The sequence below is a fragment of the Oncorhynchus mykiss genome, chromosome 17, assembly GCF_057628025.1.
Source record: "Oncorhynchus mykiss isolate SJ-2025 chromosome 17, ASM5762802v1, whole genome shotgun sequence".
Classification (NCBI taxonomy): Eukaryota; Metazoa; Chordata; class Actinopteri; order Salmoniformes; family Salmonidae; genus Oncorhynchus; species Oncorhynchus mykiss.
The window spans coordinates 33,602,443-33,864,335 of NC_143038.1; the positions used below are offsets into that span (position 1 = coordinate 33,602,443).

General features: G+C 43.2%; 17 protein-coding genes and 1 pseudogene across 41 annotated transcripts; 10 read left to right on the plus strand and 8 right to left on the minus strand.

The window, feature by feature from the left end:
• Nucleotides 1–16,682: 16,682 nt before the first annotated feature.
• Nucleotides 16,683–25,920, minus strand: LOC118940040 (uncharacterized). Its single transcript, XM_036948183.2, has 4 exons — nt 22,451–25,920; nt 19,270–20,289; nt 19,049–19,150; nt 16,683–18,922 (listed from the first exon to the last, which is right to left on the minus strand). The coding sequence occupies exons 2-4, from the start codon at nt 20,243–20,245 to the stop codon at nt 17,022–17,024; spliced, it is 2,979 nt and encodes a 992-aa protein (XP_036804078.2). The 5' UTR covers nt 20,246–20,289; nt 22,451–25,920; the 3' UTR covers nt 16,683–17,021.
• A 4,795-nt stretch (nt 25,921–30,715) lies between these two features.
• On the plus strand, nt 30,716–40,422 carry LOC110494957 (transcriptional regulator QRICH1). 2 transcript variants are annotated; one of them, XM_021570299.3, is made up of 12 exons: nt 30,716–31,172; nt 32,270–32,545; nt 32,781–32,861; nt 33,069–33,173; nt 33,288–34,433; nt 34,975–35,134; nt 35,367–35,521; nt 37,651–37,765; nt 37,983–38,091; nt 39,078–39,238; nt 39,492–39,582; nt 39,753–40,422. In XM_021570299.3, the coding sequence occupies exons 2-12, from the start codon at nt 32,300–32,302 to the stop codon at nt 39,940–39,942; spliced, it is 2,559 nt and encodes an 852-aa protein (XP_021425974.3). In that variant the 5' UTR covers nt 30,716–31,172; nt 32,270–32,299; the 3' UTR covers nt 39,943–40,422. The 2 variants fall into 2 exon arrangements, with proteins under 2 accessions (XP_021425974.3, XP_036804081.2); XM_036948186.2 differs by having other exon boundaries at nt 30,881–31,172; nt 33,075–33,173.
• A 173-nt stretch (nt 40,423–40,595) lies between these two features.
• Nucleotides 40,596–45,149, minus strand: LOC110494990 (pseudouridylate synthase RPUSD4, mitochondrial-like; annotated as a pseudogene). The gene is made up of 5 exons (XR_016487617.1): nt 45,039–45,149; nt 44,541–44,725; nt 44,136–44,300; nt 43,090–43,162; nt 40,596–42,964 (listed from the first exon to the last, which is right to left on the minus strand). The product of XR_016487617.1 is annotated as a pseudouridylate synthase RPUSD4, mitochondrial-like (transcript).
• Nucleotides 44,225–59,850, plus strand: LOC110494976 (WD repeat-containing protein 82). 3 transcript variants are annotated; one of them, XM_090205296.1, is made up of 9 exons: nt 44,225–44,499; nt 47,801–47,901; nt 48,287–48,353; nt 48,440–48,539; nt 48,667–48,783; nt 58,277–58,432; nt 58,746–58,815; nt 58,990–59,132; nt 59,264–59,850. In XM_090205296.1, the coding sequence occupies exons 4-9, from the start codon at nt 48,456–48,458 to the stop codon at nt 59,291–59,293; spliced, it is 600 nt and encodes a 199-aa protein (XP_090061422.1). In that variant the 5' UTR covers nt 44,225–44,499; nt 47,801–47,901; nt 48,287–48,353; nt 48,440–48,455; the 3' UTR covers nt 59,294–59,850. The 3 variants fall into 3 exon arrangements, with proteins under 3 accessions (XP_090061422.1, XP_090061421.1, XP_021426002.1); XM_090205295.1 differs by lacking the exon at nt 44,225–44,499 and adding an exon at nt 46,957–47,501; XM_021570327.3 differs by lacking the exon at nt 44,225–44,499 and adding an exon at nt 46,985–47,333.
• A 15,367-nt stretch (nt 59,851–75,217) lies between these two features.
• cishb (cytokine inducible SH2 containing protein b) lies at nt 75,218–82,235 on the plus strand. The gene is made up of 3 exons (XM_021570338.3): nt 75,218–75,783; nt 77,639–77,808; nt 81,395–82,235. Exons 2-3 carry the CDS (start codon nt 77,667–77,669, stop codon nt 81,862–81,864), a joined length of 612 nt encoding a protein of 203 aa, XP_021426013.1. The 5' UTR covers nt 75,218–75,783; nt 77,639–77,666; the 3' UTR covers nt 81,865–82,235.
• Nucleotides 82,236–86,235: 4,000 nt separating this feature from the next.
• Nucleotides 86,236–92,165, plus strand: rhoa (Transforming protein RhoA). Its single transcript, NM_001165060.1, is given in 5 exon segments — nt 86,236–86,320; nt 87,555–87,712; nt 88,002–88,122; nt 89,891–90,021; nt 91,567–92,165. Coding segments are annotated over 4 exon segments (582 nt in total). The 5' UTR covers nt 86,236–86,320; nt 87,555–87,556; the 3' UTR covers nt 91,741–92,165.
• Nucleotides 92,166–92,541: 376 nt separating this feature from the next.
• On the minus strand, nt 92,542–99,785 carry tmem43 (transmembrane protein 43). Its single transcript, XM_021570321.3, has 12 exons — nt 99,397–99,785; nt 98,871–99,014; nt 98,510–98,644; nt 98,029–98,123; nt 95,207–95,256; nt 94,924–94,993; nt 94,679–94,749; nt 94,433–94,560; nt 93,919–93,993; nt 93,479–93,580; nt 93,205–93,322; nt 92,542–93,069 (listed from the first exon to the last, which is right to left on the minus strand). Exons 1-12 carry the CDS (start codon nt 99,409–99,411, stop codon nt 92,867–92,869), a joined length of 1,206 nt encoding a protein of 401 aa, XP_021425996.3. The 5' UTR covers nt 99,412–99,785; the 3' UTR covers nt 92,542–92,866.
• A 5,113-nt stretch (nt 99,786–104,898) lies between these two features.
• zgc:112334 (rab GDP dissociation inhibitor beta) lies at nt 104,899–111,434 on the plus strand. Its single transcript, XM_021570312.3, has 11 exons — nt 104,899–105,534; nt 108,439–108,546; nt 108,636–108,732; nt 108,865–108,999; nt 109,203–109,401; nt 109,482–109,613; nt 109,731–109,830; nt 110,001–110,172; nt 110,292–110,436; nt 110,561–110,615; nt 110,858–111,434. Exons 1-11 carry the CDS (start codon nt 105,493–105,495, stop codon nt 111,011–111,013), a joined length of 1,341 nt encoding a protein of 446 aa, XP_021425987.1. The 5' UTR covers nt 104,899–105,492; the 3' UTR covers nt 111,014–111,434.
• A 248-nt stretch (nt 111,435–111,682) lies between these two features.
• Nucleotides 111,683–115,969, minus strand: ndufaf3 (NADH:ubiquinone oxidoreductase complex assembly factor). The gene is made up of 5 exons (XM_021570340.3): nt 115,733–115,969; nt 115,092–115,287; nt 114,786–114,852; nt 114,149–114,249; nt 111,683–113,863 (listed from the first exon to the last, which is right to left on the minus strand). The coding sequence occupies exons 1-5, from the start codon at nt 115,864–115,866 to the stop codon at nt 113,768–113,770; spliced, it is 594 nt and encodes a 197-aa protein (XP_021426015.2). The 5' UTR covers nt 115,867–115,969; the 3' UTR covers nt 111,683–113,767.
• nckipsd (NCK interacting protein with SH3 domain) lies at nt 115,896–133,320 on the plus strand. 2 transcript variants are annotated; one of them, XM_036948193.2, is made up of 13 exons: nt 115,896–116,708; nt 123,013–123,125; nt 125,485–125,662; nt 125,792–125,867; nt 126,051–126,622; nt 128,000–128,170; nt 128,407–128,493; nt 128,671–128,809; nt 129,573–129,653; nt 129,832–129,960; nt 130,385–130,474; nt 130,648–130,820; nt 131,247–133,320. In XM_036948193.2, exons 1-13 carry the CDS (start codon nt 116,538–116,540, stop codon nt 131,460–131,462), a joined length of 2,196 nt encoding a protein of 731 aa, XP_036804088.1. In that variant the 5' UTR covers nt 115,896–116,537; the 3' UTR covers nt 131,463–133,320. The 2 variants fall into 2 exon arrangements, with proteins under 2 accessions (XP_036804088.1, XP_090061401.1); XM_090205275.1 differs by having other exon boundaries at nt 116,074–116,708; nt 126,054–126,622.
• Nucleotides 133,321–135,673: 2,353 nt separating this feature from the next.
• Nucleotides 135,674–142,160, plus strand: slc25a20 (solute carrier family 25 member 20). The gene is made up of 9 exons (XM_021570329.3): nt 135,674–136,044; nt 138,367–138,459; nt 138,575–138,702; nt 138,825–138,915; nt 139,148–139,265; nt 139,928–140,000; nt 140,179–140,288; nt 141,043–141,167; nt 141,453–142,160. Exons 1-9 carry the CDS (start codon nt 135,943–135,945, stop codon nt 141,513–141,515), a joined length of 903 nt encoding a protein of 300 aa, XP_021426004.1. The 5' UTR covers nt 135,674–135,942; the 3' UTR covers nt 141,516–142,160.
• Nucleotides 142,161–142,375: 215 nt separating this feature from the next.
• prkar2ab (protein kinase, cAMP-dependent, regulatory, type II, alpha, B) lies at nt 142,376–153,176 on the plus strand. The gene is made up of 11 exons (XM_021570324.3): nt 142,376–142,497; nt 142,889–143,153; nt 144,294–144,335; nt 144,484–144,623; nt 145,941–146,047; nt 147,533–147,686; nt 147,779–147,880; nt 148,084–148,158; nt 148,260–148,325; nt 148,598–148,736; nt 152,541–153,176. The coding sequence occupies exons 2-11, from the start codon at nt 142,913–142,915 to the stop codon at nt 152,663–152,665; spliced, it is 1,191 nt and encodes a 396-aa protein (XP_021425999.3). The 5' UTR covers nt 142,376–142,497; nt 142,889–142,912; the 3' UTR covers nt 152,666–153,176.
• Nucleotides 153,177–153,443: 267 nt separating this feature from the next.
• Nucleotides 153,444–185,007, minus strand: LOC110494951 (msx2-interacting protein). Of its 10 annotated transcripts, none has more exons than XM_036948169.2 (15): nt 184,638–185,007; nt 178,372–178,692; nt 175,152–175,637; nt 174,713–174,876; nt 174,278–174,478; nt 173,967–174,118; nt 173,732–173,857; nt 171,917–172,030; nt 171,678–171,791; nt 171,483–171,583; nt 163,359–171,345; nt 163,121–163,204; nt 162,735–162,929; nt 156,709–156,867; nt 153,444–154,738 (listed from the first exon to the last, which is right to left on the minus strand). In XM_036948169.2, the coding sequence occupies exons 1-15, from the start codon at nt 184,718–184,720 to the stop codon at nt 154,607–154,609; spliced, it is 10,419 nt and encodes a 3,472-aa protein (XP_036804064.2). In that variant the 5' UTR covers nt 184,721–185,007; the 3' UTR covers nt 153,444–154,606. The 10 variants fall into 10 exon arrangements, with proteins under 10 accessions (XP_036804064.2, XP_036804060.2, XP_090061384.1 ...); XM_036948165.2 differs by having other exon boundaries at nt 163,332–171,345; XM_090205258.1 differs by having other exon boundaries at nt 174,713–174,873; nt 184,638–184,940.
• Nucleotides 185,008–189,118: 4,111 nt separating this feature from the next.
• On the minus strand, nt 189,119–194,983 carry fblim1 (filamin binding LIM protein 1). Of its 4 annotated transcripts, none has more exons than XM_021570318.3 (8): nt 194,065–194,983; nt 192,947–193,341; nt 192,593–192,750; nt 191,593–191,692; nt 191,155–191,324; nt 190,879–191,057; nt 190,585–190,705; nt 189,119–190,347 (listed from the first exon to the last, which is right to left on the minus strand). In XM_021570318.3, the coding sequence occupies exons 2-8, from the start codon at nt 193,335–193,337 to the stop codon at nt 190,234–190,236; spliced, it is 1,233 nt and encodes a 410-aa protein (XP_021425993.3). In that variant the 5' UTR covers nt 193,338–193,341; nt 194,065–194,983; the 3' UTR covers nt 189,119–190,233. The 4 variants fall into 4 exon arrangements, with proteins under 4 accessions (XP_021425993.3, XP_021425994.3, XP_021425995.3 ...); XM_021570319.3 differs by having other exon boundaries at nt 194,495–194,679; XM_021570320.3 differs by having other exon boundaries at nt 194,491–194,679.
• Nucleotides 194,984–196,408: 1,425 nt separating this feature from the next.
• On the minus strand, nt 196,409–222,038 carry slc25a34 (solute carrier family 25 member 34). 8 transcript variants are annotated; one of them, XM_090205285.1, is made up of 9 exons: nt 221,815–222,037; nt 218,226–218,411; nt 216,403–217,546; nt 212,575–212,640; nt 208,144–208,296; nt 207,361–207,495; nt 207,055–207,130; nt 198,183–199,050; nt 196,409–196,874 (listed from the first exon to the last, which is right to left on the minus strand). In XM_090205285.1, the coding sequence occupies exons 3-8, from the start codon at nt 216,925–216,927 to the stop codon at nt 198,641–198,643; spliced, it is 1,365 nt and encodes a 454-aa protein (XP_090061411.1). In that variant the 5' UTR covers nt 216,928–217,546; nt 218,226–218,411; nt 221,815–222,037; the 3' UTR covers nt 196,409–196,874; nt 198,183–198,640. The 8 variants fall into 8 exon arrangements, with proteins under 8 accessions (XP_090061411.1, XP_090061412.1, XP_090061413.1 ...); XM_090205286.1 differs by having other exon boundaries at nt 218,275–218,411; nt 221,815–221,923; XM_090205287.1 differs by having other exon boundaries at nt 221,659–221,862.
• A 2,166-nt stretch (nt 222,039–224,204) lies between these two features.
• fbxo42 (F-box protein 42) lies at nt 224,205–234,377 on the minus strand. Its single transcript, XM_021570302.3, has 10 exons — nt 234,215–234,377; nt 233,210–233,489; nt 232,806–232,922; nt 232,503–232,637; nt 230,282–230,435; nt 229,903–230,013; nt 229,505–229,601; nt 229,267–229,323; nt 229,003–229,119; nt 224,205–225,972 (listed from the first exon to the last, which is right to left on the minus strand). The coding sequence occupies exons 2-10, from the start codon at nt 233,478–233,480 to the stop codon at nt 224,920–224,922; spliced, it is 2,112 nt and encodes a 703-aa protein (XP_021425977.2). The 5' UTR covers nt 233,481–233,489; nt 234,215–234,377; the 3' UTR covers nt 224,205–224,919.
• Nucleotides 234,378–235,960: 1,583 nt separating this feature from the next.
• On the plus strand, nt 235,961–240,966 carry LOC110494986 (SUZ RNA-binding domain-containing). The gene is made up of 4 exons (XM_021570341.3): nt 235,961–236,298; nt 237,053–237,102; nt 237,206–237,475; nt 237,568–240,966. Exons 1-4 carry the CDS (start codon nt 236,248–236,250, stop codon nt 237,677–237,679), a joined length of 483 nt encoding a protein of 160 aa, XP_021426016.1. The 5' UTR covers nt 235,961–236,247; the 3' UTR covers nt 237,680–240,966.
• Nucleotides 240,967–255,110: 14,144 nt separating this feature from the next.
• Nucleotides 255,111–256,876, plus strand: LOC110494971 (uncharacterized). Its single transcript, XM_090205302.1, has 3 exons — nt 255,111–255,554; nt 256,162–256,323; nt 256,556–256,876. Exons 1-3 carry the CDS (start codon nt 255,259–255,261, stop codon nt 256,767–256,769), a joined length of 672 nt encoding a protein of 223 aa, XP_090061428.1. The 5' UTR covers nt 255,111–255,258; the 3' UTR covers nt 256,770–256,876.
• Nucleotides 256,877–261,893: the final 5,017 nt, after the last annotated feature.

Genomic DNA, 261,893 nt, shown 5'->3' on the forward strand with positions numbered 1-261,893 from the left:
AAGATAAAGCATAGCAGTGTGAACAGACAACAACACAGAGTTACACATGGAGTAAAAAATAAACAATAAACAAGTCAATAACATAGTAGAAAGAAAATAATCTATATACACTGTGTGCAAAGGGCATGAGGAGGTAGGCAATAAATAGGCATGAGGAGTGAATAATTACAATTTAGCAGATTAACACTGGAGTGATAAATGATCAGATGAACATGTGCAGGTAGAGATACTGGTGTGCAAAAGAGCAGAAAGTAAATAAAATAAAAACAGTATGGGGATGAGGTAGGTAAATTGGGTGGGCTATATACCGATGGACTATGTACAACTGCAGCGATCGGTTAGCTGCTCAGATAGCAGATGTTTAAAGTTGGTGAGGGAGATAAAAGTCTCCAACTTCAGAGATTTTTGCAAATCGTTCCAGTCGCAGGCAGCAGAGAACTGGAAGGAAAGGCGGCCAAATGAGGTTTTGGCTTTAGGGATGATCAGTGAGATACACCTGCTGGAGCGCGTGCTATGGGTGGGTGTTGCCATCGTGACCAGTGAACTGAGATAAGGCGGTGCTTTACCTAGCATAGACTTGTAGATGACCTGGAGCCAGTGGGTCTGGCGACGAACATGTAATATATAATATATACAGTGCATTCAGAAAGCATTCAGACCCCTTGACTTTTTCCAAAAATGTTTATGTTACAGCCTTATTCTAAAATCGTCTTTTTCCCGTTGATCAATCTAAACACAATAACCCATAATGAAGAAGCAAGAACAGGTTTGTAGACATTTTTGCAAATTTATATGAAATATGACGTTTACATAAATATTCAGACCCTCAGTGCCTTATTGAAGCACCTTTGGCACCGATTATCACAGAGTCTTCTTGGGTATGATGCTACAAGCTTGGCAAACCTGTATTTAGGGAGATTCTCCCATTCTTCTCTGCAGATCCTCTCAAGCTCTGTCAGGTTGGATTGGGAGCACCGCTACACAGCTATTTTCAGGTAGATAGGGTTCAAGTCCAGGCTCTGGCTGGGCCACTCAAGGACATTCAGAGACTTGTCCCAAAACCACTCCTGCGTTGTTTTGACTGTGTGCTTAGGGTCATTGTCCTGTTGGAAGGTGAACCTTCGCCCCAGCCTGAGTGCTCCGGAGCAGGTTTTCATCAAGGATCACTCTGTACTTTGCTCCATTTATCTTTCCCTGCCGCTGAAAAACATCCCCACAGCATGATGCTGCCACCACCATGCTCCACTGTAGGGATGGTGCCAGGTTTCCTCCAGACGTGACGCTTGTCAGTCAGGCCAAAGAGTTCAATCTTGGAGAGATTCAATCATCAGACCAGAGAATCATGTTTCTCATTGTCTGGGAGTTCTTTAGGTGCCTTTTGGCAAACTCCAAGCGGGCTGTCATGTGCCTTTTACTGAGGAGTGACTTCCGTCTGTCCACTCTACTAGAAAGGCCTCAATGGTGGAGTGCTGCAGAGATGATTGTCCTTCTGGAAGGTTCTCCCATCTCCAGAGGAACTCTGGACCTCTGTCAGAGTGACCATCGGGTTCCTGGTCATCTCCCTGATCAAGGCCCTTCTCCCCCGAATGCTCAGTTTGGCCGGGAAGCCAGCACTAGGAATAATCTTGGTGGTTCCAAACTGCTTCCATTTAAGAATGATGGAGGTCACTAGGTTCTTGGGGTCCTTCAATGCTGCAGGAATTTTGTGGTACCTTTCCCCAGATCTGTGCCTTGACACAATCCTGTCTTGGAGCTCTACAAACAATTCCTTTGACCTCATGGCTTGGTTTTACGTCTGACATGCACTGTCAACTGTCGGAGCTTATATAGACAATTGTCGTTGAAATTACCACAAGGGACACCTGAAGTCAATCTTAAATGAATCATTCTTTATTATCAGCAAGCTGGAGAGGTTCCAACAAACTTAATGCACCAATTAGTACACATCTGTCAGGAGCTCCGCCGGGGCAGTCCCATTAGTTGTCTTATATACTGCTTCAACAGACAAGTTATATTTGCATGATTTAGCTTATTCATTATTCATAATTTGGTTTATTTATGTGACCGACCAATACCTCATGAGGCTTCTTCTCTCCAAGCTGAGACCTTTGAAACTGAGACACCCTTTTCAGTTCTCAAAACAATGTTCTGGGCGTACTCCCAAATTGCTTATACTGATAGTGAGGATTCCTCCCAGGCACGATCAACCAGTCACATGCATGAACTCAGTCTAATTGGTTATTAGAAAAGCACAAACATAAAATGTTCCTTCACACAGGTGTGTGCCTTTCCAAATCATGCCCAATCATTTCAATTTACCACAGGTGGACTCCAATCAAGTTGTAGAAACATCTCAAGGATGATAAATGGAAACAGGATGCACCTGAGCTCAATTTTGAGTCTCATAGCTAGGGGTCTGAAAACTTGTAAATAATGCATTTCTGTTTTTCATTTTTAATAAATGTGCAAACAATTCTACTAACCTGTTTTCACTTTGCCATTATGGGGTATTGTGTGTAGATTATTTAATAAATTTTAGAATACGGCTGCAATGTAACAAAATGTCGAAACAGTCAGGGGATCTGAGTACTTTCCGAATGCACTGCACATGTAAACATGAGTAATAGTGACGAGCAGCAGGATAAATCAATAGATACTAATTAGCAGAAGCATAGATATGTGCATGTGTGTGTGTGGTGTCAGTAATGAGTGTGTGAGTGAGGGTGTGTGTGTGTGTGTGTGTGTGTGTGTGTGTGTGTGTGTGTGTGTGTGTGTGTGTGTGTGTGTGTGTGTGTGTGTGTGTGTGTGTGTGTGTGTGTGTGTGTGTTTGTGTGTGTGTGTGTGTGAGAGAGTAAGAGTGACAATGAAAGTGTGTGTCTGAGTGGGTAGAGACTTGTGGTTCGGGATAGTCAGTGCGGATAGTCTGTGGGAGAGGGAGAGCAGTAGTTGTTAGCCATTTAACAGTCTTATGGCCAGGGGATAGAAGCTGCTTAGGAGTCTGTTGGTCTGAGCCTTGATGTACTGGTACTGCCTGCTGGATGGGAGCATGGAGAATAGTCAATTTCTTTGGTGGCTGGAGTCTTGGGCAATTTCTCAGGCCTTTCTCAGACACCGCCTGACGTGAATGAGTGTGTTTAAGAGTGGTACTTGTGGTTGGAACTGCAGTTGAAATAGTGGTTGGGGTTGTTGTTGGGACAGAGAGTTGTTGAAGGGGACACTGAGGGAAATGTACTGGGGAAATAGGCCATAATGGTATCCCTGGTAGCCGTTTGGGTATCCAGGTGTTAGTGGTCTTTAACAGGTGCAGGTGCCTGCCTGGGTCGAGGGTTCAGGGATTATGGGGTTTAGGGGTAGGAGGAGTAAGAGTGGGTTCAATAGGAGATGTTGACACAGGCACGGCTTTCTGGCCAGGGTGATGAGAATAGAAATGGTATTTGGGGTAACTGGGCTGCTGAGGGAGGAGCCTTGCTGTCAGCAAGAGATGATGGAGAGGGAGGGAGTGTAGTAGCTGCAGTGGTGGTTGGTGCAGCGGTGGTTTGAGGGTGGCCTGCAGGGCAGGAGACTGTGAGCTCCCCATCAACCGAAGGCATAGACCAGCAAACACTCATCATCCCGAGGGGGAAAAAACAGTGGTGTAAAGTAACAAAGTAAAAATACTTTGAAGTACTACTTAAAACCTCTTAGGAATAGGCGGGACGCAAATTTCTCAACTGGCCAATTACCAGGGAAAATGCAGATGGGGCAATCTGTATTCAATACAGGAAAGAAAACAAACCAGCGCTGCTTTTCATGTCTTGCGCAACTCACAAAAGTGTCCCCTGTTCCGAGTTGGCCTACTTCTTCATTGCACAAAGGAATAACCTCAACCAAAATCCAAAGACTGGTGACATCCAGTGGAAGCGGTAGGATCTGGAAACAGGTTCCTATGAAATATCCCTTGGCAAAGACAATTCAGGGAACAGAGAGGGGGGGCAAAAAATTCTGAACAGTTAGTCCTCGGGGTTTGCCTGCTACATATGTTCTATTATACTCACAGACATGATTCAAACAGTTTTAGAAACTTCAGAGTGTTTTCTATCCAAATCTATGAATAATATGCATATCTTATATTCTTGGCATGAGTAGCAGGAAGTTGAAATTGGGCACGCTATTTATCCAAAAGTGAAAATTCTGCCCCCTAGCCCCGTTTTTGGTGGGTATCTGTACTTTCCTTTACTATTTGTATTTATTTATTTAACTTTTATTTAGTCAGGGGAAACCCATTGAGACCAGGGTCTCATTTTCAAAGGTGCCCTGAGCACAGCAGTACAACAGTACAACAACTTTCAACATTACACCCACACCAATCTCTTCATCGCTGGCATACCGGACACCCCGACGAGCTCTGGGGGCCCATGCATCGGTCATTGCTTTTTTTGTTTATGTCATAAATAATTTTGACAGTAACGCTCAAAAGTAATTAATTCATAAACCTTTTTAATTTCCATATCTACTAGGAAGCTAAGTGTTTGTTTCTTCGGCTTCAGGAATGTGACTGACCCCAGGTCTTAAAAAAAGAAAGTTAACTCATTCAAATTATAAGGGGGATATCGGCTTACAAATACCGTGGTCAAGGCTGAAACGACTCCAATGCAATGAGTGGAGCTTACTTGGGTGTTCAAAAAGCTCTCATCAGACAGAGAGCCTTATGCTTCTTTTGGAGTTCTTTATGAGTTTTAGTTTAGAAAACGATCTCTTCGCAGAAACGAAAGGTACAGGGATGGTATAAACAGCTTGATTGTCGATGCAACATCAGGGAATCTGTGCAGAAGGGAGGAGTGCTTCAAATACAGCAGCTCTGCAACATCTTTAATTGAGCCTCTCGTTCTCCTTAATTGCCAGGCTCAACACGTTACAGAAATAGTTTAACTGTATAGGAAGCTCTGGGGACAGGTTGTCTAGATACTGGACAGCCAATAAATTAGCAGATGCAAAACAGATTATAATATTTAGTGGACAATCGTTATTGAGTGCTTGAACAAAAAAAGCGGTTTGCGATTTTCATTCATGCTGGTAAACCGGCGTTTGAGTTGTGTGGTTACAATATCAACAGTCCATTATCTCTGGTATATCTTGGCATGCATCATTCAAGCCTAAGTTTACAGACAACGTCTCAGGCAAGATTGTCTGGGTTGGCAATACTCAGTATAGAAAACAGTTGGGCATGCAACCTGGACCTACAGACCGCGGTGAAAACATTTGCACACAAAAAAAAAGAGGACTTCAGGAGACCAGGGGAGTCTCTCAAGTTGGATTTAATTTGATTCAGGCCTAATTTAATTTACCTTGAATATTGCAGCCCACTTGTGTAGGCTATTAGATAGACAAAACCAGCTGAGTTCAACAATAAATAGAGGTTGAATTTATCCTCAAGCCGACTAGGCTACTTGTTTCCTCATTGTTAGGCTATTTGATATGTACTTTTTATTTAATGTTTATAAATAGCACCTAAATCGCAGCTAAAGACGGTATTTAGCTACTAATCCCTAGTGAGCTTGTGTTTTGAGGGTGGGCGGACTGTATTATTTGGCATTAATAGACTGGTTTTAAGCACAATGACTTTCTATCCAAGCTGGGAGGGAGTGCGAGGACGACTCATGTCATGCAGGTTCAGGTAGCCTATACAGGACAGCTGTATATTGTAAAATATCAGTTGGTAGCTGGTTATTATTCTGGTTAATATTTGACAATGTGCAATGTTTGCATTTTCAACTTTAACTACTGAAAAAAAGTAATTGCGTTAATGCCACCAGTCAGCAGGCTAAAAGTGCAGCATTGCGACACCGTGTATAGCTTCGTAAAATGTTAGGCTTAACATGAGAAAATGACTACCAAATAGCCCTACCAATAAACATTTCTCCATTAGCTAAAGCAAATCTATGCCCCGGCACCATAAAAAGCCTATCATCGATTCGATAGGCAAACAGCCGCATTGACATTGAAAGTCAGCACCATGGACAGCGACCAGTAGTTTACTTTTTGAGTGGCTGTCTGGCTGACACATTCGACTATTATAATACCGTTTTTTCCAACTGCTTACACACCTTTTCAAAACTGTCTCCTTTTTTCAAAACTCTACACACAATTCCCAAAACTGCACACACAAAATGCCTCATATCTCCTTCAAAATGTAACACTGCATTCAAAAGGCCATAAACACATGTCAGAATTAAGCATTTGCATCAAATGGCAAACACTGCTTTCATAATAGTACATTTTTGGATATACCATGTAAACACTGTTGTTCTAAATCTAAAGCTCATTGGTCTTTCATGGGCTTATATCTACATTTCAATACAATGTTCTACAGTGAAAGTAATCTGCTGAGAGGGGTAACAAGTACACTGTAAACACCAATGCAATGTAGAAACAGAAAATATTTATTAGGCCAAACATTACTGTTGTATACAGTGGCATACAACAAAACCATAAACATATGTAAACCAAATGTTTATTCTTTAGAATACAGTAAAGAACACAATTGTGTGTGTGGGGTCCCGGGGGGGGCAGTCCAGGAATTGGTGGGGGGGTGGGGGGGACAGTCACCAGTGCTAAGCTACGCTTCATCTCTTCTCCGACCTGGGTCTGGCCACGATACTTCGTCCACATCATAAGATATGTTTTCTCTTGCAAAACAACCTTGGACAGAGGCAACCTCTATGTTCCCACATGCGTCCTCCATTGCCTGGAGAAGCGGCATGCGGGCATAGGGTTGGAGATCATACACTTTCCAGCGCCAGGCTGAGAAGAATTCCTCTATGGGATTTAGAAAAGGTGAATATGGGGGTATGTACAAAACTACAAATTGTGGATGGGTGGCAAACCAGTTTTGGACCAAAACAGCCCAGTGAAAACTAACATTGTCCCATAAAACCACAAATCTAGCAGGTTCCTGATCTGGATCAGGGACAAGCATTGTGTAAATTGCATCCAGAAAAGTGAGCATATGGCCGGTGTTGTACGGACCCAGTGTGGCATTGTGATGGAGGACCCCGTTTTGAGTGATGGCAGCACACATAGTTATAATACCCCCGTGCTCTCCAGGGACATTGGTAATTGCCCTCTGTCCTATTACATTTCTTCCGCGGTGCCTGGGTTTGGTGAGGTTGAAGCCAACCTCATCCACATAAGTAAATTCATGGCGAATTACATGGGCATCCAGCTCCAATACTTTCTGTAACAGACAAAATGATATACAGATGAGTAAATATGGTATGTCTGAAGTACTGGAAGTAGTGTTGCATACATACCTCTACAATGTCATGTTGCATATTCTTGACTCAGTCAGAGTTTCTCTCAAATGGCACCTTGTAAAGTTGTTTCTGTTACGGTGCGTGAATGAGGACCCAAAAGCGAATCAACTTAAACAGAGCTTCTTTAATTACCAAACATAGGTAGGCTCAGATGGACCGGCAGATTCCGACAGGACAGGACAAGGTTACAGCAAACATGACGACAGTCTGGTTCAGGCATGAATGACACAAACAAGAATCCGACAAGGACAGGAACAGAAACAGAGAGAGATATAGGGACCTAATCAGAGGGAAAAAGGGAACAGGTGGGGAACGGGGTGAATGGGTAGTTAGAGGAGACAAGGGACAGCTGGGGGAAAGCGGGGGAGAAAAGGTAACCTAACACGACCAGCAGAGGGAGACAGGGTGAAGGGAAAGGACAGAGACAAGACAACATGACAGTACATGACAGTACCCCCCCACTCACCGAGCGCCTCCTGGCGCACTCGAGGAGGAAACCTGGCGGCAACGGAGGAAATCATCAATCAGCGCACGGTCCAGCACGTCCCGAGAGGGAACCCAACTCCTCTCCTCAGGACCGTACCCCTCCCAGTCAACTAGGTACTGATGACCACGGCCCCGAGGACGCATGTCCAAGATTTTACGGACCCTGTAGATAGGTGCGCCCTCGACAAGGATGGGGGGGGGGGGGGGGGGAAGACGAGCGGGGGCGCGAAGAACGGGCTTAACACAGGAGACATGGAAGACCGGGTGGACGCGACGAAGATATCGCGGAAGAAGAAGTCGCACTGCGACAGGATTAATGACCTGAGAGATACGGAATGGACCAATGAACCGCGGGGTCAACTTGCGAGAAGCCGTCTTAAGGGGAAGGTTCTGAGTGGAGAGCCAAACTCTCTGACCGCGACAATATCTAGGGCTCTTAGTTCTACGCTTATTAGCAGCTCTCACAGTCTGCGCCCTATAACGGCAAAGTGCAGACCTGACCCTCTTCCAGGTGCGCTCGCAACGTTGGACAAAAGCCTGAGCGGAGGGGACGCTGGACTCGGCGAACTGAGATGAGAACAACGGAGGCTGGCACCCGAGGCTACTCTGAAAAGGAGATAGCCCGGTCGCAGACGAAGGAAGCGAGTTGTGGGCGTATTCTGCCCAGGGGAGCTGTTCTGACCAAGACGCAGGGTTGCGAAAAGAAAGACTGCGTAAGATGCGACCAATAGTCTGATTGGCCCGTTCTGCTTGACCGTTAGACTGGGGGTGAAAGCCGGAAGAGAGACTGACGGAAGCCCCAATCAAACGGCAAAACTCCCTCCAAAATTGAGACGTGAATTGCGGACCTCTGTCCGAAACGACGTCTGACGGAAGGCCATGAATTCTGAAAACATTCTCGATGATGATTTGTGCCGTCTCTTTAGCAGAAGGAAGCTTAGCAAGGGGAATGAAATGAGCCGCCTTAGAGAACCTATCGACAACCGTAAGAATAACAGTCTTCCCCGCTGACGAAGGCAGTCCGGTGACAAAATCTAAGGCGATGTGAGACCACGGTCGAGAGGGAATAGGAAGCGGCCTGAGACGGCCGGCAGGAGGAGAGTTACCGGACTTAGTCTGCGCACAGACCGAGCAAGCAGCCACGAAACGACGCGTGTCATGCTCCCGGGTGGGCCACCAGAAACGCTGGCGAATGGAAGCAAGCGTACCCCGAACGCCAGGGTGGCCGGCTAACTTGGCAGAGTGAGCCCACTGAAGAACGGCCAGACGAGTAGGAACGGGAACGAAAAGAAGGTTCCTAGGACAAGCGCGCGGCGACGGAGTTTGAGTGAGTGCTTGCTTTACCTGCCTCTCAATTCCCCAGACAGTCAACCCGACAACACGCCCCTCAGGGAGAATCCCCTCGGGGTCAGTGGAGGCTACTGAAGAACTGAAGAGACGAGACAAAGCATCAGGCTTGGTGTTCTTAGAGCCCGGACGATAAGAAATCACGAACTCGAAACGAGCGAAAAACAGCGCCCAACGTGCCTGACGCGCATTAAGTCGTTTGGCAGAACGGATGTACTCAAGGTTCCTATGGTCAGTCCAAACGACAAAAGGAACGGTCGCCCCCTCCAACCACTGTCGCCATTCGCCTAGGGCTAACCGGATGGCGAGCAGTTCGCGGTTACCCACATCATAGTTACGTTCCAACGGCGACAGGCGATGAGAAAAATACGCGCATGGGTGGACCTTGTCGTCAGAGAGGGAGCGCTGAGAAAGAATGGCTCCCACGCCCACCTCTGACGCGTCAACCTCGACAACGAACTGTCTAGAGACGTCAGGTGTAACAAGGATAGGAGCGGATGTAAAACGATTCTTGAGGAGATCAAAAGCTCCCTGGGCGGAAACGGACCACTTAAAGCACGTCTTGACAGAAGTAAGGGCTGTGAGAGGAGCTGCCACCTGACCGAAATTACGGATGAAACGACGATAGAAGTTCGCGAAGCCGAGAAAGCGCTGCAGCTCGACGCGTGACTTAGGGACGGGCCAATCAATGACAGCTTGGACCTTAGCGGGATCCATCTTAATGCCTTCAGCGGAAATAACAGAACCGAGAAATGTGACGGAGGAGGCATGAAAAGTGCACTTCTCAGCCTTCACAAAAAGACAATTCTCTAAAAGGCGCTGGAGGACACGTCGAACGTGCTGAACATGAATCTGGAGTGACGGTGAAAAAAATCAGGATATCGTCAAGGTAAACGAAAACAAAGATGTTCAGCATGTCTCTCAGGACATCATTGACTAATGCCTGAAAGACAGCTGGAGCGTTAGCGAGGCCGAAAGGAAGAACCCGGTATTCAAAGTGCCCTAACGGAGTGTTAAACGCCGTCTTCCACTCGTCCCCCTCCCTGATGCGCACGAGATGGTAAGCGTAACGAAGGTCCAACTTAGTGAAAAACCTGGCTCCCTGCAGGATCTCGAAGGCTGAAGACATAAGAGGAAGCGGATAACGATTCTTCACTGTTATGTCATTCAGCCCTCGATAATCTATGCAGGGGCGCAGAGACCCGTCCTTCTTCTTGACAAAAAAAAACCCCGCTCCGGCGGGAGAGGAGGAGGGGACTATGGTACCGGCGTCAAGAGCTACAGACAAATAATCCTCGAGAGCCTTACGTTCGGGAGCCGACAGAGAGTATAGTCTACCCCGGGGGGGGGTGGTTCCCGGAAGGAGATCAATACTACAATCATACGACCGGTGTGGAGGAAGAGAGGTGGCCCTGGACCGACTGAACACCGTGCGCAGATCGTGATATTCCTCCGGCACCCCTGTCAAATCACCAGGCTCCTCCTGTGAAGAAGAGACAGAGGAAACAGGAGGGATAGCAGACATTAAACATTTCACATGACAAGAGACGTTCCAGGAGAGGATAGAATTACTAGACCAATTAATGGAAGGATTATGACAAACTAGCCAGGGATGGCCCAAAACAACAGGTGTAAAAGGTGAACGAAAAATTAAAAAAGAAATGGTTTCACTATGATTACCAGAAACAGTGAGGGTTAAAGGTAGCGTCTCACGCTGAATCCTGGGGAGAGGACTACCATCCAGGGCGAACAAGGCCGTGGGCTCCTTTAACTGTCTGAGAGGAATGTCATGTTCCCGAGCCCAGGTCTCGTCCATAAAACAGCCCTCCGCCCCAGAGTCTATTAAGGCACTGCAGGAAGCTGACGAACCGGTCCAGCGTAGATGGACCGACAAGGTAGTGCAGGATCTTGAAGGAGAGACAGGAGTAGTAGCGCTCACCAGTAGCCCTCCGCTTACTGACGAGCTCTGGCCTTTTACTGGACATGAAGTGACAAAATGACCAGCGGAACCGCAATAGAGACAGAGGCGGTTGGTGATTCTCCGTTCCCTCTCCTCAGTCGAGACGCGGATACCTCCCAGCTGCATGGGCTCAGCACCCGAGCCGGCAGAGGAAGATGGTAGTGATGCGGAGAGGGAGGCGACGGAGAGCGCGAGCTCCTTTCCACGAGCTCGGTGACGAAGATCAACCCGTCGCTCAATGCGAATAGCGAGTTCAATCAAGGAATCCACGCTGGAAGGAACCTCCCGGGAGAGAATCTCATCCTTTACCTCTGCGCGGAAACCCTCCAGAAGACGAGCGAGCAAGGCCGGCTCGTTCCAGCCACTGGAGACAGCAAGAGTGCGAAACTCAATAGAGTAGTCTGTTATGGATCGATTGCCTTGACATAGGGAAGACAGGGCCCTGGAAGCCTCCTCCCCAAAAACAGATCGATCAAAAACCCGTATCATCTCCTCCTTAAAGTCTTGATACTGGTTAGTACACTCAGCCCTTGCCTCCCAGATTGCCGTGCCCCACTCACGAGCCCTTCCAATAAGGAGAGATATGACGTAGGCGACACGAGCAGTGCTCCTGGAGTAAGTGTTGGGCTGGAGAGAAAACACAATATCACACTGGGTGAGGAACGAGCGGCATTCAGTGGGCTCCCCAGAGTAACACGGCGGGTTATTGATTCTGGGCTCCGGAGATTCGAAAGCCCTGGAAGTGGCCGGTGGATCGAGGCGGAGATGGTGAACCTGTTCTGTGAGGTTGGAGACTTGGGTGGCCAGGGTCTCAACGGCATGTCGAGCAGCAGACAATTCCTGCTTGTGTCTGCCTAGCATCGCTCCCTGGATCTCGACGGCTGAGTGGAGAGGATCCGAAGTCGCTGGGTCCATTCTTGGTCGGATTCTTCTGTTACGGTGCGTGAATGAGGACCCAAAAGCGAATCAACTTAAACAGAGCTTCTTTAATTACCAAACATAGGTAGGCTCAGATGGACCGGCAGATTCCGACAGGACAGGACAAGGTTACAGCAAACATGACGACAGTCTGGTTCAGGCATGAATGACACAAACAAACAAGAATCCGACAAGGACAGGAACAGAAACAGAGAGAGATATAGGGACCTAATCAGAGGGAAAAAGGGAACAGGTGGGGAACGGGGTGAATGGGTAGTTAGAGGAGACAAGGGACAGCTGGGGGAAAGCGGGGGAGAAAAGGTAACCTAACACGACCAGCAGAGGGAGACAGGGTGAAGGGAAAGGACAGAGACAAGACAACATGACAGTACATGACAGTTTCATCATCACTCGGTGCCGTTGGAGGATGCGTTGTATGGTCGACAGGCTTACAGCATTGATGTTGTTAAATATGGTGTCATTATTCAAGATATGCTCTCTTATCTCTCGAATCCTAATTGCATTGTTGGCCAAAACCATATTTATAATTGCAGTCTCTTGTACATCTGTAAACAAGCGTCCTCGTCCTCCATGATGTCTTTGCCTTTCCACTCTGTACAGAATTCAAACACAGTATGTGTTCAGCATAGGAACTGTAAACAATGTACAAAAAAATGTAGTACAGCATGATAACCAACCTCGTTCATTCAATGCAATGCAGTAAATTGATGGCTTAGAGTTACAAATGTTTTTGCAATACTATGCAGTCATATGTATTTTACAGTACATTACTGTAATGCTAAAATAGTCATTAGATAGTTGCATACCTGTTCTCATTTCTGAAGGTTCGAATTATGGAAGCCACTGTAAATCGACTCAAGTTCGGCTGGACTCTCAGTCCAGCCTCTCTCATGGTCAAACCGTGGTTGATCACATGATCCACAAGTGTTGCCCTAATCTCATCAGAGATGGCTCTCCTTCCTTCTCTCCTTTGCCCTCGTCCTCTTCTTCCTCTCCCTCCTACTCCTCTTGCTCTCTGTCCATTGTTGGCATCCATTGTTCAAAACAGGTAATCTGACCTTTGACCTATGTGTAGGCCTATACTACAGTAAAGCAGTGATTGGTTAGTGATCAGTTAAGCTATTAGTGTTTGCACATGTGAGGAGTGTGTGTGTGACCTGGTGAATAAGTGTAGCATTTTGATTGGTTGTGTTTGGAAAAGTAACTTCCTGTTAGATTTTTGTGTTTTAGGTAGAGAATTGTGTGTAGTGTTTTGAAAAAAAGTGTTTTATGCAATTGACAACGGAGTCAAAGGCTGAGAAATAGCTTATGGTTTTGGATATTTGGTGTGTAGTTTTGCACTTTGAGTGAGAGGTCTCAAAAATCGTGTGACATGAAAAGATTTTGTGTGTAAGCAGTTGGAAAAAACGGTAATCACCGAGTTCTGCAGACAATTCCAAGAATGGCTTGCATCAACACTGAAAGCCGATCTACCTAGATCGGTAGGCTACGGACCAGTGGAACCTGGAGAGTTAACCATCCCTGTGAAAGGGTTTGGTGTCTCATATTTGTACATTTTAAAAGTGAAGTGAGGGAGCTTTGTTTGGAGCTTTGTAAACAAAAGGGGAATAAGGAAGTGATCTACGGTACTTTAGTAGCCGACATTCTGATACAGGATGCAGTGATGAGTATTAAACCTATTCATATTAATATTTTTACTCCACAACATTCCTAAAGAAAATGTGCACTCGTTACATTTCGAATGCTTAGGAAAAAATAGTCAAATTCACCAAGAGAAAGCGCTGTGGCGGGGCGCTTTATTTAACTAGGCAAGTCAGTTAAGAACAAATTCTTATTTACAATGACGGCCTTCCCTGGCCAAACCCGGACGACGCTGGGACAATTGCGCAGCCTGTATCACAACCGGCTATCCAGAAATAAAACAAATAAAATTAAAAAAGACAATAACGGCCAGTTGTGATACAGGCTGGAATTGAACCAAGGTCTGTAGTGACACGTCTAGCACTGAAATGCAGTACCTTAGACCACTGCGCCATTCGGGAGCCCCTAAAGACAAATGATTAATTTGTAAATTATGTCTGAGTGTTAGTGTCCCCAGCTATCCAGAAATAAAACAAATAAAATAAAAAAAGACAATCTCGCTGTCTGGCTTTCTTAATATAAGGAACTTTAAATTATATATAGCATTTACTTATGTATATTTTATCAAATACAATTACTTTTGATATGTTTACAACCAAATATGTTTAGATTTTTACTCAAGTAGTGTTTTACTGGGTGACTTAAATTTTTACTTGAGTCATTTTCTATTAAAGTATCTTTAATTTTACTCAAGTATGCCAATTGGGTACTTTTTCCACCACTGTAAACTGGTGATCATCACTTACTCTTACTCAGGAGAATGGGAGCGTTCAAGTGGATCCCTTTTGTCAAGTCGGTGACCAACATCTTTCGGAGTTTGTTGGACTATGGGGATGAAAATTGTCTGACTTGCGCCTAAGTGAACTTTACAACAATCATGGGATCAAAGGTCATGATGTTTTGACTGCAGTCGACTTGCTGCTCCTCACCAGCTGCAACAAGTGGCCATCGTCTGCATTGTGGGAGGCATTATTTGGCACAACTAATCATTCTAATGTTTTCGTTTGACCCAAGCGAACGGGACCAAAGACATGACTAATCAGGAAGCAACTTTGCCGCGAATAATATGTATATGGTGGCTACAGAAGCAGTGGCAGGACATAGAATAAAGCATTTGAGTGGCATTATGCCAGTCCTGTGAATGTGGTATAATGGCCAATGTGAATAGAGGCTCATTTTTTAAATAAGTAAAAGTTAGTGAGCTTCCATGGAGGAAACGTCACCTGTTGTGTGACATGGCAGTCTTGGTATGGTACAACAAACATCACATCTCTGCATGACCTATTCACAGAGAAGCCACAGTGAGTTGGCATCCGGAACAGGGGAAGAACAGGAGACCCATCACCTGCACAAGACAGAAATACCTCAGACTCACCCCCAACTCATTTGGGACTCATTTGGGACTCCCTGCATCAGCTAGATCAGTGTTTAATATATATATAATGTGGAGCTCTCCCCCTTTGACCTTAAAGATCATTGCTTCGCTGCTGTTACTGATGGCCCCATGCCCTGGAGTTTAGCATCCAACTGGTGCCATTCTGGGAAAGAAAACGAATAAACAGGATCTGTCAAGGCTCAAACATTTTCCTTCTTTAAAGGGGCAATCTGTGATTCAAACAACAAAGTGTGGCACCTTGCCACTTTCTTGGTAAACAGCTGAGGTATGGCTAGGGACCAGGGCTGGATTACCAAACAGGCACATAGGGCACGTGCCGTGGGGCCTCCTGTGCCTGGGTTCCCGACCTCTGAGAGATCCCCAGATAGCAGGGCCCCCCCCAGATAGCATATGAACACATCCGTTGAGGGCCCCCTGGATGTCAGGTCTTAAGCCCTGGCAAAATGTGTAGAATTGGAGGAAATTTGCTTTAAATTGCACAATTTTCTCTCTACCTCATAGCAAAATGTGTATAATACCATGAGATTAGCTATAAAACCGCCCATGGCAAAATACTGCATGTAGAATTGCAGGAAGTTAATTCCTACAAAGTAAAAAAAAAAATGTAACCAGTTGTGGGTGACACTTCGAAAATACATTTTTCTAACGTTATTTATTTGAAATTTAGCAGGAGAAACTCTTGAGATGCATCATCTCTTTTTCAAGTGTCCCACATTTAAAACATCTAAATAAAAAATACTTAGTGACAAGAATAATATGGCTGACCATCCATCTAATGACTGACCATCCATGAGATCAAAATGATAGTTCTAACCAGGTGTTGAAGCTTTACAGCATTTTAGTATTAGGCTACATGATTTACAAACAAATCGAGTAAACCAAGCATATATTTTTGGTTCTGATGGGGTCTAAGCTCATGTATCAATTCCAGATTGCCCCTTCATTTGGAACACAATTATTTTAGTGAAAAAACATGTGGCCTTGTGACTTACCTTGAGATGCAGGTTGGTCGGCCTGATAACCAGCCTCAAATGCAAATGTCAGCGATCCGTTTTGAGTCTTAATGCTGTTAGATTCGGCCGATTCATCGTTGGTGCTATCAAGGCCTACACTTCTCAGTTGGACTTTATTACCAATGTGCATTAAATTGACATTCAATTTTGGCATCTTTTGGCACGGGAATGCTTGAGTCTTGTGGGTCCGGCTTACAACAGAGCTCAGTGTCGCTGTCACCATAGAGTACAATAAAGGTCTCCACGACATCCCACTTGTCATCGTTTTTCACATGCTGGCGCACACAAAATTCGGTGTAATTAAGCTAGTTTGTATGAACAGACTGAGGGCTCTGCTAGAAGTTGCCCCACCTTTAAACCGCTTTCCTAATTGATGTTGGAGCCCAGTGTGGCAGACCCCGCACCTCTCCAAAACCTGTACAGTATGTGTTTCCTTCGTAGGGGTTGGGTTAAAAGCAGAAATCAAATTTTGGGTTGGCCTTTGTGTGCAATTGACCAATACAGTGATCTTAATCGTACTCTTTTACTGAAATTCATAATGAGATGGTAAAAATATCACAACTTCACAATAACTTTATAATACAAAAAAAGAGTAATAAGTAGACTTCTTTAACTGAAATATTTATTAAGAGAACATCGAGTTAAAGTACAGTAAGTGAATTTAACATAGAGAGCTGATAAACAACACTGAATATGTTTATATCTTATATATGACTTTATTAAACTTCTGATGAGTGGTGCTGTTCCCTGGCCAAGTGTTCACTGTGGAACCACTCAAGTCCTTTTGTACTGATATGAAGTGACATGGGCATTTGGATGAGGTGATGATGACGATGTTACAGATCTATGAGCTGACCGTGACATCACTGCAGCCCACACTGGATCAGTCATCCTCCTGAAGGAACCCTGGCTTCTTCACCTTGTTTGGAACAATATAAATGTATATATCATTGTCTGGAACATCCTCCTGGTGTTTCAGGGTTTGGAGATGGCTGAAGGATCTGGTTATCAGAAGCCTCCAGAGGCTGTGGCTGGGGGTCCGGCTGTAGCTGTGGCTGGGGGTCCGGCTGTAGCTGTGGCTGGGGGTCCGGCTGTAGCTGCGGCTGTGGGTCCGGCTGTAGCTGCGGCTGTGGGTCTGGCTGTAGCTGAGGCTGTGGGTCCGGCTGTAGCTGAGGCTGTGGGTCCGGCTGTAGCTGAGGCTGTGGGTCCGGCTGTAGCTGAGGCTGTGGGTCCGGCTGTACCTGCGGCTGTAGGTCCGGCTGTAGCTGCGGCTGTGGGTGTGGCTGTAGCTGTGGCTCTAACTTAGGCTCTGCCTCAGGCAGTGCCTGCCCGTTGGCTCTGAAATGATCAGAAGTTGCAGGCCTGGAGCCAGCCTCCACCTCCCACCTACAGCCAACATTAGAGGTGGGAGAGGTGGAAGAGGTGAGAGAGGGTGGCGTGATCTCACTGTCCGCCAGTGAGGTGACAGTGTCAGCACCAGCTTGGTGGGTCCAGGTGGAAGAAGGTGGGGCTGTGAAGAGGCTGCCTACCCCTAGCAGGTGTCCATTGTCATGGTGGAGCGCATTGTCAATGCTGCGGCTGAGGTTGATCGGCGACTGAGGGAGCATGTCAAACTCTATGAGGGAGAGGATGCACTCGCGCTCACCCACCCGCTGCCACAGTAGGTGGGTATCACTGCTGCTGCTGGTAGTGGGTTCTCCACCCTTGTGATGAGATGGTGACATGGTGTCCCTCAAGCTGTGTGTGGTGGGGGGATTGTCATAGACACGTATGGAGTCACTGTCTGCTCCCGAGTGATGCTGCCCCGCCCAGTTTTTCGGTATGAGCTCTGCCCAGTTTTTCTCAAAACTCCTGAAAGGCCCTATCCGCAGGATTTTCCAAAACGATGATCTCTCTGGCATCCCTTGGCCATGGTCGCTCCTGGCACGGCTCCTCCGAGGGGTCCAGAACACCCAGGAGCCCAGCACCAGCATAGAGAAGCCCCAGAACAGTTCCAGCACCCGTGCCCAGAACTGCCCCAGCCACCAGCCCCAGCCAAAGCGCCTCCAGTCCCCCAGCAGCCCATAGAGCCAAAGCAGGCTGTAGATCTGCAGGCCGGAGCACAGCACCCCCAGGAGGGCACACACTGCCGTCACGCGTCTTGCCCGCTCCTCAATCCTCTGAGGGGCCCCCCACTGGTGTATGGGAGTCTTGGAGAAGGGCTGCAGGTGGGAGAGTGACTGAGTGAGAATGCCCAGGCAGAGAGTCAGGCCCCAGCAGAGAGAGAGGCTCTGTAGAACCAAAGGAAAGGCATGGGACAGTGTTGGGGAGAGCAGGTCGGCTGCCAGCAGCAGGGTACAGTGTAAGACTGCCAGACTTCCCACTACACGAGGGCGCTGCATCGTTGGGGACAGCAGAATCATCGCCAGCGCAACCTGTGCCCACAGCAGCAGCAGCAGAGGCAGATTATAGAGGGCAGTGAGGACCGGCCGAGACAGGATCCGGCGTGTGCCATACGGGTCAGTGAGGAGGAGGACAGCACGCAGAGCCCCGGTCAGCAGCAACAGCCTATTGGCCAGGGTTAGTACATCACAGAGGGGGTGAAGCATATTAGACCGTCCAACCATTCCCAACACAGCCACACAGGACAGCAGCAGGAAGAGTCCAGCAGAGCCATAGACGTGGAGTTCCCAGGCGAAGGCCAGTGTGCGGCTCAGGTCCTCCCAAAGAAGGAGAGTGCCGTTGGTGCCAGTAGGGAACACGCAGCTGCCAAGACCCAGCACACAGGGGCCTCCATTCAGGTTCTGATGTGTTACGGGACCAAACACACCGTAGAGGACAGAGGGCGCAGGCCAGAGTTGACCCTTAGCTGAGAAAGTGAGGAAGGTGTGTGAGAAAAATAGAATAGTTTATAATCTCATCAAGTAATATAGAAAGCATATTAAGAGAAAGAGAAATTGCCCGACTTAGAACAACAAAAAAAAGGGCCATTTACTGTTTTCTTCATGTTGATGGATTATGTGTTTCACGTCAGGTGACGATTGTGCCGGCAACTCAGTTGATCGTATGTCAGGAAAGGATTGAGTTTGTTCCTTTTCTGAAAATAAAAATAATCATACACATAGAACTTATAGCAGAGGAAACACTTGGATATTTTGTGAGTAATTAGAAATATAAACAGAATTAGAAAATAGTCAACTCTTGTGCCACTCTTACCTTTTTGAAACTGTCCTGTCACAATGGGTGCTTGTTTGGGATTGGCTGATGACAGGGTGGAGGAGTGGGACAGTTTTCCCCGAGTGTCTCTGCTTATGGGAACCGCTGAGTCAATCACAAAAATGTATTTTAACACAACCACATCTTCTTCCTCATTCTCCTCCAGTGCTCCAAGCCCTTCTTCTTCTTCGAGAGTGGCCTCTGTAATTGTGTCTTTAGGGGATTGGTGGGAGCTGTGATGAGTTAATGGGTTTGGAGAATTGTTTATTTCTGATGTCGAGTTGACAGTTGGCTCCGATTGTTTTGAGATCTCTACAATAGAATACGCAGGTTCCAGATTGAGTCCACTGTCATCGTCCCCTATGGGTGGCAAAGATAATTTAGACGTAGCTCTAAGTGTAAGCTTGGTCAGTGGGCTTTTGGCCGGTGAACGCACATCCTCTGACGTTTGTAAGCCAGCTGGTCCTGCTGTGCTGACGCTGTCTTGGGTCTGTTTTTGGGGCGTGGGAGGGGGGTAGAGAGAAGTAGGGATGGAGGAATGCATTTCAAGTTCCTTCGCTTTCTTCTCCTCATTTCCAGGCGCAGAATTGATAACAAGTGTGCTGGCAGTTGTCTCTTGTTGACTTTCTATTATATCTGTGTCCCCAAGTCCACTATCATCCATAGACTCATCACTGCCATATGATGTGCCAACCAATGCCCCATCTAAGTCCTCCATACTTGTCATCCTGTTTTCTGGCACCTGCATACCGCTGGCGGGCAGAAGGATGTCTGTCCCTGTCTGTTGTGTTGTGGTAAGCTTGGGGGTTGTTGTACCCATGTTGGAGGTGGTGCTGAGGGAGTTAGAGAATAAAGGGAGTGGGACATGGTCAGAGTTGATGGATGAGGGTGAGGTGGAGGTGGCCCTGATAATGTTTCCAGGTGAACAGTGAAACAGTGTGGCCAGCACCAAGGAGAGAGATAAGAGCCACACCATTGCTCAATGTAACTTTGAAGCAGCAATCATACCTTATAGAAGACCTGCAGAACAACAGAAAGGAAAATGTAAGTGAGGTGGCTAGAAGCTATAGGACATAGCAGCAGGCAGACAGGCATAGCACTCCATTTGGACAAAGTAACTATAATGGATAACATTCACTATCTGTGACACACTGACTATGAGTCTGGGAGTTGTTGTTCATGCTTAGGTAATGCGGTTTTCCAGGGAAATTTGCAGGTAAAGGGGTTAGTAGCATGACGTTTGTCAGGGTGAGCAGCAGGGCTGTTAAGTAGCAGCTTGTAAAGGTAAGCTAAGGGTAAAGTGTAAAACAGCTTCCCTCCTGATTATTAATCTGCACTTCCAATCCATTAAGAACCAATAAATCCCCTCGGTAATCCTGTGTGTGTGTGTGTGTTGTGTGTGTGTGTAACCGATGTGAAATGGCTAGCTAGTTAGCGGTGGTGCGCGCTAATAGCGTGGCATCACTCGCTCTGAGACCTTGAAGTAGTTATTCCCCTTGCTCTACAAGGGCCACTGCTTTTGCGGCGCAATGAATAACGATGCTTCGTGGGACGCAGTTGTTGATGTGTGCAGATGGTCCCTGGTTCGAGCCCAGGTAGGGGTGAGGAGAGGGACGGAAGCTATACTGTTACATGTGCCTACAGCTGCAAGTAGTCTGATCTGCTGAAGGTTTGCAGGTGTGTCCTTTTTGTCACATCCTTATTTGTTTTTTGCTTAACCTTCTCCCCAAGTTATTGCACAGGGAGGAAGTGTTTGGTGCACAATATTAGTGTTTCCTTAGTGCAATCTGACACCATCATAAAAATATGATGCCTAATTTCACTGGGATTTATATGAGGCATATGCAGACTGTGCATCTCTCAACAGACACACACAATACTAATATCCTCCTGTCTTACATATCGTCACATAATTTACTATTAGTTCAGCGGTCATCAAATTAAAGTTGAAAAACGTGCCCTTTGAGTTGACAAAATTTAGCTAAACTTACACAGTTGGGTCATTTCACAAATGTTTTGAGAAGTGTAACTTGCTATAAAAAAAACACATCGATTTCACCTAATTCTAACGTTCTGTCATAAAGAGCGCATGTTCAACCTCATTAAAAAAAACGTTTTTCCCGTTTCAAAAGGTTAAATAAAATAAGTAAGTAGTAAGTAGTATAGTAAGTGCCTATTAAGTGCCAAATGAAGTAACAGGGTTGACCGTAACAGGGTAGACCATAATAGGGTGGACCGTAACAGGGTAGACCGTATTAGGGTTGACCGTAACAGGGTTGACAAATTCTTAAATAAGCCATAAATCCCCTCGTGACAAGGGGAATGGAAGCTTGTTGTGTGCAACAGGGAGGGGCAATTGAATGCAAGCTTACAAAAATACAAATAAAAGTTACAACATTTCTAGCCTATCTATGGGTAGCAGGGTTGATGTCTTATGCTGCTCCCACTCAGTGTTACAAAACACCAGAAAATGGCCAGAGAGACTAAAACCACCTGACCTGCTTTTACATTATGACTTGACTACTAGATGTTCAACGTTCATTTTGAAAAATAATAAAAAGGAATAGTTTCACCGTATTAAAATGAGAGGTCATGTCACGTAACAGGGTTGACCTTGAAATGAGGGACAGGCGTAAATGAATCACTAATCACATGAAATAAATCATTATCTTAAGAAAGAACTTTGTGAAAGTAACAAAATAACTAGGGCTTTACAATGATGGTGAAAACTTCGATACATTTTCAGGTTAAGTATGTTAAAATCTTCCTAGAAGTCAGAGAGGGTGCATGGAAGGCCATGACAAAATGCTGAATTTTGGCACTTTAGCAAGTCTTTAGTCATATTTAAGATGTATTGAATTGTCCATGTGGTCTATATTAAAGGGAAGTTAATTGAATTAAAATGCAATGGTGCACAATTTCTACTTAAAATATCAAAGGGACGCACAAATGGCGCACATTTCGTAGATCAACACAGTTGTAACGATTAATGGTACATCACACACTCTTTTCCTCTCTGCACTTGCAGCATCTCTACCTCAATGCATGGTATGCCTGTTCTGTTCTCTGAGAACATCTAGGCCTCTTTCACTAACTTTGAGGCACAGTAACAGATGCTTTAATGTACCAATTGAATTTCCCTCAAAAGCAATAAAAAAAAGACAATCCTTTTAAAGCCTACCTGTGATTCTTTAGACCTCTGCTTCACATTTGTTGTGTTGTTGGGTAGCATACTGGCTTTCCCTTTTCTCCTGTTGGTCTCATGGGTCAAGTGTAGCCATTTGTAGTTGTCCTGTTTGGATTTGTTAGAGTGATGCTCAGAGTCTCTTGCTCCTATACAATATCACAGCTGTGTTCTGTAATCTCATTAGTCAAGGATTACATTAAGATCATTAGATTGACACAAAGCTACCAGCAGTGCACGAGGACAGTAGAGAACAAAACACACACAGACACAGGTGCATAAATGTATAGAGAAATAAGGTTAGTTATATTTGTGTATTATTTACTGTATTTCAGTGTAGTGGGATGGTTTGGGATAATGTAAGCAGAAGACGGATGTATACAGAGTTTATTTCACAGTATATGTAAATATGAGAAAATACTCATAAGAGTGTAATACCGAGTTGGGGTGGTTATAAGAGTGTAGAGTTTTCCACTAATGTCTAGGTGTGTTTGAGAATGTTTGTATGTACAGTACCAGACAAAAGTTTGGACATGCCTACTCATTCCAGGGTTTTTCTTTATTTTTACTATTTTCGACATTGTAGAATAATAGTGAAGACATCAAAACTATGAAATAACACATATGGAATCATGTAGTAACTAAAAAAAGTGTTAAATCAAAATATATTTTATATTTGAGATTGTTTAAAGTAGCCATCCTTTGCTTTGATGACAGCTTTGCACACTCTTGGCATTCTCTCAACCAGCATTATGAGGTAGTCACCTGGAATGCATTTCAATTAACAGATGTGCCTTGTTGAAAGTTAAGTTGTGGAATTTATTTTCTTCTTAATGCTTTTGAGCCAATCAGTTGTGTTGTGACAAGGAATGGGTGGTATACAAAAGATAGCCCTATTTGGTAAAAGACCAAGTCCATAAATAAGTAAAGAAAAATGACAGTCCATCATTACTTTAAGACATGAAGGTCAGTCAATCTGGAAAATTTCAAGAACTTTTCAAGTTTCTTTAAGTGCAGTCACAAAAACTATCAAGCGCTATGATGAAACTGGCTCTCATGAGCACAGCCACAGGAAAGAAAGACTGAAGGTTATGTGAGCTATTTGGATCACTCCAATATATTGGTTTCACTAGGCGACGAACCCCCTTCATAAACCTGGAGACCAAGGGATGGCGCCCCACTGGCCTGTCCATCCACCCTACATGGCAGGCAGATATAGTGGCCAAATACTATCTCAGTGTAGAGGCTGTCAAGTCCTCTTCCAAGCGAGACTGCAGGTATTAGAGGACATATTACACCCCACATGACTGGGGCACAACCAAATACCAGTGCACCAAGAGCAGAACAACCGCCAGCGCAACTATACCACAGTTGTAGCCAGCGCCCTTGCGCTCTGCATGGTGTTCATTACACCCTCCTGTAGTCCTAACATGGACCATTGACTGAGGCGGTGCGGCCTCGGATGCCACAGAGTTCCCCCGGCCTGAGACAGCAGGTCCGGTCTCAGGGGAAGTTGCCAAGGTGTCCCAGACAACAGCGACAGGAGAAGGCTGAACCAGGGTTGTCTGGGCCAGTATGGGGCCACCAGAAGCAGACGATGCTCTGCCAACCTGGTCCTGTCCAGCATAGCCTGGATCAGGGGAAAAGGGGGGAATGCGTAAAGATCCAGCCCTGGCCAATCGTGAGCCAGAGCATCCAAGCCCAGAGGCCCTGGTGGCTCCGACATGGAGTACCACAGGGGGCAGTGCACATTGTCCAGGGAGGCAAACAGGTCCACCTGCGCCCTCCCAAACTTGTCCCACAGGTGCTGCACCACCTGGGGATGTAGGCTCCAGTCCGAAGGTGGCGGGCCCTCCTTTGAGAGCATATCCGCTGCCACATCCAGGATGCCAGGTATGTGTGCTACACGTAGAGACACTAGACATCCCTGAGCCCAGAGAAGGAGCTCCAATAACATAACATGGAGGTGGTGCGACCGCAGTCCACCCTGATGGTTGATGTAAGCCACCACTGTGGTGTTGTCCGTTCTCACCAGGACATGTCTTCCCTTCAGATGTGGAAGGAAAGACTGCAGGGCCAGTAGTATAGCTCAGAGCTCTAATGTATTGATGTGCCTTCCGCTCCAAGGGGGTAGCCAACAGCCGCTGGCCGACCTGCCCTTGGGAGGCGTCTGTGCTGACCAGCTCCCGGTGGCACATCCTCAGCATCTCCACCCCACCTGAGAGAAAGGAGTGACAGCGCCACCTCAACAATGCCAGGAGGCACTGTGCAGTCACCCGCAGCTGGCAGAGACGGTGGTGCTTCGGGTGCAGTGGGTGGAAGTTGAACCACCGTTGAAGAGGCCAGAGATGGAGCAGGCCCAGGGGAATCAACAGGTGTTGGCAGGTTGAGGCAAGATAAGATCGCCTGAACCCTTCTGGTGGGCAGTTGTGCTCTCATGAGAACTTAGTCCAGTTCCATGCCAATGAAGGCCACCCTCTGGGTTGGCGTCAGATGACTCTTCTTGTCGTTTACAGTAATGCCAGCCCACCGACGTGGGTCAGGAGCATGTCTCTGTCTGACAGGACCTGGGTCCTGGTTGGGGCACTAATCAGCCAATCGTCCAGGTAATTGAGGATCAACAACCCTCGGGACGTGAGAGGTGCCACTTTGTGAAAGTGCGGGATGCCAAGGAGAGGCCGAAGGAAAGAATCATGAATTCGTAAGCCCTCTCTTCGAAAGCGAATCGCAGGTACTGCCAATGAGCTGGGTGAACAGGAACATGGAAATACGCATCCCTCAGCATCACAAACCACTGGTCCCTGGACATGGCCTGCAACACGCGGGCTGGGGACAGCATGTGGAACCTCAGTACCTTTAAGTACATATTGAGGTTGCGGAGGTCCAGAATCGGTCAAAACCCTACATCTCTTTTTGGCACCACAAAATAAGTGGAGGAGAACTCACCTAGATGTTCTGAACTCTCGATCCTGTGGATGGTACCCTTGTCCATGAGTGAGGAGATCTCCAGCCGGAGGGCTTTCTTCAGGGGGTCGACCACCGTGGTGACACGAAGAACCCTGAAGGACCGGGTCCGGCACCGGAATTGGAGTTGGTACCCCTCAAGCATTGTGGACAACACCCATGGGGACTCTACACACTCCTCCCACTTTGCCCTTTGTGACCAGGAGAAGCGGCCGAGGCCGGGGAAGGGTATGTCAGGGGTCCTGCTGGGGCTCGCCTTTCCTCTGGCGCCCAGAGTCCCCCCTGGGTCCCCCAGGCACGTCCCTTTGGCAGTGATGGTTGACAGGTTGTTGTTCCACCGCACACTGTGCCACCGCTGTCGTTCCTCAGCATGAGGCATGCGGCAGGAGAGGGACCCCACCGTTGTTCGGGTGCTGGTGGGTGGACTGTCTCAGGGTCTCCCGGTCCCTGCGAACCTTATCGGTCTGCTCCAGAACCCCTATGCCAAAGGTCAGCCCTGGGGGGATGGCGAGAGTGGCAGACGGGAATGGGCCAGCCAGAGATGGCGTCGGGAGGTAACCACCTGCGCCATGGCCCGTCCTTTGGAGTGGGCCACATCCCTCTGGAGCAGGGAAAGCAGGCGAGACACCTCCATTGCTTCCTGGAGGAGCTCCTCTGTGCCCCCTGGATCTGGGGCAATAGAGTCTGCAGGTAGGTAAGGCGGCCAAGAGAGCAGAGGGACCCACATGTGGCTATCATGGTATCCACAGTCGGGTACTCCCGGAAGATGAGTGACTCTGCACCCGCCACAAAACTCCATGGTCCAGTCCCTGCTGTGAGTCAGAAGCGCCTCCTGGCAGAGGCCCAGCTCTCCTGTAAGGCCTCGCGGAACTCAGCAGAGATGGGGACAGATGGAGAGTCATCACTGTTCACCAGTTTGATGTCCAGTGCAGTGGCTACCCGAGTGAGTAGGCCCCTCATAGCCCCTCAAGCTGCTGGGGGCGATGAAGCCACACCGCCGGCTTCTGATGGCCTGTCAGCCTGGTAGCCCTGCTCACGGTGGTGAACAGTGCCAGTATCGTCCCCCAGAAACAGCCTATCACTGGCCAACAGGGAACAGCTGTCATTGCCATCGAAGCTATCAACCTCCTGACGCAGGGCATGCGCCCTCCGTTCAAGGTGGTCCCAGCGGTCCGACTTCTGCCCCCGTTCAGGACTGGCAGCAGATGGGCTCTGCTCCGGCACGCTTCCTGGGAGGGGTAGTGGGCCCAGTAGAGGGACTAACAGCTCGCAGGCACACCACTCCTGAGGGAGGGAGTTCGTCCCCAGCCTGAGCCCGAGCCTGGCCGACCCACTCGCGCATGGCCCCCAATCGCGCCAGGCGAAGGCTTTCTGAGAACACCACACAAAACAGGCATCCAGTAGGGCGCTCCACTGCCCTCACCGCATGGCTCAAACCCAGGCAGTGCATACACGAGGTATGCGGATCTCAAGGGGGGATGCCACCATCACACCTGTCACAAAGGGAAGCCATAAACTCAGCCAAGCCAGCAAGGCCACGGAGCAATGGTCCGACGCCCTGGGAGAGCTTGTCATGACCCGCTTGGAGGAATAGGAACCCGGTGAGGGATCAATTACCCAGTTCCTCTGCAAATACAGGGAAGGGGAAAACAGGCAGACAAACAGCAACCAGGTAATGGATTTGATTGTGTTTTTTTGTGTTGTTTTTTTACACCAACTGCAATATTACCTAGCTGGTTTAATATCCAAGCAGTAAATACCGCACCATATGATGGAGTAACTCCGTTAAGGAACTCCAAAGTTAATGTCTCAATGTAGTGGAGCCCACCACGATACTCTTACATTCTGCAGGGGAAAGAATAAGAAACAAAACTTGTAGGGTAATTAGCAGAGAACCCGCGCCACAGCATGTTAAGCAATTCACAACACACACAGAACAAGCCAGTCGGCAAGTTGTGTAAGGTAAAAACAGTTTGTGGCAGCAAGAGCCACCAATATATAAAGGATGCACACGGAGTCGTAGTGTACCGCTAACAAAACACAAGCACGACAAACCACGGGCGGAAGATACAGATCAACCGTGAGCAGCGAGTGGAGCACCCGGAGCTGCTCCACTGCAAACAGCCAGTGAGTATACTTCCATGCAAGATATTACACTTACCAGTGACTTACCAAGTGAACTTCAGAAAGTTTGTAACTCAAACCGTACGGACAGTCTATATATAGGGGCGGACCCCAGCCGTGACACAGGTGTACATGGGAGTAAATCTGTAAATCCTACCTCGGATGTATCCCTCCGCCGCGGAGTGATACCAATATATTGGAGTGATCCAAATAATATATTTTCTCTGCTGCAAAGGATAAGTTCATTAAAGTTAACTGCACTGCACCTCAGATTGCAGCCCAAATAAATGCTTCACAGAGTTTAAATAACAGACACATCTCAACATCAACTGTTCAGAGGAGACTGTGTGAATCAGGCCTTCATGGTCGAATTTCTAGAAGAAGAAAAAACAATACTAAAGGACACCACTAAGAAGAAGAGACTTGCTTGGACCAAAATATGTTGCAGTGACTTGCCCAGGTTGGAGTTTCAGCATTGTCAAAAAGAAGAGTTTGGCGTTCGACTAGCCACGAGCGACATGCACACGCAGTTACAAACCTGCCAGAGTTAGCGGGATGCTGAGAAGCAATATCCACCGTTGTAGTATGAATGAAGCCTGAGCTGGAATGGGAAGCTAACTATCTTTAGACACCCCTGTAGATCCAGCTTCACTCGAAGTATACCGCTCTGGTGACACTGTCAGCCAACAAACACAGACTAGCTTACAGAAAATAAGACACGCTCTTTTACACTCCCACGTGCAATAAACTGTACACACTAAAATTATTATATACTACAAATGTATACAAACTAAGCAGCAATATTCCATGAGAAGGCCTCTCATTCCACAATCGTAACATAGTGCCCTTTGTTCTGTATGCTGTGAACAGTTCAAAACAGGTTGACATCATGTAATTGTGTACAACTTGTGATAAAAGAAACATCCCACCTCTCATCATACACACCTCGTGAATTAACTTGAGTATGAGTGGTGCGATGTGTGTGTCACAGGAGGTTGGTGGCACCTTAATTGGGGAGGACACGTCGGCTTGTGGTAATAGCTGGAGCGGTATAGGTGGAATGGTATCAAATACATCAAACACATAGTTTCCATGTGTTTGATGCCATTCCATTCGCTCTGTTCTGGCCATTATTATGAGCCGCCCTCCCCTCAGCAGCCTCCTGTGGTATGTGTACCATATTATTAGGTGTGATGAGGTCTATTACAAGTATTCTGGGGAATGGAGCCATGAACATATCCACTTGACAACCCTCCATGGGATCATAGAGAGGCTAGAGGAGAGACCGTGGGAATTAACTCTTTCCTGTCCACTGTCCCAGCAAGGTACTATACACATGCAGCACATCTCTTCTGGTCCACCTTAAGAGAGCGGAGAGGCAGCCTGTTGTGGGTAGAGCAGGGGTAGGCCCTCACTGGCACATGCCTGGCTCTTTAAGGCAGACTGGGGCAGTTGTATTCCTGTTTAAAGGCACATACACACAAAAAGTTATACGTCCAAATGAACCTTGAATATGAACCTCTAATCTAAATGTACCTTTATGCAGAAAACAGTGTGTAAGCATCCAAATTAAGTTCTTTACCTTAACAGTAAGTTTAACACTCATTTCGACATTAAAACATAGGCTTTTTAAACATATGGATTTTTTCCCCTCCGCAATTGAGGAATTATTACAAAACAGCCTACGTATTTTCCTGAGGATTTTTTTCTGAATGACAAGCACGGTATTACATGTGCAACTAATTTAGCTATTGCAATGTACATTTGTTGTGCCACATTTTTTAAAATTAGTCCACTGTTCATACAGCACCAAAATATTTTGCATGTCAGCAGTAAAGTTTTCAAGATATTGCATTTTGCATCATCATGTGGCGAGTGACAATTTGCTTCTTGAAAGTCCAATATCTTGAAAATTTGACTGCTGACATGGAAAAGGTTTGGGGACTGTATCAACAGTGGACTGATTTAAAAAAAATACTCAAATATATTTTGGGGGAATGGATTTCTACTTTAAGAACCAGGGTTGTATGCAAACCTTCAGAGTTCATTATTCACTGAAAAAAATAAGGATGGAGGGGATTCAATATGAGGACAGCATATTGTGCCTCTATGTTTCTACTCATTGATCCTCTACAACTTCTTGATTCTTTGAATATAATAGGCCTTACATATCCTCATACTGAGCATCAAAACTGCAGCACATCTTATCTGCTTGCATCCATGCCCTACTCGGGACCCTTTCCTAGCGAGTAATCGTGAGAATATGTGCATACCCATTCAATCTGAATGTAAAATGGTGCCTACCTTCCAACAACTGTGTAGGAAATTGATAAATGAAATGTTAAAAGAAAAGTGCAAATTATTAGTCAAATAAAAAAAGGCTGGGCCTGGGAGGATTTACAAGTCACATCCTAATTTAAAGGAGATGTTCGGTTGGCCATTGTAACAGGTAAACCCACTACAATAAGGAGGATATTTGTTTGGGTTCTGTACTATAACATTGCGAGAGCTGTTCGCGTACATACGCGCGATCTATATGTCGCGGGGGCGAGCAGGACTCCAATACAGGTGCTGATGATGTGTTCAAACGTACAGAAGTGCAGATAAATAAATTCGCTTGAATAGTTACAAGTAATGTCAAACTTTATTTAAAGTGCATTGTCACAAGGTCTCAACACAACTCATTGACTGTACAGAGGGAATAAATAATAGAGATAAGAGACTTTAGAGCAGAATGATAGAAAGAACAGAAGGGAGAAGACAAGGACAATTAATGGGATGTATTCAATGTTGCCTAATAAATCAGACTGTGTTACCAATTATTGCTATACATTCTGAAGCAAATTACATTTGAACTTACTTTTCTGGTTGTCTTTGTGGTTGGTCCTTCAGTGGGCCGAAATGTTTTGTTTTATTTATCCTACTTTTCAGAGACCCGAGTTTTAAAGTGTGTTTAGTAATACTTGGCTGTGGATATTTTACCAACCCCACAAATAATCAGCGGAGTAGACCGAGTTCAAATATAATTGTATTTAATATTCGTGATAGACAAGGGACGTGTAGGTTTTTTTCCTATGTAATTGTACTTGGCTATTGCTTGGCTAACATTACACAGCATGGGTACAGCGGCACTACTACAGTCAATAATGTATCATTGGATGCATTACCACACACACACACACAGTTTCCTCTGTAAGTGTATGTTGACATGATCTTATTTATCTAATTTTACACCCTATTCATAATTACTATCAAATAATGTATGTCGTGCAATAAGAAAATAGTTGCCTGCTGTGTCACCAATGTACTGTCTCGGGGGCACGCGATGCTCGTTCCCGTAAATATGAAATGTGTCGTTACCTAGCCTTTGCAAGTGGAGAATTTGTGGTGTAGCCGAATGAGCGTCGCGACCTACTCGCTCTGTCTGATGCGGTGGTTGAGTGTCACAGAAGTCCGGGGATTCACGTTGTTCCATCGGGCCTACTTCCATAATTCTCTCTGTATTGATGAAATACTTCCCTCTGAATAGTTAGACAAATATTATCGCCAAACGCTCAGAATTCTGCTGGAGAAACTGTGAGCGAGACAAATTTGTGTGGATTACCCCCATATTGTTCTCATCGAAAGCAGGGTAAATATCGCTTAAATACTCACACGACGTAGCAAGCTAGCAAGCTAACGTTATGATATTGTTTAGTTGGCTAGCTAGCTGTTTAAATTCATAATTCTTTAAATGTATTCCATCGCTATAAAATTAAGACTTTACAAATGTCATTTGGAGCGCAATTTACTTGGAGTTTATCGCGTTTTATTTTTGAACGCCGTGTCTTGGCGGAACGGAGGGGTTTTGGTTTTATTTAAGGTAGCATGGGAAGATGCACTGGTAGCTAGTTAGCCAGCTAACGTTAGCAACTTGCTAGCTAGCTATTATAGAATACATAGCACAAGTTGCACGTATATATATCACTCAAAGACAATTTATTCGTTGTTGAAATGTTAACTTTATTCAGATTGTGGGATTATTGTAGCTAGCTGAACTTTGCAGCTAGAAATAGACAAAAAACATAAGCAAAAGTAATCATGTGATAAATGGCAAATGATAGAGGCTGATGGCTCTTTACACTGCCCCAGTAGTACATGTAACTAGCTAGCTAATCATTACATCATAGTAATAATAACGATCATATTTATTTCATAGACAGATACTGTATACCACAACCAATGACGTACACGTCATTGACCACAACAGCATATTGCTTTTTTGGGACAGTGTTCAGAACATAGTGCCAGGTGATCAGATGGCGTAATAATTGGTTCAAAGTTCGTCAAGGAAAGGGGTTTGCTTGTGCGCTTTGGCCCCATCTCGCTTCACCTTCCCCTCTAATGCAAACAGTTAGGTAGCTTGGCCATTAAATGTATACTAGACTTTGAGATGTTAGGCTGTACTGATGACAGGGGCTGTAGTCTTAATTGATACCAGAGTTAAATGACATGCAGTCCTGAGCTGTGATGCTGTATAGGTGTGTAAACAATTGCTGCATTCAAAACAACTGGGCACTCAGAGAAAAACAAGCTCCAACTGGGAAAATCTTTTGAAGGGTCATCCAACTTGGAATTCCAAGTCGGGAACTCTTTCCAACCTGAAGATCACAGACCTCATGATTTTACCTAGTTTTTTTCTTAGTTCCCAGTTGTCTTGAACGCAACTTATGTCCCCTCCTTCCTCAGAAGGTGCCGTGGAGGGCATAGTGACTTGTCATGAACGAGCCCGTAGAGAGCGGTGTAGTCTCGTTTGACGAGTACGTGCGTCAGAAGGCCCGCAGTGTGCCCCAGCACCGTATGAAGGAGTTCCTGGAGTCTCTGGCCAACAAGGGCCCCGAGGCACTGCAGGAGTTCAGCCAGCAGGACGGTGACACCACCACCATGGTGTACCAGCAGGGGGGCAACTGTGTCTACACAGACAGCACTGAGGTGGCTGGCTCGCTGCTGGAGCTGGCCTGTCCGGTAAGAGGAGAGACCTTATGTGGTTCCTCCAGTAGTTCAGTTCTTTTGAATACACCTCAGGCTGCGTTTGTGCCCATTACCCTCATCTAGTCTATATACTTTGAAGAACAGATCACTTTACTAAATTGAGAGTAAAGCCCAACTCATACTTCAACATTGGTACTACCTATCTTATTGCTGCTATCATTGTCACTTTTGCTCTGTGATTGATTGATTTTCTCCTGTGGATGAACAGGTGCAGGTGAACTCTGCACAGATCTCACCCCAGATGGCTGCTGGTGTGCACCAGGGGTCTGAGCAGCAGATACAAGTACAGGTGAGGCCTGTACTTGTATTCCCACTCAATTATTTACCAGACTGGACTGAATGGCCTTCTTATCGACATCCAGGGCCTATAACCAAAAGGATCAGTTGAAAATGCAGTAGTCGGAAACACACCCTCAGCCATGTGGCATGTAACGCATGGTGGATGTGACAGAAGTGTATGATGCACTGTGTTTATTCTCCTCACATCTGTGGTCAGGTGCAGATCCAGGGACAGCAGGGCCAGACGGTGGACCTCCAGGGCATCCCCACAGCAGCACAGCTGGTCCAGCAAGGAGAGCTCACAGAGGAGCAGCACCAGCAGGTACACACGTAGCACTCTGCATTATTGAGTACACACACTCACCCCATGTCCTTTACTAACCAGGCAATTGGTTTTGTATACACCAGGCTCAGGTATTTGTTCTGTGGCTTTCAGATCCAGGCCCAGTTGGTGGCAGCAGTGTCAGGAGGTCAACAGATTAGACTACAAAGCGGTCAACAAATCCAGCATATTCAACTACAAGGGGGTCAGCAAATTCAGCTCCAAGGAGGCCAACACATCCAGCTTCAAGGGGACTTACAGGGTGGCCAACAGATCCAACTTCAAGGGGGTCAGCAGATCCAACTTCAAGGGGGTCAGCAGATCCAACTTCAAGGGGGTCAGCAGATCCAACTTCAAGGGGGTCAGCAGATCCAACTTCAAGGGGGTCAGCAGATCCAACTTCAAGGGGGTCAGCAGATCCAACTTCAAGGGGGTCAGCAGATCCAACTTCAAGGGGGTCAGCACATCCAACTTCAAGGGGGTCAACACATCCAACTTCAAGGGGGGCAACAAATCCAGCTACAAGGCGGGCAACAAATCCAGCACATTCAGCTACCAGGTGGTCAACATATTCAACTACAGGGTGGGCAGCAGATCCAGTTCCAGACAGTGGAGGCCATGTCTCCTCAGCAACAGCAGGGCTCTCCCCGGGAGGCAGAGAGGAGGGCGGGTACCAGCGTCCTCCAACCTGCCAAGAAGCGCAAGGTGGACGTCCCCATCCAGGTGTCGTACTCCCTCCCTCAGGGCCAACAGGGCCAGCAGGTGGTCCTGGCCCTCCCCCAGGGGCAGGGGCAGCAACAGCAGTTCCTGTCCCTCCGGCCCGACCTGCTTACTGTGGACAGCACCCACCTGTACAGCACCACAGGTACCATCACAGGCCCTGCCGGGGAGACCTGGACCATCCCTGTGTACTCCGGGGGGCAGCAGGGGGGCGTGCATCACATCGCCATCCCCCAGGAGGCTTACAACACAATGCAGGTGTCCTCCTCTGGTCACCACGACAACAAGGACAATAGGGTGGCCCACTCCTCGTCGTCGGGGACTGGGTCCGTCCAGTCGGGCACCACGGTGTCAGTCTCCGAGACGACGACAAACGACGAAGTGGTGCAGACGCTTTTCCCGGCGCAGTTCATGAACGGGAACATCCACGGCCCTGTGGTGGTGCAGACGGTGGGAGGGGCTTACAACGCCACGCAGCAGCTCCACATCTGGGACCCCCAGCAGCAGCAGGAACACCAAGAGCAACAGCTCCACCTACAGGTCAGAACAGGACTTACATTACCTGGGTTAGACCTTGACTTTGTCTTTGACTCCGATTCCAAGGTTTTCCACAACAATTACATAAATTTAGGCTGTAGTCTCACCCAGTTAAGAAGGGGATGATTGGCTTGACTAGTGTAACACTATTGTGTAAGCCTATTGTGGTGTTTTGGAAGCAAATTTCCATGTCACTAGTTTAATGTCCCGAGTGGCGCAGCGGTCTAAGGCACTGCATCTCAGTGCAAGTCACTGGTTCAAAACCAGTCTGCGTCACATCCAGCCGTGATTGGGAGTCCCATAGTGCGGCGTACAATTGGCCCGGGTTTGGCCGGGTTAGGCCGTCATTGTAAATAATAATTTGTTCTTAACTGACTTGCTTAGTTTTTACATTTTTTTTAAAGTGTTTGTGTAGAAATATCCAGTAATTTTGTTTGTGGAATTTCTTTTCTACAATGAAGTCAACTCACAGGGTAAACCACAAATCGAAGACGCATGGTGGTGTGCGTGTTAACATTTTAACTTCCTGTGTGTCCCCCTGCAGGGTCATGTGGAGTCAGAGTCACAGGTGGAGGCCCCCCAGGAGCTGCTGCTGCCTGTCTCCCTGAAGCCTGAGGAGGGCATGGACGTGTGGCGCCTCTGGGTCCAGCGCAAGAACACAGAGCTGGACAAGGAAGAGCAGAACAAGCTGGCGCCCATCGGACGTGAGTCAACACAACACAGACTCCCACTCACTCATTAAACCGCTCTCTCCAAGTATGTTTACTTATCTCTTTTATCCTCTCCTTCCTGTCTGTCTTGTTGGTTTGATTCCCGAATACTGAATAAATTCCACTCTGAATATTGGCAGTTCTCTTAGTTGGAGTTTGGATAAAAAAGTCATCTAAATGACCATATTCATCTGACCTTTTTCTCTCCCTGTGTCTCTCTGTGCAGGTCGTCAGGCACTGCGCTTCCAGGAGGACCTGGTGTCGAGTGCGGTGGCTGAGCTCAACGTGGCTCTGGCCCTTATGACCCAAGAGGCCCGGGGGTTGGAAGGAGAACAGTTTGAGCCTGATGCCCTCTACTACATCTTCCTGTGTATACAGAAGGTACACATACCACTACTACACACACCCTCTCAATGGAATTCACATATCCGTACAGAAAGGATGCATTTTCACTGACATCCTCAATACACACACACACACAGACAGTTGTGGGCAAAAGTACCCAATTGTCATATTTGAGTAAAGTAAATATACCTTAATGGAAAATTAGTATTTGGTTTTAAATGTACTTAAGTATCAAAAGTACGTATAATCCTCTTATGGCTTAGATCCCGCTAACGGGATCGATATGACAACAGCCAGTGAAAGTGCAGGGCGCCAAATTCAAAACAACAGAAATCTCATAATTAAAATTCCTCAAACATACAAGTATTTTACACCATTTTAAAGATAAACTTGTTGTTAATCCCACCACCGTGTCCGATTTCAAAAAGGCTTTACAAGGAAAGTACACCATACGATTATGTTAGGTCAGTACCTAGTCACAGAAAAACACAGCCATTTTTCCAGCCAAAGAGAGGAGTCCCAAAAAGCAGAAATAGAGAAAATTAATCACTAACCTTTGATGATCTTCATCAGATGACACTCATGGGACTTTATGTTACACAATACATGTATGTTTTGTTCGATAAAGTTCATATTTATATCCTAAAATCTCAGTTTAAATTGGCGCGTTACGTACAGTAATGTTTTGCTTCCAAAACATCCAGTGATTTTGCAGAGAGCCACATCAATTTACAGAAATACTCATAAAAAATGTTGAAAATACAAGTGTTATGCATGGAACTTTAGATAAACTTCTCCTTAATACAACCACTGTCAGATTTCAAAAAAACTTTAAAGAAAAAGCACACCATGCAATAATCTAAGTACGGCGCTCAGACACAAAAACAAGCCATACAGATATCCGCCATGTTGTGGAGTCAACAGAAGTCAGAAATAGCATTATAAATATTCACCTACCTTTGATGATCTTCATCAGAATGCACTCCCAGGAATCCCAGTTCCACAATAAATGTTTGATAAAGTCCATAATTTATGTCCAAATACCTCCTTTTTGTTCGCGCCTTGAGTTTACAAATCCAGGCCAGACGAAAAGTAAAAAAATTCCATTACAGTTTGTAGAAACATGTCAAATGATGTATAGAATCAATCTAGGATGTTTTTAACGTAAATCTTCAATCATGTTTCAACCAGAGAATTCCTTTGTCTTTAGAATTGCAATGGAACGCAGGTCGCTCTCACGGGAGCGCGCCTGAATGAGCTCATGGCACTCTGCCAGACCCCTGACTCAATCAGCTCTCATTCCCCCCTCCTTCACAGTAGAAGCCTCAAACAAGGTTCTAAAGACTGTTGACATCTAGTTGAAGTATTAGGAAGTGCAATATGACCCCATAGACACTGTATATTCGATAGGCAATGACTTGAAAAACTACAAACCTCAGATTTCCCACTTCCTGGTTGGATTTTTTTCTCAGGTTATTGCCTGCCACATGAGTTCTGTTATACTCGCAGACATCATTCAAACCATTTTAGAAACTTCAGAGTGTTTTCTATCCAAATATACTAATAATATGCACATATTAGCAACTGGGCCTGAGTAGCAGGCAGTTTACTCTGGGCACCGTATTCATCCAAGCTACTCAATACTGCCCCCAGCCATAAGAAGATAAATCATTTCACATTCCTTATATTAAGCAAACCAGATGGCCCCTTTAAAAAATATATATATTTTTATTTTTTAATAAATATTTACCGATAGCCAGGGGCACACTCCAACGCTCAGACATCATTCACAAGCAAAGCATTTGTGTTGAGTGAATCCACATGATCAGAGGCAGTAGGGATGACCAGGGTTGTTCTCTTGAAGTGAGTGAATTGGACCATTTTCCTGTCCTGCTTAGCATTCAAAATGTAACGAGTACTTTTGGGTGTCGGGAGAATGTATGGAGTAAAAAGTATCATTATTTTCTTCAGTAATGTAGTAAAGTAAAAGTTGTCAAATCTAAATAGTAAAGTACAGATACACCAAAAAACAACTTATGTAGACCTTAAGGTAGTTTTACTCAAGTACTTTACACCACTGCGCGCACACACAATACAAGATACTGACTGAAGTGTATTACAGTTGACTGAGGTTGTTAATGCCGTTCTCTATTTTCTGCTGGCAGTACCTCTTTGAAAACGGACGGGTGGATGATATCTTCTCTGACCAGTACTACACACGCTTCTCCCAGTGGTTACACAAAGCCCTGGACGAGTGGAGGCCTGTCATCCATCCACTAGGTAAGATACAATCAGTTTCTGTTTCCGGGTGTAAATTCAAGAGAGAGTATGGGGAAGAAACCGCTAAAGACCTAAGGGTCAAAACGGTGTAAAAAAAAATAAAAGCAAGTCTGTTTTTGTGACTTCCATACCTGAGTACATTTCTGTGTTTTGGGCTGCTTGCTGTCTCTTGAGAGGATAATGTATGGTGATTGGCCACTCTGCTCTCTCCTCCCAGGGTACATCATTCCCAGTCACGTGACAGAGGAGATGCTGTGGGAGTGTAAACAGCTGGGTGCCCACTCACCAGCCACGCTGCTCACAACACTCATGTTCTTCAACACTAAGTGAGTCATACTGGACACATGATTCTTATTTCATACTCATTGTACGAATGTCTCCTGTTCACCCAATAGACTTGTGGGGTATTCCATTGGATTTCAATCGCTTTTTGACCGCACCCCTTTTGATTTGAACGAAACCTTCCATGCATATTTGTCCCAAGTGCTCAAAGTAACTTTTTGGACCTGAATGCCAAATCATTAATGCTCGACGTTGACCCATTTTGCATACCCCACCTTGCTACGAGACATGTCTTCATCACTGGAAAAGATAAACGGTTAACTTTGATATAATTTAAAAGCTTACAGACACACGGTTGTCAAAATATTTTCTTGTTTCTGAAATTTAAATAAAATGTATATGCATATGTTGTAATTTTAGATTCTGTTTTACATCATCTGAAGTGTTTGTTGTGCCCGCCTACTGTTGAAACACGGCATGCTCTTGAATACAGGGTGGCTGTCATGTTTTGTGTATGTCTGTTAATTGGAGATGCATTGTTTTTTTAAAATAATATTTTTTTTTTAATTTTAATGTTAATTTTAAAAATATTTATCCAACATTTTATGCAAGAAATTATAAAATAGTAAGTTGTTTGTAAACTTTAAAATTATATTCAACTCAACCGTTTATCTTTTCCAGTGATGAAGACATGGATGTGTCATGGTGTGGTATGCAAAATGGCTCGACTTTGAGTTCCTCCATCTCCGAAATGTTTTGGCATTCGTCCAAAAAGTTACTTTCTGACCACTTCTGCCATGGGCAAATACACATAGAACGTTTAGTTCAAATCCAAGGTGGTGCGATTGAAATGAAATGGAACGACCCTTGTACTTGCTAAGTCACAATATAATTGTAATCCTTTGTAGCATTCATGTGATCAGGCCTATTTGCTGTTGTTTTAAAGGATGCAGGGTAGCTGATGTGTGTGAATGCCGGGTTTTGTCTGTTGCGTGTGTGTGTTTTTGTGTTAAACGTTTCTCTCCTGTAGGTATTTCCGTCTAACAACGGTAGAGCAGCACATGAAGGTGGCCTTCTCCAAAGTGCTGAGGCACACGAAGAAGAACCCGTCCAACCCAAAGGATAAGAGCACCAGTATCCGCTATCTGAAGGGCCATGGGCCCTTAGGAACACACCATGCAGGGCAGAAAGGTGAAGTCATCTTTAGAGTTCATAATAAATACAAATTAAGCTTTATATATTTTAGACTGGATCTCCATTTTCCCAGTCACCGACTAACTGGTATTGGTCAGCTATGTGTTCCATACATTCAAAACTTTCCCTTTGGGGCAAATTCTTTGCGCCTCTCTGACTGATCTAAGTTTGTCAACATTATGAGGTCCATAATCCCCATCACTACTTGCTGATGATCACCTCTGACCTCTGTGATGTTTGAACTTTGCAGTGACCGATGACATGTATGAGGAGCAGGCTGAGGATCCTGAGAACCCTCTGCGATGCCCAATTAAGCTGTATGATTTTTACCTCTTCAAATGGTGAGTAATGACCCCCCCCCCCCCGACATATCTAGTCGCTAAGAGGATGCCCTTGCACAGGGTGACGTTTTCCATGGTGTTAAATACACACCAGAACATCAACTTTAACAGGAGCTCTTTGATGCATTTCTAATGACCCAATCAACGTCTAACCCTCCCGTCTCGCTCAGTCCCCAGAGTGCTAAGGGGCGTAACGACGCGTACTACCTGACGCCAGAGCCCGTCGTGGCGCCCAACAGTCCCATATGGTACTCCACTCAGCCAATCACGAGTGAGCAGGTGGAGCACATGCTCACGCGCATCATCATGGTGCGGGAGATCCAGGAGGCCATCGCCATGTCGTCGGCCAGCATGCACTGAGCAGGGGAGGGGAGGAGGAACTGAAATGAACACACTAACCCCCGAAATCAGCCTTCCTCTCTCTCAAGCGTTCCTCTTTGTGGTACCTCCTTCACTCAGTAACTAACTCTAAGGACCTCCAGTGGCCTCAGTCTCAACCCATCACACCTGCCAACCATAGGAGTGGGGGAGCGATCGATAGTGTTTACAGAGTGGACTTATGGGCCTTTTTTTAAGGAATAGACTCCTGCGTTTATTCATCTAATGGCAGTTCAATGGCAGTTATGTCACCCTCAATGCTGTTATCTTTTTGGGGATGGTCACACGTGTACGTAAGCCACCACTTCACTTAACCCCCCACCTCACTTCACCATAGAATTGTTTCCTGGACTGACGAGACGAGTGAGATGGATTTTGACAAAGTCACTAAATCAGAGCTCATCATGTACTCCTGTAGGCTGTTGCAGCCCCCAATAAAGATGAAATGGTCAGAAATGGATGGTGAAATATCGGATATATATTCAGTCATATAAATATATTATACACATAGTGACTTCAGAAAGTATTCGTACCCCTTGACTTAGTCCACATTTTGTTACAGCCTGAATTAAAACGTTTATTTTTAATCTCACCCTTCTACACACAATACCCCATAATGACAAAGTGGAAACATGTTTTTAGAAATGTTTGCACATTTATTGAAAATTAAATACAGAAATATCTCATTTACATAAGTATTCACACCCGAGTCAATACTTTTTCTAGGCACCTTTGGCAGTGATTACAGCTGAGGGTCTTTCTGGGTAAAAGGCGCTGCGTGGTCAAGCCATACAGCATTTACTGCGATGCGGCCTCCGCAGAAGTCAGAACAAACATACTTTTTGCGCTTCGCTGAGCTGTTGTCAAGGAAGTGAGTTTGTGTTTATACAGGACCTCTCGCCCCCACCTACCGTCAAATCAGTCATGTCAATGCGGAGCCCTCCGCATTGTTAAAACATTTTGAGAGGCGCGTAGCGATGCGGTACGGAGCTTGATTTGGCCTCTGCACGCTTCAGGAGACTCCGCCTTAGCATCACACCCTCCATACAAACCCTGACCACATTTTTGGATCAAGTGTAATTTGGCTTTAAGTCTTTAAGAGCTTTCCACACCTGGATTGTGCAACATTCGCCCATTGTACTTTTCAAAATCATTCCAGCTCTGTCAAATTGCTGGACAGCCATTTTCAGGTCTTGCCGTAGATTTAAGTCCAAACTGTAACTCGGACATTCGGGAACATTCACTGTCTTCTTGGTAAGCCATAACAAATGGGTTGAATACTTATTGACTCATGATATTTCTGCTTTTTAAATTTGTAAAAGTTTATAAAAACATAATTACACTTTGACATTTTGTGTGTGTGTGTGTGTGTAGGCCAGTGACAAATCTCAATGTAATAATTTTTAATTCAGATTGTTACCATGTGGAAGAAGTCAAGGGGTGTGAATACTTTCTGAAGGCACTGTACACTCCCCTAAGTATTTAGTTGGATAATGATGCTAAAAACCAAAAATGATTCATTTGGCTCTGTATTCCAGCATTTTGGATTTGAGATGAAATGTTTAATTTGAGTGTATTTTCATACATAGTGCTTTAATTTCTAAACAGTGAAACATGTATCTAGTCCCCCCATTTTTGAAGGTGTCATAAGTATTTTGACAAATTCACTTGTAGTATTAAAGTAATCAAAATTGTAGTATTTGGTCGCATTCCTAGCATGCAATGACTACAAGTGACGACAAACTTCTTGGATGCTTTTGCGGTTTGTTTTGGTTGTGTTTTCAGATTGTTGTGCCCAATAGAAATGAATGGTAAATGTATTGTGATATTTTGGAGTCACTTTTATTGTAAATAAGATAAAGTTTCCAAACACTTCTACATGAATGTGGCTGCTACCATAATTCTGGATAATCATGAATGAATTGTGGATAATGAGTGAGAAGGTTTAGGCACAAAGATCATACCCCCAAGACATTTGAACCTCTCAACATGACCAATAAGAGGTTAGCATTTTTGTTGTTGTTGAGGAGCATCGTTCACTCATTATTCAGGATTAATTCATGATTGTCCATAATCATGGTAGCATCCACAATAATGTAGTGTTAACAAACATATTTTATTCTTACTTACAATAAAAGGTGACTCCAAAATGACACAATACATTATTCACCATTCATATTGGGCAAAATATAATCCGAAACACAACCAAACTGCAAATGCATCCACAAGTTTGTAATCACGTATGAAAATACCTTCAAATAAAAGGTGGCATTCTGTACTGTCGCCTCATAACATTTGATGTCATCCAAGATGCTAGAGTATAGGGCCAAATGTACATATTTTAGCTTCACTGTCCAAATAAATACGTAGGGGAGTGTATATGGAAATGTACCACGTTTAACATGTTAGCCCTCACAGGGACCCTCCTGTGCCTCTTGTCCTCTAAGCTCTCAGGTTCCAGACAGGACAGGAGCCAAGAGCAGAGTGGATTACACACCAACAGACATTTAATGGGAACTCTGCTCTGCTTTTCTTTTTTTTTACATGTATTTTTATTGGCATTTATGATCTCCTGTATGTATTGATATTCTAGTGGTGTTGGAGGCTAAATAAGAAAGTATGTTTTTTTTCCCCCCAAACGTGCCTTTGTACTGTGAATGAGTGTGTGTGTGGCTTTTTAAGAATTTCAGTCAGGCCTTAGCTCTTGGAACTTGGGACAACCATTAGGTCAAAGGTCACTTGAAGTGATGCCGCTCCGTATTTCTGATTTTAAGAGAATCTTCTGTATCCTGTCTGCTCTGCAGAGGAGCCGCTGATGCACCATTCATCCTCTTATCTGGAATGCAGTCGTCGCAGGGTGCTGGTGGTGAAGTACTTCAGCAGGGGGCAGGACACAGTGATATCACTGGCAGTGTCAGCGGACGTGCGTGCAGGGTTAGGGAAGAAGGCGACGTGCCTTGCTTTGTTTCAATCCCAGGCTCGGTAACAAACCATCCAGCAATTTCTGAAGTAAAAAGAAACAAAGTCCATCATTGCATGCCAGTACAGTTAACTTGACTGGTACCAAAGAGGTCTAAAGCTTAGGCAACACTTTGTTGTAATGCATCTATATTGTGAAGTGGTGTTTACCTAAGGTGGAAGTTTTTGTGGTCCCCAAGGATATGACACCCCAGAGCGTATGCTGGGGTGTGGATCCTCACCCCTATGAGCAGGAGATGGATGGATGAGGCAAGAGACACAGTGAACAGGTTGCTACGCTGGTTCACAAGGTTGCTCAAAAATGGTGCTACTGTTAAAAGGAGCATCGTGTCTTCTATGACCTAGGTTAATGTGAGCTATTAGTGTGTAGCAGACCCCTCAACAACACGAAGACTAAAGAACGATCTGTTCTTTTTGAAGGACTTTTTACTGGCTCGAGAGTTATGACACAATTCTTCTGATTTGACTCGTTCGTTTTAAGTCGTTTGAACTGCTGGCCGCAATTAATTCTACAGCAGGATTAATACGCACTCCTCCGTTAACGTGCTCCGGACAGCATATATCATATATTCTCGCAAGTTCTACACAGCTTTGTAGAACCAAAACATACACAGCCTCTGCTCAACAAACTCGAACTTGAGAATGAATCATTTGGGATGCTGCAGTTCGCAAATAATATTATGCTTATTACCCTCAAGGCAGTCGAGAAATGCGTTCCCCCAAGACACGCTCGCAATCTAGTCGAGTTGCGGCCACGACTCGTTTCAAATGTACAGAGACATAATCGCATTTGCATGTCTAGCAATCAACAAATGTACATTGTTTAAAGCACCCTTTTACAAGTCTCAATCACAAATGACAGCTCCAATAAGCCCAATTATGGGGAACGAGAGGGCTTGTAGAATCATTACTATTTTGAATTTTCAGTTCATCATTCGCCGGTAAGCGTCCTGTGTTCTCTGAGCATTACTGACTCAAATGAACAAAATGAGTCGAAAGATTTGTTCTTTTGACTGAATGAGTCGAAAATATTAGTCTGTAAAAACACCCGAATTTCCCCCCACTAAATGAAGACAGGTTCCGTGTCATCTTTTTTGCAATCATGTTATATAGCAATCAGTTAGGATGTGCAGGGTGACTGCAAAAACAGATGACTTGGAAACACACCAGATTCAATTTTTCAGAAGTGTCGCTACCTGTGATGGGCTGGAGCTCCACAAGGCTGCAGCCATTGCTGCTGTCCAGGACGCGTACTGGGTCACTGCCCCCTGGGTCACTGCCCCCTGGGCCTGCCGATTGGCCTGCACGTTAGTCACTCTCTCGCCGCCGACACTCACCCTGTACACAGGACTCAGGCCTACCTGAGAGGGATTATGGGCCGTTAGGTGTATACAATTACACAATACATTACGTACAAATATAGAATCTATAACAGATGCTAACTTCAAAACCCGAAGGACATTGCAGTATCTGCTGAAAGCCACCGATGTAAACATAACAGGAGTTGTGCACTCTACTGTCAATGTGTCACTAGAAGACTACAGCCATTGCCAGCATTTGGTAAGTAGCTTATGATTTATTGTTTGAAAGCAGTTGATTACCTTGAAGTGAGCCTGAGCCCAGGGGAATTCTCTCTCTATGATGGTTGTCAAATTATCCCCTCAGAGGGAACAGGCCACAGCAGAAATGCTGCATGGGGGGATAGGGAAAAAGGAAGATGACTGAAAGTGTAAGGAAACCAGGAAGTAGCATGAGGTTCAGAGGCTACGTCACTGCTTGTTAGATACTACTGCACTGTCGGATCTCGGAACACGAGCATTTCACTACACCCGCAATAACGTCTGCTATGTGTATGCAACCCAAAAAATAGATTTGAGGTGTGAATTGAGCTCAAAAACCCTTGGGTCCAGAGCCAGACAGACACATCACCGCTGCTCCAAGAAAACTAGGGAGCTAGTTGTCAACGGCAGGGTCATTACAAAAACTCTATGCCATATGATGTGCTGCCTGGATCCTTATCTTAAACTAAATCTCTAAACACAGACATCCACACACCAATATTTCCTCTCCACTTTGAGTTTTTTGTGGAGGTTTTGTACATAGTCCGGTGTTTCATCAGTCCTTGCCAGCAAGAGTGTCCCTGTTGTCTCCTTGTCCAATCCAAGGCGGACTTCCAGCTGGGAGTGGGGCTCAGCCCTCATGCCAGCCATCACCTTGGCAAGGACTGGAAGATGTCCATGATATTCCTTTGACCCATTTAGGGGGAAGATTATTGGATTTAAATCACAGTGATTTTTGAAAACACTTCAGGGTATTAGGGTGTATTTTTTTTTACAAGTGACATTCAAATGAACAATCTCTTTCATGATATAATCCTTGAATGTGTGTTTGACCATATAAGCCTTATGTACCATAATGTAATAGGCATGTAAATACATTGTCTCAACACCCAATACCTTGAGCAGAAGCTCCATATGGCTTATTGATGACAGCGAGCTCTGGGTGTGGGAGAATCAGACCTCTTTTTAGGTGCTTGGCCAGAACGTTGGGGTGAATATTACTCAGCTGCTGAGTGAACTGTCGCAGCTCGATGAACCTCTTTTGGCAGTGGGGACACTTGCCGCAATCACATACCAGGCACCCGAGTGGCGCAGCGGTCTTGCATCGTGCAAGAGGCGTCACTACAGTACCTAGACCGAATCCAGGCTGTATCACATCCGGCCGTGATTGGGAGTCCCCATAGGGCGGCGCACAATGGTCCCAGCGTCGTCCGGGTTTGGCTGGAGTAGGCCGTCATTGGACATAAGAATTTGCTCTTAACTGGCTTGCCTAGTTAAAAAAATGTAAATGCATAAAACAAATACTAGTCTTTTTATGCCTGTCACATCTGTGAATGTGTTTTGTTGGTTGATTGAAAAACAAGAAAACTTAATAAAACTTTAAATTGAAAAAAAAAAATACTAGTCGACTAGCATATGACACCGAGGATAAGGGAGTCTCTTCTGACCCACCACCATTGCCTTTCCTTTCTGTTTTTCCAGGCGAATTTTGCGTGAAGGTCGATGGTTCTCAGATTCGGTCTCTTGTCAGAGTCAGACCCTGGTGCTGATGCTCCCCTCGATATGTGACAAATATTGCTCGTTCTCCCTGAGCGAATTACCATTTGACATGTGCTTATAACATCATTATTACAAGTCAGCGTTCCCGTCCTGTAGTTGTTTATGACAACTAGCCTACATGTCGGTTTGTGTCTGAAGCTGAAAACACTGGATGGCGCCATAGTGGTGGTTGATTTCTTCACACCGGAAATTCTGTATATTGACTTCCCTTTTTTCAGATTCGCACAAAGACGTGAATGAATCTACAACGTTAAAAATGCTGCAGCTGAATGGATATCCAGTTTGAGCTATGCAATGTGCGAATAGGATACGCAAATACTTTCATGATGCATAGTTATTTTGGAGTTGAGGCTAATCGTTTTGGGAACATTATATTCAGTCAGTGGGCACACGTGTGTCATGAACCACATTATCGTGAACAAAAATAGTGTAATCCGTGGTTTGCTTTAAAATTAAAAGTCCCTCATTGCAACATGTAAACTGATACAAATAGTGGAATCATGACACAGACTAGATCATGCTTAACAAGGTTGTCAATGGCATGTTATATATACAACAAAATACAATAATTTGTTCATTTGAAAAAATAACAAATCAGTTGAAATTGCACTGTGGATGTATCAGACATCAGAATTGCATTGGGGCGTATTTATACATTTATGTACTGAGTTTTCATCAATATTGGCGCCATACCTATGAGTCTTGGCACCCAGAGAACACAACTGTGAAGAGTTTACACAAACATTAGCATTGTAGAGCTTATTGAAGGACTTTAAATGTGGGAAATTAACTCATTATTGATGTTTGTTGAATTTAAATAACATTCCAATTTGGTTTAATATTCTAGTTCAAGTGTGGCATGATTAAATTATTTTTTGAGTATGCAGCAGATGTAATGGGGGACTTTTATTTTGAAGTCAACCCGCAGATTCCACTATTGATGCTCAAGCTAATTTTGTTCACGACACACCACACATGGCCCGACATTCAATGGGCCAGCCTGCAAATTCCGATTTGTCAATACATCTTGCTGAGATGTCAGTCCACCATTCTGTCCTTGCCTAAATAAAATTAAAATAACATTGATTGATGTCCAAATTCTGCGGCTGCCGAGATGAAGATTACGGACAGCGTGTTGCGAAGTTTTAGGGTTGCTAGGACATTCCGGGAGAATTCGCAGAAAGTCAACTGTGTGGACTACAGCTCGAACGGCGAGAGTGCAATATCTAGTAGCGACGACGACTCCATTGTTTTATATGACTGTCAGGAGGGAAAGTGAGCACAATTAATCTTGTTTCATCGGCTGCAGTTTGCATACAGTAACCTATACGTGCACAAAACTGTCTAGAAGACACATTTTCTATGTGTGGGGCCTGTTGTTTGGGAACTTCCCCGAGCTCAAGTCCCACATGGAGGTCGATTGTTCAAGAGGGCAAAAAAAAGGTGTCCGAAAATATAATAATTAATGTTGTATTACAATTATAATCCAAGGCTGGAAAATCATACACCCATCAAGGCATGGTTAATAATACTGTACAGTTTAAATACAAATAGTTTGCATAGAATGAAGATTATTTTATTAGAAGAAAACAAACGGAAACACATTGCATTACATAACCACAACATGTATAACTTTTACATAAATTACTGTGAATGAGAGAGAATCAAACGAAGCTTTAATGTAAGGTGTTGTCAAATTGCCTTGTGTCATCATGTCCCCTTCTGCCCACACCCCACTTCAGACCAATACGGACCCTGTACAGTAAGAAGTACGGAGTAGACCTAATCCGGTATACACATGGGGATGCCAACACAGTGGTCTACAGCTCCAACAAACTAGATGGTAGGAATTTCTAGAAGTTAAACAGCTCTAATGCTGCGTTTACACATGCAGCCCAATTATGATATTTTTTCCACCAGTTGGTCTTTTGACCAATCGCATATTTTTACAGCAAATCATTTTCAGGGCTGATCGGATTGGACAGAATACCAACGAGTGAAACAAAATATTAGAATTGGCCTGCCTGTGTAAACACAGCCTAATAAACAAAACGGTCAAGCCAACATGGTATGTTAGTGTGTGCAGTGTTTTCCCTGTATTTTATAAAGTGGGGCGCAAAGATGCTAAAAACATGATGGGCTGCTTCCATTAAATTAAATTAAACATGTGTCTGTATCAGTTTTACAAAAGTATGACCTCACTCATGTCTTCTCTGTGACTCATCCAGATACCATCCGATACCTGTCTCTCACTGACAACAAGTACATTCGCTACTTCCCTGGGCACACTGATAGGTGAGACAATACTTTTGAGGGATTCATATACAGTTAATGGTTATTTGGGCACTAACATTGATTACACACTGTGTGGATGTTGTCAGGGTTGTTGCTCTCTCCATGTCACCGGTGGATGACACATTTATCTCTGGTTCCTTGGATATGACCATACGACTCTGGGACCTGCGCTCTCCAAACTGTCAGGTGAATAAGAGCAGCCTCTAGAAGCCACAATTCTTTCACAGTGCTCTTTAGATGAGCTTGGGAAAAGACATATCAATGTATTTTATATCATGTAACAGGCCTTGAAATGTGTGTTTCTTTGTCTTAGGGTCTTACTAATCCTTTGGGGAAGCCTGTTTGCTCCTATGACCCCGAGGGCCTGATATTCGCTGCTGGGGTCGATTCTGAGGCGATTAAACTGTACGACCTCCGCTCCTTTGACAAGGTAACATTGAAAATGTGTGTGAAATGTATTAGTGTTTGTAATGTACTATGTTTGTACTATTGTTTATTATGTATGTACAGTGCCAGTGAAACGTTTGGACACCTACTCATTCATGTTCTACAGTGTAGAATAATAGTGAAGACATCAAAACTATGAAATAACACATGGAATCATGTAGTAACTGAAAAACTATTAAACAAATCAAAACCCTTTGCCTTGATGACAGCTTTGCACACTCTTGGCATTCTCTCAATCAGCTTCACCTGGAATGCTTTTCCAACAGTCTTGAAGAAGTACCCACATATGCTGAGCACTTGTTGGCTGCTTTTCCTTCACTCTGCAGTCCAACTCATCCCAAACCATCTCAATTGGGTTGAGGTTGGGTGATTGTGGAGGCCAGGTCATCTGATGCAGCACTCCATCACTCTCCTTCTGGGTCAAATAGCCCTTACACAGCCTGGAGGTGTGTTTTGGGTCATTGTCCAGTTGCAAAACATATGATAGTCCCACTAAGCGCAAACCAGATGGTATGGCTTATCGCTGCAGAATACTGTGGTACCCATGCTGGTTAAGTGTACCTTGAATTCTAAATAAATCACTGACAGTGTCACCAGCAAAGCACCATCACACCTCCTCCTCCATGCTTCATGGTGGGAACCACACATGTGGAGATCATCCGTACACCTACTCTGCGTCTCACAAAGACACGGTGGTTGGAACCAAAAATTTGAAATGAGGACTCATCAGACCAAAGGACAGATTTCCACCAGTCTAATGTCCATTGCTCATGTTTCTTGGCCTAAGCAAGTCTCTTCTTATTGGTGTCCTTCAGTAGTGGTTTCTTTGCAGCATTTCAACCATGAATGCCTGATTCACGCAGTCTTCTCTGAACAGTTGATACTGAGATGTGTCTGTTACTTGAACTCTGTGAAGCATTTATTTGGGCTGCAATTTCTGAGGCTGGTAACTCAAATGAACTTATCCTCTGCAGCAGTGGTAACTCTGGGTCTTCCTTTCCTGTGGCAGTCCTCATGAGAGACAGTGTCATCATAGCGCTTGATGGTTTTTGCGACTGCACTTGAAGAAACTTTCAAAGTTCTTGAAATTTTCCGAATTCACTGACCTTCACGTCTTAAAGTAATGATGGACTGTCATTTCTCTTTGCTTATTTGAGCTGTTCTTGCTATAATACGGACCTTGTCTTTAACCAAATAGGGCTATCTTCTGTATTCCACCTCTACCTTGTCACAAAACAACTGATTGGCTCAAACACATTAAGAAGGAAAGAAATTCTACAAATTAACTTTTAACAAGGCACACCTGTTGAGAGAATGCCGAGTGTGTGCAAAGATGAGATGGATGCCGGAGGGGATGGCTGCCGTTTTATGGGCTCTTAACCAACCGTGCAATTCTTTTTATTTTTTTCGCATTGTTTGTAACATTTATTTTGTACATAATGTTGCTGCTACTGTCTCTTATGACCGAAAAGAGCTTCTGGACATCAGAACAGCGATTACTCACCTTGAACTGGACAAATAATCTTTCTTTAATGAGTCGGACAAGAGGGATTTACTCTAGACACCCGACAAGGTCCTCATCCGCATCATTCGCAGGAGAAAGAGACGGCGATATCGCAGAAGGAGATCGGGGTGCCTTGTGAGGATCCAGCGACGAGTGGCTAATCTGCCTTTACCATCGGTGCTATTGGCCAATCGTTGGATAATAAAGTGGACGAACTACAAGCACGTATGTCCTACCAACAGGACATTAAAAACTGTAATATCTTATGTTTCACAGAGTCGTGGCTGAACAACGACATGAATAACATACAGCTGGCGGGTTATACACTATCGGCAGGATAGAACAGCAGCCTCTGGTAAGACAAGGGGTGGCGTTCTATGTATATTCGTAAACAACAGCTGGTGCACGATATCTAAGGAAGTCTCAAGGTTTTGCTCGCCTGGGCTAGAGTAGATCATGATAAGCTGTAGACCACAATATCTACCAATAGTTTTAATCTATATTCTTCATAGCTGTCTATTTACCACCACAAACCGATGCTGGCACAAAGACTGCACTGAGCTGTATATGACCATAAGAAAACAGTAAACCGCTCATCCAGAGGTGGCGCTCCTAGTGGCCGGGGACTTTAATGCAGGGGAACTAAAATCCGTTTGACCTCATTTCTACCAGCATGTTAAATGTGCAATCAGAAGGGAAAAAACTATTGACCACCTTTACCCCGCACACAGAGACATGTACAAAGCTCTCCCTTGCCCTCCATTTGGCAAATTTGACCATAATTCTATCCTCCTGATTCCTACTTACAAAAAAAAAACTTAAGCAGGAAGCCCAAGTGACTCGGTCAATAAAAAAAGTGCTCACATGAAGCAGATGCAAAACTACAGGACTGTTTTGCTAGCACAGACTGGAATATTTTCTGGGATTCTTCAGATGGCATTGAGGAGTACACTACATCAGTCACTGGCTTCATCAATAAGTGCATAGATGACATCGTCCCCACAGTGACTGTACGTACATACCCCAACCAGAAGCTATGGATTAAAGGCAACATCCTCAGTGAGCTAAAGGGTAGAGCTTCCGATTTCAAGGAGCGGGACTCTAACCCGGAAGCTTATAAGAAATGCCCTCCGATCAACCATCAAACAGGCAAAGCGTCAATACAGGACTAAGATCGAATCTTACTACATCGGCTCCAACGCTCGTCTTATGTGGCAGGGCTTGCAAACGATTACATGTTACAAAGGGAAGCACAGCCGCAAGCTGCCCAGTGATACGAGCCTACCAGACAAGCTAAATTACTTCTATACTCGCTTCGAGGCAAGTAACACTGAAACATGCATGAGAGCATCAGCTGTTCCGGACAACTGTGTGATCACATGCTCTGTAGCCAATGTAAGACCTTCAAACAGCTCAACATTCACAAGGCCGCAGGGCCAGAAGGATTACCAGGGCGCGTACTCCGAGCATGCGCTGACCAATTAGCAAGTGTCTTCACTGACATTTTTCAACCTCTCCCTGTCTGAGTCTGTAATACCAACATGTTTCAAGCAGACCATCATAGTCACTGTGCCCAAGAACACTAAGGTAACCTTCCCAAATGACTACCGACCCGTAGCACTCACGTCTGTAGCCATGAAGTGCTTTGAAAGGCTGGTCATGGCTCACATCAACACCATTATCCCAGAAACTCTAGACACACTCCAATTTGCATACCACCCCAACAGATCTATTGCACTCCACACTGCCTTTTCACAGCTGGACAAAAGGAACACTTATGTGAGAATGCTATTCATTGACTACAGCTCAGCGTTCAACACCATAGTGCCCTCAAAGCTCATCACTAAGCTAAGGACTGATAAGAGAATTATGTTCTCCAGGTACATCACCCAATTTAATTATATTACTCTCAGTCTGCAAACCAGAATTTGTAAGATCCTGGTCGAATGAAATAGACGGAGGCCCAGCTAAATAGTCAAAGGTTTATTCACGGAACGTTCTGAAGTCAAGAATACAAATCAATTCACTTTATACTGACTTCCCACGCCCACACATACACACAAACATACGCACACGCATACACACACACTGTCTGTCTCACTTCCCAGCCGACAGAGATAGTGAATTTGTCCTTGAGACGTTCTCTCCCAAATCTCTAGTCAGGTCGGCACCGAGCTCAGACAGTCTGTGTTTAAAATACCATAAAGACATATTGTTTTACCCTAATTCTGACGGACTACACATTTATTGATTATGATTTCATACATTCTAATCAATTCCATACAATTATATGTTTCAGGGTGGAATATTCTAATCATTCAATTACTAAACACCTCCTTCTGCAACTGGATCCTGGACAGGTGGTAAGGGTAGGTAACAGCACGTCTGCCACGCTGATCCTCAACACGGGGGCCCCTCGGGGGTGCGTGCTCAGTCCCCTCCTGTACTCCTTGTTCATCCACGACTGCATGGCCAGGCACGACTCCAACACCATCGTTAAGTTTGCAGACGACACAACAGTGGTAGGCCTGATCACCAACAACGACGAGACAGCCTATAGGGAGGAGGTCAGAGACATGGCCAGGTGGTGCCAGAATAACAACCTCTCCCTCAAAGTGATCAAGACAAAGGAGATGAGTGTGGACTACAGGAAAAGGAGGACCGAGCACGCCCCCATTCTCATCAATGGGGCTGCAGTGGAGCAGGTTGAGAGCTTCAAGTTCCTTGGTGTCCACATCACCAACAAACTAACATGGTCCAAGCACACCAAGACAGTCGTGAAGAGGGCACGACAAAACCTATTCCCCCTTAGGAGACTGAAAAGATTTCGCATAGATCCTCAGATCCTTAAAAAGTTATTCAGCTGCACCATCGAGAGCATGGTTGCATCACTGCCTGGGAATTCTCTTCGATTATAATCACAGCCGTATATATTCCCCCCCAAGCAGACACATCGATGGCTCTGAACAAACTTTATTTGACTCTTTGCAAACTGGAATCCATATATCCTGAGGCTGCATTCATTGTAGCTGGGGATTTTAACAAGGCTAATCTGAAAACAAGACTCCCTAAATTGTATCAGCATATCGATTGCGCAACCAGGGCTGGAAAAACCTTGGATCATTGCTATTCTAACTTCCGCGACGCATATAAGGCCCTGCCCCGCTCTCCTTTCAGAAAAGCTGACCACGACTCCATTTTGTTGATCCCTGCCTACAGACAGAAACTAAAACAAGAAGCTCCCGTGCTGAGGTCTGTTCAACGCTGGTCCAACCAATCTGATTCCACGCTCCAAGACTGCTTCCATCACGTGGACTGGGATATGTTTCGTATTGCATCAAACAACAACCTTGACGAATACGTTGATTCGGTGAGCGAGTTCATTAGAACATGCGTTGAATATGTCGTTCCCATAGCAACGATTAAAACATTCCCAAACCAGAAACCGTGGATTGATTGCAGCATTCGTGTGAAACTGAAAGCGCAAACCACTGCTTTTAATCAGGGCAAGGTGACCGGAAACATGACCGAATACAAACAGTGTAGCTATTCCCTCCGCAAGGCAATCAAACAAGCTAAGCGTCAGTATAGAGTCAAAGTAGAATCTCAATTCAACGGCTCAGACACAAGAGGTATGTGGCAGGGTCTACAGTCAATCACGGATTACAAAAAGAAAACCAGCCCCGTCACGGACCAGGATGTCTTGCTCCCAGGCAGACTAAATAACTTTTTTGCCCGCTTTGAGGACAATACAGTGCCACTGACACGGCCTGCAACCAAAACATGCGGACTCTCCTTCACTGCAGCCGACGTTAGGAAAACATTTAAACGTGTTAACCCTCGCAAGGCTGCAGGCCCAGACGGAATCCCCAGCCGCGCCCTCAGAGCATGCGCAGACCAGCTGGGTGGTGTGTTTACGGACATATTCAATCAATCCCTATCCCAGTCTGTTGTTCCCACATGCTTCAAGAGGGCCACCATTGTTCCTGTTCCCAAGAAAGCTAAGGTAACTGAGCTAAACGACTACCGCCCCGTAGCACTCACTTCCGTCATCATGAAGTGCTTTGAGAGACTAGTCAAGGACCATATCACCTCCACCCTACCTGACACCCTAGACCCTCTCCAATTTGCTTACCGCCCAAATAGGTCCACAGACGATGCAATCTCAACCACACTGCACACTGCCCTAACCCATCTGGACAAGAGGAATACCTATGTGAGAATGCTGTTCATCGACTACAGCTCGGCATTTAACACCATAGTGCCCTCCAAGCTCGTCATCAAGCTCGAGACCCTGGGTCTCGACCCCGCCCTGTGCAACTGGGTACTGGACTTCCTGACGGGCCGCCCCCAGGTGGTGAGTGTAGGCAACAACATCTCCACCCCGCTGATCCTCAACACTGGAGCCCTCTCCTGTACTCCCTGTTCACCCACGACTGCGTGGCCACGCACGCCTCCAACTCAATCATCAAGTTTGCGGACGACACAACAGTGGTAGGCTTGATTACCAACAACGACGAGACGGCCTACAGGGAGGAGGTGAGGGCCCTCGGAGTGTGGTGTCAGGAAAATAACCTCACACTCAACGTCAACAAAACTAAGGAGATGATTGTGGACTTCAGGAAACAGCAGAAGGAACACCCCCCTATCCACATGGATGGAACAGTAGTGGAGAGGGTAGCAAGTTTTAAGTTCCTCGGCGTACACATCACAGACAAACTGAATTGGTCCACCCACACAGACAGCATCGTGAAGAAGCCGCAGCAACGCCTCTTCAACCTCAGGAGGCTGAAGAAATTTGGCTTGTCACCAAAAGCACTCACAAACTTCTACAGATGCACAATCGAGAGCATCCTGTCGGGCTGTATCACCGCCTGGTACGGCAACTGCTCCACCCACAACCGTAAGGCTCTCCAGAGGGTAGTGAGGTCTGCACAACGCATCACCGGGGGCAAACTACCTGCCCTCCAGGACACCTACACCACCCGATGTCACAGGAAGGCCATAAAGATCATCAAGGACAACAACCACTCGAGCCACTGCCTGTTCACCCACTATCATCCAGAAGGCGAGGTCAGTACAGGAGCATCAAAGCTGGGACCGAGAGACTGAAAAACAGCTTCTATCTCAAGGCCATTAGACTGTTAAACAGCCACCACTAACATTGAGTGGCTGCTGCCAACACACTGACTCAACTCCAGCCACTTTAATAATGGGAATTGATGGGAAATGATGTAAAATATATCACTAGCCACTTTAAACAATGCTACCTAATATAATGTTTACATACCCTACATTATTCATCTCATATGTATACGTACAGTGCCTTGCGAAAGTATTCGGCCCCCTTGAACTTTGCGACCTTTTGCCACATTTCAGGCTTCAAACATAAAGATATAAAACTGTATTTTTTTGTGAAGAATCAACAACAAGTGGGACACAATCATGAAGTGGAACGACATTTTTTGGATATTTCAAACTTTTTTAACAAATCAAAAACTGAAAAATTGGGCGTGCAAAATTATTCAGCCCCCTTAAGTTAATACTTTGTAGCGCCACCTTTTGCTGCGATTACAGCTGTAAGTCGCTTGGGGTATGTCTCTATCAGTTTTGCACATCGAGAGACTGACATTTTTTCCCATTCCTCCTGTCAAAACAGCTCGAGCTCAGTGAGGTTGGATGGAGAGCATTTGTGAACAGCAGTTTTCAGTTCTTTCCACAGATTCTCGATTGGATTCAGGTCTGGACTTTGACTTGGCCATTCTAACACCTGGATATGTTTATTTTTGAACCATTCCATTGTAGATTTTGCTTTATGTTTTGGATCATTGTCTTGTTGGAAGACAAATCTCCGTCCCAGTCTCAGGTCTTTTGCAGACTCCATCAGGTTTTCTTCCAGAATGGTCCTGTATTTGGCTCCATCCATCTTCCCATCAATTTTAACCATCTTCCCTGTCCCTGCAGAAGAAAAGCAGGCCCAAACCATGATGCTGCCACCACCATGTTTGACAGTGGGGATGGTGTGTTCAGCTGTGTTTCTTTTACGCCAAACATAACGTTTTGCATTGTTGCCAAAAAGTTCAATTTTGGTTTCATCTGACCAGAGCACCTTCTTCCACATGTTTGGTGTGTCTCCAAGGTGGCTTTTGGCAAACTTTAAACAACACTTATTATGGATATCTTTAAGAAATGGCTTTCTTCTTGCCACTCTTCCATAAAGGCCAGATTTGTGCAATATACGACTGATTGTTGTCCTATGGACAGAGTCTCCCACCTCAGCTGTAGATCTCTGCAGTTCATCCAGAGTGATCATGGGCCTCTTGGCTGCATCTCTGATCAGTCTTCTCCTTGTATGAGCTGAAAGTTTAGAGGGACGGCCAGGTCTTGGTAGATTTGCAGTGGTCTGATACTCCTTCCATTTCAATATTATCGCTTGCACAGTGCTCCTTGGGATGTTTAAAGCTTGGGAAATCTTTTTGTATCCAAATCCGGCTTTAAACTTCTTCACAACAGTATCTCGGACCTGCCTGGTGTGTTCCTTGTTCTTCATGATGCTCTCTGCGCTTTTAACGGACCTCTGAGACTATCACAGTGCAGGTGCATTTATACGGAGACTTGATTACACACAGGTGGATTGTATTTATCATCATTAGTCATTTAGGTCAACATTGGATCATTCAGAGATCCTCACTGAACTTCTGGAGAGAGTTTGCTGCACTGAAAGTAAAGGGGCAGAATAATTTTGCACGCCCAATTTTTCTGTTTTTGATTTGTTAAAAAAGTTTGAAATATCCAATAAATGTCGGTCCACTTCATGATTGTGTCCCACTTGTTGTTGATTCTTCACAAAAAAAATACAGTTTTATATCATTATGTTTGAAGCCTGAAATGTGGCAAAAGGTCGCAAAGTTCAAGGGGGCCGAATACTTTTGCAAGGCACTGTATATACTGTACTCTATATCATCTACTGCATCTTTATGTAATACATGTATCACTAGCCACTTTAACTATGCCACTTTGTTTACATACTCATCTCATATGTATATACTGTACTCAATACCATCCACTGTATCTTGCCTATGCCGCTCTGTACCATCACTCATTCATATATCTTTATGTACATATTCTTTAGCCCCTTACACTAGGTAGTAGTTTTGGAATTGTTAGCTAGATTACTTGTTGGTTATTACTGCATTGTCGGAACTAGAAGCACAAGCATTTCGCTACACTCGCATTAACATCTGCTAACTATGTGTAAGTGACAAATAAAATTTGATTTGATTTAACTGCTATGCCTCCGACCGCAAGGCGCTACAGAGGGTAGTGTGTATGGCCCAGTAAATCACTGACCATTTACATTGCCCTTTTGCGCTGCTGCTGCTCTCTGTTTATTATCTCTGCATAGTCACTTTAATAACTCTACCTACATGTACACATTATCTCAATTACCTCGACTAACTGGTGTCCCCGCACATTGACTCTGTACCGGTACCCCCTGTATATAGCCTCACTATTGTTATTTTACTGCTGCTCTTTAATTATTTGTTACTTTTATTTATTTTCTTTTTGTTGGTATTTTTTTTAAACTGCATTGTTGGTTAAGGGCTTGTACTCAGCATTTCACTGTAAGGTCGACCTACACCTGTTGTATTTGGCGCATGTGACAAATACGATTTGATTTGAAGTGGTCATCAATCAAAGCAAAGGGCGGCTACTTTGAAGAGTCTCAAACATCAAATATATTTTGATTTGTTGAACACTTTTTGGGTTATTACACGATTCCATATGTGTTATTTCATAGTTTTGATGTAGAAAATAGTCAAATAAAGTAAAACCCTGGAATGAGTAGGTGTGTCCAAACTTTTGACTGGTAGTGTGTGTGTGTGGTTTTACCGTTACAAAATGTGTATGATGATCGCCCTCAGTTGTGAGTTGCCGTGGTGATGTCAATTTGTTGTTTACTTGTGTTCAGGGCCCATTCGCCTCCTTTGAGACTCTGTTTAGCCGTGTCTGTGAGTGGACTGGACTGAAGTTCAGTAGGGACGGGAAGCAGATTCTCATCTCTACCAACGGGGGTGCTATTCGGATCCTAGATGCCTTCAATGGATCCGTGCTGCACACTTTCTCAGTGAGAGAACCGTTACTACACTGCACTGATAGACTGGAAGTGCATATTCTTCACACACACATCTACGAGTATGCACGTCACAGGAGGTTGTTAGCACCTTAATTGGGGAGAACGGGCTCGTGGTAATGTCTGGAGCGGAATTAGTGGAATGGTATCAAATACATCAAACACCTTGTTTCCATGTGTTCCCGCCATCATTATTAGCCAGTTCTCCGCTCAGCAGCATCCTGTGATGCACATAGCTGTGTCTAGTAAATACATAGTTGTTTTTGGACTGGCTGAATCAAACGTGTCTCCCCTGTGTGTTCTGTAGGGCTACAACAACAGTAAAGGCATTTCATTGGAGGCCTGCTTCACCCCAGACTCAGACTTTGTCATGATTGGTAAGCCCGACACCTCCAATTCCCAACATTAGGACTTAGCAAACTAGGCTGTCTTACCCAGCCCTCCCTGATCCACCAAAGTCTGTCAGAACAACAACACAATTTCAAGTCTGAAGCACTCCAGCCAACCACCTCACCAACCACCTAACCCTTATGTTGTCCTTTATGCCCCAGGTTCAGAGGATGGGAGGGTCCATGTGTGGAGTACAGAGAGTGGGATGAAAATAGCTGTTCTGGACGGGAAGCATTCAGGACCAATCAACACACTGCAGTTTAACCCTAAATACATGACGTTTGCCAGCGCCTGCTCCAATATGGTGAGATACACACACACACTTTCATCAGCCTAAACACACCCACACAACCATGCTTAGACACGCATTCATTGTCTCTAATTTGACCCTGCCAAATTCTACCACACGCTCTCTCTCTCTTTCTCTCTTTGCAGGCGTTCTGGCTTCCCTGTGTAGGAGACTGATAAAGGTGTGGGACCACAGAGACAAACTGTCATCATCATTACCCAGGATGCCTTTCTCCTTTCATGTTGCTGAGTATACAGAGACCGAACACTACTCTAACGGCTCCATATGAAATTGTAGGCACATTAAGGCATTGGTGAAAGGGATTCCACTCACGATTAACCACGAGGAGAACTGTCACTCTGTAAACTGATTTATTTGCCAAATGGGGAAGGTTACATGAGGGAATCACTAGAGCTGTGGGAGACAGTAGTTATTGTCCACTGTGATAGGTGCTTGTTGAAAAGTTTTTATGAGTAGAGAATACCTGTGGTGTACTACTGACAAACACTTGTTTTTATATATTTCGTTTTTTTCAACTGTGATTCTGAGCAAGGTGCTACAATGTATTAATTAGCAGACAATTATGACCTTTTAACTTTTTAATACAGTGACAACTCCAATCAAGTATGCATTTTAACTGCGGAGACACGTTTTATTGGGAATTCAATATTTGTTTTATTTTGTACTGTTTATTCAGAAAGTATTAAAGTGTTTTACGTCTAATGTACTTAAACTGGTGTTTTTCATTGGTGAAAACGATATGTGTGCGTGCACATACTGTACAGTGTACCTGTGGTAGAATAGGGGGGGGCTCTGTTGAATAATGTATAGAACCTTGGGCTGTGTACTCCTGTGTCCACAGGAAGACCTGTGTTTCCAGGGGTACCTGTGTCACGTGTCCTCCTGCTCCACCCCTGCACCTCTCACAGTAGCGGAGCAGGAGCTGCAGCGAATACAAATCACAGAGGTAAAGCAAAGAGGAGTGTGTGTGCCAAATATCCACCAGTATATTATGTATTACCCATATATGATGTAGGCCAGTACTGTAAAATATTTGTTATACCTTTTGTATGATGGGTAGTACATGTAGTCAGCCATATGGGGTTGCCTCTGTAATATGCCATCCAGGGCAAGGTTGTATGGGTAAGCTATGGTTCTTCCCTGTCTTTTCATGTGTGTATTTTGTGTCTTCGCGTGCGTCTGTGTGGGTATGCATGCCAACTGTTTCAGGTGTATGTGTGTGTGTCTGTATGTAAGTATGCAAGTATGTTTGCAATGTGTGGATGTGTGTGAGAGAGAAGGGGGAGGTACGAGAGCGAGATATGCCCACAGGATGAGCATAGAAGGCTAAGCGACACTCCCAGCGGACGAGCAAAGGTTTGTCCCTCCCTCTCATCTATAATTCGGTACTGAAGACTTTTAAAGAGAGGCTTGCTCCCCAATGTTCCCTCTAAATTGCGTGCGGGTGCGCAGTAGCCCCAGGACTTCTTCGCAGCTCCTGGGGACTGGCGTGCAGAAGAAATACTGGATCAACCCATTGATAGAAGCACGAGATTGAATTTCACTCAACTTTCTAGAGTTTTACCTGTTAGTTAACACAATCAAAGTTTGCCTTTACTGGGGGAATTGTGATCGAATCAACGCAATATTAGACACTTTCAATGCAGATTTTTTTTATAGGCAGAAGGCATCGGAGTGGGATTCTATTGCATTGACACTCAAGACTACACAGACCGGTGCGACATAACCAATCAGAGCTGCATTAGGCCTATATGCAAATAGACCCTTGCCATATATGGATCTGTACTGTTTACTTTGAACTGGACTGTGTTTACAGCTGTGGTTATGAGTAGATGTGCTTGTTTTGAGATCAAAGCAAGAGCTGCATGTAGCCACATGTGCACATTTTGTTCATATCCTTTGCTAGTTAGTGACTCATTAGCCCAGTTAGAGAGGAGGGAGGGATTGCTTCCTACAAGAGCACAAAACGCATACATTTCTAGACATCTTTGAAAAGCTAGTGAGGTAAATACATTTTCTATGTCTTAAAGGGGCAGTGTGGTATTTTCAGACAGGTTTGAATAAGCTAAGTAGCCAAGAGGCAGAGGGTAGCATAATTTGTCTTATTCTCTGTAATAATCGTGTGGGAATAATAATGCATTTTATTTTGTAAAGTGGTTTCTTGCATCAAACAACACAACACCATTTTCAGTCACCTCCTTGTCTGAAGGACAAGTGGATAAACAGGTTAATGTTTATCTCTGCATGTTTTTCTTTTTTCAAAAGTCTCATGGAATGTAGGCCTACATTGTACACCACACGTTGGCTGCTACTTTAGGCTGAATGACAGAACAGCTATTTCCATGTTAATATGTTATGGGATGCAGTTTCTCTATTGTTTTTGATGGTAGGCCTCCCCAGTAGGCCTACATTATGATCAAATAGCCACATTAGGCCACTTTGCCACTGTTAAAACTGTAATTTAAAGCGGGTACAGCCTCAGTGTTCACACAACGTTCAAGTTTGCGCTCAGCAGACCTGAAATCTGCTCAGTGCTGTAAAACTTTGACAGAACATTACTTGCTCCTCATCTTTAAGCCACAAGACACATTTTATACAAAGGTTTTCACCTGCATCTCTTTTTTTTCTCATGGGCCTGGCATTCCCTTTATACAGGAGGAGGTCAAGCTCTCTCTGCATTAACTCAAGCAGAAACGTATCAACTCCATACAGCTGGTGAGCTGGCCTCACATAACAAACATACAAAACAAATATTTTCCCTTCGTTTGTGGACTTCAGTGAACAACAAAACAGCTTTCTGTGACCAGACGCTAAAACTTCTCCAAGCGAAACCTTCATACCATAACCACTAACCGCTACACAACCTACATCGTGGTCACCATATTAACGTTACAGTCAACAAGCTACAATTCCATAGAACACACGCGTTAGTACAAAACAATCAAACCAAAAACAAGGTGACTAAGTGACCCCAAACTTTTGAACGGTAGTGTATATTTTGTACACAATAAAGAAGGTCAATTACGAGTCAACATTTAATATTGCTCCCAGCGGTGATCAAAGCTCAGAACACTTATATTCTTGATCTGACTTGAGTTCTAATTGCGCCTGCCTATTTGCGAACAAGTGGAATCATGAACAGTGGTTTGTTCATTATGTTCGCTTGTGTCCCGTGGATTTGCCTCCTGAATTTGCCTTTTTAGAGACGCAAAACAAACTACCCCAGCTTGGAGTCAGCTCAAGTAGGCAACTAGAGAGGCTGCTGACAGTGTGTTTGTGAGAGGCCGGACCAAAGGCAATTTTAAAACCATCATCCAGGTGGCTACCTGCTTGCAGAGACTTCTATTGCAGTAACGTGGCCTCCAACTGCTCTTAAATGCAAGTAAAACTAAATGCATGCTCTTCAACCGATCGCTGCCCGCACCTGCCCGCCCATCTAGCATCACTACTCTGGACGGTTCTGACTTAGAATATGTGTACAAATACCTAGGTGTCTGGTTAGACTGTAAACTCTCCTTCCAGACCCACACGCATCTCCAATCCAAAATGAAATCTAGAATCGTCTTCCTATTTCGCAACAAAGCATCCTTCACTCATGCTGCCAAACATACCCTCGTAAAACTGATCATCCTACCGATCCTCGATTTCGGTGATGTCATTTACAAAATAGCCTCCAACACTCTACTCTTTGAAATTGGATGCAGTCTATCACAGTGCCATCCGTTTTATCACCAAAGCCCCATACACTACCCACCACTGCAACCTGTACGCTCTCGTTGGCTGGCCCTCGCTTCATACTCGTTGCCAAACCCACTGGCTCCAGGTCATCTACAAGTCTTTGCAAGGTAAAGCCCCGCCTTATCTCAGCTCACTGGTCACCATAGCAGCACCCACCCGTAGCACGTATTCAAGCAGGTATATTTCACTGGTCATCCCCAAAGCCAATTATTCCTTTGGCTGCCTTTCCTTCCAGTTCTCTGCTCCCAATGACTGGAACAAACTGCAAAAATCACTGAAGCTGGAGTCTCATATCTCCCTCACTAACTTTAAGCACCAGCTGTCAGAGCAGCTCACAGATCACTGCACCTGTACATAGCCCATCCAACTACCTACCTCATCCCCGTACTGTATTTATTTATTTATCTTGCTCCTTTGCACCCCAGTATCTACTTGCACATTCATCTTCTGCACATCTATCACTGCAGTGTTTAATTGCTATATTGTAATTACTTCTCCACCGTGGCCTATTTATTGCCTTACCTCCCTTATCTTACCTCATTTGCACACACTGTATATAGACTTTTTCTACTGTATTATTGACTGTATGTTTGTTTATTCCATGTGTAACTCTGTGTTATTGTATGTCTCAAACTGCTTTGCTTTATCTTGGCCAGGTCGCAGTTGTAAATGATAACCTTTTCTCAACTAGGCTACCTGGATAAATAAAGGTGAAATTAAAAAAATATATATTTAAAAAACGTTGAAGGACTTTGGCTAGTATTAATTAGCCAGCTAGAATGATGAAGTTAGAAGTTTATGTCAAACAGAGAAAAACATAGGCTACTAAGTTCTCATAATTACTTTGCTTTACAGAGAGTCGGCTACTGAGACAGAGAGTGATGTGGCACTCAGTGGTGAGCCTGAGGCAGGCTGCAATGCATTCAGGGGGAAGCAGAGGAGACAGAGAGAGAGAGGAATCAAGCAGAGAGAGGGGTTAGTACAGTGGTTCCCAAATGTGGGGCAGGGGAAAATTGGTACTAATCTTCTCAAACAAGTTAGGAACTTAAAGAAAAGAAGACATGTTTCAATATGAACATCTCCACATGGCCTATCTTCCCTATAGACCTGCATAAAAATGCAATCAATACAGCTCCAAAAATGAAATACGTTTTTGTTTATATCTGTGGTTGTTTGTCTTAATATTGGGCTCCCGAGTGGCGCACCGGTCTAAAGCACTGCATCTCAGTGCAAGAGGTGTCACTACAGTCCCTGGTTTGAATCCAGGCTGTATCCGGCCGTGATTGGGCAACGCACAATTGTCCCAGCGTCGTTCGGTTTTGGCCGGGGTAGGCCGTCATTGTAAATAAGATTTTTTCTTTACTGACTTGCCAAGTTAAATAAAGGTTAAATAAAAAATAAAAACAATTATCTTTATCGCCCACTGGAGTCTATAGTTTACCCATTACCCACCTTTTTACCACAACATCACTGATAGCAATACAGAATCGTAAGAAATATTGTAATAATTCATGTGAATGTGATAATACGATCATCTGTGTGCTCCGTTGATGTCTGTTTGTGTGGAGCTTGATTATTAATGCCTAGGAATACAAATGTAAATGCTGTGTAAGTTGAGAAAATAACTATCTACGTAAAGAGTTGATGATCCATTTCATCATTACAACTGATTGAACAGTTGCTGATGCTACGTGTCAGTGTGAATCATTTCTCATATTTCCCCCCTTTCAGGGGTATAACATTACAATTGTATAGCTAATAGGCTATGTGTTTGTCGATCAACTGAGGTGAATGAACCTACAGCAGCCAAGGTGATAATGGCTGGGCTCATATCTGCTTGTTTTTGCTGTTCTCCAAATAGCATTTTAAAGTTATTTTAATTACATAGAAATGCAGTAAATTAGCTCCAACTTTCCAAAAATTTTTTTGTGGGTTTAGTAACATGTGAGTTCTAGTTTGTTGACTATAACGTTAATGTGGTGACAACGATGTAGGCTGTGAGAATGCTATTCATTGACTACAGCTCAGCGTTCAACACCATAGTGTCCTCAAAGCTCATCACTAAGCTAAGGATCCTGGGACTAAACACCCCCCTCTGCAACTGGATCCTGGACTTCCTGACGGGCCGCCCCCAGGTGGTGAGGGTAGGTAGCAACACATCTGCCACGCTGATCCTCAACACTGGAGCTCCCCAGGGGTGCTTGCTCAGTCCCCTCCTGTACTCCCTGTTCACCCACGACTGCATGGCCAGGCACGACTCCAACACCATCATTAAGTTTGCAGAAGACACAACAGTTGTAGGCCTGATCTCAGGAGCTCCGAGACCTGGCCGGGTGGTGGAGGAAACAACAACCCCTCAACGTAACCAAGACTATGGAGATGATTGTGGACTGCAGGAAAAGGAGGACAGAGCAATCCCCATTCTCATCGAAGGGGCTGTAGTGGAGCAGGTTGAGAGCTTCAAGTTCCTTGGTGTCCACATCAACAACAGACTAGAATGGTCCAAACACACCAAAACAGTTGTCAAGAGGGCACGACAAAGCCTATTCCCCCTCAGGAAACGCAAAATATTTGGCATGGGTCCTGAGATCCTCAAAAGGTTCTACAGCTGAAACATTGAGAGCATGGTTGCATCACTGCCTGGTACGGCAATTGCTCGGCCTCTGACCGCAAGGCATTACAAAGGGTAGTGCATACGGCCCAGTACATCACTGGGGCTAAGACTATTTGCATTGTGTGCCCCCCCCAACCCCTCTTTTACGCTGCTGCTACTCTCTGTTTACCATATATGCATAGTCACTTTAACTATGCGTTCCATGTACATAGTCAAATCAAATCACATTTATTTATATAGCCCTTCGTACATCAGCTGATATCTCAAAGTGCTGTACAGAAACCCAGCCTAAAACCCCAAACAGCAAGCAATGCAGGTGTAGAAGCACGGTGGCTAGGAAAAACTCCCTAAAAAGGCCAAAACCTAGGAAGAAACCTAGAGAGGAACCAGGCTATGTGGGGTGGCCAGTCCTCTTCTGGCTGTGCCGGGTGGAGATTATAACAGAACATGGCCAAGATGTTCAAATGTTCATAAATGACCAGCATGGTCGAATAATAATAAGGCAGAACAGTTGAAACTGGAGCAGCAGCACAGTCAGGTGGACTGGGGACAGCAAGGATACATCATGTCAGGTATTCCTAGGGCATGGTCCTAGGGCTCAGGTCCTCCGAGAAAGAGAAAGAAAGAGAGAATTAGAGAGAGCATATGTGGGATGGCCAGTTCTCTTCTGGCTGTGCCGGGTGGAGATTATAACAGAACATGGCCAAGATGTTCAAATGTTCATAAATGACCAGCATGGTCGAATAATAATAAGGCAGAACAGTTGAAACTGGAGCAGCAGCATGGCCAGGTGGACTGGGGACAGCAAGGAGTCATCATGTCAGGTAGTCCTGGGGCATTGTCCTAGGGCTCAGGTCCTCCGAGAGAGAGAAAAAAAGGGAGAAGGAGAGAATTAGAGAACGCACACTTAGATTCACACAGGACACCGAATAGGACAGGAGAAGTACTCCAGATATAACAAACTGACCCTAGTACCTCAATTGGCCCGACCAACCAGTGCCCCTGCACATTGGCTAACCGGGCTGTCTGTCCCTCCACCCACCACCCGCCAACCCCCCTTTTACACTACCACTACTCTCTATTCATCATATATGCATAGTCACTTAAACCATATCGACAGTCGTGGCCAAAAGTTTTGACAATGACACAAATATTAATTTTCACAGAGCCTGCTGCCTCAGTGTCTTCAGATACTTTTGATGTTTTTACTATGGAATACTGAAGTATAATTACAAGCATTTCATAAGTGTCAAAGGCTTTTATTGACAATTACATGAAGTTGATGCAAAGAGTCAATATTTGCAGTGTTGACCCTTCTTTTTCAAGACCTCTGCAATCCACCCTGGCATGCTGTCAATTAACTTCTGGGCCACATCCTGACTGATAGCAGCCCATTCTTGCATAATCAATGCTTGGAGTTTGTCAGTATTTGTGGGTTTTTGTTTGTCCACCCGCCTCTTAAGGATTGACCACAAGTTCTCAATGGGATTAAGGTCTGGGGAGTTTCCTGGCCATGGACCCAAAATATTGATGTTTTGTTCCCCGAGCCACTTAGTTATCACTTTTGCCTTATGGCAAGGTGCTCCATCATGCTGGGAAAAGTATTGTTCGTCACCAAACTGTTCCTGGATGGTTGGGAGAAGTTGCTCTCGGAGGATGTGTTGGTACCATTCTTTATTCATGGCTGTGTTCTTAGTCAAAATTGTGAGTCAGCCCACTCCCTTGGCTGAGAAGCAACCCCACACATGAATGGTCTCAGGATGCTTTACTGTTGGCATGACACAGGACTGTCGGTAGCGCTCACCTTTCTTCTCCTGACAAGCTTTTTTTCCAGATGCCCCAAACAATCGGAAAGTGGATTCATCAGAGAAAATGACTTTACCCCAGTCCTCAGCAGTCCAATCCCTGTACCTTTTGCAGAATATCAGTCTGTCCCTGATGTTTTTCCTGGAGAGAAGTGGCTTCTTTGCTGCCCTTCTTGACACCAGGCCATACTCCAAAAGTCTTCACCTCACTGTGCATGCAGATGCACTCACACCTGCCTGCTGCCATTCCTGAGAAAGCTCTGTACTGGTGGTGCCCCGATCCCGCAGCTGAATCAAATTTAGGAGACGGTCCTGGCGCTTGCTGGACTTTCTTGGGCGCCCTGAAGCCTTCTTCACAACAATTGAACTGCTCTCCTTGAAGTTCTTGATGATCCGATAAATGGTTGATTTAGGTGCAATCTTACAGGTAACAATATCCTTGCTTGTGAAGACCTTTTTGTGCAAAGCAATGATGACGGCACATGTTTCCTTTCAGGTAACCATGGTTGACAGAGGAAGAACAATGATTCCAGTCTGTTATTCAAACTCAATCAGCATGACAGAGTGATCTCCAGCCTTGACCTCGTCAACTCACACCTGTGTTAATCACTGACATGATGTCAGCTGGTCCTTTTGTGGCAGGGCTGAAATGCAGTGGAAATGTTTTTTTTTGTGATTTAGTTCATTTGCATGGCAAAGAGGGACTTTGCAATTAATTGCAATTCATCTGATCACTCTTCCTAACATTCTGGAGTATATGCAAATTGGCATCATACAAACTGAGGCAGCAGACTGTGAAAATTAATATTTGTGTCATTCTCAAAACTTTTGGCCAAGACTGTACATGTACATACTACCTTAATCAGCACAACTATCCGGTACCTGTATATAGCCTCGCTACTGTTATAGCCTCAATACTGTATATAGCCTCGCTACTGTTATTTTTCACTGTCTTTTTACTGTTGTTTTTATTTCTTTACTTACCTATTGTTCACCTAATAGCTTTTTTGCACTGTTGGTTAGAGCCTGTAAGTAAGCATTTCACTGTAAGGTCTACTACACCTGTTGTATTCGGGGCACGGGACAAATAAACTTTGATTTGATTTGATGAAGGTTTCACTTGGAGAAGTTTTAGCGGCTGGTCACAGAAAGCTGTTTTGTTGTTCACTGAAGTCCACAGGCGAAGGGAAAATATTTGTTTTGTATGTTTGTTATGTGAGGCCAGCTCACCAGCTGTATGGAGTTGATACGTTTCTGTTTGAGTTGCTTCAGAGAGCGTTTGGCCTCCTCCTGTAAAGGGAATGCCAGGCCCGTAAGAGTCTGGTGCCTTTTGTCCAAACCAAACTCCATTGTCACCTGTAGGGGGCAACATATAACCATATAGCACACATCAATAATGGATTTAATTAGACATAAACAACAAAGAACAAGTTACAGCACAAGAAAAAGTGGTTATACACAACAAATCAATTAAAAAAAGAGATGCAGGTGAAAACCATATAAAATGTGTCTTGTGTGTCTTAACCGCACAAGGATGTCCCCGCACAAGGAGACTAGCTTGCTAGACTGCTAGCTTGCTATCCCTGGCCCGCTAGCTGTCTGAATCGTCGTGTCTCCAGCCAGCTTAGCTGCAGAGCCTCTAGTCCTGATAGCCTGCAGAGTTCTGTCATACTATCCAGGTCTGTGCCTAAACAATTCGAGCTTCTACTTCTAAAAATCCACCTTTCCAGAAACAAGTCTTTCACCGTTGCCGCTTGCTATAGACCATCCTCTGTCCCCTGGACACCGTATGTGAACTGATTGCCCCCCTTCAGAGCTCGTGCTGCTAGGTGACCTAAACTGGGACGTGCTTAACACCCTAAGCTTGATCTAAACTAATCTACAGTGCCTTGCGAAAGTATTCGGCCTCCTTGAACTTTGCGACCTTTTGCCTCATTTCAGGCTTCAAACATAAAGATATAAAACTGTATTTTTTTGTGAAGAATCAACAACAAGTGGGACACAATCATGAAGTGGAACGACATTTTTGGAATATTTCAAACTTTTTTAACAAATCAAAAACTGAAAAATTGGGCGTGCAAAATTATTCAGCCCCTTTACTTTCAGTGCAGCAAACTCTCTCCAGAAGTTCAGTGAGGATCTCTGAATGATCCAATGTTGACCTAAATGACTAATGATGATAAATACAATCCACCTGTGTGTAATCAAGTCTCCGTATAAATGCACCTGCACTGTGATAGTCTCAGAGGTCCGTTAAAAGCGCAGAGAGCATCATGAAGAACAAGGAACACACCAGGCAGGTCCGAGATACTGTTGTGAAGAAGTTTAAAGCCGGATTTGGATACAAAAAGATTTCCCAAGCTTTAAACATCCCAATGAGCACTGTGCAAGCGATAATATTGAAATGGAAGGAGTATCAGACCACTGCAAATCTACCAAGACCTGGCCGTCCCTCTAAACTTTCAGCTCATACAAGGAGAAGACTGATCAGAGATGCAGCCAAGAGGCCCATGATCACTCTGGATGAACTGCAGAGATCTACAGCTGAGGTGGGAGACTCTGTCCATAGGACAACAATCAGTCGTATATTGCACAAATCTGGCCTTTATGGAAGAGTGGCAAGAAGAAAGCCATTTCTTAAAGATATCCATAAAAAGTGTTGTTTAAAGTTTGCCAAAAGCCACCTGGGAGACACACCAAACATGTGGAAGAAGGTGCTCTGGTCAGATGAAACCAAAATTGCACTTTTTGGCAACAATGCAAAACGTTATGTTTGGCGTAAAAGCAACACAGCTCATCACCCTGAACACACCATCCCCACTGTCAAACATGGTGGTGGCAGCATCATGGTTTGGGCCTGATTTTCTTCAGCAGGGACAGGGAAGATGGTTAAAATTGATGGGAAGATGGATGGAGCCAAATACAGGACCATTCTGGAAGAAAACCTGATGGAGTCTGCAAAAGACCTGAGACTGGGACGGAGATTTGTCTTCCAACAAGACAATGATCCAAAACATAAAGCAAAATCTACAATGGAATGGTTCAAAAATAAACATATCCAGGTGTTAGAATGGCCAAGTCAAAGTCCAGACCTGAATCCAATCGAGAATCTGTGGAAAGAACTGAAAACTGCTGTTCACAAATGCTCTCCATCCAACCTCACTGAGCTCGAGCTGTTTTGCAAGGAGGAATGGGAAAACATTTCAGTCTCTCAATGTGCAAAACTGATAGAGACATACCCCAAGCGACTTACAGCTGTAATCGCAGCAAAAGGTGGCGCTACAAAGTATTAACTTAAGGGGGCTGAATAATTTTGCACGCCCAATTTTTCAGTTTTTGATTTGTTAAAAAAGTTTGAAATATCCAAAAAATGTCGTTCCACTTCATGATTGTGTCCCACTTGTTGTTGATTCTTCACAAAAAAATACAGTTTTATATCTTTATGTTTGAAGCCTGAAATGTGGCAAAAGGTCGCAAAGTTCAAGGGGGCCGAATAATTTCGCAAGGCACTGTAAGCTTGATGCCCTCAATCTCACACAAATTATCGATGAACCTACCAGATACAACCCCAAATCTGTAAACACGGGCACCCTCATAGATATCATCCTAACCAACTTGTCCTCCAAATACACCTCTGCTGTCTTCAACCAAGATCTCAGCGATTACTGCCTCATTGCTTGCTCATCTGATTGACTTGGCCTGGGTATCCTGGAAGGATATTGGCCTCATCCCGTCAGTAGAGGATGCCTGGTTATTCTTTAAAAGTGCCTTCCTCACCATCTTAAATAAGCATGCCCCGTTCAAAAAATGTAGAACCAGGAACAGATATAGCCCTTGGTTCACTCCAGACCTGACTGCTCTTGCCCTCCTGTGGCGTACTGCACTAGCATCAAATACCCCCAGTGATATGCAACTTTTCAGGGAAGTTAGGAACCAATATACACAGTCAGTTAGGAAAGCTAAGGCTAGCTTTTTCAAACAGAAATGTGCAACCTGTAGCACAAACTGTAACACTGTAAAGTCCATGGAGAATAAGAGCACCTCCTCCCAGCTGCCCACTGCACTGAGGCTAGGAAACACTGGCACCACCGATAAATCCACGATAATTGAGAATTTCAATTTTTTTCTACAGCTGGCCATGCTTTCCACCTGGCTACCCCCAGTGAGTGACCTTACCTTCCTGCGGCTATGGATAGTGCTTGTTTGAAGATAAACAATGTCTCAAGACCTATTTTTTTTTTAATGTCATGCAACACAACTTGTGTATGTTCCCTTTTACCACTCACTCCATTGTTTCACCACCTGTGACCTGTCCCCCATTCTAAAATAGACACACCTTCTTATTGCCTATCCCCAAAAGGCCAGTCAGATGAAGGTTTGATCAAAAACAGGTTGTAGTATTTTACAATGCTCATTATGGTAACATTATCTTACAATAAAATATATTTAGTGTGTATTTAATTTGTCTTCTGTTTTTACTAAAATGTTTGGTAGTAAGGGATCCAACAGTCGATGAACAAGTGGGACACACAACAGTGCGTGCGGCATGTGTGTTTGTACATGCCACAGTGATCATCTGAATGAGGTTAAATGATGTCAGAGAAATATTTGTTTGAAAGGCCTCTACCTGGAAAAGAACTCAAGTAGCTTAGTCTACCCGATAGGCTTGCATATCTCAGCTTGTTTGTCTTGTAAAAAAAAAAAAAGATAGTAGTCTATATCTTAAAAAGCTAAATTGGAGACGTATTTGTTTCTAAACACATTTAAACCTCTTATATGCTAACAAACAGTATTCACAGAGTTAAAGAAGCAACAAGGTTTCCCAACTGGCGGCCCGCAGAACAAATTTGGCCCATGGGGGACTTTATTTGTCCCCTAAAATTTTCTGGACATAAGACTATAAGAACACCAGCAAATCAGCTCCAAGTGATTATAATTAGTTCCAAAGTATTCCCATGCATAGAGAGATACAGTATACACTGAGTGTACAAAACATTAGGAACACCTTCAAAGCGTGTCAAGCACAGAGTCCCTTGTTGACTCCAATGCTTCCCACAGTTGTGTTAATTTAGCTGGATGTCCTACTTTGGTTGGTGGATCATTCTTGATACACATGGGGAAACTGTTGAGCGTGAAAAACCCAGCAGCGTTGCAGTTCTTGACACACTCAAAATGGTGCGCCTGGCACCTACAACCATACCCTGTTCAAAGGCCCGTAGTTAAAACTTTTCTCTTGCACATTCATTCTCTGAATGGCACACATACACAATCCATGTCTCAATTGTCTCAAGGCTTAAGAACCCTTCTTGAACATGTCTCCCCCCCTTCATCTACACTGAAAGAAATGGATTTAACAAGTGACATCAATACACGATCATGGACTGACCAGGTGAATCCAGGTGAAATCTATGTCATGGAGCAGGTGTCCCTAATGTTTTGTGCACTCAGTGTACTGTTCATGGTTGTATAGAAATGTCAGAAAGGTTTGAAATTATTATGTTTTAGTCAAATATAATATATATGTTTGGGCTTCTTGGGGTCAGTTTGCAGTCCACAAATGATTTGTAATTAAGTTCCCGGCCCACTAACCAAGGTTGCCAGGTGCACGGTGTTTCCTCCGACACATTGGTGCGGCTGGCTTCCGGGTTGAATGCGCGCTGTGTTAAGAAGCACTGCGGCTTGGTTGGGTTGTGTATTGGAGGACGCATGACTTTCAACCTTCGTCTCTCCCGAGCCCGTACGGGAGTTGTAGCGATGAGACAAGATAGTAGCTACTAAAACAATTGGGATACCACGGAATTGGGGAGAAAAAGGGGTAAAAAAAAATACAAAATACAAAAATATATATATATGTACAGTCCATTCAGAAAGTATTCAGACCCATTGATTGTATCCACATTTTGTTACATTACAGCCTTATTCTAAAATGGATGAAATAAATAAAAATCCTCTTCAATCTACACACAATACCTCATAATGACAAAGTGAAAACAGTTTTTTTTTATGTTTGCAAATGTATAAGAAATTAAAACATAAACATGTTATTTACATAAGTACTCAGACCCTTTGCTATGAGACTCGAAATTGAGCTCAGGGGCATCCTGTTTCTATTGATCATCCTTCAGATGTTTCTACAACTTAATTGGAGTCTGCCTGTGGTAAATTACATTGATTGGACATGATTTGGAAAGGCACACACCTGTTTATATAAGTCCAACATTTGACTGTGCAAAAACCATGCCATGAGGTCCATAGAGTTCCCGAGACAGGATTGTGTCAAGGCAAAGATCTGAGGAAGGTTACCAAAACATTTCTGCAGTATTGAAGGTCCCCAAGAACACAGTGGCCTCCATCATTCTTAAATGGAAGAAGTTTGGAACCACCAAGACTCTTCCTAGAGCTGGCCACACGGTCAAACTGAGCAATCGGGGGAGAAGGGAGGTGACAAAGAACCCGATGATAACTCTGACAGAGGTCCAAAGTTCCTATGTGGAGACAGGAGAAACTTTCAGAAGGACAACCATCTCTGCAGCACTCCACCAATCAGGCTTTTATGGTAAATTGGCCAGAAGGAAGCCACTCCTCATTAAAAGGTATAGCACAGCCCTCTTGGAGTTTGCCAAAAGGCACATAAAGACTCAAGAACATGAGAAACAGGATTCTCTGGTCTGATGAAACCAAGATTGAAGTCTTTGGCCTGAATGCCAAGCGTCACGTCTGAAGGAAACCTGCCACCATACCTACAGTGAAGCATGGTGGTGGCAGTATCATGCTGTGGAGATGTTTTTCAGTGGCAGGCACGGGCAGACAAGTCAGGATAGAGGGAAAGATGAACGGTGCAAAGTAAAGAGAGGTCCTTGATGAAAATCTGCTCAAGACCTCAGACTGGGGCAAAGGTTCACCTTCCAACAGGACAACGACCCTAACCACACAGCCAAGACAACTCAGGAGTGTCTTCGGGACAAGTCCCTGAATGTCCTTGAGCGGCCCAGCCAGAGCCCGATCGAACATCTCTAGAGAGACCTGAAAATAGCTGTGCAGTGATGCTGCCCATCCAACCTGACAGAGCTTGATCGCTGCCAAAGGTGCTTCAACAAAGTACTGAGTAAAGGCTCTGAATACTTATGTAAATGTGATTTTTCAGTTGTTCTTTTTTAATGCATTTGCTAAAAATGTATAAAAACCTGTTTTTTCTTTGTCATTATGGGGTATTGTGTGTAGATTGATGAGGGGAAAAAACTATTTAATCAATTTTAGAATAAGGCTGTAACGTAAGAAAATGTGGAAAAAATCTATAGGTCTGAATACATTTTGAATGCACTGTATGCCCCCTTTATTTATCCTTTGGTTCTGACTACAGAGTGAATACTATAAGAACGGCCCATGTTCTGAATGCTGTCACTGTACATTTCAAACGTGCTGAACAAATAGTTATATTGACTACCTCCATCCTAGCTCGCTCATTAATGTTTTAATTGAAATTACGGATTGCCTCATCGGCTCGTCATCCCCTTATGCCATAGTTTGTACATCTCAGTTGTCAGTGGAAACCACATTTGTTTAACCATATCAGGTGTGTTTTTTTTAAAGGCAGTAAATGAGGCTGAATTAACTGTTTTGCTGCCAGACAAGGCTCTGCTTATAGCCAGGTGTAGCAGTGGTAAGGATTCACTCCATGGTGCTGAAAAGAAAGCTCTGCTGATGGGACAGCTTTATGTAGGTCCTAACAGTTTGTGGACACCGTTTGTCACCATTATAGTGAATTTAATGTATTGTTTAGTGTCGTGTAGTGGCTTTGCTGGCACTGAGTTGATGATCCCTGCTATAGAACATTAGGGGGGCGGAGCATTATAAAGGGGCGGCCCAGTCAATTTGAGTCAGCTTTTCTGGAAAGTCCTCTACTTGGAAGTCATCAGCTGCGCATTACTTGTGAAGCCAGCTGGGCCGCTTCCATAGCCCTGTCGCGCGGCAGAGAAGTAAACGGAGCACGTATGGAGCCAATCGAAACGCAGCGCAGGTCATAAGCGCAGTTCCGAGAAACCGAGTGGGCAAAATTGGCCCCTGCCACCGCCGCTGCTGAAATACAAAGCTATTCTTAGAATTAGATTCCTAGAACTTCCGTCAACCCGCAAAACTGAATTTACAGGAGAGGCGTTTTCTCACCGTCTTTCTGTAGAATAAAACATAGAACAGTTGTTTCTGGCGAGTGGATCACTGCGTTGGACCTAGCCTATCTATCTCTGCCAATGTTGACACTGACACATTTCCTTATCACCAAAAGAAGTTAAGATTTTTTATTTTTGGCAAAATATCAGTATAGTCGGTTGAGATAATGAGAATTTTTTTTTTGTCGGATTATTGGCGCCATGACAGCATGAACTCAGCGACTGTTCCTACAAATTAAGAATCACTGGATCTGTTAAATAATTATATAGCCTATCACATTTTTTCAACTGGATTGAATTTCATTATGATTGTGTGTTCAAAGGTAAGTAAAATGTATTGTTGGAACAATTATTAGGCTAGGTAATAATGCTTTTTCCCTATATGCTCATTTTAATTTCACACTTTGACTTATGCTGAGAAAATGTAGTTTCAGTTTTGACATCAAAATTCAGTATTAGCAGAGATCGTATTCGTTGTATCAGACGGAGTGTAACAAAGCCAGGATAATTATTAAAGGGTTTATGATAAATATGATTTTATATTCGAAGATGAAATTAGGCCTTTAATCGAAAAATGTCGGCACATTATGGCTGTATTTTTAGCTGAAACTTTGAATGTTAATGGACCTTTTATCCAGAATGGAAGCGACTGCAGGTCAAGAATTCGATTTGACCTTGTGACCTACATAGCCTTGTATATCTCATGCTAGTAAACACATTTTGCCATGAGGCTGAGATAAAATATTGCAGTTTTAGAGCTCAGGGATTCTTGAAAGACGGGACAATGTACTTTTTTGATTGTTTAATTCTAACATTAGATTCATTAAAATATGTAATACAAATCTCCAAACATGTTTTATGTTTTATAACACTATTTAATGCTCCAGGGCAAATTTTGTTAGTATTTTGGCATGTTTGTTTTTCTAGATTTAGAACATAAAACAAAATTGGTTTAGCACAGCAAATACTTCAACTCTTTAAGCATATGTTGCAGAAAAGTGCTACAAATATTTATTTCAGAATATATATAAAGAAATATTAACTCGATCAGTAACAGAGTAACAAGCCACTGATGGAGTTGATGACAGATACTCAAAAACATTCACTACAAACATTTGTAAAATATGGAAAATGATTCATTTGAAAATCCCCAATTAAAACCTTTCTATCAGCTCTTTCAACAAAAATCTGATGGAAATGTATTGCACGACATGTAATGAGGACATACCTAAGGGGTCCTTATGGTATGGCTGACCCTGCTCATTCATGATTTAGGATTTTAGACAAATCTGACAAAGTTGACCAAATCTCTGGACATCTTTAAGGAATCACAGTTTTGGGAGAAATATTCTTTAAAGTCACAGATGACCATTGAAAAAAACTACATAAGATCATTTTTCAATTATTAATATCCATTATAGGCAGTTTTTACAATTCAAAACACTTTTTAGTTTGAAAATGGGATTCTTTGCTCCGGAGTAGAGCATTTCCAGGCATAGAGGAAACGTAAATAATATGGAAAGTATTTGGAAAATTCCCTATAAATATTCCCCTAATATTCCCCATAAATGTACATTTTAAGCTCAAATAATGCAACAAAATATTTTGTTCTCAACAATAGAAATAAGGTTTCCCTGCCTTCGTGCACCCTGTCTGACCGTTTAACAAAGTGCCTCCTATGGGTTCATATCAATGGAGGCTGCTGAGGGAGGACAGCTCATAATAATGGCTGGAACGGAGCGAATGGCAGGGAATCAAACACATAGAAACCATATGTTTGATGTATTTGATACAATTCCACTGATTCCACTCAAGACATTACCATGAGCCCGTCCTCCCCAATTAAGGTGCCACCAATATCCTGTGGTTCATATATCCCCATTTGCCAAGTCTTGAAATACTGTTTTTGTAGTCTGATATTCACTGATTTTCATCAGTCATGATTTTCTCTGGGTGTCCGCCAGCTTATGCTTTTTATTTCCATAAACATCAAACACAAAGCAAGCTACATGAGCAATCTCTCCCCCTCCCACCACTTATCTTATTTGCCAACATTGTGGGGTGGAATTCACAACCATTTTGCCACGCCTATGACATATGTTTCTGTCTCCATAGTAACTATTGTGTTATAGCCTATCCTATCCATGCACTAAATGGACAATCCTTTCCTCACCTCAGGGCTCTGTTGCCAGGGCCACCTTCGGATATGATTGTCAGGACGATGAGCAGCATGCAGCAGGATCATGGTGAGAGAGGAGGGTCATGTCAGAATCCAGCGGCCCCTCTCTACGACTCTACAGAGGACCTCTGCAGCATAACCAACACCTTCCAGTACCTGCAGAACTCAGGTACGCCTGCTAAATCAAATCAAATTTTATTGGTCACATTCACGTGTTTAGCAGATGTTATTGCGGGTGTAGCAAAATGCTTGTGTTTCTAGCTCCAACAATGCAGTAATATCTAGCAAGTAATATCTACAAATGTTACAAAATATTCCCAATACACAAATGTATGTAGAATAATGTAATTAAGAATATATAAATATATGGACGAGCAATGTCAGAGCGGCATAGACTAAGATACAGTAGAATAGTATAGAATACAGTATATTCATATGAGATGAGTAATGCAAGATATGTAAACATTATTAAAGTGAGTAGTGTTCTGTTTCTTAAAGTGGCCAGTGATTTCAAGTCTATGTATATAGGCAGCAGCCTCTATGTGCTAGTGATGGCTATTTAACAGTCTGATGGCCTTGAGATAGAAGCTGTTTTTCAGTCTCTTAACACACCACTTTTAATCCATGCCCCCCACCCCCATTGTGTGTATGTGTGTTAAAAAAAATATATATAGATATATTTCACCTTTATTTAACCAGGTAGGCTAGTTGAGAACAAGTTCTCATTTACAACTGCGACCTGGCCAAGATAAAGCATAGCAGTGTGAACAGACAGCAACACAGAGTTACACATGGAGTAAACAATAATCAAGTCAATAACACGGTAGAAGAAGAAGAAAAAAAGAGTCTATATACATTGTGTGAAAAAGGCATGAGGAGGTAGGCGAATAATTACAATTTAGCAGATTAACACTGGAGTGATAAATGATCAGATGGTCATGTGCAGGTAGAGATACTGGTGTGCAAAAGAACAGAAAAGTAAATAAATAAAAACAGTATGGGGATGAGGTAGGTAAATTGGGTAGGTTATTTACCGATGGACTATGTACAGTTGCAGCGATCGGTTAGCTGCTCAGATAGCAGATGTTTAAAGATGGTGAGGGAGAAGGGAGGGAGAAGTCTCCAACTTAAACGATTCTTGCAATTCGTTCCATTCACAGGCAGCAGAGAACTGTAAGGAAAGGCGGCCAAATGAGGTGTTGGCTTTAGGGATGATCAGTGAGATACACCTGCTGGAGCGCGTGCTACGGGTGGGTGTTGCCATCGTGACCAGTGAACTGAGATAAAGCGGAGCTTTACCTAGGATAGACTTGTAGATGACCTGGAGCCAGTGGGTCTGGCGACGAATATGTAGCGAGGGCCAGCCAACTAGAGCATACAGGTCGCAGTGGTGGGTGGTATAAGGTGCTTTAGTAACAAAGCGGATGGCACTGTGATAAACTGCATCCAGTTTGCTGAGTAGAGTATTGGAAGCCATTTTGTAGATGACATCGCCGAAGTCGAGGATTGGTAGGATAGTCAGTTTTACTAGGGTAAGTTTGGCGGTGTGAGTGAAGGAGGCTTTGTTATGAAATAGAAAGCCGATTCTAGATTTGATTTTGGATTGGAGATGTTTGATATGAGTCTGGAAGGAGAGTTTACAGTCTAGCCAGACACCTAGGTACTTATAGATGTCCACATATTCTAGGTCGGAACCATCCAGGGTGGTGATGCTAGTCGGGCTTGCGGGTGCAGGCAGCGAACGGTTGAAAAGCATGCATTTGGTTTTACTAGCATTTAGGAGCAGTTGGAGGCCACGGAAGGAGTGTTGTATGGCATTGAAGCTCGTTTGGAGGTTAGATAGCACAGTGTCCAAGGAAGGGCCAGAAGTATACAGAATGGTGTTGTCTGCGTAGAGTTGGATCAGGGAATCACCCGCAGCAAGAGCAACATCATTGATATATACAGAGTAAAGAGTCGGCCCGAGAATTGAATCCTGTGGCACCCCCATAGAGACTGCCAGAGGACCGGACAACATGCCCTCCGATTTGACACACTGAACTCTGTCTGCAAAGTAGTTGGAGAACCAGGCAAGGCAGTAATTAGAAAAACTGAGGCTACTGAGTCTGCCGATAAGAATATGGTGATTGACAAGCCTTGGCCAGGTCGATGAAGACGGCTGCACAGTACTATCTTTTATCGATGGCATGATATGATATTGTTTAGTACCTTTAGCGTGGCTGAGGTGCACCCGTGACCGGCTCGGAAACCAGATTGCACAGCGGAGAAGGTACGGTGGGATTCGAGATGGTCAGTGATCTGTTTGTTGACTTGGCTTTCGAAGACCTTAGATAGGCAGGGCAGGATGGATATAGGTCTGTAACAGTTTGGGTCCAGGGTGTCTCCCCCTTTGAAGAGGGGGATGACCGCGGCAGCTTTCCAGTCCTTGGGGATCTCAGACGATATGAGAGGTTGAACAGGCTGGTAGTAGGGGTTGCGACAATGGCGGCGGATAGTTTCAGAATAGAGGGTCCAGATTGTCAAGCCCAGCTGATTTGTACGGGTCCAGGTTTTGCAGCTCTTTCAGAACATCTGCTATCTGGATTTGGGTAAAGGAGAAGCTGGGGAAGCTTGGGCGAGTAGCTGCGGGGGGGTGGAGCTGTTGGCCGAGGTTGGAGTAGCCAGGAGGAAGGCATGGCCAGCCATTGAGAAATGCTTGTTGAAGTTTTCGATTATCATGGATTTATCGGTGGTGACCGTGTTACCTAGCCTCAGTGCAGTGGGCAGCTGGGAGGAGGTGCTCTTGTTCTCCATGGACTTTACAGTGTCCCAGAACTTTTTGGAGTTAGAGCTACAGGATGCAAATGTCTGCTTGAAAAAGCTGTTCTTTGCTTTACTGACTGACTGCGTGTATTGGTTCCTGACTTACCTGAACAGTTGCATATCGCGGGGACTATTCGATGCTATTGCAGTCCGCCACAGAATGTTGTTGAGCTGGTCGAGGGCAGTCAGGTCTGGAGTGAACCAGGGGCTATATCTGTTCTTAGTTATGCATTTTTTGAACGGAGCATGCTTATCTAAGATGGTGAGGAAGTTACTTTTAAAGAATGACCAGGCATCCTCAACTGACGGGATGAGGTCAATATCCTTCCAGGATACCCGGGCCAGGTCGATTAGAAAGGCCTGCTCGCAGAAGTGTTTTAGGGAGTGTTTGACAGTGATTAGGGGTGGTCGTTTGACTGCGGACCCGTAGCGGATACAGGCAATGAGGCAGTGATCGCTGAGATCCTGATTGAAGACAGCGGAGGTGTATTTGGAGGGCCAGTTGGTCAGGATAACATCTGAGGGTGCCCTTGTTTACAGATTTAGGGTTGTACCTGGTGGGTTCCTTGATGATTTGTGTGAGATTGGGGGCATCTAGCTTAGATTGTAGGACTGCCGGGGTGTTAAGCATATCCCAGTTTAGGTCACCTAACAGAACAAACTCTGAAGCTAGGTGGGGGGGCGATCAATTCACAAATGGTGTCCAGGGCACAGCTGGGAGCTGAGGGGGGTCGGTAGCAGGCGGCAACAGTGAGATACTTATTTCAGGAGAGATTCATTTTTAAAATTAGTAGTTCGAACTGTTTGGGTATGGACCTGGTAAGTATGACATTACTTTGTGTGTGTGTGTGTGTGTGTGTGTGTGTCAGTGTTAAAGTCTGTGTAGATGCTGTAAGATGATTTACAACACAGTAGTCATGTGTAGTAACATGTGGGTCTGTTTCTGGCTCCAGGTTGGTACTGGGGGTCTATTTCAGCCAGTGAGGCTCGAGATGCTCTCCTGAAGATGTCAGCGGGAACCTTCCTGGTACGCGATAGCAGCCACCCCCTCTACATGCTGACCCTGTCAGTGAAGACGGCCTTTGGCCCCACCAATGTACGCATTGAGTACATCGGGGGTCGGTTCCGGCTGGACTCCAGCTCTCCAGGCCCCCCTCACTTGCTGTCCTTCCCTGATGTCTGCAGCCTTGTACAGCATTACGTGGAGGACACTCCTCAACCTAAAGCCAAACCCAGGTCGCCCCAGCCCGCAGTGAAGGGCAATGCAGTACTGCTCAAGCTGCTGCGTCCCCTACCCCAGGCCTTCCCTTCCCTCCAGCACCTTACCCGCCTCACCATCAACCACCACACTGACTGTCCGTACCAGCTGCCCCTGCCATGCCCGCTAGTGCGCTACCTTCAGGACTACCCCTTCCAGGTATGACGTATGATGGTCATCTGGCAACCATCCCCGCCCAAGGAAGGGCACACAGCAGCTCTAGCGTCCTCCCATTGAGGGCCAGAGGTTATTACCTTTTGCTTATAGGGTCAGAAATGGCCTCAGCTCAGCCGGACAGTGGCACCATGGGAAGCAATGTGCAGTGTTGTCTGGGAAGAGTAGAACTATACACATCTCACTGGGCCTTGGGCTTCTCATACAGACACACATGAACCAGACTCCTAAAATGAAATTTCTATCAACATTTATACTGTTTACTTTAATATTTTGTCAAGGATTTTATAAGAGTTAAATTATATGGATTAATTGTCAATGAATGCAAATAAATATATTTTATAGTAAAAATGGTAATAAAAGATGTCTCTTGTTCATCTTGTCTAACCCATAATCTATTCTAAACCATCACTAACAGACATATAGAAGGTAGCAGTAAACTGAAAAGAGGAGTAATTATAAAACCAACACCTTGCTGCGGTACGCCCTATTATCTTTCACAGATGGAAGGATGCTGATGAAAATGAAACACAACAGGTTTCATAAAACACTTACATGGCAAAATGATTAGCATTGAGCGCATTGCTGGGAGCATTTCCACGGACACATTATGCCTGAGGTGGTTTCCATGAAGTGGATTTAAGCTATGCTTAGAACATCTCTTATCAGGATTAGAGCCAGAGCCATGGTTATTAATACACCAACAGAGGATGGGGTGTACTCACACTCACTCACACATACAAACAGAAGCGCATACAAACACACACACAGACGCACATGAACAGTAACCTGCACGGGCACACACACACACAGCATTGTGAAGCATTAGAGACAGGCTGACTATTTTGTCATCTTTACGTGCCGCGTTCATCCAGTTATCAAGTCGGAAATTTGAGTTTCATAGTTCCGACTACTAGCACATGAATCCGGCATAAGTCTATTTTGTGACAACAAAAAACACACATTGCAGTCTAGACAATGGGGCACCCCTGGTAGGTTCTGAACTGTGTGGTTTCAGTCCGTTTCTATGGAGGGAGAGGAAACCCTGACAGTACCCAATAATTTCTGTCCGACTCTTTCCCATCAAAGCTTTTTCTACCACCAGCCCTCCTCCCTCTTCCTCGTTGGTCTGTTTCACCTATGTAAAGCTAGCCACAATAAGGCTTAGCCACTATAGTGGAATATGCAGTTCGCCTTCAAAATAAAAATCTCTAATTGAAAGTAATACAAATGGATACAAATTGCGGAATCATGCCATATTTGGGATAGATAAGGCAAAAAAAGTTGGAATTATGTTATATAAATTCAACAAAAAACAGCAATTAGTTCATTTGATAAAAAAAGCATATCAGTTGAAATCGCACTGTGGATGTATTCCACTTCAGAATTGGGGATATAGTTACATTTCACTGTACAGACTTACCAATGTGGTATCAGTCTACTCAGTGACAACCACAGAACACAACTGTGAAGAGTTTAAACCAATATTAGTCTCGAAGCTCATATTGCGGGACTCTGAAACCACTGTGAAATGAGCCACGTTAATCTTACCAGTCAACCTACTATGTGTATTGGACATTCATATTGTATTGCACTGTACAGCCTTACCTATGGATTGTGGATCACTGAAATGTGGTATCAGTCTACTCAGTGACAGTACAGTGCAATATGAAAGTCTAATATGCATAGTAGGTTGACTAGTAAGCGTAGTGTGGCTGACTGGGGAGGTGATTTCCCACATTGCAATATGAATGTACAATACGTACATGTGCTGAATAGTGAGGTGAATTCCCACAGCTGAAGTCCCACAATAAGTGCTACAACGCTAATATTTGTAAAAAAAAAAAACTCTTCACAGTTGTGTTTTTTGTTGGTGTCATTGAGTGGGCTGATACCCAATTTCGTGAATAGGTAAGGCTGTATAGTAAAATGTAAGTATGCCCCCAATTTTATTTTTATTTCACCTTTATTTAACTAGGTAGGCTAGTTGAGAACAAGTTCTCATTTACAACTGCGACCTGGCCAAGATAAAGCAATGCAGTGCGACAGAAACAACAACACAGAGTTACACATGGAATAAACAAGCATACATTCAATAACACAATAGAAAAAAAGAAAGTCTATATACAGTGTGCAAATGGCGTGAGGAGGTATGGCAATAAATAGGCCATAGTAGTTAAGTAATTACAATTTAGCAAATTAACACTGGAGTGATAGATGAGCAGAAGATGATGAGCAGATTGTGGTTTGTAAGTAGTGATACTGGTGTGCAAAAGAGCAGCAAAGTAAATAAAAACAATATGGGGATGAGGTAGGTAGATTGGGTGGGCTATTTGCAGATGGACTATGTACAGCTGCAGCGATCGGTTAGCTGCTCAGATAGCTGATGTTTAAAGTTAGTGAGGGAAATGTAAGTCTCCAGCTTCAGCAATTTTTGCAATTCATTCTAGTCACTGGCAGCAGAGAACTGTAAGGAAAGGCGGCCAAAGGAGATGTTGGCTTTGGGGATGACCAGTGAGATATACCTGCTAGAGCGCATGCTACGGGTGGGTGTTGTTATCGTGACCAGTGAGCTGAGATAAGGTGGAGCTTTATCTAGCATAGACTTATAGATGACCTGGAGTCAGTGGGTCTGGCGATGAATATGTAGCGAGGACCAGCCGACTAGAGCATACAGGTCGCAGTGGTGGGTGGTATAAGGCGCTTTGGTGACAAAACGGATGGCACTGTGATAGACTGCATCCAATTTGCTGAGTAGAGTATTGGAAGCTATTTTGTAGATGACATCGCCGAAGTCGAGGATCGGTAGGATAGTCAGTTTTACTAGGGTAAGTTTGGCGGTGTGAGTGAAGGAGGCTTTGTTGCGAAATAGAAAGCCGATTATGGATTTGATTTTGGATTGGAGATGTTTGATATGAGTCTGGAAGGAGTGCTTACAGTCTAGCCAGACACATAGGTATTTGTAGTTGTACACGTATTCCAGATCAGAACCGAGTAGTGATGCTAGTCGGGCGGGCGTGTGCAGCGAACGGTTGAAAAGCATGCAATCGGTTTTGCTAGCGTTTAAGAGCAGTTGGAGGCCACGGAAGGAGTGCTGTATGGCATTGAAGCACGTTTGGAGGTTAGTTAACAGTGTCCAAAGAATGGCCAGATGTATACAGAATGGTGTCGTCTGCGTAGAGGTGGATCAGGGAATCGCCCGCAGCAAGAGCGACATCGTTGATATATACAGAGAAAATAATCATCCCGAGAATTGAACCCTGTGGTACCCCCATAGAGACTGCCAGAGGTCCGGACAACAGGCCCTGTTGGTGAACCAGGCGAGGCAGTCATTTGAGAAACCAAGGCTGTTGAGTCTGCCGATAAGAATGCGGTGATTGACAGAGTTGAAAGCCTTGGCCAGGTCGATGAAGACGGCTGCACAGTACTGTCATTTAGCGATGGCGGTTATGATATTGTTTAGTACCTTGAGCGTGGCTGAGGTGCACCTGTGACCAGCTCAGAAACCGGATTGCACAGCGGAGAAGGTACGGTGGGATTCTAAATGGTCGGTGATCTGTTTGTTAACTTGGCTTTCAAAGACTTTAGAAAGGCAGGACAGGATGGATATAGGTCTGTAACAGTTTGGGTCTAGAGTGTCACCCCCTTTGAAGAGGGGGATGACCGCGGCAGCTTTCCAATCTTTAGGGATCTCGGACGAAACGAAAGAGAGTTTGAAGAGACTGGTAATAGGGGTTGCAACAATGGCGGTGGATAACTTTAGAAAGAGAGGGTCTAGCCCAGCTGCTTTGTACGGGTCCAGGTTTTGCAGCTCTTTCAGAACATCTGCGATCTGGATTTGGGTGAAGGAGAAGATGAGGAGGCTCGGGCGAGTAGCTGCGAGGTGTGCGGAGCTGTTGGTCGGGGCTGGGATAGCCAGGAGGAAAGCATGGCCAGCCGTAGAGAAATGCTTTTTGAAATGTTCGATTATCATGGATTTATCGGTGGTGACTGTGTCGCCTAGCCTCAGTGCAGTGGGCGGCTGGGAGGAGGTGCTCTTGTTCTCCATGGACTTTACAGTGTCCCAAAACGTTTTGGAGTTAGAGCTACAGGATGCAAATTTCTGCTTGAAAAATCAATGCAACGTGATTTCAACTCATTTGTTGTTGTCAAATGAGCTATTGTCTTTTGTTGAATTTATATAACATTCCAAACTTGTTTAGCATGATCTAGTCCAAATATGGCATGATTCCAATATTTGTATCCATTTGTGTCACTTTCAATGAGGGACTTTTATTTTAAAGGCAACCTGCAAATTCCACTATTGTGGCTAATCCTTATTGTGGCTAGTTCACATAGGTGTCTGTTTCAGTGCACCCCCTCAAATAAGGTTGGGACAGAGCTAGCAAGTCAAGCCTGAGGCCGAGACATTATCCAGAAAACAACAATCTAGCTACATATTGGTCAGGTAAGGCTAATTATCTAACCAACATAACTCATTAACCAATATTGCAGTAATATAACCGCATTAAAAACTAGTTAGTTAATCCGGTATCGCTATCTACATGTATTTTCCTCTAGCTGCAATATTGCCAGCTAGCAAGTTAGCCACCCCATCACTTCCGCCTCTAATGGCTTGCTAGCTTAACGTTAGCAAATCAGTTATTTTTGATTACCTGATTCAAATAGTTAGTTATGTTGTTTACGTGGTATTCGTGCCCTGTAATATCAGATATGGTCCGCAGGAATTATTCATCACACATTTGTTGACCAGCTAGCTATACCTAGTTAACGTTAGCTAAACTAGCACAATACAAAATTAAAGTTGCTAACTAACTATCCTAGCCAAGTTAGCTAGCTGGGTATGTTTATTTAATGTATTTTTTTATTTCACCTTTATTTAACCAGGTAGGCTAGTTGAGAACAAGTTCTTATTTTACAACTGCGACCTGGCCAAGATAAAGCATAGCAGTGTGAACAGACAGCAACACAGAGTTACACATGGAGTAAACAATTAACAAGTCAATAACACCATTTGGTTGTCTAGCTGAATTCATCATCATATTGTGGCTAATCAAACTAACGTTAACTTCTTCAAAGTTGTTTACTAGTCAGGGGGTAGATAGCTAGCTACGAACGTTATGTTCTGGCTAAATTTAAATAATATTCTATGACTGAAATGTTAAATAAGTGGTTTCATGACAAGACACAACTATGGCTTGGTTTCAGGGTTCACAAATCTTGCAGGAGAGTTTTCCCAATCATATGAATTAATCAATGATTTAAAAAAAATGTATCTTATTTTGAAGTGAGAGAGCTAGGCTTTTAACAAGAGTTTATTTTCTAAGGACAGTTCCACTATTTGCTACATCTAACAACAAATCCTAATTATTAACTGCATGGCTATCAGACCCTGTTCCTGGAGATCTACTGTCCTGTAGGTGTTCATTCCAACCCTCATCTAGCGCACCTGATTCTAATAATTAGCAGGTTGATAAGCTGAATCAGGTTAGTTACAATTGGGGTTGGGGTGAAAACCTATGGGAGGTTAGCTCTCCAGGAACAGGGTTGAAGACACCTGAACTACGTAATCTGTGGCCCATGCAGGACTTGACATCTGTTGTCAGTACCATCCATGCTCCAACTCTTTGACCTGCAATGTATTTATGCCCGTCTCTCAATGTTCTCTATCATTTGTCCAGTCATGGCAGCCATCCGAAAGAAGCTGGTCATAGTGGGAGATGGCGCATGTGGGAAGACGTGTCTGCTCATCGTCTTCAGTAAAGACCAGTTCCCCGAGGTCTACGTGCCCACTGTCTTCGAGAACTATGTCGCTGACATTGAGGTCGACAGCAAACAGGTGTAAAAAGTCCCCTCCCTTTGTTTTTTCAACCTGTAGGACAATCAACAGAATTCACATCTGCCAACACTGCCATTGCCTCCTCCCAATTTGCATCCTCCCTCAAGGCTTGCATACATTGCCAATAGTGGCAGACAGTGTTGGCAGTTTGTCATTTGATTTCTCAATGCAGTGTAATGATGTCATGTTGATCATGATCATGCCTTTTCAAGTAGGTCACGTACACTGTATCAGCTGTAACTGGTAAGTTGGGCACAGTTGGCTGATGTCTCTTGAAATCCTATGGCAGGTTGAGTTGGCACTATGGGATACAGCCGGCCAGGAGGACTATGATAGGCTCCGCCCCCTATCTTACCCAGATACAGATGTCATCCTCATGTGCTTCTCCATCGATAGCCCTGACAGTTTGGGTGAGTATTTAATGCCGCAACACACAGATCCAGTTGAACTCTAAAGTTTACATACACCTTAGCCAAATGCATTTACTCTCAGTTTTTCACAATTCCTGACATTTAGTCCTAGTAAAAATTCCCTGTCTTACATCAGTTAAGATCCTCACTTTATTTTAAGAATGTGAAATGTCAGAATAATAGTAGAGTGATTTATTTCAGCTTTTATTTATTTCATCACATTCCCAGTGGGTCAGAAGTTTACATACACTGAATTAGTATTTGGTAGCATTGCCTTTAAATTGTTTAATTTGGGTCAAATGTTTCAGGTAGCCTTCCACAAGCTTCCCACAATAAGTTGGGGGAATTTTGGCCCATTCCTCCTGACAGAGCTGGTGTAACTGAATCAGGTTTCTAGGCCTCCTTGCTCGCACACGCTTTTTCAGTTCTGCCCACAAATCTTCAATAAGATTGAGGTCAGGGCTTTGTGATGGCCACTCCAATACCTTGATTTTGTTGTCCTTAAGCCGTTTTGCCACAACTTTGGAATTATGTTTGGGGTCATTGTCCATTTGGAAGACCCATTTGCGACCAAGCTTCCTGACTGATGTCTTGAGATGTTGCTTCAATATATCCACACGATTTCCCTCATGATGCTATCTATTTTGTGAAGAGCACCAGACCCTCCTGCAGCAAAGCACCCCCATGATGCTTCCACCCCTGTGCTTCACGGTTGGGATGGTGTTCTTCGGCTTGCAAGCCTCCCCCTTTTTCCTCCAAACATAACGATGGCCAAACAGTTCTATTTTTGTTTCATCAGACCAGAGAACACATCTCAAAAGTACAATCTCTGTCCCCATGTGCAGTTGCAAACCGTATTCTGGCTTTTTTATGGCGGTTTTGGAGTAATGGCTTCTTTCTTGCTGAGCGGCCTTTCAGTTTATGTCAATATAGGACTCGTTTTACTGTGGGTATAGATACTTTTGTACCTGCTTCCTCCAGCATCCTCACGAGGTCCTTTGCTGTTGTTCTGGGATTGATTTGCACTTTTCACTCCAAAAGTACATTAATCTCTAGAAGACAGAACGCGTCTCCTTCCTGAGCGGTATGACGGCTGCGTCGTCCCATGGTGTGTATAATTGCGTACTATTGTTTGTACAGATGAACGTGGTACCTTCAGGTATTTGGAAATTGCTTCCAAGGGTGAACCAGACTTGTGGAGGTCCACAATGTTTTTGAGGTCTTGGCTGATTTTTTTCCATGATGTTAAGCAAAGAGGCACTGAGTTTAAAGGTAGGCCTTGAAATACATCCACAGGTACACCTCCAAATGACTCAAATGATGTCGATTAGCCTATCAGTAGCTTCTAAAAGCATGACAATTTTCTGGAATTTTCCAAGCTGTTTAAAGGCAGTCAACTTAGTGTATGTAAACTTCTGACCCACTGGCATTGTGAGATTATTTCACTGTCTAAACAATTGTTGGAAAAATTACTTGTCATGCACAAAGTAGATGTCCTAACCGACTTGCCAAAACTATAGTTTGTTAACAAGAAATGTGTGGAGTGGTTGAAAAACAAGTTTTAATGACTCCAACCTAAGTGTATGTTAACTTCCGACTTCAACTGTATATACACATGCATGCAGATTCTGTTTTGTGACACGGGCCCTTGTTTTGGTGACAGAGCTTTGACAGACTTGTAAGGCCACTTGCACACACAATAAGAGGAATTGTACCTGGACAGCCTTGATTAGTATTCTCTTGATTTCTGCCCTTCTCTCCTGTGTAGAAAACATCCCAGAGAAATGGACTCCAGAGGTCAAACACTTCTGCCCTAACGTTCCCATCATCCTAGTGGGCAACAAAAAGGACCTGCGTAACGACGAGCACACCCGCAGAGAGCTAGCCAAGATGAAGCAGGTACAGTCAGTTACACACACACACACTATAGTTGTCATCAGGCTTGAAAATTCAAATCCAGTCTGACCTATCCCGAGTCCGAAAAAAAGCCAGACTTCTAGAAAACAGTTGCGCCTTTACCCAAACCATGTTGCCATTGTGCATAACAGCAAATTTAACCTGTAGGTTATATTGACTGTTGAGAATAATTCTAAGAAAAGAAGACAAACTCACCTTAGTTGTGTAGGGCTGGGATCATCAAATAGATTCAGCTGCAAGCCTATCTTTTCTTGAGCGGATGGTCAGGGGGCCGGAACATAATTTCAAATAATTTGTTGCTTAACTGAACAAAAATATATGACCAAAGCATAATAATTTCAAACCTTGCTTGCATTTGTATACAATCACATATACACTATATATTCAAAAGTATGTGGACACCCTTCTAAATTAGTGGATTCGATCATTTCAGTCACACCCATTGCTGACAGGTGTATAAAATCGAGCACACAGCCATGCAATCTCCATAGATAAACATTGGCAGTATAATGGCCTTACTGAAGAGCTCAGTGACTTTCAACATGGCACTGTCATGGGATGCCACCTTTCCAACAAGTCAGTTTGTCAAATTTCTGCCCTGCTAGAGCTGCCCCGTTCAACAAGTGCTGTTATTGTTAAGTGGAATCGTCTAAGAGCAACAATGGCTCAGCTGTGAAGTGGTAGGCCACACAAGCTCACAGAACGGCAAAACCGTGTGCTGAAGCACGTAAAAGTCTGCTGTCCTCGGTTGCAACACTAACTACCGAGTTAAACTGCCTCTGGAAGCATCGTCCGCAAAATAACTGTTAGTTGTGAGCTTCATGAAATGGGTTTCCAAGCCTAAGATCGCCAAGCGTCTGCTGGAGTGATGCAAAGTTTGCTGCCATTAAACTCTGGAGCAGTGGAAACTGATTCTCTGAAGTGACGAATCACCTGCCAGAATGCATTGTGCCAACTGTAAAGTTTTTGTGGAGGAATAATAGTCTGCCGCTGTTTTTCATGGCTCAGGCTAGGCCCCTTAGTTCCAGTGAAGGGAAATTGTAACGCTACAACATACGATTACATTTTAGACTATTCTGTGCTTCCAGCTTTGTGGAAAGTTTGGGGAAGGCCCTGTCCTGTTTCGCATGACAATGCCCCGTGCACAAAGCAAGGTCCATACAGAGCCCTGTCCTCAACCCCATCGAACACCTTTTGGATCAATTTGAAAAGCAGACTGTTTGAAGCTGGTGTACAATTCGAAAGTAAGAAGCAAAAACAAAACTTCTGACCAGGAAGCATAGAAGTAGCACACACAGAACAGATCTATCGCTTCTTAGACTCACATTTCTATATGAATATGGTCAGGTCGCCCAAAAGGATACATGTAGCTTTAAGTTTAAAATAGGACTTAAGTCAGAATTAACAAATTAAGGACATTTTAGAAAATTAATTATTTTTACTACCTTTTTTGGGGGGGACATTGGGGTCCTGATAATGTAGGAAAACAAGAACACACACGCCTAATTCTCCCCCACCCCACAACAGGAGCCTGTGAAGCCAGAGGAGGGACGTGACATGGCGAACCGGATCAGTGCCTTCGGCTACATGGAGTGCTCTGCAAAGACCAAGGATGGCGTGAGGGAAGTGTTTGAGATGGCCACCAGAGCGGCGCTACAGGCCCGGCGGGGGAAGCCGAGAAATAAATGCCTCCTACTGTAAAGGGAGGCATGAGGGACTCTGCCTCCTGCTGGGGGCAAGGCAGAATAAATTAGATCTATTCCCCCTCTGCCCCACAAGACTGTGCTCCCCATTTTCTACTAAAGGTGTAATGCTTTTAATTTGTCTTAAAGTGAGTCATGTTTTTGTCAGTATTCAATGATGGGGTTATGGAAAAGCTTTTTTTTTTTGTACATGAGTGAATCTGCCATATCAACACTTCCTTTGAACTTGTACTGCCATGCAACCTATTGTCATACCTGCCAATTAAGTGCTTGAGCCCCGCCCACTGAACTGAGGAATGTCTCCATAGCCAATCAGGGTGGGGTACCCATACACTGATCCAAAGGCTTGATAATTTTGTGTTATGCACATACAGGCATAACATTTGAAATAAATGTGCTTCATATATTCATATGCGCACACAGAAATGTGTCTGTGTAATAAATACCTTGACAGTGGAAATAAATTACAAATGTATGTTTGTAAGAAGCTAAATTGAGATACTGTATTTTAGCGAATTCAGGGGGGGGGGGGGGTGGACTCGAACCTCAGGTCCAGCAAAGGTTCCGAGTACTTCAGGAGACTGACCTTACATGGGCACCATCCTACTTCTGACAGCAATGTAGCCTGGATCCAGCGGCTCAAGGCAACACCTTAACCGTTACACCATGATGTCTGAGTATCTTGAAAAAGGTGGCTATGTATTGGTTTAAGGTCACCACAGTATCATTGTCTGTGTCACAAGAACAATGAGTTCTGCTTACATTATCTGCCCATACTAAGTTTTCAGCACAGAGGGTGGACAACTTAACGCACATTTTATTTAACATTATGTAACACTCATTCATAAGCAGTATACAATCAAATGCCTTACATGCTTAAATATCCCTTCTAAAGTCTTTGGTATTATTGCTAAACTTGTTCAATAATATGTGCAAATGTATTTGTCTTATGTAACATTGTTCTGCACTTTTCTTAGATTGACCACATTATCTAAATTCCTGAGGGGTCTGTCAAAGAGCTACGGGACTATTTGGTGAGGTGACAAGACAATGGATCTCAAATGATTGTTCTGCAAGGATTGGAGAGCTGATGTCGAGGCTCGTTCAGTTCAAAGCGTTAAACATCATTGGTGTTTCTTGGCCGGTGCGCGAGAGCGGGCGATGACGACTGGAATCACAGCCATGGCGATTAGCCCCACAGCCACTAGGGGGCGGTAGAAGATCCAGCCAGAGGCGATGGTGAGCAGGGAGAGGGAGCAGGAAATACACAGGGCGAAGAGCTTCAGCCCCACGCTGATCAGCTCTCGAAGAATAGGGATCCAATCCACTGGATAACAAAATACACGAGTTAAGAGACACTGACATGCATGCAGAGCAGTTAATTTGAGTGGAACGTAACCACATGGTCTATGCTTAGGAAAAGTAAAATGAGGTATTGGAGTTAACCAATAATGTGTGTTACCCAGTGTGTGGATGATGCGGATCATCAAACTAATGCCAAGGAACATGAGTAACCAGCCTCCAGCCCTGAGAGCCCAGGTCAGCATAGCATTGTTATTATGCTCCCTCTCAAACACTTCCTACAAACAAAACCAACAGGGATGTTATCAAGGCAGCATAGAAAAATCAAGACATGGTTCAGAGTAGGTACATTTCAGTGATGGATGAAGAGGATATTGTCAGAAGTAATCAGGAAAAGTCACATCCTTCAAAAAAAAACAAAAAAAACACCTCACCTCAGCAGTGAGCTCCTCCAGATAAATGATCTCCAGTGTGTCTCCTGATTTGGTCCTAAAGGGCTTCAGGGTGTCATAACTCTGCATGGCCACAACACTGACCTGTGGGACACCAGGCTCTCAGATCAGTTACAGTACTCCAGTTAGCAATCAGTTGATGACGAGTTGTTCCACTGACAGCTCATTTGAAGAGGATTATGGACTTATATAGTATATACAATGACATAAGGGGTACATGGGGGCAGCATTTAGTACACAGTGACATAAGGGGTACATGGGGGTAGCATTTAGTACACAGTGATTGATGCTAAATAATGACTGATAACAGAGTTGAAAATAACTTCTCTATTGGGAGATGGAAATTTCACAAGTTGACAACAGCAACCTACAAGCTGACCAACCTGAGATCAGTATCAAGCGCCTGAGCTCTATGTACTCACTGTCTGGGCTGGCCCAGGGTAGGTCCCCTCCCCACTGAGTCCTGCATAGGAGAAGCTCACACGCACATCTCCCACCTAAACACAAGCAAACAAATCACCAAAGTTTTGAATAGAATGGATGAGTGTCATGAGCCTGTGCATACCAGCCTTTATGTGAAAAGCTATAGGTTTATGAAGGTGAGTTATTGTGTGAAAAACTGTAGGTTTGTGTTGGTGAGTCTGTAAAAAGCTATACATTTGTGTATGCAAGTCATTGTAAAAAGCTATATATATATATATATATATATTTGTGTAGTGAGCCATCGTTAGAAAAGCTTTGTTTGAGTGTAAGAGATTGCCTGTCTAAACGCAGCCAGCCATTTTCTGATCTTTTTCCCCCCACTAATTGGTCTTTTGACCAATCAGAACAGCTCTGAAAAGATCTGATTTGGCATTTTGACATGAGTGTGGGGGGGGAATATCCAAATTAGGCTGCCTGTTTAAACGCAGCCATTGTGTTGAGAGTGACACTAACCTCTGGTCTGCGGGGGTGTTGGGTGTGGTAGAAGTAGTCCTCATCAACCGTGAGAAAGGAGTCAGAATCAGGGGCGGGGAGACCCTTCAGACTCAATGTCTGGAAGTTCTCAATCTGATCCACCAATCCTCAGGAGAAAATAAAACAAATTCATCAATTAACCAATCATTAAGAATATCACTGGGATACAATTCAAAAAGGTTCTTAGACAAGCAATGGAGCTGCTAGCCTGTGTTCTGTAGATACCTTTGGAGAGCGAGAAAGGTCCAACCTGAACATCAGAAGCCACCACTGTTACACTCTCCACTGCCATGGCACTGTTAAAAAAAAATGTTATATATATATATATATATTTTTTAAATCACCAGCATGTCAGGTACAGAGATTACCAAATACCTCTGTACCAGTTCAACATAATACCGGCTGTAGTTGTGACTGAGAATGAATGAGACAGAAAGAATGAGACAGAGAGGACAAAATAATTGGAGTACCTCGGGTTGATGTGACCAATCTCTTTATCAAAGTTCCTGCTGTTGATAAGCTCTGCCTTCCACTCTGAATCTGAAGAAAGAGTTAGGATAAATTTGAAACACGTGTCGTGTTTATAGTACTTCCCTTATTATAGTACTTCACTGTGTGTACCACAGGAGGTTGGTGGTACCTTAATTGGAGGACGGGCTCATGGGTAATGGCTGGTTTCCATGTGTTTGATGCCAATTCATGCACGCCGTTCCAGCCATTATTATGAGCCATCTTCCACTGGTCTGTACTTACTGTAGTTGTACGTAGTCTCAGTCTTGGACTCTCCATCCTCGTCATAGTCTCTGAGGAATGGTCAACTAGCAGGTTACAAATTCAAAATATACACATCTAACACATGTAGCTGCCAAAACCCAACCACGGTATTAATTCTGAATGAGTACGAGCTATGGATTCCTTTAAAAATATATAAACATTTTTTAAATTATTATTATTATTATTATTTATTTAAAAAAAAAAAAAATTTAAATCGGCTGTTAAGTAGTGAGTGAACGAACAAAAAAAATTGCATGTGCCTGAAAACCAGTTCAGCAAAGACAAAATTAGTGTTTACAGGCATACTAATAATTCAATATTAAACTGATTACGGCAATAGGCAGAGTATGGCAGTCATGTAAACACCTTACTCTGCGTCAAGTCATAATTGAAGTAAGCATATGCTGATTAAAGCACCTGGATTTTTAAGTAATCTTTTAAATGATTAGGAAATGTGAACCCCAAGAGTATATTTGACCTGTGCATGTGTTAGCACCAGACTAACGAGCCTCCCGCTCTTTTGCGCAAGTGAAGTGAGTTTCGGAAAATCTGAAAGTACAGTGCAGTCGGGAAGTATTCAGACCCCTGGACTTTTTCCACATTTTGATACGTTACAGCCTTGCTCTAATATTAAATTGTTTCCCCCCCTTCTCAAATCTATACACAATACCCCATAATGACAAAACAAAAACAGGTTCATAATTTTTAGCAAATGTATTAAAAATGTCAAACTGAAATATCACATTTATCGTGTTCTTGGTCACCTCCCTGACCAAGGCCCTTCTCCCCTGATTGATCAGTTTGGCTGGGCGGCCAGTTCCAGGAAATGTGTTGATGGTTCCAAACTTCTTCCTACTAAGAATGATGGAGGCCACTCTGTTCTTGGGGACCTTCAATGCTGCAGACATTTTTTGGTACCTTTCCCCAGATCTGTGCCGACACAATCCTGTCGTCTCGGAGCGCTACGGACAATTCCTTCGACCTCATGGCTTGATTTTTTTCTGACATTTACTGTCAACTGTGGGACCTACATAGACAGGTGTGTGCCTTTCCAAAATCATGTCCAATCAATTGAATTTACCCCAGGTTGTCTCTAATCAAGTTGTAGAAACATCTCAAGGACGATCAATGGAAACAAGGATGCACTGGAGCTCAATTTCGAGTCATAGCAAAAGGTCTGAAAACATATATAAATAAGGTATGTTTATTTTTAAACATTTGCAAAAAATTCTAAAAACCTGTTTTCACTGTCATTATGGGGTATTGTGTGTAGATCGAACATTTTTTATTTAATCCATTTTAGAATAAGGCTGTAACATGAAGTGGTCTGAACACATGCATCTTCAAAATAGTTTTCACATACAAACTATGTCCGAACTCAGAATCTAACAGGCTTCACAAAAATAATGGTCGCTGTGTGATTGCCGATTTTCGGCATTTATCAAAGTCCCAGCAGGTAGCCTGATTTCAGGTGTGTCCATGTTAACAGGATTATTAGAGAAATTGTTCCTTGCAAAGCATGTAAAGGTTTTAATCAAATTATTACCTTTAATCTGAATATTGACAATAATCAAATTATTGTGTGCATGTAAACATACCCAGTGAAGGTTGGTAAAAAGAGATCCGTCAGTAACAGGTAACTGATGAGGAGTGACTGAATGACTGACTGACTGATCCCTAAAGATTGGAAAGCTGCCGCAGTCATCCCCCTCATCAAAGGGGGAGACACTCTAGACCCAAACTGATACAGGCCTATATATATCCTACCCTGCCTTTCTAAGGTCTTCGAAAGCCAAGTCAACAACAGATCACCAACCATTTCAAATTCCACCGTACCATCTCCGCTATGCAATCTGGTTTCCGAGCTGGTCACGGCTGCACCTCAGCCACGCTCAAGGTCCTAAATGATATAACCGCCATCGATAAAATACAATACTGCACAGCCATATTCGTCAACCTGGCCAACGCTTTCGACTCTGTCAATCACCACATTCTTATTGGCAGACTTGACAGCCTTGGTTTCTCAAATGACTGCCTCACCTGGTCCACCAACTACTTCTCAGACAGAGTTCAGTGTGTCAAATCAGAGGGCCTGTTGTCCGGACCTCTGGCAATCTATGGGGGTGCCACAGGGTTCAATTCTCGGTCCGACTCTTTTCTCTGTATACATCAATGATGTCGCTCTTGCTGCTGGTGATTCTCTGATCCACCTCTACGCAGACAACACCATTCTGTATACCTCTGGCCCTTCTTTGGACACTTAACAAACCTCCAGATGAGCTTCAAAGCCATAACTCTCCTTCCTCCAACTGCTCCTTCCTCCAACTGCTCTTAAAATGCAAGTAAAACTAAATGCATGCTCTTCAACCAATCGCTGCCCGCACCTGCCCACCCGACTAGCATCACTAATCTGGACGGTTCTGACTTAGATATTTGTAGTTGTCCACATATTCTAGGTGTCTGGTTAGACTGTAAACTCTCCTTTTGTACTCGCATTAAGCATCGCCAATCCAAAATTAAATCTAAAAAAAAATCAGCTTCCCATTTCAACGCAGAACGACAGATTTGTACCTTGTCAGCTTGAGGATTCGATCCAGCAACCTTTTGGTTACTGGCCCAAGGCTCTAACCACTAGGCTACCTGCCTACACAATGGGGTATGATGTGTAGATGCGGGCATTTTTTATTTATTTAATCCATTTTGAATTCAGGCTGTAACACAACCTAATGTGGAATAAGTCAATGGGGTATGAATAATTTCTGAATGCACTGTACCTACCAGATCATAAGACCCTGACTCACCTGCTCTCGCTGTACTCCACCCACTGGTACATCTCCACCTGTCTCTTCAGCTTCACCGCCTGCACCGCCACTCTGTAGTTTGGGTCATGGAGAGGCTAGAGAGGGGAGGAGGTGATAACAGGTTAAGATCAGGGATCATATCCACAAAGTGACTCAGAGTAGGAGTGCTGATCTTTTAGATCATAATAAATAAGAATATATGGACAGATCCTAGATCAGCAGCACATACTCTGGAATGTTTTGTGGATATGGGCCCAGTTAAAGACATGACAGATCAGAAAGAGGCTTAAGGGAACACTTCTGTAAAGCATTTGAGAAGTAGGAGAACTGAATAGTAAGTGGTAGGCCTATATTGGTTTATTATTACCCAAGAGTAACAGCAGCACTCAGTTGAAACAGCACCTTTTATAGAATTTGGGCCTGGTGATGAGACTGGTAAGGGGAATAGTAATGCATAGTGGTAAGTATTGTAGGCCTATACCTGTAAGGTGCGTAGTGGGCCTGTCAGGTGAACCAGATGGTTGTTGTTATGGTCCAGTGGGCTGGAGTACAGGTGCAGGGACACCACCTGAGAGAGACCCTCATCCAGGGAGGTAGCGGTTCTCAGGGCCCTTCCCTGTGTGGGAAACCAACTGTTGGACTACTGGAGGCCTATACCTGCCAAATAGCCTATTATACACACACTGCACACAACTCAAATAAATGGTTTATTTGAAATGTGCCACCCCATGTAATTGTCATATTCCAGACATCTTTCGTTTCAATTATGCAATATTCTGGAAATGTCCACTGACATAGACACTTAAACTGTGCTGCTACACACACTGTTTGAAACTACTCGCCTCATTGGTGAAGAGGACGTAAAAGGAGAGGGCGAACAGTACAACACCAGTAACTGTTCCCCCTGCGGTTTCACTCAGACGCTCCAGGAAGCCGGGCTTGGAACGGCTGGTTGTCCGCGTGTGCTGGTCATGTTCTGCCGCCAACTGTGAGAAGGACAGAAGAAATATGCAGGGCCCGGTTTCCCAAAAGCATTTTAAATATGCACTATGCAGAAATCGCTCCGCCATTTCCTGGTTGCTAAAGTTCCAATAATTCGCCTAATTTCAGTTTATTTGAAGAAACAAGCAAGTTTAGAGAATCATTATACCATCCAAACCGCTGACATTTTCCATAATCAAAAATATTTTATTTTCAACTGTCATGAATTGTCCTGAACCGTCCTGAACCGCCTGTCCATCACTACTCACTATTAGGGCTGTGTAGCTGGATGAAAATGAATATCAGAACGACTGATAAAATGCACGAAATTGCACTGATAAATGGCAAGGCTGGCTATGGTAAGGTTAATAAAGAAATAAAACTTACTGTTGGAGCCGACATTGTCCACGCCCAACCGTGTATCGGCAAAGAAATGAAGTTAAAGAAGTTTGCAGTTGGCTATTTACGTCCTTGATTCAAAATAGACTTGCAAGCATTAGCTGCCCGCGGATACTCAATTGGTCAAGCAAGAGACCTCAACACAATAAAGCAAGAACTTGAAATACGCGTTTCGTGAGGTAAAAGGACATTTGCCGTATTTTCTTGGGGATGCTGGGAAATGAAGGCATGCTGTCATGATGGCCCCGCCCAATCTGTCCGCTTGGGATAAGCCTTTTTTTTTGTACGGAGGTCTATGAGAGAATGTCGATTAGAAGTTTCATAATGTTTAGGCTTTTACAAATGTACTGATAAAAATGGATCCCCGCGGGAATTCTGGCAACGTTGAGAAAAACTACTGAGTTGTTGTGCCTGTTGTCAGTGGTGGAAAAAGTACCCAATTTTCATACTTGAGTAAAAGTAAAGACACCATAATAGAAAATGACTCAAGTAAAGGTGAAAGTCACCCAGTAAATACTACTTGAGTGAAAGTCTGAAAGCATTTGGTTTTAAATATACTTAAAGAAAGTAAATGTAATTGCTAAAAGTATAAATCAATTCAAATTTCTATGTTAAGCAAACCAGGTTTCACAAATTTCTTGTTATTTTTTTGTAATTTACTGATAGCCAGGGGCACACTCCAACACCCAGACATCGTTTACAAATGAAGCATGTGTGTTTAGGGAGTCCGCCAGATCATAGGTAGTAGGGATGACCAGGGATGTTCTCTTGAGAAGTGTGTAAATTGGACCATTTTCCATGATAAGAATGAAGGCACAAACTGATATTCTGTTACCAAACTTTGCATCTGCACAGTTCTTCAAGTAAATGTGTTTTTGTAAAATCTTTAGTGGAAATGGTTAAAAGTAGTCATTGTACATATACAGTGCCTTGCGAAAGTATTCGGCCCCCTTGAACTTTGCGACCTTTTGCCACATTTCAGGCTTCAAACATAAAGATATAAAACTGTATTTTTTTGTGAAGAATCAACAACAAGTGGGACACAATCATGAAGTGGAACGGCATTTATTGGATAGTTCAAACTTTTTTAACAAATCAAAAACTGAAAAATTGGGCGTGCAAAATTATTCAGCCCCCTTAAGTTAATACTTTGTAGCGCCACCTTTTGCTGCGATTACAGCTGTAAGTCGCTTGGGGTATGTCTCTATCAGTTTTGCACATCGAGAGACTGACATTTTTTCCCATTCCTCCTTGCAAAACAGCTCGAGCTCAGTGAGGTTGGATGGAGAGCATTTGTGAACAGCAGTTTTCAGTTATTTCCACAGATTCTCGATTGGATTCAGGTCTGGACTTTGACTTGGCCATTCTAACACCTGGATATGTTTATTTTTGAACCATTCCATTGTAGATTTTGCTTTATGTTTTGGATCATTGTCTTGTTGGAAGACAAATCTCCATCCCAGTCTCAGGTCTTTTGCAGACTCCATCAGGTTTTCTTCCAGAATGGTCCTGTATTTGGCTCCATCCATCTTCCCATCAATTTTAACCATCTTCCCTGTCCCTGCTGAAGAAAAGCAGGCCCAAACCATGATGCTGCCACCACCATGTTTGACAGTGGGGATGGTGTGTTCAGCTGTGTTGCTTTTACGCCAAACATAATGTTTTGCATTGTTGCCAAAAAGTTCAATTTTGGTTTCATCTGACCAGAGCACCTTCTTCCACATGTTTGGTGTGTCTCCCAGGTGGCTTGTGGCAAACTTTAAACAACACTTTTTATGGATATCTTTAAGAAATGGCTTTCTTCTTGCCACTCTTCCATAAAGGCCAGATTTGTGCAATATACGACTGATTGTTGTCCTATGGACAGAGTCTCCCACCTCAGCTGTAGATCTCTGCAGTTCATCCAGAGTGATCATGGGCCTCTTGGCTGCATCTCTGATCAGTCTTCTCCTTGTATGAGCTGAAAGTTTAGAGGGACGGCCAGGTCTTGGTAGATTTGCAGTGGTCTGATACTCCTTCCATTTCAATATTATCGCTTGCACAGTGCTCCTTGGGATGTTTAAAGCTTGGGAAATCTTTTTGTATCCAAATCCGGCTTTAAACTTCTTCACAACAGTATCTCGGACCTGCCTGGTGTGTTCCTTGTTCTTCATGATGCTCTCTGCGCTTTTAACGGACCTCTGAGACTATCACAGTGCAGGTGCATTTATACGAAGACTTGATTACACACAGGTGGATTGTATTTATCATCAATAGTCATTTAGGTCAACATTGGATCATTCAGAGATCCTCACTGAACTTCTGGAGAGAGTTTGCTGCACTGAAAGTAAAGGGGCTGAATAATTTTGCACGCCCAATTTTTCAGTTTTTGATTTGTTAAAAAAGTTTGAAATATCCAATAAATGTCGTTCCACTTCATGATTGTGTCCCACTTGTTGTTGATTCTTCACAAAAAAATACAGTTTTATATCATTATGTTTGAAGCCTGAAATGTGGCAAAAGGTCGCAAAGTTCAAGGGGGCCGAATACTTTCGCAAGGCACTGTAGTTGTATTATTTGTTTAACTTTGCAATCATTGGTTTTTGTTTGACATATATTTTAAAGTGAAAAATCTGAGTCTCAGTATCTCTCGATTACCATGGAATTGCCCTTTGTAAATTCAGCTATCCCTGTGTATGAATAATGCTGTGTGGTACCTTGCCTAATAAATCAGACTTTTATACCAATACTTATATGCAGTCTGAAACGTAGAGGTTTACCTTACAAGCCAGAATGTTGAATAAAACTACATTTGAACTTACTCTGCCAGCTGTCTATGTGGTTGGTCCTTCAGCCGCTTGTAATTTGAGATAAAATATCCACAGGAAAGTATTGTTTACCCAACTTTTTAGAGCGCCGGTACTGCCGTTGAAATTGATATCACCCGGCACACGCGCAAAACCATGCAAATTTACTTGAAGAACCATGCATCGCCACATTTCTTGCCTATGTGATAGCCTGCATTTCGATAATCCATACATTTAGGAGGGAGTCATAAGTCTGTACTTGGTTTCTGACTTGATTAATTTAGGCAAGCTCACATACTTTGCAAGTCTTGGGATCATGTAGGTGTGCTTTGACCCTTTGCTGAACTTGTCATTTCTGGTTGTTGGGAAAAGTTTGGGCAGTGTGACAGTGGACATCTTTTTGCCCTTACAGGAGCTCTCCCTCACACACAGACAGACACACACACTCCCTCTCTCACTCTCTCCCATTACAGTTCTGTGAGGATGGCAGCCTCAGCCTATCTCTCCTCTGTAGAGGAGGATCTATCATGCCCCATCTGCTGCAAGACCTTGAGGGAGCCTGTCATCTTCTCCTGCAGCCACAGCTCCTGTAGGCCCTGCCTGGAGGCCAGCTGCAGGCAGGCAGGTGTCCAAGACTGTCCTGTCTGCTGATGCAGGTCCTCCAGAGACCATCCCCAAGTTACCATGGCCCTAAGAAGTAACTGTAATGCCCTGCTGAGGGAGAGGGATCGTCAGAATACTCAGGGGCCCACATAGGAGGCTATGCAAGTAGAAGACAAGGGCCCGCAGGCTGTGTGTAGCCTCCACTCCCAGAGGCCCTGTTTATTCTGCCTCGAGGAACAGTGTGTGGTTTGTGCGGAGTGTGTGTATGATCACACAGACCACATTTTCTGCTCTGTGGCAAAGGCAGCAACCCAGTGGAGAGAGCAGCTCAGAACCACACTGAAGGCCCTGCAGTAGAAAATGGATTAGACCAAAGTCACCTCGGACAAAAGGGCACCTTACATCGAGGTTCAGGCCAAGCAAATGGACAGACGTATAAAAGAGGAATTTAAGAAACTGCACCACTTCCTAAGAGTGGAGGAGAAGGCTATCTGTTCTGAGGGAGGAAGAGGGGGGAAACAGTAAGATGATTGTAGTGGAAATTCTTACACAGGGACACTCAAAGTCAATCTTAAATGAATCATTGTTTATTGCCAGGGCGCTGGAGAGGTTACAACAAACTTTATGTACTAAAGTGAATGTCTGTCAGGATCTCTCCTGGGGCAGTCCCGTTAGTTCTCATATACTTACACAGAAAGTAATATTTGCATGATTTAGCTTAATCATTTATCATTAACGTTTGCTTCATTCATGTGAACGACCAATGTCGTGTGACCAATACCTCACAAGGCTTCTTCTCTCCAAGCTGAGACCTTGAAACTGAGGTATCATTTTCAAAACAAGGGTCTGGGCATACTGCCAAATTGCAATGCTACAGTGAAGATTTCTCCCAGCATTCAATCAGTAACTTGCATGAACATAGAAATTGGTTATTAGACAAGGACACAAACAGAACACTTAGGCAACCTCGGGTTCAAGGTGTAAAGAATATGAAGGAATACACATGTGGTTCTATAACCCAAACACTGCACACTCAAGTCTTTGTCTGAAGATCTGACCAGCATGTGATGTAAAGGTGACATACTACAGAGTCTCCCAGACAACCCAGAAAGGTTTAGCAGAGACGACATCCTGGGTTCAGAGGGGTTCATTTCAGGAACTCACTGCTGGGAGGTCTAGGAGGGGGAAAATGACATGTGGATGGTATGGGAGGCTAGAGAGTCTGTTGGCAGGAGGCCCAGATGCTGGATTTTCGACTATAGGGATTCATTCTAATGTTCCATACATTCTGTATAACTTAGAACCTCCAGAGAATCAAAGTTTGCCTGGAAATTGACAAAGGGGAGGTGTCATTATCTGTGTTATTCGGAGCGGAGCAGGTGAACCCAAGAGCAGACTGAGACAAGGAGACTGGGATAAGGTAACCAAGGTATTTATTGAAAACGTGGAAGATGGGGTGCAGGCCAGGAAAAGCTCGGGCAGGTTGCAGGGAACCAGGTGCTGAGACGGAGGCTGGAACGAGGGGAGTTTGGGCTGGGTAAGCAGGTCTGGAGAGGAATCCAAGGAAGCAGTAGCGTGGGGGGGGGGGGTCCAGGACAGGGTAGCGAAGCTGACGAGATGTGGGACTGGACACGGGGACCAGAGTCAAAGCGAACAGAACTATAGCAGAGAAGAAAACAGCACCAGGCAAGGGAAACCAGGCACAGCACTTAAACATGATCTATTCAGGACCAAACGGCTAAAAATGCAGACGGGCTGAGCAGAGGTTACGATCTTGAAGTGGCAAGGCTGAGTATATGTAGAGGTCTTGATAATGGAACAGGTTGCAGCTGGTGGGGATCTGCTCTGCCTCCAGCACACCTGTCTCCGCCCATACACACACACACACACACACACATGCACACGCACACGCACACACACACACACACACACACAGAGAGAGAGAGAGACAGAGACAGAGAAAGAGAAAGAGAAAGAGAAAGAGAAAGAGAAAGAGAAAGAGAAAGAGGGAGAGAGCACTAGGGGAGTGGCGGCAGGTTAGGGAGACACAGGATGAGCACTAGAGAGCGTGGCAGGCGCAGAAGTAACACTGATCCTGTTCAAAACAACAAGTGCCTCACCACTTACAAACACACATTTACAGAGAGGATCTATCCATACTTTCACTGGACTGAGGTTATACCACTACATTTCAATGCTTAACCAAGCTTAATTGAATCAGGGAGTTTTTACAATTTGTGTCTCCACAAAAGGAACACAGATGATTTTTAATATTTTGACTTGAACGTTCTTCAGCTGATATATTTTTTGTTGTTGTGTTTTTTACTGTACGTTGCTGTTGAACTGCAGAACAGAGTATATTCAGTTGTTTAAACATTTTTTGGAGCTTTATGTGTCAAATGTTTGTGGCAAGAAATTATATTAAATAACAGGTTTGGGCATGTCATGGAATATGATTTGAATTTGAACATGATTCCATTGATTTTGGTGATTTATTATTGAGACACACAGAGATAAAATTCAGTGCCTGTCTAATTACTTGTCGTGTCTGTGACGCTTGAGAGGATTATCATGACGGGGAAGACATGATAATGAGGTGTAGATGGAGAGAGTGAATCACACACACAGCCATACTTATCCATACTGGTGCTCAGTAGTAGCAGAGGGACTTGGCCCTGGGCACTGATCAGTCACCATGCAGGAGTTTGATATCATAGTGTTGGGTACAGGACTGAAGGTAAGAGAAACTCACATTCCCTCACACATATTTAGTTCTGCTCTCTGAACTACCCAATAAAGATACCTTAAAGACTTAATACTATAAAAACAAAACTTACAATCGTACGCGTGGCAATTTATTCATATGTAGGGACATTTAAAAAAAAGAGTCTTAATGTTTTTCATGATGTTAATGTGTATCATTGATTAATGTATCATGGACTGTACTTGCCAGGTGTTTTGTCAGAATTTGAGTATAGAAGAAACACAGTGAATTCTATTAGCATGAAAGAATAAAGAAACAGAAGTCAGAGAATTTAGAGATGAGGTACATAGAACACAGTGGAGGCTGTTGAGGGGAGGACAGCTCATACTAATGGCTGGAACAGCGCGAATGGAATGGCATCAAACCACGTGTTTGATGAATTTGATAACATTCCACTGATTCCGCTCCAGCCATTACCACCAGCCTGTCCTCCCCAATTAAGATGCCACCAACCTCCTGTGATAGAACAGTATTATTATATACAGTCACTAGTGAAAGTCTACACACCCCTTGCACAGTCTTCACATGCTGCCTTAAAATTACATATAAAAAGGATTACATTTGTTTTTTAAATCCTACAATCTACACAACCGACTTCACATTTTCAAAGTGAAACAAAGATTCTACCAACCTTGCACAACTCCTTGGGCAACATACAGGTAGTTCCCAAAATAAAGGAAACACAGGTAAACTGGGTACACAAAGTACATTGAAAGCAGGTGCTTCCACATATGTGTGGTTTTATGATTTAGATTAGCAATTAACATCCCATCATGCTTAGGGTAATGTCTAAAAATGCCCAGTGGCCCATTATATTGGCTACCATGGCTAGAATAAGAGATCTCAGTAACTTTGAAAGAGGGGTCTCAAAGGAAACCTGGACTCAGGGGTAGACATAACATAGTAAATGTGAATCCTGTACACTCCGATTAGTATGGTATGTTTTGTATGGTATGTATTCATTTGTGGATGTCCATCGTCCATTTCGTACATTATGTTACGAATTGCAATTCGTACAAAATGTTACAAATCTGCAAAACATATATGTTACAAATTCCAATTTGTTGTGGCTAACGTTAGCTAGGCTAGGGGTTAGGTGTTAATGGGTTAAGGTTGGGGTTAGGGGAAGGGTTAGCTAACATACTAAGTAGTTGCAAAGTAGCTGAAAAGTAGCAAGTAGCTGCAAAGTTGCTAAAGTGCTAAAGTAGCCCATGCCGATATTTGAACATGCAACCTTTGGGTTGCTAGATGTTCACGTTATACGCCTGCCTATCCATCCACGCCGACCAACTACCCTACTTTAATGATTGCCTTAAGTAAGCTATTGTCTTATGTAACCATACCAAACGTAACATATCATACTAATTTGAGTGTCCCAGATTAGGATTTACATTTACTATGTTACGTCTAGTCTGAGACCAGGCTGGCATGTGCACCACTAAATCTCAACCCAATTGAACATTTATTGGAGATTCTGGAGCGGCGCCTGAGACAGCGTTTCCACCACCATCAACAAAACACCAAATTGTGGAATTTCTAGTGGAAGAATGGTATTGCATTCCTTCAATAGTCCAATAGACAGTAGAGTATATGCTTGTGGTGGCCCAACACCTATCTATCCCTGTACTAAATACATATGTGGATGTTTCTGGAGTGTGAGTGCTGATGACACAATGTATAGATGTTGAAAGTAGCACTCACTTTGGACATACCACCTATTGTTTTTGTCAAAATTGCTCAAGCTAAGTAAATTTGGCTGGGAATCTTTTATGGACAGCAATATTCAAACCTTGTCTCTGATTCTTCAAGCAGATTTAAATCAGGACTGAGACTGGACCAGTCAGAAACACTCTTCGAACACCTCTTGGAAAGCCATTCTGGTGTGTCTTTGGCATTTGAATTTGTATAATTATCCCGCGGAAACATACAACTCTATTACCTGGGCTTTGCTCTTTTCATATTTATTTTGATTCTAACAATCTCCCCAGTCCCTGCCGGTGACAAGCATACCATTAACACGATGCTGCCACCACAATACTTGAAAATACAAATGGATCAACAATACTGAATTCACTCCACATTCTCAACCAAATTTACAGAGTTTAAGCAATTTTGACAAAAACAACGTATACATGTTGCCCTAAGAGTTGTGTAATGTTGGTAGAATCGTATTCAAAATGTTTCACAGCTGTAATGGTTGCCAAATGTGCTTGCCCCAAATATTAACTCTGGGGTGTGAGGACCTAGGCAATCGAGACATCTCCATTAATATATTTTTTAATAAATTTGGAAAATAGTCTATAACTTTCTTACACTTTAAAATGTGGAGTAGGTGTTATAGATCTGTAGGAAAAACATCAAATGTAATCCCAAAATGTGAAGAGGGGTGTGTGTAGACTTTCACAAAATATTGTATATTTATGGTACCATGAACAAAGTAATAATGATTAAATATAATACCTACCACTAGTGATCACATTTCTTTAAAATATAATATTTTACTTCAGTTCAATGCTATGTGTTTCATGTGTATTTTCTATAATATCAAGTGTCATAAATGTGTATTCATGAATTAATTAACCTACACACACATACAAACACACACACACGCACACAAACACACAAGCACACAGGTGATCCCTGGGCTCTCTAGGAACGTTCAAAGCCTTGCAGGCTGTCTAAGGAATTATCATCATCATTAACCTGTCTACTGGAGCGCAGGTAGCCTAGCGGTTAAGAGCAATGGGCCAGTAACCACAAAGTTACTGGTTTGAATCCCAGAGCCAACAAGGTGAGAAATCAGTTGATGTGCCCTTGAGCAAGGCACCTAACCCTAATTGCTCTGGATATGAATAGCTCTGACTCTATCTCCCTCAGGAATGTATTCTCTCTGGCTTGATGTCAGTGGGTGGGAAGAAGGTCCTTCACATTGACCGCAACCCTTACTATGGTGGAGAGAGTGCCTCTATCTCCTCCCTAGAAGAGGTTTGTATGAACGCATGCACAAACACACAAACATACAAAGCACTGGAGGGTTATTGTATAGTGTTAATGAGAGTGAATGTATTTTGTAGCTATATAAGAGGTTTCAGGTTCCATGTCCAGCTAAGCCAATGGGACGTGGCAGGGACTGGAATGTGGACCTTGTTCCCAAATTTCTACTTGCCAGTGGTGAGGACTATGGTTAATATTATGTACATCTGTCTTGTCGTCATACGTCTAATATGAATGTGAACGTGTTTAACTGTGTCAAGGTCAGAGTTCATTCATATTGTTTTAACCTGTGTTTGTGTGTTTGTTCAGGTCAGCTGGTTAAAATGCTGGTGTACACCAAGGTAACTCGGTATCTGGACTTTAAGGTGGTGGAGGGCAGCTATGTGTACAGGGCTGGTAAAGTCCACAAGGTCCCTTCAACTGAGGCAGAAGCACTAGCTTCAGGTAATGCATACCCATCAAAATAAACAATATTTGTAACTTACAAATCCTGTGTTTCCGAATTATTGATTCTATACAAAGGATTGCCACATAACAATCAAAGCCAACTGAAATTCATGGACATGACAAATTGATTATCTTGATTTCAAATACATACAATCATTCAAGGTCTCAAACAGTGGTTGTAACATGGTGCTGTGTTTCAGATCTGATGGGGATGTTTGACAAGCGCAGGTTCAGGAAGCTTCTTCTGTTCCTTCTGAACTTTGAGGAGAGAGACCCGCGGACCTACCAGGACATGGACCCCAACAGGACCAGCATGAGGGAGCTGTTCCGCCACTTCGACCTGGGACCAGACATCATGGAGTTCACTGGTCACGCCATGGCCCTGTACCGCAGTGACGAGTCAGTACAAATATTACACAGACAGTCAGAAAGACGACACACACACACCTATCTCAATGGTTGTGTCCCTGTCTTCACAGTTACTTGGATCAGCCGTGCATCCAGACCATCAGACGGATCAAGCTGTATTCTGAGTCTCTGGCTCGGTATAACTTCAGTCCGTACCTCTATCCACTGTATGGGCTAGGGGAATTACCTCAGGGCTTTGCCAGGTAACATAACAGACTCGTAAAGGTACTCAAGAATGCAGAAATACATTAACTTCAAGTTTTTGTTATGGTATTGAACATGGCCGCAATGTAAACCCTTACTATTCCTGTCTGTCTCAGGTTAAGTGCAGTGCATGGAGGGTCCTACATGTTAAACAGGGGAGTGGAGGAGATTGTGATGGACAAGGGCAAAGTGGTAGCAGTGAAATCTGAGGGAGCGGTGAGTGGCTGGTGAAGTAGAGAGTGGACAAGAGAGAGCGAGAGAGTTGAAGAGGGAATGAATGAATGAGAAATGGTAGAGCATGAACCGGAACATGGGCTGAATATCAGTGTCGTAAATTAGTAGTTGGACCTAATCTTTCTCTCTTCTTTCGCTTCCTCTTTGTGAAGATGTTCCGTTGTAAACAGCTGATCTGTGACCCCAGCTACGTGCCCAACCGGGTGAAGAAGGTGGGCCGTGTCATTCGGGTCATCTGTTTACTGAATCATCCAATCAAAAACACCCATGATGCCAACTCCTGTCAAATCATTATCCCTCAAACACAAGTCCACAGGAAATCAGGTATGATCACAGATAGACCAGATATACACAAGAAGTTAGACAAAGGCCTAAGACCCCATATACCAAACAGGGAAAATATGATTGCAGTATTTTTAAAATGGACCCTCTTTGTTTTTCAGATATCTATGTATGTATGGTGTCCTACGCTCACAATGTGGCATCAGAGGGGATGTATATCGCAATGGTGAGCACCACTGTAGAGACCAGTAACCCAGAGAAGGAAGTGCAGCCTGGGTTAGAACTACTAGAGCCCATTCAGCAGAAGTAAGTTCCACACAACCTACTGCAGACTTTTACAACCAGAGCCATTTGTCTATTGTAATGATGCAAGGCTAATTTCATACATACAAAAACAGTTCACTAAAGACTGAATGTGATTGGTCTACAGATTTGTTTCTATCAGCAACATGATGGTCCCCATTGACGATGGAAGGAACAGTCAAGTAAGGGTCAACCACACAACTAACGTCCTCACTGAGATTCAGTTCAGTTCACTTGGTGTAATGGCTGAGGTGTTGGGATTACAGTCGCTGGATCTGGGTTCGAGTCCCAGTTGAGGCTACTGACTGAATGCACTGTAATATACAAACATGTGTTCATATTTCTTGGCCATTGGTTTGTACCAAGATTATAAATTGTGGAGTCTCTGGGTTTTGTTCATTGTGATCCTGTCTCCCTTTTTCAGATCTTTGTGTCTCGCTCCTATGATGCCACGACACACTTTGAGATGGAGTGTGAGGACATCAAGGATATGTATCGCCGCATCACAGGATCAGAATTCATCTTTGGTGACTTACGCAAAGACTGTGGTGGTGATGATGATGACGATGACGAGGACTAAGGGACACTAAGTGGAGTTGCTACCATTTTTGTCTTGAGTGGCTCAGTTGACAGAGCATAGTCCTTGCAACACCAGGATCCTGGGTTCAATTCCCTCTAGGGCGGGCCACCCATCCAAAAATGTATGCACACTCATGTATGACAACGTCAGCAAATATGACATTACTATTATATTGCGGCTGTCTAAATTGTCCTGGTTTTTACTGTTTTTTGAAGCAACCCTTCGATTCACCTCTTGTATCTCCCAAAATGCCCAGCTTCACAGCTAATCTATCAGTCCTATTTATCATGTGCTTTATGTGGTAGATGCTCTCGTACTCTGATGGCATTGAGACTGGAGAGTGGTAAAGCTAACTAACTCAGTCGATTTAATACTCTGTCTAATAAACAGCACACTTTATTTGACTGTGGTAAATGTAAAATGTGGCCTGAGATTGTGTTTAGTGTGCTCGAGTGTGAATGAATGAATGAATGGCCATGTGTTTGTGTGAAGTAGAACTGGATGGATTATACTAAATGCATCAGAGCAGAGTAATTAGGGATACCCTTACCCTACAGATTAACTCCAAGAAGGACAAAGCCGCTGGAGTTGTGTTATGTTCTATTCTGAGAAAGATAAAGCGGTGGTTCAGAGAGATGGGGGTGGAAGCCAAATGGATAAGACAGACAATGAGATTAGAGAGGTTTACTAATCCCAGTGAAGGACAGTCACCTTGGGTAGATTACATACACATACATGCTTTCACTGACAATTAAATAAATACAAAACATTGTGTGTGTGTATATATATATATACACAGAGTGGGGCAAAAAGGTATTTAGTCAGCCACCAATTGTGCAAGTTCTCCCACTTAAAAAGATGAGGCCTGTAATTTTCATCATAGGTACACTTCAACTATGACAGACGAAATGAGAAAAGAAAATCCAGAAAATCACATAGGATTTTTAATGAATTTATTTGCAAATTATGGTGGAAAATAAGTATTTGGTCACCTACAAACAAGCAAGATTTCTGGCTCTCACAGACCTGTAACTTCTTCTTTAAGAGGCTCCTCTGTCCTCCACTCGTTACCTGTATTAATGGCACCTGTTTGAACTTGTTATCAGTATAAAAGACACCTGTCCACAACCTCAAACAGTCACACTCCAAACTCCACTATGGCCAAGACCAAAGACCTGTCAAAGGACACCAGAAACACATGTGTAGACCTGCACCAGGCTGGGAAGACTGAATCTGCAATAGGTAAGCAGCTTGGTTCGAAGAAATCAACTGTGGGAGCAATTATTAGGAAATGGAAGACATACAAGACCACTGATAATCTCCCTCGATCTGGGGCTCCACGCAAGATCTCACCCCGTGGGGTCAAAATGATCACAAGAACTGTGAGCAAAAATCCCAGAACCACACGGGGAGACCTAGTGAATGACCTGCAGAGAGCTGGGACCAAAGTAACAAAGCCTACCATCAGTAACACACGATGCCGCCAGGGACTCAAATCCTGCAGTGTCAAACGTGTCCCCCTGCTTAAGCCAATACATGTCCAGGCCCGTCTGAAGTTTGCTAGAGAGCATTTGGATGATCCAGAAGAAGATTGGGAGAATGTCATATGGTCAGATGAAACCAAAATATAACTTTTTGGTAAAAACTCAACTCGTCGTGTTTGGAGGACAAAGAATGCTGAGTTGCATCCAAAGAACACCATACCCACTGTGAAGCATGGGGGTGGAAACATCATGCTTTGGGGCTGTTTTTCTGCAAAGGGACCAGGACGACTGATCCGTGTAAAGGAAAGAATGAATGGGGCCATGTATCGTGAGATTTTGAGTGAAAACCTCCTTCCATCAGCAAGGGCATTGAAGATGAAACGTGGCTGGGTCTTTCAGCATGACAATGATCCCAAACACACCGCCCGGGCAACGAAGGAGTGGCTTCGTAAGAAGCATTTCAAGGTCCTGGAGTGGCCTAGCCAGTCTCCAGATCTCAACCCCATAGAAAATCTTTGGAGGGAGTTGAAAGTCCGTGTTGCCCAGCAACAGCCCCAAAACATCACTGCTCTAGAGGAGATCTGCATGGAGGAATGGGCCAAAATACCAGCAACAGTGTGTGAAAACCTTGTGAAGACTTACAGAAAACATTTGACCTCTGTCATTGCCAACAAAGGTTATATAACAAAGTATTGAGATAAACTTTTGTTATTGACCAAATATTTATTTTTCACCATAATTTGCAAATAAATTCATTAAAAAATCCTACAATGTGATTTTCTAGATTTTTTTCTTCTCATTTTGTCTGTCATAGTTGAAGTGTACCTATGATGAAAATTACAGGACTCTCTCCTCTTTTCAAGTGGGAGAACTTGCACAATTGGTGGCTGACTAAATACTTCTTTGCCCCACTGTGTGTGTGTGTGTGTATATATATATATATATATATATATATATATATATATATATATATATATATGTTTATTGCGTCATTAGTAGCTGGCCTTATGTATTTACCATGATACAGATATATGAAACATTAAATAACACTCCCACCACATATCCTTCAATACTCGTTAGAAATCCTGTTCTCTTTTTCATTTACACATTTCATAACCAACCAATCCCCCCCCCCCTACCCCTCTGTGGGGAAAGGTCACACAAGCACAAAGTTTGCAAAGGCTAAAAAACATAATTCAGCACTTGAATGAGGACAGACTTTTCCAAATCTTCCATCCCAGTAGTGAAAGTAGTGTCGTTTTTCTTGTTGCTACTCCAGCTCCGTGCTGATTGGAGGAGGAATCAGACCTGCCGCTACCACTCGCCGTTCACTGCTCAGGAAGTTAAAGGTTGCACAAGCGTTTGGCTGAGGAAGGTAAAGGGATGAGTGTCAGAGAGAGAGAGGGAAAAAGCTAAATTATAACCGCCCTTCACCTTATTCTTTAGGCAGGGGCTGCCCATGTCTGTGTATGGATGGATAGCTACTTTCCAGGTGGTGGCACACAGTAACTTGATGTGAGAGAAATCTCAAGAGGACATTCTGAACCAGGCTTGGGCAAACCGGCCTATGAATGCTCACACACTGAAATCTATTGCACAAGCCCAATCCTTCTACTGTTGACAGATGCCAGGTGAGGTCAGGTGTCCCTACCGTGTCCTGCACCTCCACAGCGATGCCTTTGCTCTTGAGGAGGGCCAGGACTTTGGGGTCAATCCGCTCTGACCGACCCCCTGTGCCCAGGACCAGAACCTCTGTGGATACAACGCATTCTTGAGACACATCATGGTCATACACAATCATTAAGTTGTTCAGGTGATAACACCGTACAATCATCATCATAGTCAAGCTCTGACAATCAAACATGAACTGGCAACTAATTTAAGAGGGGGCCCATCCCAAAAACACCCCAACTGTAGTCTTATCTCTCTCTCACACATACCCCTGCCCACGAAGGTTCTGGACTCAGGCTGGGCCATGATAAAACCAATAGGGGATCACTCAGTTGTTGCCCAGCAACAGAGACTGATAGAAATAAAAGGAGGTGACTCCGCCTAATCGGAAGGTATAAATATATCCTTGCATGAATTGCATGGGTGGTATGCAGCTGTAGCCTCCAGTTTGGGTGGAATAAATCTAGTCTGAGCTTCTTCTGGTGTCCAACTGGATTTGTACCAGAACCTAACAGCATCTTGCATGAGTTTGTACATTCATAAATTAGAGTATGTGACTTTCTGTCTATCCTCATAATTCATATCAGCGTGACTACAGTATAATTGAATTATCTCACCAATTCGAGGTTCCAGCATGTGGAAAAGGGCCATGCTCTCTACAGTGATGTCTTTATAGCTGCCTACCTGCATGGGGCGACAGATGAGTAGCCAAAAGGACAATCCACATAATACACTGTTACATCTCATATTCTACTCATCATCACTCCTCATTTCGCCAGTTAAATATCTCACTCAGCACTCAACAGTATTACAGGGAGCAGGTAAACTGAAGAGAGATGAAAAAATAGAACCATCATAAAAGGTTGACTTCTGGTGGGGATTAGAGGAAAGGTTAAAAAAATATTAAATAAACGTTTTCCTACATTCCATTGGAGGATGGCTGGAGGTAGCACAGCACATGGCCCGAAAACACGGTTCCCATCGATGTTGAACCCTCTGGGGCTGTAGCTGTGGATCATTGCTCCAGCTCCTGGTTCTTTTTGCATGACAGACACTGTGGTACGCTGGTACATCTCATCATCACTGGGACCAAGCCTGTGGGCGCGAGATAGAAAGGGGCTGGAGGAGGAGAGACATTAAGTTGCTTTTCCATCACATACTGTACCATTACCTGGCTAGTGGCTACAACTGGATGATGTGAGATAGGGACATCAGACCCAGTGTATGTCTAAAAACGTTTGACAAACTTTGATATTGGGGCTGGTTTTACCTTCAAACATGTATTGGGATGCCATAGCCATTTAAAAAAAATCAGATTTGATTTAATGGGGCTCTCTGTATTATCAAATGGGGCTCTCTGTACCTAGCAAGATGTAATAACCATAGAATTGGTCTATTCTACCCGGGATGTATTTCAAGTAGCAAGCTTTGACATCAGCATCTACCAAAAGCTAAATAGCCAGTCAGGGGGGTACATATGTCAAATTGTGTAGCTAGTAGCAGTTAGCACTAAAACATCGTCGTTTCTATTCTCTAGATGTCTCGTTTCTCAGCAGTACTGTACCTTGTGAACGCGGGTGGTGTCAGAGGGCTGAGCCGAAGACCCTGTGAAGATCTGTGGAAAAACAGTCGTGCACACATAGTGACAGCCATGTTGTTGATGGTTAAGTACCTAATGCCCGTTGGAACCAAAGACATTAAAACCAGAGTGGGAACTAATTATGTGTAGCACAACGTTTGGTACTTCCGTTTGGGTACATCCGGTTATTTTATAATGTAACGGGTCTTGTGTAGATACATTCTAGAAATCAGTGATTAATTGTATCAATGGCAGGGGAGGAACATTACTTGCATGTGGTAAAACAACAAAATCATTATAAAGCACATAAAAAAGTATATATTTATAATTGGGAAATAGTTTCCAATCATGTCCTCCAATGGAACATGATAGGATGGACAGTCATAATTATGGCCCTATATCTGATACACATGTGAAGCAAGCTTGCATACGGTGGAATTATATTGCAAAACAACAAAGAACGATAGCTGTCGGAGGAGGCTTCTCGTCCTCAGCCATTGATGAATTCGCCTGAATACCAAAGAGGCGTGCCCGCTTGTGTGTTATTCTGCGTGGGTGCGTGCGCGCCCCCTACTGTGTTTTCGGGACAAGCTTGAAACGGTCAAGTCGCAAATTGGATTTTACAATGTAAATAGAAAGTAGGAGAATCATTCGCGAAGTCGTAAATATCTATTTAAAATTACCTTAGACTGGGTACATCAGTTATTTACTGAACCAGCTAATTGTGCATTTTCTGAAACAGTCATATCGGTGTTTTTAGGAATTACAAGGGATTTAAAACAGAATAACTATGTATCGGTCTCTGTATGCTTTCCGATCCGCGGAGCCCAACTCGCTCCACTTCGGGGCCGGGGAGGGCTTTCTGATCCTGGAACGCAGCAACAAACACTGGTGGCTCGGATCGCGCTGCAGTTCGGGCGAAACCGGCTACGTTCCCGCTTCTTACATTGAAAGGATTCAGGTAGGTTTAATTTAACGGATTTTCACTTTCTCGATTAGTGAAAGTGGGACGTGGATTTTGACAAGCAGGTCCTCCATGCTAGCTTGTTAGCATGATAAAAAAGAGTGGACCACCGAGAATTGAACGAGGGGGGCAAGGTCCAATTGGTGCGTGCATTCCAATAGCCCTTACTTCAGTTACTTTTGTGGCTTTCATGTGACAGTTCTCCCTGAATGGGAGAATTTTGCTCTACTGCATTGCCTGTGCCTCAGTTGTTTCTCATGAATCAAATCAAATTTTATTGGTCACATACACATATTTAGCAGATTTTATTGCGGGTGTAGCGAAATGCTTGTGTTCCTACCTCAAACCGTGCAGTAATATCTAACAAATCATAACAATACACAGAAATCTAAAAGTAAAATAATGGAATTAAGAAATATATAAATATTAGGACGAGTAATGCCGGAGTGGCATTGACTAAAATACAGTACAATAGAATTCAGTACATACATATGAAATGAGTAAAGCAGAATGTAAACATTATCATACTAGACTTTTTGTTGCATTATTAAACAGTATTTTCCACATTCAATACGCTATGCTAACGTTTACATGTTAACAAAAATATGTTTAGAATAAATCAAAATGTTTCAAATGGGTTAATGAGAGAGGCTCAGAGAGGCTTGGCAAGTTCGCAATGCCATCTGGGTGTGCACCGCAGGGGTCGTTGCGACATAAGCCAAAATTGCATGAAAATGTGGCGCAGCGTCTGTCATTTGTGTGTCACGCGCATCTCAGATCTCGTGATTGATGTGAGATTAGAGCAAATACAGTACAGAACCTGCTAAATGTTCTCCACTAACAAGAGAGGTGTGCACAGTTTGTGTCATGAACAGTGCTTGTGCCCATAAAAATAGATGTGGCACGTGCGCGGCAGGTGGGACGTGAGATGTTCCCCAATGCTGGAAGGGGGGCCCCTAGTGAAAACGTTTGCGAACCCCTGAGTTAGAGCTATGCTTAGATTGTGACAGAATACAGCTACTCTCACAGATTCATGCATGCATCCATTAGCCCGAGATATACTCTTAAGGAGCCTACCGTTGCTCCTTAAAAAACTGAACTTTATGACCCATTTAGGTATAAGAAAAACTACTACTTTAGCCAGTAGAAATGCATTGAATAACACATTCATTAATGGCTCAGGAAATATTTTTTGTTTTTTCAGATACATATTTAACCTCTTATTTTTGTTGACACAAACCTACCTCCATAATTCCATTCATTTGTATGGGTTACACCATCGTGTTTGTGAGAGTGTCCCCTTTCCACAGTGGAGTCATATTTAGGGTTGCAAAGGGTCGGAAACTATCCTGTAAATTTCCGGAAATTTAAGCCCAGGAATTTTGCTTAAATTCATCAAAAAAAATGAGCTTATAGCAGTGAACCTTTTTTGTGGTATACACATAAGGCAATTCTAGGTCTTGGGGCATATTTTGGTTAAACTATCCCCAATTCAATGGAATTGCAACCCTCTACATGCACAGTGCATTCTTCCATCACATGTACAACTGATTCTCAAGATCTTGCACACTAATGAGATGCTATTGAGCCCACACTGTACTACACTGTCTGAGCCAAGGACTACATGCTTTCTGGTAAGTTTTGATTACAAGACTGGGTGGGGTAAATATATTTATGGCATACATATGTTTTTGTTAACTAGTAAATAGTAGCCTATAGCAAAGTGTGTTTAAATAATTTCTAGCTTGTTAACAATTTCTGCTAGTTGGTTTTTGCTACCATGTGGGTTTTAGCTTGCTTGAGCCTGCTAACTGAGGAGTGTTAATTCACCTGTTTCCATACATGTTTCATTTTAAAACATTTATCTTACAAAGGAGTTGTTTAATCTAACGGCTAACTATTTATCTGTACATGGAATTGTAATTGCTTTTTTTTTTTTACAAATGTTTTCCTAATCTTTACAGGAAATGCCACAGGCACTATCTGATGTTTGGATACATTTCACTGCAGCTAATGTAGAAGTAAAAGCTGTGTGCATTTGCAAATACTGTGCCAAATCATATGTGAAGAATGCAACACATCTTGCCAAGTGCATAAAGTTCCCTCAGCGCTCACAACAAGCAACCTCTGACAAAAGTCCCTCTACTTCTATTCGAGGTGAAAATGATGAATCAGACGCCTTATCAATAGCAACAGCTCACTGTCCTCCTGGAATCAGAAGGTTTTTTGACTCAATGGAGGAACGTAGTCAGAGAAATGCTGATGAATGTCTTGCTCGAGCTGTGTATGCAACTGGTTCACCCATGATGCTCACAGGCAATGTGTATTGGAAGAGATTTCTGAATTTTCTTCGTCCCAGCATACACCCCTCCAACCATGCATGCTTTATCTACTCTGCTGGATGCAGAGTTCAACAGAGTTCAAGTGAAGGTCAAGCAAATAATAGAGAAAGCAGACTGTATTGCAATCATCTCTGATGGGTGTCGAATGTTCGTGGGCAAGGAATAATTAACTACATCATCTCCACCCCTCAAGTATTCTACAAGAGCACAGACACAAGGGACAACAGACACACTGGTCTCAACATTGCAGATGAGCTGAAGGCAGTTATCAATGACCTTGGACCACAGAAGGTATTTCCACTGGTGACAGACAATGCTGCGAACATGAAGGCTGCTTGGTCTAAAGTGGAGGAGTCCTACCATCACATCATAACCATTGGCTGTGCTGCTCATGCATTGAATCTGCTCATCAAGGACATCATGGCACTGAAAACAATGGATACACTCTACAAGAGAGCCAAGGAAATGGTTATGTATGTGAAGGGTCATCAAGTTATAGCAGCAAAGCGAGAAGTATAAGAGCACCACATTGAAGCTGTCCAGCAACACCCGTTGGGGTGGTGTTGTCATCATGTTTGACAGTCTCCTGGAGGGGAAGGAGTCTTTCCAAGAAATGGCCATATCACAGTCTGCCGATATGGACAAGCCCCATCAAGAGGATCCTTCTGGATGATGTATTTTGGGAGAGAGTGGGAATCAGCCTGAAACTCGTGAAACCTATAGCAGTAGCCATTGCACGGATTGAGGGAGACAATTCCATCCTATCTGATGTTTAGACTTTGCTTGCAGATGTAAGATAATAAATCTGTACTGCCCTGCCCACTTCACTGTTGCTCCAAGCAGAGGAAACTGCAGTTCTGAAATACACCAAAAAGCATGAAGACTTTTGCCTGAAGCCCATACATACCGCAGCGTACATGTTGGACACCAAGTATGCTGGCAAGAGCATCCTGTCTGGTGCAGAGATCAACAAGGCCTATAGTGTCATCACTACCGTGTCTTGCCTCCTTGGCCTGGATAAGGGTAAGATTCTTGGCAGTCTGGCAACGTACACTTCCAAGCAAGGGCTTTGGGATGGAGATGCAATATGGCAGTTGTGCCAACATATCTCATCAGCCACCTGGTGGAAGGGACTTTGTGGATCTGAGGCTCTTTCCCCTGTTGCCTCCATCATCCTCCAAATCCCACCAACATCAGCCGCCTCAGAGCGCAACTGGTCCTTGTTTGGGAACACACACACCAAAGCATGCAACAGGCTAACCAATACAAGGGGTGAAAATTGGTGGGCATCCAGGCAAGTTTCAGGCTTTTTGAACCTGACAACGAGCCAGCCTCAACAAGGTTGGAAAGTGACAGTGAAGATGGGGCCTCAGAGTCTGATGTTCAAGAGGTGGACATTGAGAAGGTCCAGGGAGAATACATGGAAGCCTGAGAGGAAGACAACCATAGCTTTAGTTTCTAGACTATCATTTTACATATCTATGTTGAAAATGTTTTTGGGAGATGTGACAGATCATTGGGGATCATTCAATATTCCCTTTCTTTTGTTGTTCAGTGAAATCATCCCATGTGAAGAGTCAACTGATTTAATTTAAGTTCAATTCATAACAATATTTTTGGAATAATTGAGTTTATAAACCCTCCATACAAACATGGTCTCTTTTTTGCTTTCTTGAGTAAGGTAGGTGTTTCAGCCTAGCTCAGTGCTTTCTATGGTTGTGGAGCAGCCAGCTGAAAATACAGAGCGTAGAGGTAATGTTCTCTAGATGCTCAGTGTTCTGTCACTCATGGGGACACTACCTCACTTCCAAATCTAAGGGTAGACCTCGAAAATTCAAGCCCCTTGGGTGCTGCCATAGTTACATTAGAAGTGACCATCCAAGAAGGCTGATAAAGATAAAATGTCAAATCATGTTATATCTGCTGTAGCTTTGATTGGACCGATGTTAACATCATACTTTCAAAATCTTAGTTAGCAGTCATCATTATCAGTCAAGTCAACAATCTATTGACAAATCTTTTTTAATCATGTCATATGAAGAAAAATTATAGATAAAACTCATCAGTGCTCATCAGCCATTGGACATAAACATTACACAATAAGTTGAAAATCGCAAATTCAACAATGAGTGGTTTGTAAGGAAGCATTGCAATGCAATCACTAGCCTGCTATTCAGTGGAGTGGATGTGTGGTCCCAAATCTGGGTTTACTGGTCTCTTTTCCAAGTTTAAAATGCTAAACATTCAACATTGGCCGTGCTATCAATCCAGCATGATTTCAGCCGCGCTCAAAACAACTGTTGACTCTGAACTGAAAAATCTGACTTCAGTGAGTTCAAGACAACTGGGAACTCCCCCGAAAAACTCTCTCTGATTGGGAAAGTACGTTTTGAATGGTCATCCAACTGTAAATCGGGAACTCGGGCCTCTTTTCTAGAGCTACGACCTGAAGATAACTGATGTCATCCTGATTCGACCTTGTTTTTTTCCCGAGTTCCCACCCAAAAATCCAGAGAATGCCAGACTTTGATGGCTAAATTTGCCCACAAAGGACCGCTGCGCCACTGTCCTGTTTAAGTAAGCACAGCACAACAAGGCGAGTCCAAAAATGTGTTGTATGCTGCTGCATAAATTATGTAATATGCCAGGGAGAAATGTATACTGTAGCTAAGAAAGTAATACTACTTAATTCTGCCTATTGTTCAGACTTGGTGGTGCACATGCAGCCTATAACCTGTTTTAGAGAAATGTAATCAGTGAATATTGTAAGAGCTTTCATTGTCTGCTTATATGCCCCCTTTATTTATCATATGGCTCTGACTTGGTGTACTAGGAGAACACTGTAAGAACGCCGATGTTATGAATTCTGTTGCTGTACATTTCAAAAGTGCTGAACATATAGTTAGTTATATTGACTACGTCCCTCCTAGCTCGCTCATTAATGTCTTAATTGAAGTTACGTGTTGCCTCTTATCCGCTCATCGTTCCCTTATGCCATAGTTTGTACATTTGAATTGTCAGTAGAAACCACATTTGTTTAAGCAAGTCAACCATATCAGCTATGTTTTTTTTAAAAGTAAATTAGTCTAAATTAACTGTTTCGCTGCCAGACAAGGCTCCGCTGATAGCCAGGTATAGCAGTGGTAATGTGTTGGGACAGCATTATGTAGGTCCTAACAGTTAGTGGGCACCGTTTGTCACTGTTATAGTGCAATTCATGTATTGTTTAGTGTTGTGTTGTGTAGTGGCTTTGCTGGCACGCATCCCCCCAAAATGTTTTTGTTTGTTTGCCCCACCAAGATTTACATGCTAAAATCGGCACTGGTCTCATGGTCTGGCAAACACCGGTGTAGCTCGGCCAACTTCGACCGCAGATGCGGAAGGCCGGCATTGGCAGATGCAGTAGATTGAGACGCATATGTCTCTAGCTTAAACTGACGGATTTTGATGGGGATTTTTTTCTTCCTTAGCCAAATGCTCCATCTAAACGTGAATCAATTCTCTACTGAGATACGGTTCTAGAAACATAAAGCCCTTTACTTTCATATCACATCAAAATAGCCACACAGATGGATGCTCCAATGCACTTTTATTGAGTCAGTATGAACTGCTTGTTTCTGAGTGTGTTTTGCTGAAATTTCACCTGACTAATCCGTCAAATGAAACCATGCTGAAACAGATCGATATTCAGTGTGGATTATCTGGCTGCAGAGGGATTTGCTGTGTCTGTCTGAGTGTGTCCCTGCCTGGGTCGTGTAGTAGGTATGTTCCTGTTCAAGAGGGTTTGATTTTGGTTAGATAACTGTGCTGTCCCAGATTTTCTGCCCGGAGTCCCATTTTGCCTTCCAGCCAAATGTTTTGTTTGTTTTTGTTTCCAGTTTCATAATAATGAATGCTGATTATGAACATTTCACTCTCTTTCAACCTCTCTCCCTGCCCTCCTTTCCTCTGTTCGTCAGGCTCCGGAGCAGGATGAAGTGTTACAGTCTATCGACAGGGCCATCGAAGGGATCCATAACGTGGCCATGAAGAACGGGGGCAAATACAACCTGGAGCAGCGAGACGTGCTACAGTGAGTGCAACATTAGCATACACACACACACATTTTCCCATTCAGGCACGTGCACAGATCGGGCTCTACCTGTGCAGAGCACATGCCCCTTTGCCCTTCCAGGCTCCAAAGAGCCCTTTTCGGGGGTAGTAAAATTCCCCCGAAAGTGTTTTATATTTTTTCAAAAATGTTTTGGTCATTTTTGTTCGGAACCCACTGCCCGCAAGTCATCGTCAAGTCGTTTCATGTCATTTCAGCAAGTCATGACACCATTTCAGATTGTTCTGAAATTGTTTATGTAGTTAGAAACAGATAAGACAATTTGAACTAAGCTAATTGATTGAACCCAAATTGGACATTTCAATTGATAGGATTCATATAATATTCAATAAATATAGTACCTAACATCCGATTTGGAACAAACCTCTTCATAACAATGAAGTCATGCACGGACCCCCCACACCAAGCCTACCCCAACGGCTAGTATACCCCACGTTCAGAGAAATTAGCCATTGAAGTCGCTTGCATTTCCCCTCATAAATTAGTGAAAGTACACCGTTTTGCCCACTAGATGCTGCTGTTCCTGCAACTGCCACACCCTTTTATTAATTTTACTGGTCTCTTGTATTTATCAAGTAGATCACAATTTTTTTTTTTGCAACATTGGGTAGAAAACCAAAAGCTTTTGCTCATGTAGAAAATAAATTGTGTGGTCATCCTCGTCAAGTCAAGCCAGTCCTCCATGAATGCAATTCAGTTTGTCCAAACTGCTCGCCCACACGACGGCTGGTTAGACGTACTGCCAAATTCTCTAAAACAAGGTTTTAGACGGCAAATGGTAGAGAAATTAACATACAATTCTCTGGCACAGCTCTGGTGGACATTCCTGCAGTCAGCATGCCAATTTCACACTTCCTCAAAACTTAAGACATCTTCGGCGTTGTGTCACAAAGCGGCACATTTTAGAAAGGAATTGTATTGTCCCCAGCACAAGGTGCACTTGTGTAATGATCATGCTGTTTAATCAGCTTCTTGATATGCCACACCTGTCTGGTTGGTGGATTATTTTGGCAAAGAAGAAATGCTCACGAACAGAGATGTAAAATTTGAGAAGAATACACTTTTTTGTGCGTATGGAACATTTCTGGGATATTTTATTTCAGCTCATGAAACATGGGACCAGCACTTTACATGTTGAATTGTTATTTTTGGTCAGTGTAGTATGAATAAACAATACACCAAGCCACAGCTTTATACTACTTGTCAAACATAGAGAACTTATACTGTATACTTGCCGTTAGGGTGGGCTTGGTGTGGGGTGTGATGGGTCCGTGGGTGGCTTTTGGCATTTTTTTTGGTCTCACTCATGTCTCACTTATTTGTTAGGAATAATTTTTGTCCAAATCGGATGTTAGTTACTATATTTATTAGAAATTCTATAAATGAAAAGGGCCAATTTGTGTGAAATCAGTTAGCTTAATTTCTCAGAGATCAAAATATATTTCAACAAAATAATGTTGCAGGAATTCTAGCCTTATCTGTTTCTAACTACAGAAATTATTTTAGAACAATCTGAGATGGTGGGTGTCAAAATCCTATTTCTTGTGCTGGAGTGGAATGTCTTTCTAAATGACACAGAGGTAAATCACAATCAGTAAAATAAATCAAGCTAGCTAACTAGCAGATTTACATCAGTCTTCAACGTCATGATCAGCTGATGGACTTTACAGAAAACCCACATGATTTTACGTGTGGAAAATCACATGATTTCACATGAAATCAGGCCCGCTTTCACGTGTAGTTTCATGTTATCACGTTGCATGACATTTTGTCACATGCTATCATATTAACTTCACGCAAGATCACATGAAAACATCTGTTTTTGGAACACTACACATGTGTACACGTCAAATACATGTGTTTTTCCGTAAGTGAGCCCACCCTTTTTTTCACAATGTCAATAATGTCTTTAGGAGGCAGTGTAACTAGCTTGATAAAAATTTGTGATGATGAGTGAGTGTGTTGCAGAAATAAATTGGCCTAAGTTAAAACAAAAAAAATGTTTTGGTTACAGAGGCATTTCAGAGCACCTGTCCCCTGAAAAGGTCTGTGCACGGCCCTGCTCCTATTGTTATACCATACACAACCACGCATGCAAACTAGTCTCATGTTGTCAGATATTGAATGGTCACTATGTAGAATTGTCATACTGCAGGTTCCTGATTGGTGCATCTTCTGCATCGTGATGAGTTCTCTTCATAAGCTGCATCTGAAATAGCTCCCTATTCATTATATAGCCTGGTCCACTATTTTAGTAGTATTAAATGCCGTTTCAGACATAGCTACTGTCTCTCTCTCTCTTTGTGTCTGTCTGGAACAGGAAGTTGATCCATCACAGGAAGGAGACCCTGTCAAGGCGAAGTCCAACTCCATCCAGTCACAAGCAGGGCCTGCCCTCATCTACCAGCGAACTGTCCCTCAGCCACACCCCTCAACCACCCAATGGTGTCAGCCGCACCCTGTCAGAGAGTACCGACAATGTTCAAGGGCTTTACCAGGTATTGCAGACTAGTATTCGTACACACCTGAGCAAGAATACTTCATAGTCCATTTTTTGAGGAACCTGAGACAAGTGCATGTACATAAATATCCTGATATTTACTCTGATTTACTCTCCTCTCTTGCAGGTGCCTCCTCAGCCCCGCCGTGCAGCACCCATAACCCCTCCCCCTCCTGAGAAACAAAGAGCCAGCCGACGCCCAGGTGACTGTCTCACCATCACAATGGAGACACAGAGCTACTCATCTTCTATCCGCACACACACAAGCGCACACACACACACACACACATATATACACTACTCATGCAGTCTACTGCAACATTACTTCTACACTGACTCTATCCTCTCCCGCACTTCCTTAGTTTTCCTTGTTCTCTCTTTCTCAGCAGAATTTTCCATTCCTCCTCCTCCTGGCCCTACCCCTCCTGCCGGGACTGGCCTGTCCCCCTCTGTCAGCTCCGCCTCCCTGGACTCTGTCTCCTCCCACTCGGTGGTGTCCTCTGATGTCAGCCTGACAAGCGTTGCCAGCACCCCGCCCCCAGTGCCAAGCCGTGTGAAGCCCCCACCCCATCCTCCAGACGACCTGCCCCCCTCTACCCCCTCTCCCCAGCCAGTTCCCTCAAAGAAGGGCCATGCCCCCCAACCTCCACCACCACAGCCCACTCCACCACCACAGCCCACTCCACCACCACAGCCCAGCACCGAGGACCAAACAGAAACCGACTGGCCTCTTGCCCCGCCCTCTGTCGCTGAAAGCACCCCCGGAAGCCCCTCTCACTCAGAGCCTGTTCCCGGGACAACAGGGGCGGAGCTTATTGAGCTGGTTCGGAGCAACACGGGCCTGAGTTACGAGCTGTCTCGGGTGGCGGTGGGTGTGGTCGTGGGTCACCTGCAGACCACCCTTCCTCAAGCCTCCTCTGCCTTAGAGAAGGTCCTCCTCTCATTGGTAGAGAGCAAGGTCAGTCACGTAACCGTGTAGTTGTAGGATGTCAACTAACTTTCTCCAATATATGGAATTTCAATTTTAGGAATGTGTTATAACCACACCTTCCAGAACAGGGTTCTCCAACTGGCAGCCCTCTGACCGAATTTGGGCTGCAATGATTTTAAGTTTTCAGAGTCATTTAAAAAAAATAATATATATATATTTGTTTTTATTGTTGGACATAAAAGACTGTAAAAACACCAGCAAATCAGCTCAAACTGATTATAATTTTAGAAATCTGTTCCAAAGTAATAATAGAGATTATATGTGATCCTATACAAATGTAAGCAAGATTTGTATTAAGGCTCCCTCTTCCTGTGGTCCAGCAACATTAAGGCAGTTATATACAAGAAAAAATATATTACATGACATTACATTTCATAACACTTTTCACAACACATTAAGTGTGTTCCCTCAGGCCACTACTCTACTATCACATATCTACAATACAAAATCCATGTGTATGTGTGTGTACTGTAGAGCGTGTGTCGTATCCTGTGTATGTGTGTCTCTTCACAGTCCTCGCTGTTCTATAAGGTGTATTTTTATCTGTTTTTGAAATCTGATTCAACTGCTCTATGTAGTACTGTGCGCCCCCCAGATCCTGTACTTGGGGACTGTGAAGAAACCTCTGGTGGCATGTTTTGTGGGGTATGCAGCTGTGTGCGAGTAGTTTAGACAGACACCTCTGTGCATTCAGCATGTCAACACTTCTTACTAAAACAAGGAGTGATGAAGTCAATCTCTCCTCCATTTTGAGCCATGAGAAATTTACATGCATATTATTAATGTTAGCTCTTCATGTACGTTTAAAGGTCAGCCATGCTGCCCTGTTCTGAGCCAATTGTAATTTTCCTAAGTCCCTCTTTGTGGCGCCTGACCATACTACTGAACAGTAGTCCCGGTGCGACAAAACTAGGGCCTGTAGGACCTGCCTTGTTGATAGTGTTGTTAAGAAGGCAGAGTAGGGCTTCATTGTGGACAGACTTCTCCCCATCTTAGCTACTGTTGTATCAAATTATTACGTTTGGGTCAAATATTATTTATGTTTGGGCTTCTTGCCGTCAATTTGCGGTCTACAAATGAACTGTAAATTATATACCGGCCCCCTGACCATTCACTCAAGAAAACACCTGCGGCTGAAATCTAGTTGACGACCCCTGCTCTAGGAAGTGACGTTGTCAAACGAGAAACTGTACACAAAGAAACCCGGAAAAGTCTGAAAACTACAATGCTCTTTATACCGACTATAACTGTGACAATGTTTCCATCCGAAGTGGCTCTGTCAGCTCAAACAGATTCCACGATTCCAGATTGCACGTAACATACCCCCCTGACCTCTCCCTGTAGGATCAGAGATCTGCGTTGCCACAGGGACAAGTGTGTCACGATGAACAGCGCCTGGAGGTCATCTTAGGCGACCTCGCCCGTCACGTTGACGACTCTCAGCAGCGCAGCTGGGCCCTTTACGAAGACCACTCCCTCATCGCATGTTACCTGGAGGAGCTGCTGAAGATACTGGTGAGACATGTGAACTCGGGGACAGTTGGCACCTGGATAGGGTGTGTCCCCAAAAAGGCACCCTATTTCCTGTTTAGCGCACTATATGGAGAATAGGGTTCTGCTTGGGACGGAGCCAAACACTTTCCTTGATTACCTGTTGGGGTTTGATGTGAGAGGACCACTGAGACCTTTGGTAATTGTTGGATCTAAGGACGTGTGTGTGTTTATGTGTGTGTGTGTGTGTGTCCGTCCAGACGGATGCAGATCCAGTGGTGTGTAAGAGGATGTGCAGGGTCAACCACTCTGAGCCAGTGCTGTCACTAGTGTCCTACTATCAGATGGTAAGAGATTCTACTCCACCACCGTCGCTACTGTTCTCCTGTTGCCCACCCAAGAGGACCACACTATTGTTAAATGTGTTGTTGGTGCTAGGAATGTACTTCATTATCATAGATTGAGTGACGTCTCACTGGCACGTTGTAAGCGATGTGTGTTACTTCCTGTGTGCCACTGTGCAGGAGCACCGAGTGTCTCTACGCCTGCTGTTGCTCAAGGTGTTTGGGGCGATGTGTAGCCTGGACTCTGCCCTCATCTCCACCCTCCTCAACTCCATCCTGCCCATGGAGCTGGCCAGAGACCTGCAGACTGACACACAGGGTGAGGAGGCCTCCCCTCTCTCTCTCTCGCTCTTTTTCTTCCTTTGCCTTTCTCTCTCTCCGTCTCACTCTCCGTCTGCTTGTTTCTCTCTCTCTCTCTCTAATGTATCCATTTATTGCTCTGGCATCCATCTCTTTCTCTTCTCTCTCTCTTTGGGACCTCTGTGTCCTTCCTTATGTCTTTCTGATTCAGCCTTTATTATTCAGCATATCTGTGCCCCTCTATATCTCCTTCATTAATGTGTGTGTGCCTGTATCTCCTTCATTAATGTGTGTGTACCTGTATCTCCTTCATTAATGTGTGTGTGCCTGTATCTCCTTCATGAATGTGTATGTACCTGTATCTCCTTCATTAATGTGTGTGTGTGTCTGTATCTCCTTCATGAATGTGTGTGTGCCAGTATCTCCTTCATGAATGTGTGTGTACCTGTATCTCCTTCATGAATGTGTGTGTACCTGTATCTCCTTCATGAATGTGTGTGTACCTGTATCTCCTTCATGAATGTGTGTGTACCTGTATCTCCTTCATTAACGTGTGTGTACCTGTATCTCCTTCATTAATGTGTGTGTACCTGTATCTCCTTCATTAATGTGTGTGTACCTGTATCTCCTTCATTAATGTGTGTGTGCCTGTATCTCCTTCATTAATGTGTGTGTGCCTGTATCTCCTTCATTAATATGTGTGTGCCTGTATCTCCTTCATTAATGTGTGTGTGCCTGTATCTCCTTCATTAATGTCTGTGTGCCTGTATCTCTTTCATTAGAGCATCAGAAGATGTGCTACACAGCCTTGGTCCTGACTATGATCTTCTCTATGGGGGAGCAGGTGCCATATCACCACTATGGTACGTGCAATATCCCCTAACCCCCTTAAATATCACCACGATATTGCTATAAAAGCCAAATGTATCAGCTATAGAAACAAAAGTCCAAAATGAATAGATTGATTGATAGAATTGACATTTTCTCATCTCTCTCTCTCTCTCTGCGTCTCTCTGTCTCTCTCCATCCCTCCCTGCGCAGAGCACTTAAACGCTAGCTTTGTTCAGTTCCTGCTAGATGTGGTAGAGGAGGGTCTTCCCTCTGACCCCACGGAACAGCTCCCTGACCTCTGCGTCAACCTCATCCTGGCCTTCAACCTGCACCTCACAGGTGAGTCGACAGAGGCTTTAAACAGAGCAAACACCTTTTTGTTTTTAGCCATCTGCAGTTGCTGCCTCCATTTTGGACGTCACTTCTAAGTGATTCATATGTACCCATTGATTCCTGAAGAATATAACTTGTAAACGCCTCATGACGAGCTTAGTTAAACCGTCGTACCCCGTCAGAACCCAAAGTATAATCTTTAATGTGAATCCTCCGTCTTGCTTTCCCCTTTAATGTGCTATCAGAATAGTGAATCGGGAATGTTCCCTATTGACTGCTTTATGCTTTGGGATAATGGAGACCCGATTCCTCTTTTGAAAGATTTTGAATTACTTTAACTGTGTGTGTTTGACCTTCGAAGTGTGGTATTTGTGGTAGTGTAAAGTGTGTTATTTGAAGGTGAGTACTGTATGTTCTGTCTCTCTCTCAGTGCCCAGCAGCAACGTGATAATGCAGACTTTGATCAAGAAAAACGTGAAGCTCTTTTCTGAGAAAATAGTGCTGCTACTAAACCGAGGAGGTGAGGCACACACTTGTTAACATGGATTTTATTCAATGCAATTCAATTCATTTAATTTCAATCCAATCATTTTTTCCCCAACTTACTCTCATTCCTTTGCCATTTGTTTTCTGTTTTTACATTCTATGCTTCCTTTTTATCTCTCTCTTACTTGGTCTTTCTCTCCTCTCCAGATGACCCTGTGTGTGTCTTTAAACATGCTCCCCCTGCCCCACACTCAGTTCTTAAGTTCCTGCAGGATGTCTTCGCCAGCAGAGACTCTGCTAACATCTTCTACCGCGCGGACATGATGGTGATGATAGATATCGCTGTTCGATGCATCTCTGACCTCTCACCTGGGGAAAAGGTGAGACTAATACACACACACCACGCCTCTTTCGAATGGCCAGCCAGTGTAACCGATGTGAAATGGCTAGCTAGTTAGCGGTGGTGCGCGCTAATAGCGTTTCAATCGGTGACGTCACTCGCTTTGAGACCTTGAAGTAGTAGTTCCTCTTGCTCTGCAAGGGCCGCGGCTTTTGTGGAGCGATGGGTAACGATGCTTCGTGGGTGACTGTTGTTGATGTGTGCAGAGGGTCCCTGGTTCGAGCCCGGGTATGGGCGAGGGGACGGACTAAAGTTATACTGTTACACCAGCAGGAACCCTCGCCATGACATCATCCCGAACAGGAAAGCGAATGTCTGCTGTATAGTGACTGTGTTAATGACCTCTCGCTCTCTCTCTCTCTTTCGCCTTCCGAACTTTCTTTCTTTTTTTCCCTCCTCCTCCCAGTTGAGAATGGAGTACCTCGCGCTCATGCACTCCGTCATGCGCTCCACAGACTACCTGGAGCACCGGCACCGCCTCTCCGACCTGCAGGGCGCGCTGCAAAGGATTCTAAGAGAGGACGACTCGGGAGCGGACGAGGGCGGGGCCACGGCCAAACAGATGGATAAGCTAATAGTGCAGGAGATCTACAAGGAATTCCCTCAGATCAGAGACACCTAGGACGACTGAATATGACAGCGGTGCTGTGCACTCATGAGCCGGTAGTCTGTCTCCTTTATTCCCGAAAGATGGTACTGTGGCGCTTCCTAGGGTTGACGAAGGACTGTAGTCAGCTACTTAGTTCCTGAGTGTTACAACCCTCCGTCACACTTTTTACCATTATGACATAAGAGATGGCATGAGCACCAGCTGTCACGGCGGTTTATTGCGTCCTTCGTGTCATGATTGTGATAATGCTATGTAGCTCTTATGTCTGAGGATTCAAGTGAAGAGTTACCCAACAGCATACTGCATTGTGCTTTAAATGTGCTCCCTTGTACTGAGGGACCAAACTGCGGTGTGAACGGAGGGTCTTGTAACCCTGGGACTGGTGTGAACGGAGGGTCTTGTAACCCTGGGACTGGTGTGAACGGAGGGTCTTGTAACCCTGGGACTAGTGTGCTGTATATGTCTTCTTACTTTCAGTCTATTCATGTGTCTTGATCACTCACTCTTATTCCTCACCACCTGGCATGGCCTCACAGTATGTTACGAAGACAGTTCAAAGAAAAGACAAATTAGGTGATTATACTGATAACAAAACATTCTGGTCCAGTTTGCTAGACACAGATTAAGCCAAGTTCTGCACTGAAAAGCGTGCTCAATGGAGAATATACATTAACTAGGCTTAATCTGTGTCCTGGAAACCAGACCTCTGACAATAATACATTCTAGGCTTTGAGGTTAGTTTAGTACTCACTATTTATTGCAATGGCAATGCTGCTATCATTTACCTTAAAATATATGGCTGTGATTCTCTGACTGAGCACAACTTGTTACCTTGCTTTCGCCATTACTTGTGACCTTGCTTTCGCCATTACTTTTTACCTTGCTTTCGCCATTACTTTTTACCTTGCTTTCACCATTACTTGTTACCTTGATTTCACCATTACTTGTTACCTTGATTTCACCATTACTTGTTACCTTGCTTTCGCCATTACTTGTGACCTTGCTTTCTTCCCTACACTTTATCTACAATAACCTCCACTCTAGGTATGGCTAAAATATGACATGCTCTAAATTTGTCTCAACCAGACCACTCCTACTCTGCTCTGCTGCTTGTGCTGTAGATGGAACGTAATGGTACTGTAATAACAAGCTGTAACACGCTGCTTCTACATACTAAGCCTTGACTAACTTCCTATATAGCTATGGCTCTCTGAAATGGAATGTAGTTATTTATTCATAGGAAATAATAAGGAATTGATAAGATTCGATTGGTCAGTTTTTTTGTTGTTGTTTTTTTTAAATGTAGTCTGGGGTTAACTAAGGGACTTGTCACCAAGATTGATTGATTGCTTTGCCCTGGTCATTTTGGTCTGAAATCTATCAGTTACCACAGTACGGTGTCTCTCCATCAGAGCTCTTTCTCTCTTTGTGTCATAGTTTATTTTTACTTGGCTCTGTTAGAGCTAATAGGGGAAGTGTTTATGTGGCAAAATAGTCGTGGCCGTCATGATGCACGTATACCTTTTAACACACACTTAAAAGGAAGTGTTTACACATATAAACATATATACCAGAGTGTGTTTTCTCTGACGTATGTGTTTTTATTATCCAGTGTTAATGCATAAAGCTATGCATGTGTGTGTCTATGTACGGTTTGTGTATATTTTCGTAACTATGTATGGTTTTATCATCGTCCCTGTAGGTTTGAGCCTCCATTGTCCCTTAAGGTACGACTGTGTTATAGCAATAAAACCAACTGAACTATATTTTCCCAATTAAATATATCTGAAATGGTTGTTCAGAGAGGGGTGACGCAACAAAGTGTATTTTCTTAATGTTTACAATCAACTAATAAACATCTCAATGAACAGTGAGTGTGCCATTTTTTGTTTCTTTTTTTGTGAGTGTACTGTACAAATTGGGTAAATATCAACATTTTAAGAAAACAAGATGATTTTGATGCATATTTAGCAATACCAAATGTTTGCCATTTATTTGAAATAGTATTTTGAAAAAGTAGGGTCCAACATTTTGTGAGAGGAAATGCTTAATTCTTACTGTAGTGTAGGCCTATAAGAAATATGAAGTGTTTATGGCTGGACACTAAGGCTTTCTAAATGGGATACACTGTTGAAACGCTACATCCCGAGGGGTTCGTGCTGATTGTACAGAGATTGTGACAGGCGGTTAAATGGCATCCCTTGACAAGGCAAGAACAAGATGTACGTCAGGAGAACTGCAGTATTCTCATAAGGAGCGTTATACTTAGAATATGGAGGAGGGGAAAAAGAGAGGCAGAGGAGGTCTAAGAGAGAGAATGGGAGGAAGAGGGTGAGCTTGAGTCGGTTGAAAATGGCGGGAAAAAGGGAGATGGTTTGTTAAAGAAGAATGGTAGAAAGTGTAAGCAGAGTGAGTTGAAGACGAGGAGAAATGGAAGTGAATGAGGGCAAAGTATCGGAGGCGATGGGTGTGGCGAAGTTCTCTGCTGGTCAGATGTAGCAGGCTCTCCACTTTAAACAAATGAGGGCAAGAGATGTGAATTGTCTTGCTCTCAAGAAAAGGGCGCCATTGAGTGGAGTGATTACTGGGGTAGTGGTAAATGTGAAAGCTGACGATTCCCAGTGTTTGTGATGCTCGCCGTTTGGTGCGACGCAGACAGGGTGGCGTGAGTGGAGAAACAGAAGAGTCGTTGTCTGCTGTTTTGATGTTGAATCTTTGGCCAACAAAGTGATGGTAGGATATTATCCTATATCAGCATTTGTGCCGAATACATTACCTTGTAAAAGGTGTCAGGCTTGTAGGCATGTGGCATCAGTGTGTAGGAGGGAGGATCCTCCTACACACTGGAGAGGTCTGGCAGTAATAAAGAGATGCTCTGCTTTTTTGACACCACACTCCAAAAAGCAAGTTCTGCAGGCTCTAGTTTTGTCTAATCTTGATTATTGTCCAGTCGTGTCCAGTGTTGCAAGGAAAAACCTAGTTAAGCTGCAGCTGGCCCAGAACAGAGTGACACATTTTGTTCTTAAGAGGGCTGATATAAATACTATGCATGCCAATCTCTCTTGGCTAAGATTTGAGGAGACTGACAGCAGCACTTCTTTTTTTTTATAAGAAACAATGCCCTGAAAATCCCAAATTGTTTGCATAGTCAACTTACACACAGCTCTGACACAATTACCTCACCAGACATGTCACCAGGGTTATTTTCACAGTCTCCAAATCCAGAACAAATTCAAGAAAGCGTCCAGTATTATATAGATCCCTAATTGCATGGAACTTCCTTTTGTCTCATATCGCTCAAATAAACAGAAAACCTGGTAACAAAAAACAGATAAAGCAACACCTCTCGGCACAACGCCTCTCCCCTATTTGACCTAGATAGTTTGTGTATGCATTGATATGTAGGCTACGTGTGCCTTTAAATTGTTTTATGTAGTTCTGTCCTTGAGCTGTTCTTGTCAATTGATCTGTATTACGTCATTCTGTATTATGTTTCATGTTTTGTGTGGGCCCCAGGAAAAGTAGCTGCTGCTTTTGCAACAGCTAATGTGGATCTTAATATAATGCCAAATACCTAGGTGTGAGAATTGTGCAGAAGGGCATGAGACAAAGGCATGTGTAACATTGGGGAAAGTAGTGGTATGGGTTAATTGTAGTGGTGCCCATGGGGCTGGGGATCAGTAATGTCCCGTGTGAGAGAGGCAGGTTGAGGTTTCCAGGTTAGAGTAGTGCAGAAGTTGTCATACGCGAGGCAGTGAAGAAAGTAGAGGATGATGGGTCAAGGGGGAGGGATCCTGAGAGGAGTGGTGTGAGTAGTAGATCTGTACCAGTACAGAGGGATAAACCAACAAGTGATATATGTTTCAGTAAGATTGGATTTTTGGCATTTATAGCAATGGTTATCAACTGTACTGCAGGGATGGAACGTAAGTCATGGAAAATAGAGATTTTGGTGGCAGCTGCAGAGAGGTATTTGGGTGTGCGAGATTTGACGTGAGAAGAGTTACATGGTGTGTTAAGTGGTGGTGTCCCATCCATTCAGGCTGTTGGCCTGGGCTAAATATATTTAAATAGTGGAGTATGGTATTTATTTATTTTTGGTGAGTTTAGTGTTAGATGGTAGGGTATTTATTTATTTAAAGCAAAGTATTAGGGAGTTATACCCCAGTCTAGTAGGTGGCGGTAATGCAACATTTATTGGATGCCAACCACCGTTAAACCTCATCAAAGAAGAAGGTCGGACACTAAATGAAGAGGAACCAAAGCAATTGTGTAACAGACAATTCGGTCCGGGCATATATCTGGGTGAAAGGTCCACATTGGATGACACGACGGTGGCTGTCAAGAAATATACCTTTCATTTGAACCGATAGTGGTGACACAGGGTTAACCTGTTAGGTAGATAGTTATTTTCCCAACTTGTTACGGATCGTAACAACGCAACATTTTGCGTTTTTCTTTTCTCGTTAGCTGTCTTTTCTTGAACAGAACCATGTCTAAACAGCAGGCGATAAGTCCAGGGAAGAACTTCTTTGCTGGGGGCTTTGGGGGTGTCTGCTTGGTCTTCGCTGGACATCCACTTGATACCATAAAAGTAATTATTTATTTCTCAAAATAGCTCATTCCTCATCTAGCTAGCTGTTAATAATATCTTGCCTCATGAGCCTAACTTTAATTGCGTTTTGCTGCACGTAGAATTCAGCAAAGTAATCACTTAACATGTATCTTTACAGATTTCTGGTTGGTTATTGGATGTGAGTGTCGTGGCTCTTTACATTTGATAGAACTGACATTTTCAAGGGACTGTCAGTTAACCCAATGAGCGAGGTCGAGTGTAACATTAGACCTTTGACCTATGTCAATTTCTGTCATATCGCACAACATTAACCGTATGACAGTGACTGACCTGTCATTACAGATGTATTATCGCATGAGCCACTTATAGGAAGTAAGAAATACACATTGTAAAAGGTTTATTTATTTTCAGTAATTATTTTTTATCCTGTGTGCTTGGTATGTGCTTAATATGCATTTTAAATGTGTAAACCAACTCCCATATATGCTTGTACAATTTGAAAAGGTTAATTAAACAAAACATTCCAGGGTTTTTATTTTTGCTATTTTCTACATTTTAGAATTATAGTGAAGGCATCAAAACTATGAAATAACACGTATGGAATCGTGTAGTAACCAAAAAAGTGCTAAACAAATTCAAATATATTTTAGATTCTTCAAAGTAGCCACCCTTTGTCTTGATGACAGCTTTGCACACTCTTGCCATTTTCTCAACTAGCTTCATGAGGGTTGAGGTCATGTGATCTGATGCAGCACTCCATCACTTTTCTTGGTCAAATAGCCCTTACACAGCCTGGAGGTGTGTTTTGGGTCATTGTCCTGTTGGAAAAACAAATGATAGTCCCACTAAGCGCAAACCAGATGGAATGGCATATCGTACCATCATACCACCTCCTCCGTGCTTCACGGTGGGAACCACACATGCGGAGATCACAGATGACAGCTTTGCACACACTTGGCATTCTTTTAACCAGCTTCATGAGGTAGTCACCTGTAATGCATTTCAATTAACAGGTGTGCCTTGTTAAAAGTTAATTTGTGGAATTTCTTTCCATAATGCATTTGAGCCAATCAGTTGTGTTGTGACAAGATAGAGGTGGTATACAGAAGATAGCCCTATTTGGTAAAAGACCAAGTCCATATTATGGCAAGAACAGCTCAAATAATCAAAGAGAAATAACAGTCCATCATTACTTTAAGACGTGAAGGTCAGTCAATCCAGAACATTTCAAGCGCTATGGTGAAACTGGCTCTCATGAGGACCGGCACACGACAGAAAGACCCAGAGTTACCTCTGCTGCAGAGGATACGTTCATTAGATTTAAATGCACCTCAGATTGTAGCAACACAATAAATGCTTCACAGAGTTCAATTAACAGACGCATCTCAACATCAACTTTTCAGAGGAGACTGTGTGAATCAAGCCTTCATGATCGAATTGCTGCAAAGAAACCACTACTAAAGGACACCAAAAAGAAAGAGACACGCTTGGGCCAAGAAACACGAGCAATGAACATTAGACCTGTGGAACTCTGTCCTTTGGTCTGATGAGTCCAAATTTGAGATTTTTGGTTCCAACCACCGTGTCTTTGTGAGACGCAGAGTAGGTGAACGGATTATCTATGTGTGGTTCCCACCGTGAAGCATGGAAGAGGGGGTGTGATGGTGTGGGGGTGTTTTTCTGGTGACACTGTCTGTGATTTATTCGGAATTCAAGCCACACTTAACCAGCATGGCTACCACGGCAATCTGCAGCGATACGCCATCCCATCTGGTTTGGTCTTATTGGGACTATCATTTGTTTTTCAACAGGACAATGACCCAACACACTTCCAGGCTGTGTAAGGGCTATTTGACCAAGAAGGAGAGTGATGGAGTGCTGCATCAGATGTCCTGGCCTCCACAATCACCCGACTTCAACCAAATTGAGATGGTTTGGGATGAGTTGGACCGCAGAGTGAATGAAAAGCAGCCAACAAGTGCTCAGCATATGTGGGAACTCCTTGAAGACTGTTGGAAAAGCATTCTTCATGAAGCTGGTTGAGAGAATGCCAAGAGTGTGCAAAGGGTGGCTACTTTGAAGAATCTAAAATATATATTTGGATTTGTTTAACACTTTTGTTGTTACTATATGATTCTTTGTGTCATATCATAGTTTTGATGTCTTCACTATTATTCTACAATGTAGAAAATAGTCAAAAGAGAGAAAAACACTTGAATGAGTAGGTGTGTCCAAACTTTTGACTGGTACTTATATAAATATATACATCAATCTATACATAAGTAATGTCATGTTTGTAGGCCAATAGGGTGAGTCTGTTCATATCCTCCTCTCTCTTAGGTGCGCATTCAGACCATGCCTGTGCCCGGCCCTGGCGAGAGCCCCCTGTATAGAGGCACTTTTGATTGTTTCAAACAGACCCTTGCCAAAGAGGTGGGTGATAGTAGGTCTATGTCTTTTTGGTTTTCCATTCAATGTATTTCTTTGTTCACCACACTTTGCTCTCTCTTTTATTCATTCCTTCTCTCTGTCATGTTCTCTACAACAGGGGTTCAAAGGCCTGTACAAAGGCATGGCAGCCCCTATCATTGGAGTCACACCCATGTTCGCTGTCTGCTTCTTCGGCTTTGGCCTGGGCAAGAAACTACAACAGAAAACCCCTGACGATGTCCTTACGTAGGTGATTGTTCCATAGTAGAGTGTCTTCCCCATTTTTTTTTTTGTATGGTGAAATTGTGTGCGGGCGGATGTATGCTTGTGTGTGTGTGTTGTGCATTACCATCCGCTGTCCCGCTCAGGTATCCACAGCTGTTTGCTGCCGGCATGCTGTCAGGCGTGTTCACCACAGCCATCATGGCCCCTGGAGAACGTATCAAGTGTCTCCTACAGGTGAGCGACGCACTTACAGAACTGAACGTAGGTTAACAAGGATTAGGTTAACTGGGTTTTGGATAACAGGCTGAGGTCAAAGGAGATGCGTTTCAGTGAACCGCACTCACGTGATAAGGAGCCTTGCCATAGACCGGAAGACTTACGTTCCCTGGGCTAACACAGTCTTGTGGCATGAAGAAGACCCAGGGTTCCAACCTAGTTGGTTACATTACATGTTATGTGTGTACAGATCCAGGCGGCCAAAGGGGAGGTGAAGTATGCTGGGCCCATGGACTGTGTGAAGCAGCTGTACAAAGAGAGTGGGATCAGGGGAATCTACAGAGGCACTGCTCTCACCCTCATGAGAGGTACTTCCTGACTGAATATTCACTGAGTGTACAAACATTAGGAACACTTTCCTAATATTGAGTTGCACCCCCCTTTTTGCCCTCAGAACAGCCTCAATTAGTCGGGGCACGGACTCTACAAGATGCCGAAAGCGTTCCACAGGGATGCTGGCCCGTGTGGACTCCAATGCTTCCCACAGTTGTGTCGAGTTTGCTTGATGTCCTTTTGATGGTGGACCATTCTTGACACACAGGAAGCTGTTGAGCGTGAACCCAGCAACGTTGCAGTTCTTGACACACTCAAACCAGTGCGCCTGACACCTACTACCATACCCCGTTCAAAGGCACTTAAATATTTTGTCTTGTCCGTTTACCCTCTGAATGGCACACATACACAATCCATGTCTCAATTGAACTCTTTAAAATCCTTCTTTAACCAGTTTCCTCCCCTTCATCTACACTGATTGTAGTGGATTTAACAAGTGACATCAGTAAGGGATCATAACTTTCACCTGGTCAGTCTGTCATGTTCCTAATGTTTTGTACACTCAGTGTAAGTCTTATACCCGTGTCTCTGATATCTAACTCTTTATCTAGATACTTGTGTTCAGTAGTGATTGTATAATTAAGACACAACTGAGTTTTTGCCAGTAATTCTGACAGTTTCTTACTTTGTTTCTCAGACGTGCCAGCCAGTGGGATGTATTTCATGACCTATGAGTGGTTGAAGCGCCTCCTCACACCAGAGGGCAAGAGGTGAATGTGTGTTTACTGTGTGTGTATGCAATTGAAACCCTAAGCACGTGTGTCTTTGTCCCCACAAAATATATTTTACAGCTGTTTATCTGTGTTATTGTTTGTGTGTTGTGTAATGTCTTTATGTCATGGCATGTGTGTATTGTTTGTAATGAATTGGTGATTGGTTGTTCCACAGCCCCAATGAGCTGAGTGTTCCTAGTGTTCTATTCGCTGGAGGGATGGCAGGAATCTTTAACTGGGCCGTGGCCATTCCCCCTGATGTACTCAAGTCTCGCTTCCAGACAGGTGTGTCTTTGGCGTTTCTGACTAAGCCCCATTTTTGGTGTAAATACTGTGTAATATGTATTTCTTACCAGGTTGGGGTCAATTCAGTCAATTCCGGAAGTAAACTGAAATTACAATTCCATTTTTACATTTTCCTCATAGAAAATCATTGTGGAAAAATGGAAGCAGAATTAGAAATTCAATTTACTTCCTGAATTGAAATCGAAATAACCTCAACCCTGATGTCTTGTGTTGTCTTTTTTCTAACTGTAGTATACAGTATATAGCTTACCAACCGTACTGTCTGTTTGGTTTAGAGTAGCAGAGTGACTAAAGACGTTGGCGTTTTTCAGTTCGGCTGGCGCCTAGCCCAAACCCGGCTAGCCTGACCGAACGAGTGCGCTCGCATACTCCCTTAAAAGACCTTCGCTTGAAAAACGAGGGAAAAAAGCGGCAATATTACTGTTTGTCCATTTTGAAACGCCGTAGACGGTATACACTTCCTCAAAATAGTCCGAATGAATCTAAGATAAGTCAAGAAATCTGGTGTGGATTTCGGGCTCTGAACTTCAACTTGCCTCCAGAAACCAAATTGTGTGACCGGACAGCCGAACAAAATAAAAAACTCACCGAAGTTCAAAGTGAACAAAAACGTCACAAAATGTCATAATTCTGTATATGTACACACTCTTCAGAACTGTTTTGGGTTGGGAAGCCTTAAGTGTACTGTGTAAAACACCATAGTATGACTGGAGCCCTCTCTCTCTCCTCCCAGCCCCTGAAGGGAAGTACCCTAATGGTTTCCGGGACGTTCTACGAGAGCTACTGAGGGAGGAGGGCGTGGCCTCTCTGTACAAAGGCTTCACCGCTGTCATGCTCAGAGCTTTCCCTGCCAATGCAGTGAGTACACACGCTCTACTCACATACAGCACATACAGTCTGTTTAACTCATCACACTCACCGGCCAGTCAGAGATGGTACTCACACATGCTACGTCCACCATACTCACTGATCTCCTATTACCACTTAATCCCAGCATATCATATCATAAACAGTATGGTTTAGTGCACAAAACTTTGAAATCACCTGCATTCTACAGTCATAATACACTCACCCCTTGCCTGTAGAAATGTTACACTTTTCATGAAGTCAGTTAATGACCACATTGATCTATTCTCCCCTTAGGCTTGTTTCCTTGGGTTTGAAATGGCCATGAAGTTCCTGAACTGGGCAGCACCCGGTCTGTGATCCCTGTCCACGCCCCAGGCGTAGACGTCAGAGACAGAACTCACTAACACAGTGGAGACCGACAGTACTCACATACATACACTTACGCAGAGGTACACATTGAACGTCTGACTGGCATACGGACTGAGAAAGACGCACACATTGTAGAGGTGGACAGAGGGGGGGAACGCACACATTGTTCTCACTCCTTGGTGTTTTACTTGCATTTGTTTAGTTTTTTGTGTGTTTTTAATTAGAACATTTGTGAATTGAACATGTGCCTTTACTTACTCAGTGAGTCTGCATATCAGGGAATAGGTACATTTTCACAGGGTGCGTATAATGTGTGTTAGTATGCCGTGTGTGTGCGCGTGTCTCTCTGTTGTGTGTCTCTGCGTGTGTGTTTAAACACAAAACATATGGCTTTTAAAACATACCAGTACATTAAAACATCCCTGAATAGTCTCATTCCAAACTGTGATCCAGTAACCAAATCACTGAGTTGGAAATTGATAGTAGATTTATTAATGAATTAATGAATAATACTTTTCTCCAAGGTTGTTGCAGATGTAACTTATGCCACAACATGGAGAACCATCATTGGGCCATTGTCTCATGTTTGTATGTGTCATTATGTATGTAAATAAATAAATAAATACAATGAAATCATGATCTACTTCTAATTTCCAATTAGAACATCTTATTACACGTGTATAACTATATATTTACTGAGCACCTCGGGTCAAGGTCTGATACACAATAGGCCTAGACAGGCATGAATGACATTTTGATCTGAAAAGTTGTGACATAGCCTAGTACGCCCGGTCAATACTTTCCGATACGCTGCTTCTAGTCTAAATGCGGAAACCCGTAGACCCGTCAATTAACCAGTAGACGCGGACTGGGAGTGGATTAAAATGGGCAGAACCGCGCTGTGCGCATTTCGCAAAATATGCATAATGTCAGACCATAACTAATATTCGAAAGGCTACATTGCAAGGAGGTCGGTAAATTGTAACCAATTTAATCTGTTTTGATAGCTGCCATTGGTAGTTTTAGTAAATGTATTTATGTTTGCCTATACTTTGATATTTGCCGTGGCCGCTGATCATTGATCTAGCTCTTTATTCTCACATAGCCTTGGCAACATTGGATATCAGGGAATGCATTTTATATTGGACCGACACTGAAGGTTATATTCAAATTCTATTGTATTTGCACTACTTATGCTATTTAGCATACTTTATGACTAGGCCTGGGCTAAGTTTGACAAATCCCTGGTCTTGGAAATTATTGATTATTATAGTTATGTGATAGTTTTTTTGTTTTTTTTGCCTATTGTTATGGATTAGGCAGATTGTTTTACTCAAATTTGTATTTTTAACTTGTCAAAGATCATTATAGGCTACCATAGTTCTATGATGAGCATCGAGATACCTGTTGGTTTGAAGGACATGCTGCAAGGATACACTGTGGAGGTACTACGGCAGAGACCGACAGATTTGGTTGAATTCGCAATCCAATATTTCACGCGTCTTCAAGAGTGCCGAAAACACGACCAACATGCTAAAGACAGCCCGGTCAATTCTGCTCGAAAGGGGGTGGCTTTTGATAGTAATTCGTTTGAATCAGATGAAGATGAGGACTCTGATGACTATAGTGAGTGACATTTTGCATCTCTATTTTACAATCTTCATGATTTGATTCTTAAATATATTTAAATAATTTCCCATGTTCTTTATTTCTGTTATAACTTTTTACTCGCTCCCACTTGCGCACGTAATAGGCTACATAAATAAGCGCACAGAATGCATAATGAATCATTATCTCATGATATTAGTCTCTATTCGATAATACTATGAAGTCCTTTTTTAATAAATCTGCATGCCAGTTGAATGGGTTCTCATTGTAACGTGAGGGCCCCTGTAGTCATATGATTTTCTCTTCCATTGCCAGAGGTTATCAGATGATAGGATGCTACTGGGGTATTAGCCTACTGAATAGCTATTTGTCCTGATTTATTTCATTATTCAGTAGCCTATTTAAAGCAACATGAGATAATGAACGTTTGTTTGAGGGTGTCTCAACCTCTTTTCATAAATCAGCTGCTGTACTCTGACAAAAATGGTTAAGGGAGAAAATAAGAGAATGTATCAGGCATGGCAGTAGTACCATCCCCTACCCTACACATTTACTGTTGGATGTATCTATGTAACTATATTTAGACAGAATTGAGTGTAAGCTTGGCCTCCCGAGTGGCGCAGCTGTCTAAGCACTGCATCGCGGTGCTTTAGGCTTCACTACAGACCTGGGTTTGATCCCAGACTGCGTCACAGCCGACCTGGAAACCCAGGAGGCGCCGCACAATTGGCCCAGTGTCGTCCGGGTTAGGGGAGGGTTTGGGCGGCATTTCCTTGTCTCATCGCGCTCTAGTGACTCCTTGTGGTGGACTGGGTGCCTGCAAGCTGACTTCCGGTCGCCAGCTGGATGGTGTTTCCTCCAACACATTGGTGCGGCTGGCTTCCAGGTTAAGCGAGCAGTGTGTCAAAAAGCAGTGCGGCTTGGCAGGTTCGTGTTTCGGAGGACGCATGGCTCTTGACCTTCGGCTCTCCCGAGTTCATAAGGGAGTTGCAGCGATGGGACAAGACTGTAACTACCAATTGGATATCACAAAAAAAGGGGTACAAAATAATTGGGTGTAAGCTAAAGTGTGTCAAATGATTCATAAGAACAACTAATATTGATGTTCAGTGGAACCAACTTAATTTCTAGCACTGAAACATCTCTCTCTTTCTCTAGTGCCACCTCCCACCCCAAATAAATACAGTCGCAGAGTATCTGGTGAGCCTCATCATTGGGTTTTGCATCCATTATATACAGTGTATGAAGAATCTTATTTCTGTCTCTCACTTGTGTGTTACAGTCACAACATTCCCTTTGGGAGTATTTGTTTGTCCCCAGTGTGTGTCATAGTGTTTTTCCCTTCCAGTGTGTGCGGAGGCCTACAACCCAGACGATGATGAGGATGATGACTTTGAGCCAAGGGTGGTACACCCCAAATCAGATGAGCAGCGTCGCAGACTCCAGGACGCCTGCCGAGATATATTACTGTTTAAAACCCTCGACCAGGTAAAGTATTGTATTCAAGCCTCTGTCTTCAGGTATTGAGAGTTACTTCTAAGTTTAGAGGAAATACAGTTAATCTTCCTGTTCGAGTTATTTTATCTTATGTTCGGTTATGAATTAAACAAACACCCTCTTAATAGTCATCCTAACACATTGGAGTTTGTATTGATTTATACTGAACAAAGATAGAAACGTAACATGTAAAGTGTTGCTCCCATGTTTCATGAGCTGAAATAAAAGATCCCAAACCTTTTCCATTTGCACAAAAAAGCTTATTTCTCTCAAATTCTATGCACACATTTGTTGACATCCCTGTTAGTGAGCAATTCTCCTTTGCTAAGATAATCCATCCACCTGACAGGTGTGGCATATCAAGAAGCTGATTAAACAGCATAATCATTACACAGGTGCACCTTCAAATCAAATTGTGTTTGTCACACGAGCCGAATAGAACCTTACATTGAAATGCTTACTTACAAGCCCCTAACAAGCAATGCCGTTTTAAGAGATAAGAACAGCAAATAATTAAAGAGCAGCAGTAAATAACAATAGCGGGGCTATATACAGGGGGTATCAGTACAGAGTCCATGTGCAGGGGCACCGGTGTCGAGGTAATTGAGGTAATATGTACATGTAGGTAGAGTTATTAAAATGACTATGCATAGATAATAAAAGAGAGTAGCAGCAGCGTAGAAAAGGGGGCAGGAGGCAATGCAAATAGTCTGGGTAGTCATTTGATTAGATGTTCAGGAGTCTTATGGCTTGGGGGTAGAAGCTGTTTAGAAGCCTCTTGGACCTAGACTTGGCGCTCCGGGTGCTGGGGACAATAAAAAGCCACTCGAAAATGTGCAGTTTTGTCACACAACACAATTCCACAGATGTCTCAAGATTTGAGGGAGTGTGCAATTGGCATGCTGACAGCAGGAATGTCCACCAGAGCTGTTGCCAGAGAATTTAATGTTAATTTCTCTGCCTTGCTCCCCAGTGGGTGGGCCTGGCTCCCAAGTGGGTGAGCCTATACCCTCCCAGGCCCACATACTGTATGGCTGCGCCTAATGAAATCATCTCAATTGACTGATTTCCTGATATGAACTATAACTCAGTAGAATCGTTGAATTTTTTTTTGTTCAGCAGTATAATTGTGTGATGCTTGTTGCTGGGTGACCCAGTTTTCTCTCTCTCTCTCTCTCTCTCTCTCTCTCTCTCTCTCTCTCTCTCTCTCTCTCTCTCTCTCTCTCTCTCGCTCTCTCTCTCTCTCACACATACACACACACACACACACACACACACTAATGTATGAGTGTTGTTTCTCTCTTTCAGGAGCAGTTCTCAGAGGTGCTGGATGGCATGTTTGAGGTGTTGGTCAAACCACAGGAGCACATTATAGACCAGGGGGATGACGGAGACAACTTCTATGTCATAGAGAGGTGTGTGTGTGTTGAATCTATCTTTTTTTCTGTGTGAGAGGCATTAGGCCTAATTATTTGAATCAGTGGAGGCTCCTCGGAGGAGGAAGGGGAGGACCATCCTCAGTGAATTTCAGAAAGAAAACAAATGGTGAAACAAAAAAAGCAATCATTTTTTTAAATCACGTCACCAAATTACTGATTAAAACTCTGTTGAAGGTCTACAGTAGCCTCAAAAGCACACTCTGGGGTAGCACCACGGTGTAGCCGGAGGTAAGCTATTTTATGTCCTCCTCTGGGTACATTGACTCCATCGAGTCAGAGGATCAGAGAATGAATCTAGTACTGAAAGCATAAGCTCCAGCTAGCTAGCACTGCAATGCTAGATTACTATATTACTAGATTTATTCTCTGATCCTCTGATTGGATGGAGTCAATGTACCCAGAGAAGGACAGAAAATAGCTTACCTCCGGCTACACCATGGTGCTACCCTAGAGTGTGCTTTTGAGGCTACTGTAGACCTTCATTGCCAAACAGTGTGGTGTGTTGAGTAGTTGACTCAAAGAGAGAGAACGACAATAGTTGAGCAGTTTTGACAAATTAATTTCTTCAACAATTAAGAAGAAGCAGCAGAGAGAGAGAGCTAGCTATATTTCGTTGTAATGGTTTTCTTCTTAGTTTACCTTTTACCTACTTAACTAATGCAGCTAATTTAGCCTACTCACAACCTGACTCAAACAGAGATGAACGCTATTTATGTTAGCTAGCTGACTAAGGCTATCCAACATTGCAACTCTTTCAAGACAAGATAAGCTTTCGGTTTTACAAAATGTATTGCCACTGCCTGTGTAACTGCTAAACTGCTTGCTGTACACTGTATTGCGTGATTGTATGCATTAATTGGCTTGTGGGTTTACAAACGCAGTAGCTCTAGTTTGTTGACTATAACGTTGATATGGTGACAACAATGTAGGCTGTGTAGCGGTTAGTGGTTATGGTATGAAAGTTTGGCTTCGAGAGGTTTTTGTTGCAAAATGTTTCTTAAACAGAAGTAAAGAGAACGAAGCGGGGAGGGACCTACCTGAATTTGTAAAATAGAAACTCTCATTTTGGACTAATGCTTACACCCCAGATCATCAGCTAAATACAGGCAAGAGTATGCAAGGCGGTATTGAATGTGTCACTGTCTGTCACCTTGATTACTACAATTTGTCTCTTGACCTGTACAACTATGTTATAAACTTTCATTTGCATGCTAGGTTTTAGCAACCTGGTGATGGGTATATGACAAATGCGAGTATCGTGTAGTAGCCGAAACCCATCGATTTTACATTGAGCTGTGTGAAGGGAATATCAGTCATCCAATATGCATGCTGTAATAGAAATAAGGCCATGCTCATAAAATAAATATGTCCTTCCTAATCTTAAACAGCACTGACCAACACTAATGTGAATGTGATGTCCTCTGATTGCTCTGATGTCTTGTGTACCTCTGTGTGTTGTAGGGGCGTGTATGATATTATTGTGCTGATTGACGGAGTTGGGAAATGTGTGGGGAAGTATGACAACAAGGGAAGTTTTGGGGAGCTGGCGCTCATGTACAACACCCCACGTGCTGCCACCATCATGGCCAACCAGGAGGGGGCACTGTGGGGACTGGTGAGTCACAGTAAGAGACCGAACAATCCTACTTTATGCATGTGTGGGGTTTTTTCAGTGAAAGATGAGTAACCGGTATGTGTACGTTTTAGGATCGGGCCACATTTCATAGACTCATAGTGAAAAACAATGCCAAGAAGAGGAAGATGTACGAAGCCTTCATTGAGTGTGTACCCCTTCTAAAGTCTCTCGAGGTCTGTTTCATTTGACCACAGCATCTTAAAGTGCTTCACAATAAAAGTGTACTGTGCAGTTTGTTTCAAAGGACACCATAAGAGAATGAATCAAATTGCACACACAGAATCCATTGTAAACTATCTTTCCTCTCAGAATGCATGTAAAGATCAATGTATACTTTTATCACACCATCGTCTGTCCTCATCTTGCTCTTCCTCAGCTCTCTGAGAGGATGAAGATTGTTGATGTCGTGGGAATGAGAGTGTTCAGAGATGGGGAGTGCATCTTAACACAGGTATTGTCGACTTTTACAGTAATTTTTTAAATATTTGATAACAATTCTTCTTTACTTCGTACTGTATCACTGCCGATTCCACTGCATTTCTGCACTCTTAGGGGGATAAGGCAGATTGCTTCTATATTGTGGAGTCTGGGGAGGTGAAGATCATGATAATAAGCAAAGTAGGTGTACATGTTTTTCCCCCTTCCCTAGGAAGTGTGTTAGATCTACTGTATAAATAATGAGTTTGCTGTGGGTACCTGCTGCAAGGCACTGTATGTATTGTATGTGTAGCTTCTTTGGAACGTGGTACGGCTGGCTTTCCTGCTTTTGCAGCTAGTAAAATAAATGTATCAGGCTGGGTGGTAGATAAGGAACGGATAACTGTAATTGTTAAAGAGTTATGGAGTCGGTTACATCAGTATCATCATCATGTCTACGTCTCCCTACCTAGACTAAGGCAGGGCAGCAGGGTAATGCAGAGGTGGAGATTGCACGCTGCTCTAGGGGCCAATACTTTGGAGAGCTGGCTCTGGTCGCCAACAAACCACGCGCAGCCTCCGTCTACGCCATGGGAGTTACCAAGTGCTTGGGTACGTTGTATGTGCACACATACAAATCATTACTCTTCAGTTGTGAAAAATGATATTCATGGTCATTCTCTCTGTCTGTCTAAAGCAGTCCAAAATGAATAGACCATGGACTGTATTCATGCGTAAATGAAACGGAAATCCCTTTCTATGCACCTTTCTCTCTACAAGTATTCTGACCTTGTACTTAAGAATGAGAATAGCATGCTATTCACCCGCTATTCCATCTGGGGTGGAGATCTAAGAAATGAAGGTGTGAAGGAGGTGTGTCTACAGATAGGCCTTCTGACCTTGATTTAATTCCCTCATAATTCCACCACCTTTATGTGCAATGTTTCATTGTTTCAATGTTTCAACTGAAGCATATGAATAAGGTTGAGCAATTTACTTATTCTATGCCCTTGGGGGAATCCCCGTTTCCATCTTGGAGGGGGGGTCCAAATGATTAGCCAAGCAAGGGAAGTTTGCAATGTAAGGCCCTCAGCCCTCGTTTGTAGTCGGTTTTGCGACTGTATAATCCCCATAATTCAATTCGTGACGATTGTACATCGGCTAAGAAAAGTCAAGGAAAACTTCAAAACAACATCAATGGAGAAGTCAACATACAAGTGCAAGTAAAAACTAATGCAAATAATTTAGAAATTGAGCTACTAATGCACATGACAGCACAAACAGGTCTCGTAAAAAGTAAATATATTTTTGTTTGGGTATCTTTTGGAAAATGTAGTGATAAAAAAAATGTCCTTCAGAAGTTACAGCTAGGCAGGCAAACGTTAGTTAGCTAATTAATTTGCTAGCTATCATACAGTAGGCGTATATTAATAATTATATTTTTAATATAAGTAGATATGCAATCATAATTGACTGTGGCGGTGGCTGAAAACACAATCATCGCGGGATGAACGAGTGACGAATTTCCGGCCAAGGATGGACCATTAAAAATCATTCCTGCCTCCCTCGCCCCGCAAGTGTATACTCGGTCAAACGTCATCAGAAGTGTTCACTTAATTTGAGGGCTGAGGGGATAGGGTGTGTCTTTTAAGTGTTTGGACCGTAAATTGTTGTGTGCCCCTGGCTATCCGTCAATAAAAAATATAAAAATAATTGTGCCATCTGGTTTGCTTAATATAAGGAATCGGAAATGGTTTCAACTTTTATTTTGATACTTAAGTACATTCGAGCAATTTCATTTACTTTTGATACTTAAGTATATTTAAAACCAACGACTTGTATACGTTTACTCAAGTAGTATTTTTCTGGGTGACATTTACTTGAGTCATTTTCTATTAAGGTATCTTTACTTTTACTCAAGTATGACAATTGGAGGTGTACCTGTGGACGTATTTCAAGGCCTACCTTCAAACTCATTAACTCTTTGCTTGACATCATGGGTAAATCAAAAGAAATCAGCCAAGACCTCAGAAAACACATTGTACACCTCCATAAGTCTGGTTCATCCTTGGGAGCAATTTCCAAACGCCTGAAGGTACCACGTTCATCTGTACAAACAATAGTATGCAAGTATAAACACCATGGGACCACGCAGCCGTCATACCGCTCAGGAAGGAGACGCGTTTTGTTTCCTAGAGATGAACGCACTTTGGTACGAAAAGTGCAAATCAATCCCAGAACAACAGCAAAGGACCTTGTGAAGATGCTGGAGGAAACAGGTACAAAAGTATCTATATCCACAGTAAAACGAGTCCAAATTGACATAATCTGAAAGGCCGCTCAGCAAGGAAGAAGCCACTGCTCAAAAACCACCATAAAAAAGCCAGACTACGGTTTGCAACTGCACATGGAGACAAAGATCGTACTTTTTGGAGAAATGTCCTCTGGTTTGATGAAACAAAAATAGGCCATAAATTGGCCATAATGACCATCGTTATGTTTAGAGGAAAATGGGGAGGCTTGCAAGCTGAAGGACACCATCCCAACCGTGAAGCACGGGGGTGGCAGCATCATCTTGTGGGGGTGCTTTACTGCAGGAGGGACTAGTGCACTTCACAAAATAGATGGCATCATGAGGTAGGAAAATTATGTGGATATATTGAAGCAATATCTCAAGACATCAGTCAGGAAGTTAAAGCTTGGTCGCAAATGGGTCTTCCAAATGGACAATGACCCCAAGCATACTTCCACAGTTGTGGCAAAATGGCTTAAGGACAACAAAGTCAAGGTATTGGAGTGGCCATCACAAAGCCCTGACCTCACACCTATAGAACATTTGTGGGCAGAACTGAAATGCTTGTGCGAGCAAGGAGGCCTACAAACCTGACTCAGTTACACCAGCTCTGTCAGGAGGAATAGGACAAAATTTACCCAATTTATTGTGGGAAGCTTGTGGAAGGCTACCCGAAACATTTGACCCAAATTAAACAATTTAAAGGCAATCCTACCAAATACTAATTGAGTATATGTAACCTTCTGACCCACTGGGAATGTGATTTACGAAATAAAAGCTGAAATAAATCATTCTCTCTACTATTATTCTGACATTTCACATTCTTAAAATAAAGTGGTAATCCTAACTGACCTAAAACAGGGAATTTTTACTTGGATTAAATGTCAGGATTTGTGAAACTGAGTTTAAATGTATTTGGCTAAAGTGTACGTAGACTTCCGACTTCAACTGTATAGTGTTTCTTTGCCATAGATGAATAGTGAAAACTTTTAATTATATTTGCTGATACCATACAGTCAAATTTTGGCCACTGTAGAGTAGCTATATAAACCATGCCCGCCCCTCCGCAAACATGCCTTCTCTGATGTTGGTTACAAGGCGGAGAATATCATGTTACCATTGGTGTATTAAAATAATCCCGCCTCCTGAATCCAAACTTTTGACATGGGGGAACAGTAACTTTATGATCAAACTTTATCCATGTAGAAGCAACAATCATTTTTCATACTTTCATCTAAATATCATCCAATTTCATAAAAAAACATGATTTTGAGTAGTAGTGGATCATATTAGGCTAACCTATTACAAGCTTTGCATTAATTTGGAACATGTAACCTATTTGAATCATTGTGGAATGCAGACCATACTTAGCAGTTTGAACCTGGAGCCTTGGCGGACACCACAGTTCCATAATTAGTGAGGATTATTAGGGGAGGATTATAGGGCAACTGGTCAAGTTCAGGTCAACCCATTGTACATTTTTCTTACCTTCCGATGTTTCATGGATTGAACGATTTGAATATGGCAACTTCCAGGTTAAATCAAACCACTGTATTTTTGATAAACCAATATATTTTGTGAAAAGGCTCTCTAAAATATATTTTGATTTTTTATAATTCATAAATCCTTTCCTAACCTTAAATAATATACAAGATCAGAGTATTTTTAAATGTATCAATTGGTGCTGAAAAGTAGACAAATATGCGTGTATTTACATTCTGAACTGTTCTTTCCATATATTGTAACGAGTCTGTTGAGAAAATTTGAATTAAGCGTACTAAAAACCCAGCAAGTGAGAGGGTTTTCAGCGGTTTAATTAAATGTATTCAGCGCACGTGAAGGGAACCATGCCTGCAAAGCATTAGGCAGCTATGCATCTGAATACCAACTACTGAGACATGCATAGGAAAGGAATACATTTCCTAAGTCTGAATCGGGCCCATAGCGCCTCAGAGTAGTCTCGGGAGTGCTGATCTAGTCTTTTAAATGATAATGAATAAAAGGGGGGACCAGATCAGCACTCCTACACAAGGACACTATAAATACAGGCACAGTAGATCAATAGCCTTTTAAAGAATTTTACTTGACACCCCCTCTTTCTCTCCCTCACCTCTCTTTTGCAGTAATAGACATTCAGGCATTTGAGCGTTTGCTGGGTTCCTGTAAGGAGATTATGAAGAGGAACATTTCCCAATATGAGAACCAGCTGGTAGCTCTGTTTGGTTCTAGTGTAGATTTGAAACATTAATGTATAATTGTCTGTGTAAGAAATGTCACACACGAACACAATCCCACACACGAGTACTCCCTGAACACAAACAGGTGGATACACACTCTTTAGTAGTACTAAATTATACACAAAAACATATTGGGTGACATTTAATTGTAGAATCTACAATTGACATCCATGTTACTACGTGAATGACTGACAATTTTAATATTTAGCTACTAGTACTTTTTTTTTTTTTTACCATCGTGATAGTATCCATGTTGGTAAATTGTTAATGTATAATTCTAGCCCAATAAAGCTTCCTCAAATGCTGTTTTAAACTGAATTTGACTTAAGGTCAATGACCAATCAATCAAATATTAACATGTACTTTGCTTTAATATGTCAAGACTTGTTTCACCTACAGTGAGACTTCATAAATGTAATCCCTGTTGAAAACCTAAATTGTCATTGCATAAATGGAAGCAGCTAATTTGCAATTTGTTTTTTTTTGCAATGCCATTTTTCATTAAAACAAACCTTGATGTGATGTGGTGCACTGTAGTTTATTGGACTTTAAGTGGTGTGAAAGCCAAGGGTGCCTGGGTGTGTGTAAGGACTTGGCCTGTGTCACTTATGCAACAATAACCCCTCAGACTGTGTCAGTGATTAAATGCTATTGAACTATAGAACCTTCCATTAATAATGGAATTCATTTCCAAATACTTGACAATGTGAAGGGAAATCCCCTAACCCAACATCCTGTATCAATCAATATGTTACATAAGTAGGCCTTTACTGAACCGTAACAGAATACAGATTATGTTCAAACATTTATTTCAAACAGACAGCATCTCAAAGAGAAACAACAATGACAGACATCCAGATGAAATAAAAGAGCTCATTTAATGTTCAAGTTTTCTGGATTGTTTTTTTATTGGAGTAACAAAATGTGATGTGCCCTCAGCAAACTCCACACGAGAGTTTGCCAACCTGCTGTATTAGAAGCATTTACTCCACGAAATCAAGGGGTTTCATCTGCGTCCTTCCTTACAACCCCAACAATCCCACCTCACCATCTTGTATTTCCACGGTTGGTTGGAAGTCTCTTGGTGTCAAGTCATCTCAAGTTCCATTTAGTCCGTTTTAAATATTTAAAATATTTACAGAGTCCAGTATTCCAAAAACTCTTTAATCCCACTGTTGCTCGTATAATGCTGAAACAGGTGGAAGGGAAGAGCCTCGTCTGGTTTGAGTAGAGAGAAAATGGAACAGTAGAGCTGGTGGAATCAAAGGGGTTTGTTAGGCTGACACTGTCCTCTCTACAAGATCTGAGTCCCAAATGGCACCATATTTCCTTTGTGTACTACTTTTGACCAGGGCCCTAAGTAGTGCACTATATGAGGAGTAGGGAGCCATTTGAGACATGACCCTATTAGGGTGCCCTAATAGTATTTTGAGGTTAATTCTTTCTCCTCTATGGGATAGGCTGAAAAATGACGTTTGTTTAAATACATGTTGAAATGTCTATTTTTGCCATTGTTGTACAATGACCTATGATCCTTTCTTATGAAGAATTGAAAAATGAACCATTAAAAAGATGAAGAAAAAAAAAGGCCACACAGTTAGTCACTCATTCTTTTCATCAAAGTATCTCCCTACGTAAAAATAAAACTCCCCAATAAATACAAAGACAGCAGAAAAAAGAAAAGAAAAAAAAAGTCCAATAAGAATGGACACATAGGGCTCTGGTCTGGTCCATCCCTGAGCTCGCTCTTTTGAGAAGGACAAAAATACCAGGAGTGACCAAAAAGAAAAAAAATAGTTGATATGGAAAAGGTAAAAGTTCCAATAGGACGTTGTTCCCAGTGTCTCCAGGAGCAAAGATCCTGCCATTCCTCTTGGTTCCTGAGGCTCAATGTTAAGTACGTCCACTGAAGAAAAGAGGTGGTTCCCTTTTCCTGCTGGGGGAGGGGGTCCTTAAACGGAGGTGATGACAATCATGAGGTGAGGGGAGATATTGGAGATCCGGTTGAGGAGGTCAGGGGCTAGCCGGGATAGGTGGCTCTCTGAAAACTCACATGGTGGGAATATCTGCAACACGTAGGCAGGCTGGAGAAGATAGATAGAAATGGATCAGTTGAAAGACTAAACTATCTAAAGACACTTCTAAAACGTAAAACCACACACACACACATTGAAGCAAACTTTTAATTTGGCTCTAAATTCCAGCATTTTGGATATGAGATCAAATGTTTTATATTGGCCTTGCATCGCAGTGTTGCCGCATCACTATAGCGTCGGGTTCGATCCCAGGAGTCCCATAGGTCAGCACACAATTGGCTGAGTGTCGATCAGGGTTAGGTTTGGCCGGGGGGCTTTACAAAGATCATTGTGCTCTAGCGACTCCTTGTGGCAGGCCGGGTACCTACAGGCTGACCACGTCATCAGTTGAATGGTGTTTCCGCCGACACATTGGTGCGGCTGGTTTCTGGGTTAAGCGAGCAGGTGTTAAGAAGCACAGTTTGGCGGGTCATGCTTCGGAGGACGCATGACTCGGCCTTCGACTACCTGAGTCCGATGAGAAAAATCAGGGTTAAAATTACTAAAAAAAAACAAATAAATGTATATTAAGCGAGAGGACAGTAAGTCACCTTTTATTTTAGGGTTTATTTTATACATATCCGTTTTAGCATTTACAAATGAAAGAGCTTTATGTAATCCATCCATTTGAAGGAGTCACTAGTATTTTGGACAAATTCACTTAGTGTATAAAATGTTGTCTAAAGTTTAGTATTTGATCCCATATTCCAAGCACACAATGACTGCTGGATGCATTTGCAGTTTGTTTTGGTTGTTTTTCAGATTGTGTTGTGCTCAATAGAAATGAAAGGTCAATCCTGTAGTGTGTCATTTTGGAGTCATTTATTGTAAATAAGAATAGAATACGTTTCTGAACACTTCTACATTAATGTGGATGCTACCATGATTATGGATAATCATGAATAAATCGTGAAAGAAAGTTAGCCATAAATATCGTGCATCTAACTTTCTCACGGAAGCAGCCACATTAATGTAGAAGTGTTAAGAAACATTCTTATTTACTAGTGACTACAAAATGAAAATATTATTTACAATTAATTTCTATTAGGAACAACATAATCTGAAACAACCAAAACAAACTGAAAATGCATCCAACAAGTTTGTAGAGTCACAAGGTTGATGTAGTCATTGCATGCTAGGAATATGGGACCAAATATTAAACTTGACTACAATGCAGACTTTTTAAAATCTCAATATCAACTAATTTCTGGGTAACAATTAACTACCTTACTGTGATTGTTTGTAATTAAAATCGTGAAAAAGACACAAAAATAGCTTCTTAGCAAAGAGCAATTTCTCAAGAATTTGTGTGGGTTGTAGACTCCGTCTCATGCTACCACTAGAGTGAAAGCACCACCAGCATTCAAAAGTGACCAAAACATCAGCCAGGAAGCATAGGAACTGAGAAGTGGTCTGTGGTCACCACCTGCAGAACCACTCCTTTATTGGGGGTGTCTTGCAAATTGCCTATAATTTCCACCTGTTGTCTATTCCATTTGCACAACAGCATGTGAAATTTATTGTCAATCAGTGTTGCTTCCTAAGTGGACAGTTTGATTTCACAGAAGTGTGATTGACTTGGAGTTACATTGTGTTGTTTAAGTGTTCCCTTTATTTTTTTGAGCAGTGTATATAAAACACAGGAAAATATAGGTTGACTGCACTATAAGTGAATTTGTCCAAATAGTTATGGCACCTTCAAAATGGGGATAGATACATAAAGTGCATTCATTTCTACACTGTAAAACTGACATACCCTCAAATAAAAAAAAAGGTGCCATTCGGTACTGTCGCCTCACAAAACATTTGATCTCAAATCCAAAATGCTGGAGTACAGAGCAAAATGAACAGTTTAAGCTTCACTGTCCAAATAAATACGTAGGGGGGTGTATAACTTCACATTTGATCAAACACAAGGAGTGGCTGATGGTTTGCAAAAACAGACTGTAGCAAACACCTAAATAGGCAGACAGACCCACCTGATTGGAGCCTGGGTTGGGGACATTGATGATGCCTGCAGCCAGCTTGGCCTGAAGGTAGTTGATGAAAGCAGTTCTTAGGGCCTGGGTCTGGTTCAGGACATCCTCCTGGTCCCGTCCACATGGCAGAGCAAGCAGGAGACAGAACTCACTCTCCCCCTGCAGTAGACAGAACATAAATCAAATTAGAACAAGGACCTGTGATGGAGATGAAAGCTAGAAATTCTTAACCATTACTTTAGTTGCTGAGAGACTAGGTTATAAGTTAAACATTTTCCTCATGTAGGATCCACTCACTTGCTGTTTGCCTCCACTTGATGATCTGGGCCAAAAAGTCCTCATGCAGTCTTAAATTGTATATATATAATATATATATTTTTAAATCACTGTATTCCTAGTGAATCACTCTTTGTTTAATGAAAATATCTCCAGAATATATTTTATATCATTAATTTCCCCGAGCTTCTTTTGGCCATTGAAATGCTCAGTAATTGTGTGTGTGTTAGGAAACTAATTTTAAGACATTTACATACACAGCCCTGATTGACTGATAGGATGGTCTAGATTCCACCCCCTTACCCAGATGAACAGTTATTGGTCTAGTATAAATCAGATAAGATTGTGACATGACATAGCCAAAATATATCACAATATTTTTCACATTGTTAATGGTATGATGGCATTTTATGGTTAGGAATTTTTATAAAGTTCATAATTTGCTTAATAAGTTGTGCATAACCCTACGGTAGCAACACAAAGCTTTTTCCATTCGGATTGTTTTATACTGTTACGTGGGGCTTCACAATATAGGCATCAAATCTTGGCCTTAGTTTTAACCAAATATTACAATTGCGATTTGACAAGAGATTTAGATCAAAACACTTGGGTGAAATGTTGGCATTATGGAAATAGACTGGTCACCAACCTTTGAGTCAAGTTTACTTTCGCAGTCAAAAAGCAAGCTGAGATCTACCGCTCAGATGTGTTTTAACTTAAAAAATGTAAGCCTATACAACATTAACATAATAAAAACTGTTCTGTAGGAATGAGGTTAGGCCTACTGCACTAACACATCACAGCATATTGGCTATGCTTGGCCTGTCAATATTGTTCTTCTCAGACCATATTATATTTCAAAACGTGAGTGGAAGTAGGGAGAAGTGAGTTATGTTTTGTAAGTGTTGAATCACATTTTTAACATGAACTCACTCAAAAACAGCAGCCCTTTGCTTTATTCTTTGACAGCCACTCTCTGGTCATGGTTTTAAAAGTGATGAAATCTCAGTAGGCTAATAAACTTTGTTGTAGAGTCGTGGAAGCTGTAGAGTCGTGGAAGCTGTAGGCATGGTAATTTGAGCTAATCGGATTGGCCAGCACAATTTAGCCACAGCTCTGCTGGTCTGCCGGGTAGCCGGAGTTTTGTCCGTTCAGACAAAATAAAATGGGAACAATTTGCCTACATGGCTTCTGAATCAAGTGCACCTACCGTCAACAGTGCAAGACAAATGTTTGTTTTATATGAGCACAAGGCTTTATCATTGGCTTTTCTACAGACCTGTTTAGTGATCGACTAGGAATGCCTTGAAGATCGACCAGTTCTAATTCTATAGGTAGAACGTAATAGTGGGCACTTTGAATACAGTGTTGGTCTGACATGACAATAAATTAGAGAAAAAAAAGCATACATATTTTAATAGGCCTACCATGTGTGTGCACGTGTATATTTTTTATACACACAGTGCATTCGCAAGGTATTCAGACCCCTTGAATTTTTCCACATTTTGTTACACTACAGTTCTATTCTCAAATTGATTTAAAAATTCTTCCATCAACCTACACACAATATCCCATTACGACAAAGCAAAAACTTTCTGAATTTTTGGCTAATTTATAAAAAATATGTAAATATCACATTTACTTAAGTATTCAGACCCTTCACTCAGTACTTTGTTGAAGCACCTTTGGCAGCGATTCCAGCCTCAAGTCTTCTTGGGTATGATGCTATAAGCTTCAAGTCCGGGCTCTGGCTGGGCCACTCAAGGACATTCAGAGACTTGTCTCTAAGCCACTCCTGAGTTGTCTTGGCTGTGTGCTTAGGGTCGATGTCCTGTTGGAAGGTGAACCTTTGCCCTAGTCTGAGGTCCTGAGTGCTCTGGAGCAGGTTGTCATTAAGGATCGCTCTGTTCATCTTTCCCTTAATCCTGACTAACCTTCCAGTCCCTGCCACTGGAAAACATCCCCACAGCATGATGCTGCCACCACCATGCTTCACCGTAGGGATGGTGATGGTTCACCGTAGGGATGGTGATATGTTTCCTCCAGACGTGACACTTGCCATTCAGGCCAAAAAGTTCAATCTTGGTTTCATTAGACCAGATAATCTTGTTTCTCATGGTCTGAGAGTCTTTAGATGCCTTTTGGCAAACTCCAAGTGGGCTGTCATGCCTTTTACTGAAGAGTGGCTTCCGACACATTTCAGTTGAATGCATTCAGTTACACAACTGACTAGGTATCCTCTTCCATAAAGGCCTGATTGGTGGAGTGTTGCAGAGATGGTTGTCCTTCTGGAAGGTTCTCCCATCAACAGAGGAACTCCAGAGCTCTTTCAGAGTGACCACTGGGTCCTTGGTCACCTCCCTTCTCCCCCGATTTCCCAGTTTGGTCGGGCGGCCAGCTCTAGGAAGGGTCTTGGTGGTTCCAAACTTTTTCCATTTAAAAATGATGGAGGCCACTGTTCTTGAGGACCTTCAATGCTGCAGAAATGTTTTGGTACCCTTCCCCAGATCTATGCCTCAACACAATCCTATCTCAGAGCTCTACAGACAATTTCTTTGACCTCATGGCTTGGTTTTTGATCTGAAATGCACTGTCAACTGTGGGATCTTAGACAGACCTTATAGCCTTTCCAAACCTTTCCAAATGATAGCCATTCCAAATCATGTCAAATACATTGAATTTACCACAGGTGGACTCCACTCAAGTTGCATAAACATCTCTAGGATGATCAATGGAAACAGGATGCATCTGAGCTCAATTTCAAGTCTCATAGCAAAAAGGTCTGAATACTTACGTAAATAAGGTATTTTTTTTTTACATATAAATTAGCAAAAATGTCACAAAAAAAACTTTCTTCGCTTTGTCATTATGGGGTAGTGTGTGTAGATTGATTTAATCAATTTTAGAACAAGGCTGTAACTTAACAAAATTTGGAAAAAGTCAAGGGGTCTGGGTACTTTCCAAATGCGTTGTACATACTATATATACAAAAGTATGTGGATTTGGCTATGTCAGCCACACCGTTGCTGACAGTTGTATAAAATCAAGGCCACAGCCATAGACAAACATTGGCAGCAGAATGGCCTTGCTGAAAAGCTCAGTGACTTTCAATGTGGCATCCCACAATTGTCCCAGACTATGTTTGGAATATTTATTTCTTGCACAGAATAGGTCAACTTTTGTACTATGGTGGATAGTAAATTGACACTGGCTAGTGCTTTTGCCGTTTGTTAGGCCTACTCATCTTGTTGACTGACAAATCAAAGCAGAGCTCTCACCTTTCAAGCTACTTTTTTTCAATTCATCATTAGTTGCATCATGCAGCCTTACAATGTATTAAAAATCAAAATGTGTAGCCCAACATTTGTAGAACTAAACTTACATTACTAACTCTAAATTAAGCATATAGGAGTACCTATTTATTTATTTTTTTGTTAACCGCTCAACACAATAGCCACCGGTGCTTTCCATTTTATTCAGCTTTGTTCGATTGTATTTTTCATTCTATAAAACAAAAACAATAATGCCACGGAATTCTAAGCACATCTTGTCTGCTAAATTAACTGGTGTAGCCCACAGTCATGGCCAGATCAGGACCTAACAGAAGGACAACTCAGAGTATGCTATTATGTTCTGAAATAGACTACCTTTTCTTCATATCATGCTTCTGTAGAACTGTCTAAAATAAATACTGGATTTGGCTATAAGGTGCAGGCTATATTAAATGGATTTATTAAGTCAGGAGATGCCAAATGTGTTTGTTAATTAGACGTCAATAACCGTGAGAACGACAGTTGTTTCCTTGACAATTACCGGCTGAGGAAATTATGTGACGGGCCATAGCCCTTTACACTCGTACCCGTCGGCGGGTTGTGTGGGTTGACTGACAGCTGTTCTGAACGGGAGTGCCTCGTGCAACAATTAGTCGCCCCCGCCGCTTCCGCCAGTAAGGCAACTTGGTCACATTTTGGGTTGCCTGAGTGAGAGAAATGCTGTAAATTAAGAGGACTCTACGCAGTTTCAAAAGATGAGACGTTGAGGATTACAATAAATACTGCTTTGTCATAAAAGCAAGCCAAACCCCGCGAGTCCAAATGTGCACTTCACATAAAACTTGTCATATACAGTGTTATCATTTATGATCACTCTGATGTAGTTACAAGATGACATGGCATATATCCTTGGTTGTTCTGAAGAGAATGAGCCTGTTTGTCTATTGTTAAGAAAATTTACTGCGTCACACACACCTGAACGCACTCATGACTTCTTTCTATGCGCACCAAAATTATCTGTTTCACTGAATTGCATTGTAATATCAGATTTTAGAACTTAGCTAGTCATGTTGGCAATAGAACCATCTTTCAAATGTTGACCACCTGACCCATATTGCGCTTTATATTTGACCGGTGTTGTGTGCATGCAGAGTTGTGTTCCAAATAAAACTAAGTGTGCTTGTTTTAGTTACTCAACGGCACAGCTAGAACTAAAAAAAAGCACCTTAAATAGGAACTGTGCACACTTTGGTTAAGTGTGTGGCCACTTGGAGACACCTAATAGTCCTCTCACTTAAAACCTTGTAATCTTTAGTCTTATGTTGCACCTAACTCACAATTTCCAGGAATATTATGTTCCTGAATGTATCCAGAGTTGTTTATTTCTTATCAACAAATGTGGCAAAAAATACAGTGAAATACACAAAATCAACAGTGTAATGTTTGGATTCAGTCGTGTCAGGTGAGCTGTTGTGTCCTCACCTTTGGTCTAATAATTTTCCCAAAATCTCCAAAAACTTTACTTTCATGGTTATGCTTTTCATATTTCTTTTTTTAAGAAACATTTCAAATTGGCCATTCCTATGAGTGTAAAGGGTTGAGATTGCCCATGGCACAATTCAAGGACGACAATAAAGACGGACAATATAAATATTAGTTTAGAAGTTGAATTTGTCAAAGTAACATTTACTGCGACTTTTGACAGTAGTCTACGTGTAGGCCTATATTATTGGCTGTTTGGTTTGCGAGGGGTTTTCCGACGGCACTATTGATTCTGCCTACACGTTAAATAAAGCAGAAATGTACCAGATTTGTTTGAACTTCCTATTAGATTAGTCTATCTTGCAATTGTTTGTTCGCTCTCTCGTTTTTACTATACTGTGTTTTTATTTAAGCTATTCGTAAACAACTTTCTGAGCTGGCCTATAGATTCAGTCGATGGTTGATCGCGAAAGAGTGGGTCATGCCTAGGCCAACTAGTCACATTGAAATTGAACAGGGATTAAGGAGGGAAAAAAAGGGTCAATTAAGATTTTAAAACAATACGCCAGACAACGGAGTGTCCTCTGCAAAAGGCCCATGATAATCCGAAATAGGGAGAAGGGGGGGGGGGACAGGGGACGGACAGACCCTATCTGACATGTTGTGCTGCTTTGGTGCTCTAACGCTCTTTCCACAATCTACATTGTTCTCTTGCATTATGTTAATTGTCCAACTACTTAGGCTATGGCAATTAGGGAATAGGCCATTTGGCACGTCGCCCTGCTGTGTGCTCACCGCACTGCACTGCGCTGTAGTGCGCTGCCAGATTCCTGCAGGGCAGCCAAGTTCACTTGCGCTGAACCATCGTTTGTGACATCTCGACGTCATGGCCGTCAAACACCGTCGACAGACGATGCAATCGTAACAAAATTGCCCACCCTAAAATGAACTCTCATCCCAATGTAAACAATTCAAGGACAGGGACCAGAAACTTACTGTCATTCTTCTAGCCACACCATCCAGTTGTGACGCCTCGAGTCTCATTCTCTGGACGATCCGAAGCAGCGATCCTCCCTCTGGTAGGGGCAGTGACCGTAGGGCCAATCCTTTGTTGCCACAGACAAAATGCAACTGGACAGCAGCCTGGTCATTTTTCAGTGCCAGCAGCCCTTGCCACACTATCGGGTACTTCTGCTCAAACAGAGAAAAAATATTTTTTCTGTGACATAAAAACTGAATATAATTGTGAATAATGTTCCTTTACTACACTATATCCTGTCCGCTCTTGTCCTGCCCTGTTCAGTTGTCTCTGTCCAGATTTACCTTCTACTCCTCTCTAATGCACTCTTTATTCCCCATTTCCATATGTCCAAGTGACTCACCGTGAGCAGCTGCACCATGTTCACAGGTTGCTGTCCAACTTGTTTCACCTTGACATCAGCTTGTGACTGGCTGGGATCTGCACCCTGAGGACCAGAACAAAGCGATTTTAGTATAAAGAAGTTGGTTTTCAAACGTCATTTAAGACACGACCACATGATCATTATTAAATTGTGGAGATATAAAATTACATTGAATAGAAATTTAACTCACTAAGGCAGAAGTGATGTTGAGAGGTACCTGGTTGATCCCAAAAGGAGAGGTCTCAGTGATCTGTGAATGGATGGCCCGGGTGTTGGTGTAAATTCCTGGATACTCCGAGAAAGAAGCTCCCGTCCCCGATGGCAGCAGCTGCACCCTTTGGGGGGACGCCATGGCGGCCATACTTGGCCGAAACCCCATCATCCCATCCTTCGGAGGAGAGTGTGGCCTCTTGACCTCCTGTGGCTTTGTGACATCCTTCTCGGACACACCTTTAGCCAGCAGATGTGCCCTCGGGGACATCGACGAGGTGATGTTGGTCGATGTTGAGGAGGGTGGGACAGTCTCTTGGATGTGTCCCTGGTGTGGCTCTGGGGCCGAGCGCTCTCCCTGAGGGTGGTGCATGAGCACACGTAAGTCCCTGGGCGACATGTACGGGTCCAGCTGCAGCCCGCTAAGTAGAGCCCCACGGGGATCCGGCTGCATAGTCTCTGCTTTCAGCTGTGTGGCAGATTGTCTCCCTGTGGCCTGATGGAAGCGCCTGGCATCGTCTTGCTCACCCTCATGGCCCCTCACATTCCCAGGATTAACCTTGAGGACTATGTCTCTGCCTACCGCCTGGGGCGAGGTGGGGCGTTGCTGGAGAGGACCAGACCAGGGAGAGACAAGAGGGTCTCCATGCATCCCGAAACTCATGACAGATAGGGGTGGCGTGTTCACCCTGACCTCTCCTTGGACAAGGTGCCCCATGGGGATTGCTTGGGAGGCACGATGGGGTGACATCCTTCCAATGCCACCGTGAGCACTGTGAGGTTGCATGATGACAGACTGCTCAGGGTGGTGAACACTGGTGACATATTGCTGCATGGCGGGCAAGCTAGAGGGCAGCATCCCAGGGAGACCTTTGGGAGAGGAGGAGCCGATGGGAGAGGACACTTTAGTGAACGGAGAATGTGGATGGCCTAACTTGCGAGGAGAACGGGGCTCCTGTTTGACCCCACTGAGATGTGAGGGAGTTCTGTCAGTGGCCGAACCGGGAACAAAGCCTACATGGTTGCCAGCCGGAGAGGGCAGGCTCATTGCAGGACTTATGGCAGAGGTCCAAGATGGTTTACACCCATCAGCGTTCATAGCGTCAGCCCCATCCACTTTCTTTGGATGCTTCAATAACATTGTGAACTCTGAATGATGGTAACCCATCCCTTGTGGATTACCAACTGTCTGCTGAAGCCTCTTCACGACTCCTCCTTGAGGCCCTGATGGGTAGGGAGATTCTAACTTTTCCATACCAGTGTTTTCTTGTTTAATGGAGGAAACCGTTTGTTGCGTCTTAAGGTGCCCATGGTCTGTCTGTATTGGAGGACACTTTGGAGTGTTTGACTGGGAGTGGGTATACATCTCCTGTTTTATCTGGGGCATGGACACTAGCTGCTGAGATTCCATGTCAACTACAGTAGCTGGTGGGATCTGGCTGATTTTGGCACTTATCCTCTGTGGTCCCTCCTTGATCTGCCCTGAGTGACTCAACACCACCACTCCCTCTGAGGTATTCACCCTTAGACCTGGGCTGGAGCCAGTACCCAGACCAGAGCTCTCAACCAAGTACCTCCCAGCACTTCCACCCTCCTCGCCAACTGATGGTCCATGGTACGAACCACTGTCCCTGTCCTCCATGCTGGGCGGCCTGTATGTCTGCTTGGGAAGTGGCATGTCCACTATGGGATTTCTGTCAACTGACATATTAACCTTCTCCATGTCAGGTGGATTGCAAACACGACTGATAACAGAGGTGGCAGTGGAGGCAATAACAGAAATGACAGACTTTGACTCAGGGGATGGTAGTGAGGCTGGGGGCCGGACTACAGGCTGAGCTGGATGCGGCCTGTTGTCATTAAGAGAGGTCTTACTCGTCACAGCAACCATTGGGGTATTACTTTCAGGTAGGTGTGGAGGATCCCTAAGGGATAAGGTGCCCAAATTGCTAGGAACAGAACTACTGCATGGGACTGGGAGTGAAACATTTTTGTGCTTCATGAGAATCCTACGCAAGTCACTGTTGTTACACTCAGTCTCCAAGGGCTCAGTGTCAGAGGGAATTGCTGGGTTCTCAAAGGAAGCTGCTGATGCTCTAGGAGAGGAAGGGACACCTGCGTCCTTGGACTGGTTGAGCCAATCTGGTGGGGAAACTGGTATCCTGCTTGGTTGTGTGGGCCTGATGTTTGGCCGGGTTGGGGGTGGAGAAAGTGAAGGTGAGATGCACTCAGGTGGTGGTGGTGGTTGTTGTTGAGGCTTTGGGAGAGTGGGACTTTTTGTTTGGGGGCAGACAGGTTTCAGATGTTGAGGTGGAGGTTGCTCTGTAAGGACTGGAGGTAACTTCGATTCTTTAGGCATGTCCGTAGCCTTAGGAGCCAAATGCTCAGTTTTAGGCTTCCAAGAGGTGGTTGTAATGACACCGGCAACTGGGGTTGAGGGAATAGTTTCTGGAACAGGCTGTGAATTGGAGGGTATGCTGTCTGATGTGATAACAGAAGTGTTCTCTGGTTCTGATGAAATTTCTTTTACAGCGTCCTTTTTGTTTGATTTTTGGCTCTTAGACCGTTTCGGTGTTTTAGCTCTGCCCTTAGCACCCTTCCTGGGTGTAGTTGGGAAAAAGGACTCCCCCTGAATAGGGGATATGTTACTAACAGGTTCAGCTCCCTTGGTCGGCTGGACGAAGGATGGAATCTCTAGGTCTGAATCCACAACAGCACTAATTACCGGCTCTTGAGGCAGAGGGACGGGTATATCCTCACCCATAATCGAATCAATGGCAGCAGCAAGTTCATACTCACTAGCAGGATTGGCAGATTTCTCTTCTTCAGTGTCAATTTTTAATTCTGCAGATGGTGGGGCAAGTGGAGTTGGTGACTCTGCTGGGAGGGTTGGGTCTGTCAGTTTAGCAATGTTCTCCACAGCTTGCTCAAGCTCCTGTTCCTGTTGTAGCAAAGTTTTAGGATCTATTGGTGGCTTAGTTTCTGGTGTGCTCTCATCTTTATCCTCGTTGCTAGAACTCACATCTTTTCCTGGGCTAGACTCTAATAATGGGTCATTAGTAGATTCGCCTGGTTTGGTCTTTTTAGAAGAATCATCCCCATTTTCAGGTTCTTCATCCCCCATTTGAAGCAAATCTTTCACCTCAGTGACATTTAGTCTGATCTTCAGGTTCTTGAGGACAGGAGATTTTGGAGTCCGTGTCAAGCGTGGAGCTTTTCCTCTCCCACTCTTCTCCATTTTCTCCAATACAGGCTGTTCTTCCACAACTGGTGGTTCAGACTCTTTCTCGCCAAATTTAGTTACACTGGCTTTCTCGTCAACAGGGTCCTTTTTCTGCCTGTCTTTATCTCGTGATTTCTCTGTTCCTAGTTGTTGCTTAACATTCTCCTCTTTCTTTGTCACACCTGGTGCTACAGTATCTTCCTTATATGAGACAGTGCAATTCTGCATGGCCAAACTGTCTTCTGTAAAATCCATCTGCTGAGAAACATCTTCAGGTGGTTCAGTTTTGTCCCCCTTCCTACTTGATCCAGTCGCTATGGGCATGGGTAATTGACTTGCCAAAGCTTTATGACCATGAGGAGAATGTCTGCCTTTTGACACTTTTGAAATTCTTTCACTACTCTCTGATTCATTGGAGTCTGTATCCTTGGTCTCCATTTTCGATCTATCCCCTTTAGCTGTTAACATGTCCTCTCCTTGTCGCCGATTCTTAGGGGGACGTCCCCGCCTTGAAGTAATAGGTGCAAGGGAATCCTGCTCTAACGGTTGCTGAGGGGCTGCTTCCTTGTCTTTGTCTCCACCTCGTTTCCGTGCAGTGCGGGGTGACTCAGTTACATCCTTTCCAGCCCCCTTAGTGGCATCTTCCTCAACTGGGGTGGCATACACAGATTTCACATTTCTACGCCTTGCTCTTCCAACAGATATACTCTGCTCTGTGCCATGTTCAGGGTCTGCTCCATGTATGGGAGACTTGCCTGTGGATTTGGAATCTGAGTTTCCCTTTGAAGACTCTGCTCTTGGGGATGATGCACGTTTTGTGCGTTCACTCTTGCGGGTAAGCGGTTTCTCTGAACTAGTTGTTGAAACCAAAGGAGTCAGTGGGACTTGAGTAGGAGACTTACTCTTTTTGTTCTTGGACTTTTGAGGTGGTGAAATTGACTCATCACTGGTTTCATTATCAACAAGCACCTGGGTCTGATTGAGTTCAAGTTTCTTTTCCACCTCTGTATGAGTGTCTGTATTGTCAGTGTTGGTATCATATTTTGAAACCTCCATCTCCTCAACAGGGTTAGGTGGTGTGGAACTTAAAAATACAGGTGGTAATTCAGGTGCCGCCAGCTCAGGCTCTGGTACAAAACTACTCACTGATGTTTCATGAAGGCAATCACTGCTGGAAGACTGCTCGGGGTTCAATATTTGAATATCCTGAGCTATATCTTCAGATTTCTCTCCACTAGGGGTTCTTTTAACTTTTCTCACAGAACGGATGTGCTCAGGGGCTACTAAATTAACAGAAGCAGGGGTCAACATCTCACACGGAGGTATTTGCAGGAGGGGAGGGAGCTGTTCATTTTCTCTGTTTTCTTTTGTCAAAGGTTCGGGTGCAGCTGGCTCTGGACCCTTTGGCTCTGGAGTAAACTGGTCATGTGTTTCCACTATTGGAGACATCTCTTTGGGTGGAAGAGGTGGAAACATTTCCTTGGGTGGAAGGGGTGGCGACATTTCCTTGGGTGGAAGGGGTGGAGAAGTATGCTTGGGTGGAGACATTTCCTTGGGTGGAAGGGGTGGAGACATTTCCTTGGGTGGAAGGGGTGGAGACGTGTGCTTGGGTGGAGACATTTCCTTGGGTGGAAGGGGTGGAGACGTGTGCTTGGGTGGAGACATTTCCTTGGGTGGAAGGGGTGGAGACGTGTGCTTGGGTGGAGACATTTCCTTGGGTGGAAGGGGTGGAGACGTATGCTTGGGTGGAGACATTTCCTTGGGTGGAAGGGGTGGAGACGTGTGCTTGGGTGGAGTCATTTCCTTGGGTGGAAGGGGTGGAGCCATTTCCTTGGGTGGAAGGGGTGGAGCCATTTCCTTGGGTGGAAGGGGTGGAGACATTACCTTGGATGGAAGGGGTGGAGACATTACCTTGGATGGAAGGGGTGGAGACATTTCCTTGGGTGGAAGGGGTGGAGACATTTGCTTAGGTGGAGACATCTCCTTGGGCATAAGTGGGGGCTGGGAAATCATGTGGTTCTCAGCAGGGCTAGTAGGTTTAGTCTCTGGATCCATGACCGGTTCTGAGGTTTTAGGAAACTGCAGAGGTTGCTGTTCTGCCTCCAGTGACTTCTCCAACCTATTACTATCTACAGAATCTGCTCTTTTTACTTCATGTAACTGTTGGTCTTTCTGCTGTTGCAGCCGCGTGAACTCTAAAAAGCGGCTATGGAAGAGGACAACTGGTTCTGTGTCAGGCTGCCCATCTGCCAGGCCTAGCTGACCAGTTTGTTGAGCCGGACTTTGCTCAGGGTCCTCATGCTTTCGCTCTAGGTGCTGAAGACGTCTTGAGTCCTGCTCAAAGATTGAGCTGTGTAGGAAACGGGAGGCAAACAGTTCCCTGCGTTCATGTTCCTCTGGCTTGGGCTTGGGGTCTTCCTTCCTGTCATCTAGTTTGTCTTCAGACCCACCACTGCGAATCTTCTTCTTCTTCATGTACCAAGAGGGTGTAGGCCGTGGTGCTGACTCAACCTTTTCAGTATCTTTCCTGCTGCGCAAACCAGCAAAGTGTGAATCATAATCCAAGAAAGACCAGTTGTCCTCCCTAGAGGAGGACAGAGACTTTGCTCGCTCTAGCAGGGCCTTGGTATCTGGTGTGATGGTCTGGTCAAGTGCAAAGGAGTAGAACTTCATCCTCTCCAAAGTGGCAAGCTTGGGGTCTGAAAATCTGTCCACTCGTTGCCCGTCAGAGAAAGGCATAGAAGTGGAGGGCATAGGAGATTGTGGTTTGTGCTCTCTATCCTCTTCGGAATCGGATCGTACTTCCCCAGGCTCCAAATCTTGCAAAATTCCATACTCCAAACGCTTGCGATTGTGTGTATTTTTTCCAATGCCTCTGGAGAAGTTTAAGTCAGGTAAAAAATCTTGCTTGACTCTGCTCTCCCACTGTTTTTCCCGCTCTTCTTCACTAAGTTGTAAAGGAGTGCTTGGCTTGGACATTTGCGTTGTATGTGTCCTTTTGACTGCCAGCTCCAGGTCTGGGTGGCTTTTATCCTCCGTTTTAACCTCCCTGAGATGTGAAGATTCAGCAAAGTCCTGCTCAGCATGATGAGAGAAGTGTTGCAAGCCTGGAGATGCAGTGTTGTGCCACTCAGGATCTTCACTCTTTTGCCGGAAGCTCCTGTAGACACGGTCCCCCCTCTTGGCACTGATATCTGCATCAAATTGCTCTAGTTTCTTGAGTTTATGAGATGGGAAATGATCTGTGACATCTTGAGGTGGCTTGCCCACTTCATGTACCAGACTGCGGTGTTCCAGGTCCTCCGTTTCTAAGCCTTGTGGACTCCCAGCTTTTTCTTGTTTGTCTGGCTCTTGAAGCTGTTGGTGGAGCCTCCTTTGCTCCATCTGTTTGCGGTAACTTTGGGAGAGATCAATATCCAGAGGCTCTTCCTTGACACCCTTGTCATTGTCTTGTGCACCATATTTGAAAGGACTCTGTGGATCTTGATTTCTTGCATTGTCTTGGTCCATGTTCCCATCATGGGAGAACCTTCTGGACATACTGTGGCGTTTTGAGTCCATAGGGTCCATGCTCCCCTCGGGCAGCTCTTCTTGTCCTCTCATTGCAGGATCCTGACCCTCTTTATGACTGCCAAGAAACACCAGTCTCTCTGATTTGGATCTTGAATCCCTCCGCTGAGAGTCTTTTTGCTGAGACTTTCTGTCACCATCAATCTCTTTTGTAAAGGCAGTGCTAGCTCCAAAGTCTTGGGGTTGACTCCCATCCTCATCTTCCAGCCTTCTCCTCTTCTGTCGAATGGTTCTCCCACTGGCATCTCCAAAGCGCCTCTTCCTCGCAGCCAACCGATCAGAATCCACTGATGGATCTTTCCCATCATTTCCCGTGTCAGATTTTTGGTGTTTTCTGGATCGTGTTTTACCATCCTTGTCTGCGTTCTCACCTTTCCCCGACTCAAGCCTCTCACTTTTTACAGGCTCATGGCGAGAGGTTGACGTTGTCGGATCTGAAGGAGGGTCGTTGTCACCTTTATACCGCTGTCTGTCAAGGCTGTCCTGGTCTGACACCTTTCCCCTTCCAGAGCCTCCATCCAGGCTGGGTTCTAGCTCTGTCTCAGATGGTGGGATGCTGGGAGATTGCACCTTTGCTTTCCTTGACTTACTCTTCTCCCCTTTTTCTTTGTCACCTTTCTCCTTTCGTCTCCCCCGCTTGCTCTTCTCAGCCCCAGCAACACGCTCAGGTTCAACCAGGTGGATGTCTTTTTCCAACCTCTCACTCTTAGAGCTGGCTCCATGTTCCAAAGGAGGAGCCTTGTCAGTCTTGTCAAAGCGTGGTGGTGAGAGTGAGCTGCAACTACCACTTCGCTCAGAGGATTGACTGTAGACCCGTCGCTCTGGGTCTCTGGGAGCACGCTCAGATGGTGAAGGGGAGGCAGAAGGGGTGATCGGGCGCCGTGGATGAGAGGGGCTCCACATGCCATGGTCTGCCTCAAAGCGCTCCCGCTCCCTTTCTCGCTCCCTCTGGATGTATGTGTACTTCCGAATGTCCTGCTCAAAAGGATCTCGATAATCCCTGAACTCCCGGGGGTCTTCATGGTAGCGTGGGTCAAAGTGTTCTCCCTGGTAGTGCTCCAGTTCAGAATACCGCTCACGGCTGCGGGCAGGATAGTCTCGGCGAGGATCTTCGGGGTAAATGGTGCCAGGGGTGCGTGCATTCTCAAAGTAGGCTCTTTCTGCTGAGAACTCATGGTATGGAGGTCTTGGTCGTTCCTCTCTGTAAAGAAGGGGGTTGTGGAATAGGAGAGAGGAAACAATAAGAACATTGAAGTGAGATCAAAGTACACCCGAAAACAGTTATTCAAAGTAATCCCTCAAATGCATTCACCTCACATAACAAAATGTGAACTTTACCTTCTTTCAGTTGGAATTTCGTAGAAGTCTCTAATGTCTTGCCCAGAGGCCTGCATAGAGCGATAAAAAGCCATCTGACTCTCCTGGCTGGCAAAATCCACCTGCAGACAGAAAACAAATCAACAATTTGTCTCCTTTCACCTGGTTTACTGTGAAACTGTCAGTCACGAGTAAGTCACACTCGTTTAGTCATACCTTGATTTTGTTGCCGCCAATCTTCCAGCCTTTGGTCTCCCTGACAGCTGCCTGTGCAAAATCTGTGTTGTTATACAAGATGAGAGCCATCCCCTTCAACCTGTCAAACACCACCTATAGGAAGAAAAGGGAAAATCATGTTTAGAATAACATGTCTAATATAGTCTAATAGAATGTCAGGGACCTAAAAAATATTGGAGGGGGGAAAAAAAAGAAAAAAAAAAAAAAAGAGTATGGACCTTGACTACATGTCCATAGCGGCAGAAGTGACGTGTGAGATATTGCTCTGTGATGTTGGAAGCCAAACCGTCCAGCCAAACACATGTTGTGGGCATACTCTTCCCAAAACCCAGCTGCAAAGGAGACAGAACAAGACAAGGATGAAGAAACAGGGAAAATAATATTGCTAAGGTTACTTCATTATCACTGAACTCAATTCCTTTTGTACTAACAGAGTGCATTTGGAAAGTACTCAGTCCCCTGGACTTTTTCCACATTTTATGTTACAGCCTTACTCTAAAATGTATTAAATAGTCCCTCCCCCCTCATCATTATACACACACACACACAATACCCCACAATGACAAAGCAAAAAATATTTTTAGAAATGTTTGCTATTATGTTCAAAATTAAAAACCAAAATATCACATTTAAATAGGTATTCAGACCCTTTAATCAGTACTTTGTTGAAGCACCTCTAGCAGCGATTACAGCCTTGAATCTTCTTGGGTATGACGCTACAAGCTTGGCACACCTGTATTTGGGGAGTTTCTCCCATTCGTCTCTACAGATCCTCTCAAGCTCTATCAGGTTGGATGGGGAGCGCCACTGCACAGCTATTTTCAGGTCTCTTCAGAAATGTTAGATCGGGTTCAAGTCCGGGTTCTGGCTGGCCCACTCAAGGACATTCAGAAACTTGTCCAGAAGTCACTCCTGCGTTGTCTTTGCTGTGTGCTTAGAGTCGTTGTCCTGTTGGAAGGTGAAACTTTGCCCCAGTCAGAGCTCCTGAGCAGGTTCTCATCAAGGATCTCTCTGTTCCATCTTTCCCTCGATCATGACTAGTCTCCCAATCCCTGCTTCTGAAGAGCATCCCCACAGCAGGACGCTGCCACCACCACGCTTCACCATAGAGATGGTGCCAAGTTTCCTCCAGATGTGATGCTTAGCATTCAGGCCAAATAGTTCAATCTTGGTTTCATCAGACCAGAGAATCTTGTTTTTCATGTCCTTTATGTGCCCTTTGGCAAACACCAAGCAGGCTGTCATGTGCCTTTTACTGAAGAGTGGCTTCCATCTGGCCACACTAGCATAAAGGCCTGATTGGTGGAGTGCTGCAGAGATGGTTGTCCTTCTGAGGGTTCTCCCATCTCCACAGAGGAACTCAGGAGCTCTGTCAAAGTAACTATTGGGTTCTTGGTCACCTCCCTGACCAAGGCCCTTCTCCCCCGATTGCTCAGTTTGGCCGGGCGGCCAGCTCTAGGAAGAGTCTTGGTGGTTCCAAACTTCTTCCATTTAAAAATAATGGAGGCCAATGTGATCTTGGGGACCTTCAATGCTGCAGAAATGTTTTTGGTACCCTTCCCCAGATCTGTGCCTCGACACAATCCTATCTCAGAGCTCTACGTACAATTTCTTCGACCTCATGGCTTGGTTTTTGATCTGACATGCACTGTCAACTGTGGGACTTTATAGACAGGTGTGTGCCTTTCAAAATCATGTCCAATCAACTGAATTTACCACACCCCCTCAAGTTGTTGAAACATCAAGGATGATCAATGGAAACCGGATGCACCTGAGCTCAATTTTCAAGTCTCATAGCAAAGGGTCTGAGTACTTATGGTATTTCTGTTTTTTTTTTATATATTTTTTTATAAATGAGCATGTGTCAATATGGGGTAGTGTGTAGATTGATAAGGATTTTTGGTTTTATTGAAGACATTTTAGGATAACGCTGTAATGTAAGTAACAAAATGTGGAAAAGGGGAAGGGGTCTGAATACCTTCCAAATGCACTGTACATAAGAGTTTAGGGCAATATAGATTTAAGAATAATACCTTGAGCCGGTTGCTCCCCAAATACTCTCCATCCATCTTCTTTATAGCTTTGCAGACACTGACAATATCAGAATACTGCACAAAGGCGTATTGAGGAACACCATTAACCTTTTTAATGTCAATATCCTGTGGGAGGGATGACAAAATGGATTAAAAAAAATATATATATATCTATTTTTTTTTTAGAGGTGACATTTCACTTGCTTAACCTTTCAGTGGCCAGTAACACACATACCACAATCTCTCCAAAGCGCTGAAAGATATCAAGTAGTTGTTGGTAACTGGTGGTCTTCTCCAAGTTGCCGATAAACAGGGTCCTAGTCGCCTTGGGGTGAAATTCATCAATCCGTCCATCCAAAGGCCTGAATTCATTCTCGCTCTCTGTTTCTGAGGGAAAGACTTCTATTACAATCACCAAACAAGACAAGTACACTCAACAGTAGGTGAATGACAATACACATCATTAGTATTTAAGGCCCAAGCTCAAATAATTATTGTTGAAATGTATTACCACATCTGTAATTCAATCTAAAACATTTGCCATACCAGGGCCGTTCCAGGCAGAAACCTCGATCATCATGCCGAAGAAAAGCTTTCCTTTGGAGACGTTGAGGGCTTTCTCTTGGTCTTCCTGCTGTCTGAAGAACACCAGACCATATCGGTCCTCCAAGGCCCCGTGGATCTGCACGGATGTCACTTTCCCATGTTTCTTGAACTCATGGAACAGTCCATCTTTTAAACTTGTGTCTGGAGAGGGAAACAGACAGTTAATTGACAGGTCACGCAGCTGCATTGTTAAGGACAAAATTAAATGTTATTTAAAAGGTTGATAATCCAAGTGAGAATTTCTTTGATAAGCTAGCTCTACAGCTCACTGTAGCAGAGGAGGTACGCTATTTATTAGTTACCCCCTTCATAATGTCATGGTGCACAGCAAAGTGCAGCCAGAATGCATGTTTGTGTGTATACTGCTATACTCGCCTGTGGAGCGCACTGGTAGGTTCTGCACCCGGATGCCAAAGCTTCTGCGTGGTTCGTCACCTTCCATAACCATAGAGCACGGCTGAGAGGGGGGTGCATGTGTAGCAGAGGACTGAACAGAGCGTGCATGAGACCCATCACTTGAGCTGCTGTTTGAATCGCTGCTGCCAAGCGGACAAATGTGAGATAAGAGGGAAATGTTCAGAGGGTCTTCTGCTAACATTACTAAATAGAGGGTATGTCTGTATGCATCTCAGATCAGTGAAATTCTCTCCATAATCCTACAGTCAAGCAATGTATTTTAAACTCTTTTACAACTGGGTAAATTGAAAGTTTCCATCTCTTGCACACATGTCTACAACACGGGCTAATTGACTGAATTGTGCTCCATCCATGACAAACAAACAAACATCGGCACCATCACAAAAGCACATCCTACCTGCCACTGCCGGTACTGCTGGTGCTGCTGACAGAATCAGAGCTAGAGGACCTACTACGAGACCTAGAGCGTGGACCTCTACCTGGGGAGAGGGGGGCTCTTTTGGGGGAATGGGGGGCTTTGGGCGTTTGCCCCGTGGTCCTTTGCGGGGAGGGGTGTCGAGATTGTGAAGAATGAGATGACCGACTGCGGCGATGGTAAGTTCTGTCAACACGACGCCCTCGGTCATCTCGATAGGGGTCACGCCGCGCAGCACTAGACAAGGTGAAGGGATCTCCTCGGATCCTGGACTCAAAATGAGGCTCCGGGGTTTCAAAGCTCCCACCCATAGCGCCGGCGCTTCCTGGCCCAGGGCTAACTCCAGCTGCAAACATGGTGCGATCGCGGTAATAGTCTGCGTTGTAGTGACGCTGTCTATCAAAAGTGCCACCGCGCTCATGGTGTCCATAGGGGCTGTGATCATATGCACGCTCCCGGCTCTCTGAGCTGTTGGAAGACACATGCAAAGGATGGATAGAGAGGGAAGAGAGAGAGAAAGAGGGGGAGAGAGTCTGTTATTGTGACTCCAAAAATACTTATAGAAAAACTTGCAGATAACTATTGGACAGTTCCAATATACAATGACGTTTCAAATAGGCAAGTGCACTGTTAAAACGTCAACTTAAATACACAAACAAAACCGGAATGCTGCGGAGCGCTGGTTCTATAGAAGACAGTGGTTTGTAATTCCATTAGGAACAATAGAATACATTTGGTCAATTCAAACGATGGTAGGTAGGTAGGTAGTACATTTTATTTCGTCCTTCTCTAGTATTTATGCTGACAGACAATAGCTTGTATACGTTAATAAAATGGGGGCAGATCTATTCTGATAGTGGCATAGAGCAAGGTTAAGTAACCCAAGGACATGGAACCAAATATAAGGGCCAAGCCAAAACTAAAGAATGCATCTACACACATTGTGAGAATTTATTTTATTTTGGCTAAACGTAACACTACCACAACCATAATGATAGGCTGGAAAGCTACTTAACTCTACCGTTGACTATAATCATCTGGAATCTGTGTCACATCACATTTGGCAAATCCTATTCCCTCAGATCAAATACCACTTCTGAATCAAGTAAGAACAGGGGGGTCTCGTAGGTGAGGGAAATGCTGGCGGACCTGCTGGAGCTGAACTAGCCTATATTAAGACAGCTAGTAACTAGGAGGAGCAAAAGCATAGAAGGGAGAGAGAAGGACAGGAGAGGGAGGGGCAAAAATAAGAGCGAGAGAGCAAGGAAGACAAGCCATTGGCACAGATGGTGTCTGCAGAAGCCCCCTGGCCCAAGCAGCTGTGTCTTTTTCACTAAAAGCTCTAACAATTAGTGCAGGAGACGAGGAAAGAGACAAGGGTGCAAATCTGGGTTAGGAAAAGAGATGCAGAGGGCAGGACAATACCAACCTTTTCCAAAAGCGGTAACCGAACCTATAATCCCAAATACAATCTAGGAGGACAGAATGGTGTGAGCAGGATGTTTTTGTTTTTTTTAGAAAAAAAAGAGCAAAAATGTTTATTTTGTCATCATGCGTACAGTCTTCGACGTTCGAGAAGAACAGCAGGTTAGGTAGGTATCTGAGGTATAATCCGTAATTTCTTAATCTCTTTGTTTGATGGAAAAAAGAAGAAAACAAAATAACCAAAGCAATGGATTTCTTAAGACAAATATTGATGCAGTAGTAAAGGTATGATTTGAAGAAAAAAAAAAAAAAAAAAATGAGTCACACACACAGTGCATTCCAAAATTAACACTAGAGATGGGCCAGACTGAAAATATGTCCAATTTGCTTATGGTAACCTAGTATAAAGAAGCAAAAAAAGCAGGAATTGTCTGCATACTACTGTCCAAAAGAGAGACTGGTATTATTCAAAACTAGGAAACCAGTTTGCATACACTCCCGTAAAAAAAAAAAACAGTATCTTCTCTCACCAAAATGTATGGAATAATCCTAGTCCACTGCAACATAATGAATTCCTTAAAATAGGCCTTTTCCATACCCCAAAGGCAAAATAGACCGTCTACTCCCATCACTTTGTGTAGACGACATCCGCTTCAGTCTTCATTCGATTTTCGCTGAAAATGCTGATGTTTCTATTCTTTGTTCGTAACCCAAACCAAATACTGATGCTGAGAGGATATACAGCTAAATCCACACTGGAGCGGAATAATCCAGCAATGGAAATGCAGTTACACATGTGTACATCCTATACCCAACATCCTTACATCCAATACAGGGGTTACATCCATTCTTCCACGAGGCAGGTACATCCAAAATGCATGTCTTCAGTTGTCTTCGTGGCCATCGCTCTCCCCAAAAATATTTCCATGGAATTTCTTGATGAGTGTTCTGTTACTCCTCAGTTTCTCTTTAGTTCCTTTTGATATAATCACCTTACTAAATTACAATAATACCCTGTAAAATATTGTTTCCTTGTCTGAAAATGATCAATCAGCGGTGAATGATGTACTGATGGGACTGTGATGACTGATGCCTACCCAATTTACATCCTTTCAATGGCAACTTACATCCTTTGGTCCATGATGTTATTTAAATCCAGACAAGAAGCAGACATCCTTGGTTTGGAGACATCCAGAAAAATAGTTTATGTCCAGCAGTGGAAAAAAAATACTCTGTCTTTTCTGATGTATAGTCCATACATAAATGAACCTGTCCGAAAATAATTCTCAAGAAAATATAGGGGTATTAAATCCATCACAGGCAACGATTTACTTCCAAGCAACGACGATCCCAGGTAAATTGTGGTTAGAATCCATGGTTCGGAAAATCTAATTACCCCCAAAAATTCACCAGGATAAATTCCAACAAATGTGATATATCCAAACTCACCAGGATATTCCCCACAGGTGTAATATCCAACTTGAAAGCAGGATACTTCTCACACAATAAATCCGAAATTTTGAATGATAATACCTCATATCCATACCTTTAAATGACCAATAGATTTGCATAAATATTTCACTTAGATCCCGTGAGAAAGGACAGGTCTGTGCAGATGGAGAAGGGCTCGTTTCCTAGGTTACCTTAATATGAAACTGTAAGGAATATATTCTCCTTGTTCTATTAATAACCCAACAAGGAAATCATGTGATTGCGGGAGAAAACTTTTTTTTTTTACTGACACCCTGATCCCTTAGAGGTGACCATGTCCACTTACCCATCTCTTATCCGTTCATAACGCCCCTCTCTGGTGTGAATGGACACTGGGGGGCCAAACACTGGACCCACTGCCCCCCTAGAGAATCCTGAAACATCCCGCCCGTGACTGCTTGAGGGGGGGTTGTCATCAAGGCCCCGAACAGCACTAGGGACAGACCCAGGTTCATTGTAGTCAGTGCGCAGGTCCCTGTCCCCCATCTTGTTGACAGCATTGTGAGCCTTCTGTGCACTTTTGATATCCACAAAATCCACAAAGGCTGCCACGCCACCCTCCGACCCACGCTTCCGCAGGACCTTGACGCTCTCGACGCGTCCATAGCTGAGGAGCAAGAACAAAAAGGGAAGAGACGTCACACTTTATTGAGAGGACTATGTACGTGTCCCTTCACTCATGAGCATAATCATCAGTTGGAAAAACATGATTAAACAGCAAAGAAAACACAGGAGTCTGCTTTTGCCAGCCAATTAGTTAAATTAACATTAGTGGAGGGCCAAGCCTTTTGTGACCTTGGTGTGGTAAAAAAAATAAAAAACAAAGGAATAATGTCTTTGCTCATCTTAAAAGGCCCACCACAGCGCAATTCTGTTTTTCCTGTGTTTTGTATCATATTGTACAACAGCTGATGAAACTAACGCTGTCAGTGTGAAAATTGTTGATCAGTGTTATTCCTGAAAGTTGCTGGTTAAAAATACAATCTACACAGAACCTTCTAAATCAGTAGGTTTGCATGGGCGGGGGTTTCGGCTTTTCCATGATGACATCAACATGTGGTCAATTGGTTAAAGGCCTAGTAAAGTAAAAAACTAGATTGTTTTATTTACATATCATTTTCCACACTGAGGTTGGAATAATACCATGAAAACGATAATGCCCTTTTAGTGTAAGAGTATTCTGAAAACACCACTTGAAATTTCAGCCTGTTTTGGTGGGATGGAGTTTTGGCCTTCCATGGTCACATCACCAGGTGGTAAATTATTTAATAGACTAATAACAAAAGAATAGTTCAGATCCTCTCTGCCAAATAACAGCTAGTTTTCCCCTCCCCACTCCGAATGTCTATGCAAAATTTGTGCTTGAGAAATAGGTTTGCTAAAAATGCGATTTTTGCCCATTTGAATAGAAATCTATTTATTGTTACCAAGATATAATTTTATATTGATATAAAAACAGCAGCATTGGGCCTTTAAAGCCTACTGAAGATAGTATCTTCTGACCGGGGGAGTATTGCTCTAAATATTAACATGCATCGTTCATATCAGTGAGAAACAAATTTCAAAAAACAAAAAGGTTAATCCTTTAGAGTCTAAGTAATATAATACAAAAGATCCCCATAAAATCTGTCAGTTTAAGCTAGAGATAGTTGTTTTGCATGGGCTGCGTCTCAATCCACCACATCCGCCTATAAAGTCGCCCTCCTACATCTGAGGTGGAAGGTGGCCGAGGAACAGACGTGTTTGTCAGACCACAAGACATGCTGAAAATTTGTCACCTCATTAAAACAGCTAGCATTCCAACGGTTTGGCCAAGAAACACGATGGTGTTCTCCGTTTTGCGCTATGACCCCCTCAAGTAACCAAGGGACTTGTCTGAAGTGGGTAACGCTGATGTGCCAACTAAAGTCTGTAGCGCCCAAACCATTTGGGCTACAAACTAATATTATCCGACTGTGGAAGGGGAAGACTCTCACGATGGCGTTCTCAGTTTTACTCTATGGCCACCACGTGTCACTGGACTCGTCTGAAGGTAACCCATACAAATGAATGGAAGTATGGAGGTAGTCTTATGCCAACAAAAACAGGTTAAATCCTGAGCTTTCTAATATTTCCTAGATATAGGACAGACAATTCAAAACTTCAAAACTTTGACTTTCTGCAATTTATGAATGTGTTATTCAATGCGTTTCTATGGGTTATAAACTCAGCAAAAAAAGAAACGTCCCTTTATCAGGACCCTGTCTTTCAAAGAGAATTTGTAAAAATCCAAATAACTTGCAGATCTTCATTGTAAAGGGTTTAAACACTGTTTCCCATGCTTGTTCAATGAACCATAAACAATTAATGAGCATGCACCTGTGGAATGGTCGTTAAGACACTAACAGCAATTAAGGTCACAGTTATGAAAACTTAGGACACTAACTGACTCTGAAAAACACCAAAAGAAACATGCCCAGGGTCCCTGTTCATCTGCACGAACGTGCCTTAGGCATGCTGCAAGGAGGCATGAGGACTGCAGATGTGGCCAGGGCAATAAATTGCAGTGTTTGTACTGTGAGACGCCTAAGACTGCGCTACAGGGAGACAGGACGGACAGCTGATCGTCCTCGCAGTGGCAGACCACGTGTAACACCTGCACAGGATCGGTACGTCCAAACATCACACCTGCGGGACAGGTACAGGATGGCAACAACAACTGCCAGGGTTACAACAGGAACGCACAATCCCTCCATCAGTCCTCAGACTGTCCGTAATAGGCTGGACTGAGGGCTTGTAGGCCTGTACGGGCACAAACCCACCGTCGCTGGACCAGACAGGACATGCAAAAAGTGCTCTTCGAGTCGTGGTTTTGTCTCACCAGGGGTGATGGTCGGATTTGCGTTTATCGTCGAAGGAATGAGCGTTACACCGAGGCCTGTACTCTGGGGCGGGATCGATTTGGAGGTGGAGGGTCCGTCATGGTCTGGGGCGGTGTGTCACAGCATCATCGGACTGAGCTTGTTGTCATTGCAGGCAATCTCAACGCTGTACATTACAGGGAAGACAACCTCCTCCCTCATGTGGTACCCTTCCTGCAGGCTCATCCTGACATGACCCTCCAGGCTCATCCTGACATGACCCTCCAGCATGACAATGCCACCAGCCATACCGCTCGTTCTGTGCGTGATTTCCTGCAAGACAGGAATGTCAGTGTTCTGCCATGGCCAGCGAAGAGCCCAGATCTCAATTGAGCAGGCCTGGGACCTGTTGGAGCGGAGGGTGAGGACTAGGGCCACCCCCCCAGAAATGTCCAGGAACAGGCAGGTGCCTTGGTGGAAGAGTGGGTGTAACATCTCACAGCAAGAACTGGCAAATCTGGTGGAGTCCATGAGGAGATGCACTACAGTACTTAACGCAGCTGGTGGCCACAACAGATACTGACTGTTACTTTTGATTTTGCCCCCCCTTTGTAGTCAAGTCTGTGGAACTTGTTCAGTTTATTTCTCAGTTGTTGAATCTTATGTTCATACAAATATTTCCACGTTAAGTTTGCTGAAAATAAACAGTTGACAGTGAGAGAACGTTTCATTATACTGAGTTTAGTAGTAAAGTCCAAATTCAATATTTTATCAAATAATTCTCATAAAAATATATTACGGCTTAGACTTTTATAGTTTGTTTTAATTGATAGGGTTAAGGGTTCCCACATAGTCATATCTTAAGTTACACTGCTTGTTAACGAAAGACAGACTGAAGACATAGGCAGCCACCTGTGCTAATTATCCATCTAGCATGCTCTGAATACCGTAGCTGGGTAGAAAGTGTAGTCCGTCAACTGAGACACACAGCTTGTGGATCTTTGCAAAACTGCTACAGTAGGTGTATCTTTTTTATTTGAAAGATTATTTCTTGCTGATGTGAAAGGAGAAAGGGACATATCAGCATATGTTTGGAAAACGATGAATAACATTTCTAAACACTAAAACACAGTCGGAATTGTAGTTTACATGGAGCCAGCCGTGAAAACCCTAGGTACGGAAAAGGGTTTGAGAGCTACACTACAGTCTTTCTTTAATATGAATACATTAGTGAGCATGTCTAAAAGAAGGTGCTCTTCAGTAGTTGTACACTGAAACACTAGATCCTTGTGCAGGTGCACACAGTGCTCATGTTCACTGAATCTGGCGCTTAGCTGAAAGCAGTGCTTGACTTGGGCCAGAGCAACATACCGGCACTTCAAATGTCTGGGGAATTGCGAACTGGCTCTTCTATAAAAGTAGCTTATCGCCGGCCCAGATTAACAGAGACAAAAATGCATGATCAAAGCAGAATCTGCACTGAATAGCAATGCAGTGGGCATTCATTTCCTGATTCCGCCTTGTTCAAGTTTATTTGCCACTGGTCTGTGAATCTGTGTGTGACAGTAGGCTGCTTGAGATTGCGCAGACTGAAAATACACCAGCCTGAAAGCGCTGTTCCAAGTTGAAAAATGAGGATTTGAAAGGTTGTCGAAATTTGTTTAATAACTTTTGTTAATGTAATTAATGAAAGCATACTTAAATATTATCAATAATTTAAAAAATCTACATGCTAGCCATGATCTTAATGACCCTTCAGCACACGTCTGTGTGTACCAGTGCGAGTGGACTGTTGCCCGAGACAGCGAGCGCGACATTTCAGCAGCAGGTATAAAATAAACAGACTAACTGGGTAGTCAACTTTTACAAATTATGGTTTGAATTAACTAAGCATTACGGTCCTAGTCACCTTTCCACCTGCACTGTTGGAAAGCTGGGATTCCCCCTCTATTAAACAGTAGCCATGTAATTGGACAAAGTAAAAAATATTATATTAAAAAGAAAAAAAGCCAGACAAATCTTGCTGTGCATAGATCTCCCATGAAACAGTAATATTTGAGTCTTATATATAAACATGCCCAGTTAGATACCTTGCTTTGAAGTAGCCATTTGAGGCGGCAAGTAGCCTAGTGGTTAGAGAATTGGACTCGTAACCGAAAGGTTGCAAGATTGAATCCCCGAGCTGGCAAGGTAAAAATGTGGTTCTGCCCCTGAACAAGGCAGTTTACCCACTGTTCCTAAGCTGTCATTGAAAATAAGAATTTGTTCTCAACTGACTAGCCTTGTTAAGGTAAAAATAAAAAATGTGATCCCTGATTCATTTAATGCACAAATCATTTTATAAAGACAAAAGTATTTGGCTGTAATTTTGGGTGGCAACTAGGTGTCCAGGCTTTTGTTCATGCCCTGATCTAACCACATTGTTGCCTAAACAGTGGCTGCTCAACAGGACCTTGATGAAGGAGACTTGTGTGTTTCTGTGCTGGATCAAAAGCCAAGCCTGCACACCCAGGAGTTCTCCAGATGGAGGGTTGACCACATTTTGATAGCATGTGACTAACAGTGCAGTTCTACTGTGTGTGTGTGTGTGGGGGGGGGGGGGGGGGGGCGCTAAGTGCCTTGATCAAGGGCACAACGGCAGGAGATAGTTGGCCTACATGGGTTCAGACATAGCAGCATTCCAGTGTCAATAACGCCTACTTTTTCATGTAGGCTACAATAACAGTCATGAACATGTTAAACATGGGAAATGGGAAATGTGTATAAACCCTTAAGTGAATAATCAGAGGACTCTATAGCATATTGTAATTTGTGAATATAGTTTTAAAGTCGAACGGTTCAACTTGGAGAAAGACAGCCCCCGCATTTATTTAATCCCAAATCCATCACAGACTGAAAGCTAGTTCCAAGAACCTAGGCTGAACGATGTATAATGTATAATTTTCAAATTACCTTTATCATAATCGCAATCTCCCTGCAACTTTTAGTTTTCGGACGTTGGAGGATCCAGTGCGATTGATGGTAGCCGATTTTCGGACGATATGAACAGCGGAACATTGCAGGGAATACGTGTTGAATTATGCATTAAACGAGCAATAGAAATATTAAATCCATATGTTAAGCGAGGGCTTTCATATTTCACCTTACTGGCAAGTTGATCAACTCGCCGCCAGGCAATCAAACACCACATATTTCGCTAGCGAATTATGCTAGCTATCTAAAACGAAGCTAGCTTCAGAAGAACGCGGAGAAACGATGCATTTAACGCAACAGTTTGATAACCTATTCATTATTAAGTAATCCAACTAACGTTGTAAATGCATAACTAGTAGACGAAGTGTCTTAACACATTTTAATAATAACATTAGTTAGCTAAATACCTAGCTAGCATGTTAGCTATCTTTCATGCTTAACTAGTCAGGCATGATGTAGACTGTAGTTACCCATCAAGTGAGCGACGACAAAATGGTAGCTAACTAGCGTTCAGTGGCATTTCAGTTTGCTGGAATCCATCAAATTGTGACTTTTTATGCAAGCGACACGCTGTTGTGTGTTGGTTAAAAATATCAAGGGCAAAGCAAAATCTTCCAAACAACAGAGGCCGTTTGGTGTTGAATGTAGATGATGGCTAACGTTAGCTAGCTCAGCTGGCTAGCTATTGGACATAACGCGCGCTACCTCTCCATAACCCTCTTGCGTAACATTAACTTACCGTTTAAAATGTTCGACAATTTTCTCCTCTCGAACATGTTCGGGTAAATTTCCCACCCAAAGGTGTCTGGTTTCCCGAACCATACTGTACGTTACTTTCCCCCCTCATACATATGCTCTAGCACGTTTTAATCCCCGCTGGTCGGGAAATCCGCCTTACAAAATGAACGACGAGTGAGTCCGTGTAAAAATGATCTTGGCCTAGCTCCGTCCCAATCCATCCGAATGTGTGTGTATTCTCCAGAGATAGGGTGCGAGCTGCGCGCTTCCCTGTGACGACGGCTTCGTTTCTCATGACTTGCGCGCTCCCGAGATCATGCGACAGCTACTTACGGCTAGAGGGTATACAGTTTATGTCAACTTGATTTCTTAACTTGTTTTTTGTTGTTGTTGCATTTAAGATAACCCTAACCGGTTTCCTAACCTTAACCTAATTATCATAACCTGGTACTTTTATTCTCCTAATCTGCTGTGTAAATTATCCTAACCTCCCATGAAAAGTACATTCTGGTCAATTTTGACATAAACTGTATACCGTCTAGACAAAAGTCGAAGCAGTCCTATTTTGTATTTTTTAGGGGTCCTTAAAAGGCAGCAGCAGCTCTTCCTGGGGTCCAAACACATTAATGAACTTACATCACGCATAAAACAAACTATAAAACAGTACTTCATGCAACATTATTACACCACTACATATCTACAATACAAAATGTATAAAAACACCATACAACAATTTTACAATGTAGGGTGTGTGTCTGTTCTATATAGTACTGTGCACCGCCCAGATTCTGTTCTTGACTTGGGGACTGTGAAGAAACCTCTGGTGGCATGTTTTGTGGGGTATGCATGGGTGTCCGAGCTGTGTGCGAGTAGTTTAGACAGACACCTCTGTGCATTCAGCATGTCAACACTTCTTACAAAAACAAGGAGTGATGACGTCAATCTCTCCTCCACTTTGAGCCATGAGAGATTTACATGCATATTATTAATGTTAGTTCTCCTTGTACATTTAAGGGCCAGCCATGCTGCCCTGTTCTGAGCCAATTGTAATTTTCCGAGGTCCCTCAAATCAAATCAAATTTTATTGGCCGCATACACATGGTTAGCAGATGTTAATGCGAGCAAGCGAAATGCTTGTGCTTCTAGTTCCGACAGTGCAGTAATATCTAACAAGTAAACTAATAATTCCCCAACAACTACCTAATACACACAAATCTAAAGGGATGGAAAATAATGTGTACATATAAATATATGGATGAGCGATGGCCGAGCGGCATAGGCAAGATGCAATAGATGGTAATGAGATGAGTAATGTAAGATATGCTAACATTATTAAAGTGGCATTGTTTAAAGTGACTAGTGATCCATTTATTACAGTGGTCAGTGATATGAGTCTCTATGTAGGCAGCAGCCTCTCTGAGTTAGTGATTGCTGTTTAGCAGTCTGATGGCCTTGAGATAGAAGCTGTTATTCAGTCTCTCGGTCCCAGCTTTGATGCACCTGTACTGACCTCGCCTTCTGGATGGTAGTGGGGGTGAACAGGCAGTGGCTCGGGTGGTTGATGTCCTTGATGATCTTTTTGGCCTTCCTGTGACATCGGTGCTGTAGGTGTCTTGGAGGGCAGGTAGTTTGCCCCCGGTGATGCGTTGTGCAGACCGCACCACCCTCTGGAGAGCCTTGCAGTTGAAATCTGTGCAGTTCCCGTACCAGGCGGTGGTACAGCCCGACAGGATGCTCTCGATTGTGCATCTGTAAAAGTTTGTCAAAGTTTTAGGTGACATGCCAAATTTCTTCAGCCTCCTGAGGTTGAAGAGGCGCTGTTGCGCCTTCTTCACCACACTGTCTGTGTGGGTGGACTATTTCAGTTAGTCTGTGATGTGTATGCTGAGGAACTTAAAACTTCCCCCCTTCTCTACTACCGTCCCTTCGATGTGAATAGGGGGGTGCACCCTCTGCTGTTTCTTGAAGTCCATGATCATCTCCATGGTTTTGTTGACGTTGAGTGAGAGGTTGTTTTCCTGACACCACACTCCGAGTTCCCTCACCTCCTCCCTGTAGGCTGACTCATCTTTGTTGGTAATCAAGCCCACTACTGTTGTGTTGTCTGCAAACTTGATGATTGAGTTGGAGGCGTGCATGGCCACGCAGTCATGGGTGAACAGGGAGTACAGGAGGGGGCTGAGCATGCACTCGTGTGGGGCCCCAGTGTTGAGGGTCAGTGAAGTGGAGATGTTGTTTCCTACCTTCACCACCAGGGGTGGCCCGTCAGAAAGTACAGGACCCAATTGCACAGCCCTTATTAGTGGGCTGCGACGGTGGCACTGTATTTTCCTCAAAGCAGGCAAAGAAGGTGTTTAGTTAGTCTGGAAGCACCTGACCACACGACTGAACAGTAGTCCAGGTATGACAAAACTAGGACCTGTAGGACCTGCCTTGTTGATAGTGTTGTTAAGAAGGCAAAGCAATGCTTTATTATGGACAGAGTTAGCTACTGTTGTATCAACATGTTTTGACCATGACGGTTTTACAACCCAGGGTTACTCCGAGCAGTTTAGTCGCATCATCTTGCTCAATTTCCACATGATTAATTACAAGGTTTAGTTGAGGTTTAGGGTTTAGTGAATGATTTGTCCCAAATACAATGCTTTTAGTTTCTGAAATGTTTAGGACTAACATATTCTTTGCCACCCTTTCTGAAACTAACTACAGCTCTTTGTTAAGTGTTTTGGTGATTTCACTCGCTGTGGTAGCTGACGTGTAGTGTTGAGTCATGCGCATTCATAGACACACTGGCTTTAGCCAGTGGAACACACGTTTTTCCAGCAGCAAACTATGACGATAATGTTAAAAGCCACACTGAATTCTAACAAAACAGCTCCCAGAATATTTTTTCAGCCAATTATCAGTCATTTGTGTAAGTGCCGTGCTTGTTGAATGTCGTTCCCTATAGGCGTGCTGAAAGTCTGTTGTCAATTTGTTTACAGTAAAATAGCATTGTAATTGGTTGAACACAATTGTTTCCAAAAGTTTGGTAAGGGTTGGTAACAGGCTAATTGGTCAGCTATTTGAGACAGTAAAGGGGGCTTTACTATACTTGGGTAACGGAATTACTTTTGCTTTCCTCCAGGCCTGAGGGCACACACTTTCTAGTAGACTTAGATTGAATATATGGCAAATAGGAGTGGCAATATTGTCCGCTATTATTATCAGTAATTTTACATCCAAGTTGTCAGACCCCGGTGGCTTGTTATTGTTGATAGACAATCCTTTTTTCACCTCTTCCACACTCACTTTACAGAATTCAAAATAAAAATGCTTGTCTTGTATCAGTTTTATTTGGATGTGTTGTGTCAGAGTTCATTGCTGGCATGTCATGCCTAAATTTGTTAATCTTGCCAATGAAAACATAATTAAAGTAATTGGGAATGTCAGTGGGTTTTGTGATGAATGAGCCATTTGATTCAATAAATGATGGAGCTGTTTGCATTTTTGCCAAAAATTGTATTTAAAGAGCTCCAAAGCTTATCGTTCTTTACATAATTTCTTTGTTTCATAGTATAATTTATTCTTATTTTTATTCAGTTTAATTACATGATTTCTCAATTTGCAGTGTGTTTGCCAATTGGTTGTGCAGCCAGACTTATTTGCCATTCCTTTTGCCTCTTCCCTCTAAACCATAACATTTTTCAATGCCTCATCAATTCACAGTGCTTTAACAATTTGTAGTTCTTTTTTTAACTGGTGCATGCTTATTAGTAACTGGAATGAGCAATTTCATAAATGTGTCAATTGCAGTCTGGTTGTTCCTCATTACGCACCACAGACAAACATTATTTACACCATCAACATGGGAATCACTACAAAACTTATTGTATGACCTCTTATACACTTCGCATTATCAAACACATCTATGCAGCCTCTGAGGTTTTAATGAATCGAGAAGCCATTCGGTTAGTATGTTGCCCGAGGTGATCCGTGATTCTCCCAAAATGGCTTATTCCAAGGCAACCCTGTGCTGAGAAGGCATGGCACACTTTGCCTGCATGTATTATGTACGTGCATTGACAGGACACACGTAATTCTTCCTAAATCAAAGAGCCTATTTGTATCATGGCTTTGTTGAGTATTCTGTTCTAAAGGGTGTCGATTGTGCAAGTCATTGGCCACAGCATCTTGGTAGGCCAAACTCATTTGTGAAGGTTTTAATGGCACGTCGACTGTGCTCTGAAATTGCATAACACCATGTCCACCCCCATCATGGTTTATTAGAACTGTACAGCCTCTGGTTTAATTCCTCTTGCATAGGTCATTTTCCTTGTATATATCCTATAACTAATATGTTTCTTTACTTAGTTAATGTTCACTGTGTTCCTTGAGTAAATTATGCATGCAAGCCATACATAGAACATGCCTGTCTCAAAAAAGATTGACAACGTGGAGAGAGCAAGGGAAGCAACAAAAAATAAATAAAATGAAGCACAATACTATATAATATATTAGTTTATTTTCTCATATGAAAGGATATATTGAGAATGAACATACAGCACTGAGCACTACATAATATTCAAAGAATGCATACGACAAAATACTTGAAAATGTATGTTGAATAAATATCTTTGGTGCATTTACTAGTGTGGGTAAACATTTTTAAAAAAAGAGTGCAAAAGTATCAATTATGAAAGAAGTATAGGAGGCAATTGATAAACATGTCTTGCTACGTAAACAATAATTGCAAATCATTTCTAAATGCTGTGTGATGAAGAAAGTTTGTTACATTCGAAGTCCAACGACTTATTCCCATGATGCAGAACTAGGAAGGCTCGTCTTCTTTCCCAGTTTCATCGATATTTCTCCTTTACAATCCAATCAGGACCTACTCCGTTGACTTTCAGCCTGTCTCTCCATATGCTACATTGCACAGTTGGAGCGTCCCACCCTGGTTCCTGGGCCCGTATTCATAAAGGGTCTCAGAGCAGGAATGCTGATCTAGGATCAGGTCTGCCCTTTCCATTCAATCTTATTCATTACGATCTAAAAGGCAAAACTGATTCTAGACCGTGGCTGCTTTTCTGAGACGCTTTATGAATACGGGCAGAGTTTAGTAATTTCTAAATGTAATTCGTTTGGTTACAGTTACTAGTTAGTTACCTGTCCAAAATTGCAATCAGTAACATAACTTTTGGATTACCCAAACTCAGTAATGTAATCATATTACTTTTAGATTACTTTCCCCTTAAGAGGCATTAAAGGAGACAAAAAGGATCCATCAAACATTTGATGTGTCATCATAGTGGTCTCTGACTTGTGTTCAGACTCGCTCAGGTGGAGCGACTTAAAATGTACACCTTTTTCCAACGCTGAATTAAATGTCATTGAGAAAACAAAAAGGTGTCATCACTTCGCAAACATTCTTCCTAAATTTAAAAGTAATCCAAGAGGGTACATTTTCAAAAGTATCTGTAATGTGATTACATTACATGTAATGGGATTCCATTGCTGGTAACGTACCTGGTTAAAGGTTACGTTTTTTTGTAATCAGATACATGTAATCAGTTACTCCCAAACCCTGAATACGGGCCCTGGTTCTGAGTTCAGTATTAGAGCTGGGCAGACTGAACCATGGTCAGGTGACAAGACTTACACAGCACCCTCTCATCCAGTGGATGGCAGCCATGGTCGTTTGGCTCTGGGGAGAGCTGGGTACTGCAGATCTGAACACAGGGTGTATAAAAGGGAAAAGGTTGTGAGATGCAGATGCCACAGCCAAGTTTCCTCTGGGAAAAATTAAGTTATTCTATTCTAACATTATTCTATTCTTGCTGTACTGAACTGATTGTGAAGAAACCAATCCCCAGTAATTATTCAGCTGATTGAGATCGGCATGCAAATGTAGCGAACACATATCACACTAACATATAAAGAGCCTTTCTCTTGTTCGTGTCCTGTACCTCACAGCGATAGCAGTCCTCGTGGAAGGAGCGTCCCAGGCACTCCACGGTGAAGCTGTCCGTGCCATCCTCTCTTGGAATGATCAGCTGCTGGCAGGCACTACACTGGGGAGCGTATTTCCTTCAACAAACAAATCAGACAAGAGGACCTCATTTCATTATTATGTATTCATGATGAATTATTTTCAATTACAACATCAAGCCCATTTAGTAGCTCTCATCCTCAGGTAATCAGGATACACGAGTGTGTCGGGAACAGAAGACGGAGATTTGTGTCGTAATGCGTTTGTTTACCTGTAGTAATCCTGGAGGCAATACACTTCCCCAACCTCTCCCTGAGCGAATCTCTGCTCTCCAATTGGTTGGCTGCACGTCGCACAGATAAAGCAAGGTGGGTGGTAAGCTCTTTCCAGTGCACGGATAACATGGTCTTTGATAACTTCACCACATGCCCAGCAAAGTTCCAAACTGGCCTGCAGGAAAGAGAGTAGTTTATCATCATCATCTTCATCCTCATCTTAAGTCAATCTCTACAACATGTACTGTTCCTCCCCAGGAGGTTGTTTATACCTGGTAACAGTCCTCACAGAGTGGTATTCCTGCCTTATTGTAGTACAGTTTACCAGCCAAAGGGATATGGCACTGTCTGCACTGGAAGCAACTGGCGTGGTATGTCCTGTTCAGAGCCTCTATGGCAGTTTCACTCAGAGCCACAGGCTTACGGCAGAAGCCACACACCTCTACGAAGCACACATTCACATATCAAGCAGGGTAAAATTACACATTGAGTCTTGAGGGTGCGTAATGTCGAAATCTCTCACAATTGTGTGTGTGTGTGTGTGTGTGTGTGTGTGTGTGGGGGGAGGATTATTTGATATTTCAATTGTTATGTGGTGTCCTTGATTTGTTATGGGGTTAATTCGAGCCCTGACATCTTAACGGTGAATTGTGAAAAGTTACATACCCGGGTGACATTTCTATAAGGTCACAGACACAGTTTCACCTTACCCTTGCTCTCCACCATCTGTAGCTGCTCCTGGGATGGTTCCTTCTGCTCCCCCCCACTAGATGGTGTTCTTTGCTCTGGCGGTCTATTCACTGCAAAGTTCTGTGGGTAAAAAAAAGGGAGATTAAGTCAAAGATTCTTCACTTGCGTGACTAATCATTTTGTTTGGCACACAGACACGCTATTCTTCAGCCTTCCTCAACAGTGCCATTTTAAAGTAAAGTCAATACACTATTTTCTCGGTCTCAAAATTTGAGCATTTTGTAGGTTTTTTTTGTCCAAACTTTCTGTATCGAGAGGGATTCAGTTCATGGTTACGGAGAAAGGTCTCACACACACACAGTGTTCTTAGCAAAAATACATAAACTCTCCAGTGCCCCAGAGAAAGGGGAACAACACTCCATGTACCCAATAGTACTGCTCTCTCCATTCAGGCATCTTTATTGGTTTGTGCTGTTATTGTTTCGACTGAGAGTTGGAGAACAGAGAACAGAATAATGGGGTGACAGGGAGGGTAAAGTTTCCCTGAGAGGGATCAACAGTCCTGTTTCTGAATTTTTTAAAATTTGCGAAAGAAAATGTAGAAGTGCTTTAGAAGCGGGTGCTAATGTGTTTTTGTGCTGTGTCATCCACTGTATCCAAAAGACAGCTGTGTTTCCCCCCACTAATCTGTACTACAGATGCATCCTTGTTGTCTCCTCAACGGATGTCATATACACGTTAGAGTCTCTGCACACAGCGAATGGCACCTCTCAGTATCATGGCCTGCTAAGACATTATTGAACATTTCAACAGAATGGTCAAGAGATGAGGTCTCGTGAGAAATATATGGGGAACTGTTATGTAGTATTGTCAGAAGAAATCTAAACATGGAGGGCGTTGAACGGCAATAATATAGCCTGGCCCCACATCGGTTTGTACAGCCTTACCAACTTCTACGGTCATCGTGCCAGGGCTAGCAACAACATGGCATGGGATGTAGAATACTAGGGTCAATCTTACCGGTTGTTCAGACACTGTTGGTCTGTCTGGATACATAGGTCGGAGGATGGGAGCAGTTGGCGTCTCCTGTACGGGTGGAGGAGGCAGGAGAGGTGCAAGATCCTCCGTCAGTTCAGCATCCACAGACACAGGAGGAAGGGGAGGTGGAGGAGGGAGCTCTGTGAGGAAAAGAGGTTCCAGTGTAGCAATAATAACACTGCATTCAGCATCACAACCCTGCCGGTCAACGTACTATTTTAAAATGTACTTTGTTATCATTCATAACAATCCTGTCACGTGTAAATTGTAATATCTAGATTTCTTCACAACAAAATTACAGCTTTTGTAATTAATGTATTGGCTGCTCCTCATTACCCTCAGGACCCTTGTATGCTGCGGTATCTGTCTGCTGCGCGTCTTCCAGACCCAGGGTGAGGTTAGGGGTCACTGGGCTGGGTGGAGGTTTGGGTTTTGAGGGTCTGGCCAGGGAAGGTGTGGAGCTCTGGTCCCCATTCTGTGCACTGCCCTGGGACTCAGACGGAGTCCTCTCTTGCCTATGTATGGAACCATGCTGCGTGTCACCGACACTGGGCTTACGGGTGCTGCTGTCCTCTGGGCTAACCCGCATGGCTGCATGTGGCATGTCATTGGCGGTGGCGCTGTGTGTGCGCGTGTGTTGGTGCTGAGTGACGGTGGCTCTGTAAGGGGACGTCAGCGTGATGAAGACGGAGGAAACCATCCTCTTCTGCGGAGCAGCCGACGCCATGATGCTGAAACACAGAATGCAACGCACAACATAACGTCCCACCGTAACTAGCACGTGTGAGGGACAAGCTAGGCATACCGTCGAGACTATTGAACACACTGAGGCCCGATGGTGCTAAATTCCGGTGGGAGGTGTCTTTTGAATGCCTAGTCATCTCTGCTGTTTCAACACTCACCCATACATGAACGTACAGAACGTATGGCTGATCTGTCAGGGCACAGAATGTTTAGCCCACCAAAGAAAGAAAGAACTTCGCATTGTCACCTCTTGAACTTCCGTTTCATCAAGGTGTGGCGGTGTACACGCTCTGTCAACTGTGCCAAAATAACTTTTTACACCAGCTGACATAACCTGTAACATTTAAACACCACATACCTGCTTCACTCCCTCATGCAGTATAGTACATGTACACAAACATTTCTAAAATATTCATACATACAGTGTGCTGAACTCATGCATGAAAAACCTACCTGAACAGTCAAAAATACACACTCACATGACTACACACACACACACACACACACACACACACACACACACACACTACACACACACACACACACACACACACACACACACACACACACACACACAAAGCCTCACATCCTCTCTGCGGCCTAACTACTTTGAAATGAGACTCCTAATAATGGCCTAAGTGTAACAGTGAAAAACTAAAACCTCATTCCTCTCCGTATCAAATCCGATCTTCTACTGTGCCGTTACGTACCTGAGTGAAAAATGTGGGCGTCAGCTCTGTATTCTGTCTTTCCCTCTCTGCGTCTCGGCACTCCCGGTCTGCTCCTCTATTGTTACTCCTAAACCGCCACTGAGAGGGCGAGCTCTGGCAGAAAGGACAGCTATCTACAGAAAGCCACTCCTTTTCCTCCTGCACCTCCCTCCCTCTCTCTCTCCCCCTCCTCCTTCCTTTCCCGCTGAATGACAACAACGCTTTCCCAACCGTAAAAGGTGAACAGTTAATCACCAACAAAGTGCAGTAAAAAGCATGACACATTCAGACAAGCAGTCTGGCGCACAGGCACACTCACACACGTCGGTAATGCGCACAGCACGTACAGTATTACAGAGTACATGCTGGCCTCCCTCTTTTTTCCTCCCTCTTTATCTTTCGAAATCCAACAGGATGTGACTGTACCTGCCTTTTCCAGCTGCCCTCTTTCTGTAGCTCTCCTCTGCCCACTCTCTCCTTCTCCGCTTTCCCTCATTGTTCTGTCGGTTTTATTTTCCCTACCTCCCTCATTGAGTCTGCCCCCCCCTCATTTTTCTCTTCCCATCCCCCGCTCAGTTCTATCACTCACTCTTGCTCTCTCGTTTAGCCTCGACTAACTATTGGTCTCAAATGCAGTGCTGTAAATCAACAAAAACGCATGACCTTTTCCCCAATACTGAATGCTGAGGGCTAAAGAAAGTACAAGTCTACTTCTCACTAAAGTTCGATTCAAACCCCTTCCTCAATCAGTGTCTGGACTAATAGCAGCAGTAAATGAACAAACACATTACAGTGCAACGAATCATCGCAAAAATGAAACGGTACAGACGGAGAGAAAGAGAGAGATTACAGGATGTCTGAGAGTTAGAAATCAGCTCTGTTATGGTATGAGCTCTCCTCTCCTGAGTCGGACTTTATCAGCTCTATCAGCAAATGTTTTGCCGTTGAGTGGAGCGTAACCTTGTGGAGCATGCACCCTCATTCCAGCCAGAGAGAAGCTTGTGCAAGAGAAGGGGGAGGCTGAACGTTGAAAGATTCAGAAAAGATAGGGGGCTTGATAATGGAAGGGTGAAAAGGAGAAAGGCACAGGCCCAGTGCAGAACTGTGTAAGAGATGATGTGAGAGAGAAATGAGAGAACGGAGTGAGAGAGGTTAAACTGAGAGAAGTGGCTTAAGAGAGAAGGGGAGCTGCTAGAGGGGGAGCTGGGTCAGGGGGTCTGTGTTGTTCCAGTGTCTGAAGAATGGAATGCTGCCGCTGCGGTGATGTCACAGCTGCAAGAGGGAGCATGCTCAGTGATGACATCAGCCTCTAAAATCTAGGCCCCTCCCCCACAGCCCCCCCCCCCCCCCCCTTCTTCTTCAAGAACCCAGAAACCCAGATGCAGAAAGGGGGAAGCTGACAACGCAACTTATATGATTGGGTAAGGGGAGATGGCCATTGTAGGAAAACAGCCCATATTGTTACATCTCTATGAAATAAATGGCTTTTTAGTTGATTCAGTAGAACCCCTTCTACTGAATAAACAAGGCCCTTCCTGTGGCCTATATCTAATACCCGGTTTCAACTCTAATCTGCTTCCATCTGCAACTATTTAAAACCCTAGCCATAGCCCTGGCATCATAAACCAAACACGGTCTCATTTCTCTCTTTCAGGTTAGTCGATAAAGCAAGAAGCATGTCTGTACTTCCTGTTTGACTGCAAGTGGCCCTAGACAAGAGTGTCTGCTAAATGACTAAAATGTAAATGTCCTAGAGTTGTGCAACTGGGTGTGTTGATGACAGGTTTTTAAAAGGACAAGGTACACCCAGTGCAGGCAACAGTTACCACACACACACCTCTCCCTCTGCTCTTCGACTCAACTTCTATCTTCTACGTCTCCTTTTAATCACCCCCCCCCCCATTTTACCGTCCACTGAACTGCTAACTCTGTATTCACCCGCCTTCTCTCACTGTATTGCCACGCTTCCTAAATAATAGAAATGATCACCATAGGTGGGCCTGCAAACAGACAATACACACACACACACCTGTTCTATTTTGAATGGTCTGGACATCTGGTAAAGCTAAATAGCATACAATACCTAGCTACGCCACAAATCTACTGCAACGTTATATAATAATATAAGTCACGTAGCCAGGGAACAAACTGTATATCTGTGGCTCTAGCAACCACACCCTTGTCACTATGGTAATAGACTGGTTAATAATTCAAGAGAAGATAAGAGTAAACAAACATCAGTCCCCTTGTGTAAGCAGGGTTAGGCCTCCCTTCACAGGTCCAAACGAGGTTATAAAACAGCAAACATTCATGTTGATATGATTTATGACGGAAACGGTGTGTACGTGACAAGATCATTTATTTTTGAACCTTTAACTAGGCAAGTCTGTTAAGAAACCATTCTTATTTACAATGATGGCCTACCCCAGCAAAACGACACTGGGCCAATTGTGCGCCGCCCTAAGGGACTCCCAATCACAGCCGTTTGTGATACAGCCTGGAATCGAACCAGGGTGTCTGTAGTGACGTTTCTGGCACTGAGATGCAGTGCTTTAGACCGCTGCGCCACATCAAAGCTTAACATGTCTATGTAAATGGGGACAGTATTGGATTTCAACAGTATCACTGAGTGAGACAGGCCGGTAGATGGCTGTATTTGAGGCAAAAGTTTTTTGTTTGAGGTAGAGTTAAACAGTGACTGGTCTGTGTTGTGGTATTCTGCAGCCTGATAGTCTTTCTGTGTGTCGCTGTCTGATGACAGGCTTCTGGAATGCCGGACAGATCTGCTTGTGAATGTCTTCTGCTCCTTCCTAAAGAACAATAGAAGCTGTCATGAGGGAAGTGAACACTATTATTGTGCAATCACAACAGTCAGTGCCATAAAATATGTTAAACTGACATCATTTGATGTTGTACAGGAAAAACCTTTCCCCTGTTTTAGAAGTATTACATGTTCTCCTTAGTCCCTAAACATCCTCGCTCTGTGAGAGAAGCAGAAATGAAAGAGAACTTAACTGATGCCAACCATACTAGATTATTGATGCATTCATTCTTTTGATTTCTGACATTTTTCTTGTGAGCACCGCTGTATTTAGTCTTCTGGGACAAAGTTGAGAGACGAGAAGCTGCATGTATAGACAAACACTGAACAAAAATATAAAATGCAACATGTAAAGTGTTGGTCCCATGCTTCATGCGCTGAAATAAACGACGCCAGACATTTTCCATACGCACAAAAATATTTCTCAAAAATGTTGTGCACAAATATGTTTACATCCCTGTTAGTGAGCATTTCTCCTTTCCCAAGATAATCCATCCACCTGACACGTGTGACATATCAATAAGCTGATTAAACAGCATGGTCTTTACACAGGTGCACCTTGTGCTGGGGGCACTCAGAAATGTTGTCAACAATGCCACAGATGTCTCAAGTTGAGGGAGCGTGCAGTTGGCATGCTGACTGCAGGAATATCCACCAGAACTGTTGCCAAAAAACTTTTGTTAATTTCTCTACCATAAGCTGCCTCCAATGTTGTTTTAGAGAATTTGTCAGTACGTCAAACCGGCCTCAATCGCAGACCATGTGTATGGCGTCGTGTGGGCGAGCGGTTCGCTGATGTCAATGTTGTGAACAGTTCCCCATGGTGGCGGGGGGCTTGTGGTATTGGCAGGCATAAGATACGGACAACAAACACAATTGCATTTTTTTCAATGGCAATTTGAATGCACAAAAATACTGTGACATGATCCTAAGGTATCTGTGACCAACAGATCCATATCTGTATTCCCAGTCATGTGAAATCCATAGATTAGGGCCTAATTTATTAATTTTAAATTAACTGATTTCCTCATGAACTGTAGCTAAGTAAAATCAATGAAATAGTTGCATGTTGTGTTTATATTTTTGGTCAGTATAATTAGACAAGTTGACTAACAAATAGCCGACCCAATGTCAGAAATTATAAGCATAAAAATAGCTAAGCTTAAAACTATAGTTTTCACACAGCCCTATGAAGAAATGTGTTGCCGTCCCTGCAGAGAGAGGGTGAAAAACAAACTGAAAGACCAACAGAGCAACAGAGAGAGCTAGATGTGTTCAAGCTGTGGGTCACACTGACCTGGGGCAGAACTTGGGGAGTACCTGGGAGGGCAGCAGGCAGACAGCCTCCCCCCAGGAAGGTGACGAGGATGAGGAGCATGTCAGTCCAGCGGCCTACCGTCAGCATGAGCACCAGCAGGGTCCCCATACACAGGGCCACCGTGTGCAGTAGGGCCTCACTACCTGGGCAGCCATACTGCTCCTCTGTGGAGGACAATAGAGAAGTTAAATTAACAAACGTGATTCTACTAGGGTCATGTTCAGTAGTGTTCACTGGAGCAAAACATTGACTGAAAATGAAAATCTATGTTCTTATTGGCCAAATTGAGGTCATACCTCCTGTCATTTCACTCAGTTTTTAAATGTTTTCTCCCGACTGAACAAGACCCTGATCTTTACGTTTCTAAGAGGCGATTCTATTTGTGGTGCTACTGCTCTCAGTTGACTGATTTAACTCATTCTTTGATTGAATGGTAATCAAGTTCTGATTGATCCATCCCTTTGGACACAGACCACCAACAGGGTGTAGCACATGTTAAGCGACATCCAGAACTTCAGAGACTCCCCTCTGACTGGACGTGGTGGTGCACTGTGGTGAGACCGGGCCGAAGGCCAGGACCACGGCTCTCCACAGCAAGGAGAGCGGACGGAGGTCAGGAGGGTGACGCAGAACGAAAAGTAGCATTCAAAGCTGTGACGGGTGTAGAGCCTAGAGACATGGCTCCAGAGAAGTTGGCAGTGACCCGCCAGCAGCCAACGGAGGCCAGGAGGCTGAGACAGCAGTGTAGAGCCCCCTCTTGGAGAAAGGGGAGACTGCAGCCCAGAGCACAGCCCAGGGAGAACCAACACTGGACCAGCATCAGCCGGGTGCTGCCTGGGAGGACATCCTGGAGACAGAGGGATACAGTAACGAATGGATTAAGGAATAAATGGAAGAATGAAGGACACCCAACACAACACTAAAATAACACTAGGAACCAAAAAAAACATGCTGTGCTGATGACAAAACTCCCGCTGTGTGTGCAGGGGATAACTAGAGCAATATATTGGAAGATAATTCCTCCGATATTCAATAAATAGGATGAAAGGGAATCTCGTGCTTATCTGAACATGTGCGGCTTTCTCATGATGCATCACTGTCACAATGTAAGAAATCCTCATTGAAGTACATTTCTTGGACAATTGCTCTTTTGGGTGGCAATGTATGAAAATTCAGTATGGACAAATTACACAATTTCTCCACTGTAAAACAGTATACCAACAAGTTGTCGTCCCCCCCCCCCCCAAAAAAAGGAATGGCGAGCGGTTTGCTGATGTCAACGTTGTGAACAGTGCCCCATGGTGGCAGTGGGGTTATGTTATGGGCAAACATAAGCTACAGACAACGAACACAATTGTGTTTTATTAATGGCAATTTGAATGCACAGATAATGAGAGAGAGATAATGTGTATTCATCACCTCATGTTGGTGAGTATGCAGGCCACGGAAGAACTGAACACGGAACAACATTCCACAGGCCACAATCAACAGCCTGATCAACTCTATGCGAAGGAGATGAGTCAACAGATGCATATCTGTATTCCCAGTCATGTGAAATCCATACATTAGGGCCTAAATTATTTATTTCAATTCACTGATTTCCTTATATAAACTATAACTCAGTAAAATATTTTAAATTGTTGCATGTTCTGTTTATATATTTAGAGTGTGTGGACCGAGCAGACGTTTAACAAAAAAGCCACACAAGAAGCACAAAAAACATAGAGCAACTTGCTCTGCTCCCAACTCCTCTCCTAATGTACCAAAACAAAAACAGTGGATTGTTTCATCATACATATATTGAAGAAAGGCTGCCACTTAAGTACTGTGATCGGTTTGTTTTTCTTAAAACATTTAATTAAAGTATTGTGGCTGGTGTGGGTCTGCTTGGGGAGAGTCCACCAAGATGGGATGAGTGGGGGCCCCATGCACACCTCAGAGAAGTGTCTGATGCCCTCCCAGTCACCCCATCCCAAACTCCCGGCTGAAGCTCCTCTCCATTCTTACCAATCACCACCATTGAATCTTCGTTGTTATGATAAACAAGGAATAATAACGATTCAACATCCTTTCCTAATCTGTCCAGGAGCCCGTTCATTTTACACTGGGTTTGCAAGTCACAAAAAATCCAATAAAATTACACTGTAGTATAATTACAGTGCCTTGCGAAAGTATTCGGCCCCCTTGAACTTTGCGACCTTTTGCCACATTTCAGGCTTCAAACATAAAGATATAAAACTGTATTTTTTTGTGAAGGATCAACAACAAGTGGGACACAATCATGAAGTGGAACGACATTTATTGGATATTTCAAACTTCTTTAACAAATCAAAAACTGAAAAATTGGGCGTGCAAAATTATTCAGCCCCTTTACTTTCAGTGCAGCAAACTCTCTCCAGAAGTTCAGTGAGGATCTCTGAATGATCCAATGTTGACCTAAATGACTAATGATGATAAATACAATCCACCTGTGTGTAATCAAGTCTCCGTATAAATGCACCTGCACTGTGATAGTCTCAGAGGTCCGTTAAAAGCGCAGAGAGCATCATGAAGAACAAGGAACACACCAGGCAGGTCCGAGATACTGTTGTGAAGAAGTTTAAAGCCGGATTTGGATACAAAAAGATTTCCCAAACTTTAAACATCCCAAGGAGCACTGTGCAAGCCATAATATTGAAATGGAAAGAGTATCAGACCACTGCAAATCTACCAAGACCTGGCCGTCCCTCTAAACTTTCAGCTCATACAAGGAGAAGACTGATCAGAGATGCAGCCAAGAGGCCCATGATCACTCTGGATGAACTGCAGAGATCTACAGCTGAGGTGGGAGACTCTGTCCATAGGACAACAATCAGTCGTATATTGCACAAATCTGGCCTTTATGTGGCAAGAAGTGGCAAGAAGAAAGCCATTTCTTAAAGATATCCATAAAAAGTGTTGTTTAAAGTTTGCCACAAGCCACCTGGGAGACACACCAAACATGTGGAAGAAGGTGCTCTTGTCAGATGAAACCAAAATTGAACTTTTTGGCAACAATGCAAAACGTTATGTTTGGCGTAAAAGCAACACAGCTCATCACCCTGAACACACCATACCCACTGTCAAACATGGTGGTGGCAGCATCATGGTTTGGACCTGCTTTTCTTCAGCAGGGACAGGGAAGATGGTTAAAATTGATGGGAAGATGGATGGAGCCAAATACAGGACCATTCTGGAAGAAAACCTGATGGAGTCTGCAAAAGACCTGAGACTGGGACGGAGATTTGTCTTCCAACAAGACAATGATCCAAAACATAAAGCAAAATCTACAATGGAATGGTTCAAAAATAAACATATCCAGGTGTTAGAATGGCCAAGTCAAAGTCCAGACCTGAATCCAATCGAGAATCTGTGGAAAGAACTGAAAACTGCTGTTCACAAATGCTCTCCATCCAACCTCACTGAGATCGAGCTGTTTTGCAAGGAGGAATGGGAAAAAATGTCAGTCTCTCGATGTGCAAAACTGATAGAGACATACCCCAAGCGACTTACAGCTGTAATCGCAGCAAAAGGTGGTGCTACAAAGTATTAACTTAAGGGGGCTGAATAATTTTGCACGCTCAATTTTTCAGTTTTGATTTGTTAAAAAAGTTTGAAATATCCAATAAATGTCGTTCCACTTCATGATTGCACAGTGCTTCATGATTGCACAGATTGCACAGTGCTCCTTGGGATGTTTAAAGCTTGGGAAATCTTTTTGTATCCAAATCCGGCTTTAAACTTCTTCACAACAGTATCTCGGACCTGCCTGGTGTGTTCCTTGTTCTTCATGATGCTCTCTGCGCTTTTAACGGACCTCTGAGACTATCACAGTGCAGGTGCATTTATACGGAGACTTGATTACACACAGGTGGATTGTATTTATCATCATTAGTCAATTAGGTCAACATTGGATCATTCAGAGATCCTCACTGAACTTCTGGAGAGAGTTTGCTGCACTGAAAGTAAAGGGGCTGAATAATTTTGCACGCCCAATTTTTCAGTTTTTGATTTGTTAAAAAAGTTTGAAATATCCAATAAATGTCGTTCCACTTCATGATTGTGTCCCACTTGTTGTTGATTCTTCACAAAAAAATACAGTTTTATATCTTTATGTTTAAAGCCTGAAATGTGGCAAAAGGTCGCAAAGTTCAAGGGGGCCGAATACTTTCGCAATGCACTGTATACCAACTAGACCTGAGGAACACACATGCTCACAAGTTCCTGTCCTCTTCACCATAATCAATAAAGTTCCTCACCATTATTGTATCAATACCACCATAATTTAATGACTTTGATATCAAGCAATTAAAGCAATATTTTTTTTGTGGCTAACGTTAGCTAGGTGGCTAACACTAATGTGATAGGTTCTTGGACCATGATAGCTCCGTCGATGTGAATGGGGGCGTGCTCTGCCCTCCTTTTCCTGTAATCCACGATCAGCTCCTTTGTCTTACTGACGTTGAGGGAGAGGTTGTTGTCCTGACACCATATTGCCAGGTCTCTGACCTTCTCCCTATAGACTGTTTCATCGTCGTCAATAATCAGGCATACTACCGTCGTGTTGTCGGCACATTTAATAATGGTGTTGGAGTCGTGTGTGGCCATGCAATCCTGGGTGAACAGGGAGTACAGGAGGGGACTAAGCATGCACCCCTGAGGGGCCCCCGTGTGGAGAGTCAGCGTAATGGATGTGTTGTTGCCTTCCCTCAACACCTGGGGCGGCCCGACAGGATGTCCAGGATCGAGTTGCAGAGGGAAGTGTTTAATCCCAGAGTCCTTTTTTTGTGCAAACGTTCTTACTTTTTAACTCTGCATTGTTGGGAAAGGGCTCATAAGTAAGCATTTCATGGTAAAGAATGGCATTCTATTTGTTTGTCTACCACAAACTGACATGCACAGCTTGTGCAGTATCCAGTTTGAGGGAGACTTTTTCCTGTTTTTTTCTGACTCACACTATCACCACAAGTATTTGTTTATTATCTCATGCTAGAAATTTCTATCCCAAAATGTAGAGTGATATTGTCATTGATTAAATAGGCAGTGAGAAGACCAGGTAGGGTGAATTAATATCCTTTCCTATTCAACACGACACCCTTCTGATAATTGTCATGTTGCCTTCATTTTCACCGTATTGATCACTTGTGTGTCCTCTCCATGTTGGCGTTTCAATGGTCGTATGATAGTGGTCTGACAATGTGTGTCCCCCGTCTGTCTAAGTTGGCCTATGCGTTAAATGATCAAAAAGGGTTGCAAATAAATAACTGTTATAGATAGGCTTAACTATTCAACAATTATCAAAATCACCGTACCTAAATATAGAGATGATTGCTTGAAATTGCATCAAGGGAATCTGACTGATTTCATTGGAGTGTAATGCTTTTCAGAAATGAATGATCAGAAATTAGGCTGGGCTACTCACCTGTGCCTTCAATGGGGTCTGTAACAATTTTAAAAAGTAGAACGATCTAGAATAGCAATTCAAAAGGCTTAATACAACAATTATACATATATACTTCAGTTAGTTCAAGTTATTTTTCATTTCTCTCATCGAATCTTAAGTCACACATAAGTCAAGGCATTTTTATTTTCACACATTGCATGGAAAAGACACACATATCAGTAAAACTGTAGGCTCAATGTTATCCAGGTCACTAACCCAGACTAAAGAACACATATTACATGGACTTGGTGATCTGACCAAACTTAATCTTGTTTCATCAAGAATGGGCCTTCTTGTGCACAGTTTGACTTTTGACCTTTAGGCTTAGTCATGGAGTGAGCCTCATCTTACATATCAACCTTCAACATCATTGTCCAACAATGTCTATAAAATCAAGCTGCGATAGATCAATTTTTTCAAGTCAAGTAAAATACACTGAATGTACAAAACATTAGGAACATTTCATGCTTTTTCCATGACATAGACTGACCAGGTGAATCTAGGGGAAAGCAATGATCCCTTTTTGATGTTACTTGTTAAATCAATGTCAATCCGTCTAGATGAAGGGGAGGAGACAGGTTAATAAAGAAGGATTTTTAAGCCTTGAGACAAGTGAGACATGGATTGTGCATGTACAGTGGCTTGCGAAAGTATTCACACCCCTTGGCATTTTTCCTATTTTGTTGCCTTACAACCTGGAATTAAAATAGATTTTTGTGGGGTTTGTATCATTTGATTTACACAACATGCCTACCACTTTGAAGATGCAAAATATTTTTGTATTGTGAACAATCAAGAAATAAGACAAAAAAAATTGAAAACTTGAGCGTGCATAACTATTCACCCCCTTAAAGTCAATACTTTGAAGAGCCACCTTTTGCAGCAATTACAGCTGCAAGTCTCTTGGGGTATGTCTCTATAAGCTTTGCACATCTAGCCACTGGGATTTTTGTCCATTCTTCAAGACAAAACTGCTCCAGCTCCAAGTTGGTGTCACAAGTTGTGATTGTCTCCACCCCCTCCAGGTGTCGCTTATTTTCCCTGGTGCATTTATCCGTGTGTTTCCTGTTTCTCTGTGCCAGTTTGTCTTGTATGTTCAAGTCAAACAGCATGTTTTTCCCTTGCGCCTGCTTTTCCATTATCTTTTACTCGTCCTCCCGGTTTTGACCTTTGCCTGTTTTTCTGGACTCCATTCCTGCCTGCCTGACCAGTCTGCCTGCCCTGACCTCAAGCCTGCCTGCCATTCTGTACCTCAGGAACTCTGAACTGGTTTTGACCTTTTGCCTATCCATGACCATTCTCTTGCTTAGCCCTTTTGGATTGTTAATAAACAGCTTGGAATCTAACCATCTGCCTCCTGTGTCTGCATTTGGGTCTCGCCTTGTGCCCTTATAGTTGGATGGGTTCCGCTGGTGTACAGCAATCTTTAAGTCATACCACAGATTCTGAATTGGATTGAGGCCTGGGCTTTGACTAGGCCATTACAAGACATTGAAATGTTTCCCCTTAAACCACTCGAGTGTTGCTTTAACAGTATGCTTATGGTCATTGTCCTGCTGGAAGGTGAACCTCCGTCCCAGTCTCAAATCTCTGGAAGACAAACAGGTTTCCCTCAAGAATTTTCCTGTATTTAGCGCCATCCATCATTCCTTCAATTCTGACCAGTTTCCCAGTCCCTGCCAATGAAAAACATCCCCACAGCATGATGCTGCCACCACCATGCTTCACTGTGGGGATGGTGTTCCCGGTGTGATGAGATGTGTTGAGTTTGTGCCAGACATAGCGTTTTCCTTGATGGCCAAAAAGCTAAATTTGAGTCTCATCTGACCAGAGTACCTTCTTCCATACGTTTGGGGAGTCTCCCACATGCCTTTTGGCGAACACCAAACGTGTTTACTTATTTTTTCTAGTCCAGCTCTGTGGAGTGCACGGCTTAAAGTGGTCCTATGGACAGATACTCCAATCTCCGCTGTGGAGCTTTGTAGATCCTTCAGGTTTATCTTTGGTCTCTTTGTTGCCTCTCTGATTAATGCCCTCCTTGCCTGGTCCATGAGTTTTGGTGGGCGGTCCTCTCTTGGCAGGTTTGTTGTGGTGCCATATTCTTTCCATATTTTAATAAAGGATTTAATGGTGCTCCGTTGGATGTTCAAAGTTTCTGATATTTTTTTATAACCCAACCCTGATCTGTACTTCCCCACAACTTTGTCTCTGACCTGTTTGGAGAGCTCCTTGGTCTTCATAGTGCCACTTGCTTGGTGGTGCCCCTTGCTTAGTGGTGTTGCAGACTCTGGGGCCTGTCAGAACAGGTGTATATATACTGAGCGCATGTGACAGATCATGTGACACTTAGATTGCACACAGGTGGGCGTTATTTAACCAATTATGTGACTTCTGAAGGTAATTGGTTGCACCAGATCTTATTTTGGGGCTTCATAGCGAAGGGAGTGAATACATATGCACGCACCACTTTACATTTTTAATTTAAATGTATTTATTGAAACAAGTTATTTTTTGACCTCACCAATTTGAACTATTTTGTGTATGTCCATTACATAAAATCCAAATAAAAATATATTTAAATTACAGGTTGTAATGCAACAAAATAGGAAAAACTCCAAGGGGTTAAATCATTTTACAAAGCACTGTATGCCATTCAGAGGGTGATTGGACAAGATAAAACATTTAAATGCCTTTGACTGGGGATTGGTAGTAGGTACCAGGCGCACCGGTTTGAGAGTGTGTCAAGAACTCCATCGCTGCTGGGTTTTTCACGCTCAACAGTTTCCAATGTGTATCAAGAATGGTCCACCACCTAAAGGGCATCCAGCCAACTTGACACAACTGTGGGAAGCATTGGTGTCAACATGGACCAGCATCCCGGTGGAACATTTTCAACGCCTTGTGGAGTCCATGCCCAGATGAATTGAGGCTGTTTTGAGGGCAAAAGGGGGTGCAACTCAATAATGTTTTGTACACTCAGTGTATATCAAGCCATTATGTATCCTTCCAGTTAACCAGTGAGGGAGTGCAAGTCTATTCTGTGGAATTGAGAGCATCTCCTCCTCCTCGTCTCTCCTTCTCTCAACCAACTTTCCACACTGGCATCACAAAGAGTGTCTACTGCTCGTCTCTACCAACGAACCAGTCATTCATTCAACTCTGTCCACCATATGAGGCCTTCTTTCTTAGCTCCGGCTCTGATGAAGACAGCAGGCCAAAACATGTTTTATTTTTTAAATCAACTTCCATTGTCCTCCAAGATTGGTTGAATATCCTCTTCTCTTCAGCTCTCGTTCTGAACGTCCTGAAAGGCCCGTTATCTCATCAGGTCCCAGAAGAGCATGCTAAGAACGGTGTGAGGGCACAGGCGGAAGAACACAGGGCCCATACCTTTATACAGCCCCAGAAAACCCTCTGTCCGGCACACCTTCACCAGACAATCTGAGAAGCCCAGGTACAGACGACCCTAACAGACAGGCAGAGAGGCAGAAAATGAAACTGTGAGTTCAACGTCTAAAGACAGTTACAGTATAGATCTTTATAAATCTGTGTGTTCAACAGCTAAGAGCCAGAGGTATACAGTATATGGAGAAGGCAAGGTTCTACTTAGAAACCAAGACCAGGGAATATCAGGGTGAAATAGGCAATTCCAATGATGGTGGACAAAGAAAAATTAGATATTGAAAAGAGGCTCACCCTATGACGCTCATCCACTGGCTGGTTGTAGAGGCGTGTGCTGATGACGTCAAACGGCGTCATGGTGATCGTCACGGCGACTCCACTGATACAGGCAGCTGTCAAGGCAACCAGCCAGCTGTTTGGACTGTACCACTACAAGGACACAGAAAGAGAAATCAACCAACTGTAGAGGTGAAAGATTATTCATATCTTGATCAAATCAAACTTTATTTGTCACATGCGCCATGCTTACTTACAAGCCCTTAACCAACAATGCAGTTCAAGAAAGAGTTAAGAAACTATTTACCAAATAAACTAAAGTAAAAAGTAACACAATAAAATGACAATAACGAGGCTATATATAGAGGGTACCGGTACCGGGTCAATGTGCGGGGGTACAGGTTAGTCTAGGTAACTTGTACATGTAGGTAGGGGTAAAGTGACTATGCACAGATAAACAGTAAGTAGCAGCAGTGTAAAAACAAATGGAGAGTGGGGTCAATATAAATGGTCCAGGTGACCATTTGATTAACTATTCAGCAGTCTTCTGGCTTGGGGGTAGAAGCTGTTAAGGGTCCTTTTGGTCATAGACTTGGCACTCCGGTACCGCTTGATGGATACTTGTATGAAATGCACCTTCGAAAATGGTTTTAAACACACTCAAAAACTTTCAATAGTTCTATATACACACCATCCTTATATGCTGATACCGTATGTACAGGTCATTCTGCATGTGTGACACCTGGCTTAACGCAATACACACGACAGCCTGCGAGTGTGATGGATGGTTTCTATAGTTACCTGTAGGCGTGCCACCCATTCCTTAGCGGAGCTGAAGGTGGCCAGTTGGGCGGCTGATCCCACCATCACTCGAGGCACAGCCCCGTTCACACCCCTCCACAGCCCCACCACGCCCTCCCGCCGGTAGATATTGGCGAAGGCACTCGACACACCCTGACGGAGGCAAATTCAGACAAAAAACAAAACATTTTACGAGGGAGAAAAGTTGGAAGTGTCGAGCCAGTCCATCTGGATAAATGTAGCTTTCCTCTTCACTCCATGCAGTTTTGGTTTAGGGTCAACCACTCTACAGAAACAGCATGTTGCCATATCCTATAGATCAAGGCAAAGCTGGACAAAGGGGGTGTTGTAGGTGCAGTTTTCCTCAACCTCAGAAAAGCCTTTGACACTATTTACCACAATGTCTTCCTTTCCAAGCTATCCAACTTCAACATTTTGTCAAGTGCTTTCTTATGGATTGTGTCTTATCTGGCAGACCAGATGCAATGTGTTTGGATTAACGGTGAACTATCCTCACCAAGGGATTGCACTGTGGGAGTGCCACAGGGGTCAATCCTGGGCCCTTTGTTACTCAGCCTCTATATTAATGACCTTCCGTCTGTATGCCAGGGTGTGGATATGTACGTGGATGATACAGTTCTTTATACGCATTTCTATGCTGATGAAGTGGCAAGCAGTATCATTGTAAAAAGTAGCTGAATGGCTCAACCTCTCCTGTCTCACCCTCAATGTTTTAAAAACGGTAGCCATGTACTTCTTCACAAAACTAAACAAACAGGCTTACTCGGACATACTTATTCAAGGACAAAAAATGTAAACAGTCACCTAGTTTAAATATCTGGGCATTATACTTTAAACTTGAAAAAACATTAAGATGTCCAGCAAAATCAGATAGTCTTTAAAATTTCCGATACATCAGGAACCAAAATCTATTTACAAGCAATGATCTTCTCCCACCTGTCCTATTGTATCATCAGCTGGTCTCAAGCCAATTAAACATGACTGAAACCCCTTCGATCTCTAAATAAACAAGCACTGAAGATCCTGGACAGGAAATCGCGTCATTACCATCACTGCAATATTCTCCCCAAGTACAATCGGTTCCATTTCTCAGTTGTTTGTCTAGTTTGTAAGATTATCAACAATGTTGCACCTCCACCTCTGAAAGATTTTGGCATATTAAGCTCTGAACAAAACAACAGAATCACCCAGACATCCACAAGAGGAGTCTGTGTCATTCCTAAAAGAAAACACCTTTGGGCACTCAGCGTTCTCCACCTCAGGCATCAGTAAACGGAATTCCATCCCCTCTACTTTAAGAAACACGAGTGACTAAATCCTTCTCCGTGCAGGTCAAATCATGGATCAAGACGTATCAATCCTGCACACATTGACTAATTCTTAATGCACTCAAGTCTGCTGAATTTGTTGTATAATTTGTTGTATTTTATGTTTCCTGTATTTCTTTTAATATGTTATCCTACTATACTACTGTATGACTGATGTGCATTTAGCTATGTTTATGTATTCAGTTATGTTTGGTTAGGGACTGCAGATGGAAATGATCTGTGCATAGCTAACTCTGGTGCGAACATCATATTTCACTGTCTGAAATCTTTAATTGCACATGGTCCCTTTAAAATAAACTACTACTACTACCATATATAGTGCTTCTCGCTGTTGAATGTGAAAATGTTTTCTTATCGAAATCCCTCCCTGAAGTATGGACATTTTTCTACTATTAAGTTATCAACGCTGCGCTGACATCACTTGTGGATACTTTGCCCACAAATGGCAGTGTGTCAGGGTATTGGACAGCATCAGCCTATGGAACACAACGGGATATTGTGACAGCTTTACAATAGCAAACCTACATACAGTTGAAGTCGGAAGTTTACATATACTTAGGTTGGCGTCATTAAAACTCATTTTTCAACCACTCCACAAATGTCTTGTTAACAAACTATAGTTTTGGCAAGTCAGTTAGGACATCTACTTTGTGCATGACACAAGTAATTTTTCCAACAATTTTTTACAGACAGATTGTTTAATTTATAATTCACTGTATCACAATTCCAGTGGGTCAGAAGTTTACATACACTAAGTTGACTGTGCCTTTAAACAGCTTGGAAAATTCCAGAAAATTATGTCATGGCTTTAGAAGCTTATGATAGGCTAATTGACATAATTTGAGTCAATTGGAGGTGTACCTGTGGATGTATTTCAAGGCCTACCTTCAAACTCAGTGCCTCTTTGCTTGACATCATGGGAAAATCAAAAGAAATCAGCCAAGACCTCAGAGAACACACTGTACACCTCCACAAGTCTGGTTCATCCTTGGGAGCAATTTCCAAGCGCCTGAAGGTACCACGTTCATCTGTACAAATAATAGTACACAAGTATAAACACCATGGGACCACGCAGCCGTCATACCGCTCAGGAAGGAGATGGGTTCTGTCTCCTTGAGATGAACATACTTTGGTGCAAAAAGTGCAAATCAATCCCAGAACAACAGCAAAGGACCTTGTGAAGATGCTGGAGGAAACAGGTACAAAAGTATCTATATCCACAGTAAAACAAGTCCTATATCGACATAACCTGAAAGGCCTCTCAACAAGGAAGAAGCCACTGCTCCAAAACTGCCATAAAAAAAGCCAGACTACGGTTTGCAACTGCACATGGGGACAAAGATCGTACTTTTTGGAGAAATGTTCTCTGGTCTGATTAAACAAAAAATAGAACTGTTTGACTATAATGACCATCGTTATGTTTGGAGGAAAAAAGGGAGAGGCTTGCAAGCCAAAGAACACCTTCCCAACCATGAAGCACGGGTTGGCAGCATCATGTCGTGGGGGTGCTTTGCTGCAGGAGGGGCTGGTGCACTTCACAAAATAGATGGCATCATGAGGGAGGAAAATTATGTGGATATATTGAAGCAACATCTCAAGACGTCAGTCAGAAAGTTAAAGCTTGGTCGCAAATGGGTCTTCCAAATGGACAATGTCTCCAAGCATACTTCCAAAGTTGTGGAAAAATGGTTTAAGGACAACGAAGTTAAGGTATTGGAGTGGCCATCACAAAGCCCTGACCTCAATCCTATTGAAGATTTGTGGCAGAACTGAAAAAGTGAGTGCGAGCAAGGAGGCCTATAAACCTGACTCAGTTACTCCAGCTCTGTCAGGAGGAATGGGCTAAAAATCCCCCAACTTACTGTGGGAAGCTTGTGGATGGCTACTCGAAACGTTTGACCCAAGTTAAACAATTTAAAGGCAATGCTACCAAATACTAATTGAGTGTATGTAACCTTCTGACCCACTGGGAATGTGATGAAAGAAATGAAAGCTGAAATAAATAATTCTCTCTACTATTATTCTGACATTTCACATTCTTAAAATAAAGTGGTGATCCTAACTGACCTAAGACAGGGAATTTTTACTAGGATAAAATGTCAGGAATTGTGAAAAACTGAGTTTAAATGTATTTGGCTAAGGTGTATGTAAACTTCTGACTTCAACTGTACCTTAGGTCTACACATTGACTTTGAACTTTATTGTAAGGGTGTGAACAGTTTGCCTGATGACCAAAACTGAATTATTCTGCTGGTCTTTGTTCACTTCATATTGTACTTCAGTCTGAGACTGCCATCGTTGAAGTCGTTTTTAGCGACATCAAAACAAAGTCAGCTTGGATCATCTCAAACCAAGTATCAAAGAGAATGAAGAATTTTTAAGAAGACACTTTATCCACAAGGGTTCTGGCTCTGGCCCAACCCATCGGTTTCTGGGACAAATCAATACGGTTAGAATGCATTTGCGTTCTAGAAATCATCGGGGAGGTGCTCAGATCCAGACTCATAGCGGCAAAGAAACTAACGTCCATGGGCGTGGCGTAGCGTTTGGCCGGAAGCAAGGTGTTTGGCCGGAAGCAAGGTGTTTGGCCGGAAGCAAGGTGTTTGGCCGGAAGCAAGGTGTTTGGGTAGCCAGGCAAATTAACAGTGCCATGAAAAAAGTGAACAGTGCCATGACAAATTGAAAAAATGTATCTCTTAGATCAAAAGGGCCACACTACATCCCTTAACAGGGTTTTAAAAATAAATCCCTGTGCTTGTCTTTATCTTGATGATTACAGTATCAGTCACAAAGGTTGTGTGTTTTTGTTTCGTTGACACCACTCCACGCCTCTGTTTGCATGTTACTGATTGGCTGGTGGTTGTGAAACGTGTCACTAGGGTTCACACGGATATGGTTAGTTATGCTGGGGGTTGGCTGAGGAAGTAGGGGGGAGAGAGAGAGGGATGTGAGCCAAAATGATAGAGGAGTGGGATTGGAAACAAAGTGACATACTTACACAACATGAAGGACTGGTGTAGAGCCCGAACAACTAGAGAACACTGGGTCCAACTGTTTCACGCACAGCGCACACACTCCTCACCTGATGGTTGTGCTGGTGACCCACTGCGATGGCCTCGACTGTCTGGGCCTGCAGATGTGTCTTCACCTGTGGAGGAAACATAAGACACTTGCTTCAATGTATTTTATACCAGAGGCGGCTGATGGGAGGAGCTATAGGAGGACATACTCATTGGAAGAGAGCTGGAATGGAATACATGGAACGGTATCAAACACATAAAACATATGGAAACCACATGTTTGACTCCGTCCCATTCATTCCATTCCAGCCATAACAGTGAGCCCGTCCTCCAATAGCTCCTCCCACCAGCCTCCGCTGTTGTATACCCATTTTACATACACAGCATTGCAAAGAGAAACTTTGCATTACGCCTCCCCATAATAACAGAGGCACAACCCCATCACTAAATAGAGACACACTGTTCAGTGGGTACACCTGGTATGAGTTATGTAACATGTGCATGTTTTTTGAGCACTCACAGGCACACACATCCCTTCAGGATGCCCATGACCTCCATTTCACATCTCTCCTCTCTGAACGACCATTATTGAGCTTACTGAGATGACACTGCACACTGACTGGGTCTAGAAACCTGAGTTGGGCTCTCACAGTACACATGCAGAGACACCCGAGTCGGACCCCTCCCTGCTTCTTCTACAACCAAAAATAGCCTCCCATCTCTTTCTCTTTTAATCTCTCTCGCTCTCCCTTTACTTCATATTCTGCCAAAAAACATAGGAGGGAGTGCTGGGGAGTATTTTGGGTAGTGGTTGGAAGTAGGTACGTGCCGGGTATATTTAGTGACCCAGATTCTCACAAACATATCACCATGCAGATTATATAGTGTTTCCACGATGCTGCAGAGGTCAGATGGCTACACTGAGGTACATTGAGCAACAGATGCAGCCTAGACAACAACAGCAGCCAGAGTATATGAGAGCCACCTTGGGGTACACAAGTTATACAACTGCCTTAACTCATGGGGAAATACACAGCCACTGTAGAAGTCACTGCCCTTCGCACAGTAGAAACACAACAGATTTGTATTTATAGTACCAACACAAACATGTCAAGTTCTCATAACAGGGAAATGGCTGGGGCAATATTACTACCCGCACACACAATAAATGAATGATACAAATAAACACCGTCACACTTAGAGACAGATCTACAATTACTAGGGGGGAGGGGTGGTCCAACATTGTCAAAGGTTGTTTTTTTTGGGGGGGAGGGTTGTGTGTTTTTTTTATTGGGCACGGGGGAGGGAAGTGAGTTTTTCTATGGTTTACATTTGCTCTTCTGTTCATATTGTCCCTAATGGCTTGATTGCTTTTGATGTTAACTGTAATAAAGTTAAGAAACGTCTGTGAAGGTTTGGTATGGTGTGGCTATTATTAAGCATTAGCTACTGCGGGCTTATTATATGAAGGCAGTGCACCCCGGCGCTCCAACTGACTCTGACAGTTGAACTTGAGGTGAGGAAGAATGTTTCAGGCCTGCCAGAGTTACGCCTATAATATAACAATATAACACTTATCTTTATACAAAATATTCAGATTGGAAATGTACCAATTACCCTCCGTCTGTACATCTATATCAGTATAGCAGATATAGATGTAGCCACCTGACATAAAGAAATGCATGTGGGGTTAGGACTAAGCTTATCTTCCTTTATTTATATATATACTGTACCAGTCAAACGTTTGGACACACCTACTCATTCCAGGCTTCCTCTTTATTTGTACTATTTTCTACATTGTAGAATAATAGTGAGGACATCAACACTATGAAATACTGTAACACATATGGAATCATGTAGCAACCATAAAAGTGTTAAACAAATCAAAATATATTTTATATATGAGATTCTTCAAAGTAGCCACCCTTTGCCTTGATGAAAGCTTTGCACACACTTGGCATTCTCTCAACCAGCTTCATGGGGTAGTCACCTGGAATGCATATCAATTAACAGGTGTGCCTTGTTAAAAGTTCATCTGTGGAATTTCTTTCCTTAATGCGTTTGAGCCAATCAGTTGTGTTGTGACAAGGTTCTTCCTTTAGAAGTTGCAGCGTACTGCAGCGCAGCCTGCGGGGTGCTGCAGAATTCTATGGCATTATTATTTAAGTGTCAGCCATTGTTGCCAGAATGATGCAATTTACCACAATCTGCCACCATCTACCACAAACGGTCATGGCATAAGCTCATATCTTTTAAAGGAAGAACCACAGTAGGGGTGGTATACAGAAGATAGCCTTATTTGGTAAAAGACCAAGTCCATATTATGGCAATTATGGCAAGAACAGCTCAAATAATCAAAGAGACACGACAGTCCATCATTACTTTAGGTCAGTCAATCTGAAAAATTTCAAGAACTTTGAAAGTTGCTTCAAGTGCAGTTGCAAAAACCATCAAGCACTATGATGAAACTGGCTCTCATGAGGACCGCCACAGGAAAGGAAGACCCAGAGTTACCTCTGCTGCAGAGGATAAGTTCATTATAGTTACCAGCCTCAGAAATTGCAGCCCAAATAAATGCTTCAGAGAGTTCAAGTAACAGACACATATCAACATCAACTGTTCAGAAGAGACTGCGTGAATCAGGCCTCCGTGGTCGAATTTCTACAAAGAAACCACTACTAAAGGACAACAATAATAAGAAGAGACTTGTTTGGACCAAGAAACACGAGCAATGGACATTAAACCGGTGGAAATCTGTCATTTGGTCTGATGAGTCCAAATTTGAGATTTTTGGTTCCAATCGCTGTGTCTTTGTGAGACGCAGAGTAGGTGAACGGATGATCTCCGCATGTGTGGTTCCCACCGTGAAGCATGGAGGAGGATGTATAATGGTGTGGGGGTGCTTTGCTGTTGACACTGTCAGTGATTTATTTAGAATTCAAGGCGCACTTAACCAGCATGGCAACCACAGCATTCTGCAGCGATACGCCATCCATTCTGTTTTGGGCTTAGTGGGGTTATCTTTTGTCTTTCAAGAGGACAATTACCCAACACACCTCCAGGCTGTGTAAGGGCTATTTGACCAAGAAGTAGAGTGATGGAGTGCTGCATCAGATGACCTGGCCTCCACAATCACCCGACCTCAACCCAGTTGAGATGGTTTTGGATGAGTTGGACCGCAGAGAGAAGGAAAAGCAGCCAACAAGTGCTCAGCATATGTTGGAACTCTTTTAAGACTGTTGGAAAAGCATTCCAGGTGAAACTGGTTGAGAGAATGCCAAGAGTGTGCAAAGCTGTCATCAAGGCAAAGGGTGGCTACTTTGAAGAATCTAAAATGTATATATTTTTTTGTTTAACACTTTTCGATTACTACATGATTCCATTTGTGCTATTTCATAGTTTTGATGTCTTCACTATTATTCTACAATGTAGAAAATAGTATAAAAAGTACAGTACAGTGGACACCTAAGCCTATAGGCCTATGCATGCAATGCCCTGATACATTTAGTACTAAAATATCTGAGAGCTGAACCATGAGGTGGACAATTATTATTTCACGAAAGTCGCCTTAAAACCAACCTTTATTTAACTAGGCAAGTCAGTTAAGAACAAATTCTTATTTACAATGACGATCTAGAGTTCCCACATCTGCCCCTGAACAAGGCAGTTAACCCCTCTTAATTCTATAAGAGGGGTTAATATTTTTCATGTTGGGGAGGGGGGTGCATACTGTGAAAATTGGGGCACATACTCCAGGGTGAACACTGTTAATATTGTAAGGTCTGTGCATGGCAATATGACACCCTAAGTACCCTCCATATCTCCTTACCTCATCCAAAGCTATGCACTATGAGAGCGACAACAATACAACAAAGATGTATGCCACTCACCAGATAGGCAGGAGAGGCAATGAAGGCCCCCAGAGCCCCGGCCACGGCCCCTGACATCAGACTCCCTCCAGGGGCTGCAGTGAACCCCACGGTGTCACAGTAGGAGTAGAAGCCCAGCCTCACGCCGTTCATCAGACCCTGGTACATCAGCCCAGCCGAGAGCCCCTTCTGTAGCCCGCGGAGCCCATCCGTCCTCCCCACCACCCACAGGGCCTGCAGCACCCCGCGGTAGTGCTGCCGGTAGGACCCCCGCGCCCGCAGCTCTCCCTGCAGCTGCAACCGTGTCTTTACCACCTCCAGGGGGTTAGTGAACACACAGGCCCCGCAGCACGACAACGCTCCTAAGGCAAAGTCCAGCGGGGGCCACAGGGCCGGAGGCAGTTGAGGCGAGGGGACTGAGGTGGTCCGGGAAAAAGGGGGGACTGGGGATGTCATGGCAGCTGATTGGAGCAGAATGGAGTTGGAGCTGGGAGAGCTGAATGGAGAGTTTGTGGTGGGATAGTTCCTTAGCTGGGTACCGGTCATTTCTGAAGGGTGCAGTGTCCAATGGTGCCCTTGGTGATGAGTCTACCCAGGCCAAGGAAGGGCTCCCAGGTGGGTGAGAGGGTATGGAGTGTGACGGAGTGTGGGTATGGTGCATGTGATCACGAAAGCGTGGTAGGAAACGGTGAGGTCAGAGCTGTGTGGCAGGTAGCCTTGCGGTTAAGAGTGTTGGGTTTGTCGAATAGTTGAACAATCGGTCAATGTGCCCTTGGGCAAGGCTCTTAACCCTAAGAGTGTCTGCTAAATGACTGAAATATAAACCTGTACAGCTGACTGTACAGAGTGGTACGATAAGAATTCAGCGATTACTTCCTGCTATGCTGTTATGCTGCTATGATGTCACGTGACATGTGCTCCTGTCACAGTGCTCCTCTGACATTGGTGCTCAGTGTTTCTGGGATGTTGTCCTGAGATGTCTTATGCCAGTCTCTTCACAAGTAGCTACAGGTTGAGGTCCTCAATGTCCTTGAAAGCAAATCATGAGTAGGGTTAAAGAGTTGTATTTTGTTCACTGAGCAAACGTGTCGAAATGTGAAATTATCACTGAGGAAGTCCAGCCAAGAGATCTAGCCCAACCCGAGAGCCAAGTACCTGCAGGATTCTGTAAAAGAATAAGGAAATCTTAGATTCTAGATTTCTGTTGCAATTCCTATGAAAAAATGTTATGAAGAGGGACTACATGTCCTGCTTTGGTTGCTTCTTTTGGTTCCATTTCTTTAGAGAATATGTAACAGGAGATTAAGGAGGACAGCTGACACTACATTTCTTCCCAACAGAACTCAGTCACATAAGGGCAATTCCACAGTAGCAGAATTGCGCTGACTCAGATTTTTCACTTAAAGATGTATGCCAAACAAAAAACATTGATTTCAAAGTTTAACAAACCATCCAACTATATGCACAATGACTAATTTTAACAATTTGCACGGCAAAATTTACAAAACACATTTACTGGAAGAACTTTGGTAAAATCGCCGTACAGTAGAGCTCAGTAGAGTACAGTAAAGTATAGTTCAGTACAGTTGAGTGCCTTACAATACATTAGAGAACTCAATTCTAGTGTGCTCTACTGTGTACTGCACTGAACTCTACTGTACAGTACAATAGAGGACTGTACTGAACTATACTCAAATGTGTTTTAACTTTAATATACTGTGCTGTGCTGTACTGTGCTCTCCAAAATTGTGAAACATAGACATCTATGATTGGTTCAAATTTGGTCTGGTCCAGATCTGAATCAATCATGGACGTCTATGTTTAAGCCAAATCAAAGACCGTACCAAAAATCTAAGTTTGTAGATGTTGAAATCAAGGCCAGGGCGGACAGACCAAATTTCAACAACTTGTCAACATCCATGGACGTCCTGTGTCGGTAGGTGCTCAGTGGGTAAGGATGTTGGTTAGAGTAAAAGGAAAAAGAGGGGGCTCATGGGTAGGTCAGTAGGATCCTGGAGAGTTGATATTAACTGGAGAGAGAAGAGAAGGAGAGAGAGGAAGTGAAACAAAGAGTGAGAGAGATAGGGAGAGTTTGTCCAGACTATTTTCACACTAGCATTGACCACCAGACTACAGGAAGAGAAAGAAAACCGTTATGACAGTAGCAGGTGACCCAACTGTGGTTTGTGACTACTATGACTTCCTATTGTTAACCCTCTGGGTCATCAATTGCAGTAATTCTGTGTCATCAATTGCAGTAATTCTGTGTCATCAATTGCAGTAATTCTATGGCAGATTATTTGGTAACAGAATGTTGAGTTTTAATCAATTAATAATTTAACTTTCATTATCGTCCCTCCTTACGAGGGAGAGAAATGTGAAAATATTTTGAAGGATATGTGGTTTTTTGGTAACGGAATATGAAGGCACAGGGCAATGTTTCCAAAACTCACACAAGGCAAATAATTTATCAAAATATAAGTGTTGATATTAGTTGGCAGGGATTTTTACTTCAACATTATTGTGTTTTGATGTATTTCTGATACCTTTTAAAGACTTTCTGGTAGATGTTTTTTAAGACTCCTTTTCCATCTGTTTGACCTTAAATCCAACCCTTTGCTTATTCCTAATATTTAGGATATAACATGCATTTGGAAAGTATTCAGACCCCTTCCCCTTTTCCACATTTTGTTACATTACAGCCTTATTCTAAAATGGATTAAATAAAAATGCTCCTCATCAATCTACACACAATACCCAAGCAAAAACAGTTTTTAGATATTTTTTTTCCCAAATGTGTTAAAAATAAATACAGAAATACCTTATTTACATACAGTAAGTATTTAGACCCTTTGTTATGAGACTCAAAATTGAGCTCAGGTACATCCTGTTTCCATTGATCATCCTTAAGATGTTTCTACAACTTGATTGGAGTCCACCTGTGGTAAATTCAATTGATTGGACATGATTTGGAAAGGCACACACCCGTCTATATAAGGTCCCACAGTTGACAGTGCATGCAAAAACCAAGCCATGAGGTTGAAGGAATTGTCAGTAGAGCCCCGAGACAGAATTGTGTCCACTCATAGATCCGGGGAAGGGTACCAAAACATTTCTGCAGCATTGAAAGTCCTCAAGAACACAGTGGCCTCCATCATACCTAAATGGAATAAGTTTGGAATCACCGAGACTCTTCCTAGAGCTGGCCACCCGACCAAACTGAGCAATCGGGTGAGAAGGGCCTTGGTCATGGAGGTGACCAAGAACACAATGGTCACTCTGACAGAGCTCCAGATTTCCTCTATGGAGATGGGAAAACCTTCCAGAAGGACAACCACCTCTGCAGCACTACACCTATCGGGCCTTTATGGTAGAGTAACCTTGTCTTATGGTAGTAAGTTGGTGATTTGAAGATATACCTCTAGTGGTGTGGGGGCTGTGTTTTGGCAAAGTGGGTGGGGTTATATCCTGCCTGGTTGGCCCTGTCCGGTGGTATTGTCGGACGGGGCCACAGTGTCTTCCGACCCCTCCTGTCTCAGCCTCCAGTATTTGTGCTGCAGTAGTTTATGTGTCGGGGGGGCTAGGGTCAGTCTGTTATGTCTGGAGTATTTCTCCTGTCTTATCCAGTGTCCTGTGTGAATTTAAATATGCTCCCTCTAATTTTCTCTTTTTCTCTCTCTTTCTTTCTTTCTTTCTTTCTTTCTTTCTTTCTTTCTTTCTTTCTTTCTTTCTCTCAGAGAACCTGAGCCCTAGGACCATGCCTCAGGACTACCTGACCTGATGACTCCTTGCTGTCCCCGGTCCACTTGGCATTGCTGCTGCTCCAGTTTCAACTGTTCTGCCTGCGGCTATGGAACCCTGACCTGTTCACCGGACATACTATCTTGTCCCGGACCTGCTGTTTTCGACTCTCTACCGCACCTGCTGTCTCTAACTCTGAATGCTCGGCTATGAAAAATCAACTGACATTTACTCCTGAGGTGCTGACCTGTTGCACCCTCTACAACCACTGTGATTATTTAGATTATTTGACCCTGCTGGTCATCTATGAACTTTTGAACATCTTGGCCATGTACTGTTATAATCTCCACCCGGCACAGCCAGAAGAGGACTGACCACACCTCAGAGCCTGGTTCCTCTATAGGTTTTTTCCTAGGTTCCTGCCTTTCTAGCCACCGTGCTTCTACATCTGCATTGTTTGCTGTTTGGGGTTTTAGGCTGGGTTTCTGTATTGCACTTTGTGACATCGGCTGATGTAAAAAGGGCTTTATAAATACATTTGATTGATTGATTGATTGATTGATTGATAGAGTAGGCAGACAGAAGCCACTCCTCAGTAAAAGGCACATGACAGCCCATTTGGAGTTTGCCAAAAGGCACCCAAAGGATCTCTCAGACCATGCAAAACATGATTCTCTGGTTTGATGAAACCAAGATTGACCTCTTTGGCCTGAATGCCAAGCGTCACGTCTGGAGGAAGCCTGGTACAAGCCCTTCGGTGAAGCATGGTGGTGGTAGCATCATGATGTGGGGATGTTTTAAGCAACAGGGACTGGGAGACTACTCAGGATTGAGGGAAAGACGCCAAGACAACACAGGAGTGGCTTCGGGACAAGTTCCTGAATGTCTTTGAGTGGCCCAGCCAGAGCCCAGACTTGAACATCTCTGGAGAGACCTTAAAATAGCTGTGCACTGACGCTCCCCATCCAACCTGACAGAGTTTGAGAGGATCTGCAGAGAAGAATGGGTGAAACTCACCAAATACAGGTGTGCCAAGCTTGTAGCGTCATACCCAAGAAGACTCAAGGCTGTAATCACTGCCAAAAGTGCTTAAACAGAGTACTGAGTAAAGGGTCTGAATACTTATGTAAATGTGATATTTCAGTTGTAGATTTTTTTTAAATTCATTTGCAAATATGTATAAAAAACGTTTTTGCTTTGTCATTATGGGGAATTGTGTGTAAATTGATGAGGGGGAAAAAAAACAAAGTAACAAAATGTGGAAAAAGTCAAGGGGTCTGAATAATTTCCGATTGCACTTTACATACTCCTTAATTTAAAAAAACAAATATATATATATAGAGACTTAGCTTTCAATTGACACCCAATTTGACATGCTTTTATGAATGTCACATGTTGGTGCTCATGGGTCCTTTTACATGGAAATAGCCATAACACTCATAAAACAACCACCCATGCAGTTTGATCACTTTACAATTGATGCATAGACAAATACACATCAACTACTAATAAGAGCACACAGATACACATACTTACTCTACAATGACAGGCATAAGCAGGGATCCCTTGTTACAAATCAAGAACTTTGCACCGCTGTAATCAGACTGAAGTCTGAATCCCAGAGTGACTCAGCATAATCTGCACACTCCCACAATGGTCTGAATGTCTGATAGCAAATTAAACTAAACTTACTCTTGTTGTGTGTTGTGGTCTTTTCCTCTCTGCTTCCCCTCCCTGCACAGCCAGACAGCATTAGTAAACATTTGTCCCCAGCAGTCCCATCCATTGTGGAAGTCTCCTCCTACTGCCTTAGGCCAGAGCCAATCAAGACCGGGGCCTGTCCGCCACCTCAACACATCCCCTACTCTGTTCCAACGGAAAGTTCTGCCCCCTGCTTTGGTCCTATGGATTGTCTCTGGGTAAAAGGTTATAGTTTTGAGAACAGAGGTGGAGTGTATAAGGGTGTAACATAGGGGAAAAGCACTGCTTTCAAATAGAAGGACTAATCATGTGCTAAGGAAAAATAGGTTAGTCTGGGATCCACAACAAAGAAAGTGACAAACTTTCTGTCTGTCCCTATTTAAAAAATGATGGTATTATCATCATATTCACAGTGGTAGGTTATTATGGTAGGTAAAAATCGGATAAGACAATTACTTCTTCATGAACAAATCCCAACACTGGCCTTGAAAAGTGGGGACAGCTTCAGTGGGTGTGGAAAATGTTTTACATTTGTTTTTCTTCGATGGATGGTTAAGTAGCGATTGTGATGGAGGAAGTTAATTCCTGTACTCAAACTGTCTTTTTTAGAACATAGCGTTTTGTTTCAAAATTACTGCCTTCGCCAAGAGCGAAGTTTTTCTTGTTTCCAATCCCCCATTAATTTGATGCTTGCTATAACCACAGGGGCCATGCGAGGCCCACATTGTCCAATTTGAGAAAGTTGCCACTACCACACTGACTCACTACTAAATCTCTTGAATTTCTTTTCACTATTTTTGCCATCTCCAAATTTGAGGTACATAATGAAATGTTCAGTTGCTAATCTTATTCATGATTTAACCTTGGAGTCCTTTATACCATTGGCACGTATGAAATAGGATTTTATCAAAAGTGTGTTAAGATCTGTGTGACAGAATGTAATCTTTATCTCTATATTACAAATGATTTGTAAATCAGAAAAAGATCATCCTGCCACAGCTTCCCTTCATCAGAAGACACTTTAATTTTCAATTTTTTTACGTAAAAAAAAAATGCACGTAAACAAATGGACCATTGTTTTGAAAGTTTAAGCTCATTTAATGCATTTCTATTCAATAATTATTTATTTTTTTAAATGCCATTTGGATTACATAAAAAAAAATTAGCTATTATCACTTTGGCTGCTGCAGGTTCATTCACCTCAGTAGATCTACAAACAAAAACGAAAATATGAAAAAGGATTCACACTGACATTTAGCATCAGCGTTGAAATGAAAACGTATTATATTTTTTAGAACTGTATTGGTAGCATTTGTATGCATTTTAATGTAGGCCAGTAGATAAAACAGGCCATGTGGAGATGTTCATATTGAGTTTTAAGTTCCTAACTTGTTTGATATGATTAGTACAAATTTTGTCAGGGGACCTCAAATGGGCCCCTGTCCCAAGTTTGGGAACCACTGTCCGAACTTCCCTGTCTGCTCTGCGTGCGCAGCAGCCTGCCTCTGCGTCACTACTGTCGCTCTCAGTAAAGCAAAGTTAGAGCGTAATTTTGCACCTGCTGAGGTCCGCTCCGTTTAACCTTAGCTTCTTACTTCATCCTTCTAACTGGCTAATACTAGCCAGAGTCCTTCAAAGTTACTGCAATAGAAGTCTCTGTCGGCAGATAGCAACTTGACGGATAGTGCCTTCAGAAAGTATTCACACCCTTAGACTTTTTCCACATTCTGTACTCCGGTCGCCATATTGAGCTGCAGCACCCCCGTTTCAAGATTCCACACGTTCGTAGAGGCAGATCAAGAATACACGCGTTCTGAGCTTTGATCAACGCTGGGAGCAATATTTCGATGTTGACTCGTAATTTATTTTCATTGTGTGCAAAATATATTTTCCACATTTTGGTGTTCCTATACTTTATTTTGTCATTTTTTAAACCTAGGTGTCTTATGTAGTCATGGCCATACTTGGCATCCCCTTTGGGAACGTACTGTAGTGAAGGGTTTAGGAACTCAACTTTAGGTTCCCCCAAACATTTTACGGCCCACAATATTTGCAGTAGCTGAACTCCATCGGTGGCCTTATCTAGCAGCTCACAATCACATGCTTAGCGTGTCAATAACCTACCATCAGAACATTCCACCCGTTGTCTTGGGCCCGCATATCAGGAAATTTACTCCGGAGTCTCGACGTTCCCGTCAGTTGTGTGATGTTTACTACTGCATCAAGGTTATGCCAAGCAGGTCTTTACTGGATGTGTTTATTTATAACCGTTATTTTGTAAGATGCAGCATAGCCTGGTGATGACCCAATAACAAAATACTTCCAGGACATAATGAATCAACAACTTAAAGGGAATGTATTAACACCTAATGAAACATGAGTTTTGACAATTAGGCTTTTATTGTTTTACTATGCTTACAGTACACTGCAACCCCCCCCCCCCCCCAAAAAAAAACCCAAATCAACATACAATAGCATTTACACCCACACGCACTCACACCCAACAGCAACATACACGCTTTCACACGCACTTACACTCTTCAATGTAAACAATGCAGGCTGATAGAGTGATTAAAAAAGCAAAGTAGTCAGCCTTCCACTGTTCCTCCCTCTTCAGCACAGGGCTCGGTCAACCATTTTCTTTTCTCTCCCTCTCAGTGCACAGCGGGGAGACCGAAGAGGAACAGAAACTGTAAATCTTTAGGGATCAATGGAAAAACTGCTGTCCTGTCGGGCCATTTGACCAACCATCTCACACACACTGCAGGTGTTGGGAGGTCAGGATACCCATTCATCCAATCCTCACTGTCATAGCAACAACACCCTCAACGTCCTTAAAATGTACTGTCTGAAATGTTATATTCTTTGAAGTTATGCGATAGGAAGAGGGGGTAGAGAGAGAAGTAGAGGGAGAGAAGTTAGTGTGAGAAGAAAGAAACGCCAAGAATTAGTGTGACATGTTATTTTCCCATGATCCTCTGCGGTAGAGGAATAAGACCTTGTTTCACTTCCCTTGTATGGGTCAGGATGGAAAATTGATCGTCCGTTACTTAGCAACACTTTCTGGCATCATTCACGACCCTGTCCGTCGTTACATTACCTCTTAGCGCGTACAAAGTACAAGGCGTTGGTTTTAGGGTAGTACTTCACGTTCTGCTTCTTGTCCATCAAGCCCCCGAAAATGATGAGCTCACCCCTCCCTTGGACCACTGTGTGGAGGCTCGTCTCGGGGGGACCCGTGACGGCGGAGGGGGTTCCGTTACCGTAAACCCTCCAGGAGACAAGACCGTCCCCTTTGGCTCGGGACACATCCAGTACATACATCTGCATGGGCTTGCAGTTGAGCGACTGGTACAGGGGCTTGCCCACGTTCAGGCTCTGGGGCGGGTGATGGCCAAGCCGCCGTGCGATGGGCGGGATGGTGTGTCCGTCAGCGGCAACCTGTGGTGGGCTGGAGGATGAGGGGGAGGTTCCCGCTGAAGCCCCGCCTCCCCCGCTTCCACTTACTCCTGTAGCAGCCCCTTGAGACAATGGATTTGAGGACGATGGCATGGATGAAGAGGACGGGTTTTTGACAGCCTCCAGGCCCCGTCTCAGGGCAGCAGGGGACACCGCCCCCGGTGGAGTGAGTGGGGAACCAGGAGCAGGGGGAGGTGTGTGCACTCCATTAGTGCTGAGTACCTCAGCAGAAAGGGGGTGGGTGGCAGAAAGAGTAGATTCCCAGCCGTAGTCCGACGAGACAGGGGGGTGAGAGGGCGGGGAGGCTGCCTGGGCAGGGCTGGTCCTGGGAGAGGGGGACGAGCCGTCGAGTAGTGGATGGAGGGATGGAAGAGGCGGGCTGTCAGGACCCTGGGAGGGGGATGGCTGCTGAGAGGAGGAGCCGGGGCTACCCTCTCTGGCACCCCCTCTGGCCGAGGGACGGGGTCTCAGTGTGCCCCAGCGGCCGTTCACACAGGGGGCTTCCTCAGCGGCCCCCAGTACGACCCCGGCGGCTCCGCTCCTCACAGGGGAATAGGAGCGCAGGGAAGGGGGCTCCGTGCCCAAGGGAGCGGGAGAGGCACTGATGGGTGAGGGCCGAGAGTTCAGGCTGGGGCTGAGGGGCGCACGGCCAGACGGAGCCTGGGAGAACACCACCACACACTGCCCAACCTGGAGAGAGATAGAAAACAATGAAAGGAGGTTGAGTTGAAAGAAGAAATCCCATACACAACATCCCAACAGTGTTCACTGCTGTGAGACCAAGGCAGGATCCGACATTCACGATGGCCCGGGGCCAGTATGTGTGAGGCCAGTGGATCTCATCAGTCATTGGCTGGACCGGGTCAGTAATTTCTCAGCGCATTTTGGTGTTCCATTTCGACATTTACCTGCTACGTCGCAGTCTTCCATTGAAGACCACATGTGAAAAAGTAAATCTATTTGTATGAGCAATATGATAGCCCGTTCATTCAACCACACTCCGAGAGCCCCAACTTCCTGTGCAGTACAAGAGTTGATGCATTCACACTGCAGAGTTGAGCAGTCCAGAGTGAAAAGAAGCACTCGTCAATCCGCTCGCTGAGCTTATTTCTTTCAGGGAAAGTGATTTACAAACCAGCAACAGGCTGGCTAGTGGCTACTGTTGACAGTCTGAAAGAAGAATGCTACAAAAAGACAAGTATCATTCCTCTTGGCTAGCCTAGAGCAATGTCTCTATTGAAAAGCAGTTGTCTAGTGGGTAACCTTCCATTTTCAGATGCAAAACTCTTAATACTTTAGGAAGAAAATGCACTATGCAGAAGTCGCACCGCCATTTCCTGGTTGTTAAAATTAGAATAGTTTGCTTAATTTCAGTTTATGTGACAAAACAAGCAAGTACAGTGGAAAGCAGTGGTCACCAACCAGTTGATCGTGACCGACTGGTCGATCTCCTAGGCATTCCTAGTCGGTCGCCAAATATTTCTGTAAAAAAACAACGAGAAAGCCTTGGGTTCCTCATTTTTTTTATTTGGCTCGCGCTGTTGGCGGTAGGTGCACCTGATTTAACTGCCCTGCGCGCCGGGTAGTCGACGTGTTCCCATTTAGAACCATAGCATATTTCTAATAAGTACAACCTCTGCCTTCCAGACGGGCCCGGGGGAAGCAAATCAAGTGCACTATAGGCCTACCTCTGGCCAATCGGATGGCTCAGATTACAGTGCTGTAGTAACGTAGCAGGCGTAAAAGAAAGTTGATACTGTGAGATTTCAGATCTTTTAAAACCATGACTAGAGTGTCAACGAATACAGCAAAGAGCTGCTGTTTTTATGAGTGAGTTCATGTTTAAGTTTTTAACTCAGCACTGTCAACACTTTCTATTCAACACTTTTATAAGCCATAAAATGCATGTTCTCCCTACTTCCACCCGCGCTACAACCAGCACTGCAGCTGCAATGAATTATTAGGAAAGTGTATTGATAGGCTTGCATTGTTATTATTATCGGCTTGGATCTTTTTTTTAAATATTGAGGAATATTTCACTTTCTCTGGTCATAGGTGTAACAACATGAATTTGTGCACGAGGCAGAAATAATGCAATGCGAGTTTCACCATCAGCCGGTGTCCCTTTTTGGTCAGTGTCAGTGGAGGAAAGGGAGAGCTGGGGGACGTTGAGAGGCGGACCCAGTCTGCTGCCCTCTCCCTCCGCTGAGACTGACCATCAGATGCAGGCTTCCTCAGCCTGGTAAAAAAAAAAAAACTAAGAAAATGATTTAAATGTATGCTCACTCAGCTGTACCTCACAAGTAATACAACAACTGATCTATTACCGGTGTGATCATATAGCCTAGCTCAAATGTTGAAATATAAAAATAAATACAAATTAAATGGTCTGAGAAGAACAACAATGCATTGGGGGGGTAATAATGATTTGGGCTTATAACCTACGCACAGATCTCATTACTACAGTACTGTTTTTAATAGGTGACTGTTGTATAAGCTTATGTTTTTTAAGTCATTTCCCAAAATATTTTTACGGTTGATCTCAGCTTACATTTTTGACTCAAAAATTAAAAGGTTGGTGACCACTGGTGTAGAAAATCATTGTACCATCAAAACCGCTGTAAAATATATTTACCATAACCAAAAATATTGTATTTTCAGCTGTTAGAAGCTGGTGTACGAAACCGAAAGTAAAAGACACAAAATGAAACTTAGACTTGCTTTCAACGACAGACCTATAACCACACATTTCTATGTGAATTTGGTTGGTAGCCCATAAAGTTACAAATTGCAGATTTAAAAGGAAAATACAACTCAAAACCTATCTTTTGGTATTTGTTTCATTTGTCCACTGTTGATATAATCCCAAAATGTTTTGCATGTCAGCAATCAAGTTTTGAAGAACTGTATTTTGAATGTTTTATATCTTGAAAACTTGATTGCTAGCATGCAAAACATTTTGGGATTTCAAAGAAGAGAATAGAGAAGAGAATATATTGCTAAATTATATTACACAGCTTTTTAATATATACCATAATGTAGCATTTTATTAGCTGAAAATATAGAAAGAAAGCATGTCAACCCAGGCCCTGCAGTACCATAATATATTTATAAACTACCCCATATCTGGGACAGTATAAATTCTATTCGGGCCAGTACATTTCTGACCAACATTTTTTTTTTTAAAGAACATCAACAAACAAAACAGAAAACACCATACAATGTTATACATGCAGCTCCAGCCCATAAAAACTAAATTCCCAAATAAAAATACAGGTAATGTTAAGATTTGGTCAAGCCTCCCACCCATCTCTCACCAACAGTCCGTAGCCAACTTCAGTCAAAAAGAAACACCAAAGGGTGAAGGAAAGAGAGAAGTAAGGTCACCCCACCAGTTGGTCCCTTACGGCTTAAGATTCCCTGCCAAAGCCTGCATTGTGGATGGCCTCGCCCTATTACATTTTACTGTTGTGGATCCCAAATTAACAATATTCTGGAAAACATTCATCCAATAAAATTCAAGAGCCAGCCCTGATTCCAACATAACTGCAAAAAACTAAGCATTTGCCTTAAGTGTCAAAGATGAGTCATCATTCAACAGGTGCAGGCAAGGATCTGGGATAAGGTTTACCCTCATCAATCTTGACAGCGACAAGCATATAGCACTCCATAAATGTGTGTATAAAAAGGGGTAGGGAACGTATTGAGAGCCACACATACCCTGCAGGCGGGGTGGCACCACAGCTCTGGGGCTCCATGGTCATCGTTCTCAACCCTCAACTGCTGCCACGTCCAGGGTGGGGCACCCATGTGGAGGAGCCAGGCATCCTTCAGCAGCTAGCAGGGACATGAGAGAGGGGGGGGAGCAGAGTCACAACCAGCAAAACATCAGCAGAAACAGTTCAACTAGCATAACACCGGCAGGCAGAGTTGCCCGTCCACGGAAAACAGTGCCGACTCCCATTCGAGAACACAGGCACTCACCGCATTAGGGCCTCCACAGCCTCCCAGAATAAGTAGAGTCTCGTTGCCAACCACAATCTGTGAGAGAGGAGAATATACATTTAAAACAGACAAGCACTGACACAAGCCATAAAAAAATGTGACTGGTATTCTCTCTAAAAAAAAAATATACAGATACAGACATTTACAAAAGAATCCGAAATACTGCATGATGGAGGTACAGAAGGGAGAAGGTGGGCGGTGAAAGTGTCATCCTGACCTGAGACTGGCCTCCTCGTGGGTGGGGGGACGGGCCAGAGATGGTTGGCTTGGACCAGGACCACTGCTCCAGATCCAGAACCCACACCTCGTTACTCCTGATCAGGGACCAGTGGAGAGCAGGGGGACACGGTGAGACAAAACACACACAGTGACAGATTCACACACACAACTTTCAACACTGCAAAACAACTAAACCAGACAGTTTTTGAAATGATTTCCTTTCAAGACATTCACACTACAACCTTCCTACATTGTTTCCTAACACCACAACAGTTTTAATTCCAAGTGTTTGAACTGATGTGTGTCAGGTTGTGCAATTGTAGCGTCCGGTTTGGCACAGTATGGTAAAAATAAGCAGAAAACTCAAGGTAAAAGCTCCTCAAAGTAGTGACATACATTTGGCGTGCCCCTAGTGACCCTCCAAACACCACCATGGTGCTCCCTATGACAGAGGAAGAGTGACCGGCCATGGGCGGGGGACCGTGGGTCGTCACGATGCAGTTCCACCTGAGAGGGCATAGAAGAGTACGGGGTTAGTTAGATAGGAGGGGGAAAGTGGTAAAACACCAAGCACTGATGGCTAGGTAAGGCTACAGATATAGATATGGGGATAATGGGCCTTAAGAGCTTCTACACAGAGACTTCTCATGCGTAATAACACACTGACTATCCACCTGTATTGAGAGAGTGAATTGTAGACAACGTGATAAAGCCACTCATTGGCTTCAAAAGGGCTAATTCATCTACCGAGTCTAGGTTCGCCTCTTCCTCTCACCAGTTTTTGGAAGGGGAGTATGTGTGGATCTCGTCAAAGAATCTCTCTGGCTGATGCAGTGGGTAGGGGCTGGGGCGAGTCCATCCACCAAACAGCACCAGCAGGTCTTTGTACATCACCAGGGTAGCCCCCGCTTTAGGAGACGGATAGGAGCCTGTGTGGGCAAAAGGAGAAATGAAAGAACCATACATTCATACATTTTCTATGTCATACATACATGGGTTAGAAGTCGAGTTAAAAATGAGGGGAGAAAAAGAAAAAAAAACACACCAAAAAACATTTTAGATTAGTTTGTTCGATCATGTGTAAAGCACACTGACAGCAGCATCCACCCCAGGGGCTTAGGAGTGCTTACCTGAGGTCAAATCAAACCACATTTTATTTGACACATGCTTCGTAAACAACAGGTTTAGACTAACAGTGAAATGCTTACTTACGGGTCCTTACCCCAACAATTAAGAGAGGAAAATACTGACAAATAATAACACGAGGAATAAATACACAATGACTCACGATAACTTGGCTATATACAGTTTGTCCGTACCGAGTCGATGTGCAGGGGAACGAGGTAATTGAGGTTGATATGTACAGTGGGGCAAAAAAGTATTTAGTCAGCCACCAATTGTGCAAGTTCTCCCATTTAAAAAGACGAGGTGCCTGTAATTTTCATCATAGGTACACTTCAACTATGACAGACAAAATGAGGGGGAAAAATCCAGAAAATCACATTGTAGGATTTTTTATGAATTTTTTGCAAATTATGGTGGACAATAAGTATTTGGTCAATAACAAATGTTTATCTCAATACTTTGTTATATATCCTTTGTTGGCAATGACAGAGGTCAAACGTTTTCTGTAAGTCTTCACAAGGTTTTCACACACTGTTGCTGGTATTTTGGCCCATTCCTCCATGCAGATCTCCTCTAGAGCAGTGATGTTTTGGGGCTGTTGCTGGGCAACACATACTTTCAACTCCCTCCAAAGATTTTCTATGGGGTTTTAAGTGGGAGAACTTGCACAATTGGTGGCTGACTAAATACTTTTTTGCCCCACTGTATATATAGTGTATTTGGTAAGTATTCAGACCCCTTGACTTTTTCCACATTTTGTTATGTTACAGCCTTATTCTAAATTGGATTAAATCAATCTAAACAAAATACCCCATAATGACAAAGCAAAAACATTTCACCCCCCCCTCAAATATCACATTTACTTAAGTATTCAGACCCTTTACTCAGTACTTTGTTGAAGCACCTTTGGCAGAGATTACAGCCTTGAGTCTTAGGTATGATGCTACAAGCTTGGCAGATGTATTTGGGGACCTTCTCTGCAGATCCTCTCAAGCTCTGTCAGGTTGGATGGGGAGCGTTGCTGCACAGCTATTTTCAGGTCTCTCCAGAGATGTTCGATCGGGTTAAAGTCCGGGCTCTGGCTGGGCCACTTAAAGACATTCCGAGACTTGTCCCGAAGCCACTCCTGCATTGCCTTGGCTGTGTGCTGAGGGTTGTTGTCCTATTGGAAGGTGAACCTTCGTCCCTGTCTGAGGTCCTGAGCAGGTTTTCATCAAGAATATCTGTACTTTTCTCCATTTATCTTTCCCTCAATTCTCCCAGTCCCTGTTGCTGAAAAACATCCCCACAGCATGATGCTGCCACCACCATGCTTCACCGTAGGGATGGTGCCAGGTTTCCCCCAGACGTGACACTTGGCATTCAGGCCAAAGAGTTCAATCGTGCTTTCATCAGACCAGAGAATCTTGTTTCTCATTGTCAGAGTCCTTTAGGTGCCTTTTGGCAAACTCCAAGCGGGCTGTCATGTGCCTTTTACTGAGGAGTGGCTTCCGTCTGGCTATGCTACCATAAAGGCCTGACTGGTGGAGTGCTGCAGAAACGGTTGTCCTTCTGGAAGGTTCTCCACTTGAAACTTCACTTGGGGCGGCAGGGTAGCCTAGTGGTTAGAGTGTTGGACTAGTAACCGGAAGGTTGCAAGTTCAAACCCCCCAACTGTACATATCTGTTGTTTTGCCCCTGAAAAGGCAGTTAACCCACTGTTCCTAGGCCGTCATTGAAAATAAGAATTTGTTCTTAACTGACTTGCCTAGTTAAATAAAGGTAAAAAAAAAACGTGTAGGTATTCCCTGGGTCAGGGAGAGGCATAAAGCATAAATACCAACAGATACAGCAACAGACACAGTGAGCTGAAAAGGACGTTGAGTGTGTACCTGAGGCTAAAGGGCGGATCCACTCCTTACTGTTGAGGTCAAGTCTCCACAGGTCATTGAAGGCAGCATTGCAGCTACTCTGAGTGCAGCCCCCAAACACATACATGGACTGGTTGGAGTCATAGTAGCATGCACCTGCAACACACACATACATGGTTTGAGTAAGAACTAGTTACACCTTCAACACCATGTCCCTGATACTTATTTTTGAAAAAGCACAGCCTAGTTGATTATCCAGCTTATACCATGGCCATTCAACTAAATTCCACAAAGCCGTGGTATATATACATATTGTATACTGACTGTGTGAGAAGCGTTGAGTGATGGGTGTTCCAGGATATGGGTATGTACGACTCTCCCATTGGATGTAGCCATCCTGGACGGCCCGCAGAAAACCATGGTAACACTGATATGCAACACCTGGGGGGGGGGGGGGGGGGGGATTGGAGATGAAGTGAGTGACTCCTACGGTTTTCTGTGAACTCATAACCACAATAAAAGCAACATAATAGGTAACATGTCAGTATCTTGTTGTTTTGGGTTGACTCCCAACTGAAAATGGGTCAAAGGTTACTGAAAATGGGATAAAGGTTACTTGCCCTTTTGTAAGGAAATAACCACTAAGGTGTCTCAAAATGTAGCATCATGGCATGCAATTGCCTACTTTGGTTTAGTGTGGTTATGGTGTCGTCAGAAGAGAGACATACCTTTGATGAGGCGGTACCACTGTTTACACACCAGTGCAGCGGTCTTGTGCTCCTGGTAAGGTGAAAGGAAGGACAGGATGTATTCTAGGACTTCCTCTGGTAGCTCCACCATTGTCCTCTCGCCCTCAACTAATCCCTCTAGGTCCCTCTCTCTTCTGTTGGTCCCCATCTTCTCTTCTTCCTCCTGTGCCAATCCAACAGGACCTGCTCCATCTTCCTCTGTATCCATGGCAACAAAGTATCCATCCTCACTGTCTGAGGAGCGGGACATTCTTTCTTTCTGTAGACAAAGATGGGAGAAGTCACTAAAAAGGTGAGCCCAAAGACTCAAACAAGAATTGTAACTTCCATCAATTCCAACACGTCACGTGTTTTCAGGGTAGCATTAATCAATGACAACAAGGTGGAAATACACATGGCTAATTTAGCTAGCCACTATACAAGGCAAAACAGAGTAAGTTAACTATCTAACTAACTATATAATGTTTTGAGCAGCGAACGTAACGGTAACTTGTCTAGATAGCTAACAAACGTTCTTGGATAATTGATAGCTAATTTCTAGCTAAGAGTTTAGCTGGTCGTAGATAATTAAACACATTCCATTTCCAGGTAGTGCTATGCTAAATTCATGTAACTTGTTTGCCTGATAACTAGTTCACCAAAGTGGTAAGGTAGGTGGCACAATACAGTTAGCTGCATTATGTTAGCGTTCACCGATGTGCGCATCCATCCTGGCCCGCCCTTGATAATTAGAATTCCAGTCTATGGTAGGGCATCACATCTGTTAAAACTATGTGGCAAATCATGGACATTTTGCTACCAATCCGTGGGAAACTATGATAGTTACACATTTCCTGAATCTCGAGATAGTTGGCTAGCTAGTGGGTTACGTTACTAGCTAGCTATATATCTAGCTAATGTTTGCAGTCAGAAACTAGTGTTTTCTGCCCTAGTTTTCAGGGGCAATATTTCCCTTCCAACCATAACCCCAACAGCTATATTCACCGTAATTCTGCACGAATTATTTTGCTGGTTTTCTATCTTTTGACGTCTCTCTTCTCATTCCCTTTATCAGCTTCTGCAGTAAATCGCCATACTCCAAGCATTCGCCATCTTCCTCAGTGGCAGCGTCCTTCGCAACGCGGGAGCGCGCACGTAAATCGTGAATGGAGGAAGTAGAAACAAAAGCGGTGGTGAAGAGAATAGTTAAAAAAATAGGGAAAGGCCCATTGTACTAAAATACCATGACAACCAAACAAAACATATGAATTCAAATGCCTTTATTGTATTGATACCAATGTATTAATCTACACCAAGCTATTATACAACAATCTGATTGTGGACTACAGGAAACGGGGGCAGCCGGTATCCCATCGACAGGGCTGCAGTGGAGAGGGTCGAGATCTTCAAGTTCCTCTGTGTCCACATCACTAAGGACTTAACAACACACCAGCACAGTTTGCGAAAAGGGCTCAACAGCGCCCTTTCTCCCTCAGGAGGCTGAAGAGATTTGGCATAGCCCCTCAGATCCTCAAGAACTTCTACAGATGCACCATTGAGAGTGGTGTCTGAGGAAGGCCCGGAAAATTGCCAAAGACCATGCCACCCCAGACATGGACTGTTCTCTCCACTACCGTCTGGCAAGCGGTACCAGAACATCAGGTCACAGACCAACAGGCTCCGAGACAGTTTCTATCTCCAAGCAGTAAGACTGCTGAACAGCTATTTCCATGGCTGCCCACCCTCACCAACGGACTATCTACACTAACTCTATGCACACTCACAGGTCTCTATCCACATACTCACACACACTTACATTGACACTCTCCTACACATACACAGATATTGACACCCCCCCCCCCCCCCCCCCCCCCCCACACACACACACTATCACACATGCACACACAAATTCACCATATACACTGCTGCTACTATTTATTACTTTCCTGCTGCCTAGTCACTTTTATCCTGCTGCCCAGTCACTTTTATCCTGCTGCCCAGTCACTTTTATCCTGCTGCCCAGTCACTTTTATCCTGCTGCCCAGTCACTTTTATCCTGCTGCCTAGTCACTTTTATCCTGCTGCCCAGTCACTTTTATCCTGCTGCCCAGTCACTTTTATCCTGCTGCCCAGTCACTTTTATCTTGCTGCCCAGTCACTTTTATCCTGCTGCCCAGTCACTTTTATCCTGCTGCCCAGTCACTTTTATCCTGCTGCCCAGTCACTTTTATCCTGCTGCCTAGTCACTTTTATCCTGCTGCCCAGTCACTTTTATCCTGCTTCCCAGTCACTTTTATCCTGCTGCCCAGTCACTTTTATCCTGCTGCCCAGTCACTTTTACCCCTGCCTATATTTACATAGCTATCTCAACTACCACCATATCCCTGGCACATTGCTATGGTACTTAAGTACTGACCTTGTATATAGTGTAAAATCTTGTTTTACTTATTGTGTTTTTATTTTATCTGACCTTGTATTGATTACGTGCTCGTTTGAAGATTCTATTATGGATGTTTCTATTTCTTTACCTTTAATATGGAACACTGCATTGTTGAGGAAGAATAGCTTGTAAGTAAGCATTTCGCTGTACTGTTTACACTTATTCCATCCAGTTCAAGTGAAAAATCAACTTTTATTTGATTTGATGTAGCTGAACACAGATTTCTGCACCTGGATGAAGTTTAGACCAAGTTGGCATACCTAAACTAAAGGTCACTTACAATAACAAAGTTGGGACAAACTAAGTCATATGGATACGACCTGTAAACGTATAGCTACAATAACCTGTACAACATATAGGTCATCCAATACTCAAATCATTCAACATTGAAGTAGACCACACTTCTAGCTCAGGAATCAATGCGCGTTCCCGATGAACATGTGCAATGTCGATACAGTAGAGGTCGCTGTTGATTCTGTATTTTTTTGTTTTTGACTGCTTGGTTTTCGATTTCGCATCGGCGCAGACATCCAGCTAGCTACAGCGTGTGTTTGTATCTTGAACACTGAGCTCGTGTGTGGGTCTTGGACGCTGTAATATGGAAGATGAAGAGGTTTGCGAAAGCTGGGAGGAAGCTGCAGACAGCGGGGTGAGGAAGAAATGCGATGGAACTTTTGTTTTTAGGACATGAACTGTGTTCAATAGTCAGTGTGTGTGGTTGGCCTGTCAAACATTCAATGCCTTATGAGGGAACTGAAGCGAACAGCCTGTCGCCATGTCGGAGCCTCCGCTAGCTTAGATACAGGCCCAAATTGAGCCATTCCAGGGTATCGTAAGTTGCAAAGGCCTGGCCAGGACTACAGATAACGATATGGTTTATTTTTTTGTATCAGGCGGAAGTGTAAAAAGAGAGTCAACAACGATCTGGTAACGTCGTTAACTAGCGGCAAGTTATTGTTATGTAACTAACGTTAGTTGGCTAGCCAGGTTGTGGAAAGTGTCGCTAGTTAGCTAGCAGTTGTCATTCGGCTAGCAGCTAACGTTAGCTAGGCAACGAAATAATTATTAACGAAACATTTCGACAAACTGGATTGGCTATGTTTAAGCCAGTTAGGTAGTTATCTTAATAACTACACCATTTTGCAACTGTTGTGAAAATGCTTAACACTCAACTCAAATTTCAGCACTGGAATTAAATGTAGATAACTACCAAACGTTAAATCGGCTAGCTAGTGTGCTAAATCGAATCATGTTATGCCGAGTCTCCTTTCTTTTAACACATTTTCTCACCAGTGACTTATAACGAAAATGTATTAATTCTGATTATAGATGTAACGTATTCCTACTTTGAATAATTGAATTAAGAATGAAAAGGTTTTTATGTTTATTTGCCTGTTTCCAAGGAAATTGAGCGAAGACTCGAAGCAAAGTTGAAGATAAGCCAGAAAACAAAGTGAGCGAAATAAAATCCAACTGAAAATATCCAAGTAAAGATATAGCTAGCTATACAGCATAACGTATTTCTTGTTTAATACAAACTCTGCCCCCTCCCTCAGGAAATCCTCCATCGGCCCAGGTAGCTCCCCTATACGAACTGCCATGGTTATCCAGGATGAATCTCAACCTGCAGCCCCCCCACCTCAAATCCGAATTCTGAAGCGCCCCTCAAGTAACGGTTCCCTAGGGTCAACTAGTTCATCTAACCGCCCCACCCAGCAGCCGAAGTCACTGGCCCAGCGGGAGGCAGAGTATGCTGAGGCCCGCAGGAGGATTTTGGGTAGTGCTAGTTCTGAAGAAACACCTCAGGACAAACCCAGCCAAGACAGGTTAGGCACCTACACTCAATGGTATGGGTTATGTAAACAGTCTTATTGTGCTGTTTCTCATCCATTTACATTTTGTTGTCTTTCCCCATTAGACCAGTGCGAGTGAGTGCCCAGCCACAGCCAGAACCGGTTCGTCCAAACAATCACCTGATCCGCCAACCCACTGGCCCAGACGGCACCACAGGCTTCCGTCACTGCAGATAGAGTGCAGAAGGGAGAGGGGGATCCATCGTCTCCATGGGGGCATGGTGTGCAGGGGATAAAGGGGGAGGTAGCATAGTGCATGAAGAGCAGAGTGGTGGGATGAAATTGAAAAAATTAGATTAGGACAAACAGAATATATTGGCCCACAGAATGAGATGAAGTATCCCTCCCACCCCTTTCTGCTGACTGTTGGTACGCTCATTGCCTTTCGCCCTCTGCCCTGTCTCCAGCCTGCGCAGAGGGTTGCAGGGAGATGGCAGAGAGGAGCTGAGTGTCAAGTCAGATCTCCTCTCTGTCCCACACTGTGACAAGGGCAGTCCCTCAGGATTCCACACACTGTGATATCTCCCATGATGCACCCTGAGCTGCCCCATGCCCCTCTCCACTGTCCCTCTCCTGCTAAGGACCAGGGTCCTCCTAGGTCCCGGGCATACCTGCCCTCCAGGGAAATGACAGACTGGTTCTGTGGGACTGAAAGGTGGCCAGGGGGAAGTGAGGAAGGAACCTTGCTCCGGGTGTGAGTGTAGGGCCATGGATAGAGCAGGGGAGTGACAAGGTGCCACTTCGTGTTAGCATGTTCAAGCAATAATTCCGAAATCAACATGTAAGCCCCGCCTTCTTTAGTTAGACTGCCTGTGCTGTATCTGTTAATATTCGTCTGTTTTGTTTTTAAGTTATTTCAACAACAAAAAAAACATTTTACTGTAATTTTATTTTTCTTTGTTTTTTTGTTTAACATCTGGGCAGTAACTGAATGGGGAATTTGGGAAGGTTGTTAGATTAATGGTGTCTTCTGTTATTGCATCTAGTTTTTTTTAAATTCATGTCTGTTTTCAAAGTGGGAATGATATAGAAGAAAAGAAAAAAAATGACAAATGTTAGTGAAGCTGAATGTTTTATAGCATCTTATACAGGTAGTCATTGAAAGTAGTAGCCATTTTTGAAACGATACTGTAAGTATATGTTGAGATTAGGAGAAAATAGTTTATGGATGGCCAAAAAGTAATCCTGTAAAAATGTCCACACTGCGTGGCCTTGTTGCTTCATTTGCGAAGAGAGGGGCCACCGATGACAAGGAGCATGAAGAAGGCCATCGCTTTCTTTTGATTCAGGGTTGTTTGAAGAGGAAGCCATTGGCTGGGAGTGTTTTAAGCAGCACCTCTGTTCTGTCCTGTCTTTCATTCTGTCTCTCCAGGGTTGCCTTACTTGGAGAGAGGAGCACTTGTTCTTTTACGTTAAAGACATGCTGGATCAAGGAGAATGACAGAATAACAAACTGAGTTAGATGGAGATTGACATAAAGTTTCAATTTTTGCTTGGTTAGAAGGCAAGTTATTGTTAAAGAGAGTGCCAAAGTTGAAAGGAAGCCCTTTTATCCCCAGTGGAGGAACATGTCATAGCTCTGTCTATCCAATCTATGTAGTTTTGTAAATGAAATGACAAGAAACTACATCTTGGCTGTTTTAAACCATAGTAAATGTGTTGACTCAAACGCCTTAAATTATCTTTGGTTTCATATTGGACCCCACAGTAACTGAGGCACCTCAGGTTAATGCTCTTGGATGCTGAGATTTAAACCCCCCCACCTCCTAAAAAAAAAAAAAAAAAAAATATCCTCCCTGTAACCTCTCTTTCTCTAATTTCTGTCAATTGGCCCGCCTTAGAACCTCAGGAAAGGTGGTTTTGTTGGCCCCTCAGGCAGGTTTTAATGCTGGAGTGGCCAAGCAAAGTCTTTGGTCTGCTCACATGTAATCCCAGTGATGCAGTGACTGGCTGGAATTGTTGCACAGCCTAATATGTAAAGAAAATCACACCCAGTAACCTTATTTGGGTGTGATTTGGTTCTTATTTGGACTATACCTAGAGTATGTTACGTCTGGGCCATTGAAGAGTACTCAACCTCATCCTTTATCCTTTCTAGGGATCACTGAGCAGAGAGGGCTGGACAGGTGAAAGCAATACGGTGGAGAAACCCAGGTGGATTGTAGAAACCCCTGGGTGCGGTTTCCATACCTGTCTTGTCTACATGGATCAGAGATCAGCTTGGGGAAGGGAGGGAGGAGGAGACTAGAGTCTAACCCTGGATTAGTATGATCCTCCTGAACAGGGTTAGGCTCAATTCAGTTTAATTCAGGAAGCGAATTGAAATGTAATGCTTGAATAGAAAATAGATTTTTTATTTCTGAGGATTTATTCCGTTTGTGAAGTGAATTTAAATTCAAAACCGAATTGACCCCAACGATGCGCTTGATGAGCCTGCGCAATTCCAGTAACTCAGCCATCGGATATGGGGCGGGGCGACAATGAAGAGATTACGCTTTTCTCTTCTGTCATGCGAACACAACAAACAAATCAGCCTGTAAAGTTTTTTTTAAATTCCCTTTAATAAAATAATATTGAAACGTAAAGTTAAACGCAATTGCAAATATTTTTGTTTGGTGTAGAGTTTTATTTTTCTATTTTGTGAAATGGAAAATGTGCATGTACTTTTAGTCAAATATTAGTGGTTTTACAGATACCAAGCATAGCTGAAACCATAACCTTAAATGTCCCTCAATGACTACAGGAAGAATTTCAAATGCATTAATATGACAGAATTTTTTGAGCAATCATGTGAATATGATATTCTGCACAACCAACAAATTGCATTTCAGAAATGCTTAATGCAACCATTGTCAATTTTGGTCAATGCCCAATGAGCTCTTTGTGTGCTTTTGAAGTTATACCTAATGTACAATTATTTAAATTTTTTAACTTTCAGTTAGGCTAATGCTTGAAATTATTATTCTAACCTAAACCATAGCAGTAAGAACTCCATATATGGCTAACTTACTCTCATATATTTTATTGAGCTGTTGTAGCTTTAAAATGAGTATGGTGCCAGACATTTCAGATTTCCCCTTGGAGATATTTAATAGTCTGTCCTGTTAAAAAAAAAAAATCTTAAACCCCGCAGTAAGCACCATTGACATGCATCTTGTGTTCTTACTAACCTGATCTAAAAATGTGTGTGAAGTGTCGTCCTAATGTATATCTCCTTGGAACTGTCATATCATTGAACACTTGTGTCCTTTGTTTGTCTAGCCCAACACACTACAACAGTGGTATTCAACATTTTTCGGGACCCCATTTTTTTTTCACTGTTTTTTTCTCACGACCCCACACCACACCAAATCAAATGACACAACGTTCAAATCGGTACATTTCTATTTTTACATCAACAAATAGCCTTCACGTCGTACCATTTTCAAAATAAAAATAAAACCAAAAAATACATGAACTCAAAAGTGTTTTTCAATTATCTTTCTTAAAACCGTTTGTATATTGTCCAATACAAGAATCTGTACTCTTATTAATACATTTTACGACTCAGCTAGGAGTCATGACCGGGACTTTGGATACCACTGCTCTACAATGTGTGTCCAGGATGTGTTGTTCTGTCTATTTTTTATGAATAAACTGCAGTAATTAGAGAACATATTCTAAAAGCCATTGGCCTGTTTGGACATGGACAAAATTTTTATTTTGGCAAAAAAGTACAATTTTGAGATGCAAATGTCAATAACATTTAAGTTATAGGTCATATCCATTTGTGTGCTATGTGCAGAAAGGTTAGCGTCTTACTGTGGAAAAATGTCCTACAAGTAAGCGCAATGGGGTAAAGTACTTGTAAAAATACTTTAAAGTACAACTTAAGTAGTTTTTTGGGGGTATCTGTACTTCACTATTTCTATTTTTGATAACTTTTACTCCACTACATTTCTTAAGAAAATAATGTATTTTTTACTCAGTGCGTTTTCCCTGACACTCAAAAGTACTTGTTACATTTTGAAAGTGTCCAATTCACACCCTTATCAAGAGAACATCCCTGGTCATCCCTACTGCCTCTGATCTGGCTATGATTATTTAGTGTGCCCATGGCTATCCATAAATAAAAATAAGAAAATCGTGCCGTCTGGTTTGCTTAAAGAATTTTAAATTATTCTTTTACTTTTGACACTTAAGAATATTTAAAACCAAATATTTTTACACTTACTCAAATAGTATTTTCTATTAAGGTATCTTTACTTTTTTTTATGAGAATTGGGTACTCGTTCCACCACTGAGTGAGAATTAGATTTTGCCCCAACCAGTACTTCTTACAAGTGAAGCCATTTTCCACCAAAAAGTCAACAATGTGGTTTCCCTGGTGCTGCTTTAGAAGACTTGCTGTCCTGAAGTATTTCACACATGAGGCACTTACAGTGCATTCGGAAAGTATTCAGACACCTTCACCTTTTCCACATTTTATGTTTCAGCCTTATTCTAAAATTGATCAAATCGTTTCCCCCCTCATCAATCAGGACACTGTGTGGGTTCTTACCTGATCACTCAATGGAACTTTCAGCTTACTGACTTCCCTGCTTCGGTCCTTTCTTTGCCCGTGTTCTCTTTGATAAGCGTGGCCGCAATGTTGGAGATAGTTTGGTGAGATCTGACATGCCCCCTGAGCCCACTCAGACACTTGACACCTATCCCAAATGGGAACTACAAATGTAGCTCATGCGCACACAGTGCAATAGCACTATAAAAACATATTTCTTCAGACACCCACATGCAGGTAGAAAGATCCCTGTTAGGGGTATCATCTCATGCAAGACCAAGGGAGTAATCTATCTCATCACCTGTTCATGTGGAAAAGCCTACGTAGGACAAACAAAAAGACAATTAAAACAACACATAGCTGAACACCACAGCTCAATCAGGTGTAAAAACATTGACTATCCAGTAGCAGCTCATTCTGTTGAAGCTAACCATCCCATCTCCTCCCTCAAATACACAGGCATTGAGCATGTTGCTCTACCAAGGAGAGAAGGTAACATCGAGATCCTACTACTACAAAGGGAGACTTTGTAGGCTATCTAAAAACATTGACCCCTAGTGGTCTGAATATTGACTTTGATCTCAGGCCCTTCTTATGAACAAATGTTCCTTCATGAACAAGTCTTATAAATTAAGTTAATCCTTATGACACACCCCTCACTACTGTCATTGGTTCAAGTATTCATGACATTACCCTGAGGAAGGCACAGTGATGCCGAAACGTTGGTAAATACCCATTAAATCGCTGGGAGATTATACATGGAGGGTGTGACTTTATTTTGATAGTGGCTGTAACGCTGACATTAGTCCTCCACTGTCCATCCGGGGTGTCGCTGCACAGCTATTTTCAGATCTCTCCAGAGATGTTGGATTGGGTTCAAGTTTGGTCTCTGGCTGGGCCACTCAAGGACTTTCAGAGACTTGTCCCGAAGCCACTCCTGCGTTGTCTTGGCTGTGCGCTTAGGGTCGTTGTCCTGTTGGAAAAGTAAACCTTCGCCCCAGTCTGAGGTCTTGAGCGCTCTGGAGCAGGTTTTCATCAAGGATCTCTCTACTTTGCTCTGTTCATCTTTGCCTCAATCCTGACTAGTCTCCCAGTCCCAGTGCCACTGAAAAACATCCCCACAGCATGATGCTGCCACCACCATGCTTCACCGTAGGGATGGTGCCAGGTTTCCTCCAGACGTGACGCTTGGCATTCAGGCCAAAGAGTTCCATCTTGATTTCATCAGACTAGAGAATCTTGTTTCTCTGGCATTCTGGCAAACTCCAAGCGGGCTGTCATGTGCCTTTAATTAGTCACATGGGCCAAATACAACAGAACTTACAGTGAAATGCTTACTTACAAACCAACAGTGCAGTTTAATAAAATACAAATAAGAATAAGAAATAAAAGGAGCAGGTAATTAAAGAGCAGCAGTAAAATATCAATAGCGAGACTATATACAGGGGGTTCCGGTACAGAGTTAATGTGCGGGGGCACCAGTTAGTCGAGGTAATTGAGGTAATATGTACATGTTGGTAGAGTTATTAAAGTGACTATGCATAGATACAGTGCATTGCGAAAGTATTCGGCCCCCTTGAACTTTGCGACCTTTTGCCACATTTCAGGCTTCAAACATAAAGATATAAAACTGTATTTTTTTGTGAAGAATCAACAACAAGTGGGACACAATCATGAAGTGGAACGACATTTATTGGATATTTAAGACTTTTTTAACAAATCAAAAACTGAAAAATTATTCAGCCCCCTTAAGTTAATACTTTGTAGCGCCACCTTTTGCTGCGATTACAGCTCTAAGTCGCTTGGGGTATGTCTCTATCAGTTTTGCACATCGAGAGACTGAATTTCTTTCCCATTCCTCCTTGCAAAACAGCTCGAGCTCAGTGAGGTTGGATGGAGAGCATTTGTGAACAGCAGTTTTCAGTTCTTTCCACAGATTCTCGATTGGATTCAGGTCTGAACTTTGACTTGGCCATTCTAACACCTGGAAATTTTTATTTTTGAACCATTCCATTGTAGATTTTGCTTTATGTTTTGGATCATTGTCTTGTTGGAAGACAAATCTCCATCCCAGTCTCAGGTCTTTTGCAGACTCCATCAGGTTTTCTTCCAGAATGGTCCTGTATTTGGCTCCATCCATCTTCCCATCAATTTTAACCATCTTCCCTGTCCCTGCTGAAGAAAAGCAGGCCCAAACCATGATGCTGCCACCACCATGTTTGACAGTGGGGATTGTGTGTTCAGGGTGATGAGCTGTGTTGCTTTTACACCAAACATAACGTTTTGCATTGTTGCCAAAAAGTTCAATTTTGGTTTCATCTGACCAGAGCACCTTCTTCCACATGTTTGGTGTGTCTCCCAGGTGGCTTGTGGCAAACTTTAAACAACACTTTTTATGGATATCTTTAAGAAATGGCTTTCTTCTTGCCACTCTTCAATAAAGGCCAGATTTGTGCAATATACGACTGATTGTTGTCCTATGGACAGAGTCTCCCACCTCAGCTGTAGATCTCTGCAGTTCATCCAGAGTGATCATGGGCCTCTTGGCTGCATCTCTGATCAGTCTTCTCCTTGTATGAGCTGAAAGTTTAGAGGGACGGCCAGGTCTTGGTAGATTTGCAGTGGTCTGAAACTCCTTCCATTTCAATATTATCGCTTGCACAGTGCTCCTTGGGATGTTTAAAGCTTGGGAAATCTTTTTGTATCCAAATCCGGCTTTAAACTTCTTCACAACAGTATCTCGGACCTGCCTGGTGTGTTCCTTGTTCTTCATGATACTCTCTGCGCTTTTAACGGACCTCTGAGACTATCACAGTGCAGGTGCATTTATACAGAGACTTGATTACACACAGGTGGATTGTATTTATCATCATTAGTCATTTAGGTCAACATTGGATCATTCAGAGATCCTCACTGAACTTCTGGAGAGAGTTTGCTGCACTGAAAGTAAAGGGGCTGAATAATTTTGCACGCCCAATTTTTGATTTGTTAAAAAAAGTTTGAAATATCCAATAAATGTCGTTCCACTTCATGATTGTGTCCCACTTGTTGTTGATTCTTCACAAAAAATGCAGTTTTATATCTTTATGTTTGAAGCCTGAAATGTGGCAAAAAGTCGCAAAGTTCAAGGGGGCCGAATACTTTCGCAAGGCAAAAATGTATATATGTGCGCATGATCACGCCACATCCAGCTATAGAGTTGTTAACCTTTGATGGTTGTATGTATCGTGATCCATGCTGCACCCAGAGTTTTCACTTTTAAAGTTATATCTAATGTACGTTAGGCTGAAAACCATAATGTTTTATAATCATTATCGATTTTGACACATTATGTGATAGTGTTACAGAGTTGTGCCATGTATTTATAATTTCAATTCAATTCCTCAATCAATTCCTCCTTTGGCCGCCTCTCCTTCCAGTTCTCTGCTGCCAATGACTGGAACGAACTACAAAAATCTCTGAAACTGGAAACACTTATCTCCCTCACTAGCTTTAAGCACCAGCTGTCAGAGCAGCTCACAGATTACTGCACCTGTACATAGCCCATCTATAATTTAGCCCAAACAACTACCTCTTCCCCTACTGTATTTATTTACTCATTTATTTTGCTCGTTTGCACCCCATTATTTCTATTTCTACTTTGCACATTCTTCCACTGCAAATCTACCATTCCAGTGTTTTACTTGCTATATTGTATTTACTTCGCCACCATGGCCTTTTTTCACCTTTATCTCACCTCATTTGCTCACATTGTATATAGATGTATTTTTCTATTGTATTATTGACTGTATGTTTGTTTTACTCCATGTGCAACTCTGTGTTGTTGTATGTGTCGAACTGCTTTGCTTTATCTTGGCCAGGTTGCAATTGTAAATGAGAACTTGTTCTCAACTTTCCTACCTGTTTAAATAAAGGTGAAATAAAAATAAAATAAAAAAATGTATAGTTTTATGGACATTTACGAAATTTGTACGTTGCGTTATGCTAAAGGATAGCTAACGTTCGCATTGTACTTTCTCTGCTAATGAGGCTAGTCACCTCCTGAAGTCTAAATGTGTTTTTTTTTCTGTTTCACGTCACTCAGATTGCATGGTGGGTTTGCAGTTGTTCTGAAGTGTACGCGGTGTTGTGTATGTATTTGCAGAATAAACAGCATTGTGTCCTTTGTCGATGAGCCAAATAAAAGCATTTACACAGGCTGGGTAAGAGCTATTTGACCAAGAAGGAGAGTGCTGCATCAGATGATCTGGCCTCAACAATGACCCGATCTCAACCCCATTGAGAAAGTGTGAGATGAGTTAGACCGCAGAGGGACAGAAAAGCAGCCAACAAGTGCTCAGCATATGTGGGAACTCCTTCAAGACTGTTGGATTCCTCGTGAAGCTGGTTGAGAGAATGCCAAGAGTGTGCAAAGCTGTCATCAAGGCAAATGGTGGCTACTTTGAAGAATCTCAAATATAAAATATTTTTGATTTGTTTAACACTTTGTTGGTTACAAAATGATTCCATGTGTGTTATTGTCACATTCTGACCTTTATTCCTTTGTTTTGTCTTTATTTAGTACAGTCAGGGCGTGAGTTGGGGTGGGCAGTCTATGTTAGTTTTTCTATATTTTCTATTTCTGTGTTTGGCCTGATATGGTTCTCAATCAGAGGCAGCTGTCTATCGTTGTCCCTGATTGAGAACCATATTTAGGTAGCCTGTTTTCCTTTGTGTTTTGTGGGTGGTTATTTTCAGTCTTTGTGTGTCTGCACCAGATAGAACTGTTTCAGTTTTCACTTTGTTGTTTTGTATTTTTGAAGTGTTCAGTTTCTTATGAAAAAAATAAACACTAACCACGCTGCGCTTTGGTCCTCTCCTTCCACCCAAGACAACCATTACAGTTATTTCATAGTTTTGATGACTTCACTATTATTCTACAATGTATAAAATAGTTCAAATGAAAAATCCTTGAATGAGTAGGTGTGCCCAAACTTTTGACTGGTACTGTATATTTTTTAATTATACCATCTTTGAGAACTAACAAAAGCTCGACAAATTCCCAAAACCAGGCATTCAGGGCACATTTACATATATTTTGTTATAACGTTTGAGCAGAGGAACACAATTATTGGTAATGAGATTAAAACAGCTAATTCTCAGGTCAATGGAAAAATGTGTAGAATTGCAGAAAATGTGCTATTCAACAGCAACATTTTCTATACTCCGCCAAAAATACCTTTCTAGCTAATAGACTATGTTAGAGTTTTACACTTCCTCTTCCAATGAACTGTGGGAAGGTCAAAATTATGAAACTGTCTACCAAATCGATTATTTTTCAAATGCTAATTACTTCTACTTGCCATTATCATTCACCTGACAAGACAATACGTGATTTTTTTTCTTTTAACATATGATGGGGGTCTCTGGGTCGCCAGCTTGCCTGGGTGGGGGTCCCTGGGCAAGAGAAATTTAAAAAGCCCTTTTCTAGTCTGCTTAGAGGCTTTGCCTTTTCCTCTGGGGTGAAAGTAAGGAAATGTCTCTGCGGCCAATGAGAGAGTTAGCTAGCTACAACAGAGTTATATAATTACCAGTTTAACCTAAGATTTGTATTCCCCTTTCATCTCATCGGGTTAGCTAGCATATGAACTGAACTGCTCGACATTTACTCAATGAAAATGTCAAATATAGTTATTAAATGTGTTTATTACTGCGAAATTAACAGTGGCGTTGAGATACGCTATACCGTATTTGGGGCAATGGAAAAAAATATAACGGAGGTAGAGGAAGACATTTTCTGAACAGAGAGTAAATGTCAACAAAGGCGACTGGACTTGTATTTCAAACCCGTGATAAAATTACATAAAACAGATTTGTTGCAATCTCTCATGCGTTTGTGTGCGTGGTGTGTGTGTGTTTGTGAGAGAGAGAGACTTTATTGGGTATAGCTCTCTCCCTAATGGATATGATTGTTATTGAGCATAAGTCTTAGCCTCGGACCACAAGATCAACCCAGTATCTAAATATTTTATAATTTGAGTACATCGTATGTCAGCCTATTTCCCTGATATTATTCTCTACATCACCCCAGACCCACATAAATTAACTCTCCACATCCCTGAAGCAGTTTCCCCCTGAGCAGACATACTGTGCACACCACATAATTTCAACATGAATAATTGGGTCATATTTAGTTGAGACGTTGATCAATGAGATTACAACCTATATTCACCCACTCAAAAAGACAGCCAAAAGTTAGTTGAATTTCCAATGTGTTATCACTATGCTTTCAACCATCTAAAAGCACAACCAAATTCCAATGGAAAAACAATGACAGATTTTTGGGTTAAGTGTCACCCAAATGTCTATCACTGAGCTTTCAACCATTTAAAAGCATAACAAAGTTCAAATGGGAATACAATGTCAGAAATGTTGTTTGTTTATACAACAGATTAATGTGTTATCATTGTGCTTCATCTAATAGCAGAACCAAATGACTTGGATTGCAGTTGAGATTACAGTAAAGTACATGGTGCAAGTGATCAACGTCACTTCTGCGCAGATTATGGGGAAAGGGGAAGAAATTCTATGTGTAACGCATTTAACTTTAGACTATTTACTGTATTACAAAAGTAATATTGAATTGTGTTTGGTTGACAATGCAACCAAATATCAACATTAAAAGGAAATGTATCTACTGATTGGATAGCTCCATCTGAGCCACTGACTTTAATTCCAGTTTGTCTACAAATTAACAATTGATATTCACGTTTCCATCTCAACCAAAAATGCACTTTAAATAAAGTTTGATTTAGTCCTATACTTTAACTTTGATTTATGGTTGAAATGCACACATGAATCCAACATAATATGTTGACTTTATATGATGACTTTATATGATGACTTTACATGAGGACTTTTCAAATGCATTTGGAAAGTATTCAGACCCCTTGACTTTTTCCACATTTTTTTACGTTACAGCTTTATTCTAAAATAGATGAAATATGTTTTTTCCTCATTAATCTACACCAAAAAAATATGTAACAAAAATATCTTATTTACATTTACAGTATTCAGACCCTTTGCTATGAGTCTCAAAATTGAGCTCAGGTGAATCTTGTTTCCATTTAACCTTTATTTAACTAGGTATGTCAGTTAAGAACAAATTCTTATTTTATAATGACAGCCTACCGCGGCCAAACCCTCCCCTAATAACCTAAACGACGCTGGGCCAATTATGCACTGCCCCATAGTACTCCCGATCACAGCCGGTTGTGATACAGCCTAGGATCAAACCAGGGTCTGTAGTGACTCTAGTACTGAGATGCAGTGCCTTAGACCGGTGCACCACTCGGGAGCCTTGAGATGCTTCTACAACTTGATTGGAGTCCAACTGCGGTAAATTCAATTGATTGGACATGATTTGGAAAGGCACACACCTGTCTATGTAAGGTCCCACAGTTGACAGCACATGTCAGAGCAAAAACCAAGCCATGAGGTTGAAGAAATTGTGCGTAGAGCTCAAAGACAGGATTGTGTTGAGGCACAGTTCTAGGGAAGGGTACCCCACGGCAAGCGATACCAGAGCGCCAAGTCTAGGTTGAAGAGGCTTCTAAACAGCTTCTACCTCCAAGCCATAAGGCTCCTGAACATTTAATCACATGGCTACCCAGACTATGTGCTTTGCCCACCACCCCCCACCCCCTCTTTTAACGCTGCTGCTACTCCTGTTATTACAGTGCATTGCGAAAGTATTCGGCCCCCTTGAACTTTGCGACCTTTTGCCACATTTCAGGCTTCAAACTTAAAGATATAAAACTGTATTTTTTTGTGAAGAATCAACAAGTGAGACACAATCATGAAGTGGAACGACATTTATTGGATATTTCAAACTTTTTTAACAAATCAAAAACTGAAAAATTGGGCGTGCAAGAGGCCCATGATCACTCTGGATGAACTGCAGAGATCTACAGCTGAGGTGGGAGACTCTGTCCATAGGACAACAATCAGTCGTATATTGCACAAATCTGGCCTTTATGGAAGAGTGGAAAGAAGAAAGCCATTTCTTAAAGATATCCATAAAAAGTGTCGTTTAAAGTTTGCCACAAGCCACCTGGGAGACACACCAAACATGTGGAAGAAGGTGCTCTGGTCAAATGAAACCAAAATTGAACTTTTTGGCAACAATGCAAAACGTTATGTTTGGCGTAAAAGCAACACAGCTCATCACCCTGAACACACCATCCCCACTGTCAAACATGGTGGTGGCAGCATCATGGTTTGGGCCTGCTTTTCTTCAGCAGGGACAGGGAAGATGGTTAAAATTGATGGGAAGATGGATGGAGCCAAATACAGGACCATTCTGGAAGAAAACCTGATGGAGTCTGCAAAAGACCTGAGACTGGGACAGAGATTTGTCTTCCAACAAGACAATGATCCAAAACATAAAGCAAAATCTACAATGGAATGGTTCAAAACTAAACATATCCAGGTGTTAGAATGGCCAAGTCAAAGTCCAGACCTGAATCCAATCGAGAATCTGTGGAAAGAACTGAAAACTGCTGTTCACAAATGCTCTCCATCTAACCTCACTGAGCTCGAGCTGTTTTGCAAGGAGAAATGGGAAAAAATTTCAGTCTCTCGATGTGCAAAACTGATAGAGACATACCCCAAGTGACTTACAGCTGTAATCGCAGCAAAAGGTGGCGCTACAAAGTATTAACTTAAGGGGGCTGAATAATTTTGCTCGCCCAATTTTTCAGTTTTTGATTTGTTAAAAAAGTTTGAAATATCCAATAAATGTTGTTCCACTTCATGATTGTGTCCCACTTGTTGTTGATTCTTCACAAAAAAATACAGTTTTATATCTTTATGTTTGAAGCCTGAAATGTGGCAAAAGGTCGCAAAGTTCAAAGGGGCCGAATACTTTCGCAATGCACTGTACACACGGGATGCAGTTACTCAAATAATACAGCAGATGGCTTCACAACTATACATACATAACATGACTGCTTAATTATGACAAAACTCATACAACTAAGAATGTATATTTCAGCCATGTTACATGTGGAGGTGTGTTTTGGGTCATTGTCCTGTTGAAAAACAAATGTTTGAAAAGCACAAACCACATGGGATGGGGTTTCGCTGCAGAATGCTGTGGTAGCCATGCTGGTTAAGTGTGCCTTGAATTTAAATAATTCACTGACAGTGTCACCAGCAAAGCACCTCCCCACCATCACACCTCCTCCTCCATGCTTCATGCAGAGATCTTCCGTTCACCTACTCTGTTTCTCACAAAGACACGGCGGTTGGAACTAAAAATCTAAACTTTGGACTCATCAGACCAAAGGACAGATTTCCAATGGTCTAATTGCTCGTGTTTCTTGGCCCAAGGAAGTCTCTTTTTATTATTGATGTCCTTTAGTAGTGGTTTCTTTGCAGCAATTCGACCATGAAGCCCTGATTCACACAGTCTCCTCTGAACAGTTGATGTTGAGATATGTCTATTACTTGAACTCTGTGAAGCATTTATTTTGGGCTGCAATCTGAGGTGCAGTTAACTCTAATGAACTTGTTTTCTGCTGTAGAGGTAACTCTTGGTCTTCCTTTCCTGTGGTAGTCCTCATGAGAGCCAGTTTCTTCATAGCGCTTGATGGTTTTTGCGACTGTATTTGAAGAAACTTTTTGAAATTTTCCGGATTGACTGTCCTTCATGTTTTAAAGTAATGATGGACTGTTGTTTCTCTTTGCTTATTTGAGCTGTTCTTGCCATAATATGGACTTGGTCGTTTACTAAGTAGGGCTATCGTCTGTATACCCCCCTACCTTGTCACAGCACAACTGATTGGCTCAAATGCATTAAGAAGGAAAGAAATCCTACAAACTAACTTTTAAGAACGCACACGTGTTAATTTAAATCCATTCCAGGTGACTACTTCATGAAGCTGATTGAGAGAATACCAAGAGAGTGCAAAGCTGTCATCAAGGCAAAGGATGGCTACTTTGAAGAATCTCAAATCTCAAATATATGTTTTATTTCATAGTTTTTATGTCTTCACTATTATTCTACAATGTAGAATATATATATTTTTAATACAAACCCTGGAATGTGTAGGTGTGTCCAAACTTTTGACTGGCACTGTATATACAGTAGTTCAATATTTTTTCTCCATGCTTCCGGTTGAACTGAAACAGGTTTTCCATCCTGAAAATTAGTGTAACAGTATAACTTTAGACCGTCCCCTCGCCCATACCCTTGCAGAGCAAGGGGAACCACTACTTCAAGGTCTTAGAGCAAGTGACGTCACCGATTGAAACGCTATTTAGCGTGCACCACCGCTAACTAGCTAGCTATTTCACATCCGTTACATTAGCACTTAGACATAGAGCCCTGCAAGGGAATACATTTTTAAGGCTAAGCCCTATGGTCAGGCCCTACCCTACATTACATTAGCACTTAGACGTAGAGCCCTGCAAGGGAATTAATTTTTTAAGGCTAAGCCCTATGGTCAGGCCCTACCCTACACAGGCCCAATTGCTTCTGCCAAATTTAAGGCCTGGCCTGAACCCAGAAATTATTAGCTCTCTGTCTGTCACTTGCTCCTTGCGTGCAGCTCCTCTGCATGCATCAATAGCAACGGCTCAGTTGGGCTGCTCTGCTCAATGAAGAGCATATAGCTGTTAGATACTTTTCATCGCTCTAAATTTAAGGTGCAGTATTATATTCTGTGAAATAATCCTTCCTGTTTTATATTTGATTATGCTGAAGCACAATGTTCAAACACAATGTTATGATCTCAGTCAGATATGACTGTACTGCGCAGCAGAGCACAAGCAAATGGCCCACCTTCAAAATGTTAGGGATCAATTTAGAGATACCCGAGCCCTGCCTGTACCCTAGGTATTGATGGAAGAACTGGCCCTACCCGGCTCTAACCTAATGTAAAATGCCGGGCTTGTCGAGCTCGGGTCGGGTAGCAGAGCTCTACTTAGATGGCCCGCCTATGAATTTTCTATATAGAAAAAACCCTGCAATTAGCTCCAATGACTGTAATTTCCTCAATTTTCAAAGGATAGTTTGAGATTTTGGCAATGTAGCCATTTATCTACTTCCCCAGTCAGATGAACAGGAACAGCTAGTGTACTAACTGTTCCTGTAGACTTCCAGTCATTGCACTAATGCTAGTTAGCATTGGCTCGTGAAACTACCGCAAACTTCCTTCGTAGTGAAAGCAGAGACGTAAAAATGGCAACCATGATGGTATTCTCTCATGTTATTTAGAGGTGTAACCAGACCTCACCTTCTTGACCTACCCTCACTTATTAATATGTTTCTCCTCGCTCCCTCAAAACAACAGATCTATACGTGCTTTATTTCAAAGGGATATTGTATCCATTCCTTATGTCACAAGTTACTGGAATACATTGGTCACTAATATCTGTTGGAAATACATCTGGTTATTACCACACAAATACTTGGTTGTTGACAAGGTCAAAGAGGTCTCTTTCAGAATGATCCATAAGTATTACCCTGCGAATCATTACTTGAAGAAACAAAAAAATATACATTTAACATTGATTCTACTTTTTGTGTTGAGCATCCAGAAACGGTTTCACATTTATTTTGTCATTGTCTACATGTAAAACAATTATGGAAAGATATTCACAGTTTTATAATTGTTAATATTCTTGATGACTTTTTTTTCTTATGGGAGAATGTGCTGCTCGGTTTCCTTAACCATAATAAAGATAAAGAAAAACAATTTTACCTCATAAATATAATTGTGCTAATGGCAAAATTTCATTTCATAAATGTAAATTCACGAATAAACAAACACTCCTCTGTGTTTTCTATAAAGAATTCGAGCAGTACATTAATACGGGGCGGCAGGGTAGCCTAGTGGTTAGAGCGTTGTTTACAAGTTCAAATCCCTGAGCTGACAAGGTACAAATCTGTCGTTCTGCCCCTGAACAGGCAGTTAACCCACTGTTATTGAAAATAAGAATTTGTTCTTAACTGACTTGCCTAGTTAAATAAAGGTAAAAAAAAAAGAGACCATTCTGAATTCTTCGAATAAGAAAGCTGTTAAAACAATCAATATGTTTGTTTCTTTTCAGGTCTTTGTATAATCTGTCATTTGTTGTACCCCCTAGCATATTTGATCATTGTCTATTTGTGTACTTATTGTATGTGTACAGACCTTTCTACATTATATATATTTTTTATACATTTAAAAAATCGAGACAGTTTTGAGGAATTTACGTCTTTGGTCCACACTCCAGTCCAGCTGGTGGCAGTAATGCAACACTAAAGTTGGTTGTCAACCGCTATTTTAAAACCACTGAAGAAGAAGAAGAACTTGGGCAATATCTTCCCCTCTTCCCAATTTGCAAAGGATGGTGGAATATTGACTGGACTAGGATTCCCTTCACAATGTTAAAATTACAACTATTTAACACGTTTCTTACCGACCGATTATCAGCGGCCGCTGTGGAAATATCTGGGGCATTTAAAAAATCGTTAGCAGAGTACCAGGAAGAACTATCCCGTTCAAAGGAGGAGATTGAACGTCTACAAAGGATGCTAGATTTGGTTTTGGAACCCGAGATAAAGTTACATGGAACAGGTTTGTAACTAGGCAGGGAACTAATTTACCTACATCTCTACCTAGCCATTTAGATTGGCTAGAATGTTTGCCCAACGCTTGTTGTAAATATGTCAGATTTAGCCAGCCAAAGCCACTGCTAAACAAACAGTTATGTTGTTAGTTGGCTGTTAATTATTAGCTGTTTTGAGGAATATAAATCTTAGCAAAGTTATCTGAACAAAAATATGATTGAATTTGAAAACACATTGAATGTTTTCTTCTATTCTTTCTACAAGAAGTGGTTTCTCCTGTGCAGAGTCAGCAAGAGGGGAGCCCCAGTTTGGGCCAAGACCCAGATCCCACACAGATTAAAAATGAACAGGACCCTGAGCCAACACAGATTAAAGAGGAAGAAGACCTCAGGACCAGTCCGAAAGATCACACACAGATTAAAGAGGGGGGGGGGAGTTCTGGGTCAGTCAGGGCGGAGACCAACTTCAAGGGCTGGAGTCTGATATAAGAGTTCATATTCAACCCTCCCTATATTAAAAGTGACTGATCAGGACCCATCTCAACCCTCACACCTTTACCAAAGTCAAAATGTAAAGAACAGACTTAGTGACTCTCTACCTACCAACACAACTGAGCAGATGGAAACAGAAGTGAATGAAGAGAACTACAGTGTCTCTCAGCCCTTCTCTGCAGTAAATTCAGAGTGCTCTGCTGATGAGACTAGAACAAGAGAAAATGCTTGGGTTGAGAAGGGAGAAACATCGTCAGGGTTAAAGTGGAGTTGTGAAGGCAAAAAATACTGTTGCCATGTCTGTGGCAAATGCTTCGCACACAATACTAATCTGAGAATCCATAAGACTGTTCACACAGGGGGGGAAAGCCATATAAGTGCAAAGACTGACAAATGCTACAGTGCAAAGGCAGACCTGGTAAGGCATATGAGGAATCGTCATTATTGGCCAGGGCATGTTCTAGGAGGACATTTTAATCAGGAAACCCATCATACTGTGACAAACAAAGATGCTTTATTAATGTGTGATGACAAGGAGTTGCTGGGAAGATACAGGCTTGATCAGGCAGGAATTACGTTTGTATTGGAGTTAGTCAGAGACTCTCTCACGTCGTCAAAACATCAATGTCAAGCCATTTCTCCTGAAGTTAAATTACTAATAACCCTGGGTTACTTGGCCACAGGCAAGATGCTACCGTGACGATTTGGGACTGTCAAGCTGTTCTATAGCTCATGTCAGAATGGTGATATCACAAACTATCAATGCCCTCTCAGATCCTCAACTAGTAGGCCAGTTCGTTGCCTTCCCGCAAGATGCCAGCCAGCTCCAACACAACCAAGCTAGGTTTAAAGCAATAGCTGGCTTCCCCAGTGTTGCTGGAGTCATTGGCACAACTTTTAGAAGCAGCTCAGTATTAAGTACAACATACAACAAGGAGTTCAATAATTTCCCTGGAGACCCAATTATTTTAATCAACACCCACGTGGTGTTCGATGCACACTGCAAGGTTCTCTATGTTGTGCCGAAGAGCGTGGATCAGGAGATACTGAGTGAGGTTGGCCTCAAACAGATTGAGGGGCTTCTTGCGCTTGCTGGATATCACTTGTTGGGGGACAGTGGATACCCCTGCAGACAATGGCTGCTCACATCTTACCTCCATCCACTGCCTGGCCCACAGTTCAACTACAAAAGGTAAGATGTTGTATTATACATGTTTAAAATCAACCTCTTCATTGAGGGTAACTTTAAATGAAGTAAGTTGGTTGTCATAGCAAATTTGTGAATAGGAATACTTAGGACATAACCACCCAAGGAGAAATAAAACAGTGCGATTTTCCAATTGTCAGTATCCCCTTCTCTGTCTTGTATCTATGATCAATTTGGCCTATCTTAGTGATACAGATGTTGTGGTGGTTATTTTCAGGGCACTTAAGAAAACGAGATGTAATGAGGGCCATCAGCCAAATGAAGAGGAGATTTCCCATCCTGCAAGCATGATGGCTGAAGAGAATGGGCCAGTAGAGAGCCTGCCCCCAAGTGATCTTCACTACAGACTCTACTTTACTGATCTACATTTCAAGTATGCTGTAGAACAGACCCTGAATGTGTGGCTATCACAAGTACTGTACATGAGTTAGCTACAAACGATATGGAAATATGTGTTTATCGATCAGTTACAGTTCAACTGTCACAAGGGTGAGTTATTGTTGATTTTAAGAATAAATCATTAACCCTGTTACAGGCACTTTTAGTCACTTTTGTAATAATTTTTCTTAATTTAACAGCTTGAGATGGGGAAAACATGTTTGTTACGAAGTTGAACATGTGCTCTTTATGGCAATGCTACAATTAGCTGAAGTGTATAGTTTTTTAAATATATTTTTTTACAAAATTACACTAACCAGAAGGCACGCCATTTGTGGAATGGCTCACATTTTTTGTTTGGGACAACAACACCACTCTGGGCTCCCGAGTGGCGCAGCGGTCTAAGGCACTGCATTTCGGTGCTTGAGGTGTCACTACAAACCCTGGTTCAATCCCGGGCTGTATCACAACTGGCCGTGATCGGGAGTCCCATAGGGCGGCGCAAAATTTGGGTTTGGCCGGGGTAAGCTGTCATTGTAAATAAGAATTTGTTCTTAACTAACTTGTCTAGTTAAATAAAGGTTATATGAATGGGTGTCATTTTCCCTGACACCAATTTTTAAACTCAAATGCTATTTGGAGAACAGCAAAAATTACCTCAGCCGTTATCACATTGGTTGCTGTAGTTTCATTCACCACAGTCGATCTACAAACACATTTTGTCTTGTAATTTCACACTGGGATGGTGCGTTGACACAATTAGCTAGCATAATTATATAATTTCTTGCATAGCCGCCTAGCTAGCTGGCAAACTTGAATGATGCTCAGAAATTAGCTACTCTCGAGGGATCACTATGGTAGCTAGCTATGGTTAGCGACAACATGATAATGATGGCAGTGTCATCATATGTCCATGCCACTATAGTGTAACTTTGACGAAACTGTTGTTAGCCTCTATCACGACTTTCGGGCACCTCTCCTTGCCCATCGACTCCCAGTTGGACTAGGAACTAGGAACCGGAAGGTTGCAAGTTCAAACCCCCGAGCTGGCAAGGTACTAATCTGTCGTTCTGCCTCTGAACAGGCAGTTAACCCACTGTTCCTAGGCCGTCATTGAAAATAAGAATTTGTTCTTAACTGACTTGCCTGGTTAAATAAAGGTAAAATTAAATTTAAAAAATTAAAATTAAATTTCTGGGTGTCAAGGTTAATCGACTCTTAAGATTCATTATTTTTCCAACGGAAGAAACTATTTGCTATAGTCTACTTCAAGAGCGAGCTAGCGAGGAAGAGAGAACGATGGGAGGGGGGCACAGCCAGGCATAGGTGTGTCGGCCACCAGGTAGAAAGTCACAATCGTGCATCGCTAATCAAAAGATGTAGGCTATCCCAATGCAGTATTAAGCAGGGGACGGGACCTGGGATAAAAATAAATAAAATACAATATAAATATAGGACAAAACAACAAGAGAGACAACACTACATAAAGAGAGATGCAACACATGACAACATGGTAACAACATGGTAGCAGCACAAAACATGGTACAAACATGATTGGGCACAGTCAACAGCACAAAGGTCAAGAAGGTAAAGATAACAATACACCACACAAAGCAGCTAAAAATGTCTGTAAGAGTGTCCATGATTGAGTCTTTGAATGAAGAGATTGAGCTAAAACTGTCCAGTTTGAGTGTTTGTTGCAGCTCGTTCCAGTTGCTAGCTGTAGCGTACTGAAAAGGGGAGCGAACCAGGGATGTGTGCGTTGGCAGAATGGGTGTTGTATGCAGTGTCTCGCGCAAGTTCACTAAAGTAGAGGTTTTTGATGACTAGGCTGAGCTATTCTTCATGCAACAGACCTTAGACCAAACACACACTAGGGTTTTTACATTTTTAATAGCTAAGATAGAGGATCGGGGCAGACAGACAGAACCGTGCGCATAGGCTTTATAATGGTGTATCTAGCAATGTCTTGTTTAGCAAAGCCTCATAAGTTAGTATGGCTACTCTATTCTTCATAGTGCCAGTAAATTTAAGTTTAACATCGCCAAATGCATCAGTTTAATTAGCCCTCAGTGTGCAATAAAAGTATTGTGCCTATAGTTTATTTAATGAAACCCTGGCTGGCTGTTGATGTCGGGGCTCTCCAACCTTGTTCCTGTTGACTTGCCTTCCTGTGGTTTTTCACTCCAACCCCAGTTGTAACTAATCCGATTGTTTATCAACCACCTAATTATTGAATTAAATGCGCTAGATCAGGGTTGGAGTGAAAACCTACAGCATGGTAGCTCTACGACAAGAACTGGGTTGGAGAGCCCTGTCCTAGGCAATAGATCGCAAAGCAGCATTCCCGCTAAACTTTTTTGGAAATGTCAATTTCACTTTCTCATCCATAAACAGTCAAGTGCAAATACGGTTCAGCTGGTTGGGGGCATTGTTGTTTGGAAGGACGTCTACCATGGATCACAAAAATAATTATGATCACGCTCTGTGGCGACCCGTCAATCAGGGCAGGTGGGGCAGAGACCCACATTTTAAAAACCTCTGACTCCCCATCCCGCATGAGGGAGCGTAATCATCGACTGACACGAATTAGCATAACGCAACGGACATAAATATTCCTATAAAATATTCCTATTCATGAAAATCACAAGTGAAATATATTGAGACACAGTTTAGCCTTTTGTTAATCACCCTGTCATCTCAGATTTTCAAAATATGCTTTACAGCCAAAGCTAGACAAGCATTTGTGTAAGTTTATCGATAGCCTAGCATAGCATTTTGTCCAGCTAGCAGCAGGTAACTTGGTCACGGAAATCAGAAAAGCAATCAAATTAAATCGTTTACCTTTGATGAGCTTCAGATGTTTTCACTCACGAGACTCCCAGTTAGATAGCCAATGTTCCTTTTTTCCAAAAATATTATTTTTGTAGGTGAAATAGCTCCGTTTGTTCTTCACGTTTGGCTGGGAAATTGCCCGGAAATTGCAGTCACGAAAACGAAGAAAAATATTCAAAATTAGCACCATAATATCAACAGAAACATGGCAAACGTTGTTTATAATCAATCCTCAAGGTGTTTTTCAAATATCTAGTCGATATTATATCCAGCGGAACAATTGGTTTTTCAGTAGGACCGATTGGAATAATGGCTACCTCTGTATTTTACTCGAGAATCACTCTGGGAGCCATCAGGTGACTAGTTGCGCAATGTAGCCACTTAAGGGTATTCTTCAACATAAATGCGTAAAACTACGTCACAATGCTGTAGACACCTTGGGGAATACGGAGAAAAAGTAATCTGGTTGATAGCCCATTCACTGCTCAATAGGGACGCATTGGAACGCAGCGCTTTCAAAACATGAGGCACTTCCGGATTGGATTTTTCTCAGGCTTTCGCCTGCAATATCAGTTCTGTTATACTCACAGACAATATTTTTACAGTTTTGGAAACTTAAGCTGTCAATTATATGCATATTCTAGCATCTTGTCCTGACAAAATATCCCGTTTACTACGGGAACCTTATTTTTTCCAAAAATGAAAATACTGCCCCGTAGTCACACAAGGTTTTAAGCTAAAAATACAGGTTGCCTGTTTTTAGCTGTGTAGTGCTAGGGCAAAAGCCAAAACGTGGACCCAAAGGGATCCCCGACTCTGGGAAACACTGGTCCAAAGGACTGTACCTGGTTCGGATTTCAAATAAACATGCCCCGTCTCTTTAAGAATAAGTTAAAACTGTTGTGACTTTACTTTCATTCATCTGATGACTGTTATTTATCTAATCAATTAACTATGTTTAATTGTTACCAATTAAATTAATAATGTAACAATTAACTCATTAGGAATTGGGGCACCACGAGAGTGGTTCCTTAAATCTCCTGGATTAAACTAAAGGTCTTAACCTATTACATTCATAAACCGTCAACGTATAATCATAACCTTGTATCATATCATCATTCTGAACAATCATAATCTCCTGCATATGCTAAAACCCCAGCCGTACTTATGATTCAGTACTGCACAAATTGGTTTAATTATTTATGTACCAGCTAACTAAATGGTAACACAAGATAAACATTAATCTTAATTAACACTTAACACTTAATACATTAGAAACAGGTCCCTAGCGGACTGACACAATATGGTGGCTTGTTACAAAAGGGATGGGGAGGGACAGGGAGAGAAGGACAGAGACATAATAATTTGGTACATTTAGAAACTACTCGCCTGTTTGGAGTAAATAATCATGAATGTATTTACGTGTAAATGCCTTGGTTTTTCGTGTAGTCCTGAACAGAACTACAGAGTTGATTTCCCTTCCATTCGCTCCTAAAGTTGCCTCTTTGAAGATAGGCTAGCCAGCCATGTTGATTGTTCCCATTGAGTGATGAGAGTAGCGTACTTCTGTGATTTTGAGAAGAGTAGTAGAATGGTCCCACTTAAGTTCACTTTTCTAGATACTTTACTTAGGACAGCTATGATTTTCAGCAGTGATTTTACGGGAGATGAGTATCGTCTCTAACTAGTGTTGAGATTTCATTGTTCAAACCACTTTGAACGTGAGCTGCAGCTCAACGCCTCTCTGGTCTGATATGTTAATTCTTAACACACCATTTTATACAGTTCATTCAAAATGGACGGTTTGTGAGGCTGACAGGTTCTCTGACCTCACTCAAGGAGCAGTGACTACTCACTTGTACAAAGTTATAGAAACAATTACCTCTTAGTTTCTAAGATCACATCCCTCTCGTAACAAAAACCCTTTCATTTGTCACATTTCATACACAACGTAGAGGATGGAGACTTCGTACATGAAGTGTATATACTTTTCAAGTTTCAGTATTTCCTTTATAACATGTTTAATGGCATCACAAAATAACAATCAAAATGACATTATTAATCTTTAGATCGCCGCTGACCATTTCACATGTTCTATGTTAGAAATATTGTTCCAGTATTCGCTTTAGAACTTGTTAGAGTTTCAGCGGAAAACGCATGTGAAACAAAGGCACATTCCGTGCATCAACCGTGCATCGCTAATCAAAAGATGTACTTCACGAAGTCATCGCAGGTTAGAGTGTTGGACTAGTAACCGGAAGGTTGCAAGTTCAAATCCCCGAGCTGACAAGGTACAAATCTGCCATTCTGCCCCTGAACGGGCAGTTAACCCACTGTTCCTA

Coding starts and splice junctions, on each gene's coding strand:
- LOC118940040 (XM_036948183.2), bottom strand. CDS start 20,245: ATGGTGTGGCTCTTATCTCTCTCCTTGGTGCTGGCCACACTGTTTCAC. Junction 19,151..19,269: donor GACAGGACAGTTTCAAAAAG/GTAAGAGTGGCA, acceptor TTTTATTTTCAG/AAAAGGAACAAACTCAATCC. Junction 18,923..19,048: donor CCATCAACATGAAGAAAACA/GTAAATGGCCCT, acceptor TCACTTTCTCAG/CTAAGGGTCAACTCTGGCCT.
- LOC110494957 (XM_021570299.3), top strand. CDS start 32,300: ATGAACGAGCCCGTAGAGAGCGGTGTAGTCTCGTTTGACGAGTACGTG. Junction 33,174..33,287: donor CAGAGGAGCAGCACCAGCAG/GTACACACGTAG, acceptor TGTGGCTTTCAG/ATCCAGGCCCAGTTGGTGGC. Junction 35,135..35,366: donor CAAGCTGGCGCCCATCGGAC/GTGAGTCAACAC, acceptor CTCTCTGTGCAG/GTCGTCAGGCACTGCGCTTC.
- LOC110494976 (XM_021570327.3), top strand. CDS start 47,173: ATGAAGATTACGGACAGCGTGTTGCGAAGTTTTAGGGTTGCTAGGACA. Junction 48,540..48,666: donor TGCGCTCTCCAAACTGTCAG/GTGAATAAGAGC, acceptor TCTTTGTCTTAG/GGTCTTACTAATCCTTTGGG. Junction 59,133..59,263: donor CCAGCGCCTGCTCCAATATG/GTGAGATACACA, acceptor CTCTCTTTGCAG/GCGTTCTGGCTTCCCTGTGT.
- cishb (XM_021570338.3), top strand. CDS start 77,667: ATGATTGTCAGGACGATGAGCAGCATGCAGCAGGATCATGGTGAGAGA. Junction 77,809..81,394: donor CCAGTACCTGCAGAACTCAG/GTACGCCTGCTA, acceptor TTCTGGCTCCAG/GTTGGTACTGGGGGTCTATT.
- tmem43 (XM_021570321.3), bottom strand. Junction 98,124..98,509: donor GCCCACTACGCACCTTACAG/GTATAGGCCTAC, acceptor TCCCCTCTCTAG/CCTCTCCATGACCCAAACTA. Junction 93,070..93,204: donor CCGCATCATCCACACACTGG/GTAACACACATT, acceptor TTTGTTATCCAG/TGGATTGGATCCCTATTCTT.
- zgc:112334 (XM_021570312.3), top strand. CDS start 105,493: ATGCAGGAGTTTGATATCATAGTGTTGGGTACAGGACTGAAG. Junction 109,614..109,730: donor TTACCTCAGGGCTTTGCCAG/GTAACATAACAG, acceptor TGTCTGTCTCAG/GTTAAGTGCAGTGCATGGAG. Junction 109,831..110,000: donor CAGTGAAATCTGAGGGAGCG/GTGAGTGGCTGG, acceptor CTCTTTGTGAAG/ATGTTCCGTTGTAAACAGCT.
- ndufaf3 (XM_021570340.3), bottom strand. CDS start 115,866: ATGTCTTTGGTTCCAACGGGCATTAGGTACTTAACCATCAACAACATG. Junction 114,250..114,785: donor CATGCTGGAACCTCGAATTG/GTGAGATAATTC, acceptor TTGTATCCACAG/AGGTTCTGGTCCTGGGCACA. Junction 113,864..114,148: donor CTGTGGAGGTGCAGGACACG/GTAGGGACACCT, acceptor TACCTTCCTCAG/CCAAACGCTTGTGCAACCTT.
- nckipsd (XM_036948193.2), top strand. CDS start 116,538: ATGTATCGGTCTCTGTATGCTTTCCGATCCGCGGAGCCCAACTCGCTC. Junction 128,171..128,406: donor AGGAGCTGCTGAAGATACTG/GTGAGACATGTG, acceptor GTGTCCGTCCAG/ACGGATGCAGATCCAGTGGT. Junction 130,821..131,246: donor ACCTCTCACCTGGGGAAAAG/GTGAGACTAATA, acceptor TCCTCCTCCCAG/TTGAGAATGGAGTACCTCGC.
- slc25a20 (XM_021570329.3), top strand. CDS start 135,943: ATGTCTAAACAGCAGGCGATAAGTCCAGGGAAGAACTTCTTTGCTGGG. Junction 136,045..138,366: donor ATCCACTTGATACCATAAAA/GTAATTATTTAT, acceptor CCTCTCTCTTAG/GTGCGCATTCAGACCATGCC. Junction 140,289..141,042: donor CAAGTCTCGCTTCCAGACAG/GTGTGTCTTTGG, acceptor CTCTCCTCCCAG/CCCCTGAAGGGAAGTACCCT.
- prkar2ab (XM_021570324.3), top strand. CDS start 142,913: ATGATGAGCATCGAGATACCTGTTGGTTTGAAGGACATGCTGCAAGGA. Junction 147,687..147,778: donor AGGGGGCACTGTGGGGACTG/GTGAGTCACAGT, acceptor TGTACGTTTTAG/GATCGGGCCACATTTCATAG. Junction 148,737..152,540: donor GGGAGTTACCAAGTGCTTGG/GTACGTTGTATG, acceptor TCTCTTTTGCAG/TAATAGACATTCAGGCATTT.
- LOC110494951 (XM_036948165.2), bottom strand. CDS start 184,720: ATGGTTCGGGAAACCAGACACCTTTGGGTGGGAAATTTACCCGAACAT. Junction 174,479..174,712: donor CCTACCAGTGCGCTCCACAG/GCGAGTATAGCA, acceptor TTCCCTCTCCAG/ACACAAGTTTAAAAGATGGA. Junction 162,930..163,120: donor ACATGGTGCAGCTGCTCACG/GTGAGTCACTTG, acceptor CTGTTTGAGCAG/AAGTACCCGATAGTGTGGCA.
- fblim1 (XM_090205294.1), bottom strand. Junction 191,325..191,592: donor ACAGATGGTGGAGAGCAAGG/GTAAGGTGAAAC, acceptor TGTGCTTCGTAG/AGGTGTGTGGCTTCTGCCGT. Junction 190,348..190,584: donor AGGACTGCTATCGCTGTGAG/GTACAGGACACG, acceptor CCCTGTGTTCAG/ATCTGCAGTACCCAGCTCTC.
- slc25a34 (XM_090205285.1), bottom strand. CDS start 216,927: ATGACCGGTACCCAGCTAAGGAACTATCCCACCACAAACTCTCCATTC. Junction 208,297..212,574: donor GTCACCAGCACAACCATCAG/GTGAGGAGTGTG, acceptor TGCCTCCGTCAG/GGTGTGTCGAGTGCCTTCGC. Junction 199,051..207,054: donor TTTTCTGGGGCTGTATAAAG/GTATGGGCCCTG, acceptor CTCTGTCTCCAG/GATGTCCTCCCAGGCAGCAC.
- fbxo42 (XM_021570302.3), bottom strand. CDS start 233,480: ATGTCCCGCTCCTCAGACAGTGAGGATGGATACTTTGTTGCCATGGAT. Junction 229,602..229,902: donor TCACTAGGGGCACGCCAAAT/GTATGTCACTAC, acceptor GTCCCTGATCAG/GAGTAACGAGGTGTGGGTTC. Junction 225,973..229,002: donor GGTGCCACCCCGCCTGCAGG/GTATGTGTGGCT, acceptor ATCTCTCTCCAG/GTTGGGCAGTGTGTGGTGGT.
- LOC110494986 (XM_021570341.3), top strand. CDS start 236,248: ATGGAAGATGAAGAGGTTTGCGAAAGCTGGGAGGAAGCTGCAGACAGC. Junction 237,103..237,205: donor AAGATAAGCCAGAAAACAAA/GTGAGCGAAATA, acceptor CCCCTCCCTCAG/GAAATCCTCCATCGGCCCAG. Junction 237,476..237,567: donor GACAAACCCAGCCAAGACAG/GTTAGGCACCTA, acceptor TTTCCCCATTAG/ACCAGTGCGAGTGAGTGCCC.
- LOC110494971 (XM_090205302.1), top strand. CDS start 255,259: ATGGAAACAGAAGTGAATGAAGAGAACTACAGTGTCTCTCAGCCCTTC. Junction 255,555..256,161: donor GCAAAGGCAGACCTGGTAAG/GCATATGAGGAA, acceptor TGTGCCGAAGAG/CGTGGATCAGGAGATACTGA. Junction 256,324..256,555: donor CCACAGTTCAACTACAAAAG/GTAAGATGTTGT, acceptor GGTTATTTTCAG/GGCACTTAAGAAAACGAGAT.